Consider the following 288,358-nt stretch of genomic DNA (forward strand, 5'->3'; position numbering starts at 1 on the left):
TATATATATATATATATATATATATATATATATATATATATGTATATATATATATTTATATATATATATATTGTATTTTTTTTTTAAGCATTTTTGAAGGTGCGCCGCTACTTCGCGGATTTTCAGTTTTCGCGGGTGGTCTCTGTCCCCATTAACCGCGATAACCGAGGGTTCACTGTACTCCATAAAATTTACAAAAAGCGAGGTGAAACACTCAACCAGGGCTGCTTTTTTGAACATTTCTCGAGGGCCATGGCGAGCCATTTCAAAAAAGCTGCACAACTAACGTATAAAATATTGATAAATTTGCTCTGCCTGATGTGTGTGTCAAGTTTCACGAGTTGTCGTTTATATTTAGAACCTCATAATCAGCGTTGTTTTATTGCCAAAAAGTGCAATGCCACTCCCACAACTTTTCACGAAAAAGGATGAATTTCGTATTGTGACATCCTCATGGCCGAAACAGTCATCCGAGCATATATGAGGGCGACCTTGTTGAGTTGCACAGAGAAAAACATCCAAGAAAATAACTTGTATTAGCTTTTACCAGTTAGTGGCGCTACTACTACGATGAAAAATAAGTATGTAGATGTCTTCAGGGCTGAAGTATCCTCAAATGTGTACAACTTGTGTACACGGGCGGTTCCAAGCGGCCCCTAAGTTTAACCGAATGGAAGCTCCGGAGGAGGAGGGCATGCTCGCGACACAGTAAGCCGAAGAGGAGCACCTTCCCCGGGCACGGGCGGTTCCAAGCGGCCCCTAAGTTTAACCGAATGGAAGCTCCGGAGGAGGAGGGCATGCTCGCGACACAGTAAGCCGAAGAGGAGCACCTTCCCCGGGCACGGGCGGTGCCAAGCGGCCCCTAAGTTTAACCGAATGGAAGCTCCGGGGGAGGAGGGTGGGCGTGTGTCACAGTTAAGCCGAATTGGAGCACCTCTTCCGCCCGGGCACGAGCGGAGCGCGAAGCTGTCAGTTATGAATGAATAAATGAATAAATAAATAAATAAATAAAGAATGCCACCTTTCATTTCACAGGGCACACCGGACGGCGTACCAGCAGGTAAAAGTCGGAGTAATTAAATAAATACAAAAAGAATGGCTGGGGAATAAAAAAATAATACGTTTTAATAATAATTTGTTTTTTTTGTTATAACATGAATTTCACTCTCTCTCTCCCCGTATATATATATATATATATATATATATATATATATATATATATATATATATATATATATATATATATATATATATATATATATGTACAACTTCGAGAAGATAGGATCATCTGAGTCATGTTGCCGGAGCTTTTGTTGCCACAAAGTACAATCGGACTTTTCAGCACCGTAATAGCCACGCCTTTTGCCAAAACGTCACAAAATTCGGCAGAGAGTAAGATCATTGTCTTGAGTCTTTTCTGACTAATTTTCAGTCGGATTCGTCAAAAGGGCACCGTGCAGTACGTGAAAATTAAAATAAAAACACATTTTTCATTCCACTTGGCGGCGCTGTGTGTATAACAAAATAATAACATTAAGATGTCTTCAGGTCGGGACGTTTTATTTACAGGTGAAGGTTTGGATTTTTAGGAGCATGTGCAGGGGAGTTATTAAGCATTCATTTATTTGTATTAGGTTCATTTTGTCTTCTTATTATTGATATTTGACTGATTCATTAAAAGCAGACAATTGTGTTTTAGGTTAATTTTTTACCTGACATGTTTCGGCGAGTCTTTCGCCTTCTTCAGAGTGTCGCATGATGGTGTCTTGAGACCCGTCCGTCTTTATCAGCTGATGTTCCATGAGGGTGTGACTTACCTGTCAAAAAAATGAAAAATCAGAGCAGTAAAAGAACAAGCACAACATGAACATTACAAATCAGCAATCACTGACCACTGCAAAAGGGAAAACCACATCATGGACCGGGTGAAGGGCAGGGTCATCCGCACCGAAGAGAACAAACAACAGCGCTGGATCAGAGAGGCCATTGAGATCTGCAAGCGAGGCATAAAAACCATGAACAGAGACAAGGGAGCCTTCATCCTCTCTACCACCTGGAGCAGCATCTTGGCGGAGTGAACGGACAGCGGGGGGTGTGACTTGCCTTCCTTCTTGTGACAGGTAAGTCACGCCCTCATGGAACATCAGCTGATAAAGACAGGTCACAAGACACCATCATGTGACACTCTGAAGAAGGCGAAAGACTTTCGTATTGTGACATCCTCAAGGCTTAAACACTCATCCGAGCAAATATAAGGTAGATTTTGTGAACCTGCCCGGAGAAAAACATCAACGAAAATAATTTGTATTTGTTTTAACCAGTTGGTGGCGCTACCACTGCGATCAAAAATAAGTTGGCAGCCGTCTTCAGGGCCTGAATATCCTCAAATGTGAAAAATTTCAAGAAGATGGATCATCTGAATCATTTTGCAGGAACTTTTGTTGCCACGGAGAATAATCAGACTCTGCAGCACCGTAATAGCCACGCCCTTCGAAGGAAAGTCACAAAAATAGGGATAGAGTAAGATCAATGTCTTGAGTCTTTTCTAGCCAATTTTCAATCGGATTCGTTAAAAGGGCACCGTGCAGTACGTCAAAATGTAAAAAATGATATTGATTGGCGCAAGGTGTATAACTGAATATAAACATATAGATGTTTTCAGGTACCGACTCTTTATGTACATGTGAAGTTTTGGATTTTTAGCAGCATGTGCAAGAGAGTTATTAAGCATTTTGTCCATTGCGGCGAAGGAAATCTTAAGTGAAAACTTCGAAGCCCCGCCCCCGTCATATAGTATTTCGGAAACAAAAAATTTTAGCCCCAGTGTTTGTCCCAGGTCTTAAGATGCTACAGACAGAATTTTAAGGCAATCAGATGAAGCCTTTAGGATCAGGGTGCAAAAGAATGACCCCTGTAAACATGCAAAAAAGGGCAAAAGTCGGACTTTCAAAAATTCATAACTCACTTCCTATTCATATTAGACATTAAAATATCAAATTTTTCGCCATGCCCGATGAGACTGCCAAGTTTGGTGAATTTTTGTGCATGTTTCGGGGGTCAAAAATGCAATCGAACAATCGGAAAAATAATAATAATAATAATTTCTACAAAAACAATAGGGACTTCGCAGCGGTCGCTGCTCAGGCCCTAATAATAATAATAATAATAAGAGAAGATAAGATAAGATGTCCTTTATTAGTCCCACAATGGGGAAATTTGAAAGTAATAATATTTTCTACAAAAACAATAGGGACCTCGCAGCCGTCGCAGCTCGGGCCCGAATAACAATTTCTAGAAAAACAATAGGGACCTCGCAGCGGTCACTGCTCGGGCCCTAATAATAATAATAATAATAATTTCCACAAAAACAATGGGGACCTCGTAGCGGTCGCTGCTCGGGCCCTAATAATAATTTCTACATAAACAATAGGGACCTCGCCGCGGTCGCTGCTCGGGCCCCAATAATAATTTCTACACAAAGTCCATTGTGGTGACCCGCCCCCTTTTAATAAATTCAAAATGGCCGACTTCCTGTAAAACCTAGCTCATTGCTCCAAGAGACTTTTTTGTAGGTCTTGGTCTTATACATACAGTGAACCCTCGCTACTTGGCGGTTCACCTTTCGCGGGTTCAGTGCTTCGCGGGTCTAAAAAATATTCGGGGGCATTGTAGTTTCGCCGAGCGGCACGACGGGGCGCTGGAGCGGTTAGACGGCCGGTGTGCGCCGAAGAAGAGCGTGGGCGAAGAGGAGAGTGGACGAAGAAGAGCACGTTCCCCCGGACACGATCGGTGGCGACGTTTCGCGCGGTTCGGACAGTACCAGAGCTCCGGCCGGCGTGCGTGGCAGTTAAGCCGTAGAGGAGAACCTTCCCCGGGCACGGGCGGTGCCAAGCGGCCCCTAAGTTTAACCGAATGGAAGTTCCGGAGGAGGAGGGCATGCTCGCGTCACAGTAAGCCGAAGAGGAGCACCTTCCCCGGGCACGGGCGATTCCAAGCGGCCCCTAAGTTTAACCGAATGGAAGCTCCGGAGGAGGAGGGCATGCTCGCGTCACAGTAAGCCGAAGAGGAGCACCTTCCCCGGGCACGGGCGGTGCCAAGCGGCCCCTAAGTTTAACCGAATGGAAGCTCCGGGGGAGGAGGGCGGGTGTGTGTCACAGTTAAGCCGAATTGGAGCACCTCTTCCGCCCGGGCACGAGCGGAGCGCGAAGCTGTCAGTTATGAATGTATAAAAGAATAAATAAATAAATGAATAAAGAATGCCACCTTTCATTTCACAGGGCACACCGGACGGCGTACCAGCAGATAAAAGTCGGAGTAATTAAATAAATACAAAAAGAATGGCTGGGGAATAAAAAAATAATACGTTTTAATAATAATTTGTTTTTTTTGTTATAACATGAATTTCACTCTCTCTCTCCCCGTATATATATATATATATATATATATATATATATATATATATATATATATATATATATATATATATATATATATATATATATATATATATATATTTATATATTTATTATATATATTGTATATTTTTTTAAGCATTTTTGAAGGTGCGCCGCTACTTCGCGGATTTTCAGTTTTCGCGGGTGGTCTCTGTCCCCATTAACCGCGATTACCGAGGGTTCACTGTACTCCATAAAATTTACAAAAAGCGAGGTGAAACACTCAACCAGGGCTGCTTTTTTTAACATTTCTCGAGGGCCATGGCGAGCCATTTCAAAAAAGCTGCACAACTAACGTATAAAATATTGATAAATTTGCTCGGCCTGATGTGTGTGTAAAGTTTCACGAGTTGTCGTTCATATTTAGAACCTCATAATCAGCGTTGTTTTATTGCCGAACAGTGCAATGCCACTCCCACAACTTTACACGAAAAAGGACGAATTTCGTATTGTGACATCCTCATGGCCGAAACAGTCATCCGAGCATATATGAGGGCGGCCTTGTTGAGTTGCACGGAGAAAAACATCCAAGAAAATAACTTGTATTAGCTTTTACCAGTTGGTGGCGCTACTACTACGATGAAAAATAAGTTGGTAGATGTCTTCAGGGCTGAAGTATCCTCAAATGTGTACAACTTCGAGAAGATAGGATCATCTGAGTCATGTTGCCGGAGCTTTTGTTGCCACAGAGTACAATCTGACTTTTCAGCACCGTAATAGCCACGCCTTTTGCCAAAACGTCACAAAATTCGGCAGAGAGAAAGATCATTGTCTTGAGTCTTTTCTGACTAATTTTCAGTCGGATTTGTCAAAAGGGCACCGTGCAGGATGTGAAAATTAAAATAAAAACACATTTTTGATTCCACTTGGCGGCGCTGTGTGAATAACAAAATAATAACATTAAGATGTCTTCAGGTCGGGACGTTTTATTTACAGGTGAAGGTTTGGATTTTCAGGAGCATGTGCAGGGGAGTTATTAAGCATTCATTTATTTGTATTAGGTTCATTTTGTCTTCTTATTATTGATATTTGACTGATTCATTAAAAGCAGACAATTATGTTTTAGGTTAATTTTTTACCTGACATGTTTCGGCGAGTCTTTCGCCTTCTTCAGAGTGTCGCATGATGGTGTCTTGAGACCCGTCTTTATCAGCTGATGTTCCATGAGGGTGTGACTTACCTGTCAAAAAAATGAAAAATCAGAGCAGTAAAAGAACAAGCACAACATGAACATTACAAATCAGCAATCACTGACCACTGCAAAAGGGAAAACCACATCATGGACCGGGAGAAGGGCAGGGTCATCCGCACCGAAGAGAACAAACAACAGCGCTGGATCAGAGAGGCCATTGAGATCTGCAAGCGAGGCATAAAAACCATGAACAGAGACAAGGGAGCCTTCATCCTCTCTACCACCTAGAGCAGCATCTTGGCGGAGTGAACGGACAGCGGGGGGTGTGACTTGCCTTCATTCTTGTGACAGGTAAGTCACGCCCTCATGGAACATCAGCTGATAAAGACGGGTCACAAGACACCATCATGTGACACTCTGAAGAAGGCGAAAGACTTTCGTATTGTGACATCCTCAAGGCCTAAACACTCATCCGAGCAAATATAAGGTAGATTTTGTGAACCTGCCCGGAGAAAAACATCAACGAAAATAATTTGTATTTGTTTTAACCAGTTGGTGGCGCTACCACTGCGATCAAAAATAAGTTGGCAGCCGTCTTCAGGGCCTGAATATCCTCAAATGTGAAAAATTTCGAGAAGATGGATCATCTGAATCATTTTGCAGGAACTTTTGTTGCCACGGAGAATAATCAGACTCTGCGGCACCGCAATAGCCACGCCCTTCGAAGGAAAGTCACAAAAATAGGGATAGAGTAAGATCAATGTCTTGAGTCTTTTCTAGCCAATTTTCAATCGGATTCGTTAAAAGGGCACCGTGCAGTACGTCAAAATGTAAAAAATGTTATTGATTGGCGCAAGGTGTATAACAGAATATAAACATATAGATGTCTTCAGGTACCGACTCTTTATGTACATGTGAAGTTTTGGATTTTTAGCAGCATGTGCAGGAGAGTTATTAAGCATTTTGTCCATTGCGGCGAAGGAAATCTTAAGTGAAAACTTTGAAGCCCCGCCCCCGTCATATAGTATTTCGGAAACAAAAGATTTTAGCCCCAGTGTTTGTCCCAGGTCTTAAGATGCTACAGACAGAATTTTAAGGCAATCAGATGAAGCCTTTAGGATCAGGGTGCAAAAGAATGACCCCTGTAAACATGCAAAAAAGGGCAAAAGTCGGACTTTCAAAAATTCATAACTCACTTCCTGTTCATATTAGACGTTAAAATATCAAATTTCTCGCCATGCCCGATGAGACTGCCAAGTTTGGTGAGTTTTTGTGCATGTTTCGGGGTCAAAAATGCGATCGTACAATCGGAAAAATAATAATAATAATAATTTCTACAAAAACAACAGGGACTTCGCAGCGGTCGCTGCTCAGGCCCTAATAATAATAATAATAATAATAATAATAAAAGTAATAATATTTTCTACAAAAACAATAGGGACCTCGCAGCCGTCGCAGCTCGGGCCCTAATAACAATTTCTAGAAAAACAATAGGGACCTCGCAGCGGTCACTGCTCGGGCCCTAATAATAATAATAATAATAATTTCCACAAAAACAATGGGGACCTCGTAGCGGTCGCTGCTCGGGCCCTAATAATAATTTCTACATAAACAATAGGGACCTCGCCGCGGTCGCTGCTCGGGCCCCAATAATAATTTCTACACAAAGTCCATTGTGGTGACCCGCCCCCTTTTAAGTAAATTCAAAATGGCCGACTTCCTGTAAAACCTAGCTTATTGCTCCAAGAGGACTTTTTTGTAGGTCTTGGTCTTATACATACAGTGAACCCTCGCTACTTCGCGGTTCACCTTTCGCGGGTTCAGTGCTTCGCGGGTATAAAAAATATTCGGGGGCATTGTAGTTTCGCCGAGCGGCACGACGGGGCGCTGGAGCGGTTAGACGGCCGGCGTGCGCCGAAGAAGAGCGTGGGCGAAGAGGAGAGTGGACGAAGAAGAGCACGTTCCCCCGGACACGATCGGTGACGACGTTTCGCGCGGTTCGGACCGTACCAGAGCTCCGGCCGGCGTGCGTGGCAGTTAAGCCGTAGAGGAGCAATTTCCCCGGGCACGGGCGGTGCCAAGCGGCCCCTAAGTTTAACCGAATGGAAGCTCCGGAGGAGGAGGGCATGCTCGCGTCACAGTAAGCCGAAGAGGAGCACCTTCCCCGGGCACGGGCGGTTCCAAGCGGCCCCTAAGTTTAACCGAATGGAAGCTCCGGAGGAGGAGGGCATGCTCGCGACACAGTAAGCCGAAGAGGAGCACCTTCCCCGGGCACGGGCGGTGCCAAGCGGCCCCTAAGTTTAACCGAATGGAAGCTCCGGGGGAGGAGGGTGGGCGTGTGTCACAGTTAAGCCGAATTGGAGCACCTCTTGCGCCCGGGCACGAGCGGAGCGCGAAGCTGTCAGTTATGAATGAATAAATGAATAAATAAATAAATAAATAAAGAATGCCACCTTTCATTTCACAGGGCACACCGGACGGCGTACCAGCAGGTAAAAGTCGGAGTAATTAAATAAATACAAAAAGAATGGCTGGGGAATAAAAAAATAATACGTTTTAATAATAATTTGTTTTTTTTGTTATAACATGAATTTCACTCTCTCTCTCCCCGTATATATATATATATATATATACATATACATATATATATATATATATATATATATATATATATATATATATATATATATGTATATATATATATATATATATATATATATATATATATATATATATATATGTATATATATATATATATATATATATATATATGTATATATATATATATATATATATATATATATATATATATATATATATATATATATATATATATATGTATATATATATATATATGTATATATATATATTTATATATATATATATTGTATTTTTTTTTTAAGCATTTTTGAAGGTGCGCCGCTACTTCGCGGATTTTCAGTTTTCGCGGGTGGTCTCTGTCCCCATTAACCGCGATAACCGAGGGTTCACTGTACTCCATAAAATTTACAAAAAGCGAGGTGAAACACTCAACCAGGGCTGCTTTTTTGAACATTTCTCGAGGGCCATGGCGAGCCATTTAAAAAAAGCTGCACAACTAACGTATAAAATATTGATAAATTTGCTCTGCCTGATGTGTGTGTAAAGTTTCACGAGTTGTCGTTCATATTTAGAACCTCATAATCAGCGTTGTTTTATTGCCGAACAGTGCAATGCCACTCCCGCAACTTTTCACGAAAAAGGACGAATTTCGTATTGTGACATCCTCATGGCCAAAACAGTCATCCGAGCATATATGAGGGCGACCTTGTTGAGTTGCACAGAGAAAAACATCCAAGAAAATAACTTGTATTAGCTTTTACCAGTTAGTGGCGCTACTACTACGATGAAAAATAAGTATGTAGATGTCTTCAGGGCTGAAGTATCCTCAAATGTGTACAACTTGTGTACACGGGCGGTTCCAAGCGGCCCCTAAGTTTAACCGAATGGAAGCTCCGGAGGAGGAGGGCATGCTCGCGACACAGTAAGCCGAAGAGGAGCACCTTCCCCGGGCACGGGCGGTTCCAAGCGGCCCCTAAGTTTAACCGAATGGAAGCTCCGGAGGAGGAGGGCATGCTCGCGACACAGTAAGCCGAAGAGGAGCACCTTCCCCGGGCACGGGCGGTGCCAAGCGGCCCCTAAGTTTAACCGAATGGAAGCTCCGGGGGAGGAGGGTGGGCGTGTGTCACAGTTAAGCCGAATTGGAGCACCTCTTCCGCCCGGGCACGAGCGGAGCGCGAAGCTGTCAGTTATGAATGAATAAATGAATAGATAAATAAATAAATAAAGAATGCCACCTTTCATTTCACAGGGCACACCGGACGGCGTACCAGCAGGTAAAAGTCGGAGTAATTAAATAAATACAAAAAGAATGGCTGGGGAATAAAAAAATAATACGTTTTAATAATAATTTGTTTTTTTTGTTATAACATGAATTTCACTCTCTCGCTCCCCGTATATATATATATATATATATATATATATATATATATATATATATGTACAACTTCGAGAAGATAGGATCATCTGAGTCATGTTGCCAGAGCTTTTGTTGCCACAAAGTACAATCGGACTTTTCAGCACCGTAATAGCCACGCCTTTTGCCAAAACGTCACAAAATTCGGCAGAGAGTAAGATCATTGTCTTGAGTCTTTTCTGACTAATTTTCAGTCGGATTCGTCAAAAGGGCACCGTGCAGTACGTGAAAATTAAAATAAAAACACATTTTTGATTCCACTTGGCGGCGCTGTGTGTATAACAAAATAATAACATTAAGATGTCTTCAGGTCGGGACGTTTTATTTACAGGTGAAGGTTTGGATTTTTAGGAGCATGTGCAGGGGAGTTATTAAGCATTCATTTATTTGTATTAGGTTCATTTTGTCTTCTTATTATTGATATTTGACTGATTCATTAAAAGCAGACAATTATGTTTTAGGTTAATTTTTTACCTGACATGTTTCGGCGAGTCTTTCGCCTTCTTCAGAGTGTTGCATGATGGTGTCTTGAGACCCGTCCGTCTTTATCAGCTGATGTTCCATGAGGGTGTGACTTACCTGTCAAAAAAATGAAAAATCAGAGCAGTAAAAGAACAAGCACAACATGAACATTACAAATCAGCAATCACTGACCACTGCAAAAGGGAAAACCACATCATGGACCGGGTGAAGGGCAGGGTCATCCGCACCGAAGAGAACAAACAACAGCGCTGGATCAGAGAGGCCATTGAGATCTGCAAGCGAGGCATAAAAACCATGAACAGAGACAAGGGAGCCTTCATCCTCTCTACCACCTGGAGCAGCATCTTGGCGGAGTGAACGGAAAACGGGGGGTGTGACTTGCCTTCATTCTTGTGACAGGTAAGTCACGCCCTCATGGAACATCAGCTGATAAAGACAGGTCACAAGACACCATCATGTGACACTCTGAAGAAGGCGAAAGACTTTCGTATTGTGACATCCTCAAGTCCTAAACACTCATCTGAGCAAATATAAGGTAGATTTTGTGAACCTGCCCGGAGAAAAACATCAACGAAAATAATTTGTATTTGTTTTAACCAGTTGGTGGCGCTACCACTGCGATCAAAAAGAAGTTGGCAGCCGTCTTCAGGGCCTGAATATCCTCAAATGTGAAAATTTTCGAGAAGATTGATCATCTGAATCATTTTGCAGGAACTTTTGTTGCCACGGAGAATAATCAGACTCTGCGGCACCGCAATAGCCACGCCCTTCGAAGGAAAGTCACAAAAATAGGGATAGAGTAAGATCAATGTCTTGAGTCTTTTCTAGACAATTTTCAATCGGATTCGTTAAAAGGGCACCGTGCAGTACGTCAAAATGTAAAAAATGATATTGATTGGCGCAAGGTGTATAACAGAATATAAACATATAGATGTCTTCAGGTACCGACTCTTTATGTACATGTGAAGTTTTGGATTTTTAGCAGCATGTGCAGGAGAGTTATTAAGCATTTTGTCCATTGCGGCGAAGGAAATCTTAAGTGAAAACTTTGAAGTCCCGCCCCCGTCATATCGTATTTCGGAAACAAAAGATTTTAGCCCCAGTGTTTGTCCCAGGTCTTAAGATGCTACAGACAGAATTTTAAGGCAATCAGATGAAGCCTTTAGGATCAGGGTGCAAAAGAATGACCCCTGTAAACATGCAAAAAAGGGCAAAAGTCGGACTTTCAAAAATTCATAACTCACTTCCTGTTCATATTAGACGTTAAAATATCAAATTTCTCGCCATGCCCGATGAGACTGCCAAGTTTGGTGAGTTTTTGTGCATGTTTCGGGGGTCAAAAATGCGATCGAACAATCGGAAAAATAATAATAATAATAATTTCTACAAAAACAACAGGGACTTCGCAGCGGTCGCTGCTCAGGCCCTAATAATAATAATAATAAAAGTAATAATATTTTCTACAAAAACAATAGGGACCTCGCAGCCGTCGCAGCTCGGGCCCTAATAACAATTTCTAGAAAAACAATAGGGACCTCGCAGCGGTCACTGCTCGGGCCCTAATAATAATAATAATAATAATTTCCACAAAAACAATGGGGACCTCGTAGCGGTCGCTGCTCGGGCCCTAATAATAATTTCTCCATAAACAATAGGGACCTCGCCGCGGTCGCTGCTCGGGCCCCAATAATAATTTCTACACAAAGTCCGTTGTGGTGACCCGCCCCTTTTAAGTAAATTCAAAATGGCCGACTTCCTGTAAAACCTAGCTCATTGCTCCAAGAGACTTTTTTGTAGGTCTTGGTCTTATACATACAGTGAACCCTCGCTACTTCGCAGTTCACCTTTCGCGGGTTCAGTGCTTCGCGGGTATAAAAAATATTCGGGGGCATTGTAGTTTCGCCGAGCGGCACGACGGGGCGCTGGAGCGGTTAGACGGCCGGCGTGCGCCGAAGAAGAGCGTGGGCGAAGAGGAGAGTGGACGAAGAAGAGCATGTTCCCCCGGACACGATCGGTGGCGACGTTTCGCGCGGTTCGGACCGTACCAGAGCTCCGGCCGGCGTGCGTGGCAGTTAAGCCGTAGAGGAGCACCTTCCCCAGGCACGGGCGGTGCCAAGCGGCCCCTAAGTTTAATGGAATGGAAGCTCCGGAGGAGGAGGGCATGCTCGCGTCACAGTAAGCCGAAGAGGAGCACCTTCCCCGGGCACGGGCGGTTCCAAGCGGCCCCTAAGTTTAACCGAATGGAAGCTCCGGAGGAGGAGGGCATGCTCGCGACACAGTAAGCCGAAGAGGAGCACCTTCCCCGGGCACGGGCGGTGCCAAGCGGCCCCTAAGTTTAACCGAATGGAAGCTCCGGGGGAGGAGGGTGGGCGTGTGTCACAGTTAAGCCGAATTGGAGCACCTCTTCCGCCCGGGCACGAGCGGAGCGCGAAGCTGTCAGTTATGAATGAATAAATGAATAAATAAATAAATAAATAAAGAATGGCACCTTTCATTGCAGAGGGCACACCGGACGGCGTACCAGCAGGTAAAAGTCGGAGTAATTAAATAAATACAAAAAGAATGGCTGGGGAATAAAAAAATAATACGTTTTAATAATAATTTGTTTTTTTTGTTATAACATGAATTTCACTCTCTCTCTCCCCGTATATATATATATATATATATATATATATTGTATTTTTTTTTTAAGCATTTTTGAAGGTGCGCCGCTACTTCGCGGATTTTCAGTTTTCGCGGGTGGTCTCGGTCCCCATTAACCGCGATAACCGAGGGTTCACTGTACTCCATAAAATTTACAAAAAGCGAGGTGAAACACTCAACCAGGGCTGCTCTGCATGTTGTGCTGGGCCACCTGGAACAACAGCGGAGCTATGCAAGGATGCTCTTTGTGGACTACAGCTCGGCATTCAACACGATCATCCCAGACATCCTCGTCGCCAAACTGGACACTCTCGGCCTCCCTGCCCTCACACACATCTGGATTAAGGACTTTCTGACCAACAGACCCCAGACTGTGTTGCTCGGCCCCTACACGTCCTCCACCCTCATGGTGAGCACCGGTTCCCCCCAAGGATGCGTGCTGAGCCCTCTCCTGTACGCCCTCTACACCTACGACTGCAGCCCGGCCCACGGCAACAACACCATCGTCAAGTTTGCTGACGACACGACAGTGGTCGGTCTGATCTCGGAAGGTGACGAGACAGCCTACAGAGAGGAGGTAGGGAGACTGACAACTTGGTGCAAGGACAACAGACTGCACCTTAACTCTGCTAAAACAAAGGAGATTGTCGTCGACTTCAGGAGGAACAAGACGCTGCCGCCCCCCCTCTGCATCGAAGGCGTGTGTGTGGAGAGGGTCCACACGTTCAAGTTCCTGGGAGTACAGATCTCCGATGACCTTTCTTGGAGTCACAACACCACAGCAGTGGTAAAGAAGGTCCGCCAACGTCTGCACTTCCTGAGAGTCCTCAGGAAATTCAACCTGGACAGGAAGCTGCTGCTGGCCTTCTACCACTCGTCCATCGAGAGCCTGCTGACGTACTGTGTCTCCACCTGGTACAGCGGCTGCACTGAGGCGGACAGAGTGAGGCTCCAGAGGACAGTCAAAACAGCGCAAAGGATTATTGGCTGCCCTCTCCCCTCGCTGTCGGACATCTACACCGCCCGGTGCCTCAGAAGGGCTCTCAACATCGTCAAAGACAATACCCACCCAAACTCACACCTGTTCGACCGGTTGCCCTCTGGCAGGCGCTACAGATGCATCAAATCAAGGACCAATAGACTGAGAAACAGTTTCTTTCCGAGAGCCATCTCCATACTGAACTCTCACACACACACGAGACCACCCTAACCTTGCAAAACAGCATTGTGATGTGTTTCTATATGCCCTATTCAGTACTGAATTCCATTGCACTGTCTTATTTATTTATCTAATTTATATATTGTCTGTATTATTGTTGTATTGCACTGGAGAGGGGAGCCCTCTAATCTCGTTGCACACTTGAGTACAATGACAATAAAGGGATTTCTATTTCTATTCTATTCTTTTTTTAACTTTTCTCGAGGGCCATGGCGAGCCATTTCAAAAAAGCTGCACAACTAACGTATAAAATATTGATAAATTTGCTCGGCCTGATGTGTGTGTAAAGTTTCACGAGTTGTCGTTCATATTTAGAACCTCATAATCAGCGTTGTTTTATTGCCGAACAGTGCAATGCCACTCCCACAACTTTACACGAAAAAGGACGAATTTCGTATTGTGACATCCTCATGGCCGAAACAGTCATCCGAGCATATATGAGGGCGGCCTTGTTGAGTTGCACGGAGAAAAACATCCAAGAAAATAACTTGTATTAGCTTTTACCAGTTGGTGGCGCTACTACTACGATGAAAAATAAGTTGGTAGATGTCTTCAGGGCTGAAGTATCCTCAAATGTGTACAACTTCGAGAAGATAGGATCATCTGAGTCATGTTGCCGGAGCTTTTGTTGCCACAGAGTACAATCTGACTTTTCAGCACCGTAATAGCCACGCCTTTTGCCAAAACGTCACAAAATTCGGCAGAGAGTAAGATCATTGTCTTGAGTCTTTTCTGACTAATTTTCAGTCGGATTCGTCAAAAGGGCACCGTGCAGGATGTGAAAATTAAAATAAAAACACATTTTTGATTCCACTTGGCGGCGCTGTGTGTATAACAAAATAATAACATTAAGATGTCTTCAGGTCGGGACGTTTTATTTACAGGTGAAGGTTTGGATTTTCAGGAGCATGTGCAGGGGAGTTATTAAGCATTCATTTATTTGTATTAGGTTCATTTTGTCTTCTTATTATTGATATTTGACTGATTCATTAAAAGCAGACAATTATGTTTTAGGTTAATGTGACGGTTCGGGTCGGGGAGGAGGGCGTGGCAGTTCTGCTTGTTTACAGATTCGCAATCCACCCAGCCAGGCCCTCCTCCGGAGAAAGTGGGCGTCGGCTCCGGCGCACCTGCAGCTCGTTGCCGGCAATCAGCGCCGGCTTAAGAACCAGCCACGCCAGGAGTCCGACGCCGGATTATCTCGTCACCTCACGTGGTACTGGCTCATGTCTCGTCCTGTTTCCCGATCGCCTGACTCGTCGTGCTCTCGTGCCTGCTTGACCCCTGCTCTTCCGTTTCCCCCCTCTAGCCGACCTGAACCCGTCTGGTCCCGCTCCGCACGCCAGCGCCTCCGAGATCCTGCCCGGCAAGCATCCCGCCAGCGCTCTCCGCTCCGCCGTGCTTCCCGCTACCACGCCAGCCCGACTTCGCCTCCCGGCGCGCCCCGCTCGGCCGCCCCCTCGTCCGTGCCACCCGGCACTTGCCCGTCGGCTTCATTCAACGCTGTCCCTGACGACGCCTGCCTAGTGGTGGACTCTCTCCAGCTCGCCTCCCCACTCCAGCCTTCAATAAACCCTGTTACCCCCTCACCTGTCGCCTTTGGGTCCTCCTTCCTTCCCACACGGTTCATAGAACCGCGACAGAATAATCCGGCCAAGTTAATGGACCCCGCGACCACGGACCCCCTGGGAGAAGCGCTTGCCCAACAGGGCAGCGTGCTCGAGCGCCATGATCGGATGCTGCAGGAAGTTCCGGGCTCCCTCCAGGCCATCCAACACCAGCTCTCGCACCTCTCTAACCAGGTGGGTTCACTCGCTCCCCCCCCCAACCTCCCCAGGGACGCGACCCTGGCTCCCCCGGCCGCCGCATTGCATTATGCGGGCGGTCGAGAGCCCCACGTTCCTACTCCCGAACCCTACTCCGGGGACTTGGGCTCGTGTAGCCAATTCTTGCTCAGCACCTCCCTGGTTTTCGACCTTCAGCCCCACAGTTACGCTACCGAGCGGGCCAGGATCGCCTATACCATCAACTTGCTTCGCGGCCGCGCCGCCAAGTGGGCAACCGCATTGTGGGAGGCGGCGTCACCGGTGATGTCTACTTACGCGGATTTCAGCCAGGAGTTACGCCGTGTCTTCGACCACCCGGTGCAGGGGCGCGAGGCGTCCCGCCGGCTCCTCTCCCTCCGACAGGGTTCCCGCTCCGCGGCCGACTTCTCGGTGGAATTCCGCATCCTTGCCCACGAGAGCCGTTGGAACGAGCCGGCTCTCCGCGAGGCGTTTCTCAACGGGCTGACCGACGCCCTCAAGGACGAGCTGGCGATCCGTGACGAAACCACGACTCTTGAAGAATTAATCGCCCTGGCCATCAAGGTGGACCACCGTTTGCGGGACCGGCAGGCCGATCGGTTCCGACGCCCCTCCAGAGTCGCCGCCCGGGCAGCCATTCCCCGACCCGAGGTTCGCTCGCCATCGCCAGTTCAGCTATCCACCGGCGCGGAGGAGCCTATGCAGGTAGGAAGAACTACTCTGGACCCTCTGGAGCGCCAGCGCCGTCGGTCCCATCAGCTCTGCCTGTATTGCGGCCTCCCCGGCCACTTCTTGATCCACTGTCCCAGTAAACCAAAAGAGCAGGCTCGTCGCTGAGGGAGAGCCCAACGCCGAGCCTGCTGGTATCCGCTTCTGGCTCTTCTTCCCGGATGTCCATCTCCGCCCGGCTGCTGGGTCAACACACCCCCCGCTCGGTCACCGCGCTGGTCGACTCGGGGGCCGACGGCAGCTTCTTGGACCTGACCCTTGCCCGCCAGCTCGGCATCACCATGGAACCCATTCTGTCCCCCCGAAGGGTGGTCGCGCTGGACGGGCATCTCATCGCCCGGGTCTCCCAACAGACCGCTCCCCTGACCCTCATCGTCTCGGGTAATCACCGGGAGTCCATCAGATTTTTTCTGATCCACTCTCCCCAGGTCCCCCTGGTCTTAGGTTTCCCCTGGCTCCAGACCCACAACCCCGCCATCGATTGGAGGAGGTGCGTGCTGACCGGATGGAGTGAGTTCTGCCACTCCCACTGCCTGCGTTCAGCGGATCCGGCCCCTTCCTCTACGCTCCCCCCCCCCCCTCCACCTGACGTCTCCTCCGTCCCCCCGGACTACCACGACCTGGCGCAGGTCTTCAGCAAGGACCTTGCCCGTACCCTTCCCCCCCATCGTCCGTACGACTGCGCCATCGACCTCCTCCCGGGGGCCCCCCTGCCCAACACCCGCCTATACAACATCTCCAGGCCAGAGAAGGAGTCCATGGAGACGTACATCCGTGAGTCGCTTGCGACCGGTCTCATCCGCCCCTCGTCTTCTCCTCTGGGCGCGGGCTTCTTTTTTGTGAAAAAGAAGGACGCCTCGCTCCGCCCCTGCATCGACTTCAAACCCCTAAACCAGATAACTGTCAAAAACACGTCTTCGCTCCCCCTCATCGACCCGTCGTTCGAACCTCTATGTGAGGCCCAGATTTTCTCAAAGTTGGACTTACGAAATGCGTACCACCTGGTCCGCATCAGGGAGGGGGACGAGTGGAAGACGGCGTTCAACACACCATTGGGGCACTTCGAGTATCTGGTGATGCCTTTCGGACTTACCAACGCCCCCGCCGTCTTCCAGGCCCTCATGACAGACGTTTTCCGCGACATGCTCAACCGGTTCGTGTTCATATATCTCGACGACATCCTCATATTCTCCCGCTCTCTCGCAGATCACCGCCGGCATGTCCGACTGGTCCTCCAGCGCCTCCTGGAGAACCGCCTCTACGTGAAGCCCGAGAAATGCGAGTTCCACGTCCCTTCTGTGCCCTTCCTGGGCTATATCATCGCCCGGGGGCAACTTCGTCCCGACCCGGCCAAGATCCAGGCCGTGGCGGAGTGGCCCCAGCCCACCACCCGGAAGGAGCTTCAACGTTTTCTCGGATTCGCAAATTTCTACCGCCGTTTCATCCGGGACTACAGTAAGGTCGCCAGTCCACTCACCGCGCTTACGTCCACAGCCACCACATTCCAGTGGACCCCGGCGGCCGCCCAGGCTTTCACCCACCTGAAGAAGGCCTTCACCAGCGCCCCCGTACTCCGGCACCCAGACCCCGCTCTCCAGTTCATCGTGGAGGTGGACGCCTCCGACACAGGGGCGGGGGCCGTCCTCTCCCAGCGGGATCCCGGTACCCAGGTAGTCCATCCGTGTGCCTTTTTTTCCAGGCGCCTATCCCCCGCCGAGCGAAACTACGACGTGGGCAACCGAGAACTCCTCGCGGTGGTATGGGCTCTCCAGGAGTGGCGGCACTGGCTCGAGGGCACCTCGACCCCCTTCTTGGTCTGGACCGACCACAAGAACCTGGCATACCTGCAGTCCGCCAAGAGACTCAACCCCCGCCAGGCACGCTGGAACTTGTTCTTGAGCCGTTTTAACTTTACCCTCTCCTTCCGCCCCGGCTCGAACAATGGGAAGGCGGACGCCCTCTCACGTCAGTTCTCGCCCCCCGCCAGCCCTGACGCTCCGGAGCCCATTCTTCCCTCGGCCTGTCTACTGGGAGCGGCCACCTGGGACATCGAGCAGGTCGTCCGCAACGCTCAGGAGCAGCAACCGGACCCGCGCCCAGTCCCTTCCGACCGCTTGTTCGTTCCCGACACCGTGCGGTCACAGGTACTGCAATGGGGGCACTCATCCACACTCACCTGCCACCCGGGGGTGGCACGCACTCTCCGCTTCCTCCAGCAGCGTTTCTGGTGGCCCCGGATGGCAAAGGATACCCGGGAATTCGTGCGAGCCTGCTCCGTCTGCGCCCGCGGAAAGGCCTCCCACGCGGTCCCCGCCGGCCTCCTCCAGCCCCTGCCTATCCCAAGTCGTCCCTGGTCGCACATCGCCCTAGATTTTGTCACCGGCCTCCCTCCGTCCAACGGACACACAGTCATCCTCACCCTGGTCGACAGGTTTTCCAAGTGCGTCCACTACGTCCCCCTGCCCAAGCTGCCCACCGCGCTTGAGACCGCCAAACTCATCACCCAACACGTTTTCCGACCCCACGGCATCCCGGAGGACATCGTGTCCGACCGGGGCCCCCAGTTCGCTTCACAAGTTTGGCAGGAATTCTGCAAGGCAGTCGGGGCCACCGCCAGTCTCTCCTCGGGCTACCACCCCCAATCCAACGGCCAGACGGAGCGGGCCAACCAGGACCTGGAAGCCGCCCTCCGATGCGTGGTGGCCCGCAACCCGGACTCCTGGAGCGACGCACTACCCTGGGTCGAGTACGCCCATAACTCCCTCTCCACCACGGCCACAGGTATGTCTCCCTTCATGGTTTGTTTTGGTTACCAACCACCTCTCTTCAAAGACCAGGAGCATACCGTGGCCATTCCATCCGTTGAGGAGCACCTCCGCCGGATCCGGGGGGTGTGGGCCGAGGCGAGGGCCGCCCTCATCCGAACAGCCCAGAGGACCAAACGACTGGCTGATCGCCACCGGTCCCCAGCCCCGGACTACGTGCCTGGCCAGATGGTGTGGCTCTCCTCACGCGACCTTCCCCTCCAAGTCGAGTCTCGTAAGCTGGCCCCTCGCTTTATCGGTCCTTTTCCCGTCGAGAGAATCATTAACCCGTGCTCTGTTCGACTCAAGCTTCCCGACTCCCTGAAAATTCACCCTACATTCCATGTCTCCCTCCTCAAACCGGTATCCTCCAGCCCTCTGAGCCCTCCGGCTTTACCCCCCCCCACCCCCCATGATAATAGACGACCACCCGGCTTACACGGTGGCAAAAGTCCTGGACGTGCGGCGCCGGGGCCGGGGCTACCAGTACCTTGTGGACTGGGAGGGCTACGGTCCGGAGGAGCGCTCCTGGATCTCCCGAAAACTGTTTTTGACCGACGCCCCCATCAGGGAGTTCTACGCACTTCACCCGGACAAGCCGGGTAGGACGCCAGGAGGCGTCCGTTAGGGGGGGGGTACTGTGACGGTTCGGGTCGGGGAGGAGGGCGTGGCAGTTCTGCTTGTTTACAGATTCGCGATCCACCCAGCCAGGCCCTCCTCCGGAGAAAGTGGGCGTCGGCTCCGGCGCACCTGCAGCTCGTTGCCGGCAATCAGCGCCGGCTTAAGAACCAGCCACGCCAGGAGTCCGACGCCGGATTATCTCGTCACCTCACGTGGTACTGGCTCATGTCTCGTCCTGTTTCCCGATCGCCTGACTCGTCGTGCTCTCGTGCCTGCTTGACCCCTGCTCTTCCGTTTCCCCCCTCTAGCCGACCTGAACCCGTCTGGTCCCGCTCCGCACGCCAGCGCCTCCGAGATCCTGCCCGGCAAGCATCCCGCCAGCGCTCTCCGCTCCGCCGTGCTTCCCGCTACCACGCCAGCCCGACTTCGCCTCCCGGCGCGCCCCGCTCGGCCGCCCCCTCGTCCGTGCCACCCGGCACTTGCCCGTCGGCTTCATTCAACGCTGTCCCTGACGACGCCTGCCTAGTGGTGGACTCTCTCCAGCTCGCCTCCCCACTCCAGCCTTCAATAAACCCTGTTACCCCCTCACCTGTCGCCTTTGGGTCCTCCTTCCTTCCCACACGGTTCATAGAACCGCGACAGTTAATTTTTTACCTGACATGTTTCGGCGAGTCTTTCGCCTTCTTCAGAGTGTCGCATGATGGTGTCTTGAGACCCGTCTTTATCAGCTGATGTTCCATGAGGGTGTGACTTACCTGTCAAAAAAATGAAAAATCAGAGCAGTAAAAGAACAAGCACAACATGAACATTACAAATCAGCAATCACTGACCACTGCAAAAGGGAAAACCACATCATGGACCGGGAGAAGGGCAGGGTCATCCGCACCGAAGAGAACAAACAACAGCGCTGGATCAGAGAGGCCATTGAGATCTGCAAGCGAGGCATAAAAACCATGAACAGAGACAAGGGAGCCTTCATCCTCTCTACCACCTGGAGCAGCATCTTGGCGGAGTGAACGGACAGCGGGGGGCGTGACTTGCCTTCATTCTTGTGACAGGTAAGTCACGCCCTCATGGAACATCAGCTGATAAAGACGGGTCACAAGACACCATCATGTGACACTCTGAAGAAGGCGAAAGACTTTCGTATTGTGACATCCTCAAGGCCTAAACACTCATCCGAGCAAATATAAGGTAGATTTTGTTAACCTGCCCGGAGAAAAAAATCAACGAAAATAATTTGTATTTGTTTTAACCAGTTGGTGGCGCTACCACTGCGATCAAAAATAAGTTGGCAGCCGTCTTCAGGGCCTGAATATCCTCAAATGTGAAAAATTTCGAGAAGATGGATCATCTGAATCATTTTGCAGGAACTTTTGTTGCCACGGAGAATAATCAGACTCTGCGGCACCGAATAGCCACGCCCTTCGAAGGAAAGTCACAAAAATAGGGATAGAGTAAGATCAATGTCTTGAGTCTTTTCTAGCCAATTTTCAATCGGATTCGTTAAAAGGGCACCGTGCAGTACGTCAAAATGTAAAAAATTATATTGATTGGCGCAAGGTGTATAACAGAATATAAACATATAGATGTCTTCAGGTACCGACTCTTTATGTACATGTGAAGTTTTGGATTTTTAGCAGCATGTGCAGGAGAGTTATTAAGCATTTTGTCCATTGCGGCGAAGTAAATCTTAAGTGAAAACTTTGAAGCCCCGCCCCCGTCATATAGTATTTCGGAAACAAAAGATTTTAGCCCCAATTTTAGCCCCAGTGTTTGTCCTAGGTCTTAAGATGCTACAGACAGAATTTTAAGGCAATCAGATGAAGCCTTTAGGATCAGGGTGCAAAAGAATGACCCCTGTAAACATGCAAAAAAGGGCAAAAGTCGGACTTTCAAAAATTCATAACTCACTTCCTGTTCATATTAGACGTTAAAATATCAAATTTCTCGCCATGCCCGATGAGACTGCCAAGTTTGGTGAGTTTTTGTGCATGTTTCGGGGTCAAAAATGCGATCGAACAATCGGAAAAATAATAATAATAATAATTTCTACAAAAACAACAGGGACTTCGCAGCGGTCGCTGCTCAGGCCCTAATAATAATAATAATAATAATAATAAAAGTAATAATATTTTCTACAAAAACAATAGGGACCTCGCAGCCGTCGCAGCTCGGGCCCTAATAACAATTTCTAGAAAAACAATAGGGACCTCGCAGCGGTCACTGCTCGGGCCCTAATAATAATAATAATAATAATTTCCACAAAAACAATGGGGACCTCGTAGCGGTCGCTGCTCGGGCCCTAATAATAATTTCTACATAAACAATAGGGACCTCGCCGCGGTCGCTGCTCGGGCCCCAATAATAATTTCTACACAAAGTCCATTGTGGTGACCCGCCCCTTTTAAGTAAATTCAAAATGGCCGACTTCCTGTAAAACCTAGCTCATTGCTCCAAGAGACTTTTTTGTAGGTCTTGGTCTTATACATACAGTGAACCCTCGCTACTTCGCGGTTCACCTTTCGCGGGTTCAGTGCTTCGCGGGTATAAAAAATATTCGGGGGCATTGTAGTTTCGCCGAGCGGCACGACGGGCGCTGGAGCGGTTAGACGGCCGGCGTGCGCCGAAGAAGAGCGTGGGCGAAGAGGAGAGTGGACGAAGAAGAGCACGTTCCCCCGGACACGATCGGTGGCGACGTTTCGCGCGGTTCGGACCGTACCAGGGCTCCGGCCGGCGTGCGTGGCAGTTAAGCCGTAGAGGAGCACCGTCCCCGGGCACGGGCGGTGCCAAGCGGCCCCTAAGTTTAACCGAATGGAAGCTCCGGAGGAGGAGGGCATGCTCGCGTCACAGTAAGCCGAAGAGGAGCACCTTCCCCGGGCACGGGCGGTTCCAAGCGGCCCCTAAGTTTAACCAAATGGAAGCTCCGGAGGAGGAGGGCATGCTCGCGTCACAGTAAGCCGAAGAGGAGCACCTTTGCCGGGCACGGGCGGTTCCAAGCGGCCCCTAAGTTTAACCGAATGGAAGCTCCGGAGGAGGCGGGCATGCTCGCGTCACAGTAAGCCGAAGAGGAGCACCTTCCCCGGGCACGGGCGGTGCCAAGCGGCCCCTAAGTTTAATGGAATGGAAGCTCCGGAGGAGGAGGGCATGCTCGCGTCACAGTAAGCCGAAGAGGAGCACCTTCCCCGGGCACGGGCGGTTCCAAGCGGCCCCTAAGTTTAACCGAATGGAAGCTCCGGAGGAGGAGGGCATGCTCGCGACACAGTAAGCCGACGAGGAGCACCTTCCCCGGGCACGGGCGGTGCCAAGCGGCCCCTAAGTTTAACCGAATGGAAGCTCCGGGGGAGGAGGGTGGGCGTGTGTCACAGTTAAGCCGAATTGGAGCACCTCTTCCGCCCGGGCACGAGCGGAGCGCGAAGCTGTCAGTTATGAATGAATAAATGAATAAATAAATAAATAAATAAAGAATGGCACCTTTCATTGCAGAGGGCACACCGGACGGCGTACCAGCAGGTAAAAGTCGGAGTAATTAAATAAATACAAAAAGAATGGCTGGGGAATAAAAAAATAATACGTTTTAATAATAATTTGTTTTTTTTGTTATAACATGAATTTCACTCTCTCTCTCCCCGTATATATATATATATATATATATATATATTGTATTTTTTTTTTAAGCATTTTTGAAGGTGCGCCGCTACTTCGCGGATTTTCAGTTTTCGCGGGTGGTCTCGGTCCCCATTAACCGCGATAACCGAGGGTTCACTGTACTCCATAAAATTTACAAAAAGCGAGGTGAAACACTCAACCAGGGCTGCTCTGCATGTTGTGCTGGGCCACCTGGAACAACAGCGGAGCTATGCAAGGATGCTCTTTGTGGACTACAGCTCGGCATTCAACACGATCATCCCAGACATCCTCGTCGCCAAACTGGACACTCTCGGCCTCCCTGCCCTCACACACTTCTGGATTAAGGACTTTCTGACCAACAGACCCCAGACTGTGTTGCTCGGCCCCTACACGTCCTCCACCCTCATGGTGAGCACCGGTTCCCCCCAAGGATGCGTGCTGAGCCCTCTCCTGTACGCCCTCTACACCTACGACTGCAGCCCGGCCCACGGCAACAACACCATCGTCAAGTTTGCTGACGACACGACAGTGGTCGGTCTGATCTCGGAAGGTGACGAGACAGCCTACAGAGAGGAGGTAGGGAGACTGACAACTTGGTGCAAGGACAACAGACTGCACCTTAACTCTGCTAAAACAAAGGAGATTGTCGTCGACTTCAGGAGGAACAAGACGCTGCCGCCCCCCCTCTGCATCGAAGGCGTGTGTGTGGAGAGGGTCCACACGTTCAAGTTCCTGGGAGTACAGATCTCCGATGACCTTTCTTGGAGTCACAACACCACAGCAGTGGTAAAGAAGGTCCGCCAACGTCTGCACTTCCTGAGAGTCCTCAGGAAATTCAACCTGGACAGGAAGCTGCTGCTGGCCTTCTACCACTCGTCCATCGAGAGCCTGCTGACGTACTGTGTCTCCACCTGGTACAGCGGCTGCACTGAGGCGGACAGAGTGAGGCTCCAGAGGACAGTCAAAACAGCGCAAAGGATTATTGGCTGCCCTCTCCCCTCGCTGTCGGACATCTACACCGCCCGGTGCCTCAGAAGGGCTCTCAACATCGTCAAAGACAATACCCACCCAAACTCACACCTGTTCGACCGGTTGCCCTCTGGCAGGCGCTACAGATGCATCAAATCAAGGACCAATCGACTGAGAAACAGTTTCTTTCCGAGAGCCATCTCCATACTGAACTCTCACACACACACGAGACCACCCTAACCTTGCAAAACAGCATTGTGATGTGTTTCTATATGCCCTATTCAGTACTGAATTCCATTGCACTGTCTTATTTATTTATCTAATTTATATATTGTCTGTATTATTGTTGTATTGCACTGGAGAGGGGAGCCCTCTAATCTCGTTGCACACTTGAGTACAATGACAATAAAGGGATTTCTATTTCTATTCTATTCTTTTTTTAACTTTTCTCGAGGGCCATGGCGAGCCATTTCAAAAAAGCTGCACAACTAACGTATAAAATATTGATAAATTTGCTCTGCCTGATGTGTGTGTAAAGTTTCACGAGTTGTCGTTCATATTTAGAACCTCATAATCAGCGTTGTTTTATTGCCGAACAGTGCAATGCCACTCCCACAACTTTACACGAAAAAGGACGAATTTCGTATTGTGACATCCTCATGGCCGAAACAGTCATCCGAGCATATATGAGGGCGGCCTTGTTGAGTTGCACGGAGAAAAACATCCAAGAAAATAACTTGTATTAGCTTTTACCAGTTGGTGGCGCTACTACTACGATGAAAAATAAGTTGGTAGATGTCTTCAGGGCTGAAGTATCCTCAAATGTGTACAACTTCGAGAAGATAGGATCATCTGAGTCATGTTGCCGGAGCTTTTGTTGCCACAGAGTACAATCTGACTTTTCAGCACCGTAATAGCCACGCCTTTTGCCAAAACGTCACAAAATTCGGCAGAGAGAAAGATCATTGTCTTGAGTCTTTTCTGACTAATTTTCAGTCGGATTTGTCAAAAGGGCACCGTGCAGGATGTGAAAATTAAAATAAAAACACATTTTTGATTCCACTTGGCGGCGCTGTGTGTATAACAAAATAATAACATTAAGATGTCTTCAGGTCGGGACGTTTTATTTACAGGTGAAGGTTTGGATTTTCAGGAGCATGTGCAGGGGAGTTATTAAGCATTCATTTATTTGTATTAGGTTCATTTTGTCTTCTTATTATTGATATTTGACTGATTCATTAAAAGCAGACAATTATGTTTTAGGTTAATTTTTTTACCTGACATGTTTCGGCGAGTCTTTCGCCTTCTTCAGAGTGTCGCATGATGGTGTCTTGAGACCCGTCCGTCTTTATCAGCTGATGTTCCATGAGGGTGTGACTTACCTGTCAAAAAAATGAAAAATCAGAGCAGTAAAAGAACAAGCACAACATGAACATTATAAATCAGCAATCACTGACCACTGCAAAAGGGAAAACCACATCATGGACCGGGTGAAGGGCAGGGTCATCCGCACCGAAGAGAACAAACAACAGCGCTGGATCAGAGAGGCCATTGAGATCTGCAAGCGAGGCATAAAAACCATGAACAGAGACAAGGGAGCCTTCATCCTCTCTACCACCTGGAGCAGCATCTTGGCGGAGTGAACGGAAAACGGGGGGTGTGACTTGCCTTCATTCTTGTGACAGGTAAGTCACGCCCTCATGGAACATCAGCTGATAAAGACAGGTCACAAGACACCATCATGTGACACTCTGAAGAAGGCGAAAGACTTTCGTATTGTGACATCCTCAAGTCCTAAACACTCATCCGAGCAAATATAAGGTAGATTTTGTGAACCTGCCCGGAGAAAAACATCAACGAAAATAATTTGTATTTGTTTTAACCAGTTGGTGGCGCTACCACTGCGATCAAAAAGAAGTTGGCAGCCGTCTTCAGGGCCTGAATATCCTCAAATGTGAAAATTTTCGAGAAGATTGATCATCTGAATCATTTTGCAGGAACTTTTGTTGCCACGGAGAATAATCAGACTCTGCGGCACCGCAATAGCCACGCCCTTCGAAGGAAAGTCACAAAAATAGGGATAGAGTAAGATCAATGTCTTGAGTCTTTTCTAGCCAATTTTCAATCGGATTCGTTAAAAGGGCACCGTGCAGTACGTCAAAATGTAAAAAATGATATTGATTGGCGCAAGGTGTATAACAGAATATAAACATATAGATGTCTTCAGGTACCGACTCTTTATGTACATGTGAAGTTTTGGATTTTTAGCAGCATGTGCAGGAGAGTTATTAAGCATTTTGTCCATTGCGGCGAAGGAAATCTTAAGTGAAAACTTTGAAGCCCCGCCCCCGTCATATCGTATTTCGGAAACAAAAGATTTTAGCCCCAGTGTTTGTCCCAGGTCTTAAGATGCTACAGACAGAATTTTAAGGCAATCAGATGAAGCCTTTAGGATCAGGGTGCAAAAGAATGACCCCTGTAAACATGCAAAAAAGGGCAAAAGTCGGACTTTCAAAAATTCATAACTCACTTCCTGTTCATATTAGATGTTAAAATATCAAATTTCTCGCCATGCCCGATGAGACTGCCAAGTTTGGTGAGTTTTTGTGCATGTTTCGGGGGTCAAAAATGCAATCGAACAATCGGAAAAATAATAATAATAATAATTTCTACAAAAACAACAGGGACTTCGCAGCGGTCGCTGCTCAGGCCCTAATAATAATAATAATAATAATAATAATAAAAGTAATAATATTTTCTACAAAAACAATAGGGACCTCGCAGCCGTCGCAGCTCGGGCCCTAATAACAATTTCTAGAAAAACAATAGGGACCTCGCAGCGGTCACTGCTCGGGCCCTAATAATAATAATAATAATAATTTCCACAAAAACAATGGGGACCTCGTAGCGGTCGCTGCTCGGGCCCTAATAATAATTTCTCCATAAACAATAGGGACCTCGCCGCGGTCGCTGCTCGGGCCCCAATAATAATTTCTACACAAAGTCCATTGTGGTGACCCGCCCCTTTTAAGTAAATTCAAAATGGCCGACTTCCTGTAAAACCTAGCTCATTGCTCCAAGAGACTTTTTTGTAGGTCTTGGTCTTATACATACAGTGAACCCTCGCTACTTCGCAGTTCACCTTTCGCGGGTTCAGTGCTTCGCGGGTCTAAAAAATATTCGGGGGCATTGTAGTTTCGCCGAGCGGCACGACGGGGCGCTGGAGCGGTTAGACGGCCAGTGTGCGCCGAAGAAGAGCGTGGGCGAAGAGGAGAGTGGACGAAGAAGAGCACGTTCCCCCGGACACGATCGGTGGCGACGTTTCGCGCGGTTCGGACAGTACCAGAGCTCCGGCCGGCGTGCGTGGCAGTTAAGCCGTAGAGGAGAACCTTCCCCGGGCACGGGCGGTTCCAACCGGCCCCTAAGTTTAACCGAATGGAAGCTCCGGAGGAGGAGGGCATGCTCGCGTCACAGTAAGCCGAAGAGGAGCACCTTCCCCGGGCACGGGCGGTTCCAAGCGGCCCCTAAGTTTAACCGAATGGAAGCTCCGGAGGAGGAGGGCATGCTCGCGACACAGTAAGCCGAAGAGGAGCACCTTCCCCGGGCACGGGCGGTGCCAAGCGGCCCCTAAGTTTAACCGAATGGAAGCTCCGGGGGAGGAGGGTGGGCGTGTGTCACAGTTAAGCCGAATTGGAGCACCTCTTCCGCCCGGGCACGAGCGGAGCGCGAAGCTGTCAGTTATGAATGAATAAATGAATAAATAAATAAATAAATAAAGAATGGCACCTTTCATTGCAGAGGGCACACCGGACGGCGTACCAGCAGGTAAAAGTCGGAGTAATTAAATAAATACAAAAAGAATGGCTGGGGAATAAAAAAATAATACGTTTTAATAATAATTTGTTTTTTTTGTTATAACATGAATTTCACTCTCTCTCTCCCCGTATATATATATATATATATATATATTGTATTTTTTTTTTAAGCATTTTTGAAGGTGCGCCGCTACTTCGCGGATTTTCAGTTTTCGCGGGTGGTCTCGGTCCCCATTAACCGCGATAACCGAGGGTTCACTGTACTCCATAAAATTTACAAAAAGCGAGGTGAAACACTCAACCAGGGCTGCTCTGCATGTTGTGCTGGGCCACCTGGAACAACAGCGGAGCTATGCAAGGATGCTCTTTGTGGACTACAGCTCGGCATTCAACACGATCATCCCAGACATCCTCGTCGCCAAACTGGACACTCTCGGCCTCCCTGCCCTCACACACATCTGGATTAAGGACTTTCTGACCAACAGACCCCAGACTGTGTTGCTCGGCCCCTACACGTCCTCCACCCTCATGGTGAGCACCGGTTCCCCCCAAGGATGCGTGCTGAGCCCTCTCCTGTACGCCCTCTACACCTACGACTGCAGCCCGGCCCACGGCAACAACACCATCGTCAAGTTTGCTGACGACACGACAGTGGTCGGTCTGATCTCGGAAGGTGACGAGACAGCCTACAGAGAGGAGGTAGGGAGACTGACAACTTGGTGCAAGGACAACAGACTGCACCTTAACTCTGCTAAAACAAAGGAGATTGTCGTCGACTTCAGGAGGAACAAGACGCTGCCGCCCCCCCTCTGCATCGAAGGCGTGTGTGTGGAGAGGGTCCACACGTTCAAGTTCCTGGGAGTACAGATCTCCGATGACCTTTCTTGGAGTCACAACACCACAGCAGTGGTAAAGAAGGTCCGCCAACGTCTGCACTTCCTGAGAGTCCTCAGGAAATTCAACCTGGACAGGAAGCTGCTGCTGGCCTTCTACCACTCGTCCATCGAGAGCCTGCTGACGTACTGTGTCTCCACCTGGTACAGCGGCTGCACTGAGGCGGACAGAGTGAGGCTCCAGAGGACAGTCAAAACAGCGCAAAGGATTATTGGCTGCCCTCTCCCCTCGCTGTCGGACATCTACACCGCCCGGTGCCTCAGAAGGGCTCTCAACATCGTCAAAGACAATACCCACCCAAACTCACACCTGTTCGACCCGTTGCCCTCTGGCAGGCGCTACAGATGCATCAAATCAAGGACCAATAGACTGAGAAACAGTTTCTTTCCGAGAGCCATCTCCATACTGAACTCTCACACACACACGAGACCACCCTAACCTTGCAAAACAGCATTGTGATGTGTTTCTATATGCCCTATTCAGTACTGAATTCCATTGCACTGTCTTATTTATTTATCTAATTTATATATTGTCTGTATTATTGTTGTATTGCACTGGAGAGGGGAGCCCTCTAATCTCGTTGCACACTTGAGTACAATGACAATAAAGGGATTTCTATTTCTATTCTATTCTTTTTTTAACTTTTCTCGAGGGCCATGGCGAGCCATTTCAAAAAAGCTGCACAACTAACGTATAAAATATTGATAAATTTGCTCGGCCTGATGTGTGTGTAAAGTTTCACGAGTTGTCGTTCATATTTAGAACCTCATAATCAGCGTTGTTTTATTGCCGAACAGTGCAATGCCACTCCCACAACTTTACACGAAAAAGGACGAATTTCGTATTGTGACATCCTCATGGCCGAAACAGTCATCCGAGCATATATGAGGGCGGCCTTGTTGAGTTGCACGGAGAAAAACATCCAAGAAAATAACTTGTATTAGCTTTTACCAGTTGGTGGCGCTACTACTACGATGAAAAATAAGTTGGTAGATGTCTTCAGGGCTGAAGTATCCTCAAATGTGTACAACTTCGAGAAGATAGGATCATCTGAGTCATGTTGCCGGAGCTTTTGTTGCCACAGAGTACAATCTGACTTTTCAGCACCGTAATAGCCACGCCTTTTGCCAAAACGTCACAAAATTCGGCAGAGAGAAAGATCATTGTCTTGAGTCTTTTCTGACTAATTTTCAGTCGGATTTGTCAAAAGGGCACCGTGCAGGATGTGAAAATTAAAATAAAAACACATTTTTGATTCCACTTGGCGGCGCTGTGTGTATAACAAAATAATAACATTAAGATGTCTTCAGGTCGGGACGTTTTATTTACAGGTGAAGGTTTGGATTTTCAGGAGCATGTGCAGGGGAGTTATTAAGCATTCATTTATTTGTATTAGGTTCATTTTGTCTTCTTATTATTGATATTTGACTGATTCATTAAAAGCAGACAATTATGTTTTAGGTTAATTTTTTACCTGACATGTTTCGGCGAGTCTTTCGCCTTCTTCAGAGTGTCGCATGATGGTGTCTTGAGACCCGTCTTTATCAGCTGATGTTCCATGAGGGTGTGACTTACCTGTCAAAAAAATGAAAAATCAGAGCAGTAAAAGAACAAGCACAACATGAACATTACAAATCAGCAATCACTGACCACTGCAAAAGGGAAAACCACATCATGGACCGGGAGAAGGGCAGGGTCATCCGCACCGAAGAGAACAAACAACAGCGCTGGATCAGAGAGGCCATTGAGATCTGCAAGCGAGGCATAAAAACCATGAACAGAGACAAGGGAGCCTTCATCCTCTCTACCACCTAGAGCAGCATCTTGGCGGAGTGAACGGACAGCGGGGGGTGTGACTTGCCTTCATTCTTGTGACAGGTAAGTCACGCCCTCATGGAACATCAGCTGATAAAGACGGGTCACAAGACACCATCATGTGACACTCTGAAGAAGGCGAAAGACTTTCGTATTGTGACATCCTCAAGGCCTAAACACTCATCCGAGCAAATATAAGGTAGATTTTGTGAACCTGCCCGGAGAAAAACATCAACGAAAATAATTTGTATTTGTTTTAACCAGTTGGTGGCGTGTTAGAATAATATTTGGAGGTTATTATACATTTGCCATGACGCAACTTTATTTCAATACATGGTGCACATATCATGTTGAAAAGAAGGGCGGTGGCACTTCTTCAGAAGTGAGTCTGAAGCAAGCAACATCGTGCTAGGTCCTGATAAGAGATGCTGACGTCAAAGTCAGCTGCGACCCACGACGACACACCAATGATGAACCGGACCAAACCAGCTTTTGAGAAGACGAACTGTACCACCCTTGAGTGTAATCTGATTCCCCGATGTTATAAAAGGGAATGTGTGAAAAGCATCGAGGAACAGAAGGAAGATGAAGTTGCCAAATAAACTTTGTTAACCTTTCTGTCTCCACTTGAGCTGTCTGTCTCTCCTTTTAGCTTTCGAACACGATATGTCAAATTGGCGAACCTGACATAAAATTGGTCCTTCAGAGCCGTGAACCCAACATACTGGAGGCGTCCAGGGGCGAAGCCGACGACCGGGGACAATCGTGGCCACGACAAGATGAGGATTCTTTCTTTTTTTGGACCTGGTCCTCGACTTTGCTACTGGATGCTGAAAGTTGAAGGGAGGCTGCGGAGAGAGACGTTCAGCTCATCTTGGGTGAGTGTGTGAAGTCCGAATGTGATGAATGAGTGTGATAAATGTGGGCATTTGAAGGGGTACGTAGTTAAATTCTGCGTTAACAGGAGGGCGGACTCCTCTGCAAGTAAGTAGTTAAATTCCGTGGGGATATTGTGGGGACTAGACAGAGTAAGTCTTTAAAACTGTGTAAAACCGTAAGAATACTAGTCAATGTTACGTGAAGAGACAGAGATAGTCTATAACACTGATAAAGGATAACAGGGGTGTATCCTCCACGCGCGTTTGAAAGGGGAAAAAAAGAGAAATAAGGGGAAAAAAAAGACGAGGGAAAAAAAAAAATAAATAAAAAGGGAAAAATAGTGTGAATGAATAAGTGTGTATGGAGGCTTGCAACCTCATTTTGGAACAGGAAATTTAACCGACAACTGTCTGGGAAGCAGAAGCTTGGGAATTACCTAAAACAGAGTAATTGTCAGCCTGTTCAGGGATTGGAGAACAGTTTAGGAAAACATGGGGAAATCAAACAGTAAAAAAGCTAGCAAAAAGGATCCGAAACAACAATTGACGTGTAAGGACTAGAAATTTATAGAAAGCCAATGTCCGGAAAAAGTAAAACATTTAAACTCATGGATAACAAAATATGAATTCACTGGTCAGCTTAGTACACAAAAATACTTACAAAATAAAACGAAGAGAAGAGAGAGAAAAAAAAAAAAAAAAAAAAAAATTCTTCCAAAAAATATTTTTCGCAATATTGACACATGTTGACACACATGTCAAACAGGAGGGATGGTATGGTAAGACAAACCAAACCAATTTTATACAACATATGGGTTTTAATTTTTTCTCAAAAGATTTTTTGAAGAGCCTGTATGATCTGTGCTCGACACAATTGTCAGGGAAACATAAGCCCAAAACGAGGACAGTTTCCCCAAGCAACATACACCTTGTGCATTGTAAAAAGTCATCTCAACCCTACCCTATTAGGGGTCTCTCGGTTGACATGATTTTCGCGTGGATAAAAAATTGAGATTTTGTGTTGTGTAGGTTTGGTTGCACTTAAAGCTGTGTTTCATGCATGTGTCCGAGACCATTACTATGAGTAATTCCAACAGCTTCCATCAACATGCCTTTTAGAAGTAATGATGAAATTAACACCTAATGCGGACTGCATTGCTTGGAATGATGTGTACGCTGCGATTAAGGCAACGAAAGATAAGTCTATCTTTTCTACCGATGTGGCAGTGGCTAACTTTACTTGTGTTAATCTCACAGGAACACAAGTGGTGTAAGACAACTGTACTCCAAGCAGGTACACTACTGCCACGCAGCGATGTGTGGTGGTGGTGCGGGGTACTAAATTATTTGATTCATTAAAGGACGCAGTTGGAACTTGTGCATTGGTGTCACTTCTCTTACCAGTGTCTATTTTTCCATCCACAGCAAGGGATATTCAAAGGGCAGTTGAAGCCGACGAATACCCCTATTATTACGCCAGGAAAAGACGAAGTGCTTCCTGGAGGGATGGTGATATGACTTATTTGGATGCAATTGGCCAACCAAGGGGCGTACCAGATGAGTATAAATTGGTAAATCAAATCGCAGCGGGGTTCGAGTCCATTCTTCTTTGGATTACACCGAATAAGAATGTGGATCGAATAAATTACATACACTATAACGTGCAAAGATTGGGGAACTTCATTGAAGAAGGATTTATAGCTATTAAAGAACAATTGGTCCTACGTCGTCCTTCCATCTGGGGTGACGTAAAATTGGTCCAAAAGAACAATTGGCAGCAACATCACTCATGGCATTTCAAAACCGCATCGCGGTGGACATGCTGTTGGCAGAGAGAGGAGGGGTTTGCGCCATGATTGGGGATCAATGGTTGTACTTTCATTCCTAACAACACTTCTCCGGAAGGGTCCCTCACAAGAGCCATTGCAGGCTTGCGCACCCTGAAGCATAAGCTGAAGGAACACTCAGGTGTGACTACCTCTGCATGGGATGAGTGGTGGAACAAAACGTTTGGTAAATATAAAAATATGGTATTTTCTGTAATGATTTCTATAACAATGTTCACCTCAATCCTTGTACTGTATGGATGTTGTTGTATTCCCTGCATTCGCGTTTTGCTTTTCCGACTTATCTCAACAGCTCTCGCTCCAACAAATTCCAAACGACAGGAAATATATCCTTTGATTAATTACAGAAGTGCTGGTGATGGAGGAGACAGTGATGACCAAGTTGATGACGACGACTGAATTTACCTGGGAGATCCTATTCGTTAATCCAAAACGCTCAAATACATTAAAGTTAAACAAAGAAAAATAGAGGGGTTTACATTTGCTATCAAGCTAATGATTTGATGGAATTAAATCTTTGGAAATTCCATTGATGATAATATTTGGGGCAAATGTAGAATAAACAGGGGGGAATGTTAGAATAATATTTGGAGGTTATTATACATTTGCCATGACGCAACTTTATTTCAATACATGGTGCACATATCATGTTGAAAAGAAGGGCGGTGGCACTTCTTCAGAAGTGAGTCTGAAGCAAGCAACATCGTGCTAGGTCCTGATAAGAGATGCTGACGTCAAAGTCAGCTGCGACCCACGACGACACACCAATGATGAACCGGACCAAACCAGCTTTTGAGAAGACGAACTGTACCACCCTTGAGTGTAATCTGATTCCCCGATGTTATAAAAGGGAATGTGTAAAAAGCATCGAGGAACAGAAGGAAGATGAAGTTGCCAAATAAACTTTGTTAACCTTTCTGTCTCCACTTGAGCTGTCTGTCTCTCCTTTTAGCTTTCGAACACGATATGTCAAATTGGCGAACCTGACATGGCGCTACCACTGCGATCAAAAATAAGTTGGCAGCCGTCTTCAGGGCCTGAATATCCTCAAATGTGAAAAATTTCGAGAAGATGGATCATCTGAATCATTTTGCAGGAACTTTTGTTGCCACGGAGAATAATCAGACTCTGCGGCACCGCAATAGCCACGCCCTTCGAAGGAAAGTCACAAAAATAGGGATAGAGTAAGATCAATGTCTTGAGTCTTTTCTAGCCAATTTTCAATCGGATTCGTTAAAAGGGCACCGTGCAGTACGTCAAAATGTAAAAAATGTTATTGATTGGCGCAAGGTGTATAACAGAATATAAACATATAGATGTCTTCAGGTACCGACTCTTTATGTACATGTGAAGTTTTGGATTTTTAGCAGCATGTGCAGGAGAGTTATTAAGCATTTTGTCCATTGCGGCGAAGGAAATCTTAAGTGAAAACTTTGAAGCCCCGCCCCCGTCATATAGTATTTCGGAAACAAAAGATTTTAGCCCCAGTGTTTGTCCCAGGTCTTAAGATGCTACAGACAGAATTTTAAGGCAATCAGATGAAGCCTTTAGGATCAGGGTGCAAAAGAATGACCCCTGTAAACATGCAAAAAAGGGCAAAAGTCGGACTTTCAAAAATTCATAACTCACTTCCTGTTCATATTAGACGTTAAAATATCAAATTTCTCGCCATGCCCGATGAGACTGCCAAGTTTGGTGAGTTTTTGTGCATGTTTCGGGGTCAAAAATGCGATCGTACAATCGGAAAAATAATAATAATAATAATTTCTACAAAAACAACAGGGACTTCGCAGCGGTCGCTGCTCAGGCCCTAATAATAATAATAATAATAATAATAATAAAAGTAATAATATTTTCTACAAAAACAATAGGGACCTCGCAGCCGTCGCAGCTCGGGCCCTAATAACAATTTCTAGAAAAACAATAGGGACCTCGCAGCGGTCACTGCTCGGGCCCTAATAATAATAATAATAATAATTTCCACAAAAACAATGGGGACCTCGTAGCGGTCGCTGCTCGGGCCCTAATAATAATTTCTACATAAACAATAGGGACCTCGCCGCGGTCGCTGCTCGGGCCCCAATAATAATTTCTACACAAAGTCCATTGTGGTGACCCGCCCCCTTTTAAGTAAATTCAAAATGGCCGACTTCCTGTAAAACCTAGCTTATTGCTCCAAGAGACTTTTTTGTAGGTCTTGGTCTTATACATACAGTGAACCCTCGCTACTTCGCGGTTCACCTTTCGCGGGTTCAGTGCTTCGCGGGTATAAAAAATATTCGGGGGCATTGTAGTTTCGCCGAGCGGCACGACGGGGCGCTGGAGCGGTTAGACGGCCGGCGTGCGCCGAAGAAGAGCGTGGGCGAAGAGGAGAGTGGACGAAGAAGAGCACGTTCCCCCGGACACGATCGGTGACGACGTTTCGCGCGGTTCGGACCGTACCAGAGCTCCGGCCGGCGTGCGTGGCAGTTAAGCCGTAGAGGAGCAATTTCCCCGGGCACGGGCGGTGCCAAGCGGCCCCTAAGTTTAACCGAATGGAAGCTCCGGAGGAGGAGGGCATGCTCGCGTCACAGTAAGCCGAAGAGGAGCACCTTCCCCGGGCACGGGCAGTTCCAAGCGGCCCCAAAGTTTAACCGAATGGAAGCTCCGGAGGAGGAGGGCATGCTCGCGACACAGTAAGCCGAAGAGGAGCACCTTCCCCGGGCACGGGCGGTGCCAAGCGGCCCCTAAGTTTAACCGAATGGAAGCTCCGGGGGAGGAGGGTGGGCGTGTGTCACAGTTAAGCCGAATTGGAGCACCTCTTCCGCCCGGGCACGAGCGGAGCGCGAAGCTGTCAGTTATGAATGAATAAATGAATAAATAAATAAATAAATAAAGAATGCCACCTTTCATTTCACAGGGCACACCGGACGGCGTACCAGCAGGTAAAAGTCGGAGTAATTAAATAAATACAAAAAGAATGGCTGGGGAAAAAAAAATAATACGTTTTAATAATAATTTGTTTTTTTTGTTATAACATGAATTTCACTCTCTCTCTCCCCGTATATATATATATATATATATATACGTATATATATATATATATATATATATATATATATATATATATATATATATATAGATATGTATATATATATATTTATATATATATATATATATTGTATTTTTTTTTTAAGCATTTTTGAAGGTGCGCCGCTACTTCGCGGATTTTCAGTTTTCGCGGGTGGTCTCTGTCCCCATTAACCGCGATAACCGAGGGTTCACTGTACTCCATAAAATTTACAAAAAGCGAGGTGAAACACTCAACCAGGGCTGCTTTTTTGAACATTTCTCGAGGGCCATGGCGAGCCATTTAAAAAAAGCTGCACAACTAACGTATAAAATATTGATAAATTTGCTCTGCCTGATGTGTGTGTAAAGTTTCACGAGTTGTCGTTCATATTTAGAACCTCATAATCAGCGTTGTTTTATTGCCGAACAGTGCAATGCCACTCCCACAACTTTTCACGAAAAAGGACGAATTTCGTATTGTGACATCCTCATGGCCGAAACAGTCATCCGAGCATATATGAGGGCGACCTTGTTGAGTTGCACAGAGAAAAACATCCAAGAAAATAACTTGTATTAGCTTTTACCAGTTAGTGGCGCTACTACTACGATGAAAAATAAGTATGTAGATGTCTTCAGGGCTGAAGTATCCTCAAATGTGTACAACTTGTGTACACGGGCGGTTCCAAGCGGCCCCTAAGTATAACCGAATGGAAGCTCCGGAGGAGGAGGGCATGCTCGCGACACAGTAAGCCGAAGAGGAGCACCTTCCCCGGGCACGGGCGGTGCCAAGCGGCCCCTAAGTTTAACCGAATGGAAGCTCCGGGGGAGGAGGGTGGGCGTGTGTCACAGTTAAGCCGAATTGGAGCACCTCTTCCGCCCGGGCACGAGCGGAGCGCGAAGCTGTCAGTTATGAATGAATAAATGAATAAATAAATAAATAAATAAAGAATGCCACCTTTCATTTCACAGGGCACACCGGACGGCGTACCAGCAGGTAAAAGTCGGAGTAATTAAATAAATACAAAAAGAATGGCTGGGGAATAAAAAAATAATACGTTTTAATAATAATTTGTTTTTTTTGTTATAACATGAATTTCACTCTCTCTCTCCCCCCGTATATATATATATATATATATATATATATATATATGTACAACTTCGAGAAGATAGGATCATCTGAGTCATGTTGCCGGAGCTTTTGTTGCCACAAAGTACAATCGGACTTTTCAGCACCGTAATAGCCACGCCTTTTGCCAAAACGTCACAAAATTCGGCAGAGGGTAAGATCATTGTCTTGAGTCTTTTCTGACTAATTTTCAGTCGGATTCGTCAAAAGGGCACCGTGCAGTACGTGAAAATTAAAATAAAAACACATTTTTGATTCCACTTGGCGGCGCTGTGTGTATAACAAAATAATAACATTAAGATGTCTTCAGGTCGGGACGTTTTATTTACAGGTGAAGGTTTGGATTTTTCGGAGCATGTGCAGGGGAGTTATTAAGCATTCATTTATTTGTATTAGGTTCATTTTGTCTTCTTATTATTGATATTTGACTGATTCATTAAAAGCAGACAATTATGTTTTAGGTTAATTTTTTACCTGACATGTTTCGGCGAGTCTTTCGCCTTCTTCAGAGTGTCGCATGATGGTGTCTTGAGACCCGTCCGTCTTTATCAGCTGATGTTCCATGAGGGTGTGACTTACCTGTCAAAAAAATGAAAAATCAGAGCAGTAAAAGAACAAGCACAACATGAACATTACAAATCAGCAATCACTGACCACTGCAAAAGGGAAAACCACATCATGGACCGGGTGAAGGGCAGGGTCATCCGCACCGAAGAGAACAAACAACAGCGCTGGATCAGAGAGGCCATTGAGATCTGCAAGCGAGGCATAAAAACCATGAACAGAGACAAGGGAGCCTTCATCCTCTCTACCACCTGGAGCAGCATCTTGGCGGAGTGAACGGAAAACGGGGGGTGTGACTTGCCTTCATTCTTGTGACAGGTAAGTCACGCCCTCATGGAACATCAGCTGATAAAGACAGGTCACAAGACACCATCATGTGACACTCTGAAGAAGGCGAAAGACTTTCGTATTGTGACATCCTCAAGTCCTAAACACTCATCCGAGCAAATATAAGGTAGATTTTGTGAACCTGCCCGGAGAAAAACATCAACGAAAATAATTTGTATTTGTTTTAACCAGTTGGTGGCGCTACCACTGCGATCAAAAAGAAGTTGGCAGCCGTCTTCAGGGCCTGAATATCCTCAAATGTGAAAATTTTCGAGAAGATTGATCATCTGAATCATTTTGCAGGAACTTTTGTTGCCACGGAGAATAATCAGACTCTGCGGCACCGCAATAGCCACGCCCTTCGAAGGAAAGTCACAAAAATAGGGATAGAGTAAGATCAATGTCTTGAGTCTTTTCTAGCCAATTTTCAATCGGATTCGTTAAAAGGGCACCGTGCAGTACGTCAAAATGTAAAAAATGATATTGATTGGCGCAAGGTGTATAACAGAATATAAACATATAGATGTCTTCAGGTACCGACTCTTTATGTACATGTGAAGTTTTGGATTTTTAGCAGCATGTGCAGGAGAGTTATTAAGCATTTTGTCACAAGAAAAAGGACGAATTTCGTATTGTGACATCCTCATGGCCGAAACAGTCATCCGAGCATATATGAGGGCGACCTTGTTGAGTTGCACGGAGAAAAACATCCAAGAAAATAACTTGTATTAGCTTTTACCAGTTGGTGGCGCTACTACTACGATGAAAAATAAGTTGGTAGATGTCTTCAGGGCTGAAGTATCCTCAAATGTGTACAACTTCGAGAAGATAGGATCATCTGAGTCATGTTGCCGGAGCTTTTATTGCCACAGAGTACAATCTGACTTTTCAGCACCGTAATAGCCACGCCTTTTGCCAAAACGTCACAAAATTCGGCAGAGAGTAAGATCATTGTCTTGAGTCTTTTCTGACTAATTTTCAGTCGGATTCGTCAAAAGGGCACCGTGCATAATGTGAAAATTTAAATAAAAACAAATTTTTGATTCCACTTGGCGGCGCTGTGTGTATTTAGGATCAGGGTGCAAAAGAATGACCCCTGTAAACATGCAAAAAAGGGCAAAAGTCGGACTTTCAAAAATTCATAACTCACTTCCTGTTCATATTAGACGTTAAAATATCAAATTTCTCGCCATGCCCGATGAGACTGCCAAGTTTGGTGAGTTTTTGTGCATGTTTCGGGGTCAAAAATGCGATCGTACAATCGGAAAAATAATAATAATAATAATTTCTACAAAAACAACAGGGACTTCGCAGCGGTCGCTGCTCAGGCCCTAATAATAATAATAATAATAATAATAAAAGTAATAATATTTTCTACAAAAACAATAGGGACCTCGCAGCCGTCGCAGCTCGGGCCCTAATAACAATTTCTAGAAAAACAATAGGGACCTCGCAGCGGTCACTGCTCGGGCCCTAATAATAATAATAATAATAATTTCCACAAAAACAATGGGGACCTCGTAGCGGTCGCTGCTCGGGCCCTAATAATAATTTCTACATAAACAATAGGGACCTCGCCGCGGTCGCTGCTCGGGCCCCAATAATAATTTCTACACAAAGTCCATTGTGGTGACCCGCCCCCTTTTAAGTAAATTCAAAATGGCCGACTTCCTGTAAAACCTAGCTTATTGCTCCAAGAGACTTTTTTGTAGGTCTTGGTCTTATACATACAGTGAACCCTCGCTACTTCGCGGTTCACCTTTCGCGGGTTCAGTGCTTCGCGGGTATAAAAAATATTCGGGGGCATTGTAGTTTCGCCGAGCGGCACGACGGGGCGCTGGAGCGGTTAGACGGCCGGCGTGCGCCGAAGAAGAGCGTGGGCGAAGAGGAGAGTGGACGAAGAAGAGCACGTTCCCCCGGACACGATCGGTGACGACGTTTCGCGCGGTTCGGACCGTACCAGAGCTCCGGCCGGCGTGCGTGGCAGTTAAGCCGTAGAGGAGCAATTTCCCCGGGCACGGGCGGTGCCAAGCGGCCCCTAAGTTTAACCGAATGGAAGCTCCGGAGGAGGAGGGCATGCTCGCGTCACAGTAAGCCGAAGAGGAGCACCTTCCCCGGGCACGGGCGGTTCCAAGCGGCCCCTAAGTTTAACCAAATGGAAGCTCCGGAGGAGGAGGGCATGCTCGCGTCACAGTAAGCCGAAGAGGAGCACCTTTGCCGGGCACGGGCGGTTCCAAGCGGCCCCTAAGTTTAACCGAATGGAAGCTCCGGAGGAGGCGGGCATGCTCGCGTCACAGTAAGCCGAAGAGGAGCACCTTCCCCGGGCACGGGCGGTGCCAAGCGGCCCCTAAGTTTAACCGAATGGAAGCTCCGGGGGAGGAGGGCGGGTGTGTGTCACAGTTAAGCCGAATTGGAGCACCTCTTCCGCCCGGGCACGAGCGGAGCGCGAAGCTGTCAGTTATGAATGTATAAAAGAATAAATAAATAAATGAATAAAGAATGCCACCTTTCATTTCACAGGGCACACCGGACGGCGTACCAGCAGATAAAAGTCGGAGTAATTAAATAAATACAAAAAGAATGGCTGGGGAATAAAAAAATAATACGTTTTAATAATAATTTGGTTTTTTTGTTATAACATGAATTTCACTCTCTCTCTCCCCGTATATATATATATATATATATATATATATATATATATATATATATATATATATATATTTATATATTTATTATATATATTGTATATTTTTTTAAGCATTTTTGAAGGTGCGCCGCTACTTCGCGGATTTTCAGTTTTCGCGGGTGGTCTCTGTCCCCATTAACCGCGATTACCGAGGGTTCACTGTACTCCATAAAATTTACAAAAAGCGAGGTGAAACACTCAACCAGGGCTGCTTTTTTTAACATTTCTCGAGGGCCATGGCGAGCCATTTCAAAAAAGCTGCACAACTAACGTATAAAATATTGATAAATTTGCTCGGCCTGATGTGTGTGTAAAGTTTCACGAGTTGTCGTTCATATTTAGAACCTCATAATCAGCGTTGTTTTATTGCCGAACAGTGCAATGCCACTCCCACAACTTTACACGAAAAAGGACGAATTTCGTATTGTGACATCCTCATGGCCGAAACAGTCATCCGAGCATATATGAGGGTGGCCTTGTTGAGTTGCACGGAGAAAAACATCCAAGAAAATAACTTGTATTAGCTTTTACCAGTTGGTGGCGCTACTACTACGATGAAAAATAAGTTGGTAGATGTCTTCAGGGCTGAAGTATCCTCAAATGTGTACAACTTCGAGAAGATAGGATCATCTGAGTCATGTTGCCGGAGCTTTTGTTGCCACAGAGTACAATCTGACTTTTCAGCACCGTAATAGCCACGCCTTTTGCCAAAACGTCACAAAATTCGGCAGAGAGAAAGATCATTGTCTTGAGTCTTTTCTGACTAATTTTCAGTCGGATTTGTCAAAAGGGCACCGTGCAGGATGTGAAAATTAAAATAAAAACACATTTTTGATTCCACTTGGCGGCGCTGTGTGTATAACAAAATAATAACATTAAGATGTCTTCAGGTCGGGACGTTTTATTTACAGGTGAAGGTTTGGATTTTCAGGAGCATGTGCAGGGAAGTTATTAAGCATTCATTTATTTGTATTAGGTTAATTTTGTCTTCTTATTATTGATATTTGACTGATTCATTAAAAGCAGACAATTATGTTTTAGGTTAATTTTTTACCTGACATGTTTCGGCGAGTCTTTCGCCTTCTTCAGAGTGTCGCATGATGGTGTCTTGAGACCCGTCTTGATCAGCTGATGTTCCATGAGGGTGTGACTTACCTGTCAAAAAAATGAAAAATCAGAGCAGTAAAAGAACAAGCACAACATGAACATTACAAATCAGCAATCACTGACCACTGCAAAAGGGAAAACCACATCATGGACCGGGAGAAGGGCAGGGTCATCCGCACCGAAGAGAACAAACAACAGCGCTGGATCAGAGAGGCCATTGAGATCTGCAAGCGAGGCATAAAAACCATGAACAGAGACAAGGGAGCCTTCATTCTCTCTACCACCTAGAGCAGCATCTTGGCGGAGTGAACGGACAGCGGGGGTGTGACTTGCCTTCATTCTTGTGACAGGTAAGTCACGCCCTCATGGAACATCAGCTGATAAAGACGGGTCACAAGACACCATCATGTGACACTCTGAAGAAGGCGAAAGACTTTCGTATTGTGACATCCTCAAGGCCTAAACACTCATCCGAGCAAATATAAGGTAGATTTTGTGAACCTGCCCGGAGAAAAACATCAACGAAAATAATTTGTATTTGTTTTAACCAGTTGGTGGCGCTACCACTGCGATCAAAAAGAAGTTGGCAGCCGTCTTCAGGGCCTGAATATCCTCAAATGTGAAAATTTTCGAGAAGATTGATCATCTGAATCATTTTGCAGGAACTTTTGTTGCCACGGAGAATAATCAGACTCTGCGGCACCGCAATAGCCACGCCCTTCGAAGGAAAGTCACAAAAATAGGGATAGAGTAAGATCAATGTCTTGAGTCTTTTCTAGCCAATTTTCAATCGGATTCGTTAAAAGGGCACCGTGCAGTACGTCAAAATGTAAAAAATGATATTGATTGGCGCAAGGTGTATAACAGAATATAAACATATAGATGTCTTCAGGTACCGACTCTTTATGTACATGTGAAGTTTTGGATTTTAGCAGCATGTGCAGGAGAGTTATTAAGCATTTTGTCCATTGCGGCGAAGGAAATCTTAAGTGAAAACTTTGAAGCCCCGCCCCCGTCATATAGTATTTCGGAAACAAAAGATTTTAGCCCCAATTTTAGCCCCAGTGTTTGTCCCAGGTCTTAAGATGCTACAGACAGAATTTTAAGGCAATCAGATGAAGCCTTTAGGATCAGGGTGCAAAAGAATGACCCCTGTAAACATGCAAAAAAGGGCAAAAGTCGGACTTTCAAAAATTCATAACTCACTTCCTGTTCATATTAGACGTTTAAAATATCAAATTTCTCGCCATGCCCGATGAGACTGCCAAGTTTGGTGAGTTTTTGTGCATGTTTCGGGGGTCAAAAATGCAATCGAACAATCGGAAAAATAATAATAATAATAATTTCTACAAAAACAACAGGGACTTCGCAGCGGTCGCTGCTCAGGCCCTAATAATAATAATAATAATAATAATAAAAGTAATAATATTTTCTACAAAAACAATAGGGACCTCGCAGCCGTCGCAGCTCGGGCCCTAATAACAATTTCTAGAAAAACAATAGGGACCTCGCAGCGGTCACTGCTCGGGCCCTAATAATAATAATAATAATAATTTCCACAAAAACAATGGGGACCTCGTAGCGGTCGCTGCTCGGGCCCTAATAATAATTTCTACAAAAACAATAGGGACCTCGCCGCGGTCGCTGCTCGGGCCCCAATTATAATTTCTACACAAAGTCCATTGTGGTGACCCGCCCCCTTTTAAGTAAATTCAAAATGGCCGACTTCCTGTAAAACCTAGCTCATTGCTCCAAGAGACTTTTTTGTAGGTCTTGGTCTTATACATACAGTGAACCCTCGCTACTTGGCGGTTCACCTTTCGCGGGTTCAGTGCTTCGCGGGTCTAAAAAATATTCGGGGGCATTGTAGTTTCGCCGAGCGGCACGACGGGGCGCTGGAGCGGTTAGACGGCCGGTGTGCGCCGAAGAAGAGCGTGGGCGAAGAGGAGAGTGGACGAAGAAGAGCACGTTCCCCCGGACACGATCGGTGGCGACGTTTCGCGCGGTTCGGACAGTACCAGAGCTCCGGCCGGCGTGCGTGGCAGTTAAGCCGTAGAGGAGAACCTTCCCCGGGCACGGGCGGTGCCAAGCGGCCCCTAAGTTTAACCGAATGGAAGCTCCGGAGGAGGAGGGCATGCTCGCGTCACAGTAAGCCGAAGAGGAGCACCTTCCCCGGGCACGGGCGATTCCAAGCGGCCCCTAAGTTTAACCGAATGGAAGCTCCGGAGGAGGAGGGCATGCTCGCGTCACAGTAAGCCGAAGAGGAGCACCTTCCCCGGGCACGGGCGGTGCCAAGCGGCCCCTAAGTTTAACCGAATGGAAGCTCCGGGGGAGGAGGGCGGGTGTGTGTCACAGTTAAGCCGAATTGGAGCACCTCTTCCGCCCGGGCACGAGCGGAGCGCGAAGCTGTCAGTTATGAATGTATAAAAGAATAAATAAAGAAATGAATAAAGAATGCCACCTTTCATTTCACAGGGCACACCGGACGGCGTACCAGCAGATAAAAGTCGGAGTAATTAAATAAATACAAAAAGAATGGCTGGGGAATAAAAAAATAATACGTTTTAATAATAATTTGTTTTTTTTGTTAAAACATGAATTTCACTCTCTCTCTCCCCGTATATATATATATATATATATATATATATATATATATATATATATATATATATATATATATATATATATATTATATATTATTATATATATTGTATATTTTTTTAAGCATTTTTGAAGGTGCGCCGCTACTTCGCGGATTTTCAGTTTTCGCGGGTGGTCTCTGTCCCCATTAACCGCGATTACCGAGGGTTCACTGTACTCCATAAAATTTACAAAAAGCGAGGTGAAACACTCAACCAGGGCTGCTTTTTTTAACATTTCTCGAGGGCCATGGCGAGCCATTTCAAAAAAGCTGCACAACTAACGTATAAAATATTGATAAATTTGCTCGGCCTGATGTGTGTGTAAAGTTTCACGAGTTGTCGTTCATATTTAGAACCTCATAATCAGCGTTGTTTTATTGCCGAACAGTGCAATGCCACTCCCACAACTTTACACGAAAAAGGACGAATTTCGTATTGTGACATCCTCATGGCCGAAACAGTCATCCGAGCATATATGAGGGCGGCCTTGTTGAGTTGCACGGAGAAAAACATCCAAGAAAATAACTTGTATTAGCTTTTACCAGTTGGTGGCGCTACTACTACGATGAAAAATAAGTTGGTAGATGTCTTCAGGGCTGAAGTATCCTCAAATGTGTACAACTTCGAGAAGATAGGATCATCTGAGTCATGTTGCCGGAGCTTTTGTTGCCACAGAGTACAATCTGACTTTTCAGCACCGTAATAGCCACGCCTTTTGCCAAAACGTCACAAAATTCGGCTGAGAGAAAGATCATTGTCTTGAGTCTTTTCTGACTAATTTTCAGTCGGATTTGTCAAAAGGGCACCGTGCAGGATGTGAAAATTAAAATAAAAACACATTTTTGATTCCACTTGGCGGCGCTGTGTGTATAACAAAATAATAACATTAAGATGTCTTCAGGTCGGGACGTTTTATTTACAGGTGAAGGTTTGGATTTTCAGGAGCATGTGCAGGGGAGTTATTAAGCATTCATTTATTTGTATTAGGTTCATTTTGTCTTCTTATTATTGATATTTGACTGATTCATTAAAAGCAGACAATTATGTTTTAGGTTAATTTTTTACCTGACATGTTTCGGCGAGTCTTTCGCCTTCTTCAGAGTGTCGCATGATGGTGTCTTGAGACCCGTCTTTATCAGCTGATGTTCCATGAGGGTGTGACTTACCTGTCAAAAAAATGAAAAATCAGAGCAGTAAAAGAACAAGCACAACATGAACATTACAAATCAGCAATCACTGACCACTGCAAAAGGGAAAACCACATCATGGACCGGGAGAAGGGCAGGGTCATCCGCACCGAAGAGAACAAACAACAGCGCTGGATCAGAGAGGCCATTGAGATCTGCAAGCGAGGCATAAAAACCATGAACAGAGACAAGGGAGCCTTCATCCTCTCTACCACCTAGAGCAGCATCTTGGCGGAGTGAACGGACAGCGGGGGTGTGACTTGCCTTCATTCTTGTGACAGGTAAGTCACGCCCTCATGGAACATCAGCTGATAAAGACGGGTCACAAGACACCATCATGTGACACTCTGAAGAAGGCGAAAGACTTTCGTATTGTGACATCCTCAAGGCCTAAACACTCATCCGAGCAAATATAAGGTAGATTTTGTGAACCTGCCCGGAGAAAAACATCAACGAAAATAATTTGTATTTGTTTTAACCAGTTGGTGGCGCTACCACTGCGATCAAAAATAAGTTGGCAGCCGTCTTCAGGGCCTGAATATCCTCAAATGTGAAAAATTTCGAGAAGATGGATCATCTGAATCATTTTGCAGGAACTTTTGTTGCCACGGAGAATAATCAGACTCTGCGGCACCGCAATAGCCACGCCCTTCGAAGGAAAGTCACAAAAATAGGGATAGAGTAAGATCAATGTCTTGAGTCTTTTCTAGCCAATTTTCAATCGGATTCGTGAAAAGGGCACCGTGCAGTACGTCAAAATGTAAAAAATGTTATTGATTGGCGCAAGGTGTATAACAGAATATAAACATATAGATGTCTTCAGGTACCGACTCTTTATGTACATGTGAAGTTTTGGATTTTTAGCAGCATGTGCAGGAGAGTTATTAAGCATTTTGTCCATTGCGGCGAAGGAAATCTTAAGTGAAAACTTTGAAGCCCCGCCCCCGTCATATAGTATTTCGGAAACAAAAGATTTTAGCCCCAGTGTTTGTCCCAGGTCTTAAGATGCTACAGACAGAATTTTAAGGCAATCAGATGAAGCCTTTAGGATCAGGGTGCAAAAGAATGACCCCTGTAAACATGCAAAAAAGGGCAAAAGTCGGACTTTCAAAAATTCATAACTCACTTCCTGTTCATATTAGACGTTAAAATATCAAATTTCTCGCCATGCCCGATGAGACTGCCAAGTTTGGTGAGTTTTTGTGCATGTTTCGGGGTCAAAAATGCGATCGTACAATCGGAAAAATAATAATAATAATAATTTCTACAAAAACAACAGGGACTTCGCAGCGTTCGCTGCTCAGGCCCTAATAATAATAATAATAATAATAATAAAAGTAATAATATTTTCTACAAAAACAATAGGGACCTCGCAGCCGTCGCAGCTCGGGCCCGAATAACAATTTCTAGAAAAACAATAGGGACCTCGCAGCGGTCACTGCTCGGGCCCTAATAATAATAATAATAATAATTTCTACATAAACAATAGGGACCTCGCCGCGGTCGCTGCTCGGGCCCCAATAATAATTTCTACACAAAGTCCATTGTGGTGAACCGCCCCTTTTAAGTAAATTCAAAATGGCCGACTTCCTGTAAAACCTAGCTAATTGCTCCAAGAGACTTTTTTGTAGGTCTTGGTCTTATACATACAGTGAACCCTCGCTACTTCGCGGTTCACCTTTCGCGGGTTCAGTGCTTCGCGGGTATAAAAAATATTCGGGGGCATTGTAGTTTCGCCGAGCGGCACGACGGGCGCTGGAGCGGTTAGACGGCCGGCGTGCGCCGAAGAAGAGCGTGGGCGAAGAGGAGAGTGGACGAAGAAGAGCACGTTCCCCCGGACACGATCGGTGGCGACGTTTCGCGCGGTTCGGACCGTACCAAGGCTCCGGCCGGCGTGCGTGGCAGTTAAGCCGTAGAGGAGCACCGTCCCCGGGCACGGGCGGTGCCAAGCGGCCCCTAAGTTTAACCGAATGGAAGCTCCGGAGGAGGAGGGCATGCTCGCGTCACAGTAAGCCGAAGAGGAGCACCTTCCCCAGGCACGGGCGGTTCCAAGCGGCCCCTAAGTTTAACCAAATGGAAGCTCCGGAGGAGGAGGGCATGCTCGCGTCACAGTAAGCCGAAGAGGAGCACCTTTGCCGGGCACGGGCGGTTCCAAGCGGCTCCTAAGTTTAACCGAATGGAAGCTCCGGAGGAGGCGGGCATGCTCGCGTCACAGTAAGCCGAAGAGGAGCACCTTCCCCCGGGCACGGGCGGTGCCAAGCGGCCCCTAAGTTTAACCGAATGGAAGCTCCGGGGGAGGAGGGCGGGCGTGTGTCACAGTTAAGCCGAATTGGAACACCTCTTCCGCCCGGACACGAACGGAGCGCGAAGCTGTCAGTTATGAATGAATAAATGAATAAATAAATAAATAAATAAATAATTAAAGAATGCCACCTTTCATTTCACAGGGAACACCGGACGGCGTACCAGCAGGTAAAAGTCGGAGTAATTAAATAAATACAAAAAGAATGGCTGGGGAATAAAAAAATAATACGTTTTAATAATAATTTGGTTTTTTTGTTATAACATGAATTTCACTCTCTCTCTCTCTCTCTCTCCCCGTATATATATATATATATATATATATATATATATATATTTATTATATATATTGTATTTTCTTTTAAGCATTTTTGAAGGTGCGCCGCTACTTCGCGGATTTTCAGTTTCCGCGGGTGGTCTCGGTCCCCATTAACCGCGATAACCGAGGGTTCACTGTACTCCATAAAATTTACAAAAAGCGAGGTGAAACACTCAACCAGGGCTGCTTTTTTGAACATTTCTCGAGGGCCATGGCGAGCCATTTCAAAAAAGCTGCACAACTAACGTATAAAATATTGATAAATTTGCTCTGCCTGATGTGTGTGTCAAGTTTCACGAGTTGTCGTTCATATTTAGAACCTCATAATCAGCGTTGTTTTATTGCCAAACAGTGCAATGCCACTCCCACAACTTTTCACGAAAAAGGATGAATTTCGTATTGTGACATCCTCATGGCCGAAACAGTCCTCCGAGCATATATGAGGGCGACCTTGTTGAGTTGCACGGAGAAAAACATCCAAGAAAATAACTTGTATTAGCTTTTACCAGTTGGTGGCGCTACTACTACGATGAAAAATAAGTTGGTAGATGTCTTCAGGGCTGAAGTATCCTCAAATGTGTACAACTTCGAGAAGATAGGATCATCTGAGTCATGTTGCCGGAGCTTTTGTTGCCACAAAGTACAATCGGACTTTTCAGCACCGTAATAGCCACGCCTTTTGCCAAAACGTCACAAAACTCGGCAGAGAGTAAGATCATTGTCTTGAGTCTTTTCTGACTAATTTTCAGTCGGATTCGTCAAAAGGGCACGGTGCAGTACGTGAAAATTAAAATAAAAACAAATTTTTTATTCCACTTGGCGGCGCTGTGTGTATAACAAAATAATAACATTAAGATGTCTTCAGGTCGGGACATTTTATTTACAGGTGAAGGTTTGGATTTTTAGGAGCATGTGCAGGGGAGTTATTAAGCATTCATTTATTTGTATTAGGTTCATTTTGTCTTCTTATTATTGATATTTGACAGATTCATTACAAGCAGACAATTATGTTTTCGGTAAATTTTTTACCTGACATGTTTCGGCGAGTCTTTCGCCTTCTTCAGAGTGTCGCATGATGGTGTCTTGAGACCCGTCTTTATCAGCTGATGTTCCATGAGGGTGTGACTTACCTGTCAAAAAAATGAAAAATCAGAGCAGTAAAAGAACAAGCACAACATGAACATTACAAATCAGCAATCACTGACCACTGCAAAAGGGAAAACCACATCATGGACCGGGAGAAGGGCAGGGTCATCCGCACAGAAGAGAACAAACAACAGCGCTGGATCAGAGAGGCCATTGAGATCTGCAAGCAAGGCATAAAAACCATGAACAGAGACAAGGGAGCCTTCATCCTCTCTACCACCTGGACCAGCATCTTGGCGGAGTTAACGGACAGCAGGGGGCGTGACTTGCCTTCATTCTTGTGACAGGTAAGTCACGCCCTCATGGAACATCAGCTGATAAAGACGGGCCACAAGACACCATCATGTGACACTCTGAAGAAGGCGAAAGACTTTCGTATTGTGACATCCTCAAGGCCTAAACACTCATCCGAGCAAATATAAGGTAGATTTTGTTAACCTGCCCGGAGAAAAACATCAACGAAAATAATTTGTATTTGTTTTAACCAGTTGGTGGCGCTACCACTGCGATCAAAAATAAGTTGGCAGCCGTCTTCAGGGCCTGAATATCCTCAAATGTGAAAAATTTCGAGAAGATGGATCATCTGAATCATTTTGCAGGAACTTTTGTTGCCACGGAGAATAATCAGACTCTGCGGCACCGTAATAGCCACGCCCTTCGAAGGAAAGTCACAAAAATAGGGATAGAGTAAGATCAATGTCTTGAGTCTTTTCTAGCCAATTTTCAATCGGATTCGTTAAAAGGGCACCGTGCAGTACGTCAAAATGTAAAAAATGATATTGATTGGCGCAAGGTGTATAACAGAATATAAACATATAGATGTCTTCAGGTACCGACTCTTTATGTACATGTGAAGTTTTGGATTTTTAGCAGCATGTGCAGGAGAGTTATTAAGCATTTTGTCACAAGAAAAAGGACGAATTTCGTATTGTGACATCCTCATGGCCGAAACAGTCATCCGAGCATATATGAGGGCGACCTTGTTGAGTTGCACGGAGAAAAACATCCAAGAAAATAACTTGTATTAGCTTTTACCAGTTGGTGGCGCTACTACTACGATGAAAAATAAGTTGGTAGATGTCTTCAGGGCTGAAGTATCCTCAAATGTGTACAACTTCGAGAAGATAGGATCATCTGAGTCATGTTGCCGGAGCTTTTATTGCCACAGAGTACAATCTGACTTTTCAGCACCGTAATAGCCACGCCTTTTGCCAAAACGTCACAAAATTCGGCAGAGAGTAAGATCATTGTCTTGAGTCTTTTCTGACTAATTTTCAGTCGGATTCGTCAAAAGGGCACCGTGCATAATGTGAAAATTTAAATAAAAACAAATTTTTGATTCCACTTGGCGGCGCTGTGTGTATTTAGGATCAGGGTGCAAAAGAATGACCCCTGTAAACATGCAAAAAAGGGCAAAAGTCGGACTTTCAAAAATTCATAACTCACTTCCTATTCATATTAGACATTAAAATATCAAATTTTTCGCCATGCCCGATGAGACTGCCAAGTTTGGTGAATTTTTGTGCATGTTTCGGGGGTCAAAGATGCAATCGAACAATCGGAAAAATAATAATAATAATAATTTCTACAAAAACAATAGGGACTTCGCAGCGGTCGCTGCTCAGGCCCTAATAATAATAATAATAATAAGAGAAGATAAGATAAGATGTCCTTTATTAGTCCCACAATGGGGAAATTTGAAAGTAATAATATTTTCTACAAAAACAATAGGGACCTCGCAGCCGTCGCAGCTCGGGCCCTAATAACAATTTCTAGAAAAACAATAGGGACCTCGCAGCGGTCACTGCTCGGGCCCTAATAATAATAATAATAATAATAATAATTTCCACAAAAACAATGGGGACCTCGTAGCGGTCGCTGCTCGGGCCCTAATAATAATTTCTACATAAACAATAGGGACCTCGCCGCGGTCGCTGCTCGGGCCCCAATAATAATTTCTACACAAAGTCCATTGTGGTGACCCGCCCCCTTTTAATAAATTCAAAATGGCCGACTTCCTGTAAAACCTAGCTCATTGCTCCAAGAGACTTTTTTGTAGGTCTTGGTCTTATACATACAGTGAACCCTCGCTACTTCGCGGTTCACCTTTCGCGGGTTCAGTGCTTCGCGGGTATAAAAAATATTCGGGGGCATTGTAGTTTCGCCGAGCGGCACGACGGGGCGCTGGAGCGGTTAGACGGCCGGCGTGCGCCGAAGAAGAGCGTGGGCGAAGAGGAGAGTGGACGAAGAAGAGCACGTTCCCCCGGACACGATCGGTGGCGACGTTTCGCGCGGTTCGGACCGTACCAGAGCTCCGGCCGGCGTGCGTGGCAGTTAAGCCGTAGAGGAGCACCTTCCCCGGGCACGGGCGGTGCCAAGCGGCCCCTAAGTTTAACCGAATGGAAGCTCCGGAGGAGGAGGGCATGCTCGCGTCACAGTAAGCCGAAGAGGAGCACCTTCCCCGGGCACGGGCGGTTCCAAGCGGCCCCTAAGTTTAACCGAATGGAAGCTCCGGAGGAGGAGGGCATGCTCGCGACACAGTAAGCCGAAGAGGAGCACCTTCCCCGGGCACGGGCGGTGCCAAGCGGCCCCTAAGTTTAACCGAATGGAAGCTCCGGGGGAGGAGGGTGGGCGTGTGTCACAGTTAAGCCGAATTGGAGCACCTCTTCCGCCCGGGCACGAGCGGAGCGCGAAGCTGTCAGTTATGAATGAATAAATGAATAAATAAATAAATAAATAAAGAATGGCACCTTTCATTTCACAGGGAACACCAGACGGCGTACCAGCAGGTAAAAGTCTGAGTAATTAAATAAATACAAAAAGAATGGCTGGGGAATAAAAAAATAATACGTTTTAATAATGATTTGTTTTTTTTGTTATAACATGAATTTCACTCTCTCTCTCCCCGTATATATATATATATATATATATATATATATATATATATATATATATATATATTGTATTTTTTTTTTAAGCATTTTTGAAGGTGCGCCGCTACTTCGCGGATTTTCAGTTTTCGCGGGTGGTCTCGGTCCCCATTAACCGCAATAACCGAGGGTTCACTGTACTCCATAAAATTTACAAAAAGCGAGGTGAAACACTCAACCAGGGCTGCTCTGCATGTTGTGCTGGGCCACCTGGAACAACAGCGGAGCTATGCAAGGATGCTCTTTGTGGACTACAGCTCGGCATTCAACACGATCATCCCAGACATCCTCGTCGCCAAACTGGACACTCTCGGCCTCCCTGCCCTCACACGCATCTGGATTAAGGACTTTCTGACCAACAGACCCCAGACTGTGTTGCTCGGCCCCTACACGTCCTCCACCCTCATGCTGAGCACCGGTTCCCCCCAAGGATGCGTGCTGAGCCCTCTCCTGTACGCCCTCTACACCTACGACTGCAGCCCGGCCCACGGCAACAACACCATCGTCAAGTTTGCTGACGACACGACAGTGGTCGGTCTGATCTCGGAAGGTGACGAGACAGCCTACAGCAGGGATGTCCAAACATTTTGCAAAGCGGGCCGGATTTGATGTTGCAAAATGTGGGAGGGCCGACCTCGGCTGACATTAACTACATAAACAACAATATATTCAAACACATTTTAGCAAGCGATTCTGTGTTTCACATTTTGCTTTTTTATTTGCATTTAAACCATCAAACATGTATTTTGGTTGATTTGAAATATGAACATCACATGCAATTGAATATTTGCTTAACTTTTTATTCTTAAACAGAAGTAATTATACTCTTGAGTGCAAATAATATTTGAACATGAATTATATTATGAACATGAATTATATTATCATCATGGGAGTTCAATGTTCACAGAATGTTTGAATAACAGAAATGATTACCACAAGTGCAGGACTAATTTGATATATATGACATATCAAATATAAATGTTGATTGAAAATTCTATTCTGGAATGAAAACCGACAACTGGTCTGAATTTGTGACTGAACAAAACAAAATTAAGTCAGAGAGTTATTTTAATGACAAATGACTTGCCTGCATTAATGTGACGGGTGATACTGAGATCTGGACTGCAGCACAAAGGCCAGGTCTGGCTCAAAGGCAGTGGTATTGATGCGCGAGGTGAGAGTCTGTGAGTCGTGTCCTCACACGACTCTTATTTAAGTTCATTACCCAGAATGTCTTTTCACACAAATACGTCGACCCAAACAAGCTCAACATTTTCTTAGCAAACTCTCGAATCTCTCGAAACCTGCCTTTATCCAGCTCTCTGTAAAAGTTGGCAAGACGGCTCTCGGCGTCACACTGCAACTCAATGAGCTCCAGCTGTAAATGGGCTGGAACATTGTCTGTGTCCACGGAGAAAGGTGATGAAAAAAGAGCGATGTCCTTCTCAATAGCTGCAAAATCCCGAAAGTGTTGTGTGAACTCTTCAGCCAAAGATTTCATATCTGATGCGTACCTCTTCGTTTGTGCACTGATATTGCTCTCTGGGAATCTGATTATGATTTCTTGCAGCGCTGAGAAATGTGCAGTATTGGGCTGGGTCTGCGACAGGTGTCTTTCAAACAGTTTGAGCTTGATTCCAAAGGCTTTGATGTGTGAAAATAGTTGGTTTATGACTCCGTCTGGTCCCTGGAGACTGGTGTTCAGGACATTAAGGTGCTTTGTAATGTCAACTAGAAAACCCAAATCAGCTAGCCACATGGGGTCACTTAGTTCTTGCATAGGTTGTCCCTTTTCAGCCAAAAACTAACAGATTTGCTGCTTAAGAGAGTAGAAGCGCGACAGTGCAGAACCCCGACTAAGCCATCGCACGTCAGTGAAATAGACAACATCTCCATATTCTGCATGAACATCGCTGAGAAACTGTTGAAACTGGCGGTGGCATAGCGCTCTGGAGCGAATATAGTTAATAGCCTTTATCACCGGTTTCATAACATGTTCGTATTGGAGATGTTTGGCACACAGAACTTGCTGAAGAATGATGCAATGGAGTTTTACAGCGCTACCCCCTTCTTCACTTACTTTGTTACATATTAGTGTCGCTAATCCACTTCGTTCGCCAGCCATGGATGGTGCGCCGTCCGTAATAATCCCAGAAATTTTATTCCACGGGAGTTTTAGGTCATCCACGGCAGCGCAAACAGAAGAGAATAGGTCTGTTCCTCTCGTTTGGGCTTTCAGGCTCTGCAGGTCAAGTAGTTCTTCAGTAACGTTCATTTCATTGTCCACTCCTCTCAAAAAAATAAGCAACTGGGCAGTGTCCGAGGCGTCTGTGCTTTCGTCGCAAGCCAGCGAAAAAAAATCAAACTCCTTTCCTTGGACCCCCAATTGTCTTTTGATGTCTGACGACACTTCCTCAATCCTGCGTGCTACGGTGTTACGTGCCAGGCAAACTTTGGCAAACTCTTGCTGCTTCTCGGGACATATTTTCTTCGCCATAGTCATCATGCAGTCTTTGATAAATTCACCCTCGGTGAAAGGTTTGCAATGCTTCGCGATCAGTGTTGCTACCTCGTAGCTAGCTTTCGTGGCATTCTCATTTGACTCTCGGGCTCTTGCAAAATACTGCTGCTGTGAGAATAAACCCGCTTCAAGTTGCGCCAATTTCTTGCTGCGTTCCTCCCCGGTCAAATTGTCATACATGTCAGCGTGTTTCGTTTGGTAATGTCGTTTGACATTGAACTCTTTAAAAACAGCCACGGTCTCTTTGCAAATGAGACAGACACAGTTGTTACGTATTTCTGTGAAGAAATAGTCCAATTTCCCCACATCTTTGAAGCGTCGACCCTCGCAGTCAACTTTCCTTTTTTTGTTTATTGTCGCCATTTTATAAATTGGGGGTAAAGGTCACCCGGGCTGATGCCTTGTAGTGATACTGCCTCTAGTGGGTAAATTAAGAACAGCAGTTAGGAAGAGCGCGCACTCAGTACTGTATATGTGCGGGCCAGAATGTATTAATTTTATTACAGAGGCTGCGGGCCGGATTAAGTTTGACCCCGGGCCGCATTTGGCCCCCGGGCCGGACTTTGGACATGCCTGGCCTACAGAGAGGAGGTAGGGAGACTGACAACTTGGTGCAAGGAGAACAGACTGCACCTTAACTCTGCTAAAACAAAGGAGATTGTCGTCGACTTCATGAGGAACAAGACGCTGCCGCCCCCCCTCTGCATCGAAGGCGTGTGTGTGGAGAGGGTCCACACGTTCAAGTTCCTGGGAGTACAGATCTCCGATGACCTTTCTTGGAGTCACAACACCACAGCAGTGGTAAAGAAGGTCCGCCAACGTCTGCACTTCCTGAGAGTCCTCAGGAAATTCAACCTGGACAGGAAGCTGCTGCTGGCCTTCTACCACTCGTCCATCGAGAGCCTGCTGACGTACTTTGTCTCCACCTGGTACAGCGGCTGCACTGAGGCGGACAGAGTGAGGCTCCAGAGGACAGTCAAAACAGCGCAAAGGATTATTGGCTGCCCTCTCCCCTCGCTGTCGGACATCTACACCGCCCGGTGCCTCAGAAGGGCTCTCAACATCGTCAAAGACAATACCCACCCAAACTCACACCTGTTCGACCGGTTGCTCTCTGGCAGGCGCTACAGATGCATCAAATCAAGGACCAATCGACTGAGAAACAGTTTCTTTCCGAGAGCCATCTCCATACTGAACTCTCACACACACACGAGACCACCCTAACCTTGCAAAACAGCATTGTGATGTGTTTCTATATGCCCTATTCAGTACTGAATTCCATTGCACTGTCTTATTTATTTATCTAATTTATATATTGTCTGTATTATTGTTGTATTGCACTGGAGAGGGAAGCCCTCTAATCTCGTTGCACACTTGAGTACAATGACAATAAAGGGATTTCTATTTCTATTCTATTCTTTTTTTAACTTTTCTCGAGGGCCATGGCGAGCCATTTCAAAAAAGCTGCACAACTAACGTATAAAATATTGATAAATTTGCTCGGCCTGATGTGTGTGTAAAGTTTCACGAGTTGTCGTTCATATTTAGAACCTCATAATCAGCGTTGTTTTATTGCCGAACAGTGCAATGCCACTCCCACAACTTTACACGAAAAAGGACGAATTTCGTATTGTGACATCCTCATGGCCGAAACAGTCATCCGAGCATATATGAGGGCGGCCTTGTTGAGTTGCACGGAGAAAAACATCCAAGAAAATAACTTGTATTAGCTTTTACCAGTTGGTGGCGCTACTACTACGATGAAAAATAAGTTGGTAGATGTCTTCAGGGCTGAAGTATCCTCAAATGTGTACAACTTCGAGAAGATAGGATCATCTGAGTCATGTTGCCGGAGCTTTTGTTGCCACAAAGTACAATCGGACTTTTCAGCACCGTAATAGCCACGCCTTTTGCCAAAACGTCACAAAACTCGGCAGAGAGTAAGATCATTGTCTTGAGTCTTTTCTGACTAATTTTCAGTCGGATTCGTCAAAAGGGCACGTTGCAGTACGTGAAAATTAAAATAAAAACAAATTTTTGATTCCACTTGGCGGCGCTGTGTGTATAACAAAATAATAACATTAAGATGTCTTCAGGTCGGGACATTTTATTTACAGGTGAAGGTTTGGATTTTTAGGAGCATGTGCAGGGGAGTTATTAAGCATTCATTTATTTGTATTAGGTTCATTTTGTCTTCTTATTATTGATATTTGACAGATTCATTAAAAGCAGACAATTATGTTTTCGGTAAATTTTTTACCTGACATGTTTCGGCGAGTCTTTCGCCTTCTTCAGAGTGTCGCATGATGGTGTCTTGAGACCCGTCTTTATCAGCTGATGTTCCATGAGGGTGTGACTTACCTGTCAAAAAAATGAAAAATCAGAGCAGTAAAAGAACAAGCACAACATGAACATTACAAATCAGCAATCACTGACCACTGCAAAAGGGAAAACCACATCATGGACCGGGAGAAGGGCAGGGTCATACGCACAGAAGAGAACAAACAACAGCGCTGGATCAGAGAGGCCATTGAGATCTGCAAGCGAAGCATAAAAACCATGAACAGAGACAAGGGAGCCTTCATCCTCTCTACCACCTGGACCAGCATCTTGGCGGAGTGAACGGACAGCGGGGGGCGTGACTTGCCTTCATTCTTGTGACAGGTAAGTCACGCCCTCATGGAACATCAGCTGATAAAGACGGGTCACAAGACACCATCATGTGACACTCTGAAGAAGGCGAAAGACTTTCGTATTGTGACATGCTCAAGGCCTAAACACTCATCCGAGCAAATATAAGGTAGATTTTGTTAACCTGCCCGGAGAAAAACATCAACGAAAATAATTTGTATTTGTTTTAACCAGTTGGTGGCGCTACCACTGCGATCAAAAATAAGTTGGCAGCCGTCTTCAGGGCCTGAATATCCTCAAATGTGAAAGATTTCCAGAAGATGGATCATCTGAATCATTTTGCAGGAACTTTTGTTGCCACGGAGAATAATCAGACTCTGCGGCACCGTAATAGCCACGCCCTTCGAAGGAAAGTCACAAAAATAGGGATAGAGTAAGATCAATGTCTTGAGTCTTTTCTAGCCAATTTTCAATCAGATTCGTTAAAAGGGCACCGTGCAGTACGTCAAAATGTAAAAAATGATATTGATTGGCGCAAGGTGTATAACTGAATATAAACATATAGATGTCTTCAGGTACAGACTCTTTATGTACATGTGAAGTTTTGGATTTTTAGCAGCATGTGCAGGAATGTTATTAAGCATTTTGTCCATTGCGGCGAAGGAAATCTTAAGTGAAAACTTCGAAGCCCCGCCCCCGTCATATAGTATTTCGGAAACAAAAAATTTTAGCCCCAGTGTTTGTCCCAGGTCTTCAGATGCTACAGACAGAATTTTAAGGCAATCAGATGAAGCCTTTAGGATCAGGGTGCAAAAGAATGACCCCTGTAAACATGCAAAAAAGGGCAAAAGTCGGACTTTCAAAAATTCATAACTCACTTCCTATTCATATTAGTCATTAAAATATCAAATTTTTCGCCATGCCCGATGAGACTGCCAAGTTTGGTGAATTTTTGTGCATGTTTCGGGGGTCAAAAATGCAATCGAACAATCGGAAAAATAATAATAATAATAATTTCTACAAAAACAATAGGGACTTCGCAGCGGTCGCTGCTCAGGCCCTAATAATAATAATAATAATAAGAGAAGATAAGATAAGATGTCCTTTATTAGTCCCACAATGGGGAAATTTGAAAGTAATAATATTTTCTACAAAAACAATAGGGACCTCGCAGCCGTCGCAGCTCGGGCCCTAATAACAATTTCTAGAAAAACAATAGGGACCTCGCAGCGGTCACTGCTCGGGCCCTAATAATAATAATAATAATAATTTCCACAAAAACAATGGGGACCTCGTAGCGGTCGCTGCTCGGGCCCTAATAATAATTTCTACATAAACAATAGGGACCTCGCCGCAGTCGCTGCTCGGGCCCCAATAATAATTTCTACACAAAGTCCATTGTGGTGACCCGCCCCTTTTAAGTAAATTCAAAATGGCCGACTTCCTGTAAAACCTAGCTCATTGCTCCAAGAGACTTTTTTGTAGGTCTTGGTCTTATACATACAGTGAACCCTCGATACTTCGCGGTTCACCTTTCGCGGGTTCAGTGCTTCGCGGGTATAAAAAATATTCGGGGGCATTGTAGTTTCGCCGAGCGGCACGACGGGCGCTGGAGCGGTTAGACGGCCGGCGTGCGCCGAAGAAGAGCGTGGGCGAAGAGGAGAGTGGACGAAGAAGAGCACGTTCCCCCGGACACGATCGGTGGCGACGTTTCGCGCGGTTCGGACCGTACCAGAGCTCCGGCCGGCGTGCGTGGCAGTTAAGCCGTAGAGGAGCACCTTCCCCGGGCACGGGCGGTGCCAAGCGGCCCCTAAGTTTAACCGAATGGAAGCTCCGGAGGAGGAGGGCATGCTCGCGTCACAGTAAGCCGAAGAGGAGCACCTTCCCCGGGCACGGGCGGTTCCAAGCGGCCCCTAAGTTTAACCAAATGGAAGCTCCGGAGGAGGAGGGCATGCTCGCGTCACAGTAAGCCGAAGAGGAGCACCTTCGCCGGGCACGGGCGGTTCCAAGCGGCCCCTAAGTTTAACCGAATGGAAGCTCCGGAGGAGGCGGGCATGCTCGCGTCACAGTAAGCCGAAGAGGAGCACCTTCCCCGGGCACGGGCGGTGCCAAGCGGCCCCTAAGTTTAACCGAATGGAAGCTCCGGAGGAGGAGGGCATGCTCGCGTCACAGTAAGCCGAAGAGGAGCACCTTCGCCGGGCACGGGCGGTTCCAAGCGGCCCCTAAGTTTAACCGAATGGAAGCTCCGGAGGAGGCGGGCATGCTCGCGTCACAGTAAGCCGAAGAGGAGCACCTTCCCCGGGCACGGGCGGTGCCAAGCGGCCCCTAAGTTTAACCGAATGGAAGCTCCGGAGGAGGCGGGCATGCTCGCGTCACAGTAAGCCGAAGAGGAGCACCTTCCTCGGGCACGGGCGGTGCCAAGCGGCCCCTAAGTTTAACCGAATGGAAGCTCCGGGGGAGGAGGGCGGGCGTGTGTCACAGTTAAGCCGAATTGGAACACCTCTTCCGCCCGGGCACGAACGGAGCGCGAAGCTGTCAGTTATGAATGAATAAATGAATAAATAAATAAATAAATAAAGAATGCCACCTTTCATTTCACAGGGCACACCGGACGGCGTACCAGCAGGTAAAAGTCGGAGTAATTAAATAAATACAAAAAGAATGGCTGGGGAATAAAAAAATAATACGTTTTAATAATAATTTGTTTTTTTTGTTATAACATGAATTTCACTCTCTCTCTCTCTCTGTATATATATATATATATATCTATATATATATATCTATATATATAGATATATATATATATATTTATTATATATATTGTATTTTTTTTTAAGCATTTTTGAAGGTGCGCCGCTACTTCGCGGATTTTCAGTTTCCGCGGGTGGTCTCGGTCCCCATTAACCGCGACAACCGAGGGTTCACTGTACTCCATAAAATTTACAAAAAGCGAGGTGAAACACTCAACCAGGGCTGCTTTTTTGAACATTTCTCGAGGGCCATGGCGAGCCATTTCAAAAAAGCTGCACAACTAACGTATAAAATATTGATAAATTTGCTCTGCCTGATGTGTGTGTAAAGTTTCACGAGTTGTCGTTCATATTTAGAACCTCATAATCAGCGTTGTTTTATTGCCGAACAGTGCAATGCCACTCCCACAACTTTTCACGAAAAAGGATGAATTTCGTATTGTGACATCCTCATGGCCGAAACAGTCATCCGAGCATATATGAGGGCGACCTTGTTGAGTTGCACGGAGAAAAACATCCAAGAAAATAACTTGTATTAGCTTTTACCAGTTGGTGGCGCTACTACTACGATGAAAAATAAGTTGGTAGATGTCTTCAGGGCTGAAGTATCCTCAAATGTGTACAACTTCGAGAAGATAGGATCATCTGAGTCATGTTGCCGGAGCTTTTGTTGCCACAAAGTACAATCGGACTTTTCAGCACCGTAATAGCCACGCCTTTTGCCAAAACGTCACAAAATTCGGCAGAGAGTAAGATCATTGTCTTGAGTCTTTTCTGACTAATTTTCAGTTGGATTCGTCAAAAGGGCACCGTGCAGTACGTGAAAATTAAAATAAAAACACATTTTTGATTCCACTTGGCGGCGCTGTGTGTATAACAAAATAATAACATTAAGATGTCTTCAGGTCGGGACGTTTTATTTACAGGTGAAGGTTTGGATTTTTAGGAGCATGTGCAGGGGCGTTATTAAGCATTCATTTATTTGTATTAGGTTCATTTTGTCTTCTTATTATTGATATTTGACTGATTCATTAAAAGCAGACAATTATGTTTTAGGTTAATTTTTTACCTGACATGTTTCGGCGAGTCTTTCGCCATCTTCAGAGTGTCGCATGATGGTGTCTTGAGACCCGTCTTTATCAGCTGATGTTCCATGTGGGTGTGACTTACCTGTCAAAAAAATGAAAAATCAGAGCAGTAAAAGAACAAGCACTGTCAGGACTCGCCGGTCGGCGAGGAGGAGGTGGACCCAAAAGGCGAGGAGGCAGAGAGGTCAGTAACGTGAAGGGAATTTATTAACTGAAACAACCAGGGCAAACAATGTGGCAGGGTGAAAAATAACAAAAGACAAACTTAACGTGACCAGACTGGGAGGCAGGGCGAGGAACAACACTGAAAGACGGGAACGAAGAGGGGAACCAGAGCATGAACATGAACAAAGAGCAGAACGTGAACAAAGGTGGTCGTGGCTGTCCGTGATTTTCGGCAATGACCCGACACTGGGTTGAGAGCATGGAAGGCTTAAGTAGTCCGGTAATCAGGGGAGCAGATGGGGAGCAGGTGTGTGATCATTGATGAGGAGCAGGTGCGTGGCTGGTGAGGGCGAGGTGCTGAGGGGAAACGCCCCTGCTCAGCTGATCAAAACAGACGGGAAAAGGCACATGGCAGGAAGGAGGGGAGAAAATAACAACAAAAACAATAACAAAAACCGCATGCATATGAAAACAATAACAAAAGGCTGTCATGCCTGACGCGGATCATGACAGTACCCCCCCCTCAAGGGACGGATTCCAGACGTCCCAAAAAAAAGGAAAAGAAAAGAAAAGGAAAACCATGTCCAAGAACGAGGGTGGGCGGAAGGGGTCGGGAGGTGGGTCAACGACCCGTGATCGAGACCGGTCTGGCGGATTCCCGGGAGGCCAGACCAGCGAGTCTTTTCGTGACCCTTCAGGGGGCCGTGAGGGTGGCCAGGCCAGTGCGTCCCATTGGGGCCATTCAGGCGGACGTCCGGAACGACCCGAACGCCACATGAAGTCCGCTGATGGAGCTGGGGCGAGGAGCGGCGGCAGGCCATGGAACGTCGCCGAGTCAGGAACGTGGCGCGGCGGCTGGTCGTTGAACCCTGCCGAGACAGGAACGTGGAGCGGCGGCAGATTGTCGAGCCCCGCCGAGACAGGAACGTGGAGCGGCGGCTGGTCGTCGAGCCCCGCCGAGACAGGAACGCGGAGCGGCGGCTGGTCGTCGAGCCCCGCCGAGACAGGAACGCGGAGCGGCGGCTGGTCGTCGAGCCCCGCCGAGTCAGGAACGCGGAGCGGCGGCTGGTCGTCGAGCCCCGCCGAGTCAGGAACGTGGAGCGGCGGCTGGTCGTCGAGCCCCGCCGAGACAGGAACGCGGGGCGGCGGCTGGTCGTCGAGCCCCGCCGAGTCAGGAACGTGGAGCGGCGGCTGGTCGTCGAACCCCGCCGAGTCAGGAACGTGGAGCGGCGGCTGGTCGTCGAGCGTTGTCGAGACAGGAACGTGGAGCGGCGGCTGGTCGTCGAGCCCCGCCGAGGCGGGAGCGTGGAGCGGCGGCTGGTCGTCGAGCGTCGCCGAGACCGGAACGTGGAGCGACGGCTGGTCGTCGAACCCCGCCGCGTCAGGAACGTGGAGCGGCGGCTGGTCGTCGAACACCGCCGAGACCGGAACGTGGGGCGGCGGCCCATCGTTGAACCCCGCCGACACAGGAACGCGGAGCGACGGCTGGTCGTCGATCCCTGCCGAGACAAGAACATGGAGCGGCGGTGGGTCGTCGTCCACCGCCGAGGCAGGAACCAAGAGCGGCCGCGGGCCGTCGAGCGCCGCCGGGGCCAAGGCGAGCAGTGGCGACGGGTCGTCGGATGCTGCCGCGGCCAGAGCGGGGCGCGGTGGTGGGTCCTCGTGCGTCGCCGAGACTGAGGCGTGACGCGGCGGCGGACCGTCGTCCATCGCGGGCACCGGAACCGGGAGCGGCGGCTGGTCGTCGACCCCTGCCGAGACAAGAATGTGGAGCGGCGGTGGGTCGCCGTCCACCGCCGAGGCAGAAACCAGGAGCGGCCGTGGGTCGTCGAGCGCTGCCGGAGCCAAGGCGAGCAGTGGTGTCGGGTCGTCGGATGCTGCCGAGGCCAGAGCGGGGTGCGATGGTGGGTCGTCGTGCGTCGCCGAGGCTGAGGCGTGACTCGGCGGCGGACCGTCGTCCATCGCAGGCACCGGGACCGGGAGCGGCGGCGCTTCATCAGGCGCCGCTGGGACCGATACGGCAGGCGACTGCTCGTCGTCCACCACGGGTGCAGGGACCGGGAGTGACGGCTGCGGGCCGTGTTCTGCCAAAACGTGAGCTTGGAGCGGAGGCAAGGCGTGCCCCACCGGAACATGGGCTTGGGACGGACGCACAACGTGCTCCGCCGGAACGTGAGCTTGGGACGGACGCGCAGCGTGCTCCTCCTGAACGTGAACCTGGGTCGGAAGCAGGGTGTGCTTCCCCTGAACGTGGACTTGGGACGGACGCACAACGTGCTCCACCTGAACGTGAGCTTGGGACGGACGCACAGCGTGCTCCGCCTGAACGTGAACTAGGGACGGACGCCGGACGGGCTCCGCGTGAACGTGAACTTGGGTCGGGGGCAGGATGTGCTCCGCCTGAACGTGAACTTGGTTCGGGCGCACAGCGTGCTCCGCTGGATCGGGAGCTGGGATCGCCATTGGGGCCCCGGGACGGGGCTCGGCCGCTGACGGGGAGCCGGGACACGGCTCAGCAGCTGGCGGGGAGCCGGGACTGGGCTCAGCAGCTGGCGGGGAGCCGGGACTGGGCTCAGCAGCTGGCGGGGAGCCGGGACTGGGCTCAGCAGCTGGCGGGAAGCCGGGACTGGGCTCAGCAGCTGGCGGGGAGCCGGGACAGGGCTCAGCAGCTGGCGGGGAGCCGGGACAGGGCTCAGCAGCTGGCGGGGAGCCGGGACAGGGCTCAGCAGCTGGCGGGGAGCCGGGACAGGGCTCAGCAGCTGGCGGGGAGCCGGAACGGGGCTCGGCCGCCTTCGAGGAGTCGGCACGGGACTCTGGAGGCTGCGGCTCGCATGGAGGCGGCGGGGTCCGTGCAGCGGGAGCTGCATTGGTCACTGCTGCAGGCGTGGAGGCGACAGCGGGCCGGGTGCAGCAGTCGATCCGGGCACAGCCGAACCGGGGGCCCTGATCCCTGTCAGCCTGCCGCCATAGGGAATCAGGAAAACGGGAGACCTGAGGGACCGTGACTGCGGGGGCTGGTGAACGCGAGCTAGGAGACGCCAGGGGAGCGTGATCCGGTGCTGAAACTGATGGTGAACGATGTGCGCGACGTGACCGTGACTTCCGGGATTTGGGACGTGAAGCGCGCGAGGGGGAGTGGGAGGTGGTCGCGAAAAACTCAAATGGCTCGGGGGGAGGAAGGTGACGGCTCAAAAATAACTCCGCGTTGCGCTGAGCGACTAAGAGAGTGGCAATATATTCAAAATCATAGTCGTGATCTGGATCGGAAAAAATGTGAGGGGCAAGGTGCTCAAAATCAAACTCGTGACCGGACTTACTCGAACCGTGAGGGGGTGAAAGGGCTTGGTGCTCAAAATCGTCCTCGTAATCCGAATCTATGATCAGGTGAGGGGGTATGACAGGCTGGTAATCGGTGCTGTAATCGGGGGGCAAAAGGGGAGAAACAGACGTCGAGCGGAAAATGGAACCTACTTGAAGGACACGGGGTTGGTCGGCAGGCTGAGGGGGGTTGTCCGTCCGGCGGCGTCCATGACGCCGCCGTGAGCCTCTCGCTGGGTCCTTCTTTGGTCGGGTCATTCTGTCAGGACTCGCCGGTCGGCGAGGAGGAGGTGGACCCAAAAGGCGAGGAGGCAGAGAGGTCAGAAACGTGAAGGGAATTTATTAACTGAAACAACCAGGGCAAACAATGTGGCAGGGTGAAAAATAACAAAAGACAAACTTAACGTGACCAGACTGGGAGGCAGGGCGAGGAACAACACTGAAAGACGGGAACGAAGAGGGGAACCAGAGCATGAACATGAACAAGGAGCAGAACGTGAACAAAGGTGGTCGTGGCTGTCCGTGATTTTCGGCAATGACCCGACACTGGGTTGAGAGCATGGAAGGCTTAAGTAGTCCGGTAATCAGGGGAGCAGATGGGGAGCAGGTGTGTGATCGTTGATGAGGAGCAGGTGCGTGGCTGGTGAGGGCGAGGTGCTGAGGGGAAACGCCCCTGCTCAGCTGATCAAAACAGACAGGAAAAGGCACATGGCAGGAAGGAGGGGAGAAAATAACAACAAAAACAATAACAAAAACCGCATGCATATGAAAACAATAACAAAAGGCTGTCATGCCCGACGCGGATCATGACAAGCACAACATGAACATTACAAATCAGCAATCACTGACCACTGCAAAAGGGAAAACCACATCATGGACCGGGAGAAGGGCAGGGTCATCCGCACCGAAGAGAACAAACAACAGCGCTGGATCAGAGAGGCCATTGAGATCTGCAAGCGAGGCATAAAAACCATGAACAGAGACAAGGGAGCCTTCATCCTCTCTACCACCTGGAGCAGCATCTTGGCGGAGTGAACGGACAGCGGGGGCGTGACTTGCCTTCATTCTTGTGACAGGTAAGTCACGCCCTCATGGAACATCAGCTGATAAAGACGGGTCACAAGACACCATCATGTGACACTCTGAAGAAGGCGAAAGACTTTCGTATTGTGACATCCTCAAGGCCTAAACACTCATCCGAGCAAATATAAGGTAGATTTTGTTAACCTACCCGGAGAAAAAAATCAACGAAAATAATTTGTATTTGTTTTAACCAGTTGGTGGCGCTACCACTGCGATCAAAAATAAGTTGGCAGCCGTCTTCAGGGCCTGAATATCCTCAAATGTGAAAAATTTCGAGAAGATGGATCATCTGAATCATTTTGCAGGAACTTTTGTTGCCACGGAGAATAATCAGACTCTGCGGCACCGTAATAGCCACGCCCTTCGAAGGAAAGTCACAAAAATAGGGATAGAGTAAGATCAATGTCTTGAGTCTTTTCTAGCTAATTTTCAATCGGATTCGTTAAAAGGGCACCGTGCAGTACGTCAAAATGTAAAAAATGATATTGATTGGCGCAAGGTGTATAACAGAATATAAACATATAGATGTCTTCAGGTACCGACTCTTTATGTACATGTGAAGTTTTGGATTTTTAGCAGCATGTGCAGGAGAGTTATTAAGCATTTTGTCCATTGCGGCGAAGGAAATCTTAAGTGAAAACTTTGAAGCCCCGCCCCCGTCATATAGTATTTCGGAAACAAAAGATTTTAGCCCCAATTTTAGCCCCAGTGTTTGTCCCAGGTCTTAAGATGCTACAGACAGAATTTTAAGGCAATCAGATGAAGCCTTTAGGATCAGGGTGCAAAAGAATGACCCCTGTAAACATGCAAAAAAGGGCAAAAGTCGGACTTTCAAAAATTCATAACTCACTTCCTGTTCATATTAGACGTTTAAAATATCAAATTTCTCGCCATGCCCGATGAGACTGCCAAGTTTGGTGAGTTTTTGTGCATGTTTCGGGGGTTAAAAATGCAATCGAACAATCGGAAAAATAATAATAATAATAATTTCTACAAAAACAACAGGGACTTCGCAGCGGTCGCTGCTCAGGCCCTAATAATAATAATGATAATAATAATAAAATTAATAATATTTTCTACAAAAACAATAGGGACCTCGCAGCCGTCGCAGCTCGGGCCCTAATAACAATTTCTAGAAAAACAATAGGGACCTCGCAGCGGTCACTGCTCGGGCCCTAATAATAATAATAATAATAATTTCCACAAAAACAATGGGGACCTCGTAGCGGTCGCTGCTCGGGCCCTAATAATAATTTCTACATAAACAATAGGGACCTCTCAGCGGTCGCTGCTCGGGCCCCAATAATAATTTCTACACAAAGTCCATTGTGGTGACCCGCCCCCTTTTAAGTAAATTCAAAATGGCCGACTTCCTGTAAAACCTAGCTCATTGCTCCAAGAGACTTTTTTGTAGGTCTTGGTCTTATACATAGAGTGAACCCTCGCTACTTGGCGGTTCACCTTTCGAGGGTTCAGTGCTTCGCGGGTCTAAAAAATATTCGGGGGCATTGTAGTTTCGCCGAGCGGTACGACGGGGCGCTGGAGCGGTTAGACGGCCGGTGTGCGCCGAAGAAGAGCGTGGGCGAAGAGGAGAGTGGACGAAGAAGAGCACGTTCCCCCGGACACGATCGGTGGCGACGTTTCGCGCGGTTCGGACAGTACCAGAGCTCCGGCCGGCGTGCGTGGCAGTTAAGCCGTAGAGGAGAACCTTCCCCGGGCACGGGCGGTGCCAAGCGGCCCCTAAGTTTAACCGAATGGAAGCTCCGGAGGAGGAGGGCATGCTCGCGTCACAGTAAGCCGAAGAGGAGCACCTTCCCCGGGCACGGGCGGTTCCAAGCGGCCCCTAAGTTTAACCGAATGGAAGCTCCGGAGGAGGAGGGCATGCTCGCGTCACAGTAAGCCGAAGAGGAGCACCTTCCCCGGGCACGGGCGGTGCCAAGCGGCCCCTAAGTTTAACCGAATGGAAGCTCCGGGGGAGGAGGGCGGGTGTGTGTCACAGTTAAGCCGAATTGGAGCACCTCTTCCGCCCGGGCACGAGCGGAGCGCGAAGCTGTCAGTTATGAATGTATAAAAGAATAAATAAATAAATGAATAAAGAATGCCACCTTTCATTTCACAGGGCACACCGGACGGCGTACCAGCAGGTAAAAGTCGGAGTAATTAAATAAATACAAAAAGAATGGCTGGGGAATAAAAAAATAATACGTTTTAATAATAATTTGGTTTTTTTGTTATAACATGAATTTCACTCTCTCTCTCCCCGTATATATATATATATATATATATATATATATATATTTATTATATATATTGTATATTTTTTTAAGCATTTTTGAAGGTGCGCCGCTACTTCGCGGATTTTCAGTTTTCGCGGGTGGTCTCTGTCCCCATTAACCGCGATTACCGAGGGTTCACTGTACTCCATAAAATTTACAAAAAGCGAGGTGAAACACTCAACCAGGGCTGCTTTTTTTAACATTTCTCGAGGGCCATGGCGAGCCATTTCAAAAAAGCTGCACAACTAACGTATAAAATATTGATAAATTTGCTCGGCCTGATGTGTGTGTAAAGTTTCACGAGTTGTCGTTCATATTTAGAACCTCATAATCAGCGTTGTTTTATTGCCGAACAGTGCAATGCCACTCCCACAACTTTACACGAAAAAGGACGAATTTCGTATTGTGACATCCTCATGGCCGAAACAGTCATCCGAGCATATATGAGGGCGGCCTTGTTGAGTTGCACGGAGAAAAACATCCAAGAAAATAACTTGTATTAGCTTTTACCAGTTGGTGGCGCTACTACTACGATGAAAAATAAGTTGGTAGATGTCTTCAGGGCTGAAGTATCATCAAATGTGTACAACTTCGAGAAGATAGGATCATCTGAGTCATGTTGCCGGAGCTTTTGTTGCCACAGAGTACAATCTGACTTTTCAGCACCGTAATAGCCACGCCTTTTGCCAAAACGTCACAAAATTCGGCAGAGAGTAAGATCATTGTCTTGAGTCTTTTCTGACTAATTTTCAGTCGGATTTGTCAAAAGGGCACCGTGCAGGATGTGAAAATTAAAATAAAAACACATTTTTGATTCCACTTGGCGGCGCTGTGTGTATAACAAAATAATAACATTAAGATGTCTTCAGGTCGGGACGTTTTATTTACAGGTGAAGGTTTGGATTTTCAGGAGCATGTGCAGGGGAGTTATTAAGCATTCATTTATTTGTATTAGGTTCATTTTGTCTTCTTATTATTGATATTTGACTGATTCATTAAAAGCAGACAATTATGTTTTAGGTAAATTTTTTACCTGACATGTTTCGGCGAGTCTTTCGCCTTCTTCAGAGTGTCGCATGATGGTGTCTTGAGACCCGTCTTTATCAGCTGATGTTCCATGAGGGTGTGACTTACCTGTCAAAAAAATGAAAAATCAGAGCAGTAAAAGAACAAGCACAACATGAACATTACAAATCAGCAATCACTGACCACTGCAAGGAAAACCACATCATGGACCGGGAGAAGGGCAGGGTCATCCGCACCGAAGAGAACAAACAACAGCGCTGGATCAGAGAGGCCATTGAGATCTGCAAGCGAGGCATAAAAACCATGAACAGAGACAAGGGAGCCTTCATCCTCTCTACCACCTAGAGCAGCATCTTGGCGGAGTGAACGGACAGCGGGGGGTGTGACTTGCCTTCATTCTTGTGACAGGTAAGTCACGCCCTAATGGAACATCAGCTGATAAAGACGGGTCACAAGACACCATCATGTGACACTCTGAAGAAGGCGAAAGACTTTCGTATTGTGACATCCTCAAGGCCTAAACACTCATCCGAGCAAATATAAGGTAGATTTTGTGAACCTGCCCGGAGAAAAACATCAACGAAAATAATTTGTATTTGTTTTAACCAGTTGGTGGCGCTACCACTGCGATCAAAAATAAGTTGGCAGCCGTCTTCAGGGCCTGAATATCCTCAAATGTGAAAAATTTCGAGAAGATGGATCATCTGAATCATTTTGCAGGAACTTTTGTTGCCACGGAGAATAATCAGACTCTGCGGCACCGTAATAGCCACGCCCTTCGAAGGAAAGTCACAAAAATAGGGATAGAGTAAGATCAATGTCTTGAGTCTTTTCTAGCCAATTTTCAATCGGATTCGTTAAAAGGGCACCGTGCAGGACGTCAAAATGTAAAAAATGATATTGATTGGCGCAAGGTGTATAACAGAATATAAACATATAGATGTCTTCAGGTACCGACTCTTGATGTACATGTGAAGTTTTGGATTTTTAGCAGCATGTGCAAGAGAGTTATTAAGCATTTTGTCCATTGCGGCGAAGGAAATCTTAAGTGAAAACTTCAAAGCCCCGCCCCCGTCATATAGTATTTCGGAAACAAAAAATTTTAGCCCCAGTGTTTGTCCCAGGTCTTAAGATGCTAGAGACAGAATTTTAAGGCAATCAGATGAAGCCTTTAGGATCAGGGTGCAAAAGAATGACCCCTGTAAACATGCAAAAAAGGGCAAAAGTCGGACTTTCAAAAATTCATAACTCACTTCCTGTTCATATTAGACGTTAAAATATCAAATTTTTCGCCATGCCCGATGAGACTGCCAAGTTTGGTGAATTTTTGTGCATGTTTCGGGGGGGCAAAAATGTAATCGAACAATCGGAAAAATAATAATAATAATTTCTACAAAAACAACAGGGACTTCGCAGCGGTCGCTGCTCAGGCCCTAATAATAATAATAACAATAATAATAAAAGTATTAATATTTTCGACAAAAACAATAGGGACCTCGCAGCCGTCGCAGCTCGGGCCCTAATAACAATTTCTAGAAAAACAATAGGGACCTCGCAGCGGTCACTGCTCGGGCCCTAATAATAATAATAATAATAATTTCCACAAAAACAATGGGGACCTCGTAGCGGTCGCTGCTCGGGCCCTAATAATAATTTCTACATAAACAATAGGGACCTCGCCGCGGTCGCTGCTCGGGCCCCAATAATAATTTCTACACAAAGTCCATTGTGGTGACCCGCCCCTTTTAAGTAAATTCAAAATGGCCGACTTCCTGTAAAACCTAGCTCATTGCTCCAAGAGACTTTTTTGTAGGTCTTGGTCTTATACATACAGTGAACCCTCGCTACTTCGCGGTTCACCTTTCGCGGGTTCAGTGCTTCGCGGGTATAAAAAATATTCGGGGGCATTGTAGTTTCGCCGAGCGGCACGACGGGCGCTGGAGCGGTTAGACGGCCGGCGTGCGCCGAAGAAGAGCGTGGGCGAAGAGGAGAGTGGACGAAGAAGAGCACGTTCCCCCGGACACGATCGGTGGCGACGTTTCGCGCGGTTCGGACCGTACCAGAGCTCCGGCCGGCGTGCGTGGCAGTTAAGCCGTAGAGGAGCACCTTCCCCGGGCACGGGCGGTGCCAAGCGGCCCCGAGGTTTAACCGAATGGAAGCTCCGGAGGAGGAGGGCATGCTCGCGTCACAGTAAGCCGAAGAGGAGCACCTTCCCCGGGCACGGGCGGTTCCAAGCGGCCCCTAAGTTTAACCAAATGGAAGCTCCGGAGGAGGAGGGCATGCTCGCGTCACAGTAAGCCGAAGAGGAGCACCTTCGCCGGGCACGGGCGGTTCCAAGCGGCCCCTAAGTTTAACCGAATGGAAGCTCCGGAGGAGGCGGGCATGCTCGCGTCACAGTAAGCCGAAGAGGAGCACCTTCCCTGGGCACGGGCGGTGCCAAGCGGCCCCTAAGTTTAACCGAATGGAAGCTCCGGGGGAGGAGGGCGGGCGTGTGTCACAGTTAAGCCGAATTGGAACACCTCTTCCGCCCGGGCACGAACGGAGCGCGAAGCTGTCAGTTATGAATGAATAAATGAATAAATAAATAAATAAATAAAGAATGCCACCTTTCATTTCACAGGGCACACCGGACGGCGTACCAGCAGGTAATAGTCGGAGTAATTAAATAAATACAAAAAGAATGGCTGGGGAATAAAAAAATAATACGTTTTAATAATAATTTGGTTTTTTTGTTATAACATGAATTTCACTCTCTCTCTCTCTCTCTGTATATATATATATATATATATATATATATATATATATATATCTATATATATATATATATATATATATATTTATTATATATATTGTATTTTTTTTTAAGCATTTTTGAAGGTGCGCCGCTACTTCGCGGATTTTCAGTTTCCGCGGGTGGTCTCGGTCCCCATTAACCGCGACAACCGAGGGTTCACTGTACTCCATAAAATTTACAAAAAGCGAGGTGAAACACTCAACCAGGGCTGCTTTTTTGAACATTTCTCGAGGGCCATGGCGAGCCATTTAAAAAAAGCTGCACAACTAACGTATAAAATATTGATAAATTTGCTCTGCCTGATGTGTGTGTCAAGTTTCACGAGTTGTCGTTCATATTTAGAACCTCATAATCAGCGTTGTTTTATTGCCGAACAGTGCAATGCCACTCCCACAACTTTTCACGAAAAAGGATGAATTTCGTATTGTGACATCCTCATGGACGAAACAGTCCTCCGAGCATATATGAGGGCGACCTTGTTGAGTTGCACGGAGAAAAACATCCAAGAAAATAACTTGTATTAGCTTTTACCAGTTGGTGGCGCTACTACTACGATGAAAAATAGGTTGGTAGATGTCTTCAGGGTTGAAGTATCCTCAAATGTGTACAACTTCGAGAAGATAGGATCATCTCAGTCATGTTGCCGGAGCTTTTGTTGCCACAAAGTACAATCGGACTTTTCAGCACCGTAATAGCCACGCCTTTTGCCAAAACGTCACAAAACTCCGCAGAGAGTAAGATCATTGTCTTGAGTCTTTTCTGACTAATTTTCAGTCGGATTCGTCAAAAGGGCACCGTGCAGTACGTGAAAATTAAAATAAAAACAAATTTTTTATTCCACTTGGCGGCGCTGTGTGTATAACAAAATAATAACATTAAGATGTCTTCAGGTCGGGACATTTTATTTACAGGTGAAGGTTTGGATTTTTAGGAGCATGTGCAGGGGAGTTATTAAGCATTCATTTATTTGTATTAGGTTCATTTTGTCTTCTTATTATTGATATTTGACAGATTCATTAAAAGCAGACAATTATGTTTTAGGTAAATTTTTTACCTGACATGTTTCGGCGAGTCTTTCGCCTTCTTCAGAGTGTCGCATGATGGTGTCTTGAGACCCGTCTTTATCAGCTGATGTTCCATGAGGGTGTGAATTACCTGTCAAAAAAATGAAAAATCATAGCAGTAAAAGAACAAGCACAACATGAACATTACAAATCAGCAATCACTGACCACTGCAAAAGGGAAAACCACATCATGGACCGGGAGAAGGGCAGGGTCATCCGCACCGAAGAGAACAAACAACAGCGCTGGATCAGAGAGGCCATTGAGATCTGAAAGCGAGGCATAAAAACCATGAACAGAGACAAGGGAGCCTTCATCCTCTCTACCACCTGGAGCAGCATCTTGGCGGAGTGAACGGACAGCGGGGGGCGTGACTTGCCTTCATTCTTGTGACAGGTAAGTCACGCCCTCATGGAACATCAGCTGATAAAGACGGGTCACAAGACACCATCATGTGACACTCTGAAGAAGGCGAAAGACTTTCGTATTGTGACATCCTCAAGGCCTAAACACTCATCCGAGCAAATATAAGGTAGATTTTGTTAACCTGCCCGGAGAAAAACATCAACGAAAATAATTTGTATTTGTTTTAACCAGTTGGTGGCGCTACCACTGCGATCAAAAATAAGTTGGCAGCCGTCTTCAGGGCCTGAATATCCTCAAATGTGAAAAATTTCGAGAAGATGGATCATCTGAATCATTTTGCAGGAACTTTTGTTGCCACGGAGATTAATCAGACTCTGCGGCACCGTAATAGCCACGCCCTTCGAAGGAAAGTCACAAAAATAGGGATAGAGTAAGATCAATGTCTTGAGTCTTTTCTAGCCAATTTTCAATCGGATTCGTTAAAAGGGCACCGTGCAGTACGTCAAAATGTAAAAAATGATATTGATTGGCGCAAGGTGTATAACTGAATATAAACATATAGATGTCTTCAGGTACCGACTCTTTATGTACATGTGAAGTTTTGGATTTTTAGCAGCATGTGCAGGAGAGTTATTAAGCATTTTGTCCATTGCGGCGAAGGAAATCTTAAGTGAAAACTTCGAAGCCCCGCCCCCGTTCATATAGTATTTCGGAAACAAAAAATTTTAGCCCCAGTGTTTGTCCCAGGTCTTAAGATGCTACAGACAGAATTTTAAGGCAATCAGATGAAGCCTTTAGGATCAGGGTGCAAAAGAATGACCCCTGTAAACATGCAAAAAAGGGCAAAAGTCCTTAAAATGTAAATTTTAGTGCTGTAAATGCATTTTCAGCTCGCGCTGTACACATTTGCTATGAGAGGCATTATCTCATAAGGGAAATATTGGACAATGAAATTAATGACTGCCCAGGCTTCAGGATGTCTTTTTACACTATATAAATGTGGAAATTTACTTTGGAAACGTTTGGTTTAGCTGTTATAAAAGTTTGGTTTTTTAGTGCTGTAAATGCATTTTCAGCTCGCGCTGTACACATTTGCTATGAGAGGCATTATCTCATAAGGGAAATATTGGACAATCAAATTAATGGCTGCCCGGGTTTCAGGATGTCTTTTTACACTATATAAAGGTGGAAATTTACATTGGAAACGTTTAGTTTAGCTGTTAATGAAGTTTCGTTTTTTTAGTGCTGAAAATTCATTGTCTGCTGGCGCTGTACACTTTTTCTAAATGTTGCAATATCTCAAGAAGGAAATACTGGACAATCAAATTAATGACTTTCCAGGCTTCAGGATGCCTTTCTACACTATATAAAGGTGGAAATGTACATTGGAAACGTTTGGTTTAGCTGTTATAAAAGTTTGGTTTTTTAGTGCTGTAAATGCATTTTCAGCTCGCGCTGTACACATTTGCTATGAGAGGCATTATCTCATAAGGGAAATGTTGGACAATCAAATTAATGACTGCCCAGGCTTCAGGATGTCTTTTTACACTATATAAAGGTGGAAATTTACATTGGAAACGTTTGGTTTAGGTGTTATAAAAGTTTGGTTTTTTAGTGCTGAAAATGCATTTTCAGCTCGCACTGTACACATTTGCTATGTGAGGCATTATCTCATAAGGGAAATACTGGACAATCAAATTAATGACTTCCCAGGCTTCAGGATGCCTTTTTACACTCTATAAATGTGGAAATTTACATTGGAAACGTTTGGTTTAGCTGTTAATGAAGTTTCGTTTTTTTATTGCTGAAAATTCATTGTCTGCTGGCGCTGTACACTTTTTCTAAGTTTTGCAATATCTCATGTAGGAAATACTGGACAATCAAATTAATGACTTTCCAGGCTTCAGGATGCCTTTCTACACTTTATAAAGGTGGAAATTTACATTGGAAACGTTTGGTTTAGCTGTTATAAAAGTTTGGTTTTTTAGTGCTGTAAATGCATTTTCAGCTCGCGCTGTACACATTTGCTATGAGAGGCATTATCTCATAAGGGAAATATTGGACAATCAAATTAATGACTGCCCAGGCTTCAGGATGTCTTTTTACACTATATAAAGGTGGAAATTTACATTGGAAACGTTTGGTTTAGCTGTAATAAAAGTTTGTTTTTTTAGTGCTGAAAATGCATTTTCAGCTCGCACTGTACACATTTGCTATGTGAGGCATTATCTCATAAGGGAAATACTGGACAATCAAATTAATGACTTCCCAGGCTTCAGGATGCCTTTTTACACTCTATAAATGTGGAAATTTACATTGGAAACGTTTGGTTTAGCTGTTAATGAAGTTTCGTTTTTTTAGTGCTGAAAATTCATTGTCTGCTGGCGCTGTACACTTTTTCTAAGTGTTGCAATATCTCATGAAGGAAATACTGGACAATCAAATTAATGACTTTCCAGGCTTCATGATGCCTTTCTACACTATATAAAGGTGGAAATTTACATTGGAAACGTTTGGTTTAGCTGTTATAAAAGTTTGGTTTTTTAGTGCTGTAAATGCATTTTCAGCTCGCGCTGTACACATTTGCTATGAGAGGCATTATCTCATAAGGGAAATATTGGACAATCAAATTAATGACTGCCCAGGCTTCAGGATGTCTTTTTACACTATATAAAGGTGGAAATTTACATTGGAAACGTTTGGTTTAGCTGTTATAAAAGTTTGTTTTTTTAGTGCTGAAAATGCATTTTCAGCTCGCACTGTACACATTTGCTATGTGAGGCATTATCTCATAAGGGAAATACTGGACAATCAAATTAATGATTTCCCAGGCTTCAGGATGCCTTTTTACACTCTATAAATGTGGAAATTTACATTGGAAACGTTTGGTTTAGCTGTTAATGAAGTTTCGTTTTTTTAGTGCTGAAAATTCATTGTCTGCTGGCGCTGTACACTTTTTCTAAGTGTTGCAATTTCTCATGAAGGAAATACTGGACAATCAAATTAATGACTTTCCAGACTTCAGGATGCCTTTCTACACTATATAAAGGTGGAAATTTACATTGGAAACGTTTGGTTTAGCTGTTATAAAAGTTTGGTTTTTTAGTGCTGTATATGCATTTTCAGCTCGCGCTGTACACATTTGCTATGAGAGGCATTATCTCATAAGGGAAATATTGGACAATCAAATTAATTACTGCCCAGGCTTCAGGATGTCTTTTTACACTATATAAAGGTGGAAATTTACATTGGAAACGTTTAGTTTAGCTGTGAATGAAGTTTCGTTTTTTTAGTGCTGAAAATTCATTGTCTGCTGGCGCTGTACACTTTTTCTAAGTGTTGCAATATCTCATGAAGGAAATACTGGACAATCAAATTAATGACTTTCCAGGCTTCAGGATGCCTTTCTACACTATATAAAGGTGGAAATGTACATTGGAAACGTTTGGTTTAGCTGTTATAAAAGTTTGGTTTTTTAGTGCTGTAAATGCATTTTCAGCTCGCGCTGTACACATTTGCTATGAGAGGCATTATCTCATAAGGGAAATATTGGACAATCAAATGAATGACTGCCCAGGCTTCAGGATGTCTTTTTACACTATATAAAGGTGGAAATTTACATTGGAAACGTTTGGTTTAGCTGTTATAAAAGTTTGGTTTTTTAGTGCTGAAAATGCATTTTCAGCTCGCACTGTACACATTTGCTATGTGAGGCATTATCTCATAAGGGAAATACTGGACAATCAAATTAATGACTTCCCAGGCTTCAGGATGCCTTTTTACACTCTATAAATGTGGAAATTTACATTGGAAACGTTTGGTTTAGCTGTTAATGAAGTTTCGTTTTTTAGTGCTGAAAATTCATTGTCTGCTGGCGCTGTACACTTTTTCTAAGTGTTGCAATATCTCATGAAGGAAATACTGGACAATCAAATTAATGACTTTCCAGGCTTCAGGATGCCTTTTTACACTATATAAAGGTGGAAATTTACATTGGAAACGTTTGGTTTAGCTGTTATAAAAGTTTGGTTTTTTAGTGCTGTAAATGCATTTTCAGCTCGCGCTGTACACATTTGCTATGAGAGGCATTATCTCATAAGGGAAATATTGGACAATCAAATTAATGACTGCCCAGGCTTCAGGATGCCTTTTTACACTATATAAATGTGGAAATTTACATTGGAAACGTTTGGTTTAGCTGTTATAAAAGTTTGTTTTTTTCGTGCTGTAAATGCATTTTCAGCACTAAAAAACCATACTTTTATAACAGCTAAACCAAACGTTTCCAATGTAAATTTCCACCTTTCCACCTAGTGCTGTAAATGCATTTTCAGCACTAAAAAACCATACTTTTATAACAGCTAAACCAAACGTTTCCAATGTAAATTTCCACCTTTATATAGTGTAAAAAGACATCCTGAAGCCTGGGAAGTCATTAATTTGATTGTCCAGTATTTCCCTTATGAGATAATGCCTCACATAGCAAATGTGTACAGCGCGAGCTGAAAATGCATTTACAGCACTAAAAAAACAAACTTTTATAACAGCTAAACTAAACGTTTCCAATGTAAATTTCCACCTTTATATAGTGTAAAAAGACATCCTGAAGCCTGGGCAGTCATTAATTTGATTGTCCAATATTTCCCTTATGAGATAATGCCTCTCATAGAAAATGTGTACAGCGCGAGCTGAAAATGCATTTACAGCACTAAAAAACCAAACTTTTATAACAGCTAAACCAAACGTTTCCAATGTAAATTTCCACCTTTATATAGTGTAAAAAAACATCCTGAAGCCTGGGCAGTCATTAATTTGATTGTCCAATATTTCCCTTATGAGATAATGCCTCTCATAGCAAATGTGTACAGCGCGAGCTGAAAATGCATTTACAGCACTAAAAAACCAAACTTTTATAACAGCTAAACCAAACGTTTCCAATGTAAATTTCCACCTTTATATAGTGTAGAAAGGCATCCTGAAGCCTGGAAAGTCATTAATTTGATTGTCCAGTATTTCCTACATGAGATATTGCAACACTTAGAAAAAGTGTACAGCGCCAGCAGACAATGAATTTGCAGCACTAAAAAAACGAAACTTCATTTACAGCTAAACCAAACGTTTCCAATGTAAATTTCCACATTTATATCGTGTAAAAAGGCATCCTGAAGCCTGGGAAGTCATTAATTTGATTGTCCAGTATTTCCCTTATGAGATAATGCCTCACATAGCAAATGTGTACAGCGCGAGCTGAAAATGCATTTACAGCACTAAAAAAACAAACTTTTATAACAGCTAAACTAAACGTTTCCAATGTAAATTTTCACCTTTATATAGTGTAAAAAGACATCCAGAAGCATGGGCAGTCATTAATTTGATTGTCCAATATTTCCCTAATGAGATAATGCCTCTCATAGCAAATGTGTACAGCGCGAGCTGAAAATGCATTTACAGCACTAAAAAACCAAACTTTTATAACAGCTAAACCAAACGTTTCCAATGTAAATTTCCACCTTTATATAGTGTAGAAAGGCATCCTGAAGCCTGGAAAGTCATTAATTTGATTGTCCAGTATTTCCTTCATGAGATATTGCAACACTTAGAAAAAGTGTACAGCGCCAGCAGACAATGAATTTGCAGCACTAAAAAAACGAAACTTCATTAACAGCTAAACCAAACGTTTCCAATGTAAATTTCCACCTTTATATATTGTAAAAAGATATCCTGAAGCCTGGGCAGTCATTAATTTGATTGTCCAATATTTTCCTTATGAGATAATGCCTCTCATAGCAAATGTATACAGCGCGAGCTGAAAATGCATTTACAGCACTAAAAAACCAAACTTTTATAACAGCTAAACCAAACGTTTCCAATGTAAATTTCCACAATTATATAGTGTAAAAAGGTCTCCTGAAGCCTGGGAAGTCATTAATTTGATTGTCCAGCATTTCCATTATGAGATAATGTCTCACATAGCAAATGTGTACAGCGCGAGCTGAAAATGCATTTACAGCACTAAAAAACCAAACTTTTATAACAGCTAAACCAAACGTTTACAATGTAAATTTCCACCTTTATATAGTGTAAAAAGGCATCCTGAAGCCTGGAAAGTCATTAATTTGATTGTCCAGTATTTCCTTCATGAGAAAATGCAACACTTAGAAAAAGTGTACAGCGCCAGCAGACAATGAATATGCAGCACTAAAAAAACGAAACTTCATTAACAGCTAAACCAAACGTTTCCAATGTAAATTTCCACATTTATATAGTGTAAAAAGGCATCCTGAAGCCTGGGAAGTCATTAATTTGATTGTCCATTATTTCCCTTATGAGATAATGCCTCACATAGCAAATGTGTACAGCGCGAGCTGAAAATGCATTTACAGCACTAAAAAAACAAACTTTTATAACAGCTAAACTAAACGTTTCCAATGTAAATTTCCACCTCTATATAGTGTAAAAAGGTCTCCTGAAGCCTGGTAAGTCATTAATATGATTGTCCAGTATTTCCCTTATGGGATAATGCCTCACATAGCAAATGTGTACAGCGCGAGCTGAAAATGCATTTACAGCACTAAAAAACCAAACGTTAGGAGTGTTTCCTTACACTTAGATACGTTTATACTGTGTATATTTGCATGCTTTTTCTGAATGTCTGCTGCTAATGTTATACATTAACGGCTACATTACGCCGCCGACTCTGTGTGATCTATATCTTTGCTGCTGTAACACCTCAAATTTCCCCATTGTGGGACTAATAAAGGACATCTTATCTTATCTTATCTTATCTTATCTTATGTTTATAACAGCTAAACCAAACGTTTCCAATGTAAATTTCCACCTTTATATAGTGTAAAAAGGCATCCTGAAGCCTGGAAAGTCATTAATTTGATTGTCCAGTATTTCCTTCATGAGATATTGCAACACTTAGAAAAAGTGTACAGCGCCAGCAGACAATGAATTTGCAGCACTAAAAAAACGAAACTTCATTAACAGCTAAACCAAACGTTTCCAATGTAAATTTCCACATTTATATAGTGTAAAAAGGCATCCTGAAGCCTGGGAAGTCATTAATTTGATTGTCCAGTATTTCCTTCATGAGATATTGCAACACTTAGAAAAAGTGTACAGCGCCAGCAGACAATGAATTTGCAGCACTAAAAAAACGAAACTTCATTAACAGCTAAACCAAACGTTTCCAATGTAAATTTCCACATTTATATAGTGTAAAAAGGCATCCTGAAGCCTGGGAAGTCATTAATTTGATTGTCCAGTATTTCCCTTATGAGATAATGCCTCACATAGCAAATGTGTACAGCGCGAGCTGAAAATGCATTTACAGCACTAAAAAAACTAACTTTTATAACAGCTAAACTAAACGTTTCCAATGTAAATTTCCACCTTTATATAGTGTAAAAAAGACATCCTGAAGCCTGGGCAGTCATTAATTTGATTGTCCAATATTTCCCTTATGAGATAATGCCTCACATAGCATTTACAGCACTAAAAACCAAACTTTTATAACAGCTAAACCAAACGTTTCCAATGTAAATTTCCACCTTTATATAGTGTAGAAAGGCATCCTGAAGCCTGGAAAGTCATTAATTTGATTGTCCAGTATTTCCTTCATGAGATATTGCAACACTTAGAAAAAGTGTACAGCGCCAGCAGACAATGAATTTTCAGCACTAAAAAAACGAAACTTCATTAACAGCTAAACCAAACGTTTCCAATGTAAATTTCCACATTTATATAGTGTAAAAAGGCATCCTGAACCCTGGGAAGTCATTAATTTGATTGTCCAGTATTTCCCTTATGAGATAATGCCTCACATAGCAAATGAGTACAGCGCGAGCTGAAAATGCATTTACAGCACTAAAAAACCAAACTTTTATAACAGCTAAACCAAACGTTTCCAATGTACATTTCCACCTTTATATAGTGTAAAAAGGCATCCTGAAGCCTGGGAAGTCATTAATTTGATTGTCCAGTATTTCCCTTATGAGATAATGCCTCACATAGCAAATGTGTACAGTGCGAGCTGAAAATGCATTTACAGCACGAAAAAAACAAACTTTTATAACAGCTAAACCAAACGTTTCCAATGTCAATTTCCACATTTATATAGTGTAAAAAGGCATCCTGAAGCCTGGGAAGTCATTAATTTGATTGTCCAGTATTTCCCTTATGAGATAATGCCTCACATAGCAAATGTGTACAGCGCGAGCTGAAAATGCATTTACAGCACTAAAAAACCAAACTTTTATAACAGCTAAACCAAACGTGTCCAATGTAAATTTCCACCTTTATATAGTGTAGAAAGGCATCCTGAAGCCTGGAAAGTCATGAATTTGATTGTCCAGTATTTCCTTCATGAGATATTGCAACACTTAGAAAAAGTGTACAGCGCCAGCAGACAATGAATTTGCAGCACTAAAAAAACGAAACTTCATTTCCAGCTAAACCAAACGTTTCCAATGTAAATTTCCACATTTATATAGTGTAAAAAGGCATCCTGAAGCCTGGGAAGTCATTAATTTGATTGTCCAGTATTTCCCTTATGAGATAATGCCTCACATAGCAAATGTGTACAGCGCGAGCTGAAAATGCATTTACAGCACTAAAAAAACAAACTTTTATAACAGCTAAACTAAACGTTTCCAATGTAAATTTTCACCTTTATATAGTGTAAAAAGACATCCTGAAGCCTGGGAAGTCATTAATTTGATTGTCCAGTATTTCCCTTATGAGATAATGCCTCACCATAGCAAATGTGTACAGCGCGAGCTGAAAATGCATTTACAGCACTAAAAAACCAAACTTTTATAACAGCTAAACCAAACGTTTCCAATGTAAATTTCCACCTTTATATAGTGTAAAAAGGCATCCTGAAGCCTGGGAAGTCATTAATTTGATTGTCCAGTATTTCCCTTTTGAGATAATGCCTCACATAGCAAATGTGTACAGCGCGAGCTGAAAATGCATTTACAGCACTAAAAAACCAAACTTTTATAACAGCTAAACCAAACGTTTCCAATGTAAATTTCCACCTTTATATAGTGTAAAAAGGCATCCTGAAGCCTGGGAAGTCATTAATTTGATTGTCCAGTATTTCCCTTATGAGATAATGCCTCACATAGCAAATGTGTACAGCGCGAGCTGAGAATGCATTTACAGCACTAAAAAAACAAACTTTTATAACAGCTAAACCAAACGTTTCCAATGTAAATTTCCACCTTTATATAGTGTAGAAAGGCATCCTGAAGCCTGGAAAGTCATTAATTTGATTGTCCAGTATTTCCTTCATGAGATATTGCAACACTTAGAAAAAGTGTACAGCGCCAGCAGACAATGAATTTGCAGCACTAAAAAAACGAAACTTCATTAACAGCTAAACCAAACGTTTCCAATGTAAATTTCCACATTTATATAGTGTAAAAAGGCATCCTGAAGCCTGGGAAGTCATTAATTTGATTGTCCAGTATTTCCTTCATGAGATATTGCAACACTTAGAAAAAGTGTACAGCGCCAGCAGACAATGAATTTGCAGCACTAAAAAAACGAAACTTCATTAACAGCTAAACCAAACGTTTCCAATGTAAATTTCCACATTTATATAGTGTAAAAATGCATCCTGAAGCCTGGGAAGTCATTAATTTCTTTGTCCAGTATTTCCTTCATGAGATACAGCAACACTTAGAAAAAGTCTGTGTGACAGCCTGGAGAGACTGCTGACAGGAGGGAATAGACCCCACTGGGGCTGACATGGGCTAGCTACCCATGCTGGCAGTCTCTGACACTGTGTTCAGTTTGTTGGAGACACCCGCCAAGTGCTACAGAAAGTCTACAAAGAATGACACCCCTACAGCCTGCGAGAGCGGGGGCGCAAGATGGCTCAATGACTGACCACACGGTTACAGACCTAGGAACAAACATGACTATGAGCAAGAACACGGTGCATGAGACAATGGCAGCAGGACACTCACTTCAGGTCTGCACCTGTGGCTGGGCAAAAGTAACATCAGTTACAGGGTTGAAGATCCACCAAGGAAAGAAGCGGTGTTTGGGAAAGCCGAGTCAAGGGCCTCGCATTGACCAATACTTCTTACGAAGTAATGCGTCAAATCAGTCGAGTGAAGCACAGCGACGGGAAAAAAACCAAAGTTCGCAGAGCATCAGCCCCCCTGTCACTGAGGAGGGTATTATAAACACAGAATTGCAGGAGGTAGAACCCACCCAGCCACAGAGACCTCCCAAAGAGAACAAGATCAAAGGGCACAGACAGAGTGTGAGGTGGCCCAAAACTATTGAGAAGAGAGAGTGGGAAACCGTCAATAACGACCTGGTGAAAATGTTGGAGCAACAAGTGGGCACTGCAGAGAGAAAGCTGGAACACATCGGTGACATCATCTACCACTATGGAGAGGAGCGCTTTGGAGTGAACAGCTGGAAAACCACCAACAAAATACCACCACCAACCAAACCTAGGAGGCAACAAGAGATAGAGAGACTGATCAGGGAAAGAAGGGACCTGCGGAAACAGTGGAGAAAAGCCTCTGATCCAGAGAGAGAAGGTCTCATGCTGCTCCATGGGGACATCAAGCTCCGGTTGAAAACCTTACGAAGAGCAGAGAACTTGAGGAAACTTCGCAGGAAGAAGGAACACACAAGAACCCTGTTCTATAAAAATCCCTTCAAGTTTGTCAAAGATCTCTTCGCTAAGGACAAAAGCGGGTTCCTGCAAACTTCAAAGAAGGAACTTGAAGAGCACCTGGAAAAGGTCTACCAAGACACGAAAAGGCATGAACAGCTAGCCATCCCACATGATATCCCCCCCATTCGACCATCAGAGGTCAACATCGAGACCGGCCCTCCAAAATGGAAAGAAGTGGAGAACATGGTGGGCGTGCAAGATCAGGATCTGCACCAGGACCAAATGGAGTGTCATATAAGCTCTACAAGAACTCACCAGATGTCCTACGCTATCTTTGGAGGCTAATGAGAATCGTCTGGCAGAAGGGGATAATACCAAAGGCATGGCGAAGGGCTGGAGGTGTACTAATTCCAAAAGAGAAGGACGCAGATATCAGTCAATTTCGGCCAATCAGCCTTCTCAACGTTGAAGGGAAAATCTTTTTCAGCGTCTTGACACACACCACCTACCTGGAGAAAAAACGAGTACATTGACACATCCGTACAAAAGGCTGGAATTTCTGGATTCTCTGGCTGCTTGGAGCACACCAGTATGATCTGGCATCAGATTCAAGCAGCGAAGAAGAACAAAGGGGATCTTCATGTCATCTTTCTCGACCTAGCCAATGCCTTTGGTTCAGTTCCGCATAGCCTTCTCTGGGAGTCCTTCAACTTCTTCCGCGTTCCAACATCCATCACTACCTTGGTAAAATCCTACTTTGAAGACCTGCAGCTGTGCTTCACAACACCCGACTTCAAAACATCATGGCAGCAAGTAGAAGTAGGCATCATGGCAGGTTGCACGATCTCACCCCTGGCCTTTACAATGGCCATGGAGGTCATCATCAGGGCCTCAAAATGGGTGGCGGGGTGAGCGAACCAGGAACGGGATCCGCCTTCCACCGTCCGAGTATATATGGACGACATGACCACTCTGACCACCACTGCAGCTTGCACCAGGCGGCTACTTGGTAAGCTGCAGGAAAACATCAGCTGGGCCCGGATGAAAATCAAGCCGAACAAGTCACGTAGCATCTCGATAATCAAGGGAGAGCTAAAAGACGTGAAGTTCTGCATTGGTGACGAACCAATACCAACGGTGGCAGAACAACCTGTCAAAAGCCTGGGCAGATGGTATGACTCAAGTCTTAAGGATAAAAACCAGGTGCAGCAGCTAAGACAGGATATCATCAACGACCTGAACAACATCAACAAGACTCCACTACCAGGGAAGCTCAAGCTCTGGTGTCTGCAATTTGGGCTTCTCCCTCTCGTGATGTGGCCACTCACTGTCTACGAGGTCCCACTAACAACTGTGGAGAAGATGGAGCGAGCCATCACAGTATATGTGAAACAGTGGCTTGGTGTCCCACGCTGTCTGAATAACATCAGCCTCTATGGCAAAGGAGTCCTCGAACTGCCCATCACAAGTCTCACTGAAGAATACAAGTGCTCTAAAGTGAGACTACAGATGACGCTGACGGACTCCAGAGACCGGACCATCAGTGAAACGGCACCACCCCTGTCAACTGCACGGAAATGGACACCATCCAGTGCAGTGCAGCATGCCACAGCAGCCCTGAGGCACAGCGATATTGTGGGACACGTCCAGAGGGGAAGAGGAGGCTTTGGCCTTACAGCAAGCAAACCAACTTGGTGTAAGGCCTCAACCGCAGAGAGGAAAAAAATGGTCGTGGAGGAGGTGCGCCGCCAGGAAGAGGCTGAAAGGTCTGCAAAGGCTGTCTCGCTTGCCAAGCAGGGACAGTGGATGAGGTGGGAAGGCCTGGAGAAAAGAAAGCTTGGCTGGAGGGATCTCTGGGAGATGGAAGCTAGCAACATCAGCTTCATCATCAGAGCTACCAATGACGTGCTGCCATCCCCAAAAAACCTCCACCAGTGGTATGGCGAAGATCCAACCTGTGCCCTCTGCCCAACACCAGCAACTCTCAAACACATCCTGACTGGTTGTAAGACCAGCCTCACACAAGGCCGCTATACCTGGAGGCACAACCAGGTCCTCAAGAGCTTGGCAGCAGTGCTTGAAAGCAGGAGAACTACCATCAACTCCTTGCCCTTAAGAGCCACCACTACCATTACAGCACCAAAATTTGTCCGAGAGGGACAGGAAAAGCCCAACCATCCTTTTCTCAAGCCAGAAGTTGGTCAGCTAACCAAGGCTTGGGATTGGAAGATGCTGGTCGATATAGGTCAGCAACTAATCTTCCCAGCAGAGATTGCAACCACCACCCTAAGGCCAGACTTAGTGCTGTGGTCCCATTCATTGAAGACTGTCTACATTGCAGAGCTCACAGTCCCGTGGGAAAATGCAGTTGAAGAGGCCTATGAGCGTAAGAAGTTGCGCTACACTGAACTGGCGGCGGACGCACAACAACGAGGGTGGAAAGCCAAGGTCTATCCCGTCGAAGTTGGATGCAGAGGGTTTCTGGCCTCATCAACCATCAAGCTGCTGAAAGACCTGGGAATCCATGGACAGGCTCTGCGGCACACAGTCAGATCGCTCTCTAAAGCGGCTGAAAGAAGCAGCCAGTGGATCTGGATGAAGAGGAAGGACCCCTACTGGGCTCATAGATCAGCAACATGACCCCCGTCCCCCCTCCCCATCCCACCACTAATCTGCGTCATCCCACTTGAGTACCCAGGGCAGAACCATCCACCACAGTTAATTGGGCATGGGACATAAGCGCGGGCGTGATCAACCGGCCGCTGGCCACCATCGATGAGGGTGTCTAGTGATAAAGGCCGAAACACCCAGTGATTTGATGGAACACTACTGACGATGTGTCCCAAATTGACATCTTTCCCATTCCAACCATGAGACACAACCCCCATGCCACTCTCCATAGCAAGCCTAACCTCATGAGAATACCATCTATCGGCACAATGGACAGTTTACCATCACGTCCATGTTTTTATGATTCTGCTATGTGAGGCATTATCTCATAAGGGAAATACTGGACAATCAAATTAATGACTGTCCAGGCTTCAGGATGTCTTTTTCCACGATATAAAGGTGGAATCTTTCATTGGAAACGTTTGGTTTAGCTGTTATAGAAGTTTGGGTTTTTATTGTGCTGCAAATGCATTTTCAGCTTGCGCTGTGCACATTTGCAAAGTGAGGCAATATCTCATAAGGGAAATACTGGACAATCAAATTAATGACTGTCCAGTCTTCAGTATGTCAGTTTACACTATATAAAGGAAGAAATTTACATTGGAAACGTTGAATTAAGCTGTTATAGAAATGTGGTAGTTTAGTACTGCAAATGCATTTTCAGCTCGCGCTGTACACATTTTCTAAGTGAAGCATTATCTCATGAGGGAAAGACTGGACAATCAAATTAATGACTGTCCAGTCTTCAGTATGTCAGTTTACACTATTGTTAGGTTGAAGATATATTTTATCCCATATTTTACTCTATTAGTATTGCAAAAGAATTGTTCCACAGCGTGACCTATGTTTGACCATATGGATGAGAAGACTTCAAGAGAAGCGGATGCCTGAAGACAGGATCAACGTCTACAACATCAAAGGAGGTGTGCCGAGACACACCTCTGAACCAAAAGGACTGAGACTTTAGTGCCAGAGCACTAAAAGGCATATCTGCCTTTTCAATCAGTAAATGACTGCCATTGATGTCTGTCTTTCCTCTTGTGTCTGAAATGTTTACATGTTCCTGCTGGTGCTCCCCCCTTCGTTCCTTAGTGCAAATACATTGTATTGTTTAGGGACTTCCCAAATAAAATAGAGGGCTCGGCGGAGTGTGCTCCAGAACGAAGTTGGAGATGTAACTGAGCACACCTCCGTTCGTTCTCCTCGCGAGTAAAAGATCAACTCTTGTCTTCCTTTCATTCATTTTGCCTTTGTTCAGTGAATGCTTAGGTGATTGAACCTGACATTATTTTGGTCCTTCGAGCGGGAAGCCAAGATACCTGAGGATTCCAGCGGGTGTGGTGAACTCCAGAAAGACCATGGCCATGGCAGGCTCACTAGAGAGAGCCTAAAAATCCTTTTCCAGGACTGGACCTCACCCCACCAGCTGGGATCTGACGGTTGACGGCGATCCAATGGAGGGAAGACAACAGTGGTGAGATATTTTTTTTTAGGGGGGAAGTGACTGACTGGAGGTCATTGCGCGTTAAGAATAAATAAATAAGTGTTCAGAATAAATAAATGAGCATTAAGAATAAATAAATAAAAATAAAACATAAAAAAGAAAAAAAAGCAAAGAAAGACATGAAGTAGAGATGAAATAAGAAAAGAGAAAGAAAGAAAGATAGATAGAGAAAAGAGAAAGAAATTGTGTATAGATAAGAAATCCTGTGCATACTAGTCGATGGCAGGTCCATGAAGGACAGTGGAGTGAGAAATAAAAAAACCCTGTGAATACTAGTCAATGGCAGGTATATGACGGCGGAGTCCGAGAAATTCCGTGGAGAAAGTAGGACGGCGGAGTCTGTGTGTACACTTAAATTCCGTGTGTGAATGTTTGCGCAAACCGTATGTAAAGTGAGTGAACGGTGTGATTGGGGATTACAAATACCACTTGGTATTTTATCCGATGTAATACAGTAGGGTTGTACACAGCAGACTGGTGTGGATGCAAAGGCAATAATTCTCCACCTGAAAAGGTTGAATTGAGAATTACCACAACAGGAAATTTGAGTTGCTGTCCTACTGATGAGAAACCAGTTTTTAGAACACCTTAGGTGTTGACAAACTGGTCCAAATTTTCTAAAATGGGGATATTAGGTAGTAAAATAAAACCCAGGGATACGCTGCAGTGTAGAGATTGGAAGTTCATCGAAAAACAGGATCCTGATAAAACTCAGTATTTAGATACATGGATAACTGAACATGGCTTTAATGGTCAGTTAAATACACAAAAAATAGCCGCATTGCAGGGATCAATCATAGGAAAGACGAAAAAGACCCCAAAAAGATGAAGAAAAATGGCTTTGAGGAAACAGAATATTGGATGAGGGTAGCCTTAAAAAGAGAAGAGGGATACAGGAAACAAAAAGAGAATGAAAACAAAATAAGCAAAGGAAAGGAATGCGAAAAGTCAGATAGAGCAAATTACACTGAAATAGGAAGAGTAAAACAAAAGGATGATGAGACTTTTGAGCAACACAAAGTGAGAATGACAGCTGTGTTTAAAAATCACAGCGGGCTACAGGAAAATGGTAATGTAAATGGGCCATTTCAACAGCAGTTGAAGAATGCTTTACATGCAGGCTCAAGAGAGGTAATTCATAAGTGGGTAAATAAACATTTCATTTGCCTGCCAACAGGTACCCTGGAGGAGTATGTAAATCACGCCCTCCATGCTGAGAAGATAGAAAATAAAAAGAAGCAGAGGTCTATAGACAGGACAGGTCAGGTAGGACAGGTAGGACAGGAGGTCTTTTATCGAGGTGGAAAGGGCCTAGGTAGCTTTAGAGGACAAAGGGGCAGACGACAGAGAGGAGGAAGAATAGGAAGAGGAGCAAACAGGCAAAATACATCAGGCTGCTGGCGTTGTGGTAAAGAAGGCCATATAGCAAGAGATTGCCCTGAGAAAAAGCAACCTTCAGCATGACTAGGATAGGAAGCATCTAAACAGGATTTAGAGGCTGATCAAGGAACAGATGAGTTTCTAGATGAAGAGGTCCTCCTAAATTTACAAGAGATATTGGCCTTTGATGAAATAACTGAGCTGAAATAACCTTATTGGTAAATGGGTCACCAATTACCTTTTTATGTGACACTGGTGCATGTAGGATTGCTTGTAATAAATTAATTCCAAATGATAGAGCAAGAGAAATGTGTCATAGTCAGATTTGCAAGTGGAAAACTGTCTAGAGTAACAGAATTAGAACCTGTGTGGTTGAGGGACCCAGAAGTTGAGCTGAGTTGGTTGCATGAATTGAAATTAGGTTTACTTTTACAGAACAATGAGAGCCCAAGTTGTGGGGATGTGATTAATTTACAGAAAAAGATTATTGATGGCACAATTTATACTTACATGATCCGACAGACAAGGTATATCATTCTGATGATGGGTTTTACTTAATTGTATACTTGTGTCTTTTTCAGAAAGAGAGGAGTAGGTGTTGTGAAATCTTAATTGAATGAAGAAGTGAGCATGAGAAACCCTTGTAGGAGCATAGGTGTTTCCTGATTTTGTAGTTTTTGATTTGATACCTTGATAGTTTTGAGTGGCTTTGGTAAGGCTACAGTGAATTTGGAAAATTAAAAAAAAAAAAGGAGTGAGGAAAGTTTGACAGAGGGCAATGGGTATTGGTGTAATCGTAACTCATGAGTGTGCTGTAACAAAGAGTTAACAGCTCTTTGAAGTTAGATGCTCGTTCCCAAGTAGGGGGAGGAAGTCAGAGAGAGAGTTTGGTGATTGAAGAAGGTGTGACTTGAACAAATGAATAAGGATAAGAATTAGGTTCTGCTGTAAGGATGATTTGAAGAAATAAATATGTTATGTTTCATACTTCAGTTGATGATCTTTCTATTAAGGTAACTGTAGTTAGTAACTGGAATGAAATGCACAGATGGAAATGACACGGAAAAAAAAGATGGTAATTTGATAAGAAGGGCTAGTATTTACATTAGAAATAGAAATAGAAATAGAAATAGAAATCCCTTTATTGTCATTGTACTCAAGTGTGCAACGAGATTAGAGGGCTCCCCTCTCCAGTGCAATACAACAATAATACAGACAAATATATAAATTAGATAAATAAATAAGACTGAATAGGGCATATAGAAACACATCACAATGCTGTTTTGCAAGGTTAGGGTGGTCTCGTGTGTGTGTGAGAGTTCAGTATGGAGATGGCTCTCGGAAAGAAACTGTTTCTCAGTCTATTGGTCCTTGATTTGATGCATCTGTAGCGCCTGCCAGAGGGCAACAGGTCGAACAGGTGTGAGTTTGGGTGGGTATTGTCTTTGACGATGTTGAGAGCCCTTCTGAGGCACCGGGCGGTGTAGATGTCCGACAGCGAGGGGAGAGGGCAGCCAATAATCCTTTGCGCTGTTTTGACTGTCCTCTGGAGCCTCACTCTGTCCGCCTCAGTGCAGCCGCTGTACCAGGTGGAGACAGAGTACGTCAGCAGGCTCTCGATGGACGAGTGGTAGAAGGCCAGCAGCAGCTTCCTGTCCAGGTTGAATTTCCTGAGGACTCTCAGGAAGTGCAGACGTTGGCGGACCTTCTTTACCACTGCTGTGGTGTTGTGACTCCAAGAAAGGTCATTGGAGATCTGTACTCCCAGGAACTTGAACGTGTGGACCCTCTCCACACACACGCCTTCGATGCAGAGGGGGGGCGGCAGCGTCTTGTTCCTCCTGAAGTCGACGACAATCTCCTTTGTTTTAGCAGAGTTAAGGTGCAGTCTGTTGTCCTTGCACCAAGTTGTCAGTCTCTTTACCTCCTCTCTGTAGGCTGTCTCGTAACCTTCCGAGATCAGACCGACCACTGTCGTGTCGTCAGCAAACTTGACGATGGTGTTGTTGCCGTGGGCCGGGCTGCAGTCGTAGGTGTAGAGGGCGTACAGGAGAGGGCTCAGCACGCATCCTTGGGGGGAACCGGTGCTCAGCATGAGGGTGGAGGACGTGTAGGGGCCGAGCAACACAGTCTGGGGTCTGTTGGTCAGAAAGTCCTTAATCCAGATGCGTGTGAGGGCAGGGAGGCCGAGAGTGTCCAGTTTGGCGACGAGGATGTCTGGGATGATCGTGTTGAATGCCGAGCTGTAGTCCACAAAGAGCATCCTTGCATAGCTCCGCTGTTGTTCCAGGTGGCCCAGTACAACATGCAGAGCAGTGTCGATGGCGTCCTCAGTGGATCTGTTAGCCCGGTATGCAAACTGGTAGGGGTCCAGAGTGGGAGGAAGGCAGTCCCTGATGTGCTGGAGAACCAGCCTCTCGAAGCACTTCATAATGACTGGTGTGAGAGCAACAGGACGGTAGTCATTCAGGTGGACGGCTGGTGACTTTTTGGGGACAGGAATAATGGTGGAGGTTTTCAAGCAGGAGGGGATGACTGCCTGAGCCAGGGAGCGGTTGAAGATCCTGCAGAAAACATGTGACAGTTGGTGCTCACATGCTCTGAGGACCTTGCCTGGTATTCCGTCGGATCCAGTAGCTTTTCCTGGGGTTGACCGTGTTCCTCTACGATGAGTGGGGGGGAGTTGGAGCTTGAAGTGCGGGGGTGTGATGGTTGGGGCGAGTCAAAGCGAGCGAAGAAGCAGTTAAGCTCCTCTGCCAGCGATGCACTCGGTCTACAGAGGTCGTGCTGCTGCCACGGAAGTTGGTGATGCTCCGTAGACCCTGCCACACCTCCCGTGGTCTGTTACTGGCAAGGTGGGCCTCCAGCCTCCCCTTGTAGGTTGCCTTTGCTAGCTTGATGCCTTTGCTCAGGTCAGCACGAGCCACCCTGTACTGGGCTTTGTCGCCTGACCTGAAGGCAGCGTCACGGGCCTTGAGGAGAGCGCGAACCCTGCTGGACATCCAGGGCTTCGCATTTGGGAAGGTCCGTATAGTCTTTTGTTGGGACACAGTTTCCATGCAGAACTTGATGTAGTCCAGTACACAATGCGTGTAGACATCAAGGTCCTGATGATCAAAGAGGTCCCAGTTTGTGTCATGAAAGCAGTCCTGTAATTCACTCATGGCGTCGTCACGCCAGGTTTTCACAGTCTTTGTGGTAGGCCTGAATCTGCGCCTGAGAGGGGTGTACGCAGGTGCGAGCTGCAAGGACAGGTGGTCTGACTGGCCGAGGGGGGCGAGTGGCAGGGCTCTGTATGCGTGCTTGATGTTCGAGTACACATGGTCGAGAGTGTTGTCTCCCCTCGTCGGGCACTTGACATGCTGGTGAAACTCTGGGAGTACAGTCTTTAAATTGGCCTTATTAAAGTCTCCCGCTACAATGTGACCGCCATCAGGGTGCGCCCGCTGATGTTTATTGATGACGCACGCGAGTAGCGAGAGCGCCGTGCTAGTGCTAGCGTCGGGAGGGATGTAAACAGCTGTGAGAATCACTACCGTTAGCTCCCTCGGGAGAAAATAAGGCCGGCATTTAACGGACATGAACTCGATGTCGGGGGAAGAGTGCTTCTCGATGATCGTGCTATCGCCGCACCAGTTCTCATGCACGTAAACACAGAGCCCCCCGCCCCTCCTCTTACCGGTGTCCCTCGTCCGATCCGCGCGATGTAGCGAGCGCCCGGCCAGCTGGATGCTAGCGTCGGGGACGTCTGCGTGCAGCCAGGTTTCCGTGACGACGATCACACTGCTATCGCGCACATAGCGGTTTCCCAGGATTTGTAATCCCAGGTCGTCGATTTTGTGGACCACGGATCTGGCGTTGGTGAGGTGCAGACTCGGTAGTGGTTGCCTATGGGGCTGCCGTCGCAGCCGTTGCAAGACACCGGACCTGCAGCCTCGCTTCTGCTTCCTCTCTCTGCGTCGCCTGCGCCGCCTCCCGGTCCCGATGACCAGCCACGGTGAGCCGGGCAGCCTCGCCAGTTTGTTCGGAATTTTGCGATCATAGCAAAATTCCTCTGTGATGGTTATTTCGCATCGATATCCAATGTTCACGATGTCCTGGCGGGTATATCGATGTTGTGCCTCAGTTGATGCCAATAAGAGCAAGCAAACACTAATAAAAAGTAATAAGGAGCACTGTGAGGGGGAGCTGTTAGCCGCTGCGTCCATGCGCGCCGCCATCTTAACATCCAAGGAATTAAAGCAGAGAAGAAATTAGAGACTACAAATAACATTGATGTGTACTTGTTCACTTTGAGGTAGAACTGGTTGAAGTAAAATGAGTCATAAAGTTAGAAAAATAGGAAATAAAAATAAAATTAACATGCTTAAGATTAACAAATTATTGTAAAGTCTGAGTTCCAAATTATGCAGAAATTACTGTGCCACTGAGTAAAATGATGAATGAGGAAAACCTCTAAATGACATTGTCCTTACACTGGACTGATAAAGCATATTCAGCTTTTGTGAAAGGAAACAAGTGTTCGTATTAAGTATGGCACTGACCCTTTGTCCAGATGCAAAAGGCCTTAGTTTTAGTGTAGAAACATGGAGATAAGATGAAACCAATCGCATACTTCTATTCCAAACTAGACAACGTAGAATGTGCATTGAAGCACTGCATGAGAACAGTTAATGCAGTATCTATTGCTGTAGATATAAGATTAAGATAAAGATGGTCTTTTATTAGTCCCACAATCTGGAAATTGCAGAAACAAGTGCAACCATAGTTTTGTTCCATCCTCTGGTTTTGAGAGTACCACGTGCGGTTTCTGCATTGCTTTTGCTGATGAACATGACGTTTTTGTCACCGGCGGGACATTTATAGTGTATGAATACATTGTTATCAAAACCACATCTGATTATAGAGAGATGTACAACATTAAACCCGGCTGTCATTATTATGTCAGGAGGATGGTACAAAACTAGATTGTTATGAGTTAGTAGAAAAAAGTAACCAAAAGTAAAGGCATCAAAAAGATTCGCCTTCAGAAAACGGAGAAGTGCTATTTGTAGATGGAAATAAATAAATAAATAAATGAATAAAATACTGTAGTTGTATCAAATGACACTGGGAAAAAGAACTTAGCAGTTACTCCTCAAATTACTCAGCTCATGCAACAGAATTAGTATCTTAAACAAAAGCGTGTAAACTAAAGAGAGTAAATTGTGTTACTATTTACACATATAGTCGTCTTAAAATGTGTAGCGCATACATTGCATAAGTGTTTTCCTTGAATACACATTGCAGACAATACAGCTAAAGAAGCTGTTGCGGACATACACGTTTTAGTGATAGAAGTCCCAAAGTTAAACAAAGGCTTTGGAGGAAAATGGTGTAACATCGCTACGTGATCTCTGTATGACCAAACAATAATCTTTACAAATGGGCTGCTATATTGAGTCATGGGATAACACATGTCTCAACAGGGGAAATGGTGCATCAGATATTACGTTATTATACGGCTTACGGCTTTAATGCTTATTCGAAACATTTTTGTAGGGCATGTTTAACGTGTGCGAAACACAATTCACAAGGTAATTTGAGTCCACGCAGAGGACGCTTTCCTACACCACAATATCCATTTCAAATTATTCATATGGACTTATTTGATAAAAACCAAAGTGAAGAAAAAAAATAAAATAAATGTTTGGTCATCATAGATGTGAATTCGAAATGGTTAGAACTCTTTCTAACCAACAAATCCAGATGCATTGACAGTGGCAAAAGTACTTTGTAAGGATATCATTCCGAGATATGGTATTCCTGAAAATAATAAACAGTGATAATAGTACCCATTTTGTTAACTAACTTGTGAAAGAGATAGGAATGTTTCACGTTGATTTGAAAGATAATTGTGCTTACCACCCTCAAAGCTCTGGATTGGTGAAAAGAATGAACAAAAAAAAAAAAGTGAAAAGGCTATGCATTGAGGAAACGGGGAGGCAGTGGACACAGTGTATGGAAATTAGTAAAACTGTTTGTAAAAACGACAAGCACTGTGACTTTCCATTGAATGTTATACGAGTCGCCTCTCTGTCCACTTTTAAACCTCGCTTGAAGATGAATATTCGGGCCTTTGACTCAGCATGAGACTGTTGCTGTTCTGTTGTTTTTCTGGTATCTACTGTAAATGTGTTTATGTGAGTTAATTTGAGTTATATACAGAGAGTTGCACTGTATTGTATTTCATTGTATTTAGGACCGAGACGTTGTAAAACATTGTTTGGAAGGCCTTATAGAATACCTCAAATTTAAGAACAAATGGGAAATAGATGCTGAAGCAACTTTAGCTGACTACATGTGAAAAGTGTTAGAAAAACAAAGACAGGCACAAATTTAGAGTGGTGAGGATCTTTCTGTCTCCTAGCAGGGCACTAAACTAGTGGAGCCAGGAGACTGGATGCTTGAAAGAAGTTTGAAGATAAGACATATGTAATTACCCAAGGGGGAATGCCATGTTTAGTTTTATTGACAGCTCTCACAGCTGTAAATATAGTAGAAGAGTCAACATTGGTTCATTTGACACATGTAAAAAGGTCATTTTGGTTGAAATCTCCTACAAAGGAGATGAGCGGAAGTCTGATGATAGGGTGGTCTTATTTCATAAGACACCAGACTAAGTAGAGGGGATATTTCAGACAAAATGACCCTGAAGTGGTTAAAAGCAGCTGTTCTATGTTGGATGTATACAATTTTATTCTGATATTTTTGTTGTTGTGTTATATGTGGGAACAACCCAGAGTTACATAAACAAACTATGATGTGACTATAGCACAATACCAACAGTAAGAATCCCAATTACTAATCAAAATGGATTTGCAAACACCAAGCAGATAATTGAAAAAAAAAAAGTGATGGGACATATTTGTGGAGCTTGGACGACATGTTGATAGATTTGAGTTGGAACCATGAGTAATACTCAAGTGGGCAACTATTGGTCCACAGAACAAAGTTACAGGAGAAAGTCTGTACTTTCGTGAAAAGATAGCAATTGGACAACGAGATATCCAAAATAAGCAAATGAAATTGTATTATTGATATTATATTAATGCTTATCTTGATAATACATGTATGGATTGGGTCAGCGTGTATCCTGTGACTAGAGTTGATGTAGATGAACATGTTTTCTATGATAGTTGCTCTTGAAAATTTAAATAGCATTAATGTTGCTGACAGAGCTAAGCGGTTAGGAATCTTTTCACCACCACTGTGTCTGGTTTTGATAGTGGTTGAAATAAACTTCAATCACTATCAAGAGGGGAAATCTGGTGGTGGTGTGGATATGATAGATCATTTGATAAATCACCCAAAAATGTAAAAGGTTTTGAGACTTAGTGCATATCTGTATGTGTTTTTCATAACTAGGCCCTGCTTATAAATTATTGGTAGTTTCTGGAGAGTGCCATTTCACAAAATGTAATTGATTGATCGTAAATGGTATGTTTTATATTGTTTGTTAATAAACTGTGTGAACTGTCCAATGTCATGACAGGACATCGGTGACGTTAAAAAAGAGAAAGCAGAGTATCACGGCAAAAAAAAAAAAAAAAAATGATTCAACATACATGGAAGCCATCGGTGTTCTCCTTAGTGTAAGTAAGTAAGTAAGTGTAAATTAACAGATCAAGTAACAGGATTTGAGTCCTCGAACGAAGAACAAAGAACGCAGACAGGTCAACTGCATCATCACAACGTGCAAAAATTAGGTAATTGGACGCAAAGTGGGTTTGAAACTGTGCATGAACGGCTATCAACCAATCTCTAATGGCATTCCGAAACAGGATGACTGTTGATGTATTGTTGAATGAGAGAGGTGGTGTTTGTGCTATGTTCGGTGAACAATGTTGCACATTTATTCCCAACAACACAGCGGTGGGTGGTCGTCTAACCAGGGCCATAGAGGTCTCAGGACTCTTCATGGTAAAATGAAAGGACAACTGGTCTGTGTATATATATATATATATACACATATATATACACATATATATATATATATATATATATATATTTGTTACTTTGGAATAAAGACATTAAATTGATGTAATTTTGTTTTAGAAAAATGCTGTAGTTTTTTTCTCTGAATACAACCTACAAACGGTTAAAAAGGACATTCTGAAATGGTTTTTTTTTGGGCTATCAAATATTTAGTTTGACACTCAAACCGCACACTATTCGTGTCAATTTGTTTGGTTCTATCTCCATGAGTATTTTTTTGTGGTGCATCAAAAGCGTGTTTTAACTTACTTAGGTAAGACAGGTTTAGTGGAGAGATGAGGCCAAACAGCATCACACATCTATGTGCAAGAGATGGCAACTGACAAAGAACCTTCACACCTACAATAACTGCCCCGATGTAATGTGGTGGCTGAAGATCCTCTTCCTCCCGGACAACAAACACCACCATGGTGCACTTGGCAGGCTCTTGATCCAATTCATCCTACAGACCACCATGATAAAAGACAAATTCATTAGAGTTATTTAGATGAAATTTTTTTCCACCATGAAAAAAAAACAAACAACATATATATGTGTGTGTGTGTGTGTGTGTGTGTGTGTGTGTGTTTATATATATATATATATTTTTTTTTTTTTTTTTTTTGGAAGCATCTTTCAGGACACTCAAGGCCGCTGTACAGAGTAAAATACGAAAGTAAAAACACAAATACGGGTAGAAACACCAACACGTAAATCAAGCAGGATAAAATACAATAAAGTGGATGAGGGACATATCTGGAATTGGAGAGAGTAATTAAGGCGGAACAGATTGGTTTTGAGTTTAGTTTTAAACACAGGGAGGGTGGTGCAATTACAGAGGTCAGGTGGAGAGAGTTCCAGAGCTGGAGAACCGAATCGCTGAAGGCTCTGTCCCCCATGGTGGCAGGCAAGGGGTGGAGTGAGGAGGATGAAGACCGGAGAGCGCGGGATGGAGTGGGAATATGGATGATGTCTGAAAGGTAGGGAGGGGCGAGGTTGTGAAGAGATTTGAAAGTCATGTGTCATGTCATTATCCACACCGCTTATCCGGTACAGGGTCACGGGAGGGTGCTGGAGCCTATCCCAGCTGACTACGGGCGAAAGGCGCACTACACCCTGAACTGGTCGCCAGCCATAGATTTGAAAATATATAGAAGAATTTTGAAAATGATTTGTTGATTGACTGGAAGCCAGTGGATCTGCTGAAGGATGGGGGGTTGATGTGATAGGTGGAAGGTGATTGGAATCCATTGCACATCCTTGAGGCACCCTAAAGCTCCCGTATGTCTGTCACTGAGTCTTGAATTTTTACTTAGTAAACTGAATTTGAGCATATGCAGTATTGAATTTTTGGTGAGGAGACCTTTTTTTTGAGGAATTAAAAACGCATTTTAAAGTCCTACATTCAAGTTTATTGGGATATAGTTCTTAACAAAAACATTATGATCGAAAAATTCAGAATCAAATTAAAAATATACAATTTATGTAATTCGAATTCAGTTTTTCAATTCAATAATTCAGTGTTCAATTCAAAACATTCAGGTTTCAATTCAAATATCAAAGTTAAGATATTCACATTCAAATAACCAATATTCAGATTTAGTTTCAAGTGGGACAAATATCAGACCATAGTCCAGCAATTAATCCAAACTCTGTGTCAAATTAAGTGATAATTGTACTGCCTTTATTATTTTAGAGGAGGAGTAATACCTGCTGCTGTATCTTCTAGTGCTGGACGATTAATCAAAATTTAAATCGTGATTTAGATTTCTTAATTTTGAAAATGTTCTAATTGAGGGAAAAATGTTTCAGATTAAGAAAGAGTTCAAACAAATTACATATGTTCAATTTGAGAGAACCTGGCTAACCAAGATGGAACTTTACACCCTGGAATTGAAGGAGATACTTGGAAAAAAAGGCCGAGTTACTGGCACTGAAATAAGACCTATGCTCAGTTCACTCAGTCATGTAAGAGGGTTGTGTTTTATTACTGCAAATATAATTTGCATCAAACTATTTTGGATAAGTCCATCATAAGCATTAACAGAATAAAACAATAAAAGATCTGTTAGAGCTTATGGATATCTTGCTATTTTTTTTATTTAAAGTTGAGATACACTTTTTGGGATGTAAGCAATGCATATGTGAGCTTTTATTTATTTAAGACACTTAATCATCTTGTGTCTTTTTAAATAGCAAAACGTTGAAGCTGGAAGGCATAATCCATTCCTTGATGAAATTCCTCGGACAGTCTGCAGAGGAACTCATCACGGACTACCAGGTAAATTACAACAGTATTACGTTTTTAAAGCTGCAATTAACTCATAGACTGTGCAGCAAACATTTTTATTTGTCACAATATTCAAATAAATTAATTGCTGCCAGTATGTGACCTGCTCTGGCTAAAGGGTTGGCATTTGGCAAAGGTTACTTTCGGGTAATTGACAAAATAAATCAGAAGGTCCAAAGTTTCGATTTTGAGATTTCGACAAAAATCCTATCCTTGAGGTTGAGGTTTCTATTTTAATTTCCGTTTTCATTGCCCTTTTTATTTATTTTTTGATTCTCATATATGCTGTTATAAACATGTAATGCAGATTGCAAATACTGTCACATATCACTGGTGTCCGGCTGAAACATGTTGTCATAATTTGAGTAATTTCATGTTTTTCTAGATCTAATCTATTGGTCAATCCACACGAGTGGGTGTTACTTGTAAATATTACTGACCAATCTCAAATGTTGAAAATGGTTTGCTCTCTTTGGATGATGCAGTGTTAATGATTGCAAAAACGTGCCATTGGAAGTCTCCTGCAAGGTGAAGATTCTGGAGCTTCTTGGATACTGCCTGAAGACAGCGATATTCAGAACTATAAAAAGCAAACACAAATTTGGGACATTATGCACCTAACCATGGATGTATATGCTCTTTCAGGAAGTCAGCAGAGAACAAGCAAAAGAGGACCAGGCCAAGCAAGTACTGAAGGTCTATGTCAGGGGTGTCAAACTCATTTTTATGGACGGGCCACATCGTAGTTGTGGTTTCCCTCAGAGGGACTGTGAACCCATATAAATTGATTGGAAAGCCAGTTTTGAAATCAGAAGCTAGTAAGTAATTGTTCAACAATTTTTCAATTTATTTTAAAAGGGGAGGATTGGTAACAAATAATTGGCAATATCTCATATCTCAGTGTTGTTGTGAAGAAAATATGCTAGAAACAGGAAGTTGATGCAGATGATTTGCCCTTTGCGGGCAACATAAAATTAGGTTGTGGGCCAGATCTGGCCCCGGGCCTTGAGTTTGACACACGTACTCTATGTCTTCCAAGCAAGTGAGGGACAAGAAGACACATCCCATGCCTCTGTTTCCATTGTTGCTTAAGAAAATGAGGTTGTGGAAATGTTGCCAGTCTCCTGCTCATGGGAATTAACTATGCGCTGAACTTACTAAATTTGCAGTACCCGTTTGAGGTGCATCAGAAGCTCTTTCTTGAGATAGATGGCCTGAAACTTGCACTCGGAGTCCATTCCCTGACTCTCCATTGAATGTTAGGCAAGCCCCCTCTCTGTCCACTTTTAAAACGTTTTGAAGACACATTTTTATTCTTTAGCTTTCGACTCAACATGTGACTGTCGTTGTTCTTCTTGTATCTACTGTACGTGTTTTAATTTGTGTTCTAATTTCCTGCTAATTTATACAACACCGTATGAAAAACACTTTGTTACAGCTCCAACTATTATAATTGCAAGTTATTTGTACATGGGTATTTCTTGTTTCGTGGACTAATACTGTGCGCAAATGCAAATGCTCGGCCTTTTATCACAAAAAATGTCCGAAGGGCAAGATCTTAATTCCTCCTCTAATATAAAACCTTCCCGAAGAACAAATCGTATAATTCTAACTTGCTAGATTTAGTCCAATGCACGATACATTTAGGCTAACTCGACGTCGCTCCAGTCAGTAAAGCACGCTTTATAGTTCACCAAAATGCATACCGTGAAATTCTTACCTTGTTTATGCGACGAGGATATTATCCCGTAAGGAGTTACACTGACGCTGTACTGCTTCTTTTTGTATTTCTCTGTTCAGGTCGTCCCTCCCGCATTTCGCCCAAAGTCAGACGGGATAGGCGGCAGCACCTCCCCGCAAGCCAGTACAAGATAGGCGGTGTGGAAGATAAAGATAACACGTCCCTCCGTTTGGATCGGGTATTGTGTTTTCTTTAGAGCTTTTGGTTCGTGTGCACTGTGCAACACAGTCTGAGCGCAAATACAAATGCTCGGCCTTTTATAAATAAAAAAAAAATCCGAAGAACAAGACCATCCTCGTCTAATATAAAACCTTCCCGATGAACGAACCTTATAAAACTTGCCCTCCGTCACAGCAAAACAATTTCTGCAACAATTTCATAATCCATTTGTAAAAAGACAACGGTAAGATTTCGTCCAGTGTACGATCAGTTTAAGCAAACTGGGTTTAGCTAGTCAGTAAAACACTCTTTATAGTGTAGCAACGTTAGTAACGCTAAATTCTTACCTAGTTTATGAGACGAGTGCTGTACTTGACTATTTTTTGTAATTTATTATTATTATTATTTTTTTAATGCTTTATAGAGCAAATTGCACCTATGACAGTTGTTATTACCACAGAAGCCATCTCAAATGGTTGCAAACTCTGAGGGTGACTTTGAACCGGAAGTCCCGCCTCAATCGTCATCTGATTGACAGCGGAATCCTGGAGCCAGAGAAGAGAAAAGAATCAGACACGAAGTTGAAGAAGCGAAAAAAAATAAACATCGAATCTCCAAGTTCTCGCAACGAGGGTGACTGTTGGGGTCTGGAGAAGTGACCGGGAGATGGAGAGCCCCGTATTTTGGTCTTGGTAAGAGGGTAACTCACTTGATGTTGACGAGGGAACCTATGCCGCTATGCTATATACCGACGTAAGAAAACTACGGCCCGGGGGCCACATGCGGCCCGTTAAACGTTTTAATCCGGCCCGCCGAATTTGAAAAAAAAAAAAAAAAACCTTGTTAATGTTTTATTTTCAAAATAGTGTGGTTTTTCAAAGACAAGCTTTTGTTCACTTTCATTTAAAATTAAATGTATTTTTTTTCTCAGATGAGATGAGGTTACCAAAACACTCCATCCATCTGCTCCTGGTCCAGCCCCTCTGTCAAATTTTAGAACCCATTGTGGCCCGCCAATAAAAAAGTTTTCCCACCCCTGCTATATACTATAAGCTATGTTAATGTCGTCAGGCCATTATAGAGTATTTCTTCTGACATTTTGAAGGAGAAATAATACTCAACGTTTTATTTTTTTATGATGTTTGAGGCATTCTGACTGAAATACAGTTCAATTGAGGTTACCAGTAGTCATTTCCATTACCTGTCAATGTAAATTAGAATGTAACTTACTACAGTGAACCCTCGGTTATCGCGGTTAATGGGGACCGAGACCACCCGCGAAAACTGAAAATCCGCGAAGTAGCGGCGCACCTTCAAAAATGCTTAAAAAAAAAAAAGTGCGAAGTAGCGGCGCACCTTCAAAAATGCTTTTAAAAAAAAGTGCGAAGTAGCGGCGCACCTTCAAAAATGCTTAAAAAAATAAATAAATAAAATAATATATATATATATATATATATATATATATATATATATATACGGGTAGAGAGAGAGAGGGTGAAATTCATGTTATAACAAAAAAAAAAAATTATTAAAACATTTTTTTATTCCCCAGCCATTATTTTTGTATTTATTCAATTACTTCTTTTTGTATTTATTTAATTACTTCGACTTTTACCTGCTGGTACGCCGTCCGGTGTGCCCTGGCATTCTTCATTTATTTATTCATTTATTCATTCATAACTGACAGCCTCGCGCTCCGCTCATGCCCGGGCGGAAGGTGTTCCTCTTCGGCTTAACAACCACGCACGCCGGCCGGTCTCCTCCGGAGCTCTCGCACGGTCCCGAACGGAGCGAAATGTCGCCCCGCTAGTGCCCGGGCGGAAGTTGTTCCTCTTCGGCTTAACTGCCACGCACGCTGGCCGGAGCTCTGGTACGGTCCGAACCGCGCGAAACGTCGCCCCAAATCGTGCCCGGGGGAACGTGCTCTTCTTTGTCCACTCTCCTCTTCGCCCACGTTCTTCTTCGGCGGACGCCAGCCGTCTAACCACTCCAGCGCCCCGTCGTGCCGCTCGGCGAAACTACAATGCCCCCGAATATTTTTTAAACCCGCGAAGCACTGAACCCGCGAAAGGTGAACCGCGAAGTAGCGAGGGTTCACTGTATTGCAACCAGATACCTATAAAATGTCATTTAATTTGCACTGTTTTGATCGCCACTGTTTTGCTCATTGAACAACAAATGAAAAGATGAATCATACACAGTGTTTGTAAAGATAATTGTCAATGTTTTATTAAATGAAATTCCAATGTAAAATTGTGTAATATTGTGTTATATAATGGGTCTACAACATACATTTCTCACAGACAAGTAGAGCTTTTTCTCATGAAATGTGTTGAAAAAAAACTAACATTTGAACATTGTTTTGCGTTACAACATCCGTGTTTACTGGTCATAAATTATTAACTTAAGTTTAATATACACTACACGAGCTGGGTAGCCACCACGCCTCAACCACCATAACAAGTTCGCTAACCCTTTAAGTCGAACGAGGTAGCTAACATATCGGGTTCAATTTGTACCAAAAATATGCTGTTGTGCCTTGTGTCTCTGTATATGTCGTCATGACGTGTCATTTGACAAAGCCTTGTGTCGATGTTAGTTGTCGATGTAACAGTCTATGTTAGATGTCAATGTATGTCTATGTTAGATCTCAATGTGTCGATGTTAGATGTCAATCTATGTGTCTATATTAGATGTGTTTATGTTAGATGTCTATGTAAATGTTTGTTAGATGTCGATGTGTGTAAGATGTCTATGTAGAGGTTGGTTAGATGTCGATGTCTATGTAAATGTTTATGATGGATGTCGATGTGTCTGTTAGATGTCCGTGTTTGTTAGATGTGATTGTAATGGTTTATGTTATAGACGTCAATGTAAGTGTCAATGTTAGATGCCCATGCATGTTTGTTAGATGTCGATATATGTGTCATTGTTACATTTCAACGTAAATGTTGTTCGTGCAAGTTTCCAGTCCTCCAGCCACGTGACATCATGCGCGTCAAAGTGATAACTCGTACATTTCACGGAGGGAAAAAAAACAGACACCATTGGTAGTTTTGACCGGGAAAAAAAAAAATCATTTATTTTTTTCGAACACCTCATGTCTCTTTCAGCGTAAGAATAAACATGACACGACCAAAATAAAATATACCAACACAGGCAAATATTTAAGGAGCACTCAAGAGATACACTTCAGCTCATTTAATCCCACCTATTTTTACTAACGCAAACCCTTCAATTCTAGCGCCCACAGAGTAGTGTGCTATAATGCTATAAAAATATGGAGCCTTTACCTGACAGCGTTTGAATATAACTGAATTCCCATTGCTCACGAAAAACTGAGAAACTAAGAACAAACATTTCAAGCACAAGCTTGACTTGACTTCAACAGTTCTATTTTTTCTTTTGTGACAGCTCAGACATCAAAATAATGCTTTCCTTCTATAAAATAAAAACAGCATGACAAAAGGTGCTGAAATAAACTATATACGGAAGTGCGTGAGTGACAGTGTGTGCATGTGTTTTTGCAACGCATGTGTACACCCCGCCATACAAATTACACAATTCGTTGGATATGTGGTATACACTTAAAAACAATTGCCTTGGAGCAAGTGAACACAACACGTCTCACACTGTATACATGCTGTAGAAGGGCTGGGCGATATGACCTCAAATCAATATCGCGAGAAATCGAGCAATTTTACCTCGATAACGATAAATGCACAATAAATTCCCACGTGGACTAAAATCAAAATAAATGCAGGAATTGCATATTGACTGTTTTTTTTATTGACCAACTGGTACACTTTACTTTCAATGAAAAATAAAAGTACAAAAATCATTTGTATGAACATTCCAAATAGCTTGCAGGGTTCGCGGTTAACTTTAAAAACTGCTTGCCCATAGGGCAAGTGCCACTAAAATTTGCCTTGCCCGAGTGGCCAAATTACTTGCCCGACTTGGGCAAGTGACAATTTCTTTTCTCTAAGAATAAAATGTTTATGGTTGTAAAATGTGCGCCACAAATGTAAATAAACATATAATCTGATAAGCATAAATTAATCTTGTTTTCATCATCAACCATGAAACCCTACTCACAAGAGCAAATGTATCATCCTGTGCAGTTATTGAAAATGTTAATTGTAGTTTTAATAATTAACAAATCTGCATGTTAAATTGGGAAAATGATATTACAGCAATCCAGATGATCAATTTTAAGTCCAGGAGAGCGTATTAATTGAGGAATCACATGAGTAAATTATGAGTGTGGCAAATTTGTGTATTCCTTTAAGACCAGTGCCTGTGGTGCTGCCTCCATAAGTTTCATAGCATAAACAGAACACAGTCACTGACACTATGTCAGGTCACATCATGGAGCTAATGAATTAACAGCCAATAATCAAATATTACTCCCTTCCTTACTCACAACTGAATTGTCTACTTAAAAATATTCGAGCTATTTTAGTCATGTCAGAGGAATCCGAAATGTTCGGATTTGAACGAACTCGTCGCCACTCGTAAACATGCGCAGAAGGTAAGAAAACTTCCGGCTGTCAATTTTCGGCCAAAATATCGTAGGTTTTTGTTGTGTTTTTCAAACTTCAAATGAGGATGCTACGACAGCGAGTTCCAATACTGCGGGATTTATTGACGTCCACTTTAACTCGACATTCACTGAACTAACTGATCCCCGTAGCGCCCGCCCATTGCCCCCGATAAGGCCAATGGACCATACCAAAACATAAGGGGTTGTCTGGGTTAAACCATCACCATACAGTGCACACAAACAGATCACACCACCGTTTTCGTCAAAATTAAAGATATTTGGCTGCTTTAAAAAATGCTTGCCCGGTCGGGCAAGTTGCCCATAATTTTACCTTGCCCGTGGCCAAATTTCACTTGCCCCGGGCAATCGGGAAGCGGTTAACCGCGAACCCTGAGCTTGCTTTGCATGACTTGAACAATGTCACAAAGAAAAAGGGTACCTCTTGCGAAATCTTTTTCTGCAAATAGATTGCGCCAAGATGCTCTCATGATGTAAATAATGGCAAATAAAAAAACGCGAAATAAAATGAAAGAAAATGTCAATGCAAGCCAAATAAACAAGTGGGTATTATCGGGGAAAATGTGCCGTCTCGAGTACTCTGCTGCGCAGTCGCCACTTGTCATCTATGTAATGCACAGTTAGGCTCAATCAGGGATCCATGTTGCGACCCGACCACAAGTCGGATGTAGATGCAAAATGCTTGACATGTCTAAGCTCCCGGCCCGATGTAGTCCATATCGGGAAATACGGCTTTCATGAAGCGTTTAAATCCTGTGCGCGCCACGTAACTAGAGGAGCTTTATCTTTAGCTATGTGCTAGGCTATCGCGTCCACCTCTGAGACGTTCTCTCGTATGGTGTCGCCTCCGTTCATGGGCTGTTGTCACTTGTCGAACCTTGCTTCTCACTTTGAACTTTCAGCACAGCATGGTTGTGTTGTGGGTGGTGAGAAAGCTTCTGGATTTGAATCGCCAGCAACGAGAGCGACAGACGGGTGGAGTCACATGACTAGAGGCGCTGTAGCGGTCTTAAAGGGGCATGAACATTGCCGCAGACAAAAGGCTTTTCTTTTTTTATTCATCGAATTTACCGACATGGGCAAAATGATTTCGGTCATTGTAATAAATTTCGGTAACGGTAAATTTTCGGTTTATCGCCCAGCCCTATGCTGTAGCATGGCTTTCTTTGCCGTGGGTGTCAAATATTTTACTTTGTTTTCAGAGTGCTTACAGACCTCTTGGTTTTGCCTCAAAATAATTGTCTGCAAAGCAGTCTGTGCCATCCGCATCATTGATGTGCAGGAGTAGCTTGTTGGTAATAAATAGCTGCAAGAAGTCCGCTGTTTGCCGCAGCATCCAGTGGTCCAGCGCTCGCAGTGAAAGTCTTGTCTGGCAGCCCAAACCATCCCCAAACATTTCGAGATGCACGCCCACTAAATTCCAGAAATATAAACATGGACAAACTTGACATTCTTCCAGATTCTGTCTCTTTGCATTGTTTTGAAGTTACTCCTGCAACTTTTCCACTTCTTCGATCCTCCCCATTGTCTGAAAAAGAAGTGTATATTTTGATTTGAAATAATGACCTCAACATACCAATACATTTGTTTATCATCTGAACTGGATTATTTTGAAACAACATTTGGGATGGACATCTGGGATTTGTTGTTGTGTATATTCAGAATAATCCTTTTCTTGTATATAGCTAAAGCAATAGTCGCTGGCCTTGAAAATGGGTACAAGACTTGACCAAATTAAGATGCCATAAGGTCTAATTTGCCCCTTCTCTACCACAACCGATTTAGAGGCCATTAGTAACAGATTTGAGAAGACCACTTTTAAAAGATATGAAGCCAGAGCTCGGCACCGGACCCATTTTTATTATTTATTATAATTTTAATGTATTATTGAGCAAATGACACAATATGTCAGTAGTGATTACCACAGAAGTCATGTCAAAATAGTGCAAATTCTGAGGTCGACTTCAAATCAGACAGGCGGAGACGAGCGCCAGAGAAGAGATGAGAATCAGAAGAGATGTTGAAGAAGCTAATAACAAAAAAAACAAAAAAACACATCAAATCTCCATGTAGTAGCAACGGGGATGGCTCATGGGGTCAGGAGAAGTGAGCGGGAGATGGGGAGTATGAGGTGCCGTTGGGGACAAAAGTCAGGAATCGCTTCACACTTCTGAAATGCACTCTTACACACCAGTGAAATTGTTGTTGCTCATGCATACTTATGAAACGCTATCATACATACGAGTGAAACGCTCTCATACACACTAGTGAAATAGTTGCTGCTCATACACTCGTCAAATGCGCTCATACACATAGGTGAAACATTCTCATACACACCAGTGAAAGGCGCTCAGGCACAATTGTGAAATTATTGTTATTCATAAATACAACTGAAACATGCTCATGCCCATACACGAGTGAAATGCTTTCATACAAACACCCACACTGTTGAAAATGCTGTCATGAACACAAGATCGCTTACAAATACTAAAATGTAAAAATTAATCATTTATTTAGCAGGGATGCATGGTGGGCGACTTGTTAGCACGATGGTCTCACAATGCAGAGGTCGCGGGATTGATTCCGGCTTTCCTGTTTGGAGTTTGCATGTTTCCCACACGCCTGCGTGGGTTCTCCGGTTTCCTCCCACATTCCAAACACATGCATGGCAGGTTGTTTGGACACCCTAAATTGGTGTGAGTGTGAGCGCGGATGGTTGTTTGTCTTTGTGTGACCTGCGATTGGCTGGCAACCAGTTTAGGGTGTACCCCACCTACTGCCCCAAGATAGCTGGGATAGGCTCCAGCACCCCCCGCAACCCTTGTGAGGAGAAGCCGTACAGATAATGGATGGTGGGATGGCATTCATAATGGACGGCCGCCACGGTGGGCGACTTGTGAGCACGATGGTCTCACAATGCAGAGGTTGTGGGATCGATTCCGGCTCCGGCCTTCCTGTGTAGAGTTTGCATGTTCTCCCAAGCCTGCGTAGTTTTCTCTGAGTTCGCCAGTTTCCTCGCACATTGCAAAAACATGCATCCATTTACTCTGATGCCAATGTTTTCTGTACCTTATGGCAGATTTTTCTCTTTGCCGAAGACTATTAGCACTTGTAGAGCGAGGACCTGTGCCACAGTCGTCAACTGCACCCTAAAATCAGATCATTTTGTATTTTAGACATTACACACTACACAGTTAAAGATGGTCCAAAAAAGAAAAATGGATTAATGTATTTCAACTTACATAATACTCTTTAAAGAGCTGACCAGCTCATTCCCAGAGGTACGTATTGGGGCGTATTGGTCGTCTTTACAGAAGACTCCAGGAGGTAACTCAGGTTTGACCTTCAGCCACAACAGAGTGTTGGGTGTGAGTGCTTCCAAGTCGTTGAGGTCGGAAGATGTCCTTGTGATAGGCCTGCTGTTTATAACTGCTTCAGCCTCACCAAGCAAGGTATATTGACTTTCTTCACCCGAAATTTGTTCTTTTACAGTGACATTCAGGATTTTTCTCACAGACCAAATAAGTCGCTCACAGCTTCCTCCGTGGTGGGAACCTGCTGGGGGATTGCTATGCCACTGAATACCTTTTTGCAGCAAGTGTTTCTCGATTTACTTAGTGTTCCATTCTTTGATTGATTTCTTCATTTCACTGTCAGCTGATCTAAAGTTGGTTCCGTTATCAGAATACATCTCTCTCACTTGTCCTCTTCTGACAAGAAATCTTCGGATTGCGTTGAGACAAGCATCTGTGTCACGTGAAGATGCAATTTCCAGATGTACGGCTCGTACAGCGAGACATGTAAAAATCACGCCGTATCTCTTTACTTGTCCTCTAACCCTACTTACTTAGAATGGACCAAAATAATCAACGCCAATTCTCTTGAAAGGCGGATCGTCAGGTAGCACTCTTCTGATGACTCTAGCAGCTCGAGGTATCCAAAACTGTTGATGCAGATTAGCCATCATGTGGTTCCTTCCAGCGTGAGCTGTAATCTCATGAATGTATCTCAGGACTAGCTTTGTGTTATGTGAATCCTTGGCAAGATGGCTTGCTGTTTTGCTGTTTCAGGCATGGCTGCGTGGCTCAACTGTCCACCAACCCTCATGACACCATCTTGAAGTACTATATTGAACTTGTAAAGTGGGCTACTTTTCTTCACCCTTTTTTGTTTTTCAAATATGGCTAAATCTTTTTTGAAACTTCGCCTTTGACAGTATTTCACAAGTTCTCTTTCTGCTTTATCCAAGTCGTCGCAGGTCAAATACTTTCCTTTGACAGTTCTCTTGAATAAATTCATCTTGCCTTCTTCACCTAATGTGATTAACTCCTTTCTATTTTCCTTTACTCTGTCAGTAAGTCTTTCAGCTTTAGAAACCAGGCTACGGCCTGCTTCAATGCTGTCCAAGACGAATAATGGTTCATCCACTGGCCCAGAGAATCTTTGGGCTACAGTGACTGAATTACATGCACTTGAGTCACTCATTTGACCTCCAGGTCATTAATTGGTAATTTGAAGTGGTTTTTGTGTTTAACTAAATTCCTGGACACTGCCTGATTTTTTTCAGAGCTGTACAACCACTAGAAAGGGTGGTTCCCACAATGTGAGTTTTGCTCAGGTGGCCCAACAATGTCAAAAAAAACAAGTAGGGGTGTGTGTGTGTGTTTGTATAAGCTACATGTTGGGGACCAACATCGGACAGCACACCCACTGTAGGGGACCAAAATTTTTGTGGGGACCAAAAATCTGGGCCCCACAAAAAAGAGCATTGAATTCAGTGATAAGAAGCTCAGGGGGAGGTCCTGTCAAAGTTTCAGGGCTTCCCAGGAAGGTCACAAAAACAAGACGAGTGTGCTAGAAATGTGTGTGCGGAAAAATTACTCAGGATCGCTGTCTAGTGGTCGGTCCCGGTACTGCACTTACGCACACTTCACACACTCGGCTGGTCTGCGCATGTGCAGGACAGTCTGCTTTTTGTCAGGCAGCCACCCTCCCCTCCCCCACAGCCCAACCCGAAAAATTGAGATGTTAGTTAAGTATTTATTCCTATTATTGAGTGAGATTACATATTTTTACTTGGCAGCTGGCACAACAGCTAAGCTTGGAGCACAGTTATTGCAAAATAAAATAAATAAACAGTAACAACAATAACGATTGTTAATATTGTTATACTTTATAGCGTAACCTATTTATACAAATTTTCTGTATGCAATTTCAAGTGCAACTAATATAGTTGTGCATATAGATAGCCACCAAACTCCATACATTAGATAAAAATAAGAGCCACGATGTTAACCAATTAACAGTTCAAGAAAAAAGCAGACATCCAAGAACTTGCTTTGTTACTTTTGCGTGGCCAGAACTACAAACCCCAAAGCAGAGCAAACCCAAAACATCAGAGAAAGTACAATACTTTTGTCAAGGAGTGGTGCTGCTGCTTTGCGATCGCTGCCACCATAGTGAACGCGCTCCCACATTCGTGCACACGCACACATGCCACACACCTGTTTTCCACGTCCTGTCAGTCCACTCCGTCGGTCCGCATTTATTTCGTTGGTCAGCCATCACGGTTGGGTGCGCACTAGATCGCTGTTAAACCATCTTCTACGCCACAGTCCTCGTGTTCAACAAACATTTCTCCCGAATTCGCCTACCATGCACAACTCTCCACTTTCAAACCGAGCGCCGCTGTTACTTCCGGGTTTTTAGCGCCAAGCACTTGACGCTAGCGTGTGACGTCATGGCGAAATACTAGGTTTTAAAATAAAAATTTTCTTTTTTTTGTACAGTCTAAGTGCATGGGGTTATGATAGATCGAATGAGTATACCTTTATGTACTCACTAACATTTATGTTGATCATAAAATGTTGTTTTGATGAAGAAAACTGTTATTTTTTAGAATCAATTGGCTTAGGGCACTTGGGCAAACTACGGCCCGGGGGCCACTTGTGGCCCGTTAAACGTTTCAATCCAGCCCCCCAAACTTGAAAAAAATTAAATGAATAAGCCTTGTTAATGGTTTATTTTCTAAATACTGTGGTTTTTCAAAGACATATATATTGTTGTAATGCTTTTGTTCACTTTCGTTTAAAATTAAATGTATTTTAGGACTCATTGTGCCCCCCCCCCTCCCAATCAAAAAGTTTGCCCATCCCTGGCATAGTGGATGGGCCGAGGAGTTTAAAAGGCACACATCATGCATTTTTCAGTCAGTTTTAGCCAGGGCTTGGTATGGGGAAGACCAGCTGGTTTACATGTAATCATTAAATTTTCCCAAGTTTTATTTAAGTTAATTGGACAAAACAAAAAAACGCAATATTCTTCTGCCAGAGAGTATGTAATATTCTTCTGCCATTTTATTGTAGAGGGCCATTTTGAGCCCCTAACAATATTATTCAACCAAGAGATCATGAGTCGTCGCCCACTTACTTTCTGAAGTCAGCTGGGATGTCACGGCTGTGACCCTCGTGAGGATAAAGTGGTTCAGATGGAAAAGTAGGACTAAGGGCTTTTTCTCAGGTTTCCATGCGCAAATCCATGTATATTAGGTTAATTGGAGACTCTAAATTCTCTACTCATCAAATGACATTCGTGACTCTGATGGATAGATAAAATAGATTATTAATCTGCCATGGGAAGTCCAAGGTGTCTGGTAGAAAGAAATGCATTCATACACTCATTACACAGTCAACCAAGCAAAGACACAAAGCCTAGGGCAGGGGCGGGCAAACTTTTTGATTGGAGGACCACAATGGGTTCTAAAATATGACAGAGGGGCCGGACCAGGAGCAGATGGATGGAGTGTTTTGGAAACCTCACCTCATCTGAGAAAAAAAATACATTTAATTTTATATGAAAGTGAATAAAAGCATTCCAACAATAATATTTGTCTTTGAAAACCACAGTGTTTAGAAAATAAAACATTAACAAGGTTTATTCATTAAATTTTTTTCAAGTTCGGCGGCCCGGATTAAAACTTTTAACGGGCCGCATGTGGCCCCCGGGCCGTAGTTTGCCCTCGCCTGGCCTAGGGCATAAACACATACATGTAATATCCAATCCGCTTATTCTCACAAGGATAGCGTGCTGGAGCCTACCCAGCTGTCAACGGGCAGTAGGCGGGGCACACCCTGAAGTGGTTGCCAGCCAATCGCAGGGCACGCAAAGACGAACAACCATCTGCGCTCAAACTCACTCACAAATGCAACCTCCACACAGGAAAGCTGGGTCCCGGGATCGAACCCTGCACCTTGGGACTGCGAGCCGGATGTCCTAACCAGTCTTAACTCATTAAATACCAGCCATTTTCACTGGCGCAACCCACTCAATCCCAGAGTTTTCCTGGGTTTTGACTAATATTGCAAGGCCCACAGAATATTGTATTCTAATGCTATATAGACATGGAGCACACCCGAAGAAAGATGAGACTCTCTTCTTTCAACAGAAAAAAAATGTTTGTTCCTATCTTTTTCCATTCTTGAACAATCGGCATTTGAAAATAGCTAAATTTCATGAAAACTCCAATCCCTGGGGAAAAAACTGAGAAAATGAGCTTTTTGTAAACTGATGCATTTTGACCATAATTTGAACTTTGACACTATTATTTATGGCTTTTATGACACCTCTAACATCTAAATAATGCATGCCTTCTATAAAATAAAAAAAAGCACAAAAAATATGTTTTTGATAAAATAAATTTATTTGCACATAACACTAAACGACTGAACTGTTGAACTATGTACAAAAATGAAATACATCAGTGTCATACATACTTTTTTTTTGTGTGATATAAAATAAAACAGTTGCCTTGATGCAAGGGCACACAACATAGTTCACACCACATTCTTGTTTCACTCCGTTTGCCTTTGCGCAAACAGACCCGACACTTTCGTTGTGGTCTGGCTTTGCTGGTCCGTGGAAAATAGGCGAGCTTGTGTTTGTCCACTGGGGTTTGTGTGAAAATAATTGTCTGGGAAGTGATTGCTGGCATCCGCGATGTGCTGCAGAAGCTCATCCGTGAGAAACAGCTGCAGGAAATCAGCTGGCTCCTCAGACTCCAAATGGGCAGCGGCATTCAGTGGTCCAGGGGTTGCTGTAAAGTCGATTTTCCTCGGTTGCCATCCAGTGTGACGCCATCCGGAACCACTGCTTCCTGATGCACAACCTGTAAATTACAGAAATATAAACAATTGGAAATCTATATTTATTGCTGCATTTTATTGCTGGCGTGTGAAGTTTCATATTATAATTTACCTTTCTTTACACCAACAAGACGAGGAGGAACTTTCTTGCCGCGGGATGCACAATCTGTGAATTTTAGAAAGTATGCATGATTACCACACCATTCAGTATTGTTGTTTCCTCGTCGGGGAGGAGATACGCTCGCGTCTAACTGCACATTTATGCGACATTTTCTGCCCGCAAGATGCATGATATGTACAATAAAAGCATGAGGGGTAAAACCACATGTTCAATGGTAACTTGCGAGCGCTTACCTCCTCGTTCGGGGGGATCTGGTGAGGACTCTCAGCTGCTTTGGCTATTGTCCGAAGGCAGGCGATACAGGCCGCAAGGCACGCGCACCCTCTTTAGACGCCTGTTTGTTGAGACGACGACGAAGCGTCATCCTCTCAACCAAAGCGTCTCCATCGCCTTGATGCTTTTAGGAAGCTTTTTTTTTTTACAAAAAAGCATTCCTCGATCGTCATTTGCTTGGAGGATTTCATTGCTAACGCTACTAATGCGACTGCTGCTAGTGCTGCCGATGCTGCTGCTACCCACGCTGCTCTCCACACTTATAAGTCTACCCCAGGATCCCGCCCCCCATTTGTACCTCTGGCGCAGATTCAAGGCGGATCTTTTGCACCTCTGCCCCCTGCTGGGTGATTTTTACATGATTCACAATGCGGACAAGGCTGATTCTCAGTCAGAGGTTGCATCAGACCCTTATGTACACTATGACGTAAAAAAGACAGGAAACGAATATAAACATATAGATGTCTTCAGGTACCGACTCTTTATGTACATGTGAAGTTTTGGATTTTTAGCAGCATGTGCATGAGAGTTATTAAGCATTTTGTCCATTGCGGCGAAGGAAATCTTAAGTGAAAACTTTGAAGCCCCGCCCCCGTCATATAGTATTTCGGAAACAAAAGATTTTAGCCCCAGTGTTTGTCCCAGGTCTTAAGATGCTACAGACAGAATTTTAAGGCAATCAGATGAAGCCTTTAGGATCAGGGTGCAAAAGAATGACCCCTGTAAACATGCAAAAAAGGGCAAAAGTCGGACTTTCAAAAATTCATAACTCACTTCCTGTTCATATTAGACGTTAAAATATCAAATTTTTCGCCATGCCCGATGAGACTGCCAAGTTTGGTGAGTTTTTGTGCATGTTTCGGGGGTCAAAAATGCGATCGAACAATCGGAAAAATAATAATAATAATAATTTCAACAAAAACAATAGCGACTTCGCAGCGGTCGCTGCTCAGGCCCTAATAATAATAATAATAATAATAATAAAAGTAATAATATTTTCTACAAAAACATTAGGGACCTCGCAGCCGTCGCAGCTCGGGCCCTAATAACAATTTCTACAAAAACAATAGCGACTTCGCAGCGGTCGCTGCTCAGGCCCTAATAATAATAATAATAATAATAATAAAAGTAATAATAATTTCCACAAAAACAATGGGGACCTCGTAGCGGTTGCTGCTCGGGCCCTAATAATAATTTCTACATAAACAATAGGGACCTCGCCGCGGTCGCTGCTCGGGCCCCAATAATAATTTCTACACAAAGTCCATTGTGGTGACCCGCCCCTTTTAAGTAAATTCAAAATGGCCGACTTCCTGTAAAACCTAGCTCATTGCTCCAAGAGACTTTTTGTAGGTCTTGGTCTTATACATACAGTGAACCCTCGCTACTTCGCGGTTCACCTTTCGCGGGTTCAGTGCTTCGCGGGTATAAAAAATATTCGGGGGCATTGTAGTTTCGCCGAGCGGCACGACGGGCGCTGGAGCGGTTAGACGGCCGGCGTGCGCCGAAGAAGAGCGTGGGCGAAGAGGAGAGTGGACGAAGAAGAGCACGTTCCCCCGGACACGATCGGTGGCGACGTTTCGCGCGGTTCGGACCGTACCAGGGCTCCGGCCGGCGTGCGTGGCAGTTAAGCCGTAGAGGAGCACCGTCCCCGGGCACGGGCGGTGCCAAGCGGCCCCTAAGTTTAACCGAATGGAAGCTCTGGAGGAGGAGGGCATGCTCGCGTCACAGTAAGCCGAAGAGGAGCACCTTCCCCGGGCACGGGCGGTTCCAAGCGGCCCCTAAGTTTAACCAAATGGAAACTCCGGAGGAGGAGGGCATGCTCGCGTCACAGTAAGCCGAAGAGGAGCACCTTCGCCGGGCACGGGCGGTTCCAAGCGGCCCCTAAGTTTAACCGAATGGAAGCTCCGGAGGAGGCGGGCATGCTCGCGTCACAGTAAGCCGAAGAGGAGCACCTTCCCCGGGCACGGGCGGTGCCAAGCGGCCCCTAAGTTTAACCGAATGGAAGCTCCGGGGGAGGAGGGCGGGCGTGTGTCACAGTTAAGCCGAATTGGAACACCTCTTCCGCCCGGGCACGAACGGAGCGCGAAGCTGTCAGTTATGAATGAATAAATGAATAAATAAATAAATAAATAAAGAATGCCACCTTTCATTTCACAGGGAACACCGGACGGCGTACCAGCAGGTAAAAGTCGGAGTAATTAAATAAATACAAAAAGAATGGCTGGGGAATAAAAAAATAATACGTTTTAATAATAATTTGTTTTTTTTGTTATAACATGAATTTCACTCTCTCTCTCTCCCCGTATATATATATACATATATATATATATATATATATATATATATATATATATATATACATATATATATATATATATATATATACAGATATATATATATATATATATATATATATATATATATATATATATATATATATATATATATATTTATTATATATATTGTATTTTCTTTTAAGCATTTTTTAAGGTGCGCCGCTACTTCGCGGATTTTCAGTTTCCGCGGGTGGTCTCGGTCCCCATTAACCGCGATAACCGAGGGTTCACTGTACTCCATAAAATTTACAAAAAGCGAGGTGAAACACTCAACCAGGGCTGCTTTTTTGAACATTTCTCGAGGGCCATGGCGAGCCATTTCAAAAAAGCTGCACAACTAACGTATAAAATATTGATAAATTTGCTCTGCCTGATGTGTGTGTCAAGTTTCACGAGTTGTCGTTTATATTTAGAACCTCATAATCAGCGTTGTTTTATTGCCAAAAAGTGCAATGCCACTCCCACAACTTTTCACGAAAAAGGATGAATTTCGTATTGTGACATCCTCATGGCCGAAACAGTCCTCCGAGCATATATGAGGGCGACCTTGTTGAGTTGCACGGAGAAAAACATCCAAGAAAATAACTTGTATTAGCTTTTACCAGTTGGTGGCGCTACTACTACGATGAAAAATAAGTTGGTAGATGTCTTCAGGGCTGAAGTATCCTCAAATGTGTACAACTTCGAGAAGATAGGATCATCTGAGTCATGTTGCCGGAGCTTTTGTTGCCACAGAGTACAATCTGACTTTTCAGCACCGTAATAGCCACGCCTTTTGCCAAAACGTCACAAAATTCGGCAGAGAGTAAGATCATTGTCTTGAGTCTTTTCTGACTAATTTTCAGTCGGATTCGTCAAAAGGGCACCGTGCAGTATGTGAAAATTAAAATAAAAACACATTTTTGATTCCACTTGGCGGCGCTGTGTGTATAACAAAATAATAACATTAAGATGTCTTCAGGTCGGGACGTTTTATTTACAGGTGAAGGTTTGGATTTTTAGGAGCATGTGCAGGGGAGTTATTAAGCATTCATTTATTTGTATTAGGTTCATTTTGTCTTCTTATTATTGATATTTGACTGACTCATTAAAAGCAGACAATTATGTTTTAGGTTAATTTTTTACCTGACATGTTTCGGCGAGTCTTTCGCCTTCTTCAGAGTGTCGCATGATGGTGTCTTGAGACCCGTCTTTATCAGCTGATGTTCCATGAGGGTGTGACTTACCTGTCAAAAAAATTAAAAATCAGAGCAGTAAAAGAACAAGCACAACATGAACATTACAAATCAGCAATCACTGACCACTGCAAAAGGGAAAACCACATCATGGACCGGGAGAAGGGCAGGGTCATCCGCACCGAAGAGAACAAACAACAGCGCTGGATCAGAAGGCCATTGAGATCTGCAAGCGAGGCATAAAAACCATGAACAGAGACAAGGGAGCCTTCATCCTCTCTACCACCTGGAGCAACATCTTGGCGGAGTGAACGGACAGCGGGGGGCGTGACTTGCCTTCATTCTTGTGAATGGTAAGTCACGCCCTCATGGAACATCAGCTGATAAAGACGGGCCACAAGACACCATCATGTGACACTCTGAAGAAGGCGAAAGACTTTCGTATTGTGACATCCTCAAGGCTTAAACACTCATCCGAGCAAATATAAGGTAGATTTTGTAAACCTGCCCGGAGAAAAACATCAACGAAAATAATTTGTATTTGTTTTAACCAGTTGGTGGCGCTACCACTGCGATCAAAAATAAGTTGGCAGCCGTCTTCAGGGCCTGAATATCCTCAAATGTGAAAAATTTCAAGAAGATGGATCATCTGAATCATTTTGCAGGAACTTTTGTTGCCACGGAGAATAATCAGACTCTGCGGCACCGTAATAGCCACGCCCTTCGAAGGAAAGTCACAAAAATAGGGATAGAGTAAGATCAATGTCTTGAGTCTTTTCTAGCCAATTTTCAATCGGATTCGTTAAAAGGGCACCGTGCAGTACGTCAAAATGTAAAAAATGATATTGATTGGCGCAAGGTGTATAACTGAATATAAACATATAGATGTTTTCAGGTACCGACTCTTTATGTACATGTGAAGTTTTGGATTTTTAGCAGCATGTGCAAGAGAGTTATTAAGCATTTTGTCCATTGCGGCGAAGGAAATCTTAAGTGAAAACTTCGAAGCCCCGCCCCGTCATATAGTATTTCGGAAACAAAAAATTTTAGCCCCAGTGTTTGTCCCAGGTCTTAAGATGCTACAGACAGAATTTTAAGGCAATCAGATGAAGCCTTTAGGATCAGGGTGCAAAAGAATGACCCCTGTAAACATGCAAAAAAGGGCAAAAGTCGGACTTTCAAAAATCCATAACTCACTTCCTATTCATATTAGACATTAAAATATCAAATTTTTCGCCATGCCCGATGAGACTGCCAAGTTTGGTGAATTTTTGTGCATGTTTCGGGGGTCAAAAATGCAATCGAACAATCGGAAAAATAATAATAATAATAATTTCTACAAAAACAATAGGGACTTCGCAGCGGTCGCTGCTCAGGCCCTAATAATAATAATAATAATAAGAGAAGATAAGATAAGATGTCCTTTATTAGTCCCACAATGGGGAAATTTGAAAGTAATAATATTTTCTACAAAAACAATAGGGACTTCGCAGCCGTCGCAGCTCGGGCCCTAATAACAATTTCTAGAAAAACAATAGGGACCTCGCAGCGGTCACTGCTCGGGCCCTAATAATAATAATAATAATAATTTCCACAAAAACAATGGGGACCTCGTAGCGGTCGCTGCTCGGGCCCTAATAATAATTTCTACATAAACAATAGGGACCTCGCCGCGGTCGCTGCTCGGGCCCCAATAATAATTTCTACACAAAGTCCATTGTGGTGACCCGCCCCCTTTTAATAAATTCAAAATGGCCGACTTCCTGTAAAACCTAGCTCATTGCTCCAAGAGACTTTTTTGTAGGTCTTGGTCTTATACATACAGTGAACCCTCGCTACTTCGCGGTTCACCTTTCGCGGGTTCAGTGCTTCGCGGGTATAAAAAATATTCGGGGGCATTGTAGTTTCGCCGAGCGGCACGACGGGGCGCTGGAGCGGTTAGACGGCCGGCGTGCGCCGAAGAAGAGCGTGGGCGAAGAGGAGAGTGGACGAAGAAGAGCACGTTCCCCCGGACACGATCGGTGGCGACGTTTCGCGCGGTTCGGACCGTACCAGAGCTCCGGCCGGCGTGCGTGGCAGTTAAGCCGTAGAGGAGCACCTTCCCCGGGCACGGGCGGTGCCAAGCGGCCCCTAAGTTTAACCGAATGGAAGCTCCGGAGGAGGAGGGCATGCTCGCGTCACAGTAAGCCGAAGAGGAGCACCTTCCCCGGGCACGGGCGGTTCCAAGCGGCCCCTAAGTTTAACCGAATGGAAGCTCCGGAGGAGGAGGGCATGCTCGCGACACAGTAAGCCGAAGAGGAGCACCTTCCCCGGGCACGGGCGGTTCCAAGCGGCCCCTAAGTTTAACCGAATGGAAGCTCCGGAGGAGGAGGGCATGCTCGCGTAACAGTAAGCCGAAGAGGAGCACCTTCCCCGGGCACGGGCGGTGCCAAGCGGCCCCTAAGTTTAACCGAATGGAAGCTCCGGGGGAGGAGGGCGGGTGTGTGTCACAGTTAAGCCGAATTGGAGCACCTCTTCCGCCCGGGCACGAGCGGAGCGCGAAGCTGTCAGTTATGAATGTATAAAAGAATAAATAAATAAATAAATAAAGAATGCCATATAACATGTATTTCACTCTCTCTCTCCCCGTATATATATATATATATATATATATATATATATATATTTATTATATATATTGTATATTTTTTTAAGCATTTTTGAAGGTGCGCCGCTACTTCGCGGATTTTCAGTTTTCGCGGGTGGTCTCTGTCCCCATTAACCGCGATAACCGAGGATTCACTGTACTCCATAAAATTTACAAAAAGCGAGGTGAAACACTCAACCAGGGCTGCTTTTTTTAACATTTCTCGAGGGCCATGGCGAGCCATTTCAAAAAGGCTGCACAACTAGCGTATAAAATATTGATAAATTTGCTCGGCCTGATGTGTGTGTAAAGTTTCACGAGTTGTCGTTCATATTTAGAACCTCATAATCAGCGTTGTTTTATTGCCGAACAGTGCAATGCCACTCCCACAACTTTTCACGAAAAAGGATGAATTTCTTATTGTGACATCCTCATGGCCGAAACAGTCATCCGAGCATATATGAGGGCGACCTTGTTGAGTTGCACGGAGAAAAACATCCAAAAAAATAACTTGTATTAGCTTTTACCAGTTGGTGGCGCTACTACTACGATGAAAAATAAGTTGGTGGATGTCTTCAGGGCTGAAGTATCCTCAAATGTGTACAACTTCGAGAAGATAGTATCATCTGAGTAATGTTGCCGGAGCTTTTGTTGCCACAGAGTACAATCGGACTTTTCAGCACCGTAATAGCCACGCCTTTTGCCAAAACGTCACAAAATTCGGCAGAGAGTAAGTGAGTCTTTTCTGACTAATTTTCAGTCGGATTCGTCAAAAGGGCACCGTGCAGTACGTGAAAATTAAAATAAAAACAAATTTTTGATTCCACTTGGCGGCGCTGTGTGTATAACAAAATAATAACATTAAGATGTCTTCAGGTCGGGACGTTTTATTTACAGGTGAAGGTTTGGATTTTTAGGAGCATGTCCAGGGGAGTTATTAAGCATTCATTTATTTGTATTAGGTTCATTTTGTCTTCTTATTATTGATATTTGACTGATTCATTAAAAGCAGACAATTATGTTTTAGGTTAATTTTTTACCTGACATGTTTCGGCGAGCCTTTCGCCTTCTTCAGAGTGTCGCATGATGGTGTCTTGAGACCCGTCTTTATCAGCTGATGTTCCATGAGGGTGTGACTTACCTGTCAAAAAAATTAAAAAAATCAGAGCAGTAAAAGAACAAGCACAACATGAACATTACAAATCAGCAATCACTGACCACTGCAAAAGGGAAAACCACATCATGGACTGGGAGAAGGGCAGGGTCATCCGCACCGGAGAGAACAAACTACAGCGCTGGATCAAAGAAGCAATTGAGATCTGCAAGCGAGGCATAAAAACCATGAACAGAGACAAGGGAGCCTTCATCCTCTCTACCACCTGGAGCAGCATCTTGGCGGAGTGAACGGACAGCGGGGGGCGTGACTTTCCTTCATTCTTGTGACAGGTAAGGCACGCCTTCATGGAACATCAGCTGATAAAGACTGGTCACAAGACACCATCACAGGGTTCGAAGTTAACTTTAAAAACTGCTTCCCCATAGGGCAAGTGCCACTAAAATTTGCCTTGCCCGAGTGGCCAAATTACTTGCCCAACTTGGGCAAGTGACAATTTTTTTTCTCTTGCCCTGAGTGACTTTTTGTATGACAAAGTGTCTAATTACAAATTGCATGAATTTTTTGTTCGGACAGTTCCCGCCTAGAAAGAATTAAAAATACGTTACAATCATAAGTGTTGCTTATATAAAAATGTATCATGTATTAACACATTAATTAGGTGTCTGCTGACCCAGGATTATGTTATTGTTATGTTATGTTATATATCAAAGAGAATGTGGAATGACACTGAACGATGGAAGGTGGAAGGATGTGGAAAGATCGTGAATGACATTGAATGATTTGGAATGACACTGAAAGATTTTGAATAATACTGAATGACACTGAATGAAGTAAAACTCTCTGGGAACGGGCCAATTCAAGATAGCTGCCGCACTGTGGGGGAGGCTTTGGTACCAAATTTGGAAAGAGACCCAAACGGTTGGGTCCATTTTATATCAGTGTGGGGGTGAAACGTTGGTCTTGGCGGAGCTGTCTGAATATTGGAGAAGTGAGAAGACAAAGTAAAACAGAACAATTAAAATCACTCTTCAAATACATATTGTTTGGTAAGCAGAGCATGATTTACAGCTCACCATTTTATTGCATGCACCAAGCATGTTATACATTTTTCTGTCCACGGGATGGCGTAGTCAAGAAAAATGAAGCATCTCGAAGCCCATTCGTGTGTGAAGTATTTCCCTGCAGGGCTTGGCTGCTTTATGGGGCTTCATTTTGCCATCACTAGTTTTAGATAGTTTTAATTTTTGAAAGAGCATTTTCATTTTACAGTGAACCCTCGCTACTTCGCGGTTCACCTTTCGCGGGTTCAGTGCTTCGCGGGTCTAAAAAATATTCGGGGGCATTGTAGTTTCGCCGAGCGGCACGACGGGGCGCTGGAGCTGTTAGACGGCCGGCATGCGCCGAAGAAGAGCGTGGGCGAAGAGGAGAGTGGACGAAGAAGAGCACGTTCCCCCGGGCACGATTTGGGGCGACGTTTCGCGCGGTTCGGACCGTACCAGAAGTCCGGCCAGCGTGCGTGGCAGTTAAGCCGAAGAGGAACAACTTCCGCCCGGGCACTAGCGGGGCGACATTTCGCTCTGTTCGGGAGCGTACGAGAGCTCCGGAGGAGGCCGGCCGGCGTGCGTGGCAGTTAAGCCGAAGAGGAGCACCTTCCCCGGGCACGGGCGGTGTCAAGCGGCCCCTAAGTTTAACCGAATGGAAGCTCCGGAGGAGGAGGGCATGCTCGCGTCACAGTTAAGCCGAAGAGAAGCACCTTCCCCGGGCACGGGCGGTGCCAAGCGGCCCTTAAGTTTAACCGAATGGAAGCTCCGGGGGAGGAGGGCGGGCATGTGTCACAGTTAAGCCGAATAGGAGCACCTTCCCCGGGCACGGGCGGGGCGAAATGAAACCGAGTTCAATCGAAAGGAGACACGCTTCGGGGGAGCAGGTCCGGCGTGCATGACAATTAAGCCGAAGAGGAGCACCTCTTCCGCCCGAGCACGAGCGGAGCGCGAGGCTGTCAGTTATGAATGAATAAATGAATAAAAAAAATAAATGAAGAATGCCACCTTTCATTTCACAGGGCACACCGGACGGCGTACCAGCAGGTAAAGGTCGAAGCAATTAAAAAAATACAAAAAGAAGTAATTGAATAAATACAAAAATAATGGCTGGGGAATAAAAAAATAATAAGTTTTAATAATAATTATTTTTTTTTTTGTTATAGCATGAATTTCACTCTCTCTCTCTCTACCCGTGTATATATATATATATATATATATATATATATATATATATATTTAATAAATTTTTTTTTTTAAACATTTTTGAAGGTGCACCACTACTTCGCACTTTTTTTTTTAAGCATTTTTGAAGGTGCGCCGCTACTTCGCGGATTTTCAGTTTTCGCGGGTGGTCTCGGTCCCCATTAACCGCGATAACCGAGGGTTCACTGTATTTTTTTCATTATCGAATTTTATTTTTTTCTATTCAAGTTTTGAGTTCATTTTCGTTTACTAAAATAACCTTGGGCTGCAACTACTATCACAGCAACGGCTCATTATATTTTGGCTGCTAAATATGCCAATTTGTCAGAGAGAAGACCGTGACAAAGAATGGCCCAATCGCAATAAACACTCTACACCATACGTTCCTCGTTGACGTGTACATGGGGTGTTGCAGAGCACAGGTTCCAAGCGTACCGATATTGCAAAATTGGGACAATGCGTGTGACGACACCAACTTCCGCCTCCTATGTCATCGAGCTTGGCGGCACGTTATCATTATGTATTTATTTGTAACAATTTTGACGTTGAGAGTGATATTAAAACTTAAGTAATGTGGTAGTTAGGAAAAAACCCTGGCTTGGGACCCACCGGAACAAGCTATAGCTTCATTTGTACTATTTGAGGCGCTCTCACAATCTGCGGCGCATGCACACAAGGTCGCTAAGTACGCTAGCTGCACTGGGACAAAACACGTAGGTGACTTTAAAAGAGTGACCGAAATTGCACACATGCAACTGTTTATCATAATGTCATAATTCGATATGTACATTTGAAGAGAATTTTTTTCAGCATGGGCACAAGAATTCCACCGAACATCGCCAGTTCAATGGGATTTTGGTTAAGTCCGCAAATAATTGTGGACAATATACTTTGGCTGCGCGCTCGAATAATTTTACTCGTATATACTTCAATGAGGGTGTAGTGTGGGTATCGGGATCTTTAACACGCCCTAACACGAAGCTGACTCTCCAACCGCCACAGCCTTTTAATGACGATATTATAAAATAAACAAAAACACTGTTCAACAACATAAAATAAAATAAAAAATCACATCATACTTACATTTATAAACTTTAATCCTCAAGAACATTATTCTCAGGTTGACCGAAAGACGAGGACACGGGAGCGCCTCGGGCATGTTCTTCTTCCTTGTGTAGGCGAATGACATTTTAAGGTGCTTGTCCGCCACCTGCTGTGCTGAACTATGTATTAAATAAGAAAAGCAAATTGTTGAATGTTTTTTCCCCAATGAAGACTGAATTGTAAAATACCCGGAAATGGCTTTTCTGTTTTATTGTGCATTTAAAAAAAATTCAGATTGTCCTTTTTTGTTGAGATAATTGTTGAATATTGAAATTGCACATGTAACTGGTAATTTAGTTTTAGATATTATTTGAACCAGTGGAGGGCCATGCATTTCACACCTGGGCCTTCAATGAAGTCCTACTTCGTCCTACTTGAATAAATCCCCCTCATAATACCATAATTTATGACACCACGGGTGGACAAACAATATACAGAAAAGCACTTAGACAGCACTGACCGAGTGTTGGACGATATAGCTTCTCTTGAAAGGTCCGTGTTGAAAATGGCCTCGCAAGTGAATCTTCAATTTCTAAAGATAAAGATGTCTTTTAATTGTCCCATAACGGGGACATTTGCAGTGTTACAGCAGCAAAGATATACATCACACAGTGGCACCGACGTAATGTAGCCGTTAATGTATAACATTGGCAGCAGGCATTCATAAAAAGCATGCAAATATACACAGTATATACGTATATACACAGATCCCCATGTATATACACACTTACAGCCCACAACATATACAAGTGTAAGGAAACACTCCTAATGCCTGTCTATGGTTCAGAGGGGAAATAAATAAAAACGCTGCAATGATAAAAAAAAATACTGAATGATTGAAAATACTGCAATGATAAAAATACTGCAAGAATAAAAGTACTGTACCCAGCCAACATGTCCAACTGGGCCCCAAATGGGGTAAATGCGGGATTCCTGGGTACCAAGTGGGAATGGGCTAGAAGTGGGCAATGGTACAGGGTTCCATGTGGGCGCCATCTGGGATTGGTGGGCATGGGCTTAAACTGGGCAAATGTTGTGGGTGCAATACGGGTTGTGTATGGGCTAAGTGGGCATGGGTTAGAACTGGTAAAGATAAAGATAAAGATGTCCTTTATTAGTCCCACAATGGGGAAATTTGAGGTGTTACAGCAGCAAAGATATAGCTCACACAGAGTCGGCGGCGTAATGTAGCCGTTAATGTATAACATTAGCAGCAGACATTCATAAAAAGCATGCAAATATACACAGTATAAACGTATCTAAGTGTAAGGAAACACTCCTAATGTCTGTCCATTATACAGAGGGGAAAATGCTGTAATGATAAAAACTACTGAATCTACTACTGAAACCATTTATAGGTCCTATTTGGGTTATGTGTGGGCTAAGTGGGCATGGGTTAGAACTGGTCAACCATGTGAGGGTCTCATATGGGCTGTATATGGGCCAAGTGGGCATGGGTTAGAGCTGGTCAACCATGTCTGGGTCCTATTTGGGTTATGTGTGGGCTAAGTGGGCATGGGTTAGAAGTGGTCACCATTTATCGGTCCTGTTTGGGTTATGTGTGGGATAAGTGGGCATAGGTTAGAGCTGGTCAACCATGTCTGGGTCCTGTATGGGTTATAGATGAGCTAAGCGGGCATGGGTTTGAAAATTTGTTCTGGAGCCTTTTTGATATTTAATGCATGCTATGCTAATAGTAACCACCCGAAGACTATTCTCAGTAGAACTATTCAATGGATGCCAAAACGATAGAGACATGGCCATGGAGCCTATGCTGCGAGATTGTGAAAGGACTAAAATAAGTGTAGGATTTTTGAGGACCAGAAGTCAGCTTTTATTAGGTTTGACATTGATTTAACTTATGGAACAATGCAAATTATGGTCGGGTTGTTGTTGGACTTTTTCCGCTTTTGACTAAGGGACGGGTGTTTTTATTTTCTGGGACTCTTTAGAACAAGCGGCACGGTGGCGGACTGGTTAGCAAGTCCGCATCACAGTACAGAAGTGCAAGGTTCTCCCTGTGCCTGCTAGGGTTTTCGCCGGTTTCCTCCCACTTTCCAAAAACATTCATGATAGGTTGATTGGTCACTGGTCCAAGGTCTGAGTGTGAGAGCGGATGGTTGCTTGTCTCTGTGTGCCCTGCGATTGACTGGCAACCAGTTCAGGGTGTACCCTGTCGACTGCCCGAAGACAGCTGGGATAGGCTCCAGCACTCCCGGGGACCCTTGTGAGGACAAGAAGCAGTACAGAGGATTGATTGATTTATTAAAATTAAAATTAAATTCATGTATTTATCTATGCTAAATTTAACATGGCTGGACGTTATATTTTGTGAATTTACATGTACCCCCAACTGTGACTTAATAACCCTTAAGGGACAAGATAACATTTTATAATATTCCAGACAGCTAAGATTGTCATCTATGAACTATTTGACAAGGCAGGTCCAGCATTGTCAGCCACATCCAACAGTCAACACAGTTACTTTTTTTTTAATAAACAAAATCAACATTATTAATTAATGTTATTTTATTAATTCTGTATGCTGTGAAAGATCTTTATTCAAAGTATATTTGAAGTTATTTCTACCTTATTGCTTGATTTTTGTAGATTCAAGTTGGAGTTGTCAAAATTACAGATTCTTTTGAAGGCAGCATATTCAAACTGTGAGAAAAGGAGCGAATGCAAGCTACGCGGTCTTTGAGGTGCGGCAGAAGAGCTGAAAGCACGGTGAGTCCCGAACGATAATTGAATTAATTAATTAATCTTGGGTAAATGTCTGGCTCTCATTTTTTAGACTTACTTTACAATGTGTTTTGTAATTTTTCAAGGTTGCCTGTGTTGGAAAACTGCTTGGTGCGTTAGCTAAAACACAGTATGCTAAAATGATAAGTGACGAGAACACAGAGGGTATATCAACAACGTACGTACTCGAATTATTTTGGGGAAAACTTAAGTACATTATAATCACCCTTTTAATAATACTGATAAGCGTTGTGTGTTTTATTTATTTTTATGAGGACCTTTACAACGAGCTACATATTGTTAGCATTGGGCCTACGACGCTAAACACAGTGTCCCTCGATCTCTCTCCAAAATTCTCCAAAAGACTTAAGCTTTCACTCAAATTAATACAATCTACTCCACTCGCTCATTTAAGGCTTTTTTGTGATGTGTTTGATTTGGGTAAGTAAAGCAAAACATATTAACTGTTGAATGTTGCCTGTTATTTAAATAATAGAAATTCAAGATGAAAGTTGAACAGATATTGAAATGCTAGATTGGCTCATTCAGAATCATGCCACAATGTGCTTTGTATGTTTTGTGTGTGGGTTTATCAAGCTCTAATTCAATGCAGTGTCCAAAACGAGCGCGCATAATTGTTGGATGAATGTTGGTTAATAGAGTCAGATAATAGTTAAAATTCCAACAGTTGAACAGATGTTGAAATGCTAGATTGGCTCATTCAGAATCATGCCACAATGTGCTTTGTATGTTTTGTGTGTAGGCTTATCAAGCTCTAATTCAATGCAGTGTTGAGCTGCATTTGAGAGGAACTACGTAAGTAACTAATGTGGAAAAATTGTGACTTCTTTGTGTACTTTTATTTTGAATATTCAAATTTTGTGGGTAAAGGTTAGAGAAAATAAGTTAAAAATGAGAGCTGTACAGGTATTTAAGTTTTTGGTTTGTAAAATACCCGAATGTGGGTTTCAGCAGGTGAGGCAATGATTGGACAGAGCAAAAGCTATGCTCCAAAATAGAAGTGATTACACCTTCACTAGACTAACCTGCAGCTAATTACATAATTATAAAATTAACACTTTAACCTGGCTTCCCCATCACAGATTTATTCTTTTAAATGCAAAGCTTTTTGTTCTAGCTTTTGTTGTTAAATGACATTCATGCCCAAGTGTCTATGCATCCATTGCAGGGATGTTTTCTCAAGTGACGAGTCTGAAGCCTGTGATGACGAAGTACCATCTACACCTCCCCATGGATTGTCACAGAGAAAAAGCTTCCTAACCAAGAGAGGCGCTGCAGAAGGTCCTTGAGTACGTCCAACGTGTTGAGTCTGTGAGTCTACTGCAGGATCTAATGCAGGTATGAAAATGATGAAATTTTAATGTATTATCTTCAAAATTATAAATAATTATTTAATTTCTTGAAATATAAAATTAGGTACCCTAAACCCAAGTAGGAACCCCAGTCCCAGTACATTCCTGATTCTGGAGCTACAGAGATCAAACCATCCTACTGTATCACTAAATAGCCCCACCTCTAAAACCCTGATTCGGAAGGCCGAGTTGAAAGACTTCAGAGTTCAAGATGGTCAACTGCAACTATGATAAGCCGAATGTGTTCACCCCAAGTCGGAAACTGAGAAAAAGACTCAATTTTCACATGATTTCAGTCCCTTCTATATTTAAAAGAATGTATTGGGGCTCTAAAAATGTGAAATATTTTTACAAGTATTTCTTTTACTACTCATAGGCAGTTTCATAATAATAGTACAATTTGGCATCGTGTATTGTTTTTTGGTTCCATTCAAAATGCACAAGACGTATAGACATATTTTGTTTGTGGATCGCTGCAGCATCACACGAGCGCACAGAGACAAACGTGGCAGCAACTTAAAACAATTAAAATATCGAATCGAAATCGAGAACTGAAAATCAAAAATCTAATCGGGGCTTGAGTGAATCGTTACCTCCCTAATCATAATCATTTTGGTAGAATGTTGGGCTCTTGCCCTTTGAGTGTATATGGCGTTACCGAAGCTGTTCACTTAATCAACAATTCCTTTCCTGTGACGTTTATCATACCCAGTTTAACTGCCAAAATATTTTTAAGTGTGTGATGATTATCTGGATCGAGTGACACCCATGTTATAATGGTTGCAGGTATTGGTGGATTGGACGATAGTGTCAGAACAATGATGGCGTTCATCATGACAAATCCTCTGTCTCTGAAGTACAATCTCTTTGGACATCGTAGCAAGAACAAGCGCCGAGACCTGCCTTTTTCTGATGTTCTATACGGTAATATATATATATTTTATTTTTTTTTTTTAAGGGATTGTGGTGTGAAGACATTTCAGCATGTCCCATAAGGTTTCACAATCATTAAATAGCTTTACTAAGTTGGCTTCTTGTCTTTTTTGTTTTAGGAGCACTGAAAAGGAATGGAGCCACAAAGGACATCAACGAGAAGGACACAGGCAACCCTGTCCAAGTGGTTCATGGGAGCTTGTGATCAAGGTGGGAATAGGGCAGTTCGAGCTCGGAGATCTCAAGGCAACTGTCAGGTTTAAAACGTCCTGACGCCATTTTTAGACTGAAGGTGGCATAAATCCAGACCAAACCAGTTAGAGTTCTGTTTTTGACCATTCGCGAATGGGAGAGGAAGTCAGGAGGTGAAGCAGGCGTCTTGCCAGTTCAATCTCGCGCACTCTCTCTCACTCTCTACCACCCGTTCGGTCTTTTATCAGCAACCTAAGCAGACAATGGAGGTCTGTCTGAAATTCTAGCAGGCAGGCAGGAAGCAATCAACCACAGTAGTCAGTCAGGAATTCGAAACTAAAGTGTGTGCGTGTGTTCCAGTTGTGCGCGTGTGTGCTAAAGCAATAATGTGAGTGTCTGTGTGTGTGTGCGCAATTATAACTGATACAAATAGTGTATAAAAACATGATTAGGAATACACAAACTATTTACATATCCTCATCCCATCTCACATTCCCCCGTTTGTGGGTTTAAATCATGTCCTTACGGCTTTAAGACAGATCATCATAATGAAATCATACAACAGTGTGGTCATCCGTGGAGGGGCGAAAACCCTCAGTAGGGACAAAATTCCCCTCCTCCCTTCCGGCGTGGAACGAGATTCTCATGGTATGTTGGTCACTTGGGAATAAAACATAAAAAAACTTCAATATACCTAGTGAAAAATAACAAAACTGTCTCCACGCAGAGCTTGTCTCCACGCAGAGCTTGTCTCTGCGGCGACTTGATGGAGGCCCTTGCCTCGTTGTAGGAGGGGACAGCCGTCTTTACCTCCCGGATCTTCGTGTGTGGTGTATGTGTGTGCATGTGTGGGGGCAGGGGCAAAAGGGTCCATGTGTTATTTAGGTTTCAGTGTCCAGTTCGAGTTTGTCATTGTCCAGTTCGAATTCGTCATTCTCAACATCAATCAGGTTGTAATGGTACATTTGGGCAACAAACATGCAGTTAATAATCATCTTTGTCATAAGAATAATGCAACATGAACAGACTACAAATAACAAAAATGAAAACCATAATTATCCCGATATATTGTCTTTCAAATTCTTCGTAGTGGTCATAACATCAATAATTGTTTCATTTTATTAAAAATGTAAATGCAGTAATGTTCTCCAATCAAGGCTAAAATTCTTTATGTACGTCATTAATTTCCAAACAATATCTAATCTTTTTGTTCTGTGGCTTCAACATTCGTATCTGTGGCTGGTTGTGCGGTTCCGATGTGCGTGTGGTCCGATATTGTGACTCAGGTGGGCTCCTGTTCGAGGGATTCGCGTTGCTCGGCCTTTAGCTGGAAACCGGAGAAGCTTGTACTGCAACTGGTGGATCCAGCTGCCACGCCCCGCGACCTTTGCTGCCGTCGGGGTCACTGCAATCATCTGGCGAGGGCCATCTCAGCATTCACTTGTCCCAACGAAGTCGTTTCAGCACCTTGAAGAAGAGTTGGTCTCCCACACGGACGTGATTTCTCTGTGGATCAGAACACACTGGCCAGTAATTGCGTCTTTTTTTTTTTTTTTTTTTTTTTGGTCAAAACATGTTTCCCATGTGGACTGGGACTGATGTGCCAGTCGCTGGTGGTTCTGATGAACCTGAGAGTCGATAGGGGATAGTGTCCTAACTTCGGCTGGCACTATCCTCATTGCTGTGATTGAAACACAGTCTGGTCATTGTCTCCTTTTTTTCCCTCATATTCTTGATAAGTCTGCCCTTAACAGTCCCATTAGTGCGTTCCACAAGTCCTGCAGACTGTATGCACAATGACGCTTTGAGTCAATTTTGCAACAACTGTCCCACTTGTTACAACATCATTCACAAAATGCATAATTTTCACTTCAAATCACTTCTTGAAATTCCAAATGTCAGGATAATTTGTGTTAGGTTGAAGATGTATTTTATCCCATATTTTACTCTATTAGTATTGCAAAAGAATTGTTCCACAGCGTGACCCATGTTTGACCATATGGATGAGAAGACTTCACAGAGAAGCGGATGCCTGAAGACTGGATCAACGTCTGCAACATCAAAGGAGGTGTGCTGAGACACACCTCTGAAACAAAAGGACTGAGACTTTAGTACCAGAGCACTAAAAGGGCATATCTGCCTTTTCAATCAGTGGATGACTGCCATTGATGTCTGTCTTTCCTCTTGTGTCTGAGATGTTTACATGTTCCTGCTGGTGCTCCCCCCTTCATCCCTTAGTGCAAATACATTGTATTGTTAGGGACTTCCCTAATAAAATAGAGGGCTCGGCGGAGTGTGCTCCAGAACGAATTTGGAGATGTAACTGAGCACACCTCTGTTCGTTCTCCTCGCGAGTAAAAGATCAACTCTTGTCTTCCTTCCATTCATTTAGCCTATGTTCAGTGAATGCTTAGGTGATTGAACCTGACAATTTGATTACACAACACTTTTTCCAACTGTTTTAGCATCAACATATGTTGTCGGAAACAACTTAATCCATTTTGAAAACATATGAATTACAACCAAACAATATTGCATCTCAAACAAATAACACTGTCTAAAAAAAGTTTTTTGTTGAAAAGTCTGTATGTGGGAACAATTTCATATCATACTACCCCTCTCTTGACTCATGGTTATGCTCGTGTGTCACTCTTATTACTTTTCCAATCAATGAATTAGGCAGCCAGGATTTGCCATCTGCCAATTTGCTGATCCTGTCCTCAGCAATGTTTGCACCTTTGTTCTCCCAATTTGTGCGTTCAATTACTGGTACCTTTTTCCCTGGCGTGGGATCAAATTGTCAAGTTGATTTTCTGCGTGTGTGTGCGTGTGGGGGTGTGTTCATTTTCCCTTTTAGCTGCGCTGTGTCGATATAAAGGCGAGGCAGTTTCCAATTGTAATTGTGTCATTTTCTGTTAAGTGAATTTTGCGTTCACAAATAACTATTTTAGACGTGCTTTATGCACAACTTTTCTTTTCCTGTTGTGGTTTTTAAAGCCCAATGTCGACAGAACGCATGAACATTTATCTTGACTGTCAGTCCACATTGTAACCATACAACTCATACAAGATGGGAAACCCCAAATTTTAATTAGCTCACACCCGCCTACGCTCTTCCTGCTTATCCTAACAATCTCTTATCCGTTGGTATCACAATGTTAGTACTCCCATCGCATAAAAGTCAGTTTGATTTCAGGCTGCGACCTTGGTTCTCAAACACTTTTACTTCTTATCAGTCTGGAATGCGCACCTGGTCTGTGTTACAAGTCTGAGTTCCTCCAGTCGGGAGGAAGGTCAAGTCGCGGTTTGGTGATAATTTGGACGGCTCCACAGTCGTGTGGCGCCTCCTAGATGATGCGGGGAAAAAATGACGCTGGGCTGAAATGCACCGCAACTTATCAGTATAATGTGTCCCTGTGACAATTAGGCCGGCGTGCAATGTGAATGTGGTGGGAAAAGAATGTAATTTTTTGATTCCTTAAAGCAGCAGTGAAAGCTCTTAATCACACTCTAAGTGGTTCTCTGCCACGAAATCCAAATTGTTGTGACTAAATATGCAAATGAATTCATTTTGCCCTGGTTCCTGCAGTAACCCAGGCTAATGAAGTCATTTTTTGCAGTCACTGTTTTGCTCAAATGGCTTATAATAATTTGGTAGTGCGTTAAGATGCTTTGTCGATACAATCTTGTAGTGTATCTTCACAAGTTCCAACATACACAACCCATTCCATGGCCATGACGATACTGTTTTAAAGATTACCAAGGCTTGTTGGACCTTTCTCTGCCACATAAATTACAGCCCTGAGAGGCACTGGGCCTCAACTTTATCTATGAAGGGTCAGGGATTTAATGGGGGTCACCGAGGCGTCCCAAGGAAAGTTTTTACAGAAAAGTGGTCTGGCAATATCTTTTCTCTTTCTTATCACTGACAATGCGCCCCTTTAAAGTTTTGACGTTTGTTTGAATTCGCCCGTGCTTATTAATTCTATTGAAGTCCAATTTTGTCAGTGTATCACGGCCTAATGAGTAAAACGCATGTTGATGTAGAACTCCTTCTACACACACTTTTATGTTTGACTTTTTACGTCACGTGATCCTCCATTGCTACCACAACTCGTCCTGAAAAGTTAATGTTTTGTAACAAGACTTACTGCTTCCTCCTTTCTTTCTTTTCTTTTTCCTTCCTTCTGCCCAACACGTTCATGCTTTCTGTGCATAATTTAGAATTTTCTTTTCCATTTTACAAGTTGGCCAATTTAAATTACTAGGTTGTTTTATTTGAAAAGCCTGTAATTCTCTTTTTTTCCCCCTTTTCACCTAATCACAAATTTCTTATCACAAAAATGAACATGTTAATTCTATTGTATTTCCTATTTTTCCAATCTTGTGACTCATTTCACTTCAACCAGTTCTACCTTAAAGTGGACAAGTACACATCAATGTTTTTTGTCGTTTCTATTTTCTTCTCTGCTTTAATGAAAATTATAGCCCTTCTAGCCAAATTTTTCCTGTGTCATTTCTATCTCTGCATTTCATTCCATTTCTGGCCTACCTTAATACTAAAACAAAAATGCTCTTTCAAAAATTAAAACTATCTAAAACTAGTGATGGCAAAATGAAGCCCCATAAAGCAGCCAAGCCCTGCAGGGAAATACTTCACACACGAATGGGCTTCGAGATGCTTCATTTTTCTTGACTACGCCATCCCATGGACAGAAAAATGTATAACATGCTTGGTGCATGCAATAAAATGGTGAGCTGTAAATCATGCTCTGCCCACCAAACAATATGTATTTGAAGAGTGATTTTAATTGTTCTGTTTTACTTTGTCTTCTAACTTCTCCAATATTCAGACAGCTCCGCCGAGACCAACGTTTCACCCCCACACTGATATAAAATGGACCCAACCGTTTGGGTCTCTTTCCAAATTTGGTACCAAAGCCTCCCCCACAGTGCGGCAGCTATCTTGAATTGGCCCGTTCCCAGAAAGTTTTACTTCATTCAGTGTCATTCAGTATTAATCAAAATCTTTCAGTGTCATTCCAAATCATTCAATGTCATTCACAATCTTTCCACATCCTTCCACCTTCCATCGTTCAGTGTCATTCCACATTCTCTTTCATATATAACATAACATAACAATAACATAATCCTGGGTCAGCAGACACCTAATTAATGTGTTAATACATGATACATTTTTCTATAAGCAACCCTTATGATTGTAACGTATTTTTAATTCTTTCTAGGCGGGAACTGTCCGAACAAAAAATTCATGCAATTTGTAATTAGACACTTTGTCATACAAAAAGTCACTCAGGGCAAGAGAAAAAAAATTGTCACTTGCCCAAGTTGGGCAAGTAATTTGGCCACTCGGGCAAGGCAAATTTTAGTGGCACTTGCCCTATGGGCAAGCAGTTTTTAAAGTTAACTTCGAACCCTGTGATGGTGTCTTGTGACCTGTCTTTATCAGCTGATGTTCCATGAAGGTGTGCCTTACCTGTCACAAGAATGAAGGCAAGTCACGCCCCCCGCTGTCCATTCACTCCGCCAAGACGCTGCTCCAGGTGGTAGAGAGGATGAAGGCTCCCTTGTCTCTGTTCATGGTTTTTATGCCTCGCTTGCAGATCTCAATGGCCTCTCTGATCCAGCGCTGTAGTTTGTTCTCTTCTGTGCGGATGACCCTGCCCTTCTCCCGGTCCATGATGTGGTTTTCCCTTTTGCAGTGGTCAGTGATTGCTGATTTGTAATGTTCATGTTGTGCTTGTTCTTTTACTGCTCTGATTTTTTAATTTTTTTGACAGGTAAGTCACACCCTCATGGAACATCAGCTGATAAAGACTGGTCTCAAGACACCATCATGCGACACTCTGAAGAAGGCGAAAGACTCGCCGAAACATGTCAGGTAAAAAATTAACCTAAAACATAAATGTCTGCTTTTAATGAATCAGTCAAATATCAATAATAAGAAGACAAAATGAACCTAATACAAATAAATGAATGCTTAATAACTCCCCTGCACATGCTCCTAAAAATCCAAACCTTCACCTGTAAATAAAACGTCCCGACCTGAAGACATCTTAATGTTATTATTTTGTTTTACACACAGCGCCGCCAAGTGGAATCAAAAATTTGTTTTTATTTTAATTTTCACGTACTGCACGGTGCCCTTCTGACGAATCCGACTGAAAATTAGTCAGAAAAGACTCAAGACAATGATCTTACTCTCTGCCGAATTTTGTGACGTTTTGGCAAAAGGCGTGGCTATTACGGTGCTGAAAAGTCCGATTGTACTTTGTGACAACAAAAGCTCCGGCAACATGACTCAGATGATCCTATCTTCTCGAAGTTGTACACATTTGAGGATACTTCAGCCCTGAAGACTTCTACCAACTTATTTTTCATCGTAGTAGTAGCGCCACCAACTGGTAAAAGCTAATACAAGTTATTTTCTTGGATGTTTTTCTCCGTGCAACTCGACAAGGTCGCCCTCATATATGCTCGGATTACTGTTTCGGCCATGAGGATGTCACAATACGAAATTCGTCCTTTTTCGTGAAAGGTTGTGGGAGTGGCATTGCACTGTTCGGCAATAAAACAACGCTGATTATGAGGTTGTAAATATGAACGACAACTCGTGAAACTTTACACACACATCAGGCCGAGCAAATTTATAAATATATATATATATATATATATATATATATATATATATATATATATATATATATACGGGGAGAGAGAGAGTGAAATTCATGTTACAACAAAAAAAACAAATTATTATTAAAACATATTATTTTTTAATTCCCCAGCCATTCTTTTTGTATTTATTTAATTACTCCGACTTTTACCTGCTGGTACGCTGTCCGGTGTGCCCTGTGAAATGAAAGGTGGCATTCTTTATTTATTTATTCATTTATTCATTCATAACTGACAGCCTCGCGCTCCGCTCGTGCCCGGGCGGAAGAGGTGCTCCAATTCGGCTTAACTGTGACACACGCCCGCCCTCCTCCCCCGGAACTTCCATTCGGTTAAACTTAGGGGCCGCTTGGCACCGCCCGTGCCCGGGGAAGGTGCTCCTCTTCGGCTTACTGTGACGCGAGCATGCCCTCCTCCTCCGGAGCTTCCATTCAGTTAAACTTAGGGGCCGCTTGAAACCGCCCGTGCCCGGGGAAGGTGCTCCTCTTCGGCTTACTGTGACGCGAGCATCCCCTCCTCCTCCGGAGCTTCCATTCGGTTAAACTTAGGGGCCGCTTGGAACCGCCCGTGCCCGTGGAAGGTGCTCCTCTTCGGCTTACTGTGACGCGAGCATGCCCTCCTCCTCCGGAGCTTCCATTCGGTTAAACTTAGGGGCCGCTTGGCACCGCCCGTGCCCGGGGAAGGTGTTCCTCTACGGCTTAACTGCCACGCACGCCGGCCGGAGCTCTGGTACGGTTCAAACTGCGCGAAACGTCGCCACCGATCGTGTCCGGGGGAACGTGCTCTTCTTCGTCCACTCTCCTCTTCGCCCACGCTCTTCTTCGGCGCACGCCGGCCGTCTAACTGCTCCAGCGCCCCGTCGTGCCGCTCGGCGAAACTACAATGCCCCCGAATATTTTTTAGACCCGCGAAGCACTGAACCCGCGAAAGGTGAACCGCGAAGTAGCGAGGGTTCACTGTATGTATAAGACCAAGACCTACAAAAAAGTCTCTTGGAGCAATGAGCTAGGTTTTACAGGAAGTCGGCCATTTTTAATTTACTTAAAAGGGGGCGGGTCACCACAATGGACTTTGTGTAGAAATGATTATTGGGGCCCGAGCAGCGACGGCGGCGAGGTCCCTATTGTTTTTGAAGAAATTATTATTAGGGCCCGAGCAGCGACCGCTACGAGGTCCCCATTGTTTTTGTGGAAATTATTATTATTTTTATTATTATTATTAGGGCCCGAGCAGTGACCGCTGCGAGGTCCCTATTGTTTTTCTAGAAATTGTTATTAGGGCCCGAGCTGCGACGGCTGCGAGGTCCCTATTGTTTTTGTAGAAAATATTATTACTTTTATTATTAATAATATTATTATTATTATTATTAGGGCCTGAGCAGCGACCGCTGCGAAGTCCCTATTGTTTTTGTAGAAATTATTATTATTATTATTTTTCCGATTGTTCGATCGCATTTTTGACCCACCGAAACATGCACAAAAACTCACCAAACTTGGCAGTCTCATCGGGCATGGCGAAAAATTTGATATTTTAACGTCTAATATGAACAGGAAGTGAGTTATGAATTTTTGAAAGTCCGACTTTTGCCCTTTTTTGCATGTTTACAGGGGTCATTCTTTTGCACCCTGATCCTAAAGGCTTCATCTGATTGCCTTAAAATTCTGTCTGTAGCATCTGAAGACCTGGGACAAACACTGGGGCTAAAATTTTTTGTTTCCGAAATACTATATGACGGGGGCGGGGCTTCAAAGTTTTCACTTAAGATTTCCTTCGCCGCAATGGACAAAATGCTTAATACCTCTCCTGCACGTGCTGCTAAAAATCCAAAACTTCACATGTACATAAAGAGTCGGTACCTGAAGACATCTATATGTTTATATTCAGTTATACACCTTGCGCCAATCAATATAAATTTTTACATTTTGACGTACTGCACGGTGCCCTTTTAACGAATCCGATTGAAAATTGGCTAGAAAAGACTCAAGACATTGATCTTACTCTATCCCTATTTTTATGACTTTCCTTCAAAGGGCGTGGCTATTACGGTGCCGCAGAGTCTGATTATTCTCCGTGGCAACAAAAGTTCCTGCAAAATGATTCAGATGATCCATCTTCTGGAAATCTTTCACATTTGAGGATATTCAGGCCCTGAAGACGGCTGCCAACTTATTTTTGATCGCAGTGGTAGCGCCACCAACTGGTTAAAACAAATACAAATTATTTTCGTTGATGTTTTTCTCCGGGCAGGTTAACAAAATCTACCTTATATTTGCTCGGATGAGTGTTTAGGCCTTGAGCATGTCACAATACGAAAGTCTTTCGCCTTCTTCAGAGTGTCACATGATGGTGTCTTGTGACCCGTCTTTATCAGCTGATGTTCCATGAGGGCGTGACTTACCTGTCACAAGAATGAAGGCAAGTCACGCCCCCCGCTGTCCGTTCACTCCGCCAAGATGCTGGTCCAGGTGGTAGAGAGGATGAAGGCTCCCTTGTCTCTGTTCATGGTTTTTATGCCTCGCTTGCAGATCTCAATGGCCTCTCTGATCCAGCGCTGTTGTTTGTTCTCTTCTGTGCGGATGACCCTGCCCTTCTCCCGGTCCATGATGTGGTTTTCCCTTTTGCAGTGGTCAGTGATTGCTGATTTGTAATGTTCATGTTGTGCTTGTTCTTTTACTGCTCTGATTTTTTCATTTTTTTGACAGGTAAGTCACACCCTCATGGAACATCAGCTCAAGACACCATCATGCGACACTCTGAAGAAGGCGAAAGACTCGCCGAAACATGTCAGGTAAAAAATTAACCTAAAACATAATTGTCTGCTTTTAATGAATCAGTCAAATATCAATAATAAGAAGACAAAATGAACCTAATACAAATAAATGAATGCTTAATAACTCCCCTGCACATGCTCCTAAAAATCCAAACCTTCACCTGTAAATAAAACGTCCCGACCTGAAGACATCTTAATGTTATTATTTTGTTATACACACAGTGCCGCCAAGTGGAATCAAAAATTTGTTTTTATTTTAATCTTCACGTACTGCATGGTGCCCTTTTGACGAATCCGACTGAAAATTAGTCAGAAAAGACTCAAGACAATGATCTTACTCTCTGCCGAATTTTGTGACGTTTTGGCAAAAGGCGTGGCTATTAAGGTGCTGAAAAGTCCAATTGTACTCTGTGGCAACAAAAGCTCCGGCAACATGACTCAGATGATCCTATCTTCTCGAAGTTGTACACATTTGAGGATACTTCAGCCCTGAAGACATCTACCAACTTATTTTACATCGTAGTAGTAGCGCCACCAACTGGTAAAAGCTAATACAAGTTATTTTCTTGGATGTTTTTCTCCGTGCAACTCAACAAGGTCGCCCTCATATATGCTCGGATGACTGTTTCGGCCATGAGGATGTCACAATACGAAATTCGTGATTTTTCGTGAAAAGTTGTGGGAGTGGCATTGCACTGTTCGGCAATAAAACAAAGCTGATTATGAGGTTCTAAATATGAACGACAACTCGTAAAACTTTACACACACATCAGGCCGAGCAAATTTATCAATATTTTATACGTTAGTTGTGCAGCTTTTTTTAAATGGCTCGCCATGGCCCTTGAGAAATGTTAAAAAAAAGCAGCTCTGGTTGAGTGTTTCACCTCGCTTTTTGTAAATTTTATGGAGTACAGTGAACCCTCGGTTATCGCGGTTAATGGGGACCGAGACCACCCGCGAAAACTGAAAATCCGCGAAGGAGCGGCGCACCTTCAAAAATGCTTAAAAAAAATAAACAATATATATAATAAATATATATATATATATATATATATATATATATATATATATATATATATATATATACGGGGGGAGAGAGAGAGAGAGAGAGAGTGAAATTCATGTTATAACAAAAAAAACAAATTATTATTAAAACTTATTATTTTTTTATTCCCCAACCATTCTTTTTGTATTTATTTAATTACTCCGACTTTTACCTGCTGGTACGCCGTCCGGTGTGCCCTGTGAAATGAAAGGTGGCATTCTTTATTTATTTATTCATTTATACATTCATAACTGACAGCCTCGCGCTCCGCTCGTGCCCGGGCAGAAGAGGTGCTCCAATTCGGCTTAACTGTGACACACGCCCGCCCTCCTCCCCCGGAGCTTCCATTCGGTTAAACTTAGGGGCCGCTTGGCACCGCCCGTGCCCGGGGAAGGTGCTCCTCTTCGGCTTACTGTGACGCGAGCATGCCCTCCTCCTCCGGAGCTTCCATTCGGTTAAACTTAGGGGCCGCTTGGAACCGCCCGTGCCCGGGGAAGGTGCTCCTCTTCGGCTTACTGTGACGCGAGCATGCCCTCCTCCTCCGGAGCTTCCATTCGGTTAAACTCAGGGGCCGCTTGGAACCGCCCGTGCCCGGGGAATGTGCTCCTCTACGGCTTAACTGCCACGCACGCCGGCCGGTGCTCTGGTACGGTCCGAACCGCGCGAAACGTCGCCACCGATCGTGTCCGGGGGAACGTGCTCTTCTTCGTCCACTCTCCTCTTCGCCCACGCTCTTCTTCGGCGCCCGCCGGCCGTCTAACCGCTCCAGCGCCCCGTCGTGCCGCTCGGCGAAACTACAATGCCCCCGAATATTTTTTAGACCCGCGAAGCACTGAACCCGCGAAAGGTGAACCTCGAAGTAGCGAGGGTTCACTGTATGTATAAGACCAAGACCTACAAAAAAGTCTCTTGGAGCAATGAGCTAGGTTTTACAGGAAGTCGGCCATTTTGAATTTACTTAAAAGGGGGCGGGTCTCCACAATGGACTTTGTGTAGAAATTATTATTGGGGCCCGAGCAGCGACCGCGGCGAGGTCCCGATTGTTTTTGTAGAAATTATTATTACTTTTATTATTATTATTATTATTATTATTAGGGCCTGAGCAGCGACCGCTGCGAAGTCCCTATTGTTTTTGTAGAAATTATTATTATTATTATTTTTCCGATTGTTCGATCGCATTTTTGACCCCCGAAACATGCACAAAAACTCACCAAACTTGGCAGTCTCATCGGGCATGGCGAAAAATTTGATATTTTTTAACGTCTAATATGAACAGGAAGTGAGTTATGAATTTTTGAAAGTCCGACTTTTGCCCTTTTTTGCATGTTTACAGGGGTCATTCTTTTGCACCCTGATCCTAAAGGCTTCATCTGATTGCCTTAAAGTTCTGTCTGGAGCATCTTAAGACCTGGGACAAACACTGGGGCTGAAATTTTTTGTTTCCGAAATACTATATGACGGGGGCGGGGCTTCAAAGTTTTCACTTAAGATTTCCTTTGCCGCAATGGACAAAATGCTTAATAACTCTCCTGCACGTGCTGCTAAAAATCCAAAACTTCACATGTACATAAAGAGTCGGTACCTGAAGACATCTATATGTTTATATTCAGTTATACACCTTGCGCCAATCAATATAAATTTTTACATTTTGACGTACTGCACGGTGCCCTTTTAACGAATCCGATTGAAAATTGGCTAGAAAAGACTCAAGACATTGATCTTACTCTATCCCTATTTTTATGACTTTCCTTCAAAGGGCGTGGCTATTACGGTGCCGCAGAGTCTGATTATTCTCCGTGGCAACAAAAGTTCCTGCAAAATGATTCAGATGATCCATCTTCTGGAAATCTTTCACATTTGAGGATATTCAGGCCCTGAAGACGGCTGCCAACTTATTTTTGATCGCAGTGGTAGCGCCACCAACTGGTTAAAACAAATACAAATTATTTTCGTTGATGTTTTTCTCCGGGCAGGTTCACAAAATCTACCTTATATTTGCTCGGATGAGTGTTTAGGCCTTGAGCATGTCACAATACGAAAGTCTTTCGCCTTCTTCAGAGTGTCACATGATGGTGTCTTGTGACCCGTCTTTATCAGCTGATGTTCCATGAGGGCGTGACTTACCTGTCACAAGAATGAAGGCAAGTCACGCCCCCCGCTGTCCGTTCACTCCGCCAAGATGCTGGTCCAGGTGGTAGAGAGGATGAAGGCTCCCTTGTCTCTGTTCATGGTTTTTATGCCTCGCTTGCAGATCTCAATGGCCTCTCTGATCCAGCGCTGTTGTTTGTTCTCTTCTGTGCGGATGACCCTGCCCTTCTCCCGGTCCATGATGTGGTTTTCCCTTTTGCAGTGGTCAGTGATTGCTGATTTGTAATGTTCATGTTGTGCTTGTTCTTTTACTGCTCTGATTTTTTCATTTTTTTGACAGGTAAGTCACACCCTCATGGAACATCAGCTCAAGACACCATCATGCGACACTCTGAAGAAGGCGAAAGACTCGCCGAAACATGTCAGGTAAAAAATTAACCTAAAACATAATTGTCTGCTTTTAATGAATCAGTCAAATATCAATAATAAGAAGACAAAATGAACCTAATACAAATAAATGAATGCTTAATAACTCCCCTGCACATGCTCCTAAAAATCCAAACCTTCACCTGTAAATAAAACGTCCCGACCTGAAGACATCTTAATGTTATTATTTTGTTATACACACAGTGCCGCCAAGTGGAATCAAAAATTTGTTTTTATTTTAATTTTCACGTACTGCATGGTGCCCTTTTGACGAATCCGACTGAAAATTAGTCAGAAAAGACTCAAGACAATGATCTTACTCTCTGCCGAATTTTGTGACGTTTTGGCAAAAGGCGTGGCTATTAAGGTGCTGAAAAGTCCAATTGTACTCTGTGGCAACAAAAGCTCCGGCAACATGACTCAGATGATCCTATCTTCTCGAAGTTGTACACATTTGAGGATACTTCAGCCCTGAAGACATCTACCAACTTATTTTACATCGTAGTAGTAGCGCCACCAACTGGTAAAAGCTAATACAAGTTATTTTCTTGGATGTTTTTCTCCGTGCAACTCAACAAGGTCGCCCTCATATATGCTCGGATGACTGTTTCGGCCATGAGGATGTCACAATACGAAATTCGTGATTTTTCGTGAAAAGTTGTGGGAGTGGCATTGCACTGTTCGGCAATAAAACAAAGCTGATTATGAGGTTCTAAATATGAACGACAACTCGTAAAACTTTACACACACATCAGGCCGAGCAAATTTATCAATATTTTATACGTTAGTTGTGCAGCTTTTTTTAAATGGCTCGCCATGGCCCTTGAGAAATGTTAAAAAAAAGCAGCTCTGGTTGAGTGTTTCACCTCGCTTTTTGTAAATTTTATGGAGTACAGTGAACCCTCGGTTATCGCGGTTAATGGGGACCGAGACCACCCGCGAAAACTGAAAATCCGCGAAGTAGCGGCGCACCTTCAAAAATGCTTAAAAAAAATATACAATATATATAATAAATATATAAATATATAAATATATATATATATATATATATATATATATATATATATATATATATATATATACGGGGAGAGAGAGAGTGAAATTCATGTTATAACAAAAAAACCAAATTATTATTAAAACGTATTATTTTTTTATTCCCCAGCCATTCTTTTTGTATTTATTTAATTACTCCGACTTTTACCTGCTGGTACGCCGTCCGGTGTGCCCTGTGAAATGAAAGGTGGCATTCTTTATTTATTTATTCATTTATTCATTCATAACTGACAGCCTCGCGCTCCGCTCGTGCCCGGGCAGAAGAGGTGCTCCAATTTGGCTTAACTGTGACACACGCCCGTCCTCCTCCCCCGGAGCTTCCATTCTGTTAAACTTAGGGGCCGCTTGGCACCGCCCGTGCCCGGGGAAGGTGCTCCTCTTCGGCTTACTGTGACGCAAGCATGCCCTCCTCCTCCGGAGCTTCCATTCGGTTAAACTTAGGGGCCGCTTGGAACCGCCCGTGCCCGGGGAAGGTGCTCCTCTTCGGCTTACTGTGACGCGAGCATGCCCTCCTCCTCCGGAGCTTCCATTCGGTTAAACTTAGGGGCCGCTTGGAACCACCCGTGCCCGGGGAAGGTGCTCCTCTTCGGCTTACTGTGACGCGAGCATGCCCTCCTCCTCCGGAGCTTCCATTCGGTTAAACTCAGGGGCCGCTTGGAACCGCCCGTGCCCGGGGAAGGTGCTCCTCTACGGCTTAACTGCCACGCACGCCGGCCGGAGCTCTGGTACGGTCCGAACCGCGCGAAACGTCGCCACCGATCGTGTCCGGGGGAACGTGCTCTTCTTCGTCCACTCTCCTCTTCGCCCACGCTCTTCTTCGGCGCCCGCCGGCCGTCTAACCGCTCCAGCGCCCCGTCGTGCCGCTCGGCGAAACTACAATGCCCCCGAATATTTTTTAGACCCGCAAAGCACTGAACCCGCGAAAGGTGAACCTCGAAGTAGCGAGGGTTCACTGTATGTATAAGACCAAGACCTACAAAAAAGTCTCTTGGAGCAATGAGCTAGGTTTTACAGGAAGTCGGCCATTTTGAATTTACTTAAAAGGGGGCGGGTCTCCACAATGGACTTTGTGTAGAAATTATTATTGGGGCCCGAGCAGCGACCGCGGCGAGGTCCCTATTGTTTTTGTAGAAAATATTATTACTTTTATTATTATTATTATTATTATTATTATTAGGGCCTGAGCAGCGACCGCTGCGAAGTCCCTATTGTTTTTGTAGAAATTATTATTATTATTATTTTTCCGATTGTTCGATCGCATTTTTGACCCCCGAAACATGCAAATAAACTCACCAAACTTGGCAGTCTCATCGGGCATGGCGAAAAATTTGATATTTTAACGTCTAATTTGAACAGGAAGTGAGTTATGAATTTTTGAAAGTCCGACTTTTGCCCTTTTTTGCATGTGTACAGGGGTCATTCTTTTGCACCTTGATCCTAAAGGCTTCATCTGATTGCCTTAAAATTCTGTCTGTAGCATCTGAAGACCTGGCACAAACACTGGGGCTAAAATTTTTTGTTTCCGAAATACTATATGACGGGGGCGGGGCATCAAAGTTTTCACTTAAGATTTCCTTCGCCGCAATGGACAAAATGCTTAATAACTCTCCTGCACATGCTGCTAAAAATCCAAAACTTCTTATTCCATTCTTATTTATTCATCTAATTTATATATTTGTCTGTATTATTGTTGTATTGCACTGGAGAGGGGAGCCCTCTAATATCGTTGCACACTTGTGTACAATGACAATAAAGGGATTTCTATTTCTATTCTATTCATGTACATAAAGAGTCTGTACCTGAAGACATCTATATGTTTATATTCAGTTATACACCTTGCGCCAATCAATATCATTTTTTACATTTTGACGTACTGCACGGTGCCCTTTTAACGAATCTGATTGAAAATTGGCTAGAAAAGACTCAAGACATTGATCTTACTCTATCCCTATTTTTGTGACTTTCCTTCGAAGGGCGTGGCTATTACGGTGCCGCAGAGTCTGATTATTCTCCGTGGCAACAAAAGTTCCTGCAAAATGATTCAGATGATCCATCTTCTCGAAATTTTTCACATTTGAGGATATTCAGGCCCTGAAGACGGCTGCCAACTTATTTTTGATCGCAGTGGTAGCGCCACCAACTGGTTAAAACAAATACAAATTATTTTCGTTGATGTTTTTCTCCGGGCAGGTGAACAAAATCTACCTTATATTTGCTCGGATGAGTGTTTAGGCCTTGAGCATGTCACAATACGAAAGTCTTTCGCCTTCTTCAGAGTGTCACATGATGCTGTCTTGTGACCCGTCTTTATCAGCTGATGTTCCATGAGGGCGTGACTTACCTGTCACAAGAATGAAGGCAAGTCACGCCCCCCGCTGTCCGTTCACTCCGCCAAGATGCTGGTCCAGGTGGTAGAGAGGATGAAGGCTCCCTTGTCTCTGTTCATGGTTTTTATGCCTCGCTTGCAGATCTCAATGGCCTCTCTGATCCAGCGCTGTTGTTTGTTCTCTTCTGTGCGGATGACCCTGCCCTTCTCCCGGTCCATGATGTGGTTTTCCCTTTTGCAGTGGTCAGTGATTGCTGATTTGTAATGTTCATGTTGTGCTTGTTCTTTTACTGCTCTGATTTTTTTCATTTTTTTGACAGGTAAGTCACACCCTCATGGAACATCAGCTCAAGACACCATCATGCGACACTCTGAAGAAGGCGAAAGACTCGCCGAAACATGTCAGGTAAAAAATTAACCTAAAACATAATTGTCTGCTTTTAATGAATCAGTCAAATATCAATAATAAGAAGACAAAATGAACCTAATACAAATAAATGAATGCTAAATAACTCCCCTGCACATGCTCCTAAAAATCCAAACCTTCACCTGTAAATAAAACGTCCCGACCTGAAGACATCGTAATGTTATTATTTTGTTATACACACAGTGCCGCCAAGTGGAATCAAAAATTTGTTTTTATTTTAATTTTCACGTACTGCACAGTGCCCTTTTGACGAATCCGACTGAAAATTAGTCAGAAAAGACTCAAGACAATGATCTTACTCTCTGCCGAATTTTGTGACGTTTTGGCAAAAGGCGTGGCTATTAAGGTGCTGAAAAGTCCGATTGTACTCTGTGGCAACAAAAGCTCCGGCAACATGACTCAGATGATCCTATCTTCTCGAAGTTGTACACATTTGAGGATACTTCAGCCCTGAAGACATCTACCAACTTATTTTACATCGTAGTAGTAGTGCCACCAACTGGTAAAAGCTAATACAAGTTATTTTCTTGGATGTTTTTCTCCGTGCAACTCAACAAGGTCGCCCTCATATATGCTCGGATGACTGTTTCGGCCATGAGGATGTCACAATACGAAATTCGTCCTTTTTCGTGAAAAGTTGTGGGAGTGGCATTGCACTGTTCGGCAATAAAACAAAGCTGATTATGAGGTTCTAAATATGAACGACAACTCGTAAAACTTTACACACACATCAGGCCGAGCAAATTTATCAATATTTTATACGTTAGTTGTGCAGCTTTTTTGAAATGGCTCGCCATGGCCCTCGAGAAATGTTAAAAAAAGCAGCTCTGGTTGAGTGTTTCACCTCGCTTTTTGTAAATTTTATGGAGTACAGTGAACCCTCGGTTATCGCGGTTAACGGGGACCGAGACCACCCGCGAAAACTGAAAATCCGCGAAGTAGCGGCGCACCTTCAAAAATGCTTAAAAAAAATAAACAATATATATAATAATATATATATATATATATATATATATATATATATATACGGGGAGAGAGAGAGTGAAATTCATGTTATAACAAAAAAACCAAATTATTATTAAAACGTATTATTTTTTTCTTCCCCAGCCATTCTTTTAGTATTTATTTAATTACTCCGACTTTTACCTGCTGGTACGCCGTCCGGTGTGCCCTGTGAAATGAAAGGTGGCATTCTTTATTTATTTATTCATTTATTCATTCATAACTGACAGCCTCGCGCTCCGCTCGTGCCCGGGCAGAAGAGGTGCTCCAATTTGGCTTAACTGTGACACACGCCCGTCCTCCTCCCCCGGAGCTTCCATTCTGTTAAACTTAGGGGCCGCTTGGCACCGCCCGTGCCCGGGGAAGGTGCTCCTCTTCGGCTTACTGTGACGCGAGCATGCCCTCCTCCTCCGGAGCTTCCATTCGGTTAAACTTAGGGGCCGCTTGGAACCGCCCGTGCCCGGGGAAGGTGCTCCTCTACGGCTTAACTGCCACGCACGCCGGCCGGAGCTCTGGTACGGTCCGAACCGCGGGAAACGTCGCCACCGATCGTGTCCGGGGGAACGTGCTCTTCTTCGTCCACTCTCCTCTTCGCCCACGCTCTTCTTCGGCGCACGCCGGCCGTCTAACCGCTCCAGCGCCCCGTCGTGCCGCTCGGCGAAACTACAATGCCCCCGAATATTTTTTAGACCCGCGAAGCACTGAACCCGCGAAAGGTGAACCGCGAAGTAGCGAGGGTTCACTGTATGTATAAGACCAAGACCTACAAAAAAGTCTCTTGGAGCAATGAGCTAGGTTTTACAGGAAGTCGGCCATTTTGAATTTACTTAAAAGGGGGCGGGTCACCACAATGGACTTTGTGTAGAAATTATTATTGGGGCCCGAGCAGCGACCGCGGCGAGGTCCCTATTGTTTTTGTAGAAAACATTATTACTTTTATTGTTATTATTATTATTATTATTAGGGCCTGAGCAGCGACCGCTGCGAAGTCCCTATTGTTTTTGTAGAAATTATTATTATTATTATTTTTCCGATTGTTCGATCGCATTTTTGACCCCCGAAACATGCACAAAAACTCACCAAACTTGGCAGTCTCATCGGGCATGGCGAAAAATTTGATATTTTAACGTCTAATATGAACAGGAAGTGAGTTATGAATTTTTGAAAGTCCGACTTTTGCCCTTTTTTGCATGTTTACAGGGGTCATTCTTTTGCACCCTGTTCCTAAAGGCTTCATCTGATTGCCTTAAAATTCTGTCTGTAGCATCTGAAGACCTGGCACAAACACTGGGGCTAAAATTTTTTGTTTCCGAAATACTATATGACGGGGGCGGGGCATCAAAGTTTTCACTTAAGATTTCCTTCGCCGCAATGGACAAAATGCTTAATAACTCTCCTGCACATGCTGCTAAAAATCCAAAACTTCACATGTACATAAAGAGTCTGTACCTGAAGACATCTATATGTTTATATTCAGTTATACACCTTGCGCCAATCAATATCATTTTTTACATTTTGACGTACTGCACGGTGCCCTTTTAACGAATCTGATTGAAAATTGGCTAGAAAAGACTCAAGACATTGATCTTACTCTATCCCTATTTTTGTGACTTTCCTTCGAAGGGCGTGGCTATTACGGTGCCGCAGAGTCTGATTATTCTCCGTGGCAACAAAAGTTCCTGCAAAATGATTCAGATGATCCATCTTCTCGAAATTTTTCACATTTGAGGATATTCAGGCCCTGAAGACGGCTGCCAACTTATTTTTGATCGCAGTGGTAGCGCCACCAACTGGTTAAAACAAATACAAATTATTTTCGTTGATTTTTTTCTCCGGGCAGGTTAACAAAATCTACCTTACATTTGCTCGGATGAGTGTTTAGGCCTTGAGGATGTCACAATACGAAAGTCTTTCGCCTTCTTCAGAGTGTCACATGATGGTGTCTTGTGGCCCGTCTTTATCAGCTGATGTTCCATGAGGGCGTGACTTACCTGTCACAAGAATGAAGGCAAGTCACGCCCCCCGCTGTCCGTTCACTCCGCCAAAATGCTGCTCCAGGTGGTAGAGAGGATGAAGGCTCCCTTGTCTCTGTTCATGGTTTTTATGCCTCGCTTGCAGATCTCAATGGCCTCTCTGATCCAGCGCTGTTGTTTGTTCTCTTCGGTGCGGATGACCCTGCCCTTCTCCCGGTCCATGATGTGGTTTTCCCTTTTGCAGTGGTCAGTGATTGCTGATTTGTAATGTTCATGTTGTGCTTGTTCTTTTACTGCTCTGATTTTTCATTTTTTTGACAGGTAAGTCACACCCTCATGGAACATCAGCTGATAAAGACGGGTCTCAAGACACCATCATGCGACACTCTGAAGAAGGCGAAAGACTCGCTGAAACATGTCAGGTAAAAAATTAACCTAAAACATAATTGTCTGCTTTTAATGAATCAGTCAAATATCAATAATAAGAAGACAAAATGAACCTAATACAAATAAATGAATGCTTAATAACTCCCCTGCACATGCTCCTAAAAATCCAAACCTTCACCTGTAAATAAAACGTCCCGACCTGAAGACATCTTAATGTTATTATTTTGTTATACACACAGTGCCGCCAAGTGGAATCAAAAATTTGTTTTTATTTTAATTTTCACGTCCTGCACGGTGCCCTTTTGACGAATCCGACTGAAAATTAGTCAGAAAAGACTCAAGACAATGATCTTACTCTCTGCCGAATTTTGTGACGTTTTGGCAAAAGGCGTGGCTATTAAGGTGCTGAAAAGTCCGATTGTACTTTGTGGCAACAAAAGCTCCGGCAACATGACTCAGATGATCCTATCTTCTCGAAGTTGTACACATTTGAGGATACTTCAGCCCTGAAGACATCTACCAACTTATTTTACATCGTAGTAGTAGCGCCACCAACTGGTAAAAGCTAATACAAGTTATTTTCTTGGATGTTTTTCTCCGTGCAACTCAACAAGGTCGCCCTCATATATGCTCGGATGACTGTTTCGGCCATGAGGATGTCACAATACGAAATTCGTGATTTTTCGTGAAAAGTTGTGGGAGTGGCATTGCACTGTTCGGCAATAAAACAAAGCTGATTATGAGGTTCTAAATATGAACGACAACTCGTAAAACTTTACACACACATCAGGCCGAGCAAATTCATCAATATTTTATAAGTTAGTTGTGCAGCTTTTTTGAAATGGCTCGCCATGGCCCTCGAGAAATGTTAAAAAAAAGCAGCTCTGGTTGAGTGTTTCACCTCGCTTTTTGTAAATTTTATGGAGTACAGTGAACCCTCGGTTATCGCGGTTAATGGGGACCGAGACCACCCGCGAAAACTGAAAATCCGCGAAGTAGCGGCGCACCTTCAAAAATGCTTAAAAAAAATATACAATATATATCATAATATATATATATATATATATATATATATATATATATATATATATATATATATATATATATATATATATATATATACGGGGAGAGAGAGAGTGAAATTCATTTTATAACAAAAAAACCAAATTATTATTAAAACGTATTATTTTTTTATTCCCCAGCCATTCTTTTTGTATTTATTTAATTACTCCGACTTTTACCTGCTGGTACGCCGTCCGGTGTGCCCTGTGAAATGAAAGGTGGCATTCTTTATTTATTTATTCATTTATTCATTCATAACTGACAGCCTCGCGCTCCGCTCGTGCCCGGGCGGAAGAGGTGCTCCAATTCGGCTTAACTGTGACACACGCCCGCCCTCCTCCCCCGGAACTTCCATTCGGTTAAACTTAGGGGCCGCTTGGCACCGCCCGTGCCCGGGGAAGGTGCTCCTCTTCGGCTTACTGTGACGCGAGCATGCCCTCCTCCTCCGGAGCTTCCATTCAGTTAAACTTAGGGGCCGCTTGGAACCGCCCGTGCCCGGGGAAGGTGCTCCTCTTCGGCTTACTGTGACGCGAGCATGCCCTCCTCCTCCGGAGCTTCCATTCGGTTAAACTTAGGGGCCGCTTGGAACCGCCCGTGCCCGGGGAAGGTGCTCCTCTTCGGCTTACTGTGACGCGAGCATGCCCTCCTCCTCCGGAGCTTCCATTCGGTTAAACTTAGGGGCCGCTTGGCACCGCCCGTGCCCGGGGAAGGTGCTCCTCTACGGCTTAACTGCCACGCACGCCGGCCGGAGCTCTGGTACGGTCCGAACCGCGCGAAACGTCGCCACCGATCGTGTCCGGGAGAACGTGCTCTTCTTCGTCCACTCTCCTCTTCGCCCACGCTCTTCTTCGGCGCACGCCGGCCGTCTAACCGCTCCAGCGCCCCGTCGTGCCGCTCGGCGAAACTACAATGCCCCCGAATATTTTTTAGACCCGCGAAGCACTGAACCCGCGAAAGGTGAACCGCGAAGTAGCGAGGGTTCACTGTATGTATAAGACCAAGACCTACAAAAAAGTCTCTTGGAGCAATGAGCTAGGTTTTACAGGAAGTCGGCCATTTTGAATTTACTTAAAAGGGGGCGGGTCACCACAATGGACTTTGTGTAGAAATTATTATTGGGGCCCGAGCAGCGACCGCGGCGAGGTCCCTATTGTTTTTGTAGAAATTATTATTAGGGCCTGAGCAGCGACCGCTACGAGGTCCCCATTGTTTTTGTGGAAATTATTATTATTTTTATTATTATTATTATTAGGGCCCGAGCAGTGACCGCTGCGAGGTCCCTATTGTTTTTGTAGAAAATATTATTACTTTTATTATTATTAATATTATTATTATTATTATTAGGGCCTGAGCAGCGACCGCTGCAAAGTCCCTATTGTTTTTGTAGAAATTATTATTATTATTATTTTTCCGATTGTTCGATCGCATTTTTGACCCCCGAAACATGCACAAAAACTCACCAAACTTGGCAGTCTCATCGGGCATGTCGAAAAATTTGATATTTTAACGTCTAATATGAACAGGAAGTGAGTTATGAATTTTTGAAAGTCCGACTTTTGCCCTTTTTTGCATGTTTACAGGGGTCATTCTTTTGCACCCTGATCCTAAAGGCTTCATCTGATTGCCTTAAAATTCTGTCTGTAGCATCTGAAGACCTGGGACAAACACTGGGGCTAAAATCTTTTGTTTCCGAAATACTATATGACGGGGGCGGGGCTTCAAAGTTTTCACTTAAGATTTCCTTCGCCGCAATGGACAAAATGCTTAATAACTCTCCTGCACATGCTGCTAAAAATCCAAAACTTCACATGTACATAAAAAGTCTGTACCTGAAGACATCTATATGTTTATATTCAGTTATACACCTTGCGCCAATCAATATCATTTTTTACATTTTGACGTACTGCACGGTGCCCTTTTAACGAATCTGATTGAAAATTGGCTAGAAAAGACTCAAGACATTGATCTTACTCTATCCCTATTTTTGTGACTTTCCTTCGAAGGGCGTGGCTATTACGGTGCCGCAGAGTCTGATTATTCTCCGTGGCAACAAAAGTTCCTGCAAAATGATTCAGATGATCCATCTTCTCGAAATTTTTCACATTTGAGGATATTCAGGCCCTGAAGACGGCTGCCAACTTATTTTTGATCGCAGTGGTAGCGCCACCAACTGGTTAAAACAAATACAAATTATTTTCGTTGATGTTTTTCTCCGGGCAGGTGAACAAAATCTACCTTATATTTGCTCGGATGAGTGTTTAGGCCTTGAGCATGTCACAATACGAAAGTCTTTCGCCTTCTTCAGAGTGTCACATGATGCTGTCTTGTGACCCGTCTTTATCAGCTGATGTTCCATGAGGGCGTGACTTAGCTGTCACAAGAATGAAGGCAAGTCACGCCCCCCGCTGTCCGTTCACTCCGCCAAGATGCTGGTCCAGGTGGTAGAGAGGATGAAGGCTCCCTTGTCTCTGTTCATGGTTTTTATGCCTCGCTTGCAGATCTCAATGGCCTCTCTGATCCAGCGCTGTTGTTTGTTCTCTTCTGTGCGGATGACCCTGCCCTTCTCCCGGTCCATGATGTGGTTTTCCCTTTTGCAGTGGTCAGTGATTGCTGATTTGTAATGTTCATGTTGTGCTTGTTCTTTTACTGCTCTGATTTTTTTCATTTTTTTGACAGGTAAGTCACACCCTCATGGAACATCAGCTCAAGACACCATCATGCGACACTCTGAAGAAGGCGAAAGACTCGCCGAAACATGTCAGGTAAAAAATTAACCTAAAACATAATTGTCTGCTTTTAATGAATCAGTCAAATATCAATAATAAGAAGACAAAATGAACCTAATACAAATAAATGAATGCTTAATAACTCCCCTGCACATGCTCCTAAAAATCCAAACCTTCACCTGTAAATAAAACGTCCCGACCTGAAGACATCGTAATGTTATTATTTTGTTATACACACAGTGCCGCCAAGTGGAATCAAAAATTTGTTTTTATTTTAATTTTCACATACTGCACGGTGCCCTTTTGACGAATCCGACTGAAAATTAGTCAGAAAAGACTCAAGACAATGATCTTACTCTCTGCCGAATTTTGTGGCGTTTTGGCAAAAGGCGTGGCTATTAAGGTGCTGAAAAGTCCGATTGTACTCTGTGGCAACAAAAGCTCCGGCAACATGACTCAGATGATCTTATCTTCTCGAAGTTGTACACATTTGAGGATACTTCAGCCCTGAAGACATCTACCAACTTATTTTACATCGTAGTAGTAGCGCCACCAACTGGTAAAAGCTAATACAAGTTATTTTCTTGGATGTTTTTCTCCGTGCAACTCAACAAGGTCGCCCTCATATATGCTCGGATGACTGTTTCGGCCATGAGGATGTCACAATACGAAATTCGTCCTTTTTCGTGAAAAGTTGTGGGAGTGGCATTGCACTGTTCGGCAATAAAACAAAGCTGATTATGAGGTTCTAAATATGAACGACAACTCGTAAAACTTTACACACACATCAGGCCGAGCAAATTTATCAATATTTTATACGTTAGTTGTGCAGCTTTTTTTAAATGGCTCGCCATGGCCCTCGAGAAATGTTAAAAAAAGCAGCTCTGGTTGAGTGTTTCACCTCGCTTTTTGTAAATTTTATGGAGTACAGTGAACCCTCGGTTATCGCGGTTAATGGGGACCGAGACCACCCGCGAAAACTGAAAATCCGCGAAGTAGCGGCGCACCTTCAAAAATGCTTAAAAAAAATATACAATATATATAATAAATATATATATATATATATATATATATATATATATATATATATATATATATATACGGGGAGAGAGAGAGTGAAATTCATGTTATAACAAAAAAAACAAATTATTATTAAAACGTATTATTTTTTTATTCCCCAGCCATTCTTTTAGTATTTATTTAATTACTCCGACTTTTACCTGCTGGTACGCCGTCCGGTGTGCCCTGTGAAATGAAAGGTGGCTTTCTTTATTTATTTATTCATTTATTCATTCATAACTGACAGCCTCGCGCTCCGCTCGTGCCCGGGCAGAAGAGGTGCTCCAATTTGGCTTAACTGTGACACACGCCCGCCCTCCTCCCCCGGAGCTTCCATTCGGTTAAACTTAGGGGCCGCTTGGCACCGCCCGTGCCCGGGGAAGGTGCTCCTCTTCGGCTTACTGTGACGCGAGCATGCCCTCCTCCTCCGGAGCTTCCATTCGGTTAAACTTAGGGGCCGCTTGGAACCGCCCGTGCCCGGGGAAGGTGCTCCTCTACGGCTTCACTGCCACGCACGCCGGCCGGAGCTCTGGTACGGTCCGAACCGCGCGAAACGTCGCCACCGATCGTGTCCGGGGGAACGTGCTCTTCTTCGTCCACTCTCCTCTTCGCCCACGCTCTTCTTCGGCGCACGCCGGCCGTCTAACCGCTCCAGCGCCCCGTCGTGCCGCTCGGCGAAACTACAATGCCCCCGAATATTTTTTAGACCCGCGAAGCACTGAACCCGCGAAAGGTGAACCGCGAAGTAGCGAGGGTTCACTGTATGTATAAGACCAAGACCTACAAAAAAGTCTCTTGGAGCAATGAGCTAGGTTTTACAGGAAGTCGGCCATTTTGAATTTACTTAAAAGGGGGCGGGTCACCACAATGGACTTTGTGTAGAAATTATTATTGGGGCCCGAGCAGCGACCGCGGCGAGGTCCCTATTGTTTTTGTAGAAAACATTATTACTTTTATTATTATTATTATTATTATTATTAGGGCCTGAGCAGCGACCGCTGCGAAGTCCCTATTGTTTTTGTAGAAATTATTATTATTATTATTTTTCCGATTGTTCGATCGCATTTTTGACCCCCGAAACATGCACAAAAACTCACCAAACTTGGCAGTCTCATCGGGCATGGCGAAAAATTTGATATTTTAACGTCTAATATGAACAGGAAGTGAGTTATGAATTTTTGAAAGTCCGACTTTTGCCCTTTTTTGCATGTTTACAGGGGTCATTCTTTTGCACCCTGATCCTAAAGGCTTCATCTGATTGCCTTAAAATTCTGTCTGTAGCATCTGAAGACCTGGGACAAACACTGGGGCTAAAATTTTTTGTTTCCGAAATACTATATGACGGGGGCGGGGCTTCAAAGTTTTCACTTAAGATTTCCTTCGCCGCAATGGACAAAATGCTTAATAACTCTCCTGCACATGCTGCTAAAAATCCAAAACTTCACATGTACATAAAGAGTCTGTACCTGAAGACATCTATATGTTTATATTCAGTTATACACCTTGCGCCAATCAATATCATTTTTTACATTTTGACGTACTGCATGGTGCCCTTTTAACGAATCCGATTGAAAATTGGCTAGAAAAGACTCAAGACATTGATCTTACTCTATCCCTATTTTTATGACTTTCCTTCAAAGGGCGTGGCTATTACGGTGCCGCAGAGTCTGATTATTCTCCGTGGCAACAAAAGTTCCTGCAAAATGATTCAGATGATCCATCTTCTGGAAATCTTTCACATTTGAGGATATTCAGGCCCTGAAGACGGCTGCCAACTTATTTTTGATCGCAGTGGTAGCGCCACCAACTGGTTAAAACAAATACAAATTATTTTCGTTGATGTTTTTCTCCGGGCAGGTGAACAAAATCTACCTTATATTTGCTCGGATGAGTGTTTAGGCCTTGAGCATGTCACAATACAAAAGTCTTTCGCCTTCTTCAGAGTGTCACATGATGCTGTCTTGTGACCCGTCTTTATCAGCTGATGTTCCATGAGGGCGTGACTTACCTGTCACAAGAATGAAGGCAAGTCACGCCCCCCGCTGTCCGTTCACTCCGCCAAGATGCTGGTCCAGGTGGTAGAGAGGATGAAGGCTCCCTTGTCTCTGTTCATGGTTTTTATGCCTCGCTTGCAGATCTCAATGGCCTCTCTGATCCAGCGCTGTTGTTTGTTCTCTTCTGTGCGGATGACCCTGCCCTTCTCCCGGTCCATGATGTGGTTTTCCCTTTTGCAGTGGGCAGTGATTGCTGATTTGTAATGTTCATGTTGTGCTTGTTCTTTTACTGCTCTGATTTTTTCATTTTTTTGACAGGTAAGTCACACCCTCATGGAACATCAGCTGATAAAGACGGGTCTCAAGACACCATCATGCGACACTCTGAAGAAGGCGAAAGACTCGCCGAAACATGTCAGGTAAAAAATTAACCTAAAACATAATTGTCTGCTTTTAATGAATCAGTCAAATATCAATAATAAGAAGACAAAATGAACCTAATACAAATAAATGAATGCTTAATAACTCCCCTGCACATGCTCCTAAAAATCCAAACCTTCACCTGTAAATAAAACGTCCCGACCTGAAGACATCTTAATGTTATTATTTTGTTATACACACAGTGCCGCCAAGTGGAATCAAAAATTTGTTTTTATTTTAATTTTCACGTACTGCACGGTGCCCTTTTGACGAATCCGACTGAAAATTAGTCAGAAAAGACTCAAGACAATGATCTTACTCTCTGCCGAATTTTGTGACGTTTTGGCAAAAGGCGTGGCTATTAAGGTGCTGAAAAGTCCGATTGTACTCTGTGGCAACAAAAGCTCCGGCAACATGACTCAGATGATCCTATCTTCTCGAAGTTGTACACATTTGAGGATACTTCAGCCCTGAAGACATCTACCAACTTATTTTACATCGTAGTAGTAGCGCCACCAACTGGTAAAAGCTAATACAAGTTATTTTCTTGGATGTTTTTCTCCGTGCAACTCAACAAGGTCGCCCTCATATATGCTCGGATGACTGTTTCGGCCATGAGGATGTCACAATACGAAATTCGTCCTTTTTCGTGAAAAGTTGTGGGAGTGGCATTGCACTGTTCGGCAATAAAACAAAGCTGATTATGAGGTTCTAAATATGAACGACAACTCGTAAAACTTTACACACACATCAGGCCGAGCAAATTTATCAATATTTTATACGTTAGTTGTGCAGCTTTTTTTAAATGGCTCGCCATGGCCCTCGAGAAATGTTAAAAAAAGCAGCTCTGGTTGAGTGTTTCACCTCGCTTTTTGTAAATTTTATGGAGTACAGTGAACCCTCGGTTATCGCGGTTAATGGGGACCGAGACCACCCGCGAAAACTGAAAATCCGCGAAGTAGCGGCGCACCTTCAAAAATGCTTAAAAAAAATATACAATATATATAATAAATATATATATATATATATATATATATATATATATATATATATATATATATACGGGGAGAGAGAGAGTGAAATTCATGTTATAACAAAAAAAACAAATTATTATTAAAACGTATTATTTTTTTATTCCCCAGCCATTCTTTTAGTATTTATTTAATTACTCCGACTTTTACCTGCTGGTACGCCGTCCGGTGTGCCCTGTGAAATGAAAGGTGGCTTTCTTTATTTATTTATTCATTTATTCATTCATAACTGACAGCCTCGCGCTCCGCTCGTGCCCGGGCAGAAGAGGTGCTCCAATTTGGCTTAACTGTGACACACGCCCGTCCTCCTCCCCCGGAGCTTCCATTCGGTTAAACTTAGGGGCCGCTTGGCACCGCCCGTGCCCGGGGAAGGTGCTCCTCTTCGGCTTACTGTGACGCGAGCATGCCCTCCTCCTCCGGAGCTTCCATTCGGTTAAACTTAGGGGCCGCTTGGAACCGCCCGTGCCCGGGGAAGGTGCTCCTCTTCGGCTTACTGTGACGCGAGCATGCCCTCCTCCTCCGGAGCTTCCATTCGGTTAAACTTAGGGGCCGCTTGGCACCGCCCGTGCCCGGGGAAGGTGCTCCTCTACGGCTTAACTGCCACGCACGCTGGCCGGAGCTCTGGTACGGTCCGAACCGCGCGAAACGTCGCCACTGATCGTGTCCGGGGGAACGTGCTCTTCTTCGTCCACTCTCCTCTTCGCCCACGCTCTTCTTCGGCGCACGCCGGCCGTCTAACCGCTCCAGCGCCCCGTCGTGCCGCTCGGCGAAACTACAATGCCCCCGAATATTTTTTAGACCCGCGAAGCACTGAACCCGCGAAAGGTGAACCGCAAAGTAGCGAGGGTTCACTGTATGTATAAGACCAAGACCTACAAAAAAGTCTATTGGAGCAATGAGCTAGGTTTTACAGGAAGTCGGCCATTTTGAATTTACTTAAAAGGGGGCGGGTCACCACAATGGACTTTGTGTAGAAATTATTATTGGGGCCCGAGCAGCGACCGCGGCGAGGTCCCTATTGTTTTTGTAGAAGATATTATTACTTTTATTATTATTATTATTATTATTATTAGGGTCTGAGCAGCGACCGCTGCGAAGTCCCTATTGTTTTTGTAGAAATTATTTTTATTATTATTTTTCCGATTGTTCGATCGCATTTTTGACCCCCGAAACATGCACAAAAACTCACCAAACTTGGCAGTCTCATCGGGCATGGCGAAAAATTTGATATTTTAACGTCTAATATGAACAGGAAGTGAGTTATGAATTTTTGAAAGTCCGACTTTTGCCCTTTTTTGCATGTTTACAGGGGTCATTCTTTTGCACCCTGATCCTAAAGGCTTCATCTGATTGCCTTAAAATTCTGTCTGTAGCATCTGAAGACCTGGCACAAACACTGGGGCTAAAATTTTTTGTTTCCGAAATACTATATGACGGGGGCGAGGCATCAAAGTTTTCACTTAAGATTTCCTTCGCCGCAATGGACAAAATGCTTAATAACTCTCCTGCACATGCTGCTAAAAATCCAAAACTTCACATGTACATAAAGAGTCTGTACCTGAAGACATCTATATATTTATATTCATTTATACACCTTGCGCCAATCAATATCATTTTTTACATTTTGACGTACTGCACGGTGCCCTTTTAACGAATCTGATTGAAAATTGGCTAGAAAAGACTCAAGACATTGATCTTACTCTATCCCTATTTTTGTGACTTTCCTTCGAAGGGCGTGGCTATTACGGTGCCGCAGAGTCTGATTATTCTCCGTGGCAACAAAAGTTCCTGCAAAATGATTCAGATGATCCATCTTCTCGAAATTTTTCACATTTGAGGATATTCAGGCCCTGAAGACGGCTGCCAACTTATTTTTGATCGCAGTGGTAGCGCCACCAACTGGTTAAAACAAATACAAATTATTTTCGTTGATTTTTTTCTCCGGGCAGGTTAACAAAATCTACCTTACATTTGCTCGGATGAGTGTTTAGGCCTTGAGGATGTCACAATACGAAAGTCTTTCGCCTTCTTCAGAGTGTCACATGATGGTGTCTTGTGGCCCGTCTTTATCAGCTGATGTTCCATGAGGGCGTGACTTACCTGTCACAAGAATGAAGGCAAGTCACGCCCCCCGCTGTCCGTTCACTCCGCCAAGATGCTGGTCCAGGTGGTAGAGAGGATGAAGGCTCCCTTGTCTCTGTTCATGGTTTTTATGCCTCGCTTGCAGATCTCAATGGCCTCTCTGATCCAGCGCTGTTGTTTGTTCTCTTCTGTGCGGATGACCCTGCCCTTCTCCCGGTCCATGATGTGGTTTTCCCTTTTGCAGTGGTCAGTGATTGCTGATTTGTAATGTTCATGTTGTGCTTGTTCTTTTACTGCTCTGATTTTTTTCATTTTTTTGACAGGTAAGTCACACCCTCATGGAACATCAGCTGATAAAGACGGGTCTCAAGACACCATCATGCGACACTCTGAAGAAGGCGAAAGACTCGCCGAAACATGTCAGGTAAAAAATTAACCTAAAACATAATTGTCTGCTTTTAATGAATCAGTCAAATATCAATAATAAGAAGACAAAATGAACCTAATACAAATAAATGAATGCTTAATAACTCCCCTGCACATGCTCCTAAAAATCCAAACCTTCACCTGTAAATAAAACGTCCCGACCTGAAGACATCTTAATGTTATTATTTTGTTATACACACAGTGCCGCCAAGTGGAATCAAAAATTTTTTTTAATTTTAATTTTCACGTACTGCACGGTGCCCTTTTGACGAATCCGACTGAAAATTAGTCAGAAAAGACTCAAGACAATGATCTTACTCTCTGCCGAATTTTGTGACGTTTTTGCAAAAGGCGTGGCTATTAAGGTGCTGAAAAGTCCGATTGTACTCTGTGGCAACAAAAGCTCCGGCAACATGACTCAGATGATCCTATCTTCTCGAAGTTGTACACATTTGAGGATACTTCAGCCCTGAAGACATCTACCAACTTATTTTACATCGTAGTAGTAGCGCCACCAACTGGTAAAAGCTAATACAAGTTATTTTCTTGGATGTTTTTCTCCGTGCAACTCAACAAGGTCGCCCTCATATATGCTCGGATGACTGTTTCGGCCATGAGGATGTCACAATACGAAATTCGTGATTTTTCGTGAAAAGTTGTGGGAGTGGCATTGCACTGTTCGGCAATAAAACAAAGCTGATTATGAGGTTCTAAATATGAACGACAACTCGTAAAACTTTACACACACATCAGGCCGAGCAAATTTATCAATATTTTATACGTTAGTTGTGCAGCTTTTTTGAAATGGCTCGCCATGGCCCTCGAGAAATGTTAAAAAAAGCAGCTCTGGTTGAGTGTTTCACCTCGCTTTTTGTAAATTTTATGGAGTACAGTGAACCCTCGGTTATCGCGGTTAACGGGGACCGAGACCACCCGCGAAAACTGAAAATCCGCGAAGTAGCGGCGCACCTTCAAAAATGCTTAAAAAAAATATACAATATATATAATAAATATATAAATATATATATATATATATATATATATATATATATATATATATATATATATATATATATATATATATATATATATATATACGGGGAGAGAGAGAGTGAAATTCATGTTATAACAAAAAAACCAAATTATTATTAAAACGTATTATTTTTTTATTCCCCAGCCATTCTTTTTGTATTTATTTAATTACTCCGACTTTTACCTGCTGGTACGCCGTCCGGTGTGCCCTGTGAAATGAAAGGTGGCATTCTTTATTTATTTATTCATTTATTCATTCATAACTGACAGCCTCGCGCTCCGCTCGTGCCCGGGCAGAAGAGGTGCTCCAATTTGGCTTAACTGTGACACACGCCCGTCCTCCTCCCCCGGAGCTTCCATTCGGTTAAACTTAGGGGCCGCTTGGCACCGCCCGTGCCCGGGGAAGGTGCTCCTCTTCGGCTTACTGTGACGCGAGCATGCCCTCCTCCTCCGGAGCTTCCATTCGGTTAAACTTAGGGGCCGCTTGGAACCGCCCGTGCCCGGGGAAGGTGCTCCTCTTCGGCTTACTGTGACGCGAGCATGCCCTCCTCCTCCGGAGCTTCCATTCGGTTAAACTTAGGGGCCGCTTGGAACCGCCCGTGCCCGGGGAAGGTGCTCCTCTTCGGCTTACTGTGACGCGAGCATGCCCTCCTCCTCCGGAGCTTCCATTCGGTTAAACTTAGGGGCCGCTTGGCACCGCCCGTGCCCGGGGAAGGTGCTCCTCTACGGCTTAACTGCCACGCACGCTGGCCGGAGCTCTGGTACGGTCCGAACCGCGCGAAACGTCGCCACCGATCGTGTCCGGGGGAACGTGCTCTTCTTCGTCCACTCTCCTCTTCGCCCACGCTCTTCTTCGGCGCACGCCGGCCGTCTAACCGCTCCAGCGCCCCGTCGTGCCGCTCGGCGAAACTACAATGCCCCCGAATATTTTTTAGACCCGCGAAGCACTGAACCCGCGAAAGGTGAACCGCGAAGTAGCGAGGGTTCACTGTATGTATAAGACCAAGACCTACAAAAAAGTCTCTTGGAGCAATGAGCTAGGTTTTACAGGAAGTCGGCCATTTTGAATTTACTTAAAAGGGGGCGGGTCACCACAATGGACTTTGTGTAGAAATTATTATTGGGGCCCGAGCAGCGACCGCGGCGAGGTCCCTATTGTTTTTGTAGAAAATATTATTACTTTTATTATTATTATTATTATTATTATTAGGGCCTGAGCAGCGACCGCTGCGAAGTCCCTATTGTTTTTGTAGAAATTATTATTATTATTATTTTTCGGATTGTTCGATCGCATTTTTGACCCCCGAAACATGCACAAAAACTCACCAAACTTGGCAGTCTCATCGGGCATGGCGAAAAATTTGATATTTTAACGTCTAATATGAACAAGAAGTGAGTTATGAATTTTTGAAAGTCCGACTTTTGCCCTTTTTTGCATGTTTACAGGGGTCATTCTTTTGCACCCTGATCCTAAAGGCTTCATCTGATTGCCTTAAAATTCTGTCTGTAGCATCTGAAGACCTGGGACAAACACTGGGGCTAAAATTTTTTGTTTCCGAAATACTATATGACGGGGGCGGGGCATCAAAGTTTTCACTTAAGATTTCCTTCGCCGCAATGGACAAAATGCTTAATAACTCTCCTGCACATGCTGCTAAAAATCCAAAACTTCACATGTACATAAAGAGTCTGTACCTGAAGACATCTATATGTTTATATTCAGTTATACACCTTGCGCCAATCAATATCATTTTTTACATTTTGACGTACTGCACGGTGCCCTTTTAACGAATCTGATTGAAAATTGGCTAGAAAAGACTCAAGACATTGATCTTACTCTATCCCTATTTTTGTGACTTTCCTTCGAAGGGCGTGGCTATTACGGTGCCGCAGAGTCTGATTATTCTCCGTGGCAACAAAAGTTCCTGCAAAATGATTCAGATGATCCATCTTCTCGAAATTTTTCACATTTGAGGATATTCAGGCCCTGAAGACGGCTGCCAACTTATTTTTGATCGCAGTGGTAGCGCCACCAACTGGTTAAAACAAATACAAATTATTTTCGTTGATTTTTTTCTCCGGGCAGGTTAACAAAATCTACCTTACATTTGCTCGGATGAGTGTTTAGGCCTTGAGGATGTCACAATACGAAAGTCTTTCGCCTTCTTCAGAGTGTCACATGATGGTGTCTTGTGGCCCGTCTTTATCAGCTGATGTTCCATGAGGGCGTGACTTACCTGTCACAAGAATGAAGGCAAGTCACGCCCCCCGCTGTCCGATCACTCCGCCAAAATGCTGCTCCAGGTGGTAGAGAGGATGAAGGCTCCCTTGTCTCTGTTCATGGTTTTTATGCCTCGCTTGCAGATCTCAATGGCCTCTCTGATCCAGCGCTGTTGTTTGTTCTCTTCGGTGCGGATGACCCTGCCCTTCTCCCGGTCCATGATGTGGTTTTCCCTTTTGCAGTGGTCAGTGATTGCTGATTTGTAATGTTCATGTTGTGCTTGTTCTTTTACTGCTCTGATTTTTTCATTTTTTTGACAGGTAAGTCACACCCTCATGGAACATCAGCTGATAAAGACGGGTCTCAAGACACCATCATGCGACACTCTGAAGAAGGCAAAAGTCTCGCCGAAACATGTCAGGTAAAAAATTAACCTAAAACATAATTGTCTGCTTTTAATGAATCAGTCAAATATCAATAATAAGAAGACAAAATGAACCTAATACAAATAAATGAATGCTAAATAACTCCCCTGCACATGCTCCTAAAAATCCAAACCTTCACCTGTAAATAAAACGTCCCGACCTGAAGACATCGTAATGTTATTATTTTGTTATACACACAGTGCCGCCAAGTGGAATCAAAAATTTGTTTTTATTTTAATTTTCACGTACTGCACGGTGCCCTTTTGACGAATCCGACTGAAAATTAGTCAGAAAAGACTCAAGACAATGATCTTACTCTCTGCCGAATTTTGTGACGTTTTGGCAAAAGGCGTGGCTATTAAGGTGCTGAAAAGTCCGATTGTACTCTGTGGCAACAAAAGCTCCGGCAACATGACTCAGATGATCCTATCTTCTCGAAGTTGTACACATTTGAGGATACTTCAGCCCTGAAGACATCTACCAACTTATTTTACATCGTAGTAGTAGTGCCACCAACTGGTAAAAGCTAATACAAGTTATTTTCTTGGATGTTTTTCTCCGTGCAACTCAACAAGGTCGCCCTCATATATGCTCGGATGACTGTTTCGGCCATGAGGATGTCACAATACGAAATTCGTCCTTTTTCGTGAAAAGTTGTGGGAGTGGCATTGCACTGTTCGGCAATAAAACAAAGCTGATTATGAGGTTCTAAATATGAACGACAACTCGTAAAACTTTACACACACATCAGGCCGAGCAAATTTATCAATATTTTATACGTTAGTTGTGCAGCTTTTTTGAAATGGCTCGCCATGGCCCTCGAGAAATGTTAAAAAAAGCAGCTCTGGTTGAGTGTTTCACCTCGCTTTTTGTAAATTTTATGGAGTACAGTGAACCCTCGGTTATCGCGGTTAACGGGGACCGAGACCACCCGCGAAAACTGAAAATCCGCGAAGTAGCGGCGCACCTTCAAAAATGCTTAAAAAAAATAAACAATATATATAATAAATATATATATATATATATATATATATATATATATATATATATATATATATATATATATATATATATACGGGGAGAGAGAGAGTGAAATTCATGTTATAACAAAAAAACCAAATTATTATTAAAACGTGTTATTTTTTTCTTCCCCAGCCATTCTTTTAGTATTTATTTAATTACTCCGACTTTTACCTGCTGGTACGCCGTCCGGTGTGCCCTGTGAAATGAAAGGTGGCATTCTTTATTTATTTATTCATTTATTCATTCATAACTGACAGCCTCGCGCTCCGCTCGTGCCCGGGCAGAAGAGGTGCTCCAATTTGGCTTAACTGTGACACACGCCCGCCCTCCTCCCCCGGAGCTTCCATTCGGTTAAACTTAGGGGCCGCTTGGCACCGCCCGTGCCCGGGGAAGGTGCTCCTCTTCGGCTTACTGTGACGCGAGCATGCCCTCCTCCTCCGGAGCTTCCATTCGGTTAAACTTAGGGGCCGCTTGGAACCGCCCGTGCCCGGGGAAGGTGCTCCTCTACGGCTTAACTGCCACGCACGCCGGCCGGAGCTCTGGTACGGTCCGAACCGCGCGAAACGTCGCCACCGATCGTGTCCGGGAGAACGTGCTCTTCTTCGTCCACTCTCCTCTTCGCCCACGCTCTTCTTCGGCGCACGCCGGCCGTCTAACCGCTCCAGCGCCCCGTCGTGCCGCTCGGCGAAACTACAATGCCCCCGAATATTTTTTAGACCCGCGAAGCACTGAACCCGCGAAAGGTGAACCGCGAAGTAGCGAGGGTTCACTGTATGTATAAGACCAAGACCTACAAAAAAGTCTCTTGGAGCAATGAGCTAGGTTTTACAGGAAGTCGGCCATTTTGAATTTACTTAAAAGGGGGCGGGTCACCACAATGGACTTTGTGTAGAAATTATTATTGGGGCCCGAGCAGCGACCGCGGCGAGGTCCCTATTGTTTTTGTAGAAAACATTATTACTTTTATTGTTATTATTATTATTATTATTAGGGCCTGAGCAGCGACCGCTGCGAAGTCCCTATTGTTTTTGTAGAAATTATTATTATTATTATTTTTCCGATTGTTCGATCGCATTTTTGACCCCCGAAACATGCACAAAAACTCACCAAACTTGGCAGTCTCATCGGGCATGGCGAAAAATTTGATATTTTAACGTCTAATATGAACAGGAAGTGAGTTATGAATTTTTGAAAGTCCGACTTTTGCCCTTTTTTGCATGTTTACAGGGGTCATTCTTTTGCACCCTGTTCCTAAAGGCTTCATCTGATTGCCTTAAAATTCTGTCTGTAGCATCTGAAGACCTGGCACAAACACTGGGGCTAAAATTTTTTGTTTCCGAAATACTATATGACGGGGGCGGGGCATCAAAGTTTTCACTTAAGATTTCCTTCGCCGCAATGGACAAAATGCTTAATAACTCTCCTGCACATGCTGCTAAAAATCCAAAACTTCACATGTACATAAAGAGTCTGTACCTGAAGACATCTATATGTTTATATTCAGTTATACACCTTGCGCCAATCAATATCATTTTTTACATTTTGACGTACTGCACGGTGCCCTTTTAACGAATCTGATTGAAAATTGGCTAGAAAAGACTCAAGACATTGATCTTACTCTATCCCTATTTTTGTGACTTTCCTTCGAAGGGCGTGGCTATTACGGTGCCGCAGAGTCTGATTATTCTCCGTGGCAACAAAAGTTCCTGCAAAATGATTCAGATGATCCATCTTCTCGAAATTTTTCACATTTGAGGATATTCAGGCCCTGAAGACGGCTGCCAACTTATTTTTGATCGCAGTGGTAGCGCCACCAACTGGTTAAAACAAATACAAATCATTTTCATTGATGTTTTTCTCCGGGCAGGTGAACAAAATCTACCTTATATTTGCTCGGATGAGTGTTTAGGCCTTGAGCATGTCACAATACGAAAGTCTTTCGCCTTCTTCAGAGTGTCACATGATGGTGTCTTGTGACCCGTCTTTATCAGCTGATGTTCCATGAGGGCGTGACTTACCTGTCACAAGAATGAAGGCAAGTCACACCCCCCGCTGTCCGTTCACTCCGCCAAGATGCTGCTCTAGGTGGTAGAGAGGATGAAGGCTCCCTTGTCTCTGTTCATGGTTTTTATGCCTCGCTTGCAGATCTCAATGGCCTCTCTGATCCAGCGCTGTTGTTTGTTCTCTTCGGTGCGGATGACCCTGCCCTTCTCCCGGTCCATGATGTGGTTTTCCTTGCAGTGGTCAGTGATTGCTGATTTGTAATGTTCATGTTGTGCTTGTTCTTTTACTGCTCTGATTTTTCATTTTTTTGACAGGTAAGTCACACCCTCATGGAACATCAGCTGATAAAGACGGGTCTCAAGACACCATCATGCGACACTCTGAAGAAGGCGAAAGACTCGCCGAAACATGTCAGGTAAAAAATTAACCTAAAACATAATTGTCTGCTTTTAATGAATCAGTCAAATATCAATAATAAGAAGACAAAATGAACCTAATACAAATAAATGAATGCTTAATAACTCCCCTGCACATGCTCCTAAAAATCCAAACCTTCACCTGTAAATAAAACGTCCCGACCTGAAGACATCTTAATGTTATTATTTTGTTATACACACAGTGCCGCCAAGTGGAATCAAAAATTTGTTTTTATTTTAATTTTCACGTACTGCACGGTGCCCTTTTGACGAATCCGACTGAAAATTAGTCAGAAAAGACTCAAGACAATGATCTTACTCTCTGCCGAATTTTGTGACGTTTTGGCAAAAGGCGTGGCTATTAAGGTGCTGAAAAGTCCGATTGTACTTTGTGGCAACAAAAGCTCCGGCAACATGACTCAGATGATCCTATCTTCTCGAAGTTGTACACATTTGAGGATACTTCAGCCCTGAAGACATCTACCAACTTATTTTACATCGTAGTAGTAGCGCCACCAACTGGTAAAAGCTAATACAAGTTATTTTCTTGGATGTTTTTCTCCGTGCAACTCAACAAGGTCGCCCTCATATATGCTCGGATGACTGTTTCGGCCATGAGGATGTCACAATACGAAATTCGTGATTTTTCGTGAAAAGTTGTGGGAGTGGCATTGCACTGTTCGGCAATAAAACAAAGCTGATTATGAGGTTCTAAATATGAACGACAACTCGTAAAACTTTACACACACATCAGGCCGAGCAAATTCATCAATATTTTATAAGTTAGTTGTGCAGCTTTTTTGAAATGGCTCGCCATGGCCCTCGAGAAATGTTAAAAAAAAGCAGCTCTGGTTGAGTGTTTCACCTCGCTTTTTGTAAATTTTATGGAGTACAGTGAACCCTCGGTTATCGCGGTTAATGGGGACCGAGACCACCCGCGAAAACTGAAAATCCGCGAAGTAGCGGCGCACCTTCAAAAATGCTTAAAAAAAATATACAATATATATCATAAATATATATATATATATATATATATATATATATATATATATATATATATATATATATATATACGGGGAGAGAGAGAGTGAAATTCATTTTATAACAAAAAAACCAAATTATTATTAAAACGTATTATTTTTTTATTCCCCAGCCATTCTTTTTGTATTTATTTAATTACTCCGACTTTTACCTGCTGGTACGCCGTCCGGTGTGCCCTGTGAAATGAAAGGTGGCATTCTTTATTTATTTATTCATTTATTCATTCATAACTGACAGCCTCGCGCTCCGCTCGTGCCCGGGCGGAAGAGGTGCTCCAATTCGGCTTAACTGTGACACACGCCCGCCCTCCTCCCCCGGAACTTCCATTCGGTTAAACTTAGGGGCCGCTTGGCACCGCCCGTGCCCGGGGAAGGTGCTCCTCTTCGGCTTACTGTGACGCGAGCATGCCCTCCTCCTCCGGAGCTTCCATTCAGTTAAACTTAGGGGCCGCTTGGAACCGCCCGTGCCCGGGGAAGGTGCTCCTCTTCGGCTTACTGTGACGCGAGCATGCCCTCCTCCTCCGGAGCTTCCATTCGGTTAAACTTAGGGGCCGCTTGGAACCGCCCGTGCCCGGGGAAGGTGCTCCTCTTCGGCTTACTGTGACGCGAGCATGCCCTCCTCCTCCGGAGCTTCCATTCGGTTAAACTTAGGGGCCGCTTGGCACCGCCCGTGCCCGGGGAAGGTGCTCCTCTACGGCTTAACTGCCACGCACGCCGGCCGGAGCTCTGGTACGGTCCGAACCGCGCGAAACGTCGCCACCGATCGTGTCCGGGAGAACGTGCTCTTCTTCGTCCACTCTCCTCTTCGCCCACGCTCTTCTTCGGCGCACGCCGGCCGTCTAACCGCTCCAGCGCCCCGTCGTGCCGCTCGGCGAAACTACAATGCCCCCGAATATTTTTTAGACCCGCGAAGCACTGAACCCGCGAAAGGTGAACCGCGAAGTAGCGAGGGTTCACTGTATGTATAAGACCAAGACCTACAAAAAAGTCTCTTGGAGCAATGAGCTAGGTTTTACAGGAAGTCGGCCATTTTGAATTTACTTAAAAGGGGGCGGGTCACCACAATGGACTTTGTGTAGAAATTATTATTGGGGCCCGAGCAGCGACCGCGGCGAGGTCCCTATTGTTTTTGTAGAAATTATTATTAGGGCCTGAGCAGCGACCGCTACGAGGTCCCCATTGTTTTTGTGGAAATTATTATTATTTTTATTATTATTATTATTAGGGCCCGAGCAGTGACCGCTGCGAGGTCCCTATTGTTTTTCTAGAAATTGTTATTAGGGCCCGAGCTGCGACGGCTGCGAGGTCCCTATTGTTTTTGTAGAAAATATTATTACTTTTATTATTATTAATATTATTATTATTATTATTAGGGCCTGAGCAGCGACCGCTGCAAAGTCCCTATTGTTTTTGTAGAAATTATTATTATTATTATTTTTCCGATTGTTCGATCGCATTTTTGACCCCCGAAACATGCACAAAAACTCACCAAACTTGGCAGTCTCATCGGGCATGGCGAAAAATTTGATATTTTAACGTCTAATATGAACAGGAAGTGAGTTATGAATTTTTGAAAGTCCGACTTTTGCCCTTTTTTGCATGTTTACAGGGGTCATTCTTTTGCACCCTGATCCTAAAGGCTTCATCTGATTGCCTTAAAATTCTGTCTGTAGCATCTGAAGACCTGGGACAAACACTGGGGCTAAAATTTTTTGTTTCCGAAATACTATATGACGGGGGCGGGGCTTCAAAGTTTTCACTTAAGATTTCCTTCGCCGCAATGGACAAAATGCTTAATAACTCTCCTGCACATGCTGCTAAAAATCCAAAACTTCACATGTACATAAAAAGTCTGTACCTGAAGACATCTATATGTTTATATTCAGTTATACACCTTGCGCCAATCAATATCATTTTTTACATTTTGACGTACTGCACGGTGCCCTTTTAACGAATCTGATTGAAAATTGGCTAGAAAAGACTCAAGACATTGATCTTACTCTATCCCTATTTTTGTGACTTTCCTTCGAAGGGCGTGGCTATTACGGTGCCGCAGAGTCTGATTATTCTCCGTGGCAACAAAAGTTCCTGCAAAATGATTCAGATGATCCATCTTCTCGAAATTTTTCACATTTGAGGATATTCAGGCCCTGAAGACGGCTGCCAACTTATTTTTGATCGCAGTGGTAGCGCCACCAACTGGTTAAAACAAATACAAATTATTTTCGTTGATGTTTTTCTCCGGGCAGGTGAACAAAATCTACCTTATATTTGCTCGGATGAGTGTTTAGGCCTTGAGCATGTCACAATACGAAAGTCTTTCGCCTTCTTCAGAGTGTCACATGATGCTGTCTTGTGACCCGTCTTTATCAGCTGATGTTCCATGAGGGCGTGACTTACCTGTCACAAGAATGAAGGCAAGTCACGCCCCCCGCTGTCCGTTCACTCCGCCAAGATGCTGGTCCAGGTGGTAGAGAGGATGAAGGCTCCCTTGTCTCTGTTCATGGTTTTTATGCCTCGCTTGCAGATCTCAATGGCCTCTCTGATCCAGCGCTGTTGTTTGTTCTCTTCTGTGCGGATGACCCTGCCCTTCTCCCGGTCCATGATGTGGTTTTCCCTTTTGCAGTGGTCAGTGATTGCTGATTTGTAATGTTCATGTTGTGCTTGTTCTTTTACTGCTCTGATTTTTTTCATTTTTTTGACAGGTAAGTCACACCCTCATGGAACATCAGCTCAAGACACCATCATGCGACACTCTGAAGAAGGCGAAAGACTCGCCGAAACATGTCAGGTAAAAAATTAACCTAAAACATAATTGTCTGCTTTTAATGAATCAGTCAAATATCAATAATAAGAAGACAAAATGAACCTAATACAAATAAATGAATGCTTAATAACTCCCCTGCACATGCTCCTAAAAATCCAAACCTTCACCTGTAAATAAAACGTCCCGACCTGAAGACATCGTAATGTTATTATTTTGTTATACACACAGTGCCGCCAAGTGGAATCAAAAATTTGTTTTTATTTTAATTTTCACGTACTGCACGGTGCCCTTTTGACGAATCCGACTGAAAATTAGTCAGAAAAGACTCAAGACAATGATCTTATTCTCTGCCGAATTTTGTGGCGTTTTGGCAAAAGGCGTGGCTATTAAGGTGCTGAAAAGTCCGATTGTACTCTGTGGCAACAAAAGCTCCGGCAACATGACTCAGATGATCTTATCTTCTCGAAGTTGTACACATTTGAGGATACTTCAGCCCTGAAGACATCTACCAACTTATTTTACATCGTAGTAGTAGCGCCACCAACTGGTAAAAGCTAATACAAGTTATTTTCTTGGATGTTTTTCTCCGTGCAACTCAACAAGGTCGCCCTCATATATGCTCGGATGACTGTTTCGGCCATGAGGATGTCACAATACGAAATTCGTCCTTTTTCGTGAAAAGTTGTGGGAGTGGCATTGCACTGTTCGGCAATAAAACAAAGCTGATTATGAGGTTCTAAATATGAACGACAACTCGTAAAACTTTACACACACATCAGGCCGAGCAAATTTATCAATATTTTATACGTTAGTTGTGCAGCTTTTTTGAAATGGCTCGCCATGGCCCTCGAGAAATGTTAAAAAAAGCAGCTCTGGTTGAGTGTTTCACCTCGCTTTTTGTAAATTTTATGGAGTACAGTGAACCCTCGGTTATCGCGGTTAATGGGGACCGAGACCACCCGCGAAAACTGAAAATCCGCGAAGTAGCGGCGCACCTTCAAAAATGCTTAAAAAAAATATACAATATATATAATAAATATATATATATATATATATATATATATATATATATATATATATATATATACGGGGAGAGAGAGAGTGAAATTCATGTTATAACAAAAAAAACAAATTATTATTAAAACGTATTATTTTTTTATTCCCCAGCCATTCTTTTAGTATTTATTTAATTACTCCGACTTTTACCTGCTGGTACGCCGTCCGGTGTGCCCTGTGAAATGAAAGGTGGCTTTCTTTATTTATTTATTCATTTATTCATTCATAGCTGACAGCCTCGCGCTCCGCTCGTGCCCGGGCAGAAGAGGTGCTCCAATTTGGCTTAACTGTGACACACGCCCGCCCTCCTCCCCCGGAGCTTCCATTCGGTTAAACTTAGGGGCCGCTTGGCACCGCCCGTGCCCGGGGAAGGTGCTCCTCTTCGGCTTACTGTGACGCGAGCATGCCCTCCTCCTCCGGAGCTTCCATTCGGTTAAACTTAGGGGCCGCTTGGAACCGCCCGTGCCCGGGGAAGGTGCTCCTCTACGGCTTCACTGCCACGCACGCCGGCCGGAGCTCTGGTACGGTCCGAACCGCGCGAAACGTCGCCACCGATCGTGTCCGGGGGAACGTGCTCTTCTTCGTCCACTCTCCTCTTCGCCCACGCTCTTCTTCGGCGCACGCCGGCCGTCTAACCGCTCCAGCGCCCCGTCGTGCCGCTCGGCGAAACTACAATGCCCCCGAATATTTTTTAGACCCGCGAAGCACTGAACCCGCGAAAGGTGAACCGCGAAGTAGCGAGGGTTCACTGTATGTATAAGACCAAGACCTACAAAAAAGTCTCTTGGAGCAATGAGCTAGGTTTTACAGGAAGTCGGCCATTTTGAATTTACTTAAAAGGGGGCGGGTCACCACAATGGACTTTGTGTAGAAATTATTATTGGGGCTCGAGCAGCGACCGCGGCGAGGTCCCTATTGTTTTTGTAGAAATTATTATTAGGGCCTGAGCAGCGACCGCTACGAGGTCCCCATTGTTTTTGTGGAAATTATTATTATTTTTATTATTATTATTATTAGGGCCCGAGCAGTGACCGCTGCGAGGTCCCTATTGTTTTTCTAGAAATTGTTATTAGGGCCCGAGCTGCGACGGCTGCGAGGTCCCTATTGTTTTTGTAGAAAATATTATTACTTTTATTATTATTAATATTATTATTATTATTATTAGGGCCTGAGCAGCGACCGCTGCAAAGTCCCTATTGTTTTTGTAGAAATTATTATTATTATTATTTTTCCGATTGTTCGATCGCATTTTTGACCCCCGAAACATGCACAAAAACTCACCAAACTTGGCAGTCTCATCGGGCATGGCGAAAAATTTGATATTTTAACGTCTAATATGAACAGGAAGTGAGTTATGAATTTTTGAAAGTCCGACTTTTGCCCTTTTTTGCATGTTTACAGGGGTCATTCTTTTGCACCCTGATCCTAAAGGCTTCATCTGATTGCCTTAAAATTCTGTCTGTAGCATCTGAAGACCTGGGACAAACACTGGGGCTAAAATTTTTTGTTTCCGAAATACTATATGACGGGGGCGGGGCTTCAAAGTTTTCACTTAAGATTTCCTTCGCCGCAATGGACAAAATGCTTAATAACTCTCCTGCACATGCTGCTAAAAATCCAAAACTTCACATGTACATAAAAAGTCTGTACCTGAAGACATCTATATGTTTATATTCAGTTATACACCTTGCGCCAATCAATATCATTTTTTACATTTTGACGTACTGCACGGTGCCCTTTTAACGAATCTGATTGAAAATTGGCTAGAAAAGACTCAAGACATTGATCTTACTCTATCCCTATTTTTGTGACTTTCCTTCGAAGGGCGTGGCTATTACGGTGCCGCAGAGTCTGATTATTCTCCGTGGCAACAAAAGTTCCTGCAAAATGATTCAGATGATCCATCTTCTCGAAATTTTTCACATTTGAGGATATTCAGGCCCTGAAGACGGCTGCCAACTTATTTTTGATCGCAGTGGTAGCGCCACCAACTGGTTAAAACAAATACAAATTATTTTCGTTGATGTTTTTCTCCGGGCAGGTGAACAAAATCTACCTTATATTTGCTCGGATGAGTGTTTAGGCCTTGAGCATGTCACAATACGAAAGTCTTTCGCCTTCTTCAGAGTGTCACATGATGCTGTCTTGTGACCCGTCTTTATCAGCTGATGTTCCATGAGGGCGTGACTTACCTGTCACAAGAATGAAGGCAAGTCACGCCCCCCGCTGTCCGTTCACTCCGCCAAGATGCTGGTCCAGGTGGTAGAGAGGATGAAGGCTCCCTTGTCTCTGTTCATGGTTTTTATGCCTCGCTTGCAGATCTCAATGGCCTCTCTGATCCAGCGCTGTTGTTTGTTCTCTTCTGTGCGGATGACCCTGCCCTTCTCCCGGTCCATGATGTGGTTTTCCCTTTTGCAGTGGTCAGTGATTGCTGATTTGTAATGTTCATGTTGTGCTTGTTCTTTTACTGCTCTGATTTTTTTCATTTTTTTGACAGGTAAGTCACACCCTCATGGAACATCAGCTCAAGACACCATCATGCGACACTCTGAAGAAGGCGAAAGACTCGCCGAAACATGTCAGGTAAAAAATTAACCTAAAACATAATTGTCTGCTTTTAATGAATCAGTCAAATATCAATAATAAGAAGACAAAATGAACCTAATACAAATAAATGAATGCTTAATAACTCCCCTGCACATGCTCCTAAAAATCCAAACCTTCACCTGTAAATAAAACGTCCCGACCTGAAGACATCGTAATGTTATTATTTTGTTATACACACAGTGCCGCCAAGTGGAATCAAAAATTTGTTTTTATTTTAATTTTCACGTACTGCACGGTGCCCTTTTGACGAATCCGACTGAAAATTAGTCAGAAAAGACTCAAGACAATGATCTTACTCTCTGCCGAATTTTGTGGCGTTTTGGCAAAAGGCGTGGCTATTAAGGTGCTGAAAAGTCCGATTGTACTCTGTGGCAACAAAAGCTCCGGCAACATGACTCAGATGATCTTATCTTCTCGAAGTTGTACACATTTGAGGATACTTCAGCCCTGAAGACATCTACCAACTTATTTTACATCGTAGTAGTAGCGCCACCAACTGGTAAAAGCTAATACAAGTTATTTTCTTGGATGTTTTTCTCCGTGCAACTCAACAAGGTCGCCCTCATATATGCTCGGATGACTGTTTCGGCCATGAGGATGTCACAATACGAAATTCGTCCTTTTTCGTGAAAAGTTGTGGGAGTGGCATTGCACTGTTCGGCAATAAAACAAAGCTGATTATGAGGTTCTAAATATGAACGACAACTCGTAAAACTTTACACACACATCAGGCCGAGCAAATTTATCAATATTTTATACGTTAGTTGTGCAGCTTTTTTGAAATGGCTCGCCATGGCCCTCGAGAAATGTTAAAAAAAGCAGCTCTGGTTGAGTGTTTCACCTCGCTTTTTGTAAATTTTATGGAGTACAGTGAACCCTCGGTTATCGCGGTTAATGGGGACCGAGACCACCCGCGAAAACTGAAAATCCGCGAAGTAGCGGCGCACCTTCAAAAATGCTTAAAAAAAATATACAATATATATAATAAATATATATATATATATATATATATATATATATATATATATATATATATATACGGGGAGAGAGAGAGTGAAATTCATGTTATAACAAAAAAAACAAATTATTATTAAAACGTATTATTTTTTTATTCCCCAGCCATTCTTTTAGTATTTATTTAATTACTCCGACTTTTACCTGCTGGTACGCCGTCCGGTGTGCCCTGTGAAATGAAAGGTGGCTTTCTTTATTTATTTATTCATTTATTCATTCATAGCTGACAGCCTCGCGCTCCGCTCGTGCCCGGGCAGAAGAGGTGCTCCAATTTGGCTTAACTGTGACACACGCCCGCCCTCCTCCCCCGGAGCTTCCATTCGGTTAAACTTAGGGGCCGCTTGGCACCGCCCGTGCCCGGGGAAGGTGCTCCTCTTCGGCTTACTGTGACGCGAGCATGCCCTCCTCCTCCGGAGCTTCCATTCGGTTAAACTTAGGGGCCGCTTGGAACCGCCCGTGCCCGGGGAAGGTGCTCCTCTACGGCTTCACTGCCACCCACGCCGGCCGGAGCTCTGGTACGGTCCGAACCGCGCGAAACGTCGCCACCGATCGTGTCCGGGGGAACGTGCTCTTCTTCGTCCACTCTCCTCTTCGCCCACGCTCTTCTTCGGCGCACGCCGGCCGTCTAACCGCTCCAGCGCCCCGTCGTGCCGCTCGGCGAAACTACAATGCCCCCGAATATTTTTTAGACCCGCGAAGCACTGAACCCGCGAAAGGTGAACCGCGAAGTAGCGAGGGTTCACTGTATGTATAAGACCAAGACCTACAAAAAAGTCTCTTGGAGCAATGAGCTAGGTTTTACAGGAAGTCGGCCATTTTGAATTTACTTAAAAGGGGGCGGGTCACCACAATGGACTTTGTGTAGAAATTATTATTGGGGCCCGAGCAGCGACCGCGGCGAGGTCCCTATTGTTTTTGTAGAAAACATTATTACTTTTATTATTATTATTATTATTATTATTAGGGCCTGAGCAGCGACCGCTGCGAAGTCCCTATTGTTTTTGTAGAAATTATTATTATTATTATTTTTCCGATTGTTCGATCGCATTTTTGACCCCCGAAACATGCACAAAAACTCACCAAACTTGGCAGTCTCATCGGGCATGGCGAAAAATTTTATATTTTAACGTCTAATATGAACAGGAAGTGAGTTATGAATTTTTGAAAGTCCGACTTTTGCCCTTTTTTGCATGTTTACAGGGGTCATTCTTTTGCACCCTGATCCTAAAGGCTTCATCTGATTGCCTTAAAATTCTGTCTGTAGCATCTGAAGACCTGGGACAAACACTGGGGCTAAAATTTTTTGTTTCCGAAATACTACATGACGGGGGCGGGGCTTCAAAGTTTTCACTTAAGATTTCCTTCGCCGCAATGGACAAAATGCTTAATAACTCTCCTGCACATGCTGCTAAAAATCCAAAACTTCACATGTACATAAAGAGTCTGTACCTGAAGACATCTATATGTTTATATTCAGTTATACACCTTGCGCCAATCAATATCATTTTTTACATTTTGACGTACTGCATGGTGCCCTTTTAACGAATCCGATTGAAAATTGGCTAGAAAAGACTCAAGACATTGATCTTACTCTATCCCTATTTTTATGACTTTCCTTCAAAGGGCGTGGCTATTACGGTGCCGCAGAGTCTGATTATTCTCCGTGGCAACAAAAGTTCCTGCAAAATGATTCAGATGATCCATCTTCTGGAAATCTTTCACATTTGAGGATATTCAGGCCCTGAAGACGGCTGCCAACTTATTTTTGATCGCAGTGGTAGCGCCACCAACTGGTTAAAACAAATACAAATTATTTTCGTTGATGTTTTTCTCCGGGCAGGTGAACAAAATCTACCTTATATTTGCTCGGATGAGTGTTTAGGCCTTGAGCATGTCACAATACAAAAGTCTTTCGCCTTCTTCAGAGTGTCACATGATGCTGTCTTGTGACCCGTCTTTATCAGCTGATGTTCCATGAGGGCGTGACTTACCTGTCACAAGAATGAAGGCAAGTCACGCCCCCCGCTGTCCGTTCACTCCGCCAAGATGCTGGTCCAGGTGGTAGAGAGGATGAAGGCTCCCTTGTCTCTGTTCATGGTTTTTATGCCTCGCTTGCAGATCTCAATGGCCTCTCTGATCCAGCGCTGTTGTTTGTTCTCTTCTGTGCGGATGACCCTGCCCTTCTCCCGGTCCATGATGTGGTTTTCCCTTTTGCAGTGGTCAGTGATTGCTGATTTGTAATGTTCATGTTGTGTTTGTTCTTTTACTGCTCTGATTTTTTCATTTTTTTGACAGGTAAGTCACACCCTCATGGAACATCAGCTGATAAAGACGGGTCTCAAGACACCATCATGCGACACTCTGAAGAAGGCGAAAGACTCGCCGAAACATGTCAGGTAAAAAATTAACCTAAAACATAATTGTCTGCTTTTAATGAATCAGTCAAATATCAATAATAAGAAGACAAAATGAACCTAATACAAATAAATGAATGCTTAATAACTCCCCTGCACATGCTCCTAAAAATCCAAACCTTCACCTGTAAATAAAACGTCCCGACCTGAAGACATCTTAATGTTATTATTTTGTTATACACACAGTGCCGCCAAGTGGAATCAAAAATTTTTTTTAATTTTAATTTTCACGTACTGCACGGTGCCCTTTTGACGAATCCGACTGAAAATTAGTCAGAAAAGACTCAAGACAATGATCTTACTCTCTGCCGAATTTTGTGACGTTTTTGCAAAAGGCGTGGCTATTAAGGTGCTGAAAAGTCCGATTGTACTCTGTGGCAACAAAAGCTCCGGCAACATGACTCAGATGATCCTATCTTCTCGAAGTTGTACACATTTGAGGATACTTCAGCCCTGAAGACATCTACCAACTTATTTTACATCGTAGTAGTAGCGCCACCAACTGGTAAAAGCTAATACAAGTTATTTTCTTGGATGTTTTTCTCCGTGCAACTCAACAAGGTCGCCCTCATATATGCTCGGATGACTGTTTCGGCCATGAGGATGTCACAATACGAAATTAGTCCTTTTTCGTGAAAAGTTGTGGGAGTGGCATTGCACTGTTCGGCAATAAAACAACGCTGATTATGAGGTTCTAAATATGAACGACAACTCGTGAAACTTTACACACACATGAGGCCGAGCAAATTTATCAATATTTTATACGTTAGTTGTGCAGCTTTTTTGAAATGGCTCGCCATGGCCCTCGAGAAATGTTAAAAAAAAGCAGCTCTGGTTGAGTGTTTCACCTCGCTTTTTGTAAATTTTATGGAGTACAGTGAACCCTCGGTTATCGCGGTTAATGGGGACCGAGACCACCCGCGAAAACTGAAAATCCGCGAAGTAGCGGCGCACCTTCAAAAATGCTTAAAAAAAATATACAATATATATAATAAATATATAAATATATATATATATATATATATATATATATATATATATATATATATATATACGGGGAGAGAGAGAGTGAAATTCATGTTATAACAAAAAAACCAAATTATTATTAAAACGTATTATTTTTTTATTCCCCAGCCATTCTTTTTGTATTTATTTAATTACTCCGACTTTTACCTGCTGGTACGCCGTCCGGTGTGCCCTGTGAAATGAAAGGTGGCATTCTTTATTTATTTATTCATTTATTCATTCATAACTGACAGCCTCGCGCTCCGCTCGTGCCCGGGCAGAAGAGGTGCTCCAATTTGGCTTAACTGTGACACACGCCCGTCCTCCTCCCCCGGAGCTTCCATTCGGTTAAACTTAGGGGCCGCTTGGCACCGCCCGTGCCCGGGGAAGGTGCTCCTCTTCGGCTTACTGTGACGCGAGCATGCCCTCCTCCTCCGGAGCTTCCATTCGGTTAAACTTAGGGGCCGCTTGGAACCGCCCGTGCCCGGGGAAGGTGCTCCTCTTCGGCTTACTGTGACGCGAGCATGCCCTCCTCCTCCGGAGCTTCCATTCGGTTAAACTTAGGGGCCGCTTGGAACCGCCCGTGCCCGGGGAAGGTGCTCCTCTTCGGCTTACTGTGACGCGAGCATGCCCTCCTCCTCCGGAGCTTCCATTCGGTTAAACTTAGGGGCCGCTTGGCACCGCCCGTGCCCGGGGAAGGTGCTCCTCTACGGCTTAACTGCCACGCACGCTGGCCGGAGCTCTGGTACGGTCCGAACCGCGCGAAACGTCGCCACCGATCGTGTCCGGGGGAACGTGCTCTTCTTCGTCCACTCTCCTCTTCGCCCACGCTCTTCTTCGGCGCACGCCGGCCGTCTAACCGCTCCAGCGCCCCGTCGTGCCGCTCGGCGAAACTACAATGCCCCCGAATATTTTTTAGACCCGCGAAGCACTGAACCCGCGAAAGGTGAACCGCGAAGTAGCGAGGGTTCACTGTATGTATAAGATCAAGACCTACAAAAAAGTCTCTTGGAGCAATGAGCTAGGTTTTACAGGAAGTCGGCCATTTTGAATTTACTTAAAAGGGGGCGGGTCACCACAATGGACTTTGTGTAGAAATTATTATTGGGGCCCGAGCAGCGACCGCGGCGAGGTCCCTATTGTTTTTGTAGAAAATATTATTACTTTTATTATTATTATTATTATTATTATTAGGGCCTGAGCAGCGACCGCTGCGAAGTCCCTATTGTTTTTGTAGAAATTATTATTATTATTATTTTTCGGATTGTTCGATCGCATTTTTGACCCCCGAAACATGCACAAAAACTCACCAAACTTGGCAGTCTCATCGGGCATGGCGAAAAATTTGATATTTTAACGTCTAATATGAACAAGAAGTGAGTTATGAATTTTTGAAAGTCCGACTTTTGCCCTTTTTTGCATGTTTACAGGGGTCATTCTTTTGCACCCTGATCCTAAAGGCTTCATCTGATTGCCTTAAAATTCTGTCTGTAGCATCTGAAGACCTGGGACAAACACTGGGGCTAAAATTTTTTGTTTCCGAAATACTATATGACGGGGGCGGGGCATCAAAGTAAAAACTTAAGATTTCCTTCGCCGCAATGGACAAAATGCTTAATAACTCTCCTGCACATGCTGCTAAAAATCCAAAACTTCACATGTACATAAAGAGTCTGTACCTGAAGACATCTATATGTTTATATTCAGTTATACACCTTGCGCCAATCAATATCATTTTTTACATTTTGACGTACTGCACGGTGCCCTTTTAACGAATCTGATTGAAAATTGGCTAGAAAAGACTCAAGACATTGATCTTACTCTATCCCTATTTTTGTGACTTTCCTTCGAAGGGCGTGGCTATTACGGTGCCGCAGAGTCTGATTATTCTCCGTGGCAACAAAAGTTCCTGCAAAATGATTCAGATGATCCATCTTCTCGAAATTTTTCACATTTGAGGATATTCAGGCCCTGAAGACGGCTGCCAACTTATTTTTGATCGCAGTGGTAGCGCCACCAACTGGTTAAAACAAATACAAATTATTTTCGTTGATTTTTTTCTCCGGGCAGGTTAACAAAATCTACCTTACATTTGCTCGGATGAGTGTTTAGGCCTTGAGGATGTCACAATACGAAAGTCTTTCGCCTTCTTCAGAGTGTCACATGATGGTGTCTTGTGGCCCGTCTTTATCAGCTGATGTTCCATGAGGGCGTGACTTACCTGTCACAAGAATGAAGGCAAGTCACGCCCCCCGCTGTCCGTTCACTCCGCCAAAATGCTGCTCCAGGTGGTAGAGAGGATGAAGGCTCCCTTGTCTCTGTTCATGGTTTTTATGCCTCGCTTGCAGATCTCAATGGCCTCTCTGATCCAGCGCTGTTGTTTGTTCTCTTCGGTGCGGATGACCCTGCCCTTCTCCCGGTCCATGATGTGGTTTTCCCTTTTGCAGTGGTCAGTGATTGCTGATTTGTAATGTTCATGTTGTGCTTGTTCTTTTACTGCTCTGATTTTTTCATTTTTTTGACAGGTAAGTCACACCCTCATGGAACATCAGCTGATAAAGACGGGTCTCAAGACACCATCATGCGACACTCTGAAGAAGGCAAAAGTCTCGCCGAAACATGTCAGGTAAAAAATTAACCTAAAACATAATTGTCTGCTTTTAATGAATCAGTCAAATATCAATAATAAGAAGACAAAATGAACCTAATACAAATAAATGAATGCTTAATAACTCCCCTGCACATGCTCCTAAAAATCCAAACCTTCACCTGTAAATAAAACGTCCCGACCTGAAGACATCTTAATGTTATTATTTTGTTATACACACAGCGCCGCCAAGTGGAATCAAAAATTTGTTTTTATTTAAATTTTCACGTACTGCACGGTGCCCTTTTGACGAATCCGACTGAAAATTAGTCAGAAAAGACTCAAGACAATGATCTTACTCTCTGCCGAATTTTGTGACGTTTTGGCAAAAGGCGTGGCTATTACGGTGCTGAAAAGTCTGATTGTACTCTGTGGCAACAAAAGCTCCGGCAACATGACTCAGATGATCCTATCTTCTCGAAGTTGTACACATTTGAGGATACTTCAGCCCTGAAGACATCTACCGACTTATTTTTCATCGTAGTAGTAGCGCCACCAACTGGTAAAAGCTAATACAAGTTATTTTCTTGGATGTTTTTCTCCGTGCAACTCAACAAGGTCGCCCTCATATATGCTCGGATGACTGTTTCGGCCATGAGGATGTCACAATACGAAATTAGTCCTTTTTCGTGAAAAGTTGTGGGAGTGGCATTGCACTGTTCGGCAATAAAACAACGCTGATTATGAGGTTCTAAATATGAACGACAACTCGTGAAACTTTACACACACATCAGGCCGAGCAAATTTATCAATATTTTATACGTTAGTTGTGCAGCTTTTTTTAAATGGCTCGCCATGGCCCTCGAGAAATGTTCAAAAAAGCAGCCCTGATTGAGTGTTTCACCTCGCTTTTTGTAAATTTTATGGAGTACAGTGAACCCTCGGTTATCGCGGTTAATGGGGACCGAGACCACCCGCGAAAACTGAAAATCCGCGAAGTAGCGGCGCACCTTCAAAAATGCTTAAAAAAAATATACAATATATATAATAAATATATATATATATATATATATATATATATATATATATACGGGGAGAGAGAGAGTGAAATTCATTTTATAACAAAAAAACCAAATTATTATTAAAACGTATTATTTTTTTATTCCCCAGCCATTCTTTTTGTATTTATTTAATTACTCCGACTTTTACCTGCTGGTACGCCGTCCGGTGTGCCCTGTGAAATGAAAGGTGGCATTCTTTATTTATTTATTCATTCATAACTGACAGCCTCGCGCTCCGCTCGTGCCCGGGCGGAAGAGGTGCTCCAATTCGGCTTAACTGTGACACACGCCCGCCCTCCTCCCCCGGAACTGTTTACGTGCATGAGAACTGGTGCGGCGATAGCACGATCGTCGAGAAGCACTCTTCCCCCGACATCGAGTTCATGTCCGTTAAATGCCGGCCTTATTTTCTCCCGAGGGAGCTAACGGTAGTGATTGTCACAGCTGTTTACATCCCTCCCGACGCTAGCACTAGCACGGCGCTCTCGCTACTCGCGTGCGTCATCAATAAACATCAGCGGGCCCACCCTGATGGCGTTCACGTAGTAGCGGGAGACTTTAATAAGGCCAATTTAAAGACTGTACTCCCAGAGTTTCACCAGCATGTCAAGTGCCCAACGAGGGGAGACAACACTCTCGACCATGTGTACTCGAACATCAAGCACGCATACAGAGCCCTCCCACTCGCCCCTCTCGGCCAGTCAGACCACCTGTCCTTGCAGCTCGCACCTGCGTACACCCCTCTCAGGCGCAGATTCAGGCCTACCACAAAGACTGTGAAAACCTGGCGTGACGACGCCATGAGTGAATTACAGGACTGCTTTCATGACACAAACTGGGACCTCTTTGATCATCAGGACCTTGATGTCTACACGCATTGTGTACTGGACTACATCAAGTTCTGCATGGAAACTGTGTCCCAACATAAGACTATACGGACCTTTCCAAACGCGAAGCCCTGGATGTCCAGCAGGGTTCGCTCTCTCCTCAAGGCCCGTGACGCTGCCTTCAGGTCAGGCGACAAAGCCCAGTACAGGGTGGCTCGTGCTGACCTGAGCAAAGGCATCAAGCTAGCCAAGGCAACCTACAAGGGGAGGCTGGAGGCCCACCTTGCCAGTAACAGGCCACGGGAGGTGTGGCAGGGTCTACGGAGCATCACCAACTTGTGGCAGCAGCACGACCGCTGTAGACCCGAGTGCATCGCTGGCAGAGGAGCTTAACTGCTTCTTCGCTCGCTTTGACTCGCCCCAACCGTCACACCCCCGCACTTCAAGCTCCAACTCCCCCCCACTCATCGTAGAGGAACACGATGTGAGGCGCGCGCTCCTGGCGGTCAACCCCAGGAAAGCTACTGGACCCGACGGAATACCAGGCAAGGTCCTCAGAGCATGTGCCCACCAACTGTCACATGTTTTCTGCAGGATCTTCAACCGCTCCCTGGCTCAGGCAGTCATCCCCTCCTGCTTGAAAACTTCCACCATTATTCCTGTCCCCAAAAAGTCACCAGCCGTCCACCTGAATGACTACCGTCCTGTTGCTCTCACACCAGTCATTATGAAGTGCTTCGAGAGGCTGGTTCTCCAGCACATCAGGGACTGCCTTCCTCCCACTCTGGACCCCTACCAGTTTGCATACCGGGCTAACAGATCCACTGAGGACGCCATCGACACTGCTCTGCATGTTGTGCTGGGCCACCTGGAACGACAGCAGAGCTATGCAAGGATGCTCTTTGTGGACTACAGCTCGGCATTCAACACGATCATCCCAGACATCCTCGTCGCCAAACTGGACACTCTCGGCCTCCCTGCCCTCACACGCATCTGGATTAAGGACTTTCTGACCAACAGACCCCAGACTGTGTTGCTCGGCCCCTACACGTCCTCCACCCTCATGCTGAGCACCGGTTCCCCCCAAGGATGCGTGCTGAGCCCTCTCCTGTACGCCCTCTACACCTACGACTGCAGCCCGGCCCACGGCAACAACACCATCGTCAAGTTTGCTGACGACACGACAGTGGTCGGTCTGATCTCGGAAGGTGACGAGACAGCCTACAGAGAGGAGGTAAAGAGACTGACAACTTGGTGCAAGGACAACAGACTGCACCTTAACTCTGCTAAAACAAAGGAGATTGTCGTCGACTTCAGGAGGAACAAGACGCTGCCGCCCCCCCTCTGCATCGAAGGCGTGTGTGTGGAGAGGGTCCACACGTTCAAGTTCCTGGGAGTACAGATCTCCGATGACCTTTCTTGGAGTCACAACACCACAGCAGTGGTAAAGAAGGTCCGCCAACGTCTGCACTTCCTGAGAGTCCTCAGGAAATTCAACCTGGACAGGAAGCTGCTGCTGGCCTTCTACCACTCGTCCATCGAGAGCCTGCTGACGTACTGTGTCTCCACCTGGTACAGCGGCTGCACTGAGGCGGACAGAGTGAGGCTCCAGAGGACAGTCAAAACAGCGCAAAGGATTATTGGCTGCCCTCTCCCCCCACTGTCGGACATCTACACCGCCCGGTGCCTCAGAAGGGCTCTCAACATCGTCAATGACAATACCCACCCAAACTCACACCTGTTCGACCTGTTGCCCTCTGGCAGGCGCTACAGATGCATCAAATCAAGGACCAATAGACTGAGAAACAGTTTCTTTCCGAGAGCCATCTCCATACTGAACTCTCACACACACACGAGACCACCCTAACCTCGCAAAACAGCATTGTGATGTGTTTCTATATGCCCTATTCAGTACTGAATTCCATTGCACTGTCTTCTTTATTTAACTAATTTATATATTTGTCTGTATTATTGTTGTATTGCACTGGAGAGGGGAGCCCTCTAATCTCGTTGCACACTTGAGTACAATGACAATAAAGGGATTTCTATTCTATTCTATTCTATTCTAAACTTCCATTCGGTTAAACTTAGGGGCCGCTTGGCACCGCCCGTGCCCGGGGAAGGTGCTCCTCTTCGGCTTACTGTGACGCGAGCATGCCCTCCTCCTCCGGAGCTTCCATTCAGTTAAACTTAGGGGCCGCTTGGAACCGCCCGTGCCCGGGGAAGGTGCTCCTCTTCGGCTTACTGTGACGCGAGCATGCCCTCCTCCTCCGGAGCTTCCATTCGGTTAAACTTAGGGGCCGCTTGGAACCGCCCGTGCCCGGGGAAGGTGCTCCTCTTCGGCTTACTGTGACGCGAGCATGCCCTCCTCCTCCGGAGCTTCCATTCGGTTAAACTTAGGGGCCGCTTGGCACCGCCCGTGCCCGGGGAAGGTGCTCCTCTACGGCTTAACTGCCACGCACGCCGGCCGGAGCTCTGGTACGGTCCGAACCGCGCGAAACGTCGCCACCGATCGTGTCCGGGAGAACGTGCTCTTCTTCGTCCACTCTCCTCTTCGCCCACGCTCTTCTTCGGCGCACGCCGGCCGTCTAACCGCTCCAGCGCCCCGTCGTGCCGCTCGGCGAAACTACAATGCCCCCGAATATTTTTTAGACCCGCGAAGCACTGAACCCGCGAAAGGTGAACCGCGAAGTAGCGAGGGTTCACTGTATGTATAAGACCAAGACCTACAAAAAAGTCTCTTGGAGCAATGAGCTAGGTTTTACAGGAAGTCGGCCATTTTGAATTTACTTAAAAGGGGGCGGGTCACCACAATGGACTTTGTGTAGAAATTATTATTGGGGCCCGAGCAGCGACGGCGGCGAGGTCCCTATTGTTTTTGTAGAAATTATTATTAGGGCCTGAGCAGCGACCGCTACGAGGTCCCCATTGTTTTTGTGGAAATTATTATTATTTTTATTATTATTATTATTAGGGCCCGAGCAGTGACCGCTGCGAGGTCCCTATTGTTTTTCTAGAAATTGTGATTAGGGCCCGAGCTGCGACGGCTGCGAGGTCCCTATTGTTTTTGTAGAAAATATTATTACTTTTATTATTATTAATATTATTATTATTATTATTAGGGCCTGAGCAGCGACCGCTGCGAAGTCCCTATTGTTTTTGTAGAAATTATTATTATTATTATTTTTCCGATTGTTCGATCGCATTTTTGACCCCCGAAACATGCACAAAAACTCACCAAACTTGGCAGTCTCATCGGGCATGGCGAAAAATTTGATATTTTAACGTCTAATATGAACAGGAAGTGAGTTATGAATTTTTGAAAGTCCGACTTTTGCCCTTTTTTGCATGTTTACAGGGGTCATTCTTTTGCACCCTGATCCTAAAGGCTTCATCTGATTGCCTTAAAATTCTGTCTGTAGCATCTGAAGACCTGGGACAAACACTGGGGCTAAAATTTTTTGTTTCCGAAATACTATATGACGGGGGCGGGGCTTCAAAGTTTTCACTTAAGATTTCCTTCGCCGCAATGGACAAAATGCTTAATAACTCTCCTGCACATGCTGCTAAAAATCCAAAACTTCACATGTACATAAAAAGTCTGTACCTGAAGACATCTATATGTTTATATTCAGTTATACACCTTGCGCCAATCAATATCATTTTTTACATTTTGACGTACTGCACGGTGCCCTTTTAACGAATCTGATTGAAAATTGGCTAGAAAAGACTCAAGACATTGATCTTACTCTATCCCTATTTTTGTGACTTTCCTTCGAAGGGCGTGGCTATTACGGTGCCGCAGAGTCTGATTATTCTCCGTGGCAACAAAAGTTCCTGCAAAATGATTCAGATGATCCATCTTCTCGAAATTTTTCACATTTGAGGATATTCAGGCCCTGAAGACGGCTGCCAACTTATTTTTGATCGCAGTGGTAGCGCCACCAACTGGTTAAAACAAATACAAATTATTTTCGTTGATGTTTTTCTCCGGGCAGGTGAACAAAATCTACCTTATATTTGCTCGGATGAGTGTTTAGGCCTTGAGCATGTCACAATACGAAAGTCTTTCGCCTTCTTCAGAGTGTCACATGATGCTGTCTTGTGACCCGTCTTTATCAGCTGATGTTCCATGAGGGCGTGACTTACCTGTCACAAGAATGAAGGCAAGTCACGCCCCCCGCTGTCCGTTCACTCCGCCAAGATGCTGGTCCAGGTGGTAGAGAGGATGAAGGCTCCCTTGTCTCTGTTCATGGTTTTTATGCCTCGCTTGCAGATCTCAATGGCCTCTCTGATCCAGCGCTGTTGTTTGTTCTCTTCTGTGCGGATGCCCCTGCCCTTCTCCCGGTCCATGATGTGGTTTTCCCTTTTGCAGTGGTCAGTGATTGCTGATTTGTAATGTTCATGTTGTGCTTGTTCTTTTACTGCTCTGATTTTTTTCATTTTTTTGACAGGTAAGTCACACCCTCATGGAACATCAGCTCAAGACACCATCATGCGACACTCTGAAGAAGGCGAAAGACTTGCCGAAACATGTCAGGTAAAAAATTAACCTAAAACATAATTGTCTGCTTTTAATGAATCAGTCAAATATCAATAATAAGAAGACAAAATGAACCTAATACAAATAAATGAATGCTAAATAACTCCCCTGCACATGCTCCTAAAAATCCAAACCTTCACCTGTAAATAAAACGTCCCGACCTGAAGACATCGTAATGTTATTATTTTGTTATACACACAGTGCCGCCAAGTGGAATCAAAAATTTGTTTTTATTTTAATTTTCACGTACTGCACGGTGCCCTTTTGACGAATCCGACTGAAAATTAGTCAGAAAAGACTCAAGACAATGATCTTACTCTCTGCCGAATTTTGTGACGTTTTGGCAAAAGGCGTGGCTATTAAGGTGCTGAAAAGTCCGATTGTACTCTGTGGCAACAAAAGCTCCGGCAACATGACTCAGATGATCCTATCTTCTCGAAGTTGTACACATTTGAGGATACTTCAGCCCTGAAGACATCTACCAACTTATTTTACATCGTAGTAGTAGTGCCACCAACTGGTAAAAGCTAATACAAGTTATTTTCTTGGATGTTTTTCTCCGTGCAACTCAACAAGGTCGCCCTCATATATGCTCGGATGACTGTTTCGGCCATGAGGATGTCACAATACGAAATTCGTCCTTTTTCGTGAAAAGTTGTGGGAGTGGCATTGCACTGTTCGGCAATAAAACAAAGCTGATTATGAGGTTCTAAATATGAACGACAACTCGTAAAACTTTACACACACATCAGGCCGAGCAAATTTATCAATATTTTATACGTTAGTTGTGCAGCTTTTTTGAAATGGCTCGCCATGGCCCTCGAGAAATGTTAAAAAAAGCAGCTCTGGTTGAGTGTTTCACCTCGCTTTTTGTAAATTTTATGGAGTACAGTGAACCCTCGGTTATCGCGGTTAACGGGGACCGAGACCACCCGCGAAAACTGAAAATCCGCGAAGTAGCGGCGCACCTTCAAAAATGCTTAAAAAAAATAAACAATATATATAATAAATATATACATATATATATATATATATATATATATATATATATATATATATATATATATATATATATATATATATACGGGGAGAGAGAGAGTGAAATTCATGTTATAACAAAAAAACCAAATTATTATTAAAACGTATTATTTTTTTCTTCCCCAGCCATTCTTTTAGTATTTATTTAATTACTCCGACTTTTACCTGCTGGTACGCCGTCCGGTGTGCCCTGTGAAATGAAAGGTGGCATTCTTTATTTATTTATTCATTTATTCATTCATAACTGACAGCCTCGCGCTCCGCTCGTGCCCGGGCAGAAGAGGTGCTCCAATTTGGCTTAACTGTGACACACGCCCGCCCTCCTCCCCCGGAGCTTCCATTCGGTTAAACTTAGGGGCCGCTTGGCACCGCCCGTGCCCGGGGAAGGTGCTCCTCTTCGGCTTACTGTGACGCGAGCATGCCCTCCTCCTCCGGAGCTTCCATTCGGTTAAACTTAGGGGCCGCTTGGAACCGCCCGTGCCCGGGGAAGGTGCTCCTCTACGGCTTAACTGCCACGCACGCCGGCCGGAGCTCTGGTACGGTCCGAACCGCGCGAAACGTCGCCACCGATCGTGTCCGGGGGAACGTGCTCTTCTTCGTCCACTCTCCTCTTCGCCCACGCTCTTCTTCGGCGCACGCCGGCCGTCTAACCGCTCCAGCGCCCCGTCGTGCCGCTCGGCGAAACTACAATGCCCCCGAATATTTTTTAGACCCGCGAAGCACTGAACCCGCGAAAGGTGAACCGCGAAGTAGCGAGGGTTCACTGTATGTATAAGACCAAGACCTACAAAAAAGTCTCTTGGAGCAATGAGCTAGGTTTTACAGGAAGTCGGCCATTTTGAATTTACTTAAAAGGGGGCGGGTCACCACAATGGACTTTGTGTAGAAATTATTATTGGGGCCCGAGCAGCGACCGCGGCGAGGTCCCTATTGTTTTTGTAGAAAACATTATTACTTTTATTGTTATTATTATTATTATTATTAGGGCCTGAGCAGCGACCGCTGCGAAGTCCCTATTGTTTTTGTAGAAATTATTATTATTATTATTTTTCCGATTGTTCGATCGCATTTTTGACCCCCGAAACATGCACAAAAACTCACCAAACTTGGCAGTCTCATCGGGCATGGCGAAAAATTTGATATTTTAACGTCTAATATGAACAGGAAGTGAGTTATGAATTTTTGAAAGTCCGACTTTTGCCCTTTTTTGCATGTTTACAGGGGTCATTCTTTTGCACCCTGTTCCTAAAGGCTTCATCTGATTGCCTTAAAATTCTGTCTGTAGCATCTGAAGACCTGGCACAAACACTGGGGCTAAAATTTTTTGTTTCCGAAATACTATATGACGGGGGCGGGGCATCAAAGTTTTCACTTAAGATTTCCTTCGCCGCAATGGACAAAATGCTTAATAACTCTCCTGCACATGCTGCTAAAAATCCAAAACTTCACATGTACATAAAGAGTCTGTACCTGAAGACATCTATATGTTTATATTCAGTTATACACCTTGCGCCAATCAATATCATTTTTTACATTTTGACGTACTGCACGGTGCCCTTTTAACGAATCTGATTGAAAATTGGCTAGAAAAGACTCAAGACATTGATCTTACTCTATCCCTATTTTTGTGACTTTCCTTCGAAGGGCGTGGCTATTACGGTGCCGCAGAGTCTGATTATTCTCCGTGGCAACAAAAGTTCCTGCAAAATGATTCAGATGATCCATCTTCTCGAAATTTTTCACATTTGAGGATATTCAGACCCTGAAGACGGCTGCCAACTTATTTTTGATCGCAGTGGTAGCGCCACCAACTGGTTAAAACAAATACAAATTATTTTCGTTGATTTTTTTCTCCGGGCAGGTTAACAAAATCTACCTTACATTTGCTCGGATGAGTGTTTAGGCCTTGAGGATGTCACAATACGAAAGTCTTTCGCCTTCTTCAGAGTGTCACATGATGGTGTCTTGTGGCCCGTCTTTATCAGCTGATGTTCCATGAGGGCGTGACTTACCTGTCACAAGAATGAAGGCAAGTCACGCCCCCCGCTGTCCGTTCACTCCGCCAAAATGCTGCTCCAGGTGGTAGAGAGGATGAAGGCTCCCTTGTCTCTGTTCATGGTTTTTATGCCTCGCTTGCAGATCTCAATGGCCTCTCTGATCCAGCGCTGTTGTTTGTTCTCTTCGGTGCGGATGACCCTGCCCTTCTCCCGGTCCATGATGTGGTTTTCCCTTTTGCAGTGGTCAGTGATTGCTGATTTGTAATGTTCATGTTGTGCTTGTTCTTTTACTGCTCTGATTTTTCATTTTTTTGACAGGTAAGTCACACCCTCATGGAACATCAGCTGATAAAGACGGGTCTCAAGACACCATCATGCGACACTCTGAAGAAGGCGAAAGACTCGCCGAAACATGTCAGGTAAAAAATTAACCTAAAACATAATTGTCTGCTTTTAATGAATCAGTCAAATATCAATAATAAGAAGACAAAATGAACCTAATACAAATAAATGAATGCTTAATAACTCCCCTGCACATGCTCCTAAAAATCCAAACCTTCACCTGTAAATAAAACGTCCCGACCTGAAGACATCTTAATGTTATTATTTTGTTATACACACAGTGCCGCCAAGTGGAATCAAAAATTTGTTTTTATTTTAATTTTCACGTACTGCACGGTGCCCTTTTGACGAATCCGACTGAAAATTAGTCAGAAAAGACTCAAGACAATGATCTTACTCTCTGCCGAATTTTGTGACGTTTTGGCAAAAGGCGTGGCTATTAAGGTGCTGAAAAGTCCGATTGTACTTTGTGGCAACAAAAGCTCCGGCAACATGACTCAGATGATCCTATCTTCTCGAAGTTGTACACATTTGAGGATACTTCAGCCCTGAAGACATCTACCAACTTATTTTACATCGTAGTAGTAGCGCCACCAACTGGTAAAAGCTAATACAAGTTATTTTCTTGGATGTTTTTCTCCGTGCAACTCAACAAGGTCGCCCTCATATATGCTCGGATGACTGTTTCGGCCATGAGGATGTCACAATACGAAATTCGTGATTTTTCGTGAAAAGTTGTGGGAGTGGCATTGCACTGTTCGGCAATAAAACAAAGCTGATTATGAGGTTCTAAATATGAACGACAACTCGTAAAACTTTACACACACATCAGGCCGAGCAAATTCATCAATATTTTATAAGTTAGTTGTGCAGCTTTTTTGAAATGGCTCGCCATGGCCCTCGAGAAATGTTAAAAAAAAGCAGCTCTGGTTGAGTGTTTCACCTCGCTTTTTGTAAATTTTATGGAGTACAGTGAACCCTCGGTTATCGCGGTTAATGGGGACCGAGACCACCCGCGAAAACTGAAAATCCGCGAAGTAGCGGCGCACCTTCAAAAATGCTTAAAAAAAATATACAATATATATCATAAATATATATATATATATATATATATATATATATATATATATATATATATATATATATATATATACGGGGAGAGAGAGAGTGAAATTCATTTTATAACAAAAAAACCAAATTATTATTAAAACGTATTATTTTTTTATTCCCCAGCCATTCTTTTTGTATTTATTTAATTACTCCGACTTTTACCTGCTGGTACGCCGTCCGGTGTGCCCTGTGAAATGAAAGGTGGCATTCTTTATTTATTTATTCATTTATTCATTCATAACTGACAGCCTCGCGCTCCGCTCGTGCCCGGGCGGAAGAGGTGCTCCAATTCGGCTTAACTGTGACACACGCCCGCCCTCCTCCCCCGGAACTTCCATTCGGTTAAACTTAGGGGCCGCTTGGCACCGCCCGTGCCCGGGGAAGGTGCTCCTCTTCGGCTTACTGTGACGCGAGCATGCCCTCCTCCTCCGGAGCTTCCATTCAGTTAAACTTAGGGGCCGCTTGGAACCGCCCGTGCCCGGGGAAGGTGCTCCTCTTCGGCTTACTGTGACGCGAGCATGCCCTCCTCCTCCGGAGCTTCCATTCGGTTAAACTTAGGGGCCGCTTGGAACCGCCCGTGCCCGGGGAAGGTGCTCCTCTTCGGCTTACTGTGACGCGAGCATGCCCTCCTCCTCCGGAGCTTCCATTCGGTTAAACTTAGGGGCCGCTTGGCACCGCCCGTGCCCGGGGAAGGTGCTCCTCTACGGCTTAACTGCCACGCACGCCGGCCGGAGCTCTGGTACGGTCCGAACCGCGCGAAACGTCGCCACCGATCGTGTCCGGGAGAACGTGCTCTTCTTCGTCCACTCTCCTCTTCGCCCACGCTCTTCTTCGGCGCACGCCGGCCGTCTAACCGCTCCAGCGCCCCGTCGTGCCGCTCGGCGAAACTACAATGCCCCCGAATATTTTTTAGACCCGCGAAGCACTGAACCCGCGAAAGGTGAACCGCGAAGTAGCGAGGGTTCACTGTATGTATAAGACCAAGACCTACAAAAAAGTCTCTTGGAGCAATGAGCTAGGTTTTACAGGAAGTCGGCCATTTTGAATTTACTTAAAAGGGGGCGGGTCACCACAATGGACTTTGTGTAGAAATTATTATTGGGGCCCGAGCAGCGACCGCGGCGAGGTCCCTATTGTTTTTGTAGAAATTATTATTAGGGCCTGAGCAGCGACCGCTACGAGGTCCCCATTGTTTTTGTGGAAATTATTATTATTTTTATTATTATTATTATTAGGGCCCGAGCAGTGACCGCTGCGAGGTCCCTATTGTTTTTCTAGAAATTGTTATTAGGGCCCGAGCTGCGACGGCTGCGAGGTCCCTATTGTTTTTGTAGAAAATATTATTACTTTTATTATTATTAATATTATTATTATTATTATTAGGGCCTGAGCAGCGACCGCTGCAAAGTCCCTATTGTTTTTGTAGAAATTATTATTATTATTATTTTTCCGATTGTTCGATCGCATTTTTGACCCCCGAAACATGCACAAAAACTCACCAAACTTGGCAGTCTCATCGGGCATGGCGAAAAATTTGATATTTTAACGTCTAATATGAACAGGAAGTGAGTTATGAATTTTTGAAAGTCCGACTTTTGCCCTTTTTTGCATGTTTACAGGGGTCATTCTTTTGCACCCTGATCCTAAAGGCTTCATCTGATTGCCTTAAAATTCTGTCTGTAGCATCTGAAGACCTGGGACAAACACTGGGGCTAAAATTTTTTGTTTCCGAAATACTATATGACGGGGGCGGGGCTTCAAAGTTTTCACTTAAGATTTCCTTCGCCGCAATGGACAAAATGCTTAATAACTCTCCTGCACATGCTGCTAAAAATCCAAAACTTCACATGTACATAAAAAGTCTGTACCTGAAGACATCTATATGTTTATATTCAGTTATACACCTTGCGCCAATCAATATCATTTTTTACATTTTGACGTACTGCACGTTGCCCTTTTAACGAATCTGATTGAAAATTGGCTAGAAAAGACTCAAGACATTGATCTTACTCTATCCCTATTTTTGTGACTTTCCTTCGAAGGGCGTGGCTATTACGGTGCCGCAGAGTCTGATTATTCTCCGTGGCAACAAAAGTTCCTGCAAAATGATTCAGATGATCCATCTTCTCGAAATTTTTCACATTTGAGGATATTCAGGCCCTGAAGACGGCTGCCAACTTATTTTTGATCGCAGTGGTAGCGCCACCAACTGGTTAAAACAAATACAAATTATTTTCGTTGATGTTTTTCTCCGGGCAGGTGAACAAAATCTACCTTATATTTGCTCGGATGAGTGTTTAGGCCTTGAGCATGTCACAATACGAAAGTCTTTCGCCTTCTTCAGAGTGTCACATGATGCTGTCTTGTGACCCGTCTTTATCAGCTGATGTTCCATGAGGGCGTGACTTACCTGTCACAAGAATGAAGGCAAGTCACGCCCCCCGCTGTCCGTTCACTCCGCCAAGATGCTGGTCCAGGTGGTAGAGAGGATGAAGGCTCCCTTGTCTCTGTTCATGGTTTTTATGCCTCGCTTGCAGATCTCAATGGCCTCTCTGATCCAGCGCTGTTGTTTGTTCTCTTCTGTGCGGATGACCCTGCCCTTCTCCCGGTCCATGATGTGGTTTTCCCTTTTGCAGTGGTCAGTGATTGCTGATTTGTAATGTTCATGTTGTGCTTGTTCTTTTACTGCTCTGATTTTTTTCATTTTTTTGACAGGTAAGTCACACCCTCATGGAACATCAGCTCAAGACACCATCATGCGACACTCTGAAGAAGGCGAAAGACTCGCCGAAACATGTCAGGTAAAAAATTAACCTAAAACATAATTGTCTGCTTTTAATGAATCAGTCAAATATCAATAATAAGAAGACAAAATGAACCTAATACAAATAAATGAATGCTTAATAACTCCCCTGCACATGCTCCTAAAAATCCAAACCTTCACCTGTAAATAAAACGTCCCGACCTGAAGACATCGTAATGTTATTATTTTGTTATACACACAGTGCCGCCAAGTGGAATCAAAAATTTGTTTTTATTTTAATTTTCACGTACTGCACGGTGCCCTTTTGACGAATCCGACTGAAAATTAGTCAGAAAAGACTCAAGACAATGATCTTACTCTCTGCCGAATTTTGTGGCGTTTTGGCAAAAGGCGTGGCTATTAAGGTGCTGAAAAGTCCGATTGTACTCTGTGGCAACAAAAGCTCCGGCAACATGACTCAGATGATCTTATCTTCTCGAAGTTGTACACATTTGAGGATACTTCAGCCCTGAAGACATCTACCAACTTATTTTACATCGTAGTAGTAGCGCCACCAACTGGTAAAAGCTAATACAAGTTATTTTCTTGGATGTTTTTCTCCGTGCAACTCAACAAGGTCGCCCTCATATATGCTCGGATGACTGTTTCGGCCATGAGGATGTCACAATACGAAATTCGTCCTTTTTCGTGAAAAGTTGTGGGAGTGGCATTGCACTGTTCGGCAATAAAACAAAGCTGATTATGAGGTTCTAAATATGAACGACAACTCGTAAAACTTTACACACACATCAGGCCGAGCAAATTTATCAATATTTTATACGTTAGTTGTGCAGCTTTTTTGAAATGGCTCGCCATGGCCCTCGAGAAATGTTAAAAAAAGCAGCTCTGGTTGAGTGTTTCACCTCGCTTTTTGTAAATTTTATGGAGTACAGTGAACCCTCGGTTATCGCGGTTAATGGGGACCGAGACCACCCGCGAAAACTGAAAATCCGCGAAGTAGCGGCGCACCTTCAAAAATGCTTAAAAAAAATATACAATATATATAATAAATATATATATATATATATATATATATATATATATATATATATATATATATATACGGGGAGAGAGAGAGTGAAATTCATGTTATAACAAAAAAAACAAATTATTATTAAAACGTATTATTTTTTTATTCCCCAGCCATTCTTTTAGTATTTATTTAATTACTCCGACTTTTACCTGCTGGTACGCCGTCCGGTGTGCCCTGTGAAATGAAAGGTGGCTTTCTTTATTTATTTATTCATTTATTCATTCATAGCTGACAGCCTCGCGCTCCGCTCGTGCCCGGGCAGAAGAGGTGCTCCAATTTGGCTTAACTGTGACACACGCCCGCCCTCCTCCCCCGGAGCTTCCATTCGGTTAAACTTAGGGGCCGCTTGGCACCGCCCGTGCCCGGGGAAGGTGCTCCTCTTCGGCTTACTGTGACGCGAGCATGCCCTCCTCCTCCGGAGCTTCCATTCGGTTAAACTTAGGGGCCGCTTGGAACCGCCCGTGCCCGGGGAAGGTGCTCCTCTACGGCTTCACTGCCACGCACGCCGGCCGGAGCTCTGGTACGGTCCGAACCGCGCGAAACGTCGCCACCGATCGTGTCCGGGGGAACGTGCTCTTCTTCGTCCACTCTCCTCTTCGCCCACGCTCTTCTTCGGCGCACGCCGGCCGTCTAACCGCTCCAGCGCCCCGTCGTGCCGCTCGGCGAAACTACAATGCCCCCGAATATTTTTTAGACCCGCGAAGCACTGAACCCGCGAAAGGTGAACCGCGAAGTAGCGAGGGTTCACTGTATGTATAAGACCAAGACCTACAAAAAAGTCTCTTGGAGCAATGAGCTAGGTTTTACAGGAAGTCGGCCATTTTGAATTTACTTAAAAGGGGGCGGGTCACCACAATGGACTTTGTGTAGAAATTATTATTGGGGCCCGAGCAGCGACCGCGGCGAGGTCCCTATTGTTTTTGTAGAAAACATTATTACTTTTATTATTATTATTATTATTATTATTCGGGCCTGAGCAGCGACCGCTGCGAAGTCCCTATTGTTTTTGTAGAAATTATTATTATTATTATTTTTCCGATTGTTCGATCGCATTTTTGACCCCCGAAACATGCACAAAAACTCACCAAACTTGGCAGTCTCATCGGGCATGGCGAAAAATTTGATATTTTAACGTCTAATATGAACAGGAAGTGAGTTATGAATTTTTGAAAGTCCGACTTTTGCCCTTTTTTGCATGTTTACAGGGGTCATTCTTTTGCACCCTGATCCTAAAGGCTTCATCTGATTGCCTTAAAATTCTGTCTGTAGCATCTGAAGACCTGGGACAAACACTGGGGCTAAAATTTTTTGTTTCCGAAATACTACATGACGGGGGCGGGGCTTCAAAGTTTTCACTTAAGATTTCCTTCGCCGCAATGGACAAAATGCTTAATAACTCTCCTGCACATGCTGCTAAAAATCCAAAACTTCACATGTACATAAAGAGTCTGTACCTGAAGACATCTATATGTTTATATTCAGTTATACACCTTGCGCCAATCAATATCATTTTTTACATTTTGACGTACTGCATGGTGCCCTTTTAACGAATCCGATTGAAAATTGGCTAGAAAAGACTCAAGACATTGATCTTACTCTATCCCTATTTTTATGACTTTCCTTCAAAGGGCGTGGCTATTACGGTGCCGCAGAGTCTGATTATTCTCCGTGGCAACAAAAGTTCCTGCAAAATGATTCAGATGATCCATCTTCTGGAAATCTTTCACATTTGAGGATATTCAGGCCCTGAAGACGGCTGCCAACTTATTTTTGATCGCAGTGGTAGCGCCACCAACTGGTTAAAACAAATACAAATTATTTTCGTTGATGTTTTTCTCCGGGCAGGTGAACAAAATCTACCTTATATTTGCTCGGATGAGTGTTTAGGCCTTGAGCATGTCACAATACAAAAGTCTTTCGCCTTCTTCAGAGTGTCACATGATGCTGTCTTGTGACCCGTCTTTATCAGCTGATGTTCCATGAGGGCGTGACTTACCTGTCACAAGAATGAAGGCAAGTCACGCCCCCCGCTGTCCGTTCACTCCGCCAAGATGCTGGTCCAGGTGGTAGAGAGGATGAAAGCTCCCTTGTCTCTGTTCATGGTTTTTATGCCTCGCTTGCAGATCTCAATGGCCTCTCTGATCCAGCGCTGTTGTTTGTTCTCTTCTGTGCGGATGACCCTGCCCTTCTCCCGGTCCATGATGTGGTTTTCCCTTTTGCAGTGGTCAGTGATTGCTGATTTGTAATGTTCATGTTGTGTTTGTTCTTTTACTGCTCTGATTTTTTCATTTTTTTGACAGGTAAGTCACACCCTCATGGAACATCAGCTGATAAAGACGGGTCTCAAGACACCATCATGCGACACTCTGAAGAAGGCGAAAGACTCGCCGAAACATGTCAGGTAAAAAATTAACCTAAAACATAATTGTCTGCTTTTAATGAATCAGTCAAATATCAATAATAAGAAGACAAAATGAACCTAATACAAATAAATGAATGCTTAATAACTCCCCTGCACATGCTCCTAAAAATCCAAACCTTCACCTGTAAATAAAACGTCCCGACCTGAAGACATCTTAATGTTATTATTTTGTTATACACACAGTGCCGCCAAGTGGAATCAAAAATTTTTTTTAATTTTAATTTTCACGTACTGCACGGTGCCCTTTTGACGAATCCGACTGAAAATTAGTCAGAAAAGACTCAAGACAATGATCTTACTCTCTGCCGAATTTTGTGACGTTTTTGCAAAAGGCGTGGCTATTAAGGTGCTGAAAAGTCAGATTGTACTCTGTGGCAACAAAAGCTCCGGCAACATGACTCAGATGATCCTATCTTCTCGAAGTTGTACACATTTGAGGATACTTCAGCCCTGAAGACATCTACCAACTTATTTTACATCGTAGTAGTAGCGCCACCAACTGGTAAAAGCTAATACAAGTTATTTTCTTGGATGTTTTTCTCCGTGCAACTCAACAAGGTCGCCCTCATATATGCTCGGATGACTGTTTCGGCCATGAGGATGTCACAATACGAAATTAGTCCTTTTTCGTGAAAAGTTGTGGGAGTGGCATTGCACTGTTCGGCAATAAAACAACGCTGATTATGAGGTTCTAAATATGAACGACAACTCGTGAAACTTTACACACACATGAGGCCGAGCAAATTTATCAATATTTTATACGTTAGTTGTGCAGCTTTTTTGAAATGGCTCGCCATGGCCCTCGAGAAATGTTAAAAAAAAGCAGCTCTGGTTGAGTGTTTCACCTCGCTTTTTGTAAATTTTATGGAGTACAGTGAACCCTCGGTTATCGCGGTTAATGGGGACCGAGACCACCCGCGAAAACTGAAAATCCGCGAAGTAGCGGCGCACCTTCAAAAATGCTTAAAAAAAATATACAATATATATAATAAATATATAAATATATATATATATATATATATATATTATATATATATATATATATATATATATACGGGGAGAGAGAGAGTGAAATTCATGTTATAACAAAAAAACCAAATTATTATTAAAACGTATTATTTTTTTATTCCCCAGCCATTCTTTTTGTATTTATTTAATTACTCCGACTTTTACCTGCTGGTACGCCGTCCGGTGTGCCCTGTGAAATGAAAGGTGGCATTCTTTATTTATTTATTCATTTATTCATTCATAACTGACAGCCTCGCGCTCCGCTCGTGCCCGGGCAGAAGAGGTGCTCCAATTTGGCTTAACTGTGACACACGCCCGTCCTCCTCCCCCGGAGCTTCCATTCGGTTAAACTTAGGGGCCGCTTGGCACCGCCCGTGCCCGGGGAAGGTGCTCCTCTTCGGCTTACTGTGACGCGAGCATGCCCTCCTCCTCCGGAGCTTCCATTCAGTTAAACTTAGGGGCCGCTTGGAACCGCCCGTGCCCGGGGAAGGTGCTCCTCTTCGGCTTACTGTGACGCGAGCATGCCCTCCTCCTCCGGAGCTTCCATTCGGTTAAACTTAGGGGCCGCTTGGAACCGCCCGTGCCCGGGGAAGGTGCTCCTCTTCGGCTTACTGTGACGCGAGCATGCCCTCCTCCTCCGGAGCTTCCATTCGGTTAAACTTAGGGGCCGCTTGGCACCGCCCGTGCCCGGGGAAGGTGCTCCTCTACGGCTTAACTGCCACGCACGCTGGCCGGAGCTCTGGTACGGTCCGAACCGCGCGAAACGTCGCCACCGATCGTGTCCGGGGGAACGTGCTCTTCTTCGTCCACTCTCCTCTTCGCCCACGCTCTTCTTCGGCGCACGCCGGCCGTCTAACCGCTCCAGCGCCCCGTCGTGCCGCTCGGCGAAACTACAATGCCCCCGAATATTTTTTAGACCCGCGAAGCACTGAACCCGCGAAAGGTGAACCGCGAAGTAGCGAGGGTTCACTGTATGTATAAGACCAAGACCTACAAAAAAGTCTCTTGGAGCAATGAGCTAGGTTTTACAGGAAGTCGGCCATTTTGAATTTACTTAAAAGGGGGCGGGTCACCACAATGGACTTTGTGTAGAAATTATTATTGGGGCCCGAGCAGCGACCGCGGCGAGGTCCCTATTGTTTTTGTAGAAAATATTATTACTTTTATTATTATTATTATTATTATTATTATTAGGGCCTGAGCAGCGACCGCTGCGAAGTCCCTATTGTTTTTGTAGAAATTATTATTATTATTATTTTTCGGATTGTTCGATCGCATTTTTGACCCCCGAAACATGCACAAAAACTCACCAAACTTGGCAGTCTCATCGGGCATGGCGAAAAATTTGATATTTTAACGTCTAATATGAACAAGAAGTGAGTTATGAATTTTTGAAAGTCCGACTTTTGCCCTTTTTTGCATGTTTACAGGGGTCATTCTTTTGCACCCTGATCCTAAAGGCTTCATCTGATTGCCTTAAAATTCTGTCTGTAGCATCTGAAGACCTGGGACAAACACTGGGGCTAAAATTTTTTGTTTCCGAAATACTATATGACGGGGGCGGGGCATCAAAGTTTTCACTTAAGATTTCCTTCGCCGCAATGGACAAAATGCTTAATAACTCTCCTGCACATGCTGCTAAAAATCCAAAACTTCACATGTACATAAAGAGTCTGTACCTGAAGACATCTATATGTTTATATTCAGTTATACACCTTGCGCCAATCAATATCATTTTTTACATTTTGACGTACTGCACGGTGCCCTTTTAACGAATCTGATTGAAAATTGGCTAGAAAAGACTCAAGACATTGATCTTACTCTATCCCTATTTTTGTGACTTTCCTTCGAAGGGCGTGGCTATTACGGTGCCGCAGAGTCTGATTATTCTCCGTGGCAACAAAAGTTCCTGCAAAATGATTCAGATGATCCATCTTCTCGAAATTTTTCACATTTGAGGATATTCAGGCCCTGAAGACGGCTGCCAACTTATTTTTGATCGCAGTGGTAGCGCCACCAACTGGTTAAAACAAATACAAATTATTTTCGTTGATTTTTTTCTCCGGGCAGGTTAACAAAATCTACCTTACATTTGCTCGGATGAGTGTTTAGGCCTTGAGGATGTCACAATACGAAAGTCTTTCGCCTTCTTCAGAGTGTCACATGATGGTGTCTTGTGGCCCGTCTTTATCAGCTGATGTTCCATGAGGGCGTGACTTACCTGTCACAAGAATGAAGGCAAGTCACGCCCCCCGCTGTCCGTTCACTCCGCCAAAATGCTGCTCCAGGTGGTAGAGAGGATGAAGGCTCCCTTGTCTCTGTTCATGGTTTTTATGCCTCGCTTGCAGATCTCAATGGCCTCTCTGATCCAGCGCTGTTGTTTGTTCTCTTCGGTGCGGATGACCCTGCCCTTCTCCCGGTCCATGATGTGGTTTTCCCTTTTGCAGTGGTCAGTGATTGCTGATTTGTAATGTTCATGTTGTGCTTGTTCTTTTACTGCTCTGATTTTTTCATTTTTTTGACAGGTAAGTCACACCCTCATGGAACATCAGCTGATAAAGACGGGTCTCAAGACACCATCATGCGACACTCTGAAGAAGGCAAAAGTCTCGCCGAAACATGTCAGGTAAAAAATTAACCTAAAACATAATTGTCTGCTTTTAATGAATCAGTCAAATATCAATAATAAGAAGACAAAATGAACCTAATACAAATAAATGAATGCTTAATAACTCCCCTGCACATGCTCCTAAAAATCCAAACCTTCACCTGTAAATAAAACGTCCCGACCTGAAGACATCTTAATGTTATTATTTTGTTATACACACAGCGCCGCCAAGTGGAATCAAAAATTTGTTTTTATTTAAATTTTCACGTACTGCACGGTGCCCTTTTGACGAATCCGACTGAAAATTAGTCAGAAAAGACTCAAGACAATGATCTTACTCTCTGCCGAATTTTGTGACGTTTTGGCAAAAGGCGTGGCTATTACGGTGCTGAAAAGTCCGATTGTACTCTGTGGCAACAAAAGCTCCGGCAACATGACTCAGATGATCCTATCTTCTCGAAGTTGTACACATTTGAGGATACTTCAGCCCTGAAGACATCTACCGACTTATTTTTCATCGTAGTAGTAGCGCCACCAACTGGTAAAAGCTAATACAAGTTATTTTCTTGGATGTTTTTCTCCGTGCAACTCAACAAGGTCGCCCTCATATATGCTCGGATGACTGTTTCGGCCATGAGGATGTCACAATACGAAATTAGTCCTTTTTCGTGAAAAGTTGTGGGAGTGGCATTGCACTGTTCGGCAATAAAACAACGCTGATTATGAGGTTCTAAATATGAACGACAACTCGTGAAACTTTACACACACATCAGGCCGAGCAAATTTATCAATATTTTATACGTTAGTTGTGCAGCTTTTTTGAAATGGCTCGCCATGGCCCTCGAGAAATGTTCAAAAAAGCAGCCCTGATTGAGTGTTTCACCTCGCTTTTTGTAAATTTTATGGAGTACAGTGAACCCTCGGTTATCGCGGTTAATGGGGACCGAGACCACCCGCGAAAACTGAAAATCCGCGAAGTAGCGGCGCACCTTCAAAAATGCTTAAAAAAAATATACAATATATATAATAAATATATATATATATATATATATATATATATATATATATATATATACGGGGAGAGAGAGAGTGAAATTCATTTTATAACAAAAAAACCAAATTATTATTAAAAAGTATTATTTTTTTATTCCCCAGCCATTCTTTTTGTATTTATTTAATGACTCCGACTTTTACCTGCTGGTACGCCGTCCGGTGTGCCCTGTGAAATGAAAGGTGGCATTCTTTATTTATTTATTCATTCATAACTGACAGCCTCGCGCTCCGCTCGTGCCCGGGCGGAAGAGGTGCTCCAATTCGGCTTAACTGTGACACACGCCCGCCCTCCTCCCCCGGAACTTCCATTCGGTTAAACTTAGGGGCCGCTTGGCACCGCCCGTGCCCGGGGAAGGTGCTCCTCTTCGGCTTACTGTGACGCGAGCATGCCCTCCTCCTCCGGAGCTTCCATTCAGTTAAACTTAGGGGCCGCTTGGAACCGCCCGTGCCCGGGGAAGGTGCTCCTCTTCGGCTTACTGTGACGCGAGCATGCCCTCCTCCTCCGGAGCTTCCATTCGGTTAAACTTAGGGGCCGCTTGGAACCGCCCGTGCCCGGGGAAGGTGCTCCTCTTCGGCTTACTGTGACGCGAGCATGCCCTCCTCCTCCGGAGCTTCCATTCGGTTAAACTTAGGGGCCGCTTGGCACCGCCCGTGCCCGGGGAAGGTGCTCCTCTACGGCTTAACTGCCACGCACGCCGGCCGGAGCTCTGGTACGGTCCGAACCGCGCGAAACGTCGCCACCGATCGTGTCCGGGAGAACGTGCTCTTCTTCGTCCACTCTCCTCTTCGCCCACGCTCTTCTTCGGCGCACGCCGGCCGTCTAACCGCTCCAGCGCCCCGTCGTGCCGCTCGGCGAAACTACAATGCCCCCGAATATTTTTTAGACCCGCGAAGCACTGAACCCGCGAAAGGTGAACCGCGAAGTAGCGAGGGTTCACTGTATGTATAAGACCAAGACCTACAAAAAAGTCTCTTGGAGCAATGAGCTAGGTTTTACAGGAAGTCGGCCATTTTGAATTTACTTAAAAGGGGGCGGGTCACCACAATGGACTTTGTGTAGAAATTATTATTGGGGCCCGAGCAGCGACGGCGGCGAGGTCCCTATTGTTTTTGTAGAAATTATTATTAGGGCCTGAGCAGCGACCGCTACGAGGTCCCCATTGTTTTTGTGGAAATTATTATTATTTTTATTATTATTATTATTAGGGCCCGAGCAGTGACCGCTGCGAGGTCCCTATTGTTTTTCTAGAAATTGTTATTAGGGCCCGAGCTGCGACGGCTGCGAGGTCCCTATTGTTTTTGTAGAAAATATTATTACTTTTATTATTATTAATATTATTATTATTATTATTAGGGCCTGAGCAGCGACCGCTGCGAAGTCCCTATTGTTTTTGTAGAAATTATTATTATTATTATTTTTCCGATTGTTCGATCGCATTTTTGACCCCCGAAACATGCACAAAAACTCACCAAACTTGGCAGTCTCATCGGGCATGGCGAAAAATTTGATATTTTAACGTCTAATATGAACAGGAAGTGAGTTATGAATTTTTGAAAGTCCGACTTTTGCCCTTTTTTGCATGTTTACAGGGGTCATTCTTTTGCACCCTGATCCTAAAGGCTTCATCTGATTGCCTTAAAATTCTGTCTGTAGCATCTGAAGACCTGGGACAAACACTGGGGCTAAAATTTTTTGTTTCCGAAATACTATATGACGGGGGCGGGGCTTCAAAGTTTTCACTTAAGATTTCCTTCGCCGCAATGGACAAAATGCTTAATAACTCTCCTGCACATGCTGCTAAAAATCCAAAACTTCACATGTACATAAAAAGTCTGTACCTGAAGACATCTATATGTTTATATTCAGTTATACACCTTGCGCCAATCAATATCATTTTTTACATTTTGACGTACTGCACGGTGCCCTTTTAACGAATCTGATTGAAAATTGGCTAGAAAAGACTCAAGACATTGATCTTACTCTATCCCTATTTTTGTGACTTTCCTTCGAAGGGCGTGGCTATTACGGTGCCGCAGAGTCTGATTATTCTCCGTGGCAACAAAAGTTCCTGCAAAATGATTCAGATGATCCATCTTCTCGAAATTTTTCACATTTGAGGATATTCAGGCCCTGAAGACGGCTGCCAACTTATTTTTGATCGCAGTGGTAGCGCCACCAACTGGTTAAAACAAATACAAATTATTTTCGTTGATGTTTTTCTCCGGGCAGGTGAACAAAATCTACCTTATATTTGCTCGGATGAGTGTTTAGGCCTTGAGCATGTCACAATACGAAAGTCTTTCGCCTTCTTCAGAGTGTCACATGATGCTGTCTTGTGACCCGTCTTTATCAGCTGATGTTCCATGAGGGCGTGACTTACCTGTCACAAGAATGAAGGCAAGTCACGCCCCCCGCTGTCCGTTCACTCCGCCAAGATGCTGGTCCAGGTGGTAGAGAGGATGAAGGCTCCCTTGTCTCTGTTCATGGTTTTTATGCCTCGCTTGCAGATCTCAATGGCCTCTCTGATCCAGCGCTGTTGTTTGTTCTCTTCTGTGCGGATGACCCTGCCCTTCTCCCGGTCCATGATGTGGTTTTCCCTTTTGCAGTGGTCAGTGATTGCTGATTTGTAATGTTCATGTTGTGCTTGTTCTTTTACTGCTCTGATTTTTTTCATTTTTTTGGCAGGTAAGTCACACCCTCATGGAACATCAGCTCAAGACACCATCATGCGACACTCTGAAGAAGGCGAAAGACTCGCCGAAACATGTCAGGTAAAAAATTAACCTAAAACATAATTGTCTGCTTTTAATGAATCAGTCAAATATCAATAATAAGAAGACAAAATGAACCTAATACAAATAAATGAATGCTAAATAACTCCCCTGCACATGCTCCTAAAAATCCAAACCTTCACCTGTAAATAAAACGTCCCGACCTGAAGACATCGTAATGTTATTATTTTGTTATACACACAGTGCCGCCAAGTGGAATCAAAAATTTGTTTTTATTTTAATTTTCACGTACTGCACGGTGCCCTTTTGACGAATCCGACTGAAAATTAGTCAGAAAAGACTCAAGACAATGATCTTACTCTCTGCCGAATTTTGTGACGTTTTGGCAAAAGGCGTGGCTATTAAGGTGCTGAAAAGTCCGATTGTACTCTGTGGCAACAAAAGCTCCGGCAACATGACTCAGATGATCCTATCTTCTCGAAGTTGTACACATTTGAGGATACTTCAGCCCTGAAGACATCTACCAACTTATTTTACATCGTAGTAGTAGTGCCACCAACTGGTAAAAGCTAATACAAGTTATTTTCTTGGATGTTTTTCTCCGTGCAACTCAACAAGGTCGCCCTCATATATGCTCGGATGACTGTTTCGGCCATGAGGATGTCACAATACGAAATTCGTCCTTTTTCGTGAAAAGTTGTGGGAGTGGCATTGCACTGTTCGGCAATAAAACAAAGCTGATTATGAGGTTCTAAATATGAACGACAACTCGTAAAACTTTACACACACATCAGGCCGAGCAAATTTATCAATATTTTACACGTTAGTTGTGCAGCTTTTTTGAAATGGCTCGCCATGGCCCTCGAGAAATGTTAAAAAAAGCAGCTCTGGTTGAGTGTTTCACCTCGCTTTTTGTAAATTTTATGGAGTACAGTGAACCCTCGGTTATCGCGGTTAACGGGGACCGAGACCACCCGCGAAAACTGAAAATCCGCGAAGTAGCGGCGCACCTTCAAAAATGCTTAAAAAAAATAAACAATATATATAATAAATATATATATATATATATATATATATATATACATATATATATATATATATATATATATATATATATATATATATATATATATATATATATATATATATATATATATATATACGGGGAGAGAGAGAGTGAAATTCATGTTATAACAAAAAAACCAAATTATTATTAAAACGTATTATTTTTTTCTTCCCCAGCCATTCTTTTAGTATTTATTTAATTACTCCGACTTTTACCTGCTGGTACGCCGTCCGGTGTGCCCTGTGAAATGAAAGGTGGCATTCTTTATTTATTTATTCATTTATTCATTCATAACTGACAGCCTCGCGCTCCGCTCGTGCCCGGGCAGAAGAGGTGCTCCAATTTGGCTTAACTGTGACACACGCCCGCCCTCCTCCCCCGGAGCTTCCATTCGGTTAAACTTAGGGGCCGCTTGGCACTGCCCGTGCCCGGGGAAGGTGCTCCTCTTCGGCTTACTGTGACGCGAGCATGCCCTCCTCCTCCGGAGCTTCCATTCGGTTAAACTTAGGGGCCGCTTGGAACCGCCCGTGCCCGGGGAAGGTGCTCCTCTACGGCTTAACTGCCACGCACGCCGGCCGGAGCTCTGGTACGGTCCGAACCGCGCGAAACGTCGCCACCGATCGTGTCCGGGGGAACGTGCTCTTCTTCGTCCACTCTCCTCTTCGCCCACGCTCTTCTTCGGCGCACGCCGGCCGTCTAACCGCTCCAGCGCCCCGTCGTGCCGCTCGGCGAAACTACAATGCCCCCGAATATTTTTTAGACCCGCGAAGCACTGAACCCGCGAAAGGTGAACCGCGAAGTAGCGAGGGTTCACTGTATGTATAAGACCAAGACCTACAAAAAAGTCTCTTGGAGCAATGAGCTAGGTTTTACAGGAAGTCGGCCATTTTGAATTTACTTAAAAGGGGGCGGGTCACCACAATGGACTTTGTGTAGAAATTATTATTGGGGCCCGAGCAGCGACCGCGGCGAGGTCCCTATTGTTTTTGTAGAAAACATTATTACTTTTATTGTTATTATTATTATTATTATTAGGGCCTGAGCAGCGACCGCTGCGAAGTCCCTATTGTTTTTGTAGAAATTATTATTATTATTATTTTTCCGATTGTTCGATCGCATTTTTGACCCCCGAAACATGCACAAAAACTCACCAAACTTGGCAGTCTCATCGGGCATGGCGAAAAATTTGATATTTTAACGTCTAATATGAACAGGAAGTGAGTTATGAATTTTTGAAAGTCCGACTTTTGCCCTTTTTTGCATGTTTACAGGGGTCATTCTTTTGCACCCTGTTCCTAAAGGCTTCATCTGATTGCCTTAAAATTCTGTCTGTAGCATCTGAAGACCTGGCACAAACACTGGGGCTAAAATTTTTTGTTTCCGAAATACTATATGACGGGGGCGGGGCATCAAAGTTTTCACTTAAGATTTCCTTCGCCGCAATGGACAAAATGCTTAATAACTCTCCTGCACATGCTGCTAAAAATCCAAAACTTCACATGTACATAAAGAGTCTGTACCTGAAGACATCTATATGTTTATATTCAGTTATACACCTTGCGCCAATCAATATCATTTTTTACATTTTGACGTACTGCACGGTGCCCTTTTAACGAATCTGATTGAAAATTGGCTAGAAAAGACTCAAGACATTGATCTTACTCTATCCCTATTTTTGTGACTTTCCTTCGAAGGGCGTGGCTATTACGGTGCCGCAGAGTCTGATTATTCTCCGTGGCAACAAAAGTTCCTGCAAAATGATTCAGATGATCCATCTTCTCGAAATTTTTCACATTTGAGGATATTCAGGCCCTGAAGACGGCTGCCAACTTATTTTTGATCGCAGTGGTAGCGCCACCAACTGGTTAAAACAAATACAAATTATTTTCGTTGATTTTTTTCTCCGGGCAGGTTAACAAAATCTACCTTACATTTGCTCGGATGAGTGTTTAGGCCTTGAGGATGTCACAATACGAAAGTCTTTCGCCTTCTTCAGAGTGTCACATGATGGTGTCTTGTGGCCCGTCTTTATCAGCTGATGTTCCATGAGGGCGTGACTTACCTGTCACAAGAATGAAGGCAAGTCACGCCCCCCGCTGTCCGTTCACTCCGCCAAAATGCTGCTCCAGGTGGTAGAGAGGATGAAGGCTCCCTTGTCTCTGTTCATGGTTTTTATGCCTCGCTTGCAGATCTCAATGGCCTCTCTGATCCAGCGCTGTTGTTTGTTCTCTTCGGTGCGGATGACCCTGCCCTTCTCCCGGTCCATGATGTGGTTTTCCCTTTTGCAGTGGTCAGTGATTGCTGATTTGTAATGTTCATGTTGTGCTTGTTCTTTTACTGCTCTGATTTTTCATTTTTTTGACAGGTAAGTCACACCCTCATGGAACATCAGCTGATAAAGACGGGTCTCAAGACACCATCATGCGACACTCTGAAGAAGGCGAAAGACTCGCCGAAACATGTCAGGTAAAAAATTAACCTAAAACATAATTGTCTGCTTTTAATGAATCAGTCAAATATCAATAATAAGAAGACAAAATGAACCTAATACAAATAAATGAATGCTTAATAACTCCCCTGCACATGCTCCTAAAAATCCAAACCTTCACCTGTAAATAAAACGTCCCGACCTGAAGACATCTTAATGTTATTATTTTGTTATACACACAGTGCCGCCAAGTGGAATCAAAAATTTGTTTTTATTTTAATTTTCACGTACTGCACGGTGCCCTTTTGACGAATCCGACTGAAAATTAGTCAGAAAAGACTCAAGACAATGATCTTACTCTCTGCCGAATTTTGTGACGTTTTGGCAAAAGGCGTGGCTATTAAGGTGCTGAAAAGTCCGATTGTACTTTGTGGCAACAAAAGCTCCGGCAACATGACTCAGATGATCCTATCTTCTCGAAGTTGTACACATTTGAGGATACTTCAGCCCTGAAGACATCTACCAACTTATTTTACATCGTAGTAGTAGCGCCACCAACTGGTAAAAGCTAATACAAGTTATTTTCTTGGATGTTTTTCTCCGTGCAACTCAACAAGGTCGCCCTCATATATGCTCGGATGACTGTTTCGGCCATGAGGATGTCACAATACGAAATTCGTGATTTTTCGTGAAAAGTTGTGGGAGTGGCATTGCACTGTTCGGCAATAAAACAAAGCTGATTATGAGGTTCTAAATATGAACGACAACTCGTAAAACTTTACACACACATCAGGCCGAGCAAATTCATCAATATTTTATAAGTTAGTTGTGCAGCTTTTTTGAAATGGCTCGCCATGGCCCTCGAGAAATGTTAAAAAAAAGCAGCTCTGGTTGAGTGTTTCACCTCGCTTTTTGTAAATTTTATGGAGTACAGTGAACCCTCGGTTATCGCGGTTAATGGGGACCGAGACCACCCGCGAAAACTGAAAATCCGCGAAGTAGCGGCGCACCTTCAAAAATGCTTAAAAAAAATATACAATATATATCATAAATATATATATATATATATATATATATATATATATATATATATATATATATATATATATACGGGGAGAGAGAGAGTGAAATTCATTTTATAACAAAAAAACCAAATTATTATTAAAACGTATTATTTTTTTATTCCCCAGCCATTCTTTTTGTATTTATTTAATTACTCCGACTTTTACCTGCTGGTACGCCGTCCGGTGTGCCCTGTGAAATGAAAGGTGGCATTCTTTATTTATTTATTCATTTATTCATTCATAACTGACAGCCTCGCGCTCCGCTCGTGCCCTGGCGGAAGAGGTGCTCCAATTCGGCTTAACTGTGACACACGCCCGCCCTCCTCCCCCGGAACTTCCATTCGGTTAAACTTAGGGGCCGCTTGGCACCGCCCGTGCCCGGGGAAGGTGCTCCTCTTCGGCTTACTGTGACGCGAGCATGCCCTCCTCCTCCGGAGCTTCCATTCAGTTAAACTTAGGGGCCGCTTGGAACCGCCCGTGCCCGGGGAAGGTGCTCCTCTTCGGCTTACTGTGACGCGAGCATGCCCTCCTCCTCCGGAGCTTCCATTCGGTTAAACTTAGGGGCCGCTTGGAACCGCCCGTGCCCGGGGAAGGTGCTCCTCTTCGGCTTACTGTGACGCGAGCATGCCCTCCTCCTCCGGAGCTTCCATTCGGTTAAACTTAGGGGCCGCTTGGCACCGCCCGTGCCCGGGGAAGGTGCTCCTCTACGGCTTAACTGCCACGCACGCCGGCCGGAGCTCTGGTACGGTCCGAACCGCGCGAAACGTCGCCACCGATCGTGTCCGGGAGAACGTGCTCTTCTTCGTCCACTCTCCTCTTCGCCCACGCTCTTCTTCGGCGCACGCCGGCCGTCTAACCGCTCCAGCGCCCCGTCGTGCCGCTCGGCGAAACTACAATGCCCCCGAATATTTTTTAGACCCGCGAAGCACTGAACCCGCGAAAGGTGAACCGCGAAGTAGCGAGGGTTCACTGTATGTATAAGACCAAGACCTACAAAAAAGTCTCTTGGAGCAATGAGCTAGGTTTTACAGGAAGTCGGCCATTTTGAATTTACTTAAAAGGGGGCGGGTCACCACAATGGACTTTGTGTAGAAATTATTATTGGGGCCCGAGCAGCGACCGCGGCGAGGTCCCTATTGTTTTTGTAGAAATTATTATTAGGGCCTGAGCAGCGACCGCTACGAGGTCCCCATTGTTTTTGTGGAAATTATTATTATTTTTATTATTATTATTATTAGGGCCCGAGCAGTGACCGCTGCGAGGTCCCTATTGTTTTTCTAGAAATTGTTATTAGGGCCCGAGCTGCGACGGCTGCGAGGTCCCTATTGTTTTTGTAGAAAATATTATTACTTTTATTATTATTAATATTATTATTATTATTATTAGGGCCTGAGCAGCGACCGCTGCAAAGTCCCTATTGTTTTTGTAGAAATTATTATTATTATTATTTTTCCGATTGTTCGATCGCATTTTTGACCCCCGAAACATGCACAAAAACTCACCAAACTTGGCAGTCTCATCGGGCATGGCGAAAAATTTGATATTTTAACGTCTAATATGAACAGGAAGTGAGTTATGAATTTTTGAAAGTCCGACTTTTGCCCTTTTTTGCATGTTTACAGGGGTCATTCTTTTGCACCCTGATCCTAAAGGCTTCATCTGATTGCCTTAAAATTCTGTCTGTAGCATCTGAAGACCTGGGACAAACACTGGGGCTAAAATTTTTTGTTTCCGAAATACTATATGACGGGGGCGGGGCTTCAAAGTTTTCACTTAAGATTTCCTTCGCCGCAATGGACAAAATGCTTAATAACTCTCCTGCACATGCTGCTAAAAATCCAAAACTTCACATGTACATAAAAAGTCTGTACCTGAAGACATCTATATGTTTATATTCAGTTATACACCTTGCGCCAATCAATATCATTTTTTACATTTTGACGTACTGCACGGTGCCCTTTTAACGAATCTGATTGAAAATTGGCTAGAAAAGACTCAAGACATTGATCTTACTCTATCCCTATTTTTGTGACTTTCCTTCGAAGGGCGTGGCTATTACGGTGCCGCAGAGTCTGATTATTCTCTGTGGCAACAAAAGTTCCTGCAAAATGATTCAGATGATCCATCTTCTCGAAATTTTTCACATTTGAGGATATTCAGGCCCTGAAGACGGCTGCCAACTTATTTTTGATCGCAGTGGTAGCGCCACCAACTGGTTAAAACAAATACAAATTATTTTCGTTGATGTTTTTCTCCGGGCAGGTGAACAAAATCTACCTTATATTTGCTCGGATGAGTGTTTAGGCCTTGAGCATGTCACAATACGAAAGTCTTTCGCCTTCTTCAGAGTGTCACATGATGCTGTCTTGTGACCCGTCTTTATCAGCTGATGTTCCATGAGGGCGTGACTTACCTGTCACAAGAATGAAGGCAAGTCACGCCCCCCGCTGTCCGTTCACTCCGCCAAGATGCTGGTCCAGGTGGTAGAGAGGATGAAGGCTCCCTTGTCTCTGTTCATGGTTTTTATGCCTCGCTTGCAGATCTCAATGGCCTCTCTGATCCAGCGCTGTTGTTTGTTCTCTTCTGTGCGGATGACCCTGCCCTTCTCCCGGTCCATGATGTGGTTTTCCCTTTTGCAGTGGTCAGTGATTGCTGATTTGTAATGTTCATGTTGTGCTTGTTCTTTTACTGCTCTGATTTTTTAAATTTTTTTGACAGGTAAGTCACACCCTCATGGAACATCAGCTCAAGACACCATAATGCGACACTCTGAAGAAGGCGAAAGACTCGCCGAAACATGTCAGGTAAAAAATTAACCTAAAACATAATTGTCTGCTTTTAATGAATCAGTCAAATATCAATAATAAGAAGACAAAATGAACCTAATACAAATAAATGAATGCTTAATAACTCCCCTGCAGATGCTCCTAAAAATCCAAACCTTCACCTGTAAATAAAACGTCCCGACCTGAAGACATCGTAATGTTATTATTTTGTTATACACACAGTGCCGCCAAGTGGAATCAAAAATTTGTTTTTATTTTAATTTTCACGTACTGCACGGTGCCCTTTTGACGAATCCGACTGAAAATTAGTCAGAAAAGATTCAAGACAATGATCTTACTCTCTGCCGAATTTTGTGACGTTTTGGCAAAAGGCGTGGCTATGAAGGTGCTGAAAAGTCCGATTGTACTCTGTGGCAACAAAAGCTCCGGCAACATGACTCAGATGATCCTATCTTCTCGAAGTTGTACACATTTGAGGATACTTCAGCCCTGAAGACAGCTTCCGACTTATTTTACATCGTAGTAGTAGCGCCACCAACTGGTAAAAGCTAATACAAGTTATTTTCTTGGATGTTTTTCTCCGTGCAACTCAACAAGGTCGCCCTCATATATGCTCGGATGACTGTTTCGGCCATGAGGATGTCACAATACGAAATTCGTCCTTTTTCGTGAAAAGTTGTGGGAGTGGCATTGCACTGTTCGGCAATAAAACAAAGCTGATTATGAGGTTCTAAATATGAACGACAACTCGTAAAACTTTACACACACATCAGGCCGAGCAAATTTATCAATATTTTATACGTTAGTTGTGCAGCTTTTTTTAAATGGCTCGCCATGGCCCTCGAGAAATGTTAAAAAAAGCAGCTCTGGTTGAGTGTTTCACCTCGCTTTTTGTAAATTTTATGGAGTACAGTGAACCCTCGGTTATCGCGGTTAATGGGGACCGAGACCACCCGCGAAAACTGAAAATCCGCGAAGTAGCGGCGCACCTTCAAAAATGCTTAAAAAAAATATACAATATATATAATAAATATATATATATATATATATATATATATATATATATATATATATATATATATATATATATATATACGGGGAGAGAGAGAGTGAAATTCATGTTATAACAAAAAAAACAAATTATTATTAAAACGTATTATTTTTTTATTCCCCAGCCATTCTTTTAGTATTTATTTAATTACTCCGACTTTTACCTGCTGGTACGCCGTCCGGTTTGCCCTGTGAAATGAAAGGTGGCATTCTTTATTTATTTATTCATTTATTCATTCATAACTGACAGCCTCGCGCTCCGCTCGTGCCCGGGTAGAAGAGGTGCTCCAATTTGGCTTAACTGTGACACACGCCCGCCCTCCTCCCCCGGAGCTTCCATTCGGTTAAACTTAGGGGCCGCTTGGCACCGCCCGTGCCCGGGGAAGGTGCTCCTCTTCGGCTTACTGTGACGCGAGCATGCCCTCCTCCTCCGGAGCTTCCATTCGGTTAAACTTAGGGGCCGCTTGGAACCGCCCGTGCCCGGGGAAGGTGCTCCTCTACGGCTTAACTGCCACGCACGCCGGCCGGAGCTCTGGTACGGTCCGAACCGCGCGAAACGTCGCCACCGATCGTGTCCGGGGGAACGTGCTCTTCTTCGTCCACTCTCCTCTTCGCCCACGCTCTTCTTCGGCGCACGCCGGCCGTCTAACCGCTCCAGCGCCCCGTCGTGCCGCTCGGCGAAACTACAATGCCCCCGAATATTTTTTAGACCCGCGAAGCACTGAACCCGCGAAAGGTGAACCGCGAAGTAGCGAGGGTTCACTGTATGTATAAGACCAAGACCTACAAAAAAGTCTCTTGGAGCAATGAGCTAGGTTTTACAGGAAGTCGGCCATTTTGAATTTACTTAAAAGGGGGCGGGTCACCACAATGGACTTTGTGTAGAAATTATTATTGGGGCCCGAGCAGCGACCGCGGCGAGGTCCCTATTGTTTTTGTAGAAATTATTATTATTATTATTTTTCCGATTGTTCGATCGCATTTTTGACCCCTGAAACATGCACAAAAACTCACCAAACTTGGCAGTCTCATCGGGCATGGCGAAAAATTTGATATTTTAACGTCTAATATGAACAGGAAGTGAGTTATGAATTTTTGAAAGTCCGACTTTTGCCCTTTTTTGCATGTTTACAGGGGTCATTCTTTTGCACCCTGATCCTAAAGGCTTCATCTGATTGCCTTAAAATTCTGTCTGTAGCATCTGAAGACCTGGGACAAACACTGGGGCTAAAATTTTTTGTTTCCGAAATACTATATGACGGGGGCGGGGCTTCAAAGTTTTCACTTAAGATTTCCTTCGCCGCAATGGACAAAATGCTTAATAACTCTCCTGCACATGCTGCTAAAAATCCAAAACTTCACATGTACATAAAGAGTCTGTACCTGAAGACATCTATATGTTTATATTCAGTTATACACCTTGCGCCAATCAATATCATTTTTTACATTTTGACGTACTGCATGGTGCCCTTTTAACGAATCCGATTGAAAATTGGCTAGAAAAGACTCAAGACATTGATCTTACTCTATCCCTATTTTTATGACTTTCCTTCAAAGGGCGTGGCTATTACGGTGCCGCAGAGTCTGATTATTCTCCGTGGCAACAAAAGTTCCTGCAAAATGATTCAGATGATCCATCTTCTGGAAATCTTTCACATTTGAGGATATTCAGGCCCTGAAGACGGCTGCCAACTTATTTTTGATCGCAGTGGTAGCGCCACCAACTGGTTAAAACAAATACAAATTATTTTCGTTGATGTTTTTCTCCGGGCAGGTGAACAAAATCTACCTTATATTTGCTCGGATGAGTGTTTAGGCCTTGAGCATGTCACAATACAAAAGTCTTTCGCCTTCTTCAGAGTGTCACATGATGCTGTCTTGTGACCCGTCTTTATCAGCTGATGTTCCATGAGGGCGTGACTTACCTGTCACAAGAATGAAGGCAAGTCACGCCCCCCGCTGTCCGTTCACTCCGCCAAGATGCTGGTCCAGGTGGTAGAGAGGATGAAGGCTCCCTTGTCTCTGTTCATGGTTTTTATGCCTCGCTTGCAGATCTCAATGGCCTCTCTGATCCAGCGCTGTTGTTTGTTCTCTTCTGTGCGGATGACCCTGCCCTTCTCCCGGTCCATGATGTGGTTTTCCCTTTTGCAGTGGTCAGTGATTGCTGATTTGTAATGTTCATGTTGTGTTTGTTCTTTTACTGCTCTGATTTTTTCATTTTTTTGACAGGTAAGTCACACCCTCATGGAACATCAGCTGATAAAGACGGGTCTCAAGACACCATCATGCGACACTCTGAAGAAGGCGAAAGACTCGCCGAAACATGTCAGGTAAAAAATTAACCTAAAACATAATTGTCTGCTTTTAATGAATCAGTCAAATATCAATAATAAGAAGACAAAATGAACCTAATACAAATAAATGAATGCTTAATAACTCCCCTGCACATGCTCCTAAAAATCCAAACCTTCACCTGTAAATAAAACGTCCCGACCTGAAGACATCTTAATGTTATTATTTTGTTATACACACAGTGCCGCCAAGTGGAATCAAAAATTTTTTTTAATTTTAATTTTCACGTACTGCACGGTGCCCTTTTGACGAATCCGACTGAAAATTAGTCAGAAAAGACTCAAGACAATGATCTTACTCTCTGCCGAATTTTGTGACGTTTTTGCAAAAGGCGTGGCTATTAAGGTGCTGAAAAGTCCGATTGTACTCTGTGGCAACAAAAGCTCCGGCAACATGACTCAGATGATCCTATCTTCTCGAAGTTGTACACATTTGAGGATACTTCAGCCCTGAAGACATCTACCAACTTATTTTACATCGTAGTAGTCGCGCCACCAACTGGTAAAAGCTAATACAAGTTATTTTCTTGGATGTTTTTCTCCGTGCAACTCAACAAGGTCGCCCTCATATATGCTCGGATTACTGTTTCGGCCATGAGGATGTCACAATACGAAATTAGTCCTTTTTCGTGAAAAGTTGTGGGAGTGGCATTGCACTGTTCGGCAATAAAACAACGCTGATTATGAGGTTCTAAATATGAACGACAACTCGTGAAACTTTACACACACATGAGGCCGAGCAAATTTATCAATATTTTATACGTTAGTTGTGCAGCTTTTTTGAAATGGCTCGCCATGGCCCTCGAGAAATGTTAAAAAAAAGCAGCTCTGGTTGAGTGTTTCACCTCGCTTTTTGTAAATTTTATGGAGTACAGTGAACCCTCGGTTATCGCGGTTAATGGGGACCGAGACCACCCGCGAAAACTGAAAATCCGCGAAGTAGCGGCGCACCTTCAAAAATGCTTAAAAAAAATATACAATATATATAATAAATATATAAATATATAAATATATATATATATATATATATATATATATATATATATATATATATATATATATACGGGGAGAGAGAGAGTGAAATTCATGTTATAACAAAAAAACCAAATTATTATTAAAACGTATTATTTTTTTATTCCCCAGCCATTCTTTTTGTATTTATTTAATTACTCCGACTTTTACCTGCTGGTACGCCGTCCGGTGTGCCCTGTGAAATGAAAGGTGGCATTCTTTATTTATTTATTCATTTATTCATTCATAACTGACAGCCTCGCGCTCCGCTCGTGCCCGGGCAGAAGAGGTGCTCCAATTTGGCTTAACTGTGACACACGCCCGTCCTCCTCCCCCGGAGCTTCCATTCGGTTAAACTTAGGGGCCGCTTGGCACCGCCCGTGCCCGGGGAAGGTGCTCCTCTTCGGCTTACTGTGACGCGAGCATGCCCTCCTCCTCCGGAGCTTCCATTCGGTTAAACTTAGGGGCCGCTTGGAACCGCCCGTGCCCGGGGAAGGTGCTCCTCTTCGGCTTACTGTGACGCGAGCATGCCCTCCTCCTCCGGAGCTTCCATTCGGTTAAACTTAGGGGCCGCTTGGCACCGCCCGTGCCCGGGGATGGTGCTCCTCTACGGCTTAACTGCCACGCACGCTGGCCGGAGCTCTGGTACGGTCCGAACCGCGCGAAACGTCGCCACCGATCGTGTCCGGGGGAACGTGCTCTTCTTCGTCCACTCTCCTCTTCGCCCACGCTCTTCTTCGGCGCACGCCGGCCGTCTAACCGCTCCAGCGCCCCGTCGTGCCGCTCGGCGAAACTACAATGCCCCCGAATATTTTTTAGACCCGCGAAGCACTGAACCCGCGAAAGGTGAACCGCGAAGTAGCGAGGGTTCACTGTATGTATAAGACCAAGACCTACAAAAAAGTCTCTTGGAGCAATGAGCTAGGTTTTACAGGAAGTCGGCCATTTTGAATTTACTTAAAAGGGGGCGGGTGACCACAATGGACTTTGTGTAGAAATTATTATTGGGGCCCGAGCAGCGACCGCGGCGAGGTCCCTATTGTTTTTGTAGAAGATATTATTACTTTTATTATTATTATTATTAGGGCCTGAGCAGCGACCGCTGCGAAGTCCCTATTGTTTTTGTAGAAATTATTATTATTATTATTTTTCCGATTGTTCGATCGCATTTTTGACCCCCGAAACATGCACAAAAACTCACCAAACTTGGCAGTCTCATCGGGCATGGCGAAAAATTTGATATTTTAACGTCTAATATGAACAGGAAGTGAGTTATGAATTTTTGAAAGTCCGACTTTTGCCCTTTTTTGCATGTTTACAGGGGTCATTCTTTTGCACCCTGATCCTAAAGGCTTCATCTGATTGCCTTAAAATTCTGTCTGTCGCATCTGAAGACCTGGCACAAACACTGGGGCTAAAATTTTTTGTTTCCAAAATACTATATGACGGGGGCGGGGCATCAAAGTTTTCACTTAAGATTTCCTTCGCCGCAATGGACAAAATGCTTAATAACTCTCCTGCACATGCTGCTAAAAATCCAAAACTTCACATGTACATAAAGAGTCTGTACCTGAAGACATCTATATGTTTATATTCAGTTATACACCTTGCGCCAATCAATATCATTTTTTACATTTTGACGTACTGCACGGTGCCCTTTTAACGAATCTGATTGAAAATTGGCTAGAAAAGACTCAAGACATTGATCTTACTCTATCCCTATTTTTGTGACTTTCCTTCGAAGGGCGTGGCTATTACGGTGCCGCAGAGTCTGATTATTCTCCGTGGCAACAAAAGTTCCTGCAAAATGATTCAGATGATCCATCTTCTCGAAATTTTTCACATTTGAGGATATTCAGGCCCTGAAGACGGCTGCCAACTTATTTTTGATCGCAGTGGTAGCGCCACCAACTGGTTAAAACAAATACAAATTATTTTCGTTGATTTTTTTCTCCGGGCAGGTTAACAAAATCTACCTTACATTTGCTCGGATGAGTGTTTAGGCCTTGAGGATGTCACAATACGAAAGTCTTTCGCCTTCTTCAGAGTGTCACATGATGGTGTCTTGTGGCCCGTCTTTATCAACTGATGTTCCATGAGGGCGTGACTTACCTGTCACAAGAATGAAGGCAAGTCACGCCCCCCGCTGTCCGTTCACTCCGCCAAAATGCTGCTCCAGGTGGTAGAGAGGATGAAGGCTCCCTTGTCTCTGTTCATGGTTTTTATGCCTCGCTTGCAGATCTCAATGGCCTCTCTGATCCAGCGCTGTTGTTTGTTCTCTTCGGTGCGGATGACCCTGCCCTTCTCCCGGTCCATGATGTGGTTTTCCCTTTTGCAGTGGTCAGTGATTGCTGATTTGTAATGTTCATGTTGTGCTTGTTCTTTGACTGCTCTGATTTTTCATTTTTTTGACAGGTAAGTCACACCCTCATGGAACATCAGCTGATAAAGACGGGTCTCAAGACACCATCATGCGACACTCTGAAGAAGGCGAAAGACTCGCCGAAACATGTCAGGTAAAAAATTAACCTAAAACATAATTGTCTGCTTTTAATGAATCAGTCAAATATCAATAATAAGAAGACAAAATGAACCTAATACAAATAAATGAATGCTTAATAACTCCCCTGCACATGCTCCTAAAAATCCAAACCTTCACCTGTAAATAAAACGTCCCGACCTGAAGACATCTTAATGTTATTATTTTGTTATACACACAGTGCCGCCAAGTGGAATCAAAAATTTGTTTTTATTTTAATTTTCACGTACTGCACGGTGCCCTTTTGACGAATCCGACTGAAAATTAGTCAGAAAAGACTCAAGACAATGATCTTACTCTCTGCCGAATTTTGTGACGTTTTGGCAAAAGGCGTGGCTATTAAGGTGCTGAAAAGTCCGATTGTACTCTGTGGCAACAAAAGCTCCGGCAACATGACTCAGATGATCCTATCTTCTCGAAGTTGTACACATTTGAGGATACTTCAGCCCTGAAGACATCTACCAACTTATTTTACATCGTAGTAGTAGCGCCACCAACTGGTAAAAGCTAATACAAGTTATTTTCTTGGATGTTTTTCTCCGTGCAACTCAACAAGGTCGCCCTCATATATGCTCGGATGACTGTTTCGGCCATGAGGATGTCACAATACGAAATTCGTGATTTTTCGTGAAAAGTTGTGGGAGTGGCATTGCACTGTTCGGCAATAAAACAAAGCTGATTATGAGGTTCTAAATATGAACGACAACTCGTAAAACTTTACACACACATCAGGCCGAGCAAATTTATCAATATTTTATACGTTAGTTGTGCAGCTTTTTTGAAATGGCTCGCCATGGCCCTCGAGAAATGTTAAAAAAAAGCAGCTCTGGTTGAATGTTTCACCTCGCTTTTTGTAAATTTTATGGAGTACAGTGAACTCTCTGTTATCGCGGTTAATGGGGACCGAGACCATCCGCGAAAACTGAAAATCCGCGAAGTAGCGGCGCACCTTCAAAAATGCTTAAAAAAAATATACAATATATATAATAAATATATAAATATATATATATATATATATATATATATATATATATATATACGGGGAGAGAGAGAGTGAAATTCATGTTATAACAAAAAAAACAAATTATTATTAAAACGTATTATTTTTTTATTCCCCAGCCATTCTTTTTGTATTTATTTAATTACTCCGACTTTTACCTGCTGGTACGCCGTCCGGTGTGCCCTGTGAAATGAAAGGTGGCATTCTTTATTTATTTATTCATTTATTCATTCATAACTGACAGCCTCGCGCTCCGCTCGTGCCCGGGCAGAAGAGGTGCTCCAATTTGGCTTAACTGTGACACACGCCCGTCCTCCTCACCCGGAGCTTCCATTCGGTTAAACTTAGGGGCCGCTTGGCACCGCCCGTGCCCGGGGAAGGTGCTCCTCTTCGGCTTACTGTGACGCGAGCATGCCCTCCTCCTCCGGAGCTTCCATTTGGTTAAACTTAGGGGCCGCTTGGAACCGCCCGTGCCCGGGGAAGGTGCTCCTCTTCGGCTTACTGTGACGCGAGCATGCCCTCCTCCTCCGGAGCTTCCATTCGGTTAAACTTAGGGGCCGCTTGGCACCGCCCGTGCCCGGGGAAGGTGCTCCTCTACGGCTTAACTGCCACGCACGCTGGCCGGAGCTCTGGTACGGTCCGAACCGCGTGAAACGTCGCCACCGATCGTGTCCGGGGGAACGTGCTCTTCTTCGTCCACTCTCCTCTTCGCCCACGCTCTTCTTCGGCGCACGCCGGCCGTCTAACCGCTCCAGCGCCCCGTCGTGCCGCTCGGCGAAACTACAATGCCCCCGAATATTTTTTAGACCCGCGAAGCACTGAACCCGCGAAAGGTGAACCGCGAAGTAGCGAGGGTTCACTGTATGTATAAGACCAAGACCTACAAAAAAGTCTCTTGGAGCAATGAGCTAGGTTTTACAGGAAGTCGGCCATTTTGAATTTACTTAAAAGGGGGCGGGTCACCACAATGGACTTTGTGTAGAAATTATTATTGGGGCCCGAGCAGCGACCGCGGCGAGGTCCCTATTGTTTTTGTAGAAGATATTATTACTTTTATTATTATTATTATTATTATTATTAGGGTCTGAGCAGCGACCGCTGCGAAGTCCCTATTGTTTTTGTAGAAATTATTATTATTATTATTTTTCCGATTGTTCGATCGCATTTTTGACCCCCGAAACATGCACAAAAACTCACCAAACTTGGCAGTCTCATCGGGCATGGCGAAAAATTTGATATTTTAACGTCTAATATGAACAGGAAGTGAGTTATGAATTTTTGAAAGTCCGACTTTTGCCCTTTTGTGCATGTTTACAGGGGTCATTCTTTTGCACCCTGATCCTAAAGGCTTCATCTGATTGCCTTAAAATTCTGTCTGTAGCATCTGAAGACCTGGCACAAACACTGGGGCTAAAATTTTTTGTTTCCGAAATACTATATGACGGGGGCGAGGCATCAAAGTTTTCACTTAAGATTTCCTTCGCCGCAATGGACAAAATGCTTAATAACTCTCCTGCACATGCTGCTAAAAATCCAAAACTTCACATGTACATAAAGAGTCTGTACCTGAAGACATCTATATGTTTATATTCAGTTATACACCTTGCGCCAATCAATATCATTTTTTACATTTTGACGTACTGCACGGTGCCCTTTTAACGAATCTGATTGAAAATTGGCTAGAAAAGACTCAAGACATTGATCTTACTCTATCCCTATTTTTGTGACTTTCCTTCGAAGGGCGTGGCTATTACGGTGCCGCAGAGTCTGATTATTCTCCGTGGCAACAAAAGTTCCTGCAAAATGATTCAGATGATCCATCTTCTCGAAATTTTTCACATTTGAGGATATTCAGGCCCTGAAGACGGCTGCCAACTTATTTTTGATCGCAGTGGTAGCGCCACCAACTGGTTAAAACAAATACAAATCATTTTCGTTGATTTTTTTCTCCGGGCAGGTTAACAAAATCTACCTTACATTTGCTCGGATGAGTGTTTAGGCCTTGAGGATGTCACAATACGAAAGTCTTTCGCCTTCTTCAGAGTGTCACATGATGGTGTCTTGTGGCCCGTCTTTATCAGCTGATGTTCCATGAGGGCGTGACTTACCTGTCACAAGAATGAAGGCAAGTCACGCCCCCCGCTGTCCGTTCACTCCGCCAAAATGCTGCTCCAGGTGGTAGAGAGGATGAAGGCTCCCTTGTCTCTGTTCATGGTTTTTATGCCTCGCTTGCAGATCTCAATGGCCTCTCTGATCCAGCGCTGTTGTTTGTTCTCTTCGGTGCGGATGACCCTGCCCTTCTCCCGGTCCATGATGTGGTTTTCCCTTTTGCAGTGGTCAGTGATTGCTGATTTGTAATGTTCATGTTGTGCTTGTTCTTTGACTGCTCTGATTTTTCATTTTTTTGACAGGTAAGTCACACCCTCATGGAACATCAGCTGATAAAGACGGGTCTCAAGACACCATCATGCGACACTCTGAAGAAGGCGAAAGACTCGCCGAAACATGTCAGGTAAAAAATTAACCTAAAACATAATTGTCTGCTTTTAATGAATCAGTCAAATATCAATAATAAGAAGACAAAATGAACCTAATACAAATAAATGAATGCTTAATAACTCCCCTGCACATGCTCCTAAAAATCCAAACCTTCACCTGTAAATAAAACGTCCCGACCTGAAGACATCATAATGTTATTATTTTGTTATACACACAGTGCCGCCAAGTGGAATCAAAAATTTGTTTTTATTTTAATTTTCACGTACTGCACGGTGCCCTTTTGACGAATCCGACTGAAAATTAGTCAGAAAAGACTCAAGACAATGATCTTACTCTCTGCCGAATTTTGTGACGTTTTGGCAAAAGGCGTGGCTATTAAGGTGCTGAAAAGTCCGATTGTACTCTGTGGCAACAAAAGCTCCGGCAACATGACTCAGATGATCCTATCTTCTCGAAGTTGTACACATTTGAGGATACTTCAGCCCTGAAGACATCTACCAACTTATTTTACATCGTAGTAGTAGCGCCACCAACTGGTAAAAGCTAATACAAGTTATTTTCTTGGATGTTTTTCTCCGTGCAACTCAACAAGGTCGCCCTCATATATGCTCGGATGACTGTTTCGGCCATGAGGATGTCACAATACGAAATTCGTGATTTTTCGTGAAAAGTTGTGGGAGTGGCATTGCACTGTTCGGCAATAAAACAAAGCTGATTATGAGGTTCTAAATATGAACGACAACTCGTAAAACTTTACACACACATCAGGCCGAGCAAATTTATCAATATTTTATACGTTAGTTGTGCAGCTTTTTTGAAATGGCTCGCCATGGCCCTCGAGAAATGTTAAAAAAAAGCAGCTCTGGTTGAGTGTTTCACCTCGCTTTTTGTAAATTTTATGGAGTACAGTGAACCCTCGGTTATCGCGGTTAATGGGGACCGAGACCACCCGCGAAAACTGAAAATCCGCGAAGTAGCGGCGCACCTTCAAAAATGCTTAAAAAAAATATACAATATATATAATAAATATATATATATATATATATATATATATATATATATATATATACGGGGAGAGAGAGAGTGAAATTCATGTTATAACAAAAAAACCAAATTATTATTAAAACGTATTATTTTTTTATTCCCCAGCCATTCTTTTTGTATTTATTTAATTACTCCGACTTTTACCTGCTGGTACGCCGTCCGGTGTGCCCTGTGAAATGAAAGGTGGCATTCTTTATTTATTTATTCATTTATTCATTCATAACTGACAGCCTCGCGCTCCGCTTGTGCCCGGCAGAAGAGGTGCTCCAATTCGGCTTAACTGTGACACACGCCCGCCCTCCTCCCCCGGAGCTTCCATTCGGTTAAACTTAGGGGCCGCTTGGCACCGCCCGTGCCCGGGGAAGGTGCTCCTCTTCGGCTTACTGTGACGCGAGCATGCCCTCCTCCTCCGGAGCTTCCATTCGGTTAAACTTAGGGGCCGCTTGGAACCGCCCGTGCCCGGGGAAGGTGCTCCTCTTCGGCTTACTGTGACGCGAGCATGCCCTCCTCCTCCGGAGCTTCCATTCGGTTAAACTCAGGGGCCGCTTGGAACCGCCCGTGCCCGGGGAAGGTGCTCCTCTACGGCTTAACTGCCCTGCACGCCGGCCGGAGCTCTGGTACGGTCCGAACCGCGCGAAACGTCGCCACCGATCGTGTCCGGGGGAACGTGCTCTTCTTCGTCCACTCTCCTCTTCGCCCACGCTCTTCTTCGGCGCACGCCGGCCGTCTAACCGCTCCAGCGCCCCGTCGTGCCGCTCGGCGAAACTACAATGCCCCCGAATATTTTTTAGACCCGCGAAGCACTGAACCCGCGAAAGGTGAACCTCGAAGTAGCGAGGGTTCACTGTATGTATAAGACCAAGACCTACAAAAAAGTCTCTTGGAGCAATGAGCTAGGTTTTACAGGAAGTCGGCCATTTTGAATTTACTTAAAAGGGGGCGGGTCTCCACAATGGACTTTGTGTAGAAATTATTATTGGGGCCCGAGCAGCGACCGCGGCGAGGTCCCTATTGTTTTTGTAGAAAATATTATTACTTTTATTATTATTATTATTATTAGGGCCTGAGCAGCGACCGCTGCGAAGTCCCTATTGTTTTTGTAGAAATTATTATTATAATTATTTTTCCGATTGTTCGATCGCATTTTTGACCCCCGAAACATGCACAAAAACTCACCAAACTTGGCAGTCTCATCGGGCATGGCGAAAAATTTTATATTTTTTAACGTCTAATATGAACAGGAAGTGAGTTATGAATTTTTGAAAGTCCGACTTTTGCCCTTTTTTGCATGTTTACAGGGGTCATTCTTTTGCACCCTGATCCTAAAGGCTTCATCTGATTGCCTTAAAGTTCTGTCTGGAGCATCTTAAGACCTGGGACAAACACTGGGGCTAAAATTTTTTGTTTCCGAAATACTATATGACGGGGGCGGGGCTTCAAAGTTTTCACTTAAGATTTCCTTCGCCGCAATGGACAAAATGCTTAATAACTCTCCTGCACGTGCTGCTAAAAATCCAAAACTTCACATGTACATAAAGAGTCGGTACCTGAAGACATCTATATGTTTATATTCAGTTATACACCTTGCGCCAATCAATATAAATGTTTACATTTTGACGTACTGCACGGTGCCCTTTTAACGAATCCGACTGAAAATTGGCTAGAAAAGACTCAAGACATTGATCTTACTCTATCCCTATTTTTATGACTTTCCTTCAAAGGGCGTGGCTATTACGGTGCCGCAGAGTCTGATTATTCTCCGTGGCAACAAAAGTTCCTGCAAAATGATTCAGATGATCCATCTTCTCGAAATTTTTCACATTTGAGGATATTCAGGCCCTGAAGACGGCTGCCAACTTATTTTTGATCGCAGTGGTAGCGCCACCAACTGGTTAAAACAAATATAAATTATTTTCGTTGATGTTTTTCTCCGGGCATGTTAACAAAATCTACCTTATATTTGCTCGGATGAGTGTTTAGGCCTTGAGCATGTCACAATACGAAAGTCTTTCGCCTTCTTCAGAGTGTCACATGATGGTGTCTTGTGACCCGCCTTTATCAGCTGATGTTCCATGAGGGCGTGACTTACCTGTCACAAGAATGAAGGCAAGTCACGCCCCCCGCTGTCCGTTCACTCCGCCAAGATGCTGGTCCAGGTGGTAGAGAGGATGAAGGCTCCCTTGTCTCTGTTCATGGTTTTTATGCCTCGCTTGCAGATCTCAATGGCCTCTCTGATCCAGCGCTGTTGTTTGTTCTCTTCTGTGCGGATGACCCTGCCCTTCTCCCGGTCCATGATGTGGTTTTCCCTTTTGCAGTGGTCAGTGATTGCTGATTTGTAATGTTCATGTTGTGCTTGTTCTTTTACTGCTCTGATTTTTTCATTTTTTTGACAGGTAAGTCACACCCTCATGGAACATCAGCTCAAGACACCATCATGCGACACTCTGAAGTAGGCGAAAGACTCGCCGAAACATGTCAGGTAAAAAATTAACCTAAAACATAATTGTCTGCTTTTAATGAATCAGTCAAATATCAATAATAAGAAGACAAAATGAACCTAATACAAATAAATGAATGCTTAATAACTCCCCTGCACATGCTCCTAAAAATCCAAACCTTCACCTGTAAATAAAACGTCCCGACCTGAAGACATCTTAATGTTATTATTTTGTTATACACACAGTGCCGCCAAGTGGAATCAAAAATTTGTTTTTATTTTAATTTTCACGTACTGCATGGTGCCCTTTCGACGAATCCGACTGAAAATTAGTCAGAAAAGACTCAAGACAATGATCTTACTCTCCGCCGAATTTTGTGACGTTTTGGCAAAAGGCGTGGCTATTACGGTGCTGAAAAGTCCGATTGTACTCTGTGGCAACAAAAGCTCCAGCAACATGACTCAGATGATCCTATCTTCTCGAAGTAGCACACATTTGAGGATACTTCAGCCCTGAAGACATCTACCAACTTATTTTTCATCGTAGTAGTAGCGCCCCCAACTGGTAAAAGCTAATACAAGTTATTTTCTTGGATGTTTTTCTCCGTGCAACTCAACAAGGTCGCCCTCATATATGCTCGGATGACTGTTTCGGCCATGAGGATGTCACAATACGAAATTCGTCCTTTTTCATGAAAAGTTGTGGGAGTGGCATTGCACTGTTCGGCAATAAAACAAAGCTGATTATGAGGTTCTAAATATGAACGACAACTCGTGAAACTTTACACACACATCAGGCCGAGCAAATTTATCAATATTTTATACGTTAGTTGTGCAGCTTTTTTGAAATGGCTCGCCATGGCCCTCGAGAAATGTTCAAAAAAGCAGCCCTGGTTGAGTGTTTCACCTCGCTTTTTGTAAATTTTATGGAGTACAGTGAACCCTCGGTTATCGCGGTCAATGGGGACCGAGACCACCCGCGAAAACTGAAAATCCGCGAAGTAGCGGCGCACCTTCAAAAATGCTTAAAAAAAATATACAATATATATAATAAATATATAAATATATATATATATATATATATATATATATATATATATATATATATATATACGGGGGGAGAGAGAGAGAGAGAGAGTGAAATTCATGTTATAACAAAAAAAACAAATTATTATTAAAACTTATTATTTTTTTTATTCCCCAACCATTCTTTTTGTATTTATTTAATTACTCCGACTTTTACCTGCTGGTACGCCGTCCGGTGTGCCCTGTGAAATGAAAGGTGGCATTCTTTATTTATTTATTCATTTATTCATTCATAACTGACAGCCTCGCGCTCCGCTTGTGCCCGGCAGAAGAGGTGCTCCAATTCGGCTTAACTGTGACACACGCCCGCCCTCCTCCCCCGGAGCTTCCATTCGGTTAAACTTAGGGGCCGCTTGGCACCGCCCGTGCCCGGGGAAGGTGCTCCTCTTCGGCTTACTGTGACGCGAGCATGCCCTCCTCCTCCGGAGCTTCCATTCGGTTAAACTTAGGGGCCGCTTGGAACCGCCCGTGCCCGGGGAAGGTGCTCCTCTTCGGCTTACTGTGACGCGAGCATGCCCTCCTCCTCCGGAGCTTCCATTCGGTTAAACTCAGGGGCCGCTTGGAACCGCCCGTGCCCGGGGAAGGTGCTCCTCTACGGCTTAACTGCCACGCACGCCGGCCGGAGCTCTGGTACGGTCCGAACCGCGCGAAACGTCGCCACCGATCGTGTCCGGGGGAACGTGCTCTTCTTCGTCCACTCTCCTCTTCGCCCACGCTCTTCTTCGGCGCACGCCGGCCGTCTAACCGCTCCAGCGCCCCGTCGTGCCGCTCGGCGAAACTACAATGCCCCCGAATATTTTTTAGACCCGCGAAGCACTGAACCCGCGAAAGGTGAACCTCGAAGTAGCGAGGGTTCACTGTATGTATAAGACCAAGACCTACAAAAAAGTCTCTTGGAGCAATGAGCTAGGTTTTACAGGAAGTCGGCCATTTTGAATTTACTTAAAAGGGGGCGGGTCTCCACAATGGACTTTGTGTAGAAATTATTATTGGGGCCCGAGCAGCGACCGCGGCGAGGTCCCTATTGTTTTTGTAGAAAATATTATTACTTTTATTATTATTATTATTATTATTATTAGGGCCTGAGCAGCGACCGCTGCGAAGTCCCTATTGTTTTTGTAGAAATTATTATTATTATTATTTTTCCGATTGTTCGATCGCATTTTTGACCCCCGAAACATGCACAAAAACTCACCAAACTTGGCAGTCTCATCGGGCATGGCGAAAAATTTGATATTTTTTAACGTCTAATATGAACAGGAAGTGAGTTATGAATTTTTGAAAGTCCGACTTTTGCCCTTTTTTGCATGTTTACAGGGGTCATTCTTTTGCACCCTGATCCTAAAGGCTTCATCTGATTGCCTTAAAGTTCTGTCTGGAGCATCTTAAGACCTGGGACAAACACTGGGGCTAAAATTTTTTGTTTCCGAAATACTATATGACGGGGGCGGGGCTTCAAAGTTTTCACTTAAGATTTCCTTCGCCGCAATGGACAAAATGCTTAATAACTCTCCTGCACGTGCTGCTAAAAATCCAAAACTTCACATGTACATAAAGAGTCGGTACCTGAAGACATCTATATGTTTATATTCAGTTATACACCTTGCGCCAATCAATATAAATGTTTACATTTTGACGTACTGCACGGTGCCCTTTTAACGAATCCGACTGAAAATTGGCTAGAAAAGACTCAAGACATTGATCTTACTCTATCCCTATTTTTATGACTTTCCTTCAAAGGGCGTGGCTATTACGGTGCCGCAGAGTCTGATTATTCTCCGTGGCAACAAAAGTTCCTGCAAAATGATTCAGATGATCCATCTTCTGGAAATCTTTCACATTTGAGGATATTCAGGCCCTGAAGACGGCTGCCAACTTATTTTTGATCGCAGTGGTAGCGCCACCAACTGGTTAAAACAAATACAAATTATTTTCGTTGATGTTTTTCTCCGGGCAGGTTAACAAAATCTACCTTATATTTGCTCGGATGAGTGTTTAGGCCTTGAGCATGTCACAATACGAAAGTCTTTCGCCTTCTTCAGAGTGTCACATGATGGTGTCTTGTGACCCGTCTTTATCAGCTGATGTTCCATGAGGGCGTGACTTACCTGTCACAAGAATGAAGGCAAGTCACGCCCCCCGCTGTCCGTTCACTCCGCCAAGATGCTGGTCCAGGTGGTAGAGAGGATGAAGGCTCCCTTGTCTCTGTTCATGGTTTTTATGCCTCGCTTGCAGATCTCAATGGCCTCTCTGATCCAGCGCTGTTGTTTGTTCTCTTCTGTGCGGATGACCCTGCCCTTCTCCCGGTCCATGATGTGGTTTTCCCTTTTGCAGTGGTCAGTGATTGCTGATTTGTAATGTTCATGTTGTGCTTGTTCTTTTACTGCTCTGATTTTTTCATTTTTTTGACAGGTAAGTCACACCCTCATGGAACATCAGCTGATAAAGACGGGTCTCAAGACACCATCATGCGACACTCTGAAGAAGGCGAAAGACTCGCCGAAACATGTCAGGTAAAAAATTAACCTAAAACATAATTGTCTGCTTTTAATGAATCAGTCAAATATCAATAATAAGAAGACAAAATGAACCTAATACAAATAAATGAATGCTTAATAACTCCCCTGCACATGCTCCTAAAAATCCAAACCTTCACCTGTAAATAAAACGTCCCGACCTGAAGACATCTTAATGTTATTATTTTGTTATACACACAGTGCCGCCAAGTGGAATCAAAAATTTGTTTTTATTTTAATTTTCACGTACTGCACGGTGCCCTTTTGACGAATCCGACTGAAAATTAGTCAGAAAAGACTCAAGACAATGATCTTACTCTCTGCCGAATTTTGTGACGTTTTGGCAAAAGGCGTGGCTATTAAGGTGCTGAAAAGTCCGATTGTACTCTGTGGCAACAAAAGCTCCGGCAACATGACTCAGATGATCCTATCTTCTCGAAGTTGTACACATTTGAGGATACTTCAGCCCTGAAGACATCTACCAACTTATTTTACATCGTAGTAGTAGCGCCACCAACTGGTAAAAGCTAATACAAGTTATTTTCTTGGATGTTTTTCTCCGTGCAACTCAACAAGGTCGCCCTCATATATGCTCGGATGACTGTTTCGGCCATGAGGATGTCACAATACGAAATTCGTGATTTTTCGTGAAAAGTTGTGGGAGTGGCATTGCACTGTTCGGCAATAAAACAAAGCTGATTATGAGGTTCTAAATATGAACGACAACTCGTAAAACTTTACACACACATCAGGCCGAGCAAATTTATCAATATTTTATACGTTAGTTGTGCAGCTTTTTTGAAATGGCTCGCCATGGCCCTCGAGAAATGTTAAAAAAAAAGCAGCTCTGGTTGAATGTTTCACCTCGCTTTTTGTAAATTTTATGGAGTACAGTGAACTCTCTGTTATCGCGGTTAATGGGGACCGAGACCATCCGCGAAAACTGAAAATCCGCGAAGTAGCGGCGCACCTTCAAAAATGCTTAAAAAAAATATACAATATATATAATAAATATATAAATATATATATATATATATATATATATATACGGGGAGAGAGAGAGTGAAATTCATGTTATAAAAAAAAAACCAAATTATTATTAAAACGTATTATTTTTTTATTCCCCAGCCATTCTTTTTGTATTTATTTAATTACTCCGACTTTTACCTGCTGGTACGCCGTCCGGTGTGCCCTGTGAAATGAAAGGTGGCATTCTTTATTTATTTATTCATTTATTCATTCATAACTGACAGCCTCGCGCTCCGCTCGTGCCCGGGCAGAAGAGGTGCTCCAATTTGGCTTAACTGTGACACACGCCCGTCCTCCTCCCCCGGAGCTTCCATTCGGTTAAACTTAGGGGCCGCTTGGCACCGCCCGTGCCCGGGGAAGGTGCTCCTCTTCGGCTTACTGTGACGCGAGCATGCCCTCCTCCTCCGGAGCTTCCATTCGGTTAAACTTAGGGGCCGCTTGGAACCGCCCGTGCCCGGGGAAGGTGCTCCTCTTCGGCTTACTGTGACGCGAGCATGTCCTCCTCCTCCGGAGCTTCCATTCGGTTAAACTTAGGGGCCGCTTGGCACCGCCCGTGCCCGGGGAAGGTGCTCCTCTACGGCTTAACTGCCACGCACGCTGGCCGGAGCTCTGGTACGGTCCGAACCGCGCGAAACGTCGCCACCGATCGTGTCCGGGGGAACGTGCTCTTCTTCGTCCACTCTCCTCTTCGCCCACGCTCTTCTTCGGCGCACGCCGGCCGTCTAACCGCTCCAGCGCCCCGTCGTGCCGCTCGGCGAAACTACAATGCCCCCGAATATTTTTTAGACCCGCGAAGCACTGAACCCGCGAAAGGTGAACCGCGAAGTAGCGAGGGTTCACTGTATGTATAAGACCAAGACCTACAAAAAAGTCTATTGGAGCAATGAGCTAGGTTTTACAGGAAGTCGGCCATTTTGAATTTACTTAAAAGGGGGCGGGTCACCACAATGGACTTTGTGTAGAAATTATTATTGGGGCCCGAGCAGCGACCGCGGCGAGGTCCCTATTGTTTTTGTAGAAGATATTATTACTTTTATTATTATTATTATTATTATTATTAGGGTCTGAGCAGCGACCGCTGCGAAGTCCCTATTGTTTTTGTAGAAATTATTTTTATTATTATTTTTCCGATTGTTCGATCGCATTTTTGACCCCCGAAACATGCACAAAAACTCACCAAACTTGGCAGTCTCATCGGGCATGGCGAAAAATTTGATATTTTAACGTCTAATATGAACAGGAAGTGAGTTATGAATTTTTGAAAGTCCGACTTTTGCCCTTTTTTGCATGTTTACAGGGGTCATTCTTTTGCACCCTGATCCTAAAGGCTTCATCTGATTGCCTTAAAATTCTGTCTGTAGCATCTGAAGACCTGGCACAAACACTGGGGCTAAAATTTTTTGTTTCCGAAATACTATATGACGGGGGCGAGGCATCAAAGTTTTCACTTAAGATTTCCTTCGCCGCAATGGACAAAATGCTTAATAACTCTCCTGCACATGCTGCTAAAAATCCAAAACTTCACATGTACATAAAGAGTCTGTACCTGAAGACATCTATATATTTATATTCATTTATACACCTTGCGCCAATCAATATCATTTTTTACATTTTGACGTACTGCACGGTGCCCTTTTAACGAATCTGATTGAAAATTGGCTAGAAAAGACTCAAGACATTGATCTTACTCTATCCCTATTTTTGTGACTTTCCTTCGAAGGGCGTGGCTATTACGGTGCCGCAGAGTCTGATTATTCTCCGTGGCAACAAAAGTTCCTGCAAAATGATTCAGATGATCCATCTTCTCGAAATTTTTCACATTTGAGGATATTCAGGCCCTGAAGACGGCTGCCAACTTATTTTTGATCGCAGTGGTAGCGCCACCAACTGGTTAAAACAAATACAAATTATTTTCGTTGATTTTTTTCTCCGGGCAGGTTAACAAAATCTACCTTACATTTGCTCGGATGAGTGTTTAGGCCTTGAGGATGTCACAATACGAAAGTCTTTCGCCTTCTTCAGAGTGTCACATGATGGTGTCTTGTGGCCCGTCTTTATCAGCTGATGTTCCATGAGGGCGTGACTTACCTGTCACAAGAATGAAGGCAAGTCACGCCCCCCGCTGTCCGTTCACTCCGCCAAAATGCTGCTCCAGGTGGTAGAGAGGATGAAGGCTCCCTTGTCTCTGTTCATGGTTTTTATGCCTCGCTTGCAGATCTCAATGGCCTCTCTGATCCAGCGCTGTTGTTTGTTCTCTTCGGTGCGGATGACCCTGCCCTTCTCCCGGTCCATGATGTGGTTTTCCCTTTTGCAGTGGTCAGTGATTGCTGATTTGTAATGTTCATGTTGTGCTTGTTCTTTTACTGCTCTGATTTTTTCATTTTTTTGACAGGTAAGTCACACCCTCATGGAACATCAGCTGATAAAGACGGGTCTCAAGACACCATCATGCGACACTCTGAAGAAGGCAAAAGACTCGCCGAAACATGTCAGGTAAAAAATTAACCTAAAACATAATTGTCTGCTTTTAATGAATCAGTCAAATATCAATAATAAGAAGACAAAATGAACCTAATACAAATAAATGAATGCTTAATAACTCCCCTGCACATGCTCCTAAAAATCCAAACCTTCACCTGTAAATAAAACGTCCCGACCTGAAGACATCTTAATGTTATTATTTTGTTATACACACAGCGCCGCCAAGTGGAATCAAAAATTTGTTTTTATTTTAATTTTCACGTACTGCACGGTGCCCTTTTGACGAATCCGACTGAAAATTAGTCAGAAAAGACTCAAGACAATGATCTTACTCTCTGCCGAATTTTGTGACGTTTTGGCAAAAGGCGTGGCTATTAAGGTGCTGAAAAGTCCGATTGTACTCTGTGGCAACAAAAGCTCCGGCAACATGACTCAGATGATCCTATCTTCTCGAAGTTGTACACATTTGAGGATACTTCAGCCCTGAAGACATCTACCGACTTATTTTTCATCGTAGTAGTAGCGCCACCAACTGGTAAAAGCTAATACAAGTTATTTTCTTGGATGTTTTTCTCTGTGCAACTCAACAAGGTCGCCCTCATATATGCTCGGATGACTGTTTCGGCCATGAGGATGTCACAACACGAAATTAGTCCTTTTTCGTGAAAAGTTGTGGGAGTGGCATTGCACTGTTCGGCAATAAAACAACGCTGATTATGAGGTTCTAAATATGAACGACAACTCGTGAAACTTTACACACACATCAGGCCGAGCAAATTTATCAATATTTTATACGTTAGTTGTGCAGCTTTTTTGAAATGGCTCGCCATGGCCCTCGAGAAATGTTCAAAAAAGCAGCCCTGATTGAGTGTTTCACCTCGCTTTTTGTAAATTTTATGGAGTACAGTGAACCCTCGGTTATCGCGGTTAATGGGGACCGAGACCACCCGCGAAAACTGAAAATCCGCGAAGTAGCGGCGCACCTTCAAAAATGCTTAAAAAAAATATACAATATATATAATATATATATATATATATATATATATATATATATATATATATACGGGGAGAGAGAGAGTGAAATTCATTTTATAACAAAAAAACCAAATTATTATTAAAACGTATTATTTTTTTATTCCCCAGCCATTCTTTTTGTATTTATTTAATTACTCCGACTTTTACCTGCTGGTACGCCGTCCGGTGTGCCCTGTGAAATGAAAGGTGGCATTCTTTATTTATTTATTCATTTATTCATTCATAACTGACAGCCTCGCGCTCCGCTCGTGCCCGGGCGGAAGAGGTGCTCCAATTCGGCTTAACTGTGACACACGCCCGCCCTCCTCCCCCGGAACTTCCATTCGGTTAAACTTAGGGGCCGCTTGGCACCGCCCGTGCCCGGGGAAGGTGCTCCTCTTCGGCTTACTGTGACGCGAGCATGCCCTCCTCCTCCGGAGCTTCCATTCAGTTAAACTTAGGGGCCGCTTGGAACCGCCCGTGCCCGGGGAAGGTGCTCCTCTTCGGCTTACTGTGACGCGAGCATGCCCTCCTCCTCCGGAGCTTCCATTCGGTTAAACTTAGGGGCCGCTTGGAACCGCCCGTGCCCGGGGAAGGTGCTCCTCTTCGGCTTACTGTGACGCGAGCATGCCCTCCTCCTCCGGAGCTTCCATTCGGTTAAACTTAGGGGCCGCTTGGCACCGCCCGTGCCCGGGGAAGGTGCTCCTCTACGGCTTAACTGCCACGCACGCCGGCCGGAGCTCTGGTACGGTCCGAACCGCGCGAAACGTCGCCACCGATCGTGTCCGGGAGAACGTGCTCTTCTTCGTCCACTCTCCTCTTCGCCCACGCTCTTCTTCGGCGCACGCCGGCCGTCTAACCGCTCCAGCGCCCCGTCGTGCCGCTCGGCGAAACTACAATGCCCCCGAATATTTTTTAGACCCGCGAAGCACTGAACCCGCGAAAGGTGAACCGCGAAGTAGCGAGGGTTCACTGTATGTATAAGACCAAGACCTACAAAAAAGTCTCTTGGAGCAATGAGCTAGGTTTTACAGGAAGTCGGCCATTTTGAATTTACTTAAAAGGGGGCGGGTCACCACAATGGACTTTGTGTAGAAATTATTATTGGGGCCCGAGCAGCGACGGCGGCGAGGTCCCTATTGTTTTTGTAGAAATTATTATTAGGGCCTGAGCAGCGACCGCTACGAGGTCCCCATTGTTTTTGTGGAAATTATTATTATTTTTATTATTATTATTATTAGGGCCCGAGCAGTGACCGCTGCGAGGTCCCTATTGTTTTTCTAGAAATTGTTATTAGGGCCCGAGCTGCGACGGCTGCGAGGTCCCTATTGTTTTTGTAGAAAATATTATTACTTTTATTATTATTAATATTATTATTATTATTATTAGGGCCTGAGCAGCGACCGCTGCGAAGTCCCTATTGTTTTTGTAGAAATTATTATTATTATTATTTTTCCGATTGTTCGATCGCATTTTTGACCCCCGAAACATGCACAAAAACTCACCAAACTTGGCAGTCTCATCGGGCATGGCGAAAAATTTGATATTTTAACGTCTAATATGAACAGGAAGTGAGTTATGAATTTTTGAAAGTCCGACTTTTGCCCTTTTTTGCATGTTTACAGGGGTCATTCTTTTGCACCCTGATCCTAAAGGCTTCATCTGATTGCCTTAAAATTCTGTCTGTAGCATCTGAAGACCTGGGACAAATACTGGGGCTAAAATTTTTTGTTTCCGAAATACTATATGACGGGGGCGGGGCTTCAAAGTTTTCACTTAAGATTTCCTTCGCCGCAATGGACAAAATGCTTAATAACTCTCCTGCACATGCTGCTAAAAATCCAAAACTTCACATGTACATAAAAAGTCTGTACCTGAAGACATCTATATGTTTATATTCAGTTATACACCTTGCGCCAATCAATATCATTTTTTACATTTTGACGTACTGCACGGTGCCCTTTTAACGAATCTGATTGAAAATTGGCTAGAAAAGACTCAAGACATTGATCTTACTCTATCCCTATTTTTGTGACTTTCCTTCGAAGGGCGTGGCTATTACGGTGCCGCAGAGTCTGATTATTCTCTGTGGCAACAAAAGTTCCTGCAAAATGATTCAGATGATCCATCTTCTCGAAATTTTTCACATTTGAGGATATTCAGGCCCTGAAGACGGCTGCCAACTTATTTTTGATCGCAGTGGTAGCGCCACCAACTGGTTAAAACAAATACAAATTATTTTCGTTGATGTTTTTCTCCGGGCAGGTGAACAAAATCTACCTTATATTTGCTCGGATGAGTGTTTAGGCCTTGAGCATGTCACAATACGAAAGTCTTTCGCCTTCTTCAGAGTGTCACATGATGCTGTCTTGTGACCCGTCTTTATCAGCTGATGTTCCATGAGGGCGTGACTTACCTGTCACAAGAATGAAGGCAAGTCACGCCCCCCGCTGTCCGTTCACTCCGCCAAGATGCTGGTCCAGGTGGTAGAGAGGATGAAGGCTCCCTTGTCTCTGTTCATGGTTTTTATGCCTCGCTTGCAGATCTCAATGGCCTCTCTGATCCAGCGCTGTTGTTTGTTCTCTTCTGTGCGGATGACCCTGCCCTTCTCCCGGTCCATGATGTGGTTTTCCCTTTTGCAGTGGTCAGTGATTGCTGATTTGTAATGTTCATGTTGTGTTTGTTCTTTTACTGCTCTGATTTTTTCATTTTTTTGACAGGTAAGTCACACCCTCATGGAACATCAGCTGATAAAGACGGGTCTCAAGACACCATCATGCGACACTCTGAAGAAGGCGAAAGACTCGCCGAAACATGTCAGGTAAAAAATTAACCTAAAACATAATTGTCTGCTTTTAATGAATCAGTCAAATATCAATAATAAGAAGACAAAATGAACCTAATACAAATAAATGAATGCTTAATAACTCCCCTGCACATGCTCCTAAAAATCCAAACCTTCACCTGTAAATAAAACGTCCCGACCTGAAGACATCTTAATGTTATTATTTTGTTATACACACAGTGCCGCCAAGTGGAATCAAAAATTTTTTTTAATTTTAATTTTCACGTACTGCACGGTGCCCTTTTGACGAATCCGACTGAAAATTAGTCAGAAAAGACTCAAGACAATGATCTTACTCTCTGCCGAATTTTGTGACGTTTTTGCAAAAGGCGTGGCTATTAAGGTGCTGAAAAGTCCGATTGTACTCTGTGGCAACAAAAGCTCCGGCAACATGACTCAGATGATCCTATCTTCTCGAAGTTGTACACATTTGAGGATACTTCAGCCCTGAAGACATCTACCAACTTATTTTACATCGTAGTAGTAGCGCCACCAACTGGTAAAAGCTAATACAAGTTATTTTCTTGGATGTTTTTCTCCGTGCAACTCAACAAGGTCGCCCTCATATATGCTCGGATGACTGTTTCGGCCATGAGGATGTCACAATACGAAATTAGTCCTTTTTCGTGAAAAGTTGTGGGAGTGGCATTGCACTGTTCGGCAATAAAACAACGCTGATTATGAGGTTCTAAATATGAACGACAACTCGTGAAACTTTACACACACATGAGGCCGAGCAAATTTATCAATATTTTATACGTTAGTTGTGCAGCTTTTTTGAAATGGCTCGCCATGGCCCTCGAGAAATGTTAAAAAAAAGCAGCTCTGGTTGAGTGTTTCACCTCGCTTTTTGTAAATTTTATGGAGTACAGTGAACCCTCGGTTATCGCGGTTAATGGGGACCGAGACCACCCGCGAAAACTGAAAATCCGCGAAGTAGCGGCGCACCTTCAAAAATGCTTAAAAAAAATATACAATATATATAATAAATATATAAATATATATATATATATATATATATATATATATATATATATATATATATATATATATATATATATATATATATATATATATATATATATATATACGGGGAAAGAGAGAGTGAAATTCATGTTATAACAAAAAAACCAAATTATTATTAAAACGTATTATTTTTTTATTCCCCAGCCATTCTTTTTGTATTTATTTAATTACTCCGACTTTTACCTGCTGGTACGCCGTCCGGTGTGCCCTGTGAAATGAAAGGTGGCATTCTTTATTTATTTATTCATTTATTCATTCATAACTGACAGCCTCGCGCTCCGCTCGTGCCCGGGCAGAAGAGGTGCTCCAATTTGGCTTAACTGTGACACACGCCCGTCCTCCTCCCCCGGAGCTTCCATTCGGTTAAACTTAGGGGCCGCTTGGCACCGCCCGTGCCCGGGGAAGGTGCTCCTCTTCGGCTTACTGTGACGCGAGCATGCCCTCCTCCTCCGGAGCTTCCATTCGGTTAAACTTAGGGGCCGCTTGGAACCGCCCGTGCCCGGGGAAGGTGCTCCTCTTCGGCTTACTGTGACGCGAGCATGCCCTCCTCCTCCGGAGCTTCCATTCGGTTAAACTTAGGGGCCGCTTGGAACCGCCCGTGCCCGGGGAAGGTTCTCCTCTTCGGCTTACTGTGACGCGAGCATGCCCTCCTCCTCCGGAGCTTCCATTCGGTTAAACTTAGGGGCCGCTTGGCACCGCCCGTGCCCGGGGAAGGTGCTCCTCTACGGCTTAACTGCCACGCACGCTGGCCGGAGCTCTGGTACGGTCCGAACCGCGCGAAACGTCGCCACCGATCGTGTCCGGGGGAACGTGCTCTTCTTCGTCCACTCTCCTCTTCGCCCACGCTCTTCTTCGGCGCACGCCGGCCGTCTAACCGCTCCAGCGCCCCGTCGTGCCGCTCGGCGAAACTACAATGCCCCCGAATATTTTTTAGACCCGCGAAGCACTGAACCCGCGAAAGGTGAACCGCGAAGTAGCGAGGGTTCACTGTATGTATAAGACCAAGACCTACAAAAAAGTCTCTTGGAGCAATGAGCTAGGTTTTACAGGAAGTCGGCCATTTTGAATTTACTTAAAAGGGGGCGGGTCACCACAATGGACTTTGTGTAGAAATTATTATTGGGGCCCGAGCAGCGACGGCGGCGAGGTCCCTATTGTTTTTGTAGAAATTATTATTAGGGCCTGAGCAGCGACCGCTACGAGGTCCCCATTGTTTTTGTGGAAATTATTATTATTTTTATTATTATTATTATTAGGGCCCGAGCAGTGACCGCTGCGAGGTCCCTATTGTTTTTCTAGAAATTGTGATTAGGGCCCGAGCTGCGACGGCTGCGAGGTCCCTATTGTTTTTGTAGAAAATATTATTACTTTTATTATTATTAATATTATTATTATTATTATTAGGGCCTGAGCAGCGACCGCTGCGAAGTCCCTATTGTTTTTGTAGAAATTATTATTATTATTATTTTTCCGATTGTTCGATCGCATTTTTGACCCCCGAAACATGCACAAAAACTCACCAAACTTGGCAGTCTCATCGGGCATGGCGAAAAATTTGATATTTTAACGTCTAATATGAACAGGAAGTGAGTTATGAATTTTTGAAAGTCCGACTTTTGCCCTTTTTTGCATGTTTACAGGGGTCATTCTTTTGCACCCTGATCCTAAAGGCTTCATCTGATTGCCTTAAAATTCTGTCTGTAGCATCTGAAGACCTGGGACAAACACTGGGGCTAAAATTTTTTGTTTCCGAAATACTATATGACGGGGGCGGGGCTTCAAAGTTTTCACTTAAGATTTCCTTCGCCGCAATGGACAAAATGCTTAATAACTCTCCTGCACATGCTGCTAAAAATCCAAAACTTCACATGTACATAAAAAGTCTGTACCTGAAGACATCTATATGTTTATATTCAGTTATACACCTTGCGCCAATCAATATCATTTTTTACATTTTGACGTACTGCACGGTGCCCTTTTAACGAATCTGATTGAAAATTGGCTAGAAAAGACTCAAGACATTGATCTTACTCTATCCCTATTTTTGTGACTTTCCTTCGAAGGGCGTGGCTATTACGGTGCCGCAGAGTCTGATTATTCTCCGTGGCAACAAAAGTTCCTGCAAAATGATTCAGATGATCCATCTTCTCGAAATTTTTCACATTTGAGGATATTCAGGCCCTGAAGACGGCTGCCAACTTATTTTTGATCGCAGTGGTAGCGCCACCAACTGGTTAAAACAAATACAAATTATTTTCGTTGATGTTTTTCTCCGGGCAGGTGAACAAAATCTACCTTATATTTGCTCGGATGAGTGTTTAGGCCTTGAGCATGTCACAATACGAAAGTCTTTCGCCTTCTTCAGAGTGTCACATGATGCTGTCTTGTGACCCGTCTTTATCAGCTGATGTTCCATGAGGGCGTGACTTACCTGTCACAAGAATGAAGGCAAGTCACGCCCCCCGCTGTCCGTTCACTCCGCCAAGATGCTGGTCCAGGTGGTAGAGAGGATGAAGGCTCCCTTGTCTCTGTTCATGGTTTTTATGCCTCGCTTGCAGATCTCAATGGCCTCTCTGATCCAGCGCTGTTGTTTGTTCTCTTCTGTGCGGATGACCCTGCCCTTCTCCCGGTCCATGATGTGGTTTTCCCTTTTGCAGTGGTCAGTGATTGCTGATTTGTAATGTTCATGTTGTGCTTGTTCTTTTACTACTCTGATTTTTTTCATTTTTTTGACAGGTAAGTCACACCCTCATGGAACATCAGCTCAAGACACCATCATGCGACACTCTGAAGAAGGCGAAAGACTCGCCGAAACATGTCAGGTAAAAAATTAACCTAAAACATAATTGTCTGCTTTTAATGAATCAGTCAAATATCAATAATAAGAAGACAAAATGAACCTAATACAAATAAATGAATGCTAAATAACTCCCCTGCACATGCTCCTAAAAATCCAAACCTTCACCTGTAAATAAAACGTCCCGACCTGAAGACATCGTAATGTTATTATTTTGTTATACACACAGTGCCGCCAAGTGGAATCAAAAATTTGTTTTTATTTTAATTTTCACGTACTGCACGGTGCCCTTTTGACGAATCCGACTGAAAATTAGTCAGAAAAGACTCAAGACAATGATCTTACTCTCTGCCGAATTTTGTGACGTTTTGGCAAAAGGCGTGGCTATTAAGGTGCTGAAAAGTCCGATTGTACTCTGTGGCAACAAAAGCTCCGGCAACATGACTCAGATGATCCTATCTTCTCGAAGTTGTACACATTTGAGGATACTTCAGCCCTGAAGACATCTACCAACTTATTTTACATCGTAGTAGTAGTGCCACCAACTGGTAAAAGCTAATACAAGTTATTTTCTTGGATGTTTTTCTCCGTGCAACTCAACAAGGTCGCCCTCATATATGCTCGGATGACTGTTTCGGCCATGAGGATGTCACAATACGAAATTCGTCCTTTTTCGTGAAAAGTTGTGGGAGTGGCATTGCACTGTTCGGCAATAAAACAAAGCTGATTATGAGGTTCTAAATATGAACGACAACTCGTAAAACTTTACACACACATCAGGCCGAGCAAATTTATCAATATTTTATACGTTAGGTGTGCAGCTTTTTTGAAATGGCTCGCCATGGCCCTCGAGAAATGTTAAAAAAAGCAGCTCTGGTTGAGTGTTTCACCTCGCTTTTTGTAAATTTTATGGAGTACAGTGAACCCTCGGTTATCGCGGTTAACGGGGACCGAGACCACCCGCGAAAACTGAAAATCCGCGAAGTAGCGGCGCACCTTCAAAAATGCTTAAAAAAAATAAACAATATATATAATAAATATATATATATATATATATATATATATATATATATATATATATATATATATATATATATATATATATATATATATATATATACGGGGAGAGAGAGAGTGAAATTCATGTTATAACAAAAAAACCAAATTATTATTAAAACGTATTATTTTTTTCTTCCCCAGCCATTCTTTTAGTATTTATTTAATTACTCCGACTTTTACCTGCTGGTACGCCGTCCGGTGTGCCCTGTGAAATGAAAGGTGGCATTCTTTATTTATTTATTCATTTATTCATTCATAACTGACAGCCTCGCGCTCCGCTCGTGCCCGGGCAGAAGAGGTGCTCCAATTTGGCTTAACTGTGACACACGCCCGCCCTCCTCCCCCGGAGCTTCCATTCGGTTAAACTTAGGGGCCGCTTGGCACCGCCCGTGCCCGGGGAAGGTGCTCCTCTTCGGCTTACTGTGACGCGAGCATGCCCTCCTCCTCCGGAGCTTCCATTCGGTTAAACTTAGGGGCCGCTTGGAACCGCCCGTGCCCGGGGAAGGTGCTCCTCTACGGCTTAACTGCCACGCACGCCGGCCGGAGCTCTGGTACGGTCCGAACCGCGCGAAACGTCGCCACCGATCGTGTCCGGGGGAACGTGCTCTTCTTCGTCCACTCTCCTCTTCGCCCACGCTCTTCTTCGGCGCACGCCGGCCGTCTAACCGCTCCAGCGCCCCGTCGTGCCGCTCGGCGAAACTACAATGCCCCCGAATATTTTTTAGACCCGCGAAGCACTGAACCCGCGAAAGGTGAACCGCGAAGTAGCGAGGGTTCACTGTATGTATAAGACCAAGACCTACAAAAAAGTCTCTTGGAGCAATGAGCTAGGTTTTACAGGAAGTCGGCCATTTTGAATTTACTTAAAAGGGGGCGGGTCACCACAATGGACTTTGTGTAGAAATTATTATTGGGGCCCGAGCAGCGACCGCGGCGAGGTCCCTATTGTTTTTGTAGAAAACATTATTACTTTTATTGTTATTATTATTATTATTATTAGGGCCTGAGCAGCGACCGCTGCGAAGTCCCTATTGTTTTTGTAGAAATTATTATTATTATTATTTTTCCGATTGTTCGATCGCATTTTTGACCCCCGAAACATGCACAAAAACTCACCAAACTTGGCAGTCTCATCGGGCATGGCGAAAAATTTGATATTTTAACGTCTAATATGAACAGGAAGTGAGTTATGAATTTTTGAAAGTCCGACTTTTGCCCTTTTTTGCATGTTTACAGGGGTCATTCTTTTGCACCCTGTTCCTAAAGGCTTCATCTGATTGCCTTAAAATTCTGTCTGTAGCATCTGAAGACCTGGCACAAACACTGGGGCTAAAATCTTTTGTTTCCGAAATACTATATGACGGGGGCGGGGCATCAAAGTTTTCACTTAAGATTTCCTTCGCCGCAATGGACAAAATGCTTAATAACTCTCCTGCACATGCTGCTAAAAATCCAAAACTTCACATGTACATAAAGAGTCTGTACCTGAAGACATCTATATGTTTATATTCAGTTATACACCTTGCGCCAATCAATATCATTTTTTACATTTTGACGTACTGCACGGTGCCCTTTTAACGAATCTGATTGAAAATTGGCTAGAAAAGACTCAAGACATTGATCTTACTCTATCCCTATTTTTGTGACTTTCCTTCGAAGGGCGTGGCTATTACGGTGCCGCAGAGTCTGATTATTCTCCGTGGCAACAAAAGTTCCTGCAAAATGATTCAGATGATCCATCTTCTCGAAATTTTTCACATTTGAGGATATTCAGGCCCTGAAGACGGCTGCCAACTTATTTTTGATCGCAGTGGTAGCGCCACCAACTGGTTAAAACAAATACAAATTATTTTCGTTGATTTTTTTCTCCGGGCAGGTTAACAAAATCTACCTTACATTTGCTCGGATGAGTGTTTAGGCCTTGAGGATGTCACAATACGAAAGTCTTTCGCCTTCTTCAGAGTGTCACATGATGGTGTCTTGTGGCCCGTCTTTATCAGCTGATGTTCCATGAGGGCGTGACTTACCTGTCACAAGAATGAAGGCAAGTCACGCCCCCCGCTGTCCGTTCACTCCGCCAAAATGCTGCTCCAGGTGGTAGAGAGGATGAAGGCTCCCTTGTCTCTGTTCATGGTTTTTATGCCTCGCTTGCAGATCTCAATGGCCTCTCTGATCCAGCGCTGTTGTTTGTTCTCTTCGGTGCGGATGACCCTGCCCTTCTCCCGGTCCATGATGTGGTTTTCCCTTTTGCAGTGGTCAGTGATTGCTGATTTGTAATGTTCATGTTGTGCTTGTTCTTTTACTGCTCTGATTTTTCATTTTTTTGACAGGTAAGTCACACCCTCATGGAACATCAGCTGATAAAGACGGGTCTCAAGACACCATCATGCGACACTCTGAAGAAGGCGAAAGACTCGCCGAAACATGTCAGGTAAAAAATTAACCTAAAACATAATTGTCTGCTTTTAATGAATCAGTCAAATATCAATAATAAGAAGACAAAATGAACCTAATACAAATAAATGAATGCTTAATAACTCCCCTGCACATGCTCCTAAAAATCCAAACCTTCACCTGTAAATAAAACGTCCCGACCTGAAGACATCTTAATGTTATTATTTTGTTATACACACAGTGCCGCCAAGTGGAATCAAAAATTTGTTTTTATTTTAATTTTCACGTACTGCACGGTGCCCTTTTGACGAATCCGACTGAAAATTAGTCAGAAAAGACTCAAGACAATGATCTTACTCTCTGCCGAATTTTGTGACGTTTTGGCAAAAGGCGTGGCTATTAAGGTGCTGAAAAGTCCGATTGTACTTTGTGGCAACAAAAGCTCCGGCAACATGACTCAGATGATCCTATCTTCTCGAAGTTGTACACATTTGAGGATACTTCAGCCCTGAAGACATCTACCAACTTATTTTACATCGTAGTAGTAGCGCCACCAACTGGTAAAAGCTAATACAAGTTATTTTCTTGGATGTTTTTCTCCGTGCAACTCAACAAGGTCGCCCTCATATATGCTCGGATGACTGTTTCGGCCATGAGGATGTCACAATACGAAATTCGTGATTTTTCGTGAAAAGTTGTGGGAGTGGCATTGCACTGTTCGGCAATAAAACAAAGCTGATTATGAGGTTCTAAATATGAACGACAACTCGTAAAACTTTACACACACATCAGGCCGAGCAAATTCATCAATATTTTATAAGTTAGTTGTGCAGCTTTTTTGAAATGGCTCGCCATGGCCCTCGAGAAATGTTAAAAAAAAGCAGCTCTGGTTGAGTGTTTCACCTCGCTTTTTGTAAATTTTATGGAGTACAGTGAACCCTCGGTTATCGCGGTTAATGGGGACCGAGACCACCCGCGAAAACTGAAAATCCGCGAAGTAGCGGCGCACCTTCAAAAATGCTTAAAAAAAATATACAATATATATCATAAATATATATATATATATATATATATATATATATATATATACGGGGAGAGAGAGAGTGAAATTCATTTTATAACAAAAAAACCAAATTATTATTAAAACGTATTATTTTTTTATTCCCCAGCCATTCTTTTTGTATTTATTTAATTACTCCGACTTTTACCTGCTGGTACGCCGTCCGGTGTGCCCTGTGAAATGAAAGGTGGCATTCTTTATTTATTTATTCATTTATTCATTCATAACTGACAGCCTCGCGCTCCGCTCGTGCCCGGGCGGAAGAGGTGCTCCAATTCGGCTTAACTGTGACACACGCCCGCCCTCCTCCCCCGGAACTTCCATTCGGTTAAACTTAGGGGCCGCTTGGCACCGCCCGTGCCCGGGGAAGGTGCTCCTCTTCGGCTTACTGTGACGCGAGCATGCCATCCTCCTCCGGAGCTTCCATTCAGTTAAACTTAGGGGCCGCTTGGAACCGCCCGTGCCCGGGGAAGGTGCTCCTCTTCGGCTTACTGTGACGCGAGCATGCCCTCCTCCTCCGGAGCTTCCATTCGGTTAAACTTAGGGGCCGCTTGGAACCGCCCGTGCCCGGGGAAGGTGCTCCTCTTCGGCTTACTGTGACGCGAGCATGCCCTCCTCCTCCGGAGCTTCCATTCGGTTAAACTTAGGGGCCGCTTGGCACCGCCCGTGCCCGGGGAAGGTGCTCCTCTACGGCTTAACTGCCACGCACGCCGGCCGGAGCTCTGGTACGGTCCGAACCGCGCGAAACGTCGCCACCGATCGTGTCCGGGAGAACGTGCTCTTCTTCGTCCACTCTCCTCTTCGCCCACGCTCTTCTTCGGCGCACGCCGGCCGTCTAACCGCTCCAGCGCCCCGTCGTGCCGCTCGGCGAAACTACAATGCCCCCGAATATTTTTTAGACCCGCGAAGCACTGAACCCGCGAAAGGTGAACCGCGAAGTAGCGAGGGTTCACTGTATGTATAAGACCAAGACCTACAAAAAAGTCTCTTGGAGCAATGAGCTAGGTTTTACAGGAAGTCGGCCATTTTGAATTTACTTAAAAGGGGGCGGGTCACCACAATGGACTTTGTGTAGAAATTATTATTGGGGCCCGAGCAGCGACCGCGGCGAGGTCCCTATTGTTTTTGTAGAAATTATTATTAGGGCCTGAGCAGCGACCGCTACGAGGTCCCCATTGTTTTTGTGGAAATTATTATTATTTTTATTATTATTATTATTAGGGCCCGAGCAGTGACCGCTGCGAGGTCCCTATTGTTTTTCTAGAAATTGTTATTAGGGCCCGAGCTGCGACGGCTGCGAGGTCCCTATTGTTTTTGTAGAAAATATTATTACTTTTATTATTATTAATATTATTATTATTATTATTAGGGCCTGAGCAGCGACCGCTGCAAAGTCCCTATTGTTTTTGTAGAAATTATTTTTATTATTATTTTTCCGATTGTTCGATCGCATTTTTGACCCCCGAAACATGCACAAAAACTCACCAAACTTGGCAGTCTCATCGGGCATGGCGAAAAATTTGATATTTTAACGTCTAATATGAACAGGAAGTGAGTTATGAATTTTTGAAAGTCCGACTTTTGCCCTTTTTTGCATGTTTACAGGGGTCATTCTTTTGCACCCTGATCCTAAAGGCTTCATCTGATTGCCTTAAAATTCTGTCTGTAGCATCTGAAGACCTGGGACAAACACTGGGGCTAAAATTTTTTGTTTCCGAAATACTATATGACGGGGGCGGGGCTTCAAAGTTTTCACTTAAGATTTCCTTCGCCGCAATGGACAAAATGCTTAATAACTCTCCTGCACATGCTGCTAAAAATCCAAAACTTCACATGTACATAAAAAGTCTGTACCTGAAGACATCTATATGTTTATATTCAGTTATACACCTTGCGCCAATCAATATCCTTTTTTACATTTTGACGTACTGCACGGTGCCCTTTTAACGAATCTGATTGAAAATTGGCTAGAAAAGACTCAAGACATTGATCTTACTCTATCCCTATTTTTGTGACTTTCCTTCGAAGGGCGTGGCTATTACGGTGCCGCAGAGTCTGATTATTCTCCGTGGCAACAAAAGTTCCTGCAAAATGATTCAGATGATCCATCTTCTCGAAATTTTTCACATTTGAGGATATTCAGGCCCTGAAGACGGCTGCCAACTTATTTTTGATCGCAGTGGTAGCGCCACCAACTGGTTAAAACAAATACAAATTATTTTCGTTGATGTTTTTCTCCGGGCAGGTGAACAAAATCTACCTTATATTTGCTCGGATGAGTGTTTAGGCCTTGAGCATGTCACAATACGAAAGTCTTTCGCCTTCTTCAGAGTGTCACATGATGCTGTCTTGTGACCCGTCTTTATCAGCTGATGTTCCATGAGGGCGTGACTTACCTGTCACAAGAATGAAGGCAAGTCACGCCCCCCGCTGTCCGTTCACTCCGCCAAGATGCTGGTCCAGGTGGTAGAGAGGATGAAGGCTCCCTTGTCTCTGTTCATGGTTTTTATGCCTCGCTTGCAGATCTCAATGGCCTCTCTGATCCAGCACTGTTGTTTGTTCTCTTCTGTGCGGATGACCCTGCCCTTCTCCCGGTCCATGATGTGGTTTTCCCTTTTGCAGTGGTCAGTGATTGCTGATTTGTAATGTTCATGTTGTGCTTGTTCTTTTACTGCTCTGATTTTTTTCATTTTTTTGACAGGTAAGTCACACCCTCATGGAACATCAGCTCAAGACACCATCATGCGACACTCTGAAGAAGGCGAAAGACTCGCCGAAACATGTCAGGTAAAAAATTAACCTAAAACATAATTGTCTGCTTTTAATGAATCAGTCAAATATCAATAATAAGAAGACAAAATGAACCTAATACAAATAAATGAATGCTTAATAACTCCCCTGCACATGCTCCTAAAAATCCAAACCTTCACCTGTAAATAAAACGTCCCGACCTGAAGACATCGTAATGTTATTATTTTGTTATACACACAGTGCCGCTAAGTGGAATCAAAAATTTGTTTTTATTTTAATTTTCACGTACTGCACGGTGCCCTTTTGACGAATCCGACTGAAAATTAGTCAGAAAAGACTCAAGACAATGATCTTACTCTCTGCCGAATTTTGTGGCGTTTTGGCAAAAGGCGTGGCTATTAAGGTGCTGAAAAGTCCGATTGTACTCTGTGGCAACAAAAGCTCCGGCAACATGACTCAGATGATCTTATCTTCTCGAAGTTGTACACATTTGAGGATACTTCAGCCCTGAAGACATCTACCAACTTATTTTACATCGTAGTAGTAGCGCCACCAACTGGTAAAAGCTAATACAAGTTATTTTCTTGGATGTTTTTCTCCGTGCAACTCAACAAGGTCGCCCTCATATATGCTCGGATGACTGTTTCGGCCATGAGGATGTCACAATACGAAATTCGTCCTTTTTCGTGAAAAGTTGTGGGAGTGGCATTGCACTGTTCAGCAATAAAACAAAGCTGATTATGAGGTTCTAAATATGAACGACAACTCGTAAAACTTTACACACACATCAGGCCGAGCAAATTTATCAATATTTTATACGTTAGTTGTGCAGCTTTTTTGAAATGGCTCGCCATGGCCCTCGAGAAATGTTAAAAAAAGCAGCTCTGGTTGAGTGTTTCACCTCGCTTTTTGTAAATTTTATGGAGTACAGTGAACCCTCGGTTATCGCGGTTAATGGGGACCGAGACCACCCGCGAAAACTGAAAATCCGCGAAGTAGCGGCGCACCTTCAAAAATGCTTAAAAAAAATATACAATATATATAATAAATATATATATATATATATATATATATATATATATATATATATATATATATATATATATATATACGGGGAGAGAGAGAGTGAAATTCATGTTATAACAAAAAAACCAAATTATTATTAAAACGTATTATTTTTTTATTCCCCAGCCATTCTTTTAGTATTTATTTAATTACTCCGACTTTTACCTGCTGGTACGCCGTCCGGTTTGCCCTGTGAAATGAAAGGTGGCATTCTTTATTTATTTATTCATTTATTCATTCATAACTGACAGCCTCGCGCTCCGCTCGTGCCCGGGTAGAAGAGGTGCTCCAATTTGGCTTAACTGTGACACACGCCCGCCCTCCTCCCCCGGAGCTTCCATTCGGTTAAACTTAGGGGCCGCTTGGCACCGCCCGTGCCCGGGGAAGGTGCTCCTCTTCGGCTTACTGTGACGCGAGCATGCCCTCCTCCTCCGGAGCTTCCATTCGGTTAAACTTAGGGGCCGCTTGGAACCGCCCGTGCCCGGGGAAGGTGCTCCTCTACGGCTTAACTGCCACGCACGCCGGCCGGAGCTCTGGTACGGTCCGAACCGCGCGAAACGTCGCCACCGATCGTGTCCGGGGGAACGTGCTCTTCTTCGTCCACTCTCCTCTTCGCCCACGCTCTTCTTCGGCGCACGCCGGCCGTCTAACCGCTCCAGCGCCCCGTCGTGCCGCTCGGCGAAACTACAATGCCCCCGAATATTTTTTAGACCCGCGAAGCACTGAACCCGCGAAAGGTGAACCGCGAAGTAGCGAGGGTTCACTGTATGTATAAGACCAAGACCTACAAAAAAGTCTCTTGGAGCAATGAGCTAGGTTTTACAGGAAGTCGGCCATTTTGAATTTACTTAAAAGGGGGCGGGTCACCACAATGGACTTTGTGTAGAAATTATTATTGGGGCCCGAGCCGCGACCGCGGCGAGGTCCCTATTGTTTTTGTAGAAATTATTATTATTATTATTTTTCCGATTGTTCGATCGCATTTTAGACCCCTGAAACATGCACAAAAACTCACCAAACTTGGCAGTCTCATCGGGCATGGCGAAAAATTTGATATTTTAACGTCTAATATGATCAGGAAGTGAGTTATGAATTTTTGAAAGTCCGACTTTTGCCCTTTTTTGCATGTTTACAGGGGTCATTCTTTTGCACCCTGATCCTAAAGGCTTCATCTGATTGCCTTAAAATTCTGTCTGTAGCATCTGAAGACCTGGGACAAACACTGGGGCTAAAATTTTTTGTTTCCGAAATACTATATGACGGGGGCGGGGCTTCAAAGTTTTCACTTAAGATTTCCTTCGCCGCAATGGACAAAATGCTTAATAACTCTCCTGCACATGCTGCTAAAAATCCAAAACTTCACATGTACATAAAGAGTCTGTACCTGAAGACATCTATATGTTTATATTCAGTTATACACCTTGCGCCAATCAATATCATTTTTTACATTTTGACGTACTGCATGGTGCCCTTTTAACGAATCCGATTGAAAATTGGCTAGAAAAGACTCAAGACATTGATCTTACTCTATCCCTATTTTTATGACTTTCCTTCAAAGGGCGTGGCTATTACGGTGCCGCAGAGTCTGATTATTCTCCGTGGCAACAAAAGTTCCTGCAAAATGATTCAGATGATCCATCTTCTGGAAATCTTTCACATTTGAGGATATTCAGGCCCTGAAGACGGCTGCCAACTTATTTTTGATCGCAGTGGTAGCGCCACCAACTGGTTAAAACAAATACAAATTATTTTCGTTGATGTTTTTCTCCGGGCAGGTGAACAAAATCTACCTTATATTTGCTCGGATGAGTGTTTAGGCCTTGAGCATGTCACAATACAAAAGTCTTTCGCCTTCTTCAGAGTGTCACATGATGCTGTCTTGTGACCCGTCTTTATCAGCTGATGTTCCATGAGGGCGTGACTTACCTGTCACAAGAATGAAGGCAAGTCACGCCCCCCGCTGTCCGTTCACTCCGCCAAGATGCTGGTCCAGGTGGTAGAGAGGATGAAGGCTCCCTTGTCTCTGTTCATGGTTTTTATGCCTCGCTTGCAGATCTCAATGGCCTCTCTGATCCAGCGCTGTTGTTTGTTCTCTTCTGTGCGGATGACCCTGCCCTTCTCCCGGTCCATGATGTGGTTTTCCCTTTTGCAGTGGTCAGTGATTGCTGATTTGTAATGTTCATGTTGTGTTTGTTCTTTTACTGCTCTGATTTTTTCATTTTTTTGACAGGTAAGTCACACCCTCATGGAACATCAGCTGATAAAGACGGGTCTCAAGACACCATCATGCGACACTCTGAAGAAGGCGAAAGACTCGCCGAAACATGTCAGGTAAAAAATTAACCTAAAACATAATTGTCTGCTTTTAATGAATCAGTCAAATATCAATAATAAGAAGACAAAATGAACCTAATACAAATAAATGAATGCTTAATAACTCCCCTGCACATGCTCCTAAAAATCCAAACCTTCACCTGTAAATAAAACGTCCCGACCTGAAGACATCGTAATGTTATTATTTTGTTATACACACAGTGCCGCCAAGTGGAATCAAAAATTTGTTTTTATTTTAATTTTCACGTACTGCACGGTGCCCTTTTGACGAATCCGACTGAAAATTAGTCAGAAAAGACTCAAGACAATGATCTTACTCTCTGCCGAATTTTGTGACGTTTTGGCAAAAGGCGTGGCTATTAAGGTACTGAAAAGTCCGATTGTACTCTGTGGCAACAAAAGCTACGGCAACATGACTCAGATGATCCTATCTTCTCGAAGTTGTACACATTTGAGGATACTTCAGCCCTGAAGACATCTACCAACTTATTTTACATCGTAGTAGTAGCGCCACCAACTGGTAAAAGCTAATACAAGTTATTTTCTTGGATGTTTTTCTCCGTGCAACTCAACAAGGTCGCCCTCATATATGCTCGGATGACTGTTTCGGCCATGAGGATGTCACAATACGAAATTCGTCCTTTTTCGTAAAAAGTTGTGGGAGTGGCATTGCACTGTTCGGCAATAAAACAAAGCTGATTATGAGGTTCTAAATATGAACGACAACTCGTAAAACTTTACACACACATCAGGCCGAGCAAATTTATCAATATTTTATACGTTAGTTGTGCAGCTTTTTTGAAATGGCTCGCCATGGCCCTCGAGAAATGTTAAAAAAAGCAGCTCTGGTTGAGTGTTTCACCTCGCTTTTTGTAAATTTTATGGAGTACAGTGAACCCTCGGTTATCGCGGTTAATGGGGACCGAGACCACCCGCGAAAACTGAAAATCCGCGAAGTAGCGGCGCACCTTCAAAAATGCTTAAAAAAAATATACAATATATATTATATATATATATATATATATATATATATATATATATATATATATACGGGGAGAGAGAGAGTGAAATTCATGTTATAACAAAAAAACCAAATTATTATTAAAACGTATTATTTTTTTATTCCCCAGCCATTCTTTTAGTATTTATTTAATTACTCCGACTTTTACCTGCTGGTACGCCGTCCGGTGTGCCCTGTGAAATGAAAGGTGGCATTCTTTATTTATTTATTCATTTATTCATTCATAACTGACAGCCTCGCGCTCCGCTCGTGCCCGGGTAGAAGAGGTGCTCCAATTTGGCTTAACTGTGACACACGCCCGCCCTCCTCCCCCGGAGCTTCCATTCGGTTAAACTTAGGGGCCGCTTGGCACCGCCCGTGCCCGGGGAAGGTGCTCCTCTTCGGCTTACTGTGACGCGAGCATGCCCTCCTCCTCCGGAGCTTCCATTCGGTTAAACTTAGGGGCCGCTTGGAACCGCCCGTGCCCGGGGAAGGTGCTCCTCTACGGCTTAACTGCCACGCACGCCGGCCGGAGCTCTGGTACGGTCCGAACCGCGCGAAACGTCGCCACCGATCGTGTCCGGGGGAACGTGCTCTTCTTCGTCCACTCTCCTCTTCGCCCACGCTCTTCTTCGGCGCACGCCGGCCGTCTAACCGCTCCAGCGCCCCGTCGTGCCGCTCGGCGAAACTACAATGACCCCGAATATTTTTTAGACCCGCGAAGCACTGAACCCGCGAAAGGTGAACCGCGAAGTAGCGAGGGTTCACTGTATGTATAAGACCAAGACCTACAAAAAAGTCTCTTGGAGCAATGAGCTAGGTTTTACAGGAAGTCGGCCATTTTGAATTTACTTAAAAGGGGGCGGGTCACCACAATGGACTTTGTGTAGAAATTATTATTGGGGCCCGAGCAGCGACCGCGGCGAGGTCCCTATTGTTTTTGTAGAAATTATTATTATTATTATTTTTCCGATTGTTCGATCGCATTTTTGACCCCCGAAACATGCACAAAAACTCACCAAACTTGGCAGTCTCATCGGGCATGGCGAAAAATTTGATATTTTAACGTCTAATATGAACAGGAAGTGAGTTATGAATTTTTGAAAGTCCGACTTTTGCCCTTTTTTGCATGTTTACAGGGGTCATTCTTTTGCACCCTGATCCTAAAGGCTTCATCTGATTGCCTTAAAATTCTGTCTGTAGCATCTGAAGACCTGGGACAAACACTGGGGCTAAAATTTTTTGTTTCCGAAATACTATATGACGGGGGCGGGGCTTCAAAGTTTTCACTTAAGATTTCCTTCGCCGCAATGGAAAAAATGCTTAATAACTCTCCTGCACATGCTGCTAAAAATCCAAAACTTCACATGTACATAAAGAGTCTGTACCTGAAGACATCTATATGTTTATATTCAGTTATACACCTTGCGCCAATCAATATCATTTTTTACATTTTGACGTACTGCATGGTGCCCTTTTAACGAATCCGATTGAAAATTGGCTAGAAAAGACTCAAGACATTGATCTTACTCTATCCCTATTTTTATGACTTTCCTTCAAAGGGCGTGGCTATTACGGTGCCGCAGAGTCTGATTATTCTCCGTGGCAACAAAAGTTCCTGCAAAATGATTCAGATGATCCATCTTCTGGAAATCTTTCACATTTGAGGATATTCAGGCCCTGAAGACGGCTGCCAACTTATTTTTGATCGCAGTGGTAGCGCCACCAACTGGTTAAAACAAATACAAATTATTTTCGTTGATGTTTTTCTCCGGGCAGGTGAACAAAATCTACCTTATATTTGCTCGGATGAGTGTTTAGGCCTTGAGCATGTCACAATACAAAAGTCTTTCGCCTTCTTCAGAGTGTCACATGATGCTGTCTTGTGACCCGTCTTTATCAGCTGATGTTCCATGAGGGCGTGACTTACCTGTCACAAGAATGAAGGCAAGTCACGCCCCCCGCTGTCCGTTCACTCCGCCAAGATGCTGGTCCAGGTGGTAGAGAGGATGAAGGCTCCCTTGTCTCTGTTCATGGTTTTTATGCCTCGCTTGCAGATCTCAATGGCCTCTCTGATCCAGCGCTGTTGTTTGTTCTCTTCGGTGCGGATGACCCTGCCCTTCTCCCGGTCCATGATGTGGTTTTCCCTTTTGCAGTGGTCAGTGATTGCTGATTTGTAATGTTCATGTTGTGCTTGTTCTTTGACTGCTCTGATTTTTCATTTTTTTGACAGGTAAGTCACACCCTCATGGAACATCAGCTGATAAAGACGGGTCTCAAGACACCATCATGCGACACTCTGAAGAAGGCGAAAGACTCGCCGAAACATGTCAGGTAAAAAATTAACCTAAAACATAATTGTCTGCTTTTAATGAATCAGTCAAATATCAATAATAAGAAGACAAAATGAACCTAATACAAATAAATGAATGCTTAATAACTCCCCTGCACATGCTCCTAAAAATCCAAACCTTCACCTGTAAATAAAACGTCCCGACCTGAAGACATCTTAATGTTATTATTTTGTTATACACACAGTGCCGCCAAGTGGAATCAAAAATTTGTTTTTATTTTAATTTTCACGTACTGCACGGTGCCCTTTTGACAAATCCGACTGAAAATTAGTCAGAAAAGACTCAAGACAATGATCTTACTCTCTGCCGAATTTTGTGACGTTTTGGCAAAAGGCGTGGCTATTAAGGTGCTGAAAAGTCCGATTGTACTCTGTGGCAACAAAAGCTCCGGCAACATGACTCAGATGATCCTATCTTCTCGAAGTTGTACACATTTGAGGATACTTCAGCCCTGAAGACATCTACCAACTTATTTTACATCGTAGTAGTAGCGCCACCAACTGGTAAAAGCTAATACAAGTTATTTTCTTGGATGTTTTTCTCCGTGCAACTCAACAAGGTCGCCCTCATATATGCTCGGATGACTGTTTCGGCCATGAGGATGTCACAATACGAAATTCGTGATTTTTCGTGAAAAGTTGTGGGAGTGGCATTGCACTGTTCGGCAATAAAACAAAGCTGATTATGAGGTTCTAAATATGAACGACAACTCGTAAAACTTTACACACACATCAGGCCGAGCAAATTTATCAATATTTTATACGTTAGTTGTGCAGCTTTTTTGAAATGGCTCGCCATGGCCCTCGAGAAATGTTAAAAAAAAGCAGCTCTGGTTGAATGTTTCACCTCGCTTTTTGTAAATTTTATGGAGTACAGTGAACCCTCGGTTATCGCGGTTAATGGGGACCGAGACCATCCGCGAAAACTGAAAATCCGCGAAGTAGCGGCGCACCTTCAAAAATGCTTAAAAAAAATATACAATATATATAATAAATATATAAATATATATATATATATATATACGGGGAGAGAGAGAGTGAAATTCATGTTATAACAAAAAAAACAAATTATTATTAAAACGTATTATTTTTTTATTCCCCAGCCATTCTTTTTGTATTTATTTAATTACTCCGACTTTTACCTGCTGGTACGCCGTCCGGTGTGCCCTGTGAAATGAAAGGTGGCATTCTTTATTTATTTATTCATTTATTCATTCATAACTGACAGCCTCGCGCTCCGCTCGTGCCCGGGCAGAAGAGGTGCTCCAATTTGGCTTAACTGTGACACACGCCCGTCCTCCTCCCCCGGAGCTTCCATTCGGTTAAACTTAGGGGCCGCTTGGCACCGCCCGTGCCCGGGGAAGGTGCTCCTCTTCGGCTTACTGTGACGCGAGCATGCCCTCCTCCTCCGGAGCTTCCATTCGGTTAAACTTAGGGGCCGCTTGGAACCGCCCGTGCCCGGGGAAGGTGCTCCTCTTCGGCTTACTGTGACGCGAGCATGCCCTCCTCCTCCGGAGCTTCCATTCGGTTAAACTTAGGGGCCGCTTGGCACCGCCCGTGCCCGGGGAAGGTGCTCCTCTACGGCTTAACTGCCACGCACGCTGGCCGGAGCTCTGGTACGGTCCGAACCGCGCGAAACGTCGCCACCGATCGTGTCCGGGGGAACGTGCTCTTCTTCGTCCACTCTCCTCTTCGCCCACGCTCTTCTTCGGCGCACGCCGGCCGTCTAACCGCTCCAGCGCCCCGTCGTGCCGCTCGGCGAAACTACAATGCCCCCGAATATTTTTTAGACCCGCGAAGCACTGAACCCGCGAAAGGTGAACCGCGAAGTAGCGAGGGTTCACTGTATGTATAAGACCAAGACCTACAAAAAAGTCTCTTGGAGCAATGAGCTAGGTTTTACAGGAAGTCGGCCATTTTGAATTTACTTAAAAGGGGGCGGGTCACCACAATGGACTTTGTGTAGAAATTATTATTGGGGCCCGAGCAGCGACCGCGGCGAGGTCCCTATTGTTTTTGTAGAAAATATTATTACTTTTATTATTATTATTATTATTATTATTAGGGCCTGAGCAGCGACCGCTGCGAAGTCCCTATTGTTTTTGTAGAAATTATTATTATTATTATTTTTCCGATTGTTCGATCGCATTTTTGACCCCCGAAACATGCACAAAAACTCACCAAACTTGGCAGTCTCATCGGGCATGGCGAAAATTTTGATATTTTAACGTCTAATATGAACAGGAAGTGAGTTATGAATTTTTGAAAGTCCGACTTTTGCCCTTTTTTGCATGTTTACAGGGGTCATTCTTTTGCACCCTGATCCTAAAGGCTTCATCTGATTGCCTTAAAATTATGTCTGTAGCATCTGAAGACCTGGCACAAACACTGGGGCTAAAATTTTTTGTTTCCGAAATACTATATGACGGGGGCGGGGCATCAAAGTTTTCACTTAAGATTTCCTTCGCCGCAATGGACAAAATGCTTAATAACTCTCCTGCACATGCTGCTAAAAATCCAAAACTTCACATGTACATAAAGAGTCTGTACCTGAAGACATCTATATGTTTATATTCAGTTATACACCTTGCGCCAATCAATATCATTTTTTACATTTTGACGTACTGCACGGTGCCCTTTTAACGAATCTGATTGAAAATTGGCTAGAAAAGACTCAAGACATTGATCTTACTCTATCCCTATTTTTGTGACTTTCCTTCGAAGGGCGTGGCTATTACGGTGCCGCAGAGTCTGATTATTCTCCGTGGCAACAAAAGTTCCTGCAAAATGATTCAGATGATCCATCTTCTCGAAATTTTTCACATTTGAGGATATTCAGGCCCTGAAGACGGCTGCCAACTTATTTTTGATCGCAGTGGTAGCGCCACCAACTGGTTAAAACAAATACAAATTATTTTCGTTGATTTTTTTCTCCGGGCAGGTTAACAAAATCTACCTTACATTTGCTCGGATGAGTGTTTAGGCCTTGAGGATGTCACAATACGAAAGTCTTTCGCCTTCTTCAGAGTGTCACATGATGGTGTCTTGTGGCCCGTCTTTATCAGCTGATGTTCCATGAGGGCGTGACTTACCTGTCACAAGAATGAAGGCAAGTCACGCCCCCCGCTGTCCGTTCACTCCGCCAAAATGCTGCTCCAGGTGGTAGAGAGGATGAAGGCTCCCTTGTCTCTGTTCATGGTTTTTATGCCTCGCTTGCAGATCTCAATGGCCTCTCTGATCCAGCGCTGTTGTTTGTTCTCTTCGGTGCGGATGACCCTGCCCTTCTCCCGGTCCATGATGTGGTTTTCCCTTTTGCAGTGGTCAGTGATTGCTGATTTGTAATGTTCATGTTGTGCTTGTTCTTTTACTGCTCTGATTTTTCATTTTTTTGACAGGTAAGTCACACCCTCATGGAACATCAGCTGATAAAGACGGGTCTCAAGACACCATCATGCGACACTCTGAAGAAGGCGAAAGACTCGCCGAAACATGTCAGGTAAAAAATTAACCTAAAACATAATTGTCTGCTTTTAATGAATCAGTCAAATATCAATAATAAGAAGACAAAATGAACCTAATACAAATAAATGAATGCTTAATAACTCCCCTGCACATGCTCCTAAAAATCCAAACCTTCACCTGTAAATAAAACGTCCCGACCTGAAGACATCTTAATGTTATTATTTTGTTATACACACAGTGCCGCCAAGTGGAATCAAAAATTTGTTTTTATTTAAATTTTCACGTACTGCACGGTGCCCTTTTGACGAATCCGACTTAAAATTAGTCAGAAAAGACTCAAGACAATGATCTTACTCTCTGCCGAATTTTGTGACGTTTTGGCAAAAGGCGTGGCTATTAAGGTGCTGAAAAGTCCGATTGTACTCTGTGGCAACAAAAGCTCCGGCAACATGACTCAGATGATCCTATCTTCTCGAAGTTGTACACATTTGAGGATACTTCAGCCCTGAAGACATCTACCAACTTATTTTACATCGTAGTAGTAGCGCCACCAACTGGTAAAAGCTAATACAAGTTATTTTCTTGGATGTTTTTCTCCGTGCAACTCAACAAGGTCGCCCTCATATATGCTCGGATGACTGTTTTGGCCATGAGGATGTCACAATACGAAATTCGTGATTTTTCGTGAAAAGTTGTGGGAGTGGCATTGCACTGTTCGGCAATAAAACAAAGCTGATTATGAGGTTCTAAATATGAACGACAACTCGTAAAACTTTACACACACATGAGGCCGAGCAAATTTATCAATATTTTATACGTTAGTTGTGCAGCTTTTTTGAAATGGCTCGCCATGGCCCTCGAGAAATGTTAAAAAAAAGCAGCTCTGGTTGAGTGTTTCACCTCGCTTTTTGTAAATTTTATGGAGTACAGTGAACCCTCAGTTATCGCGGTTAATGGGGACCGAGACCATCCGCGAAAACTGAAAATCCGCGAAGTAGCGGCGCACCTTCAAAAATGCTTAAAAAAAATATACAATATATATAATAAATATATAAATATATATATATATATATATATATATATATATATATATACGGGGAGAGAGAGAGTGAAATTCATGTTATAACAAAAAAAACAAATTATTATTAAAACGTATTATTTTTTTATTCCCCAGCCATTCTTTTTGTATTTATTTAATTACTCCGACTTTTACCTGCTGGTACGCCGTCCGGTGTGCCCTGTGAAATGAAAGGTGGCATTCTTTATTTATTTATTCATTTATTCATTCATAACTGACAGCCTCGCGCTCCGCTCGTGCCCGGGCAGAAGAGGTGCTCCAATTTGGCTTAACTGTGACACACGCCCGTCCTCCTCCGTCCGGAGCTTCCATTCGGTTAAACTTAGGGGCCGTTTGGCACCGCCCGTGCCCGGGGAAGGTGCTCCTCTTCGGCTTACTGTGACGCGAGCATGCCCTCCTCCTCCGGAGCTTCCATTCGGTTAAACTTAGGGGCCGCTTGGAACCGCCCGTGCCCGGGGAAGGTGCTCCTCTTCGGCTTACTGTGACGCGAGCATGCCCTCCTCCTCCGGAGCTTCCATTCGTTTAAACTTAGGGGCCGCTTGGCACCGCCCGTGCCCGGGGAAGGTGCTCCTCTACGGCTTAACTGCCACGCACGCCGGCCGGAGCTCTGGTACGGTCCGAACCGCGCGAAACGTCGCCACCGATCGTGTCCGGGGGAACGTGCTCTTCTTCGTCCACTCTCCTCTTCGCCCACGCTCTTCTTCGGCGCACGCCGGCCGTCTAACCGCTCCAGCGCCCCGTCGTGCCGCTCGGCGAAACTACAATGCCCCCGAATATTTTTTAGACCCGCGAAGCACTGAACCCGCGAAAGGTGAACCGCGAAGTAGCGAGGGTTCACTGTATGTATAAGACCAAGACCTACAAAAAAGTCTCTTGGAGCAATGAGCTAGGTTTTACAGGAAGTCGGCCATTTTGAATTTACTTAAAAGGGGGCGGGTCACCACAATGGACTTTGTGTAGAAATTATTATTGGGGCCCGAGCAGCGACCGCGGCCAGGTCCCTATTGTTTTTGTAGAAAACATTATTACTTTTATTATTATTATTATTATTATTATTAGGGCCTGAGCAGCGACCGCTGCGAAGTCCCTATTGTTTTTGTAGAAATTATTATTATTATTATTTTTCCGATTGTTCGATCGCATTTTTGACCCCCGAAACATGCACAAAAACTCACCAAACTTGGCAGTCTCATCGGGCATGGCGAAAAATTTGATATTTTAACGTCTAATATGAACAGGAAGTGAGTTATGAATTTTTGAAAGTCCGACTTTTGCCCTTTTTTGCATGTTTACAGGGGTCATTCTTTTGCACCCTGATCCTAAAGGCTTCATCTGATTGCCTTAAAATTCTGTCTGTAGCATCTGAAGACCTGGGACAAACACTGGGGCTAAAATTTTTTGTTTCCGAAATACTATATGACGGGGGCGGGGCTTCAAAGTTTTCACTTAAGATTTCCTTCGCCGCAATGGACAAAATGCTTAATAACTCTCCTGCACATGCTGCTAAAAATCCAAAACTTCACATGTACATAAAGAGTCTGTACCTGAAGACATCTATATGTTTATATTCAGTTATACACCTTGCGCCAATCAATATCATTTTTTACATTTTGACGTACTGCATGGTGCCCTTTTAACGAATCCGATTGAAAATTGGCTAGAAAAGACTCAAGACATTGATCTTACTCTATCCCTATTTTTATGACTTTCCTTCAAAGGGCGTGGCTATTACGGTGCCGCAGAGTCTGATTATTCTCCGTGGCAACAAAAGTTCCTGCAAAATGATTCAGATGATCCATCTTCTGGAAATCTTTCACATTTGAGGATATTCAGGCCCTGAAGACGGCTGCCAACTTATTTTTGATCGCAGTGGTAGCGCCACCAACTGGTTAAAACAAATACAAATTATTTTCGTTGATGTTTTTCTCCGGGCAGGTGAACAAAATCTACCTTATATTTGCTCGGATGAGTGTTTAGGCCTTGAGCATGTCACAATACAAAAGTCTTTCGCCTTCTTCAGAGTGTCACATGATGCTGTCTTGTGACCCGTCTTTATCAGCTGATGTTCCATGAGGGCGTGACTTACCTGTCACAAGAATAAAGGCAAGTCACGCCCCCCGCTGTCCGTTCACTCCGCCAAGATGCTGCTCCAGGTGGTAGAGAGGATGAAGGCTCCCTTGTCTCTGTTCATGGTTTTTATGCCTCGCTTGCAGATCTCAATGGCCTCTCTGATCCAGCGCTGTTGTTTGTTCTCTTCTGTGCGGATGACCCTGCCCTTCTCCCGGTCCATGATGTGGTTTTCCCTTTTGCAGTGGTCAGTGATTGCTGATTTGTAATGTTCATGTTGTGCTTGTTCTTTTACTGCTCTGATTTTTTTCATTTTTTTGACAGGTAAGTCACACCCTCATGAAACATCAGCTCAAGACACCATCATGCGACACTCTGAAGAAGGCGAAAGACTCGCCGAAACATGTCAGGTAAAAAATTAACCTAAAACATAATTGTCTGCTTTTAATGAATCAGTCAAATATCAATAATAAGAAGACAAAATGAACCTAATACAAATAAATGAATGCTTAATAACTCCCCTGCACATGCTCCTAAAAATCCAAACCTTCACCTGTAAATAAAACGTCCCGACCTGAAGACATCGTAATGTTATTATTTTGTTATACACACAGTGCCGCCAAGTGGAATCAAAAATTTGTTTTTATTTTAATTTTCACGTACTGCACGGTGCCCTTTTGACGAATCCGACTGAAAATTAGTCAGAAAAGACTCAAGACAATGATCTTACTCTCTGCCGAATTTTGTGACGTTTTGGCAAAAGGCGTGGCTATTAAGGTACTGAAAAGTCCGATTGTACTCTGTGGCAACAAAAGCTACGGCAACATGACTCAGATGATCCTATCTTCTCGAAGTTGTACACATTTGAGGATACTTCAGCCCTGAAGACATCTACCAACTTATTTTACATCGTAGTAGTAGCGCCACCAACTGGTAAAAGCTAATACAAGTTATTTTCTTGGATGTTTTTCTCCGTGCAACTCAACAAGGTCGCCCTCATATATGCTCGGATGACTGTTTCGGCCATGAGGATGTCACAATACGAAATTCGTCCTTTTTCGTAAAAAGTTGTGGGAGTGGCATTGCACTGTTCGGCAATAAAACAAAGCTGATTATGAGGTTCTAAATATGAACGACAACTCGTAAAACTTTACACACACATCAGGCCGAGCAAATTTATCAATATTTTATACGTTAGTTGTGCAGCTTTTTTGAAATGGCTCGCCATGGCCCTCGAGAAATGTTAAAAAAAGCAGCTCTGGTTGAGTGTTTCACCTCGCTTTTTGTAAATTTTATGGAGTACAGTGAACCCTCGGTTATCGCGGTTAATGGGGACCGAGACCACCCGCGAAAACTGAAAATCCGCGAAGTAGCGGCGCACCTTCAAAAATGCTTAAAAAAAATATACAATATATATTATATATATATATATATATATATATATATATATATATATATATACGGGGAGAGAGAGAGTGAAATTCATGTTATAACAAAAAAACCAAATTATTATTAAAACGTATTATTTTTTTATTCCCCAGCCATTCTTTTAGTATTTATTTAATTACTCCGACTTTTACCTGCTGGTACGCCGTCCGGTGTGCCCTGTGAAATGAAAGGTGGCATTCTTTATTTATTTATTCATTTATTCATTCATAACTGACAGCCTCGCGCTCCGCTCGTGCCCGGGTAGAAGAGGTGCTCCAATTTGGCTTAACTGTGACACACGCCCGCCCTCCTCCCCCGGAGCTTCCATTCGGTTAAACTTAGGGGCCGCTTGGCACCGCCCGTGCCCGGGGAAGGTGCTCCTCTTCGGCTTACTGTGACGCGAGCATGCCCTCCTCCTCCGGAGCTTCCATTCGGTTAAACTTAGGGGCCGCTTGGAACCGCCCGTGCCCGGGGAAGGTGCTCCTCTACGGCTTAACTGCCACGCACGCCGGCCGGAGCTCTGGTACGGTCCGAACCGCGCGAAACGTCGCCACCGATCGTGTCCGGGGGAACGTGCTCTTCTTCGTCCACTCTCCTCTTCGCCCACGCTCTTCTTCGGCGCACGCCGGCCGTCTAACCGCTCCAGCGCCCCGTCGTGCCGCTCGGCGAAACTACAATGACCCCGAATATTTTTTAGACCCGCGAAGCACTGAACCCGCGAAAGGTGAACCGCGAAGTAGCGAGGGTTCACTGTATGTATAAGACCAAGACCTACAAAAAAGTCTCTTGGAGCAATGAGCTAGGTTTTACAGGAAGTCGGCCATTTTGAATTTACTTAAAAGGGGGCGGGTCACCACAATGGACTTTGTGTAGAAATTATTATTGGGGCCCGAGCAGCGACCGCGGCGAGGTCCCTATTGTTTTTGTAGAAATTATTATTATTATTATTTTTCCGATTGTTCGATCGCATTTTTGACCCCCGAAACATGCACAAAAACTCACCAAACTTGGCAGTCTCATCGGGCATGGCGAAAAATTTGATATTTTAACGTCTAATATGAACAGGAAGTGAGTTATGAATTTTTGAAAGTCCGACTTTTGCCCTTTTTTGCATGTTTACAGGGGTCATTCTTTTGCACCCTGATCCTAAAGGCTTCATCTGATTGCCTTAAAATTCTGTCTGTAGCATCTGAAGACCTGGGACAAACACTGGGGCTAAAATTTTTTGTTTCCGAAATACTATATGACGGGGGCGGGGCTTCAAAGTTTTCACTTAAGATTTCCTTCGCCTCAATGGAAAAAATGCTTAATAACTCTCCTGCACATGCTGCTAAAAATCCAAAACTTCACATGTACATAAAGAGTCTGTACCTGAAGACATCTATATGTTTATATTCAGTTATACACCTTGCGCCAATCAATATCATTTTTTACATTTTGACGTACTGCATGGTGCCCTTTTAACGAATCCGATTGAAAATTGGCTAGAAAAGACTCAAGACATTGATCTTACTCTATCCCTATTTTTATGACTTTCCTTCAAAGGGCGTGGCTATTACGGTGCCGCAGAGTCTGATTATTCTCCGTGGCAACAAAAGTTCCTGCAAAATGATTCAGATGATCCATCTTCTGGAAATCTTTCACATTTGAGGATATTCAGGCCCTGAAGACGGCTGCCAACTTATTTTTGATCGCAGTGGTAGCGCCACCAACTGGTTAAAACAAATACAAATTATTTTCGTTGATGTTTTTCTCCGGGCAGGTGAACAAAATCTACCTTATATTTGCTCGGATGAGTGTTTAGGCCTTGAGCATGTCACAATACAAAAGTCTTTCGCCTTCTTCAGAGTGTCACATGATGCTGTCTTGTGACCCGTCTTTATCAGCTGATGTTCCATGAGGGCGTGACTTACCTGTCACAAGAATGAAGGCAAGTCACGCCCCCCGCTGTCCGTTCACTCCGCCAAGATGCTGGTCCAGGTGGTAGAGAGGATGAAGGCTCCCTTGTCTCTGTTCATGGTTTTTATGCCTCGCTTGCAGATCTCAATGGCCTCTCTGATCCAGCGCTGTTGTTTGTTCTCTTCGGTGCGGATGACCCTGCCCTTCTCCCGGTCCATGATGTGGTTTTCCCTTTTGCAGTGGTCAGTGATTGCTGATTTGTAATGTTCATGTTGTGCTTGTTCTTTGACTGCTCTGATTTTTCATTTTTTTGACAGGTAAGTCACACCCTCATGGAACATCAGCTGATAAAGACGGGTCTCAAGACACCATCATGCGACACTCTGAAGAAGGCGAAAGACTCGCCGAAACATGTCAGGTAAAAAATTAACCTAAAACATAATTGTCTGCTTTTAATGAATCAGTCAAATATCAATAATAAGAAGACAAAATGAACCTAATACAAATAAATGAATGCTTAATAACTCCCCTGCACATGCTCCTAAAAATCCAAACCTTCACCTGTAAATAAAACGTCCCGACCTGAAGACATCTTAATGTTATTATTTTGTTATACACACAGTGCCGCCAAGTGGAATCAAAAATTTGTTTTTATTTTAATTTTCACGTACTGCACGGTGCCCTTTTGACAAATCCGACTGAAAATTAGTCAGAAAAGACTCAAGACAATGATCTTACTCTCTGCCGAATTTTGTGACGTTTTGGCAAAAGGCGTGGCTATTAAGGTGCTGAAAAGTCCGATTGTACTCTGTGGCAACAAAAGCTCCGGCAACATGACTCAGATGATCCTATCTTCTCGAAGTTGTACACATTTGAGGATACTTCAGCCCTGAAGACATCTACCAACTTATTTTACATCGTAGTAGTAGCGCCACCAACTGGTAAAAGCTAATACAAGTTATTTTCTTGGATGTTTTTCTCCGTGCAACTCAACAAGGTCGCCCTCATATATGCTCGGATGACTGTTTCGGCCATGAGGATGTCACAATACGAAATTCGTGATTTTTCGTGAAAAGTTGTGGGAGTGGCATTGCACTGTTCGGCAATAAAACAAAGCTGATTATGAGGTTCTAAATATGAACGACAACTCGTAAAACTTTACACACACATCAGGCCGAGCAAATTTATCAATATTTTATACGTTAGTTGTGCAGCTTTTTTGAAATGGCTCGCCATGGCCCTCGAGAAATGTTAAAAAAAAGCAGCTCTGGTTGAATGTTTCACCTCGCTTTTTGTAAATTTTATGGAGTACAGTGAACCCTCGGTTATCGCGGTTAATGGGGACCGAGACCATCCGCGAAAACTGAAAATCCGCGAAGTAGCGGCGCACCTTCAAAAATGCTTAAAAAAAATATACAATATATATAATAAATATATAAATATATATATATATATATATACGGGGAGAGAGAGAGTGAAATTCATGTTATAACAAAAAAAACAAATTATTATTAAAACGTATTATTTTTTTATTCCCCAGCCATTCTTTTTGTATTTATTTAATTACTCCGACTTTTACCTGCTGGTACGCCGTCCGGTGTGCCCTGTGAAATTAAAGGTGGCATTCTTTATTTATTTATTCATTTATTCATTCATAACTGACAGCCTCGCGCTCCGCTCGTGCCCGGGCAGAAGAGGTGCTCCAATTTGGCTTAACTGTGACACACGCCCGTCCTCCTCCCCCGGAGCTTCCATTCGGTTAAACTTAGGGGCCGCTTGGCACCGCCCGTGCCCGGGGAAGGTGCTCCTCTTCGGCTTACTGTGACGCGAGCATGCCCTCCTCCTCCGGAGCTTCCATTCGGTTAAACTTAGGGGCCGCTTGGAACCGCCCGTGCCCGGGGAAGGTGCTCCTCTTCGGCTTACTGTGACGCGAGCATGCCCTCCTCCTCCGGAGCTTCCATTCGGTTAAACTTAGGGGCCGCTTGGCACCGCCCGTGCCCGGGGAAGGTGCTCCTCTACGGCTTAACTGCCACGCACGCTGGCCGGAGCTCTGGTACGGTCCGAACCGCGCGAAACGTCGCCACCGATCGTGTCCGGGGGAACGTGCTCTTCTTCGTCCACTCTCCTCTTCGCCCACGCTCTTCTTCGGCGCACGCCGGCCGTCTAACCGCTCCAGCGCCCCGTCGTGCCGCTCGGCGAAACTACAATGCCCCCGAATATTTTTTAGACCCGCGAAGCACTGAACCCGCGAAAGGTGAACCGCGAAGTAGCGAGGGTTCACTGTATGTATAAGACCAAGACCTACAAAAAAGTCTCTTGGAGCAATGAGCTAGGTTTTACAGGAAGTCGGCCATTTTGAATTTACTTAAAAGGGGGCGGGTCACCACAATGGACTTTGTGTAGAAATTATTATTGGGGCCCGAGCAGCGACCGCGGCGAGGTCCCTATTGTTTTTGTAGAAAATATTATTACTTTTATTATTATTATTATTATTATTATTAGGGCCTGAGCAGCGACCGCTGCGAAGTCCCTATTGTTTTTGTAGAAATTATTATTATTATTATTTTTCCGATTGTTCGATCGCATTTTTGACCCCCGAAACATGCACAAAAACTCACCAAACTTGGCAGTCTCATCGGGCATGGCGAAAAATTTGATATTTTAACGTCTAATATGAACAGGAAGTGAGTTATGAATTTTTGAAAGTCCGACTTTTGCCCTTTTTTGCATGTTTACAGGGGTCATTCTTTTGCACCCTGATCCTAAAGGCTTCATCTGATTGCCTTAAAATTATGTCTGTAGCATCTGAAGACCTGGCACAAACACTGGGGCTAAAATTTTTTGTTTCCGAAATACTATATGACGGGGGCGGGGCATCAAAGTTTTCACTTAAGATTTCCTTCGCCGCAATGGACAAAATGCTTAATAACTCTCCTGCACATGCTGCTAAAAATCCAAAACTTCACATGTACATAAAGAGTCTGTACCTGAAGACATCTATATGTTTATATTCAGTTATAGACCTTGCGCCAATCAATATCATTTTTTACATTTTGACGTACTGCACGGTGCCCTTTTAACGAATCTGATTGAAAATTGGCTAGAAAAGACTCAAGACATTGATCTTACTCTATCCCTATTTTTGTGACTTTCCTTCGAAGGGCGTGGCTATTACGGTGCCGCAGAGTCTGATTATTCTCCGTGGCAACAAAAGTTCCTGCAAAATGATTCAGATGATCCATCTTCTCGAAATTTTTCACATTTGAGGATATTCAGGCCCTGAAGACGGCTGCCAACTTATTTTTGATCGCAGTGGTAGCGCCACCAACTGGTTAAAACAAATACAAATTATTTTCGTTGATTTTTTTCTCCGGGCAGGTTAACAAAATCTACCTTACATTTGCTCGGATGAGTGTTTAGACCTTGAGGATGTCACAATACGAAAGTCTTTCGCCTTCTTCAGAGTGTCACATGATGGTGTCTTGTGGCCCGTCTTTATCAGCTGATGTTCCATGAGGGCGTGACTTACCTGTCACAAGAATAAAGGCAAGTCACGCCCCCGCTGTCCGTTCACTCCGCCAAAATGCTGCTCCAGGTGGTAGAGAGGATGAAGGCTCCCTTGTCTCTGTTCATGGTTTTTATGCCTCGCTTGCAGATCTCAATGGCCTCTCTGATCCAGCGCTGTTGTTTGTTCTCTTCGGTGCGGATGACCCTGCCCTTCTCCCGGTCCATGATGTGGTTTTCCCTTTTGCAGTGGTCAGTGATTGCTGATTTGTAATGTTCATGTTGTGCTTGTTCTTTTACTGCTCTGATTTTTCATTTTTTTGACAGGTAAGTCACACCCTCATGGAACATCAGCTGATAAAGACGGTCTCAAGACACCATCATGCGACACTCTGAAGAAGGCGAAAGACTCGCCGAAACATGTCAGGTAAAAAATTAACCTAAAACATAATTGTCTGCTTTTAATGAATCAGTCAAATATCAATAATAAGAAGACAAAATGAACCTAATACAAATAAATGAATGCTTAATAACTCCCCTGCACATGCTCCTAAAAATCCAAACCTTCACCTGTAAATAAAACGTCCCGACCTGAAGACATCTTAATGTTATTATTTTGTTATACACACAGTGCCGCCAAGTGGAATCAAAAATTTGTTTTTATTTAAATTTTCACGTACTGCACGGTGCCCTTTTGACGAATCCGACTGAAAATTAGTCAGAAAAGACTCAAGACAATGATCTTACTCTCTGCCGAATTTTGTGACGTTTTGGCAAAAGGCGTGGCTATTAAGGTGCTGAAAAGTCCGATTGTACTCTGTGGCAACAAAAGCTCCGGCAACATGACTCAGATGATCCTATCTTCTCGAAGTTGTACACATTTGAGGATACTTCAGCCCTGAAGACATCTACCAACTTATTTTACATCGTAGTAGTAGCGCCACCAACTGGTAAAAGCTAATACAAGTTATTTTCTTGGATGTTTTTCTCCGTGCAACTCAACAAGGTCGCCCTCATATATGCTCGGATGACTGTTTTGGCCATGAGGATGTCACAATACGAAATTCGTGATTTTTCGTGAAAAGTTGTGGGAGTGGCATTGCACTGTTCGGCAATAAAACAAAGCTGATTATGAGGTTCTAAATATGAACGACAACTCGTAAAACTTTACACACACATGAGGCCGAGCAAATTTATCAATATTTTATACGTTAGTTGTGCAGCTTTTTTGAAATGGCTCGCCATGGCCCTCGAGAAATGTTAAAAAAAAGCAGCTCTGGTTGAGTGTTTCACCTCGCTTTTTGTAAATTTTATGGAGTACAGTGAACCCTCAGTTATCGCGGTTAATGGGGACCGAGACCATCCGCGAAAACTGAAAATCCGCGAAGTAGCGGCGCACCTTCAAAAATGCTTAAAAAAAATATACAATATATATAATAAATATATAAATATATATATATATATATATATATATATATATATATACGGGGAGAGAGAGAGTGAAATTCATGTTATAACAAAAAAAACAAATTATTATTAAAACGTATTATTTTTTTATTCCCCAGCCATTCTTTTTGTATTTATTTAATTACTCCGACTTTTACCTGCTGGTACGCCGTCCGGTGTGCCCTGTGAAATGAAAGGTGGCATTCTTTATTTATTTATTCATTTATTCATTCATAACTGACAGCCTCGCGCTCCGCTCGTGCCCGGGCAGAAGAGGTGCTCCAATTTGGCTTAACTGTGACACACGCCCGTCCTCCTCCGTCCGGAGCTTCCATTCGGTTAAACTTAGGGGCCGTTTGGCACCGCCCGTGCCCGGGGAAGGTGCTCCTCTTCGGCTTACTGTGACGCGAGCATGCCCTCCTCCTCCGGAGCTTCCATTCGGTTAAACTTAGGGGCCGCTTGGAACCGCCCGTGCCCGGGGAAGGTGCTCCTCTTCGGCTTACTGTGACGCGAGCATGCCCTCCTCCTCCGGAGCTTCCATTCGTTTAAACTTAGGGGCCGCTTGGCACCGCCCGTGCCCGGGGAAGGTGCTCCTCTACGGCTTAACTGCCACGCACGCCGGCCGGAGCTCTGGTACGGTCCGAACCGCGCGAAACGTCGCCACCGATCGTGTCCGGGGGAACGTGCTCTTCTTCGTCCACTCTCCTCTTCGCCCACGCTCTTCTTCGGCGCACGCCGGCCGTCTAACCGCTCCAGCGCCCCGTCGTGCCGCTCGGCGAAACTACAATGCCCCCGAATATTTTTTAGACCCGCGAAGCACTGAACCCGCGAAAGGTGAACCGCGAAGTAGCGAGGGTTCACTGTATGTATAAGACCAAGACCTACAAAAAAGTCTCTTGGAGCAATGAGCTAGGTTTTACAGGAAGTCGGCCATTTTGAATTTACTTAAAAGGGGGCGGGTCACCACAATGGACTTTGTGTAGAAATTATTATTGGGGCCCGAGCAGCGACCGCGGCCAGGTCCCTATTGTTTTTGTAGAAAACATTATTACTTTTATTATTATTATTATTATTATTATTAGGGCCTGAGCAGCGACCGCTGCGAAGTCCCTATTGTTTTTGTAGAAATTATTATTATTATTATTTTTCCGATTGTTCGATCGCATTTTTGACCCCCGAAACATGCACAAAAACTCACCAAACTTGGCAGTCTCATCGGGCATGGCGAAAAATTTGATATTTTAACGTCTAATATGAACAGGAAGTGAGTTATGAATTTTTGAAAGTCCGACTTTTGCCCTTTTTTGCATGTTTACAGGGGTCATTCTTTTGCACCCTGATCCTAAAGGCTTCATCTGATTGCCTTAAAATTCTGTCTGTAGCATCTGAAGACCTGGGACAAACACTGGGGCTAAAATTTTTTGTTTCCGAAATACTATATGACGGGGGCGGGGCTTCAAAGTTTTCACTTAAGATTTCCTTCGCCGCAATGGACAAAATGCTTAATAACTCTCCTGCACATGCTGCTAAAAATCCAAAACTTCACATGTACATAAAGAGTCTGTACCTGAAGACATCTATATGTTTATATTCAGTTATACACCTTGCGCCAATCAATATCATTTTTTACATTTTGACGTACTGCATGGTGCCCTTTTAACGAATCCGATTGAAAATTGGCTAGAAAAGACTCAAGACATTGATCTTACTCTATCCCTATTTTTATGACTTTCCTTCAAAGGGCGTGGCTATTACGGTGCCGCAGAGTCTGATTATTCTCCGTGGCAACAAAAGTTCCTGCAAAATGATTCAGATGATCCATCTTCTGGAAATCTTTCACATTTGAGGATATTCAGGCCCTGAAGACGGCTGCCAACTTATTTTTGATCGCAGTGGTAGCGCCACCAACTGGTTAAAACAAATACAAATTATTTTCGTTGATGTTTTTCTCCGGGCAGGTGAACAAAATCTACCTTATATTTGCTCGGATGAGTGTTTAGGCCTTGAGCATGTCACAATACAAAAGTCTTTCGCCTTCTTCAGAGTGTCACATGATGCTGTCTTGTGACCCGTCTTTATCAGCTGATGTTCCATGAGGGCGTGACTTACCTGTCACAAGAATGAAGGCAAGTCACGCCCCCCGCTGTCCGTTCACTCCGCCAAGATGCTGCTCCAGGTGGTAGAGAGGATGAAGGCTCCCTTGTCTCTGTTCATGGTTTTTATGCCTCGCTTGCAGATCTCAATGGCCTCTCTGATCCAGCGCTGTTGTTTGTTCTCTTCTGTGCGGATGACCCTGCCCTTCTCCCGGTCCATGATGTGGTTTTCCCTTTTGCAGTGGTCAGTGATTGCTGATTTGTAATGTTCATGCTGTGCTTGTTCTTTTACTGCTCTGATTTTTTAATTTTTTTGACAGGTAAGTCACACCCTCATGGAACATCAGCTCAAGACACCATCATGCGACACTCTGAAGAAGGCAAAAGACTCGCCGAAACATGTCAGGTAAAAAATTAACCTAAAACATAATTGTCTGCTTTTAATGAATCAGTCAAATATCAATAATAAGAAGACAAAATGAACCTAATACAAATAAATGAATGCTTAATAACTCCCCTGCACATGCTCCTAAAAATCCAAACCTTCACCTGTAAATAAAACGTCCCGACCTGAAGACATCTTAATGTTATTATTTTGTTATACACACAGTGCCGCCAAGTGGAATCAAAAATTTGTTTTTATTTTAATTTTCACGTACTGCACGGTGCCCTTTTGACGAATCCGACTGAAAATGAGTCAGAAAAGATTCAAGACAATGATCTTACTCTCTGCCGAATTTTGTGACGTTTTGGCAAAAGGCGTGGCTATTAAGGTGCTGAAAAGTCCGATTGTACTCTGTGGCAACAAAAGCTCCGGCAACATGACTCAGATGATCCTATCTTCTCGAAGTTGTACACATTTGAGGATACTTCAGCCCTGAAGACATCTACCAACTTATTTTCCATCGTAGTAGTAGCGCCACCAACTGGTAAAAGCTAATACAAGTTATTTTCTTGGATGTTTTTCTCCGTGCAACTCAACAAGGTCGCCCTCATATATGCTCGGATGACTGTTTCGGCCATGAGGATGTCACAATACGAAATTCGTCCTTTTTCATGAAAAGTTGTGGGAGTGGCATTGCACTGTTCGGCAATAAAACAAAGCTGATTATGAGGTTCTAAATATGAACGACAACTCGTAAAACTTTACACACACATCAGGCCGAGCAAATTTATCAATATTTTCTACGTTAGTTGTGCAGCTTTTTTTAAATGGCTCGCCATGGCCCTCGAGAAATGTTAAAAAAAGCAGCTCTGGTTGAGTGTTTCACCTCGCTTTTTGTAAATTTTATGGAGTACAGTGAACCCTCGGTTATCGCGGTTAACGGGGACCGAGACCACCCGCGAAAACTGAAAATCCGCGAAGTAGCGGCGCACCTTCAAAAATGCTTAAAAAAAATAAACAATATATATAATAAATATATATATATATATATATATATATATATATATATATATATATACGGGGAGAGAGAGAGTGAAATTCATGTTATAACAAAAAAACCAAATTATTATTAAAACGTATTATTTTTTTATTCCCCAGCCATTCTTTTAGTATTTATTTAATTACTCCGACTTTTACCTGCTGGTACGCCGTCCGGTGTGCCCTGTGAAATGAAAGGTGGCATTCTTTATTTATTTATTCATTTATTCATTCATAACTGACAGCCTCGCACTCCGCTCGTGCCCGGGCAGAAGAGGTGCTCCAATTTGGCTTAACTGTGACACACGCCCGTCCTCCTCCCCCGGAGCTTCCATTCGGTTAAACTTAGGGGCCGCTTGGCACCGCCCGTGCCCGGGGAAGGTGCTCCTCTTCGGCTTACTGTGACGCGAGCATGCCCTCCTCCTCCGGAGCTTCCATTCGGTTAAACTTAGGGGCCGCTTGGAACCGCCCGTGCCCGGGGAAGGTGCTCCTCTTCGGCTTACTGTGACGCGAGCATGCCCTCCTCCTCCGGAGCTTCCATTCGGTTAAACTTAGGGGCCGCTTGGCACCGCCCGTGCCCGGGGAAGGTGCTCCTCTACGGCTTAACTGCCACGCACGCTGGCCGGAGCTCTGGTACGGTCCGAACCGCGCGAAACGTCGCCACCGATCGTGTCCGGGGGAATGTGCTCTTCTTCGTCCACTCTCCTCTTCGCCCACGCTCTTCTTCGGCGCACGCCGGCCGTCTAACCGCTCCAGCGCCCCGTCGTGCCGCTCGGCGAAACTACAATGCCCCCGAATATTTTTTAGACCCGCGAAGCACTGAACCCGCGAAAGGTGAACCGCGAAGTAGCGAGGGTTCACTGTATGTATAAGACCAAGACCTACAAAAAAGTCTCTTGGAGCAATGAGCTAGGTTTTACAGGAAGTCGGCCATTTTGAATTTACTTAAAAGGGGGCGGGTCACCACAATGGACTTTGTGTAGAAATTATTATTGGGGCCCGAGCAGCGACCGCGGCGAGGTCCCTATTGTTTTTGTAGAAAATATTATTACTTTTATTATTATTATTATTATTATTATTAGGGCCTGAGCAGCGACCGCTGCGAAGTCCCTATTGTTTTTGTCGAAATTATTATTATTATTATTTTTCCGATTGTTCGATCGCATTTTTGACCCCTGAAACATGCACAAAAACTCACCAAACTTGGCAGTCTCATCGGGCATGGCGAAAAATTTGATATTTTAACGTCTAATATGAACAGGAAGTGAGTTATGAATTTTTGAAAGTCCGACTTTTGCCCTTTTTTGCATGTTTACAGGGGTCATTCTTTTGCACCCTGATCCTAAAGGCTTCATCTGATTGCCTTAAAATTCTGTCTGTAGCATCTGAAGACCTGGCACAAACACTGGGGCTAAAATTTTTTGTTTCCGAAATACTATATGACGGGGGCGGGGCATCAAAGTTTTCACTTAAGATTTCCTTCGCCGCAATGGACAAAATGCTTAATAACTCTCCTGCACATGCTGCTAAAAATCCAAAACTTCACATGTACATAAAGAGTCTGTACCTGAAGACATCTATATGTTTATATTCAGTTATACACCTTGCGCCAATCAATATCATTTTTTACATTTTTACGTACTGCACGGTGCCCTTTTAACGAATCTGATTGAAAATTGGCTAGAAAAGACTCAAGACATTGATCTTACTCTATCCCTATTTTTGTGACTTTCCTTCGAAGGGCGTGGCTATTACGGTGCCGCAGAGTCTGATTATTCTCCGTGGCAACAAAAGTTCCTGCAAAATGATTCAGATGATCCATCTTCTCGAAATTTTTCACATTTGAGGATATTCAGGCCCTGAAGACGGCTGCCAACTTATTTTTGATCGCAGTGGTAGCGCCACCAACTGGTTAAAACAAATACAAATCATTTTCATTGATTTTTTTCTCCGGGCAGGTTAACAAAATCTACCTTACATTTGCTCGGATGAGTGTTTAGGCCTTGAGGATGTCACAATACGAAAGTCTTTCGCCTTCTTCAGAGTGTCACATGATGGTGTCTTGTGGCCCGTCTTTATCAGCTGATGTTCCATGAGGGCGTGACTTGCCTGTCACAAGAATGAAGGCAAGTCACGCCCCCCGCTGTCCGTTCACTCCGCCAAAATGCTGCTCCAGGTGGTAGAGAGGATGAAGGCTCCCTTGTCTCTGTTCATGGTTTTTATGCCTCGCTTGCAGATCTCAATGGCCTCTCTGATCCAGCGCTGTTGTTTGTTCTCTTCGGTGCGGATGACCCTGCCCTTCTCCCGGTCCATGATGTGGTTTTCCCTTTTGCAGTGGTCAGTGATTGCTGATTTGTAATGTTCATGTTGTGCTTGTTCTTTTACTGCTCTGATTTTTCATTTTTTTGACAGGTAAGTCACACCCTCATGGAACATCAGCTGATAAAGACGGGTCTCAAGACACCATCATGCGACACTCTGAAGAAGGCGAAAGACTCGCCGAAACATGTCAGGTAAAAAATTAACCTAAAACATAATTGTCTGCTTTTAATGAATCAGTCAAATATCAATAATAAGAAGACAAAATGAACCTAATACAAATAAATGAATGCTTAATAACTCCCCTGCACATGCTCCTAAAAATCCAAACCTTCACCTGTAAATAAAACGTCCCGACCTGAAGACATCTTAATGTTATTATTTTGTTATACACACAGTGCCGCCAAGTGGAATCAAAAATTTGTTTTTATTTTAATTTTCACGTACTGCACGGTGCCCTTTCGACGAATCCGACTGAAAATTAGTCAGAAAAGACTCAAGACAATGATCTTACTCTCTGCCGAATTTTGTGACGTTTTGGCAAAAGGCGTGGCTATTACGGTGCTGAAAAGTCCGATTGTACTCTGTGGCAACAAAAGCTCCAGCAACATGACTCAGGTGATCCTATCTTCTCGAAGTTGCACACATTTGAGGATACTTAAGCCCTGAAGACATCTACCAACTTATTTTTCATCGTAGTAGTAGCGCCACCAACTGGTAAAAGCTAATACAAGTTATTTTCTTGGATGTTTTTCTCCGTGCAACTCAACAAGGTCGCCCTCATATATGCTCGGATGACTGTTTCGGCCATGAGGATGTCACAATACGAAATTCGTCCTTTTTCATGAAAAGTTGTGGGAGTGGCATTGCACTGTTCGGCAATAAAACAAAGCTGATTATGAGGTTCTAAATATGAACGACAACTCGTGAAACTTTACACACACATCAGGCCGAGCAAATTTATCAATATTTTATACGTTAGTTGTGCAGCTTTTTTTAAATGGCTCGCCATGGCCCTCGAGAAATGTTCAAAAAAGCAGCCCTGGTTGAGTGTTTCACCTCGCTTTTTGTAAATTTTATGGAGTACGGTGAACCCTCGGTTATCGCGGTTAATGGGGACCGAGACCACCCGCAAAAACTGAAAATCCGCGAAGTAGCAGCGCACCTTCAAAAATGCTTAAAAAAAATATACAATATATATAATAAATATATAAATATATATATATATATATATATATATATATATATATATATATATATATATATATATATATATATATATATATATATATATATATATATATACGGGGGAGAGAGAGAGACAGAGAGTGAAATTCATGTTATAACAAAAAAAACAAATTATTATTAAAACTTATTATTTTTTTATTCCCCAACCATTCTTTTTGTATTTATTTAATTACTCCGACTTTTACCTGCTGGTACGCCGTCCGGTGTGCCCTGTGAAATGAAAGGTGGCATTCTTTATTTATTTATTCATTTATTCATTCATAACTGACAGCCTCGCGCTCCGCTCGTGCCCGGGCAGAAGAGGTGCTCCAATTCGGCTTCACTGTGACACACGCCCGCCCTCCTCCCCCGGAGCTTCCATTCGGTTAAACTTAGGGGCCGCTTGGCACCGCCCGTGCCCGGGGAAGGTGCTCCTCTTCGGCTTACTGTGACGCGAGCATGCCCTCCTCCTGCGGAGCTTCCATTCGGTTAAACTTAGGGGCCGCTTGGAACCGCCCGTGCCCGGGGAAGGTGCTCCTCTTCGGCTTACTGTGACGCGAGCATGCCCTCCTCCTCCGGAGCTTCCATTCGGTTAAACTTAGGGGCCGCTTGGCACCGCCCGTGCCCGGGGAAGGTGCTCCTCTACGGCTTAACTGCCACGCACGCCGGCCGGAGCTCTGGTACGGTCCGAACCGCGCGAAACGTCGCCACCGATCGTGTCCGGGGGAACGTGCTCTTCTTCGTCCACTCTCCTCTTCGCCCACGCTCTTCTTCGGCGCACGCCGGCCGTCTAACTGCTCCAGCGCCCCGTCGTGCCGCTCGGCGAAACTACAATGCCCCCGAATATTTTTTAGACCTGCGAAGCACTGAACCCGCGAAAGGTGAACCGCGAAGTAGCGAGGGTTCACTGTATGTATAAGACCAAGACCTACAAAAAAGTCTCTTGGAGCAATGAGCTAGGTTTTACAGGAAGTCGGCCATTTTGAATTTACTTAAAAGGGGGCGGGTCACCACAATGGACTTTGTGTAGAAATTATTATTGGGGCCCGAGCCGCGACCGCGGCGAGGTCCCTATTGTTTTTGTAGAAATTATTATTATTATTATTTTTCCGATTGTTCGATCGCATTTTTGACCCCCGAAACATGCACAAAAACTCACCAAACTTGGCAGTCTCATCGGGCATGGCGAAAAATTTGATATTTTAACGTCTAATATGAACAGGAAGTGAGTTATGAATTTTTGAAAGTCCGATTTTTGCCCTTTTTTGCATGTTTACAGGGGTCATTCTTTTGCACCCTGATCCTAAAGGCTTCATCTGATTGCCTTAAAGTTCTGTCTGGAGCATCTTAAGACCTGGGACAAACACTGGGGCTAAAATTTTTTGTTTCCGAAATACTATATGACGGGGGCGGGGCTTCAAAGTTTTCACTTAAGATTTCCTTCGCCGCAATGGACAAAATGCTTAATAACTCTCCTGCACGTGCTGCTAAAAATCCAAAACTTCACATGTACATAAAGAGTCGGTACCTGAAGACATCTATATGTTTATATTCAGTTATACACCTTGCGCCAATCAATATAAATTTTTACATTTTGACGTACTGCACGGTGCCCTTTTAACGAATCCGATTGAAAATTGGCTAGAAAAGACTCAAGACATTGATCTTACTCTATCCCTATTTTTATGACTTTCCTTCAAAGGGCGTGGCTATTACGGTGCCGCAGAGTCTGATTATTCTCCGTGGCAACAAAAGTTCCTGCAAAATGATTCAGATGATCCATCTTCTGGAAATCTTTCACATTTGAGGATATTCAGGCCCTGAAGACGGCTGCCAACTTATTTTTGATCGCAGTGGTAGCGCCACCAACTGGTTAAAACAAATACAAATTATTTTCGTTGATGTTTTTCTCCGGGCAGGTTAACAAAATCTACCTTATATTTGCTCGGATGAGTGTTTAGGCCTTGAGGATGTCACAATACGAAAGTCTTTCGCCTTCTTCAGAGTGTCACATGATGGTGTCTTGTGACCCGTCTTTATCAGCTGATGTTCCATGAGGGCGTGACTTACCTGTCACGAGAATGAAGGCAAGTCACGCCCCCCGCTGTCCGTTCACTCCGCCAAGATGCTGGTCCAGGTGGTAGAGAGGATGAAGGCTCCCTTGTCTCTGTTCATGGTTTTTATGCCTCGCTTGCAGATCTCAATGGCCTCTCTGATCCAGCGCTGTTGTTTGTTCTCTTCTGTGCGGATGACCCTGCCCTTCTCCCGGTCCATGATGTGGTTTTCCCTTTTGCAGTGGTCAGTGATTGCTGATTTGTAATGTTCATGTTGTGCTTGTTCTTTTACTGCTCTGATTTTTTCATTTTTTTGACAGGTAAGTCACACCCTCATGGAACATCAGCTCAAGACACCATCATGCGACACTCTGAAGTAGGCGAAAGACTCGCCGAAACATGTCAGGTAAAAAATTAACCTAAAACATAATTGTCTGCTTTTAATGAATCAGTCAAATATCAATAATAAGAAGACAAAATGAACCTAATACAAATAAATGAATGCTTAATAACTCCCCTGCACATGCTCCTAAAAATCCAAACCTTCACCTGTAAATAAAACGTCCCGACCTGAAGACATCTTAATGTTATTATTTTGTTATACACACAGTGCCGCCAAGTGGAATCAAAAATTTGTTTTTATTTTAATTTTCACGTACTGCATGGTGCCCTTTCGACGAATCCGACTGAAAATTAGTCAGAAAAGACTCAAGACAATGATCTTACTCTCCGCCGAATTTTGTGACGTTTTGGCAAAAGGCGTGGCTATTACGGTGCTGAAAAGTCCGATTGTACTCTGTGGCAACAAAAGCTCCAGCAACATGACTCAGATGATCCTATCTTCTCGAAGTAGCACACATTTGAGGATACTTCAGCCCTGAAGACATCTACCAACTTATTTTTCATCGTAGTAGTAGCGCCCCCAACTGGTAAAAGCTAATACAAGTTATTTTCTTGGATGTTTTTCTCCGTGCAACTCAACAAGGTCGCCCTCATATATGCTCGGATGACTGTTTCGGCCATGAGGATGTCACAATACGAAATTCGTCCTTTTTCATGAAAAGTTGTGGGAGTGGCATTGCACTGTTCGGCAATAAAACAAAGCTGATTATGAGGTTCTAAATATGAACGACAACTCGTGAAACTTTACACACACATCAGGCCGAGCAAATTTATCAATATTTTATACGTTAGTTGTGCAGCTTTTTTGAAATGGCTCGCCATGGCCCTCGAGAAATGTTCAAAAAAGCAGCCCTGGTTGAGTGTTTCACCTCGCTTTTTGTAAATTTTATGGAGTACAGTGAACCCTCGGTTATCGCGGTTAATGGGGACCGAGACCACCCGCGAAAACTGAAAATCCGCGAAGTAGCGGCGCACCTTCAAAAATGCTTAAAAAAAATATACAATATATATAATAAATATATAAATATATATATATATATATATATATATATATATATATATATATATATATATATATATATATACGGGGGGAGAGAGAGAGAGAGAGAGTGAAATTCATGTTATAACAAAAAAAACAAATTATTATTAAAACTTATTATTTTTTTTATTCCCCAACCATTCTTTTTGTATTTATTTAATTACTCCGACTTTTACCTGCTGGTACGCCGTCCGGTGTGCCCTGTGAAATGAAAGGTGGCATTCTTTATTTATTTATTCATTTATTCATTCATAACTGACAGCCTCGCGCTCCGCTTGTGCCCGGCAGAAGAGGTGCTCCAATTCGGCTTAACTGTGACACACGCCCGCCCTCCTCCCCCGGAGCTTCCATTCGGTTAAACTTAGGGGCCGCTTGGCACCGCCCGTGCCCGGGGAAGGTGCTCCTCTTCGGCTTACTGTGACGCGAGCATGCCCTCCTCCTCCGGAGCTTCCATTCGGTTAAACTTAGGGGCCGCTTGGAACCGCCCGTGCCCGGGGAAGGTGCTCCTCTTCGGCTTACTGTGACGCGAGCATGCCCTCCTCCTCCGGAGCTTCCATTCGGTTAAACTCAGGGGCCGCTTGGAACCGCCCGTGCCCGGGGAAGGTGCTCCTCTACGGCTTAACTGCCACGCACGCCGGCCGGAGCTCTGGTACGGTCCGAACCGCGCGAAACGTCGCCACCGATCGTGTCCGGGGGAACGTGCTCTTCTTCGTCCACTCTCCTCTTCGCCCACGCTCTTCTTCGGCGCACGCCGGCCGTCTAACCGCTCCAGCGCCCCGTCGTGCCGCTCGGCGAAACTACAATGCCCCCGAATATTTTTTAGACCCGCGAAGCACTGAACCCGCGAAAGGTGAACCTCGAAGTAGCGAGGGTTCACTGTATGTATAAGACCAAGACCTACAAAAAAGTCTCTTGGAGCAATGAGCTAGGTTTTACAGGAAGTCGGCCATTTTGAATTTACTTAAAAGGGGGCGGGTCTCCACAATGGACTTTGTGTAGAAATTATTATTGGGGCCCGAGCAGCGACCGCGGCGAGGTCCCTATTGTTTTTGTAGAAAATATTATTACTTTTATTATTATTATTATTATTATTATTAGGGCCTGAGCAGCGACCGCTGCGAAGTCCCTATTGTTTTTGTAGAAATTATTATTATTATTATTTTTCCGATTGTTCGATCGCATTTTTGACCCCCGAAACATGCACAAAAACTCACCAAACTTGGCAGTCTCATCGGGCATGGCGAAAAATTTGATATTTTTTAACGTCTAATATGAACAGGAAGTGAGTTATGAATTTTTGAAAGTCCGACTTTTGCCCTTTTTTGCATGTTTACAGGGGTCATTCTTTTGCACCCTGATCCTAAAGGCTTCATCTGATTGCCTTAAAGTTCTGTCTGGAGCATCTTAAGACCTGGGACAAACACTGGGGCTAAAATTTTTTGTTTCCGAAATACTATATGACGGGGGCGGGGCTTCAAAGTTTTCACTTAAGATTTCCTTCGCCGCAATGGACAAAATGCTTAATAACTCTCCTGCACGTGCTGCTAAAAATCCAAAACTTCACATGTACATAAAGAGTCGGTACCTGAAGACATCTATATGTTTATATTCAGTTATACACCTTGCGCCAATCAATATAAATGTTTACATTTTGACGTACTGCACGGTGCCCTTTTAACGAATCCGACTGAAAATTGGCTAGAAAAGACTCAAGACATTGATCTTACTCTATCCCTATTTTTATGACTTTCCTTCAAAGGGCGTGGCTATTACGGTGCCGCAGAGTCTGATTATTCTCCGTGGCAACAAAAGTTCCTGCAAAATGATTCAGATGATCCATCTTCTGGAAATCTTTCACATTTGAGGATATTCAGGCCCTGAAGACGGCTGCCAACTTATTTTTGATCGCAGTGGTAGCGCCACCAACTGGTTAAAACAAATACAAATTATTTTCGTTGATGTTTTTCTCCGGGCAGGTTAACAAAATCTACCTTATATTTGCTCGGATGAGTGTTTAGGCCTTGAGCATGTCACAATACGAAAGTCTTTCGCCTTCTTCAGAGTGTCACATGATGGTGTCTTGTGACCCGTCTTTATCAGCTGATGTTCCATGAGGGCGTGACTTACCTGTCACAAGAATGAAGGCAAGTCACGCCCCCCGCTGTCCGTTCACTCCGCCAAGATGCTGGTCCAGGTGGTAGAGAGGATGAAGGCTCCCTTGTCTCTGTTCATGGTTTTTATGCCTCGCTTGCAGATCTCAATGGCCTCTCTGATCCAGCGCTGTTGTTTGTTCTCTTCTGTGCGGATGACCCTGCCCTTCTCCCGGTCCATGATGTGGTTTTCCCTTTTGCAGTGGTCAGTGATTGCTGATTTGTAATGTTCATGTTGTGCTTGTTCTTTTACTGCTCTGATTTTTTCATTTTTTTGACAGGTAAGTCACACCCTCATGGAACATCAGCTGATAAAGACGGGTCTCAAGACACCATCATGCGACACTCTGAAGAAGGCGAAAGACTCGCCGAAACATGTCAGGTAAAAAATTAACCTAAAACATAATTGTCTGCTTTTAATGAATCAGTCAAATATCAATAATAAGAAGACAAAATGAACCTAATACAAATAAATGAATGCTTAATAACTCCCCTGCACATGCTCCTAAAAATCCAAACCTTCACCTGTAAATAAAACGTCCCGACCTGAAGACATCTTAATGTTATTATTTTGTTATACACACAGTGCCGCCAAGTGGAATCAAAAATTTGTTTTTATTTTAATTTTCACGTACTGCACGGTGCCCTTTTGACGAATCCGACTGAAAATTAGTCAGAAAAGACTCAAGACAATGATCTTACTCTCTGCCGAATTTTGTGACGTTTTGGCAAAAGGCGTGGCTATTAAGGTGCTGAAAAGTCCGATTGTACTCTGTGGCAACAAAAGCTCCGGCAACATGACTCAGATGATCCTATCTTCTCGAAGTTGTACACATTTGAGGATACTTCAGCCCTGAAGACATCTACCAACTTATTTTACATCGTAGTAGTAGCGCCACCAACTGGTAAAAGCTAATACAAGTTATTTTCTTGGATGTTTTTCTCCGTGCAACTCAACAAGGTCGCCCTCATATATGCTCGGATGACTGTTTCGGCCATGAGGATGTCACAATACGAAATTCGTGATTTTTCGTGAAAAGTTGTGGGAGTGGCATTGCACTGTTCGGCAATAAAACAAAGCTGATTATGAGGTTCTAAATATGAACGACAACTCGTAAAACTTTACACACACATCAGGCCGAGCAAATTTATCAATATTTTATACGTTAGTTGTGCAGCTTTTTTGAAATGGCTCGCCATGGCCCTCGAGAAATGTTAAAAAAAAAGCAGCTCTGGTTGAATGTTTCACCTCGCTTTTTGTAAATTTTATGGAGTACAGTGAACTCTCTGTTATCGCGGTTAATGGGGACCGAGACCATCCGCGAAAACTGAAAATCCGCGAAGTAGCGGCGCACCTTCAAAAATGCTTAAAAAAAATATACAATATATATAATAAATATATAAATATATATATATATATATATATATATATACGGGGAGAGAGAGAGTGAAATTCATGTTATAAAAAAAAAACCAAATTATTATTAAAACGTATTATTTTTTTATTCCCCAGCCATTCTTTTTGTATTTATTTAATTACTCCGACTTTTACCTGCTGGTACGCCGTCCGGTGTGCCCTGTGAAATGAAAGGTGGCATTCTTTATTTATTTATTCATTTATTCATTCATAACTGACAGCCTCGCGCTCCGCTCGTGCCCGGGCAGAAGAGGTGCTCCAATTTGGCTTAACTGTGACACACGCCCGTCCTCCTCCCCCGGAGCTTCCATTCGGTTAAACTTAGGGGCCGCTTGGCACCGCCCGTGCCCGGGGAAGGTGCTCCTCTTCGGCTTACTGTGACGCGAGCATGCCCTCCTCCTCCGGAGCTTCCATTCGGTTAAACTTAGGGGCCGCTTGGAACCGCCCGTGCCCGGGGAAGGTGCTCCTCTTCGGCTTACTGTGACGCGAGCATGTCCTCCTCCT

The sequence above is a fragment of the Idiotropiscis lumnitzeri genome, unplaced genomic scaffold (assembly GCF_059441095.1).
Source record: "Idiotropiscis lumnitzeri isolate Australia: NSW breed Sydney's pygmy pipehorse unplaced genomic scaffold, RoL_Ilum_1.0 HiC_scaffold_45, whole genome shotgun sequence".
In the NCBI taxonomy this organism is placed as follows: domain Eukaryota; kingdom Metazoa; phylum Chordata; class Actinopteri; order Syngnathiformes; family Syngnathidae; genus Idiotropiscis; species Idiotropiscis lumnitzeri.